A 288,358-nucleotide genomic window follows, 5' to 3' on the forward strand; every position below is an offset into this window, starting at 1 on the left:
GTGCCCATCATGTCGTACATCACAGGGCAAGAAAGAAGGGGACAGCAAGGCTAATACAGTATATAAAATTTATCACAGGGGGACGTCTTGCTCCACTGACCAAGACACACACATACATGTGTTTTGGTGGCTCAAGATCAGTGTTCAAGGCGGTTTCCCCACAGGCCGCAGAAATAAAACTCCCTTCGTTCATCTTCAGCTGAGCAAACTCTAAATAGTACTGTACACTGTGCTGAACATTTGTCTTCTATTGTTAGTGGCTTATTGTGAGGATCTTTACAGTTTTAAAATAAAGGGTCCAAGCCTAGCACATTAGGAGAACCTTTTAAGGTCTTTGGTTCTTTAGAAAACCACAGACCTTACATTTTCTCTGTGGAGGAACCAAAAGACTGATGTGAAGAACTTATAATCTAACTCTTGGACTCAAGTTCAATATGTCAACATTAGATAAGTGTCGGTAATAAAAAAATATTCGTAAGGTTCAGTAAAAGTTATTTTTACTTTCTTCTTTAAGAAATAAATGCTGTTCTTCTGAACTTTATCAAAGAATCCTAAAAAAATGATAAAAAATAATAATAATGGTATGCACAAAATTATGAAGTAGCACAACTGTTTTCAATATAAATAACAAAGAGAAATGTTTCTTGAGTGTCAAATCAGCATATTAGAATGCTTTCTGATGGATCATGTGACACTGAAGACTGGAGTAATGGCTGCAGTTTGCCAACACAAGAATAAATTACATTTATAAAATAATTACACAATAAAATATATTAAAATAGAAAAGAGCTATTTTATAATGTAATACTATTTCAGAAAATCACTGCTTTTACTGTATTTTTGATCAAGTAAATGCAGCTTTTTTGAGCATAAGAGATTTCTTTTAAAATCACTTTAAAACATCATTAAAAAAAACTTAAACCTTTGAACAGTAGTGCATCATTTGACAATTATAATTAATAATTATAATTATAATGAATTCATGTTTGCTTTTGACACATGCAAATTAATGTAAATTTATTCAACTTGAAATATCTTGAAATGTCTTTTTTATTATTATTACTATTGTTCATTGTTAGTTTGTGTTAGGTATTGCATTAAAGGTATACTTCACCCAAAAATGAAAGTTCTGTCACCATTTATTCAAACTCAAGTTGTTCCAAACCTGTATGAGTTTTTATTCTTGTTGAACACAAAAGAAAACATTTTTAAAAATGCTAGTAACTGAACAGTTGACAGTAGCCATTGATTTGCTTTAGAATACTGTGGCTAGTCAACTTTGTTATATGTAACTAACTTAAGGACCCTGCAAAACAATAAATACTTCTTGATAAGAGGCTCTTTGTTGACCCCAAGATTCTATATATATATAATAAATAAAAATATATATATACATAATAAAAAGATTATAAGACAATACTGAAAAAGCTGAATCATTCTGTGTTGATTCACTTTTATCAATGACTGGAGAGCTTCTTTGTAGTGCAAGAAATAAATTTTCTAAACTTGTTTGAGAAAATGGGACATGCTGTACATCATTGTCCCCTGTGGGGAGAGTGAAGACTCAACCCAGCTAGTTTCTTTGCCTATGGGAACCATTTTTCTGCTGCCTCACATTTGCACTGACAAAGTGACTCCACAGGCAACATATACTCCCCACTTTACTTTAACCCTCTAGGTGAAGTCCATTTAAGCCCACGGGCCCTTTACAGTGAAGTATTTTTTTTTCCCATAAATCTCAGTACTACACCTTTTTCGCCACCCATAAATTTCAGTACTCCACCTCCAAGCATTTAACACTGTCTTCAGGGACTTGGCCTTTCCAGACTGTTCCAATTCTTTCATTTAGGTCTGACTCTTAAGAACCTGAATGGAGATAAAGTTGCTTTGATCTAGAAACATTTGTGTTGACACGGCAAGGCCAGTAAGGGGAGCTCCATTCACATAATGTAACTCAAAGCAGTCACGACACAGTTCTATCTGGATATCAGCTTAAAATAATGAGGCAACATTTGCCATTTGTTAAGAGCAAATAGCTTGCAATGTTCCACATCCCTCGAGTAATCTTTCACCTTAATCCTCACCTAATCTCACAACAATTTGTCTCTTTATCCTTATATCAAGACAGAAGAAAAGCCACCATTTTATTCCACATAATTTTAGAGTTGAATTTAAATTTGTGGGCATTTCTTACCATATCTATAAGAGAGTGGAACTAATTAATTACTGCAGAATATTTAAAACTGGAGAGTTTGATTTATTTATTTTTTTCTCCAAGTCAGTCCTTATCAGGTACCCTATTTTATTCCACCTGAAAGTGTAAACTCATTCTTTGTTGTCAATTAAAATACACAGAAAAAAACATAACTATATGTTTTAAGGTCACTGCAAAGCACTCGGGTCTGCTCAGTGTGTGCTCAATTCCCAAGCGCCCAGCTCCCCACCGGTTTGTTTTGTTCTCTACAACCAGGAGAGGGCACTATGCACATTTAATTTAGTTTGTTATGATCTGTTTAGAAGAAAGTGCTGCTCTTTTTATCAGATGTGTCTTCATCAGCACACAGAGCTAGATGTTTCAAGCAATTCTCAAGCTCAGTCGAGCAGTTCATCAACTATGTGCTCAGCTTTCTCCCCCAGTATACTGTTTAAAATGTTTACTTCTGTTTGAACCAGGAAACAACAACATCAACATAGGCTCATTTATTAAAATATTATATCTATAAGGAATCAAAATCAAAAATTTGAAAAATGGTTTTAAAATACATATCTTCTGCTCACCAAGGCTACATTTACTTACTACTACTACTACTGCTACTACTACTACTAATAATAAAGAGAGAGAGAAAAAAAAACTGTAATATTGTGAATTATCATCATCATCATCATTATTATTATTATTGGTGCTTAGTGCTTAGTTATGAATATTATTTGTGTTAAAAAAAGTTTTAGTGATTAATGTTTGCGTGAAAAACATCATTAATTTTTCATCATTCTTTGAGAATGTTCAAAATAACATTTATTGTACAACACTTTAACATTAAAAACAATATATTTACTGTCACTTTTGATCAATTTAATGCATTATTACTGAATAAAAGTATTTCTTTCTTTTTATAAATGATTTCTTCTCACTTGCCCAAAGTTTTGAATGATTTCCACAATAATAAAAAGCAGCAAAAACTTAAACATTGACAATAATAAGTGTGTGTGTGTGTGTGTGTGTGTGTGTTATCTCTAAATCTTAGTTTGCGTTCTTCCGAAGAAAGACACCAGCAAGGTGAGTAAATGATGAGAGAATTATAATTTTTGAGTGGAGTATCCCTTTAAAGTTGAGAGCGATCAAAACTTCATTATTGTATATTTTCAGATAGATAGATAGATAGACTATATTACTTAGACTATACTAACCATATACTGTCTTAAGACAAACCATTTAGACTGAATCCTATTCTCCCCGACAGCTGATAAAACTACACAAAATGACTCTGCAAGGTCATATAATCAAGCTTCAAAAACTGTATTTCAAAATTCAAGGCAGAGGAGAGAGAAACTGGCACACTGGCCTGAATTCAGGAATAAGGAATAAGAGGTCACGGGGATACACGGCTCTGCACTGTGTCATTAATTACAAGATGATGTTGTAAACACAGGCTGCATCAAATAAGAATCACATGCTCTAAAACAGCATGGAGGCCTGCTGGCTCCTGTGAAATCAAAATATAGTGTTATCCAATTAGAGCAAGGAAATTGAGGGAGACAGGTTGGGTGAGGGAATGGAAAGGCATGCTTTGAATTATTTGCGTGTGTATATGCGTTTGTGAGTCTGTCTGCACCAGTGTGTGCTCTCATTAGATCATGCAACACTTTGGGTAACGTTGCCAGAGAGGCTTATCGTTCTTCAGAAAGTAAACAACAGCAGGGCAGAGACTGCAGCAGGTGGGATGAGATATGCACAAGCATTAGGCAATCGCACAACTTTGCCAACTTCAGTGTCTGTCTTTTTATTTATCTAACTATCTGTAACTATGACAGTAACCAGTATTTGCAAATTGCCATGCTTTTATCCAAGCAATTAACACAAGCAGTGATGTGATTTTAGTAAAGCTTCACTCGTTGCCTTACCAGTGGGATGATGAGGGACAATTAGAGAAAACTAGATGAGGGAACAAACCTTTTTTCGAACTGACGGAGAGATGTGTTCACACTTTGGTATGATTAAAACTAACTCTGACACAACTGCGGTTCATTTGAGTAAGTGTGAACGTGGGCCTCTGAACCTTGGTGCCCATCAAACAAGTGGCAGAGGGTCTTAGTCCACTTCCAAGCTCTGGTGCAGTACGGGGCTAAATGTAAATTTTTTTTTGTTTTGGTCCACTCCAGACCAAAAGAACCAAGAGAACCAAACAACACATGTGTAAACATCCTAAGGGTTTCAGAGATGCAAAACTGTCTAATTTGCTTTTATTTAGGCATAAGCCTAATAATAGTGAGGTAAGGCACTGATGTCAGTTTGGTCTTTTCAGTATGGTGTTTTGATGAAGTGACACCATCCTATGGTGGTGTCGTTTGAGCAATACTTCTAAGAATCTGTCAATACAAATATGTCAATACTGAGAGGAACTGTAGAATTACCACAAGCCATACCAATTTCAATGTAGATTCATTTTATCTGGGGCTGACAGCTTTATAAATGAATGACATTTCCGAGATAGCTAGCTAACTAGTTTGTGGATGACGTGGAGAAATGTTAAATGAGTTCATTATTATTATTATAAATTTTTATTTATTTATTTATTTATTGCAGTGCATAACAGAGCCCATCTCCCAGGAGAACTAAAAAAAAAAGAGTAATATGTAGGATGCAAGTTGTCAATGGAGGATATGCCTCAGTATGCTGAATACACTGTGGAAATAGCCCATCACATCATAAATTGACTTCTTGGGTGTTAATTATTAACATGTTTGTATTGCATATTTAGCTTTATTTAGCTATATTTGGCATCAGCTTCAAAAAACCTGCTGTTTTATAACAGAGGTCACAGACAATTTTGCAGCACACAGGCTATATTGTACAGCACACACACACATAAATCAGTTTTAATGGAATAATCATCGATTCACTGAAACTCTGAAACTATGCAATGGAATCAAGGCTATTATATGACAGGTGATTTGAAAAGTTCTCAGGTGGTTTCTTCCTAACTGTTTAAGTGTTCAAAACTCAATGATTTATTGAATTAAAGATATGAAAATATAAAATATAAAATTCCATGCTTCCTAAATTTTAAATTTCATAATTTTAACATCAAATCAAATGATCAAATAATTAAAGCTGAATTTACATTTCAGATACACAATTAGTTTCACTTATCTTTCCATCTATCACTTCTCACGCCATCCAACACCACACTGACTAATAATTTTATTTTATTTTTTGCAAATATTAAACTTACATTCTGAACATATACACACTCATGGAAACTTTTACAACTGAATTTGATCTGGGGAGCACTCTAAATTGTACATACCGCTCCTCTTTGAAGGGGTGTATACAGTATGTTGAGACAGAAAGGGATTTGTTGTTCCCTATCTGTCAGCCTCTATGAGTTATGTCATGACGACTTAGGGGGATTCACTTGGGAGCCCCAATCCTCTCTGACTTTAAGAGAAAATGCCAATAAAATTTGGCTAGTGGATTTTGCATACCTGAACCACTCCCCATGCATACGGGTATAAATAGGCAACAGGTGCATCCACTCTTCAGTGGATGATAGTGCTTGATCTCCTCTAAGCCCTTTATTCATCTGACTGGAAGAAGCTGTTCCTGGTTGGTGTTAATGTGCAAACAGTGGTGTTGTTGTCATCAGCGATTCCCCTGGGCACTTCAACCGAAAGAGCAGTTCCTCTAAAAGAGCAAATCACGTTTGGTTCGCGTCTTTTTAAAGATGCCGTTCCGTCCATGTTCTCTTGGTGGCGGTTGTTACCTGTCCTCTGTTGATGGAAATGATCATTGTCTTCAGTGTCTGGGCATCTAACACGCTGAAGCTGTGTTCGTGGATGACTCATGCGTTCATTTCGAGCATATGAGCATGGCTTCTCTGCTATCTCTCCCCTCTCTCTCCTCACATGGAATGGAACGGCACCCTATGTCTCTACCCATCCCGGATTCCCTGTCACGAGCAGGGGACTGCCGGCTAGAGCTCTGGGGGATCTGAGGGGCACAGTGAGAGCTCCTCTGCCGGGCACATCCTGCAGTGAATGTCCCGTGCGGCTCCCGAGTGATTTTGCTGGCCCGGCTTATGACGGTCCCAGCATTTCATTCGGTGCGCCGCTGGATGTTCGGGTGTCGATCGCGGCATCGGGGATGGGCTATCATTCTCCAAGGATGAAGATTAGGCGGGGCTGCCCCCTTCGGATGTTGTCACCACCACTGAATCGGACCCGGAGCTGACAGCCATGCTTGCCCGAGAAGCCGTTATGGCTGGATGATTGGTTTCTCAGGGTGGGGTGGGGCAAGCCTCCGTCTGCCACCATTCCGTCACAGGCCCTGCCTCAGTCTGTCCATCACCAAGGGTGCCCCACTGTGTCCTCCAAAGTGCTGAAACAGCATCAAGTCCGGCGCGTTGTACTTCTTGCAGGACTGCAGCACCCCCCTAAGTCCTCCAGAAAGAAGTGGCGCTGACATGGGCAACCCAGAGATGTGGGAAGCTTCTCTTTCTCAGGAGATGGCAAGCACAGCGCCACTACTTCCCCTGGAGGAGGGCTTGGCAGAGAATCCTGTGTTTTGTGTTTTTTCTTTTCCACCGCTGGTCCAACAATGGTGTCATACACGCTGTTCCATTCCCCCTCACCCGGGGATGCGAGCACCTTTTCCTCCTCCCTTTTCCTCCTCCTTCCTCTCGGTGAACCTGTGTCTTCCTTTTGACAGACCACTCTGTCAGTCTCTGCTGGCAGCCGTTCCTCCCTTCTCCTAGGTGGGAACTGCCTCAGAGACCCATTCCATATATAGTACTGACCCAGGCCTGGGTCAGTCCATATCAGTGTCTCCACATGATACCTCCCTACGGGCAGGATGTGGTCTCCGTAGCGCCCTTCTTCGGAAAGGCTTGCTTCCCCTTCATTACTGCCAAGCTGTAAACAACAAACAGGAAAGGAGTGAAGCACCTTTCATGAAGGTCAAAATCCCTTTTTTTAAGAAAATATTTTCTGTGGTAGGAACAGCGGCTTGGTTATCTCCAGGAGCGATGTACTCACATTTGGTCCCTGCGGGCACCAAGGTCAGCAAATTTGTGCTGGGGCATTGGAAAGGTTACGACCCTTGCGTAGCACTTGTCTGGCATTCGGCTGCTTGCCAACATTTGCAGCGCTAAAAGGTTGTGACGGGGTTCTGGTTGTGGCGCTTTCCATGGACCCCCTATGTAGTCACGACATAACTCGTAGTCACTGGCAGATAGGGAACATCTCAGTTACGTACGTAACCCTTGTTCCCTGATGGAGACGTTATGTCCCCATGCCACAACCTCGAACCATCGTTGGTTGCCAGGGACAAGTTATCAGCTCCTCAGCATAAACCTGAAGTGTGGATGCACCTGTCGCCTATTTATATCCGTATGCACGGAGAGTGGCTCAGGTATGCAAAATCCACTAGCAAAATTTCATTGGCATTTTCTCTTAAAGTCAGAGAAGATTTGGGCTCCCAAGTGAATCCCCCTGTGTCATCATAACATAAAGTCTTTGCTCCCTCCATCAGGGAACGAGGGTTACGAATATAACCGAGATGTTTCTATTTATGTGGTGATTCAGTAATGTATGCCCACCTTTTTTCTGACATATGGACATAAAGAGCTGAATCATCCATCACTGTATTTTCGAAACTTTTTGCTGCTAATGAACCGAACAGTAGATCTTAATCACATCCATCAACATTAAGAACCCAATCATCCATCACTATGTTATGCACCCACTCAACACCCATAAAATGTATCACACCAAAAAATGAACAATGTTTGCTGCTAATGAACCGAACAGTTGGTCATGAATTAATTGACTTAAGTGTGAATCTCACTTCTATGTTAAAAATGAGACGGCTTGCTTTACTGTTATGAGGTACAGTATAATTTCATAAATAGGGTATTTTTTATCATTTGTATAGTACTGTTTGACTGCTTTTAGACGGAAATTAAGTAAATTCATCTTAATCTAGCATTAGACATCTGACATCATTTCATAAAACATTTGGATAGAAGTGATTGGGAACACTGTCATGTAAGTAAAGTGACAAGGCATGCTGATAAAAATCATGGTGTGACAGTCTTTGACATGGGATACAGTAACAAATCAGATTTTCCTAAAATCATTTTTTTTTTTTTTTTTTCATTTTTAGATTAAACTATCCCAGTTTGCCAAACTCTAATATGCATTGCTGGCAAACTGGAAGACCCATTTAAGTCATTTTAATGAGGGAGCATATATTCTGTTTGTCTTTGACCATTATGAAAGTGCAATCCCCAACCCTACACTTCAGCCTAAAAGGTTAAGACCATGTTTTATGTAAATTTGCCCTTAAGATACCTTGTTAGCTAGTTCTAGTGGTATGCTGACCCATTCACTATAATAATAATAATAAAAGATGTATTTCTGAATACATGTAGTCATTAAAGTGAAAAGGAAGAAAATGTCAGGACAGCAGCCAAGAGAGATCTTAAATCAGTGGATTCTAAAATTGCAAATACAATAAGACTGTTAAGATAATTATTCATTTTAATGATTACATTCGCAATTAAATGTTGTATTCAAAATTACTAATTTCCCCATTTTGGAAAATCTTTGCCTTGAGGAAGCAAAAGGTGTTTTTTTTTTTTTTTTTTTTTTTTTTCTATAAAATGGCATGAAGATCTTTAGTTTTACAGCCATTTTCAGCATATTTTCAGCAAATGGAAACAGCAAATACAAATAATAATAATAATAATAATAATAATAATAACAATAATTAGGTCTGCCAGTTTAATGCTTAACTTAATTAGTTTAATTAATTAGTTTAACTGTTAATCAATTAGCGATTAAAATATTTGAACAGAGTTAATGCACTGACCACGCCCCCAGACCTCTACTTCATCTTACATTTCATACAGCTGACTGGTGACAAATATGATGCAGGGAAGAAAAAAAAAACTCCATAAATGCAGTTATGCCCTAAAATTCAAGATATCGGGGCAAATTTTCTCTCATATTTATATCATATGATAAGCATAACACACCAGCAACGAGAGCAATATCACAGGAGTGCTGTTTTTGTCACGAAGAACACCAGTGCAAACTGTTCAGTAAATAAGAAGTCAATATTGTGCTATATTTTAAACACAATTTTGTGTGTTTTTGTTCAATTTTTCCAACAAAAATATTAGGCCTACCTATAAAGCCACAGCAGAATTGTTGTGCGTCTCTGAGCAACACAGCGATGTTTAGTTTCTAAATGGATCTGCATTTTGAACAAATCGTGTGAACCAATGATTCAAAAGCTCATTCATTAAAGAGAGCCGTTTCTTCATTCGTGACTGAATCAGCTGTTTGAACAAATCGACTCATATAGACATTTACCGCTATCCGCTGGTAGTTTTAGTTTCTCCTTTAGGGTATAATTTCACTTATTTAAAAGAAATAAATACATAAATAAATAAATAAATAAATAAAAACTACAATTTAAAAGGATAGTTCACCAAAAATAAATAAATTATGGTATCATTTACTCACCCTCATGTTGTTTCAAACCTAAATGACTTTCTTGAATGAATTTACTTTCTTTTGCACAACATAAAGGAAGGTATTTTGAATAAAGTTGGTAACTAAGCTTTTTTTGTCACTAGTGTCTTTCATTGCATGAACAAAAAATACTGAGATGCTTCTCAAATTATCTTCTTTTATGTTCCATACTTAATGTTAGGCCATTGTAGCCTAAACATTCAAAACTTTAAATTATCTTTTGGGTGTATTTTCACAGCCATATTTAGTTTGCAATTAATTAGATTAATTAATCAACGGCACACTGTAATTAATTAGATTAAAAATTTTAATCGACTGACAGCCCTAATAATAATAATAATAATAATAATAATAATAATAATAATAATAATAATAAATCATCCCATCTGTATTCACCCTATTAGAAAGAAAGAAAGAAAGAAAGAAAGAAAGTATGCAGACTTGCATTAGTTGTTATACATGTCCTTCATAAGCTGTGGATCAACTTCAGCACAAAGCATCAGGCTAAACAACACACCAGACCCCTCACAACAATCACCTCTTTTTCAAAATCCCCTTTTCTGACAAACAGTTCAGAGCCATCCAGGCCAAACCAGTCGAGGCCTTAAGAGCTTTAACCCCTGCACTGTGACCACCTGCAACAGTCTTTCTTTCCTCCAATGTTAATGTCATGCTGTTCTCATGAAATGTTCCTTTGTCTTAAACTCAAAGTTTCAGAAGGTAATGTTTGTGTGGGTGTGCTGTTTTGACAGCTAGATCTGCTTTCAAACAAAACAGATGACAATGTTGCATCATGCACGCAATGCGACAAGAAGTCAAAAAGTTCAGACCTATAAGACCTAAGCAACCTTATACAACAAAACAACCATTGGTGGTAATGTCGATTTTGACTAAAGTTAACAGTTTATCAGGTGAGATACTGATGCAGAATAAAAGTATAAAATCGTATAAAATCACAAAACTCAACATTTTGAACGCACAAACAGTTGCATGATATATATTTGATTGTGTCACATTTGTCAGAATACAAACACCACAACTGCACTATTTCCTATCATACCAAAGTCCAAGAAAAACATAATTCAGCAAATATGCCTAAGTCCAGCATCCTGCATTTTACAACAAACTTGCAATGTACTACTGGAACTAAGAAAGCAAACAATGCACTTTCACATAAATATCCTTATCACATTAAATCAGCATCAGAACATTCTAGTCTAGTCTATGTACATGTATATCACAAGATAAAGAGCTGTTGTTCTGAATGTCAAAAAAGGCATGCAGCATTGTGATAGTACTGTTTAAAAGGGTTTAATTAACAAGGTGGTAAACTTGCGTTTTAAACACAACATGGCCAGTTTTGTTTATTTTCATTGAGTCAAAGTAAATAGTTCCACACAATTGAAACAGAACCCCCCCACGCAACTCAGAGCAACAAACAGTAGTCTTTGATTCCAGAATGAATCAATTATTTTGAATTCAATGACTCACACATTATACACAACACCACTCACATGTCGCTACCAAATGGCGTAACGATGTAACCTGCAGAAAGAGTCTGTCAAAATCCCTATAATTAATTAATTCGGACCAGCAGCATACCTTATCGACTTTTTGTTGAACAGTAGGCCTAAATTGTGTGGGACATTCATAGCCGCTACATAACAAAGAACAGCAAAATGCAGTAAACGGTAAAACTAAGTATATATATATATATATATATATATATATATAGTATATATATATATATATATATTATATATATATATATATATATATATATAATATGTATGTATATATAAAGATTTTTATCACACAAAAAGCTGTTAAACTCAGATTATTACAAAAAGAATGAACAATGGGAAGACAATAAAATAGACAGTGCGAACAATGAGAAAGAAAGAGAAAGATTAGCCTACATAAAAGAATGAACAATGAGAAGACAAAAAACTGGACAGGGTTAACAGAACGTTCTTTCTGATTATCAACGCAAGGTTTTATCCTCATACACTTTTCAATTAAAGATACGGCCGCCACCTCATCTCCCGAGAATGACACTTCAGCCTTGCACGCTGCCATCTGATTGCAATTTCAGTAATGTCATTTTCATGTAAATGGATTTTTTATACCTCCAAATGAAACCTAAGAGGTGCTTATAGGCTCTGGGCACGTGTTCTGTATCACCTGATATGTTGTGGCTATGTAAGACAGCTTTTTGTAAAATCAAAAGCAAAAAAAAGAAGAATCTCATGCTTGTTTATCAGCTTAAGAGATGTAAACATAAACACAGAAAGGTAATGGAAAAATTCACTACAAGATCAGGACTTCGATACGTCCTATCTACTTTTCTTTCTTTCTTTCTTTCTTTCTTTCTTTCTTTCTTTCTTTCTTTCCTTCTTTCAAACTAAGAGATCAGCTCTGAATACAAAAATTCAACAAAACACACCACATAGAAATAAATGAAGAGATCAACACTGAATAAACACAATCGGCAACACAGGCAACAAGGTTACATTTTGCTTGTACTGACACAGAGCATTCTTTTTATTAGATTATAAAACAACTCCTCTAGGAATCAGATGTTTTCAAGATAGTTTAATTAAATAGTTTTCCTCTTTGAAGATGAAACGTAAAGGCATATCTGATTCAAGGTGTTTGTAACCAAGGAGATAGATGCTATAAATCATAAATTTGCACTATGATAAACTGACACTAGGTTTTGAACCATTTGCTAGAACCTAATATTTCCATGCAAGGCCAGTCGAGCACTACTTTAATTAAACCATTATTATATACAAAGACGTTATCATGGCCTCCAGCCAGGTGTGAATGAAGCCAACAAATACAGTTGAGCTCTTTGTCCTCCCTCTCTCTCTCTCTCTCTCTCTCTCTCTCTTTCTTTCTTTCTCTGGCATGTGCTCCTACCATCACCGTAACTGCATCCTGCCAATTATCCAAATATATGTAACCTTCTTTTATGGCTAATTATTATTACTGTAGAAGCCAACAAATACACCATTATAGAGGATGGAAATATGCTCATTGATTGTAGTCATTCCCAGTCCTTCACTTTATGACACATATATGCTTGTGCTGTAAATGGCCTTTCTGGTATCACATCACAGCTTCATGCTCTTTTATTTCACACAAATGCAACTGCTGCCATCTTACATCTTACTTATTGATTGTAGTGAAAATTATATTTAGAGGACTTTAGTAAAAATACTGCTGTACTGTTGTTGAAGTAATGGTCATTGCTAGGCAGATTGTTTTTCACATTACAATAGGCCAATTGATTTCACTAGTGGATTCTTTAAATTATAATATAATGAAATAAAATAGTTATACATTACTCAAATCAATACCTATTTAATTTTTATTTATTTAGTGATACACTGTATATTGTACATCTATTATGCCTTGTTTGCTTATTAGCCTGCTGTTTTGTGATTCTTGGAATGTGACATTGATATGACAAACAACACTGACCATTTCAAAACATCTCTGTATTATTTATCCCCGCAATCAGATTCTGGAACACTGAAGGGGGTTATGCGAATGTTCCTTCAAGACATTATAGGCAGGCGATAAAACTCAATGAGCACAGCAGAAAGTACAATTATTAACACTGCAGTAGACCAACATTTAGCTGCCTCATTACAGCTATCAACTAGAGTCCTGCTTAGATTTAATACCCCTAAATGATCTCACCTTTTCTTCAGGTAGCACCCTACATCAAACTACCCATTAAATACCACATAAAAAAAGACAAACTCCACACTTCACGTCCCCACGCTTCAGATCAACACCTTGGCAGTGGACAGAATCATACATTTGTGTGGGCTTTAAGCAAAGGTAGATATGTATCAGATGGCTGTTTGCTTGAGGATATCAACCAGGTTTGCTCATTGGCAGCCGAGGCAAGGGCCAAGAAAAAGCTCTTGCAGATGAGTATGAATTCATCACAGCTGCGAAGGACAGATGTCATGTTTGGCTGTCAGCATAAGATGAAATCTGTCCAGACAAACATGGAGGTCTGCCATGTAACGCAGTTAGAGTAGCTAACGTCATATTGTTTGGACATGTCACAATGTGCATGTTCGATAAGAGATTTTTGGAGGGAATTGGTTTAATATGAAATCACGGGGAAAGAGTGCAAACCACTGTCTCTCACCTTTCCTTCTTCTCATCAACATCTGCCTCTTCATATGTCACTCTGTTTTTTATCTCATGCATAGCACGTCAAGCTACTATGCCGCATTCCCAGCTCAGACATGTCAAGTTAGATATAAAGACATTCCCAGCCCCTCTGACCTACAAGGCACAGAACTGTTGAAAAATCAATAAATAAATTAAAACAACAACTTGCAACACAACAAAGATGCCAAAAATAAAGAAAAACTAAAAATCAAAAATTATCAAACGCACATATAATGTCACGTTCATATACTGTATATACAGAAGGGAAAAGAGAATTTTACTATGCATTAGATAAAACTAGGGCAGCACATGCTTCCCATCACTATGATGCTTCGTTTTCTCTGTTGTAGATTGAAGTGCACATAGCAGAGATCTAAATCATTTAAATTATGATAGATCCTAATTAGAGTTCTCAGTAGGAGCTCACATGGCGTTGATTGCTCATTGAGAGAGGCTCAACTCGGCTGATTTCAATGGTTTCCATTCAGAAAGGGATTTGTGTGTAGATGCTTTTCTTTATTTCTCACACAAATGATAGATGAATGAATTTGGCATTGCGGTGAATTGGTTGGAGATAGAGGGATGAGCTAATCAGAAAAGTTTGCTTAATGATTCAAAGACGGAGACAGATGTTACAAAAGCACTAAAAGAGTTGAAAAGAGCTTGATGAGGACACACTCAAAATAAAGTTTATCTCACAAAGTCTAACTCTCTTTTATTCCCTATATAGATCACACACTTTATCAGTCGTGCAAGAACACTTTCTAATATGAAAGTCTCTTAATGTTCTAATGGCTGAATTTTCTTTTAGCTGCAAAAGTAATTTTTTGACTGACTGCCTGATTGATTTTGTTGGAATCCATACAAACAATTGTAGTAAAAAACAAAATACAGTGCATCTCAAGAACAAAATCACACACACACACACACACACACACACACACACACACACACACACACACACACACACACACACACACACACACACACACACACAAACACTTCACTGAGAATAGCTGTACAAATGTATCTCCTTGCATTTCATCTGTGTGAATATTTCATTAGCTGCGACAATTTTAAATGTCTCAAATAAAATGAATCACTTTTATATTACCAATTTTTCCTACAGATTAGAGTACTTGAATCACAGGAGCTGTTTTATAAAACTTCAGAGGCCCTGGAAATGTTAGGCATTAAACTTTGATGTGAGAGATTAGATGAAGGCGAATGGGAAGTGGGAGGTATGCTGAGTGGTTTCTGATGTGAGATGCAGGCTCATTGCACATTTACACTCCCAAATAAAAATCCATATAAAATAAAACTCCAGATACAAGGTAACAGTTTAGAGTAGTTTTAAGCTTGTGTTTAAATAGTTTTGAGTCCCCAGGAAGTGGTTGTCTGGTCCTACTCTGCATATCACACTGTTAAATCCAAAAGGGCTTTTTATACTAAACTGATATTTCTTGGCTATCTTCAAAATGCTTAATGTGTTTTTAAAGTCGAACTGAGCCTCTGTATTTTCAGTTCTTTCCCTAAGCAATCCTTATCCTAAGAAACATTAAGTATTTTTATCTTGCAGCCTCTTTTTTAAACCTGCCACCAGGTTCTTTGAAGCGAACTCATTTGAGTATTACAAGTTCAGGTCTCCGAACTCCACTTGTGTAAAATTAGCCTTCAATTCATCCACTGTAACGTACTTCCAGTCAGCCTTTGGCTGCTGAAAATGGGGCCTTATAATGAGTTCTGGCTGGAAAGAATGAGCTGGACTTCCCTCTGAGTACCCTGCAGCTGGAGGGACAATCGAAAAACTGAGTTCCAAGTAGGGAATATTACCATGAAAGCCTTTTAATTACACCTACTTAGAATGAGGTTTAGAGCGGAGAATTCCCTTTACGAGCAGTGCAGGTGGAATAACAGAATGAGCATCGAGGAAGCTGAGAATGGATTGGCTGTGATATGGAAAGCAAGGGCACAAGAGCACGTTGAATGAAGAGCAGGAATCAGAGAGGAATCACAGCGACCAGAACAAACCTCTGCGCTCGGTCTGCTCTTTTTCATTCTGTCACAGCAGGGCCCCCTCTGCTTCGAGGCCTGAGGTGATGTTGTTGTGCTGATGCAGAGTGATATCAATATTTTTAATAAAAAACATAACAATATAATACACATTTGTTGCATCTGTTTTAAATAAATATATATATATATATACATATTTATTTTTTTTATTTTTTATTTTTTTCGGATTTTCCAGGAGTTTATATTAAAAACATAATTGTATAATCCACATTTACTGCATCCGTTTTGAATAAAGAACAAACGTTAGTCATTCATATAAAACTGTTTGATAATGGACAAGTTATTCAACTGCATATTCTTGAGAAGTGGTGTATAATCTGTTAATAATACAAATAAATAAATAAATAAAATAAAAAACATTGTCCAGGCATGCATGCCTTTCCCAAATGGCTTGTCCTACTGTATGTAGGGCCACATGAAGTCTAGCAGGCCGTAGGAAAGCAAACACCTTGGATGAAAGGCCAGTCCATCGCAGGTATACACTCTTAAAAATAAATGTTCCAAAAGGTGCTTTTTCCCAGCAATGCCATTTTGGACCATTTGATTCCCCAAAGAACCTTGCAGTGAACAGAAGTTATAAGAAACTTTTTTTTTTACTTGTTTTTTTTTCACCATACAGCTTTATTTTAAATGAAAAGAGTCTGTGGATGTTAAAGGTTCTCCATGTAACCATAACATCTTTATCTTTAAGAGTGTACACACATTCACACCTGCACACAATTTACCTTCTACAAATAAGCTTACACCTTTACACACAGAGCCAACCCGGGGCACCCAGAAAAAACCTGAAATATATTTAACTCTGTTACCCACTGAGCAGTCTATAAAAGCATTGTAATATCCAGAATTAATGGTTTTTCTGGTTATAACTTTTTATCCATGGTCAAATTTAATATGCATTTATTTTCAAGATGATTGAAATTCAGGCCATTTCCGAAAACCTGCTGACACTGCCTGTTGAATTACTAATAGTGCCTTGACTATTCAGTTGTTTTAGATACTTGCTTCTTATTTCTGTCATGTGATGTAGTTGGAAATTTGATTTATAAAATTTGCATTTACACAGGGAAAGTAATGAATGCACAAACGAGTAATATAATTCTTGGACATACAGCGAGACTTTGTTTGCAGAGCTTGATTATCATAATATTAGACTAGATGTCTTTTTGACTTTACATTTTATGCCTCATGATTTTTTTCTGGAGTATCATTAAAACCATTTTGATGTCCTTGGGCAGGCTGACAGATGCAATTTTTTTTCATGATGCCATTGGTTCACAGTATGTAAATACCAAACCTCATCATTTATTTTACAATGTGCTGCACTCACAGATGCCACATTCAGTAACTTTTATTTAATATATTATGTGATTTTAATTGGTTCCAAAGAGAGCACGGAGCAGCATGCATGTCGATGGCAGTGAGAGACAGCTAAAGAAAGAGAAAAGGAGAGAGAAACTGTTTGCATAGCATTAGATGCCTACAGGACAACTGGAAGACAAAAGGCATTCATCACCTCTTTACATCTAAGTTTCATTATGTGAGGTATTCTGGATCACTGCTGGTGCCAATTTTATTGTTTTACCTTCTCAATCCATTCACTTTAATTAATATATCACAAATTAAACATATTTTCCAAAAAACCAAAGCTAGTCCACATTCAACAAATCAGTTCAGACATGTACATCTTTAGATGACCCTTACTAAATATCACATATTATATGTATGGTGCCTTGAATCCAAGTGAGTGGACAGTCAACGAGGGAGCTTCTGAAAAATTTGCATAAACTTAGACATTGATGAATGAAATTTTGTGTCCTTGGTGAAAATGTGAAATCTGCCCTAATACTGTCAGAGCATTTTCTCCATTTTATTATTGTAATTATAACCCTTTTAACCTCTAATCTCAAGGACAGTAATTTAACATGAAGCTAGAAGTAAGCTTTGAAATGAACTTGTACTGCTCGCTCAGTCAAGGACGCTGAGGATGAGGATGCTTGAGAGTAAATAAAAGACTAAAATTGCAGCTCATATTGCTTCCCATTTTGTCCTTGAGCATTGCACTTAACTTCAGGTTGCTCCATAGGGGATTGTTTCTGCAATGTATTTTAAGTTGTTTGGATAAAAGGCACCTGCTAAATGAAAAAAAACAACAAAACTCACAAAAAAAAATATAAAAAAATGTATCTTCTATAGGACATCAAGGTGATCTTCGTACAAAATGTTTTGCATAGACACTGAAGATAGTTCAAATGCATGTTCATGTTCATTCCTCACTGCAGAGCGCCACCAAAGACGCTTCTGATATTATTCTGTAATTTTCCATTTAAAATAGGTCTAGTGTTTCCATTAAGTGCATCCATCTCATCTTCATAGCACACCAATCTTGGAACCATCAAGAGTATTTTGGTCAATGATACCTCATTCAGTCTGCAAAAATAATTAATATTGCTTTCACATTAGACCCACTTTCAACGTGTAAAAAATCATAAAAATGTCATTAAAATCTTCATCCTTTCTACAAATCCTGCCCAAAAATGCCAATGACCCCACAAAAACAACATAATTATAATACTATATGATTGTCGCAATGTCTGGCTATTTGTGCTTCTTGTTTTTCTGTGCATAAAGGCTTCTGCTTTCACATTAATACGAAAATAATCTGCAATAACGAAAAACGGCACACCATGTACTTAGAACACCAGAGCATCTCAGATGTTATGATTATATTATCATGCAGTTTCAAGTCTCACAAAAACTCTAGGAGCACCTCAAGACGAACTCATCTGTAAACATCACGCAGGCTGTCATCAGAGATGGATGTGGAGGGAATTATCAGTGAGGTCCAGAGATATCTTAGTGTGCAACATACAAAGTACAAGCACATCATTCAAAATGTCCCAAAATAGCCCATCTCAGTGATAGCGCTGAATGTGTGAATAAGAAACCTCCAGAGGTTATTTTGCATATGCACTGAGATCTGTCTGCTGTTCTTACAGATACCATTTGTCTTATATTTATGGTGTTGGCCTATAACGTTGTAGTTTTTAGATTTTTAGATATGGTGTAAAACCTGTGGCAAATAATGTGCAGATAATTATGCTGTGGCCACTGTGATTCATTCATTAAAAAATGGCATAATAATTCTGTAAATAAATAAATAAATAAAAATGCAAGCATCTGTACTGAACAACCTTTTCTGCTCAATTAATAATTAAAATGAATGATTAATAAATGATTCAGAAAATATCCTTATTTGACAGATGTCACCTAAAATATCTGTCCTGATATGTATTACCATATTATGTAGGACAGGGTTGTAAAGAAGGCCAGAAAAAAAAAGATAAAAAAAAGAAAAGAAAAATCTGGCAGAAATTTCAAAACAGAAAAATAATTGCAAATTAATTATTTAAAGATTTTTTTATTTTATTTTATTTTTTGGATATCATCATGTAAGCTTTGGCCCTTTTGAAAGATCATTGGAATGCAAGCTATATACAGTAGCTGTAGAGGGAGGGATATGAAGAGAGAGAGAGAGAGAGAGAGAGAGAGAGAGAGAGAGAGAGAGAGAGAGAGAGAGAGAGAGAGAGAGATTCTCTGCAAATGTCATCATGTTGATAAATGGCATTCTTTTCCCAACCTGAGACAGTGAGGTCAATTACTGAATTTGCCATATTGATACTCTTGACATTCTCAGGAACTCTCCTTGAAGCTTCATTAATAAACTGCTCCAGAGACAATTTTATGGCCTCAGGGTTGCATTTATGAGTCAACAAAGCTGTTTTCTATTTATCATTTAGTTTGTTAAGCCACTTTACAGCCTTTTCAGATGTCCCACATGTCAAAATGCACAGAATCAGCATGGGGTTGCTGTTCTATCTCTCTAGTCTGTTTTGTGATAAAACCTTTCAAAGAAACCCAAAGTGAGAAAAAGAGTATACACCTTTCATGTAAACTAATTTTTTTACATAATATATCCCTTTTGGCTGTTTCAAAGCTTCCTTAATTGACCTTAAGGCCTTAAATTGGCCACAACAGTGTGAAAGATTCAGCAAAAGTAAATACATACAACAATACCATTGGGTGGGGGTGCATTCAAGTTGTTTTAACCACATTTAATTAACAAAAGAGGATGTAGATTATGATGAGCCACGCTGGCCAAGCTGAAAAAGAAAGCTCTTAAAGAGTTTAATTAGTACCTAGGCTGTTCCAGAAGAAAGACCTCGACCAATGCCAAAACAGCATAAGGAGATTTTCCTTAATGCTTTCCTGTGGAATAATAGAAAGGCTTTTTGGAGCACCAGATGCAGTTTGTCCATTGGTTTTGTACAGAATGCCTTCCACAAGCATTTAGTCAAATGTATTTTCTTTGCAGTGCGGGTAGAGGAACAGATGGCATTGTAATCAACATGGATAAATGCAGAATTGCTCTCTGAAAGTCACTGTATAACTGCATACCTTTAAGACAGACAGTTGGATTGGACTAATCTTTGTGCTCAAGCTGAAACATGATGACATCATGATAGTAGCATAAGCCTGAATGTTCTTGGTGGTCTTTTTGGGGTTGGTCTTACAAACCTTTTGAAAACCACAAAGTTGATGGCAAAGCTGCTAATCAGGCAAAAGCAAGCCACCTCGGCAAATCTTACATTTTGTGAGAATTTTTGAAATTATGTTCGGAGATTAAGCAGTTTTTGGACACCTAGTGGTCAAAAATGATCAGAACATCTTAATGAGTTGACAGGGGTTATGGTACGAGTCCGCTTGCATGTAAGAAAAATATGATTTAAGGGTAACACTTTACATTAAGGTTCCCTTTATAAAGGGTTTATAGAGGTGTTAATAAATTACTAATAACTCACTTACAAATGCATTATAAATCTCTGATAAGCAGTTATAAATGCATGAATAAAAGGGTGATTTTGATGCAATAACTGCCAAATAGTGATCCATTTTAACTCACATGTTATAAATGCTTAACAAATATATTTATTAATACTTATTTCACTCAAAACTAGATTAGACAGCGTCTCTAAACAGCCCTGTTATTACCTCGCTAGTGAGAAATATCATGTGTATTTACTTTTGGAAAATCATCTGTCATGTTGTTGTTTTTGATAGTCCTGTAATTTCCGTTATTACAGTTTTACTATGAGAAGTGATATGGAACTGTAATTCGGTCAAGAGAGCTGCCTGGAACTACGTTTGCTGTGCATTTCCCAGAAAATAATTGCACACCTCAGAACGTTCGTCAGCCAATCAGATTCAAGCATTCAACGGCCCCATAGTATAATAATTAATAAATTATTAGTTTCACTTTCACAGGTTAATGAGGTTAATAACTCATTAATAAATGGTTTGCAGGTGTTCACTTTATATTAAGGTTCACTTTCACAGTTTACTAATGTTTATAGATCATTAATAAATGGTTCACATGTGATCACTTTACATTAAGGTTCACTTTTAGATGTTATTAACATTTATAACTCATTAATAACTGGTTGACAGATGTTCACTTAACATTAAGGTTCACTTTTACAAGTTATTAACATTTATAAATCATTAATAAATGTCTCATTATATTAAGGTTCACAGGTAATATTGGAATTAAAAAAAATCAATATTAATATCTCACCAAGAATTTCATCTTGAAAAACAAGAAATATCGGTTTCTAAACATTGCTGTGGATAGGCATCATGAACTTTTGTAGAGAATCATGAGTTGATTCTGGTAAGAAACATTGTAAGAAAAGTGACACGAGTCGTGAGATATAAAGGAGAAAACCATAAATACAACACCCTTCAGTCTTGCTATAATAATACATTGTTGCTGCATCATGAATAAAATCAGGAATCTGGTTTTGAGTGAAATAAGTATTAATAAATATATTTGTTAAGCATTTATAACGTGAGTTAAAAATGGCTCACTATTTGGCAGGTATTGCATTAAAATCACCTTTTTACTCATGCATTTATAACTGTTATCAATGATTTATAAAGCATTTGTGAGTTATTAGTAATTTATTAACACCTTTATAAACCCTTTATAAAGGCAACCTTAATGTAAAGTGTTACCGATTTAAGCCCTGAATCCTTATGAATGTTCCATAGAAGAAGCATTTTGGGTTCCCCAAAAAACCTTTCAGTGAACAGTTCTTAAAAGAACCATAATGTTAATCAAAAGTATATCCCATACTTACTAACCAAAGCAAACTATCACTTCTAATATCTGCTTGTTGAAATGTTTGTTTTACACACAGGGTGGCTTCTTGCCAGAGTGGCTCGGCACAGTAGAACTAACACTGCATTCCAAACAGATATGGAATATTCATAATGAAAACAACATCACAGCAATATGTTCAAGCACGAAGGTAGAGAGAGGGAGATGGAGTTAGTCATACCAATATGAATGTAACCTCAAATGCAATCTGTACAGGTTCATAAATGCATTCAAATCACTTCTTCCAGCTTCCAAGTATCTTCTCATCCGTGTGCCTTTGTGAACGGTATGCTGAGGATTAAGGGTGTGCTGAATTAAACACTCACTCTCCAGGCATCTAGTGTTCTTTCAAGAGGTAAACAACCAAAGAATACATACCAAACAGAACACATCAACTTTTGTTATTTAAAAAAACACCCAAAAAATACAAATAAAAAAAAAAAATACAAAGTCAACACCCCCAATCGAAGTTTACTTTCATAATCCTCCTAACATATATAGCAGAAAAGTGAGTTTTAACTCTTTCTTCCATTTTGTATTTTTGGGTAAGAATAAGAAGCACTTCATTCAGCACTTAGTGTCTTCCATTTCAGCATAAGAAAGCATTTCTGGAATCTGCATCTGAAATAGCATTTAGATGTATTTACACAGTTTAATGTATCTCAGATGGGACATGGATGCCTTTAACCAGCAGTCAGAGGTGGGTAGAGCACCTACAAACTGTACTCAGGTAAAAGTTAAAGTACTTATAGAAATATTCACTCAAGTAAAAGTAATAGTCTGAAAAGTTACTTGAGTAAGAGTAAAAAAGTATTGGATAAAAAAAAAACTACTCAAGTAGTTAGTTACTAGTTACTTTGGATCATATACTGTATATCTATAGTCTATTTTTATTTAGATATACTGTACAGATACAATTTATGTAATGTATGTGTGTTTATGTGTGTGTGTGTGTGTGTGTGTATGAAAAAAGGCAGATTATTTTTTCATCAGCCTTTATGCCAGTCTTCAGTGTCATATAATCCTTCAGAAATCATTCCAATATGTTGATTTACTATCAATGATGTTCTTTTTAGCTTTCTATTCATCAAAGAATCCTGAACAAACTGTCACAGGTTCCAAAAAATATTAAGCATCAAAACTGTTTCCAGCGCTGGTAATACATCAATATATTAGAATGATCTCTGAAGGATCATATGACTCTGAAAGCTGGAGTAACAGCTGATGAAAATTCTGATTTGCTGAATTTCTGAATTAATTTCTGAATTAAATAATATTTTAAAGTATATTAATTGTGTATTATATATGTATAAATAGCCTAACCTCTGACACGGAGAAGAGTGAAAACTCCTCACATGACTGCTAAGTTACTGAACATCTGAACGCAGGGGCGGATTGGCCATCGGGAGCATCGGGACATTTCCCGGTGGCCTGATGGTCATTCTGGCCTGCCGGCTGCCGCTGTGCAGTCGATCAGGCTGACGTGCAATAGGCTGGTATGCAACTGCGAATTAATTGACGGACTTATGAATCTACGAATCAGGCGATCGCGGAGTGAAAATGACACCACCACATGACCCAACATCAGCGAAGCACTGCCTAATTGGCTATATCCAGAGGCAGGCTTCATCTTAGAAAAAAACGGAGCGTAAAAGCAAAGGAGGAGCAGAGCGGGAACGTATAAAAAGGAGAAAAGCCCTGGCCACAGACGCATTAAGTTGATGCAAAATCCCAGCCATGTTCACCAGTAAGGAAGCAGGTCGGTCAGCATTACATTTACATTATATTTACTAGGGGTGGGACGGTTCACTGAAAAAATCGAACTGTTCGGTTCTCCACACACGGTTCGGCACGCGATGGAAACGCTGTTCAACTTAAATCTGACAAAGCATCTGTAATATGGTTTACTATGAATAACACGTAAAACAAACAGGGTTCAGTTAATATATGTTTCTGTTGATGGATGAATATTCTGGCTTCCCAGACATTAAACAACAGTGATGAAAAAAAATAAAAATAAAAAAAAAAACCCGTGGCCAAACCATTCACTCTTGTTCAATACGAATACGAACACTGGATCAGTGCATTCTTTTAAAGTGACAGTCTTTATATTATTCGAACAGCAACAACAAATAAAATCACTCACTGCTCTTGACTGAAAAGCTTTTGTAACTAATAAAGAATAATCTTTAATTTATACAGTCCAAAATGCAATGCTGTTTTACATTTGATTACTTTATTACATTTCTGTACCTAAAAACTGCTATACCTACCTAAAAAACCCTGAAAGTCAGTTCATTTTATTTGTAGCTTTACTCTATTGTATTTATTTGTGCTGTTGCTTGTAGTTAGAATATTCTTAATAATATGATAAAATATATATTTTTTGAAAGTATCGTTTTTCCATAAACATAGCACATACAACAGTAGCGAAACAGTGACTCTAAAACTGTGAAACAAACTGAACCATGAAAAAGTTGAACTGTTCCACCCCTTATATTTACGTAATCATTTGGCAGACGGATGCTTTCATCCAAAGCGACTTACAATAGATACAAACTATTCTAAAAAGTATATTACAAATATATATAATGATAGAAGTTTTAAAAGAGCATCTTTATGACAAACTAGCACACTGTTTTACATATAATAATAATAATAATACATTTTATTTAAAGGCGCCTTTCATGGCACTCAAGGACACCTTACACAATTCATTAAAAAAAAGACATTTAAGTATAAGTATTGATATGGGGACACAGTATTTTTTTAGTGCCAAATTTGACCAGAAATTTTGATTTTCCATTTCTAGCCTACAATATGTAGTCTAATCTACAATGTTTATTTATTTATTTTGAAGGTGACGAAGGAAGCAACAGTAGCACTAGTGCTCCAAGTGCTCCTGCTGTTAAACAAAAGGGGGTGGACAGTTCAGCTTTTGAGTCAGAGCAGGAACCTCCCGGTAAAATTTAAGCTATAAGCAAAACTAAACATGCTGGCTATACTCTTAGAACAATATGTGCTTTTATGATTTATAAGATCATCAGTAGTAGGACTGTGATCATGGGGACATACAATTGATGGCTGCATAATTAATATAGATTACTGAAAGCGCTTATTTCATATAGCAGAGAAACTAGATGTGCAGAGTGAGAGAGAGAGGGATTCAGGGAAAGATGATATAGATGGTGGAATCCTAGTGAGTTTTTGAGGGTTTGTTTATTTATCCATTCATATTATGTATGGTAGTCTACCTGTTACATCAACTAACAGGGTTAGCCTACAAGTTTAGCAGTCTGGTGGAAACATGAATTGGGTGGTGGTGACTGCAACAACAGAGGTGGCCTGGGGTAGAGTCAAATTCCCGGCCTGATTTACTGTCCCAGTCCGCCACTGCTAACCATATTATCGCAGAAGATATACTGTATATTGCATACCCCAGACTCGACTTGAGTGGGAAATGAAATCATCCACGGTTGTGTGCGCACTTGACTGTTTGCAAATAAGCAAAGGTGTTTTTTAGGAGTCTAACTTGCAGACGCCAGACCACTGATTCGTCAAATCTTCTTTCCTGCAGTCCGTGTTCTTCTGATTTCTGACTATTTTTTTAGTAAGTAATGAATATACTTCAGGGAAGTGTATCGGAGTAAAAGTGTACATTTTAATTAGGAAATGAAGTGGAGTAAAAGTTGGCTGAAATATAAAAACTAAAGTAAAGTAGGCCTACAGATACTCCCAAAAAACACTTAGATACTGTAACAAAGTATTATGACTTTGTTACATTACACCATTGGGAGGAACCCTGGTGAGAAACTCACATCTAAGCTCCTACTACTACTATCTTTCCATCTTGTGTATGCATTATTGATTTTATGCTCTTTTTTCTTTTTGTCAATTCGTAACTTGTCACAAGTTTTTTTCAATTTAAATCATTTGAAAAATACATACAAAATCGCCACTTCATAAAATAGTAGTACTGTGAGGTCAGCTTGGATTATCCTGTACACCTTACATAATTAAAAATGATCCTGTGCACCTTACATATTTAATAAAAAAACTATTATGTGTACAGTCTTCATTTCATGAGTGTACACCAATCAGATGACTCTCCACTCTTCTCAATGTGTAAGATTTTTTAAATGAGAACCAAACTACTGAATGCAGAGATCTCCAAGACCTATGACCTATTGATTGAAGACTTTAATCATCTGTTAGTATGTGATCTTCATGTGCACACAGCTGTGTATCAGTCTTAAGACTGATCGTCTTCACTGAAAGATGCCATGGGCAGAAGCAATCAGCTGTTACATCTAAAAGCAATTCTAATTTGCAATGGGAAAATCAAAATGAAGCAGGAAACCTTTAGTATGGAAGAGATTCCAGCATACTGGCTAATCATTCTCCTTTGCCCTTTTCCTGCTTTTTGATTATGGCACCACCTTATGCCTTCTGCTGGCAAAGAAACGGTTTCCTAGCAATCACTCATCATCAATAATAAACAAAAAAAACAAAAATAAACAAAAAATACATGCTAACAAACATCTTTGTGCTCAGAAATGGGCTGATTGAGAAAGCTGATTTTAGACTGCAGGTCTCAAAATGCCCATACAAATCTCTTCTTGCATGGCTTTCTAGCATGTAAGACAGCTGTATAAAGTCTATTAGAGGCATTGTCAGAAGACTCTATGTGCTTTCTGTTTATCCACATAATCTATTGCACTATCAATACAAGATTTATAATATAATATCAGGCAATTTTCCCTGAAGAAAAAAAACAAACAAAAAAAAAAAAACACTGTGTTTCTACCATTTACCACACTTTTTTTTTTTTTAATTCTGTGGCAGAAACAAGCTAGTTCTTAAAAAAAAGAAATAAAAAAAAAGAATCTATTTCATTTTTTTTTTTTTTATGTATTGTGGCACTGAGGTTACAATTTAATTGCTACACATCACAGTTGGGCATATCTGGCCATTTCCTGAAGATTTCGTCTTCTTCTTCTTCTTTTTTTTACTTCTTCTTCCCTTCACATGAAGTGCCATAAGCAGTATATGATCTGACATCACATTCATAGGCTCTATCTTGTGCGATCCTGAACAAAGAATAGCTTGGGAGAAGGAGGAAAGCAATCAATGCAAGTGAAAAACACAAGCTGCATACCAAATCATGTACTGGAACAAACAACAACAGGAGAGTTCCTTTTTTTTCTCTCTCCCCAAAACATTAGTGAAAGCATAACACGTGAAAAAGCGATAGACATAAATCAAAAGATTTTTCACAGATGTCTTTTTATTTGTCAAACAAAAGAGCTGTCTATATGTTAGCAATGGCTGTCCTCCTTTGTACACTTCCATTGAACTAATAGAGTATAATTGGTATGTTTTACCATATAGCACTTGCTTGACACAGTATGAATAAAAAAGAAACATGACATTTTTTTTTCTTTTTCTTTTTTGAAACAGCTGACAGCATAAATGCAAAACAAAAATAGTATGTGGCCCACTGGGTCTCTCGACTTTAACTCTATACATTTTTTTTAAACGATCACTATTCACAGCACATGTAATGGAAATGCTGGACTATCAGACCCACCAATATACATATTTTGTTATTATTATTATCATTTTCAAAAATGTGCCTGTGGACCTCATATTTCAATTTTTTTTCTTCTTAATACACAGTCACCCTCAAAAGGTCTGTACAAAACTGTTAAATGTGCACACAAGTCATTTGAACAGTGTTAGAGAAGAATTTCACAGACACAGGGAAATGTTAGACAAGAATTACTGATATAATCAAAATATATCTATAAAAACAATAAAAACATAAAAACAATACCACAACATATATCTTATATAAAAAAAATTATATTATATTATATATATATACTGATTTTTTGTTTAATGATATACGCTGAATTCATGTTTTTTTTTTATTATTATTATTATTTTTTCTCACGTTCATGGCTGTACAAATAGTGTTAAACCCCCTCCCCCATCTCATGGGTTCTTGTATATATATTACATGTATTTCATGAGCCCTAAAGAAATTCCAGAAAAGTAGCAAATACAATGATGCAGTGATTCATTTTACAACCCAATGGTGCTCCCCTTTGAAATGAATAATTGATTTTGATGATTACCTAACATCTGTATAAATGAAAGCTGTTATTTATTGGTGTCTTCATTATATGCAAAGGGGGAAAAAAAAATCCCACCATACAATAGATTTTTTGTATGCTAATATTCCTTCACATTTTTTAACAAGCACATACAAATGTGGGATTGCAAAGGGACTTTGCATTATACCAATTTTCTTTTTTTTAATCGTACAATTGGAAGTACTAAAAGATGACATCTATCCTGAGGTTTTTACAATCAAGAAAAAAAAAATTAAATATAATACAGTAGTACAGTAAATCAACAGGTAAACAGCCTGAAAAACTGAGACCTCTGGTAGTTAAACAATATTGTATACATTAAAACAAAAAAACAAACAAAAAAAAAACTTATAAAGAATTAATTTCCAAGGACATTATTTTCTTAAAAAATTATCCTGTCGTTGTTACAGACTGCCTAAATAACAACCTGTAAGTAAATGTACCTTTACCTTCATAACTTTCCAACAGTTGTCTATGTGTGTGAAATTAGTTAAGATTAGTGTGTAATTGGTGCTTCTAGTACAGTAGTGTTGCTTGTATTATGGCATGACATTATGTTATGGGGCATGTAACAGTGTCAAAAGAAAAGTAAAACAAAACATAAAAAAAAAAAATGAAATAAAAAATAAAAATTAAATACAAAATTATACAATTTGAACTTATACATCTTGTTGTCTTATACTTCTATTCATTTTTTGCTTCATGCAGTTATTTTGCGTTTTACATATAATACAATACCATCATATTTATTTTCCACACAACAATGTCAGTGTCAGTTGAAATATAACTTCAGTCAGGCCTGCTGTTAAAATGAAAGTAGAAAGATATTTTACATATTAATGTTAGTCTTTTCTGTTATGTGTTTGATTATGGGCCAAAAAGCATTACATGTCATTTTTTTTTTTACTCTACATTAAATATACACCCACTATACCTAAACCACATCCAAATAAAAACAACATCCAAATAACCCCACCCTCTAATTGGCTAAAAAGGTTTTCAATAAATGGCACAGACCAAAAAAGGACAAAAAAGCAGGGCATGAGTGATGACGAAACTCAAGCTCTTTGGGAATAAAACATAAAACAAATCATAATATTACAAAAATGTAAAATTCAGATGAGATGAAACCAATTTTAATTGTACATGTTTTACAAGCACAGTTTATATTGAATATGGACCAAAGAATAGGGGTCTTCACTCTTCCTCCGTGCATCCCAGTAACTCTGCACGCAAAGTGATTCTTCCGTACCACGACCATGGAAGAATTCGGATGAATCTGGCATAGATGGGAGGATCTATCACATTCTTTCTGTGGGTGTCATTATCAAAATTTCCTTGAAAGACCTGTTGAAAAAAAAATAAAATGAAAAAAAAAAAAAAAAAAGAAAAATTCCCAAATCATACAATGATTCATTTTAATCAAAAATAGCACACCTATTTAACCACATGGAAAACGTAAATTGGAATATTTGTTGACAAAAAGCTACTATATAATACTTATATATATTCTGCATGGACCATATTATACATCCCTAATTCTACCCAATAACTAAACTCAACAACTACCTTACTAACTATTAATTAGCAGCAAATTAGTAGTTTACATGTGCTTTAAAAGTCGTAGTTAATGGTTTGTTAATAGCGAGAATTTGACCTTAAAATAAAGGGTGACCATTATTTTTATAGTAGTCAAACTAAATTGATTGATATATTGTGGTGTCCATAAATATGAGGCTACTAATGGAGAAAATTTAAACTATGTAGTAACTATATAATAATTTCAGAAAATAGAAAAGAAAAGAATGAAAAACCATTTGAAAATAAATAAATAAATAAATAAATAAATAAATAAATAAAAATAGAAATTGTAATTTCTAGCATTTGAGCTGCATGAACTACAACAGTTTGTGTAAAACCTGACGATTTGAGAATGATCCAAAAAACATCTTTAACTTTAATGGAATAAAGAAAGCAAGTCAATTATATATATATATATATATATATATATATATATATATATATATATATATATATATATATATATATATATATATATATATATATATATATATATATATATATATAAGAAAGGAATTGAACATCTTATCAAACATCTTACCAAGCTAAAACTTTTAAATGGTGTGCTTATTTGATTGCTTACATTAGAAAGAGTTCAGAAAAAAAAAAAAAAAAAAGTTTGAACAATCCCAGATTTTCAGTGTCTTTATATTTGTAATGTATAATGACAGTTAATGTTCAATATTTATGTGTTGGTATAGGCATCTCCTCCTTTATGTCCTTGCGGTTATTAATTAATTTCAGAATTCATTTACAAAACTTACAAACAACATAGTCAAAACATGCACCAAAAAGCTCTGGTTTAGCGAGAATTGGACTTTAAAATAAAGTGTGACCTAAGCTTTTTTTTTATTTTCTTCATAACTGTATGTAATGTATATGCTGTATACTGTACATCACATATAGTAGCAGGTGGAGCTACAAATGAACTAGAAGAACTCTTTAACACTACATGTACATCACTGGACAGTATGATTTTTTTTTCCTTTTTTTTTTAAAGAAATAAATACTTTTATTCAGCAAGGGCAGCATGACTGTTTTCAATATTGCTAATGATAACATATGACTCTTGTACAGCAAATCAGCATATTTGAATGATTTTTTAAAGATCATGTGACACTGAAGACAAGAGAAATGGCTACTGAACATTTAGCTCAGCATCACATGAATACATTACATTTTAAAATATATTCAAATAGAAAACAGTTCTTTTAAATTCTAAGAATATTTCACAATATTATTGTTTTTACTCTATATAAAGAAATCTTACAGGCTTCAGTATTGTGTGCTATATATATATATATATATATGTATATATAATCTTTTATATATATATATATATATATATATATATATATATATATATTACTTAGGATGTAATTGTGAACACTCACTGGCAACTAAATTGGAGCTACTGAAAGTTTTAATTTTGGCTCAAAGGCTGCTAATTTAAGTTCAAAAGAAATATAAGCCAATTCACTGTAAGCACTCAGTCAGTTATTTCATTTGCTCTTGATGAAATCAGCTTGACTTTGTATTTCCTGCAGCAGATGTATACAAACACATTGACCTATCAATCAAATAGTGAGCATTTACAATACAGAGTCAGAGAAAGGAAGTACAGTTCATGATTTATGAATAACCCTTGAGTGCGCTGATGCTGGCGGCAAACAGAGCTCAAGTATGTTCGGTGTAAAGAGTTCAGAGATGGGGAAAATTCAACAAGCAACAAAGAGGTTGGCTGGGAACTAAGTCTTCAAGTGGGCTTCAAAGACAAATTTTGCTAAGCTCCCCAAGCTCTGACAGCGCATATTCATCATAAGAGAGTAAACAATAAGAGCACAGAGATCCTGTGTGTCTAATTGGTGGTGTCACAAGCATTACATAAATGTGTGACATATTCTCTCCCTCTCTCTCTCCTTCCACACTGAATCAGCGTTCTCTTCTGCACCATGGAACCAATTTTGGGTTTTGCAACTCGACTCTCTCCAAAGCACATCGAGGCAGAGTGGGGGGAAATGTCATAAAAAATTGATTAGTCAAAAGGGCAGCTCAAAACATGAACTCATTCTCTGAACTTCTCATCTGATGGCCTGTGTGTTTGCAAGGAATCTACGTGCACAGCAAAGTCTTTCAATGCCAAGCATTTCCCACCATGACTTTAATAATGATAAAGTCTGCGTACTTTGGCTGTGATTATCCATAGACAGTACAGTGGGAAATACATAAGAGATTTATTAGGCTGCTCTTACGTTTTTCATTCTATAACCCCGAAGACACATCAGGCACCTGTGTGATTCCAGCATGGCCAATTACAGTACAGTACATGCAAAATCAAACATGAGTGTACTGTATGTGCAGCCAGTGTTGTTTTTTTTGAGAGTGTTAATATGCAAATATAAATCAAATGGTTCACAACGAGTCCATCAGAGCTGTTTCTGTTCACCAATCAGAGGCCTTGTACAGAAGTCACTATGAGAATTCACCCTGTTTTAGATCCTCAATATTTGTCTTTTTCTTTCTTTCTTTCTTTCTTTCTTTCTTTCTTTCTTTCTTTCTTTCTTTCTTTCTTTCTTTCTTTCTTTCTTTCTTTCTTTCTTTCTTTCTTTCTTTCTTCGTATTGCACTTTATGGTGATGTTGGAAATGGAGAAAGGATTGAAATGCTTCCACTTTTGAACGCAAATTATTTTAGCAAAATTGGTATTTAAGTCAGAATTATTGTGATCCCATTTTATTGCACTCCATCTATTAGACATGCATGCATGCACTTCAGCACTCATTCTTTAAATTTAATTTGCTTGCTGTCAGGATGATTCTTAATGCACAATGGGAATACAGACATGACTTCCTTACATTTAAAGATAAGGATTAAACCATAAAATAAGTTACTGTATGCACTGGGGAAAACAGTTTTCAAATGCATTATGTAGCACATGTAACTAGTAAACTGATTGGTAAGAAGTCACAATATAGTGTCCATGATAATGTCTAAATATTACACATTTATAAAAATACAAATAATAACAATGTATAGGTTGTTGCATTTAAAGGCAAATGTAAACTGACTCCAGGACACTGTAATGTTAAGTTGTACCATCTTTTGTGAAGTTGTGATGAAATGGAAGTAGTATATTTTGATCTGTATTATGATGGACATCGAAGTGTAATAGCTTTAGTTAAAATGTAGAATCACATAATGATTATAAATAAAAACATACTCACTATGACAGTTTGAGCTGAAGTTCTCTAAAATTAAAATGAACACCACCGACTAGGTAAAGTTCAATTACTTGTACAACAGATATTGTTGCTATCCGGCTGATAAAAGCTGCTAAATAAAAACAGACTCACAGAGGTGTAATGTAGTGCACATCTCTTTTATGGTACTTATCCATTTCAGTCTTTCACGCAACAGTGAACACTAAAAATCCAGTGAACGCTTTTGCTTTCTGTGACTGTAACCAAATGAGACATCTCACTCTTCTGATGTACCCTCTGAAGAAATGATGGAAACAAGTCACTCTCAATTACCTTCTCTCCCTGCGCATCCAAGAACATTTGGAACGATTATGCATAAAAGCTGAAAAGAAAACAAATCCATCTCTAAGACATCCCATAAATCTGCGCCTGGTGTTTACTGCTTAATCTAATCCCTACACCACTCCGCTCATCACCGCAAAGCCATGGAACAGAAAGTTGTCTTTAGAGCACTGAATGAGTGCTACGGCATGCAGAAACAAATGGAGGATTATCTAAGTAGGTCCATCAGGTATAGCAGATATTCAATTTAGAGGTGAGGGCTTATTGGAGTTCGATCACAAGTGGAGGGCACTTTATCACTTCATAGCCTCTTCAAACTGTAAGACTGCTCAATTCATAAACACGTCCTTTGAAGTGGGCCCTTCATATGGAGCTGAATCAGTGTAAAAATCCCTCGAGTGATGCTCAAAGTGGAAATGCAATCTCAAGTCCTTTTGCAGCATGGCAAAACAAGGTTGTCTGTAGAGAGATCTGCATATTACATCTGAGCATGAACTGATTCCAAATCTGACAGATCAACAGACTGAGATATAAATAGACAGACAGACAGACAGACAGACATAGATAGATAGATAGATAGATAGATAGATAGATAGATAGATAGATAGATAGATAGATAGATAGATAGATAGATAGATAGATCTGGTTTATGCTGATTTAAAGAAAGGAAGTCATAATACTTCTGGAACAGCATGATCTTTTGTATTCAGCCAATATATTACACAGACAGCTAACAGCTAAATCATTAAACATCAAGCATCTTACTACTTTCCTGAAATGAAATCTACTCAAACAGGTCCTTGAGATCTAGCAATCTTGGGCTGCTTTCCATTTCCAGATCCCACATTTCTGCTTCCCTTTAGCACATTTGATGTGTTTAAAATGGAAGAAAATGAAACGCAAAAGTGTAAGAAGTAATACAAAAGAGTAAAAAGTAATACTACTTTTTTCCCCTTCAGAAATGTAATCATTAAAAGTACAAGTAGTCAGTTCAAACAGCACTTGAATAAAGTACAAATCCTCCAAAATAATAATCATAAAAATGACTCTAGTGTTTTACACCCCTGAAAATAATCTGTGAAGTATTCAATTCACTGGTTATTTAATCCCCCCTCCCTCAATATAATTTCTAGGTAAAAAATCTCCATGTTATAATAGTGTGATAAAAAAAAAATATATATATTATAAGATTTTTATATAAGCTAAGGGAAGATTTAGCTGTTTGTGTGTGTGTGTGCGTGTGTGTGTGTGTGTGTGTGTGTGTGTGTGTGTGTGTCTGTGTGTGTCTTTGTGTGTGTGTGTGTGAGCTGGGAATTCCCTTGACTTTCTGTGGTGGGACAGAGCAATGTTTGTGTACAGGGCTCATCATTTCTGAAATGTGATTTGTTTGACATAACACAGAATTTTACAATCACCGTTGTCACTTTTCAAAACCTGCCCCACATAACTGTCATGCCAACCTCATTTTCATCACAGTAATAGCAACTGAGCCTTACAACTGATTTCAACAGAACCTAAAGTAGCGTTAGCATGTCATGATACGACATGTAGTATAAATACAGAGCCCAAACACAAACAAACATTTGGTAAAACAATGAAAAGTTAATGACACTGAACTATTTTCTTTCTTTAGTAAAAGTTTATTTATAATCTACATTTCTCTCATCTCAAGTGCCTGCACAAGGACAGAAACAGAGTTTAAAATCATTGCCAAAAACAAACTGAGCATCTATTAAATACAACAACATCTTTTATGTCTTTCTAAAGGTATAATCTTGCGCCAGCTGGCATTATCCCTCTCATTTGCTCATCTGAGCCAAATTCATAATATGCACTGTTCCGGCCTCATCTGTAGTGCACTAGCTCACTCAATTTAATGTTATTAACTAATGATGGAGATATAGCGTGAGTTCTCGCCCTTTCCTGACACTGTCTGGACTGTCTATAAAAGTAAAGTAAGTGTTTAAGAAGTGGCAGGCCGCATGATTTACCCAGGGGGCTGACATCCCACACCCTGACAGGGACCAAATGAGGACACAATCACTTTTAATACACCATTACTTTTCATTTTTTCCTTCTTAAGTCAGTCTCTTTCCTTTCTTTAACTCATCGATATAGTAACAGAGGAGCTGAACAGGCTGTGCTGTGCAGAGCAAACAAATCTCGAACAATAGATCAAATGTGAGGGCTTCACAGGTACAGTTGTTCTGTTTCCCCTGAGCGCTGATAAAACGGAGAAGCTCTGGTGTGACTCAGCAGGAAAGCAATCCTATAAGGACCTGATCCAAATTTCTGTCATTACTCAGATGCGTGCCAACTTATCAAAGTTACTCATTACCCCTTGTTGAAGCAAACTTCAGGTGGCAGTTTTCAAATTATGGTTGTACAATTTATAGAGCTGTCAATCGATTATAATATTTATTCATGATTAATCTTATCTTTTTTCATACTTATTACATTAACACATTCATTACACCTATTCTTAAGCACACTACTGTTCATAAATTTGGGGTAAGTGTATTTTTATTTCAAATAAATGCTATTCTACTGAACTTTCTATTCATTAAAGAAGCCTGGATTTTTTAAACAAAAATATGAAACAGCACAGCTGTTTTCTACATTAATAATAAACAGAAAATCACCATATTAGAACGATTTCTAAAGGATCATGTGACACCAAAAACTGGATAAATGATGCTGAAAATTCACAGGAATAAATTAAATTTTTAATTAATCAAATAGAAAACATCTAACGATATTTTACAATATTGTTGCTTTGTTGTAATACGTTTTGATCAAATAAATGCAGCCTTGGTGAGCACACCAAGAAAAAATCGTACTGACTCCAAACTTTCAAATGGTACTATGTGAGAGACAATTGCACTGCAAGTTTTTATAGAAATACAGAATAACATATAATAAAAACAAATGTAATAATAAATAGAAAACCATAGAATATAGGACATCAAATCATTTAAAATTCGCCAAATGCCCAACTGAAAGAATGCTTTAACAGTGTTAAAAAAGGTAATAGTGTTAAACACATTTAATTAACCAAACATGTTAATTCTGAAAGCCCTAGTAATTTTATTATGTCAATATACAGTAAAGAGGCTACAAAAGGTGCAAAGGGACATTAATGCAGACCCTATATATTCATATTTGGCCATTAAACCACAGCACACAGTTCACTTAACTTGTTCTATGACAATATAACCCATTACCAAACAGACACCTTTTCTCGCACCCATCAAGAGGCTGTTCAGTGATTCTAAAATGATTCTGTGTAAGACAGGGAAACTCTGCTACTGCTCTAGAGCTCATCTCAACTGAATACAGTAAATAGTAGGCTGCATTGTATTTAATAAAGGCCCGTCATCCTCAGAACCCTATTGCCAACAACCAGATTAATAGCACTTTAAGACTACCATTGGATCAGGTCCAAATCTGAAAGGTTTAAAAAGAGATATGATACAATCTGATATTGCATTTTCTCCCTTGAGTTGAAAGCAACTGGGATATTAGGGGGTGAGATAAGAGAGCTTGAAAGCTGTATTGACAATGGAGTGTTAAGACCAAGTGATAAGTTTAGAAGAGTAACCAAAACATTCCAAAAATCAAGTAAAACTGTTGGCGATCTTGTCAAAAGGGTCTTCACAGATATTAATGCAGGCATTTCAGAGGAGCACCTCTAAAATTCAGAATGTGCTCTCTTTAATAATACCCACTATGCCCTTTGTGGGTCACTAAGCTTCGCTTAAACTTCTTGCTCAGTGGCTGGAAATAGAGTTTTACTTTTCCCCTCCAATCTGTTCTGCTCTGTGCCTCCTATTTAACCCATTGGGCAATGTTTCCACAGTATTGATTTCTGCAATGAGAACATCAAGGGCACCTACTCCCAATAGAAGCAAGTGAACTTGTGATTTTCCTGGTTGTAAGTCATGATTTGACACTGATACAGATTATACAATAGGAGATTCTATAACCATATATTACTTTCTGGTCATAGACATACCCATCATGGGAATCCAATCACATCTCTGTTCATTCTTCATTGAAATGCTGATATGAATCTTCTAAGCTTATGCACTGCTGCTAATCAACTGCCATCTTCAGGTTCAAGAATAAAATATACAACCTAATCAAAACCATGGACCACAGAGCTTCACGTCCCTCTTCACATCCACATCAAGGGAATGTGGCTACATGCTTGGAAGGGGGAAGGGTATCTACTGGCAGCTAATCTTGGGACGTGATCTTATTTACTGCCATCTAATGTGCTATTGACCCCACTCCCTATGAGGGAATAGTTCTATTCACAGGCTAATTAACCCCTTGATGTTGACCCGAGGCTAATCAAATAACAGTTTCCACAATTCCAACAATCACATTGTCTTCACTGCCAACAGCTTAATATGAGTTGATGATTTCTGTCAGGAAAATAATCTGTCAGGTAAAATCTGTTTTTAAGGTGTTGTTTGGATAGGGTAACCAAACATGCCATTTTCCCAGGACATGTCCTGGCCAGGATTTCTATAATGCCTAAAATATCCAGGTTTTGGCTTTGGTTTCCTGTTTTCATACTTAATGAAGGTAATGATCATTTGTCCAATAACATACAGACATTGTACGTAATCAACCAATCGTGGTGCATGAGAAGGTGGGATCTACAGAGAACGGTCAAAGCGATGCAAAAACGTGTACATATTAGTGTTCGACTTGAAGCAGCACTGAGTATACCCATTGGTGTATGACATCAAAGTACCTTGAGAGCGATTCAAAAGCACAAGAAGCCATTTGCTCTCTAGAACTCTCACGATACTTTGTCATACAACAATTGGTCTGCGCAGCGCAAACAAAGCCAAAACTTGGATATTTTAGGCAATATAGAAATCCTGGCCAGGACGTGTCCTGGGAAAATGGCATGTTTGGTCACCCTATGTTTGAAAAATATGGGGTAAGCAAGCATTATGTGAGTGTGTTGGCAAAATTATTGTTTTAAAAGGATTTGGCGAGTCTCTTGAGGCTGAGCACACTCAGGTGAGTTTAGGTTTTGGCCAAAGATTTGAGGAACACACTACAAGCAATCATGAACCACATATAGGTACACAATACAGCTAAATGTGGTTGCCAGTCCTCTTTCGAGTGCTTAATGCCATTCTTTACATACACAGTGTGTTATATTGGAGAGTGACAACCACAGCCAAATCAATTTTCATTAAATCCCCCTAGTGTTTACAGAACCAAGCTGAACAACTAGTTGTTAATGCATTAATGTCACTCTCTTGTGGACAATGACAGCTTGTCAATTTGTGTCTCTTTTCTCGACAGGTGTGGTGCAAGCAAATCACAGGAAAACAGTTACAGCTGGTTTAAGCTGGTCCTCAGCTGGTTATGAGCTGGTCCTGAGTAGGAGATAGTTGCTTAGGACCAGCTTAAACCAGCTCAAAACCAGCTCACGACCAACTAAGGACCAGCTTAAACCAGCTCAAACCAGTTGCCATGCTTCAGAACATACCTAACCAGCATATGCTGTTTGTTTTTTGGTTTTTTTTTCAACAGGGACATGGAATCAGGTCATGTTGTTGGCTATACTCAAACTTGTTTCATCCCCATGAGAAGCATTATTTCATTCCAACCACTGGCTGCAACATTAAGAGTGATTTTAAAATGGGATTCTACTGTGATTTCTAAACTCTACCCATTGATTACAGTATATTGCATCTTATTGGCAAGTAATAAAGGATTTGTGAAATGTAGCCTTAAATGATATAACTGGAGTTAAGAAAAAAAAAAATCACTGAAGAAGTGAGAAACACTGGGGTGCAGGTTTTAATAATCTCATTACAATCGTAGGAGGCCATCTCTGCCTTTTAACATTTTTATCTGAAGTTCCATGCTGTGCTTGGCTTGCCAAAGTTCTGACCCTGTGCCAGCTTATACTCACCAGCTCTCTTCCCTTACCATGGCACATAGTAGTAGCCAAATGCAAAGATTTCTAAGTACTAAAAAGGAACTAAAATTAGAGCTGGGACACGGTGCTGTGTGACAAACATCACAAATATTAAGCTCACAAACAGACATATATCTACTGCTAAAAGCATGGTTCAGCCATCTTTTAGCTTTCATTTAACAACTCTGACAGCTTTTCTTTTTCAAAAACGATATATTCAGCAATGTCTTCAAAATGTACATATACAAATAAACTGTTTCACTGTTAGGTTCGGAATCATGTCAGAAGCCTCAGAAGACAAGCCCAGGCCAATGGACTGGACGTTTGCAACCCACTAGAGGGTTGTGAACAAACATTTCTGGCACACGCTTCACCGAGGCCGGACACATTGGACCGTTATCTGGGTGTAGGCAGGCTATAGAGAGAGAAACAAACAGAGTCCGCCCAGGTGCCTTGGGACAGTGCTGACAGGACAAGATGGAGGAGAATATACAGCCCTGATAGCAGACAGATGCCAGGTTTATGAAATAAATGACTATCTAGAGTAATGTAAATGACTATCTAGAGTAATGTTCAAGTGTTAAAGTTTAGCAAAAAACAATGCAAAGTCAGTTAAACACATTTTTTATGCTTAAAAAAACAAAACAAAAAAAAAACACTATTTAAATCAAGGTGATTCAGATCAACCTTGAGATAAAAGCACCTTTGGTCAAAAGATAAAAGTTCTTTTGGTCTTGCAATAAGTTTTTGACGTGGTAATGTGCAAGAAGTAATCCTACCTTGTCTTTCTTCTGTTTTTCGTCTTGATATATAAGCCATCTCTCGCCATTATTGCTGTAAGCCAGTTTGTAGGAGCCGACAAACTGAACATGCCCAAAGTCTTTAGCCCCCTGGGTAATAACGCCTGTGATTTTTGTTGGCCGAAGCATGTCAACCTGAAAACACAGAGAGAAAGAGTGAGAGAAAAAGAATGAGAGCTCTTCTATCAGAAAGAGATTTTAGTGATTACTTGACTCCTCAAATAGCCTGAATCTTCCACTCTTATCTTCGGCAATAACTTCTTAAGATACTGTAAATTTGTTTGAAGGGTACCATTAATTATTCACAGCAAATAGGGCAATAAACAGTAGCCTTTTATTTCAGCTCAGCAGAACTGTGATTGCTTGCCACAGCAATATATGATAATTCCACCTTCTTAAAATTCAAAGCTGCAGAACACACCTACACCTTCGTTTGTTTTTTTTTTTTTTGTTTTTTTTTTTGCATAGCTGCAAAATAAATAAATAAATAAATAAATTAGTTCTGTCAGGACCACTATCATCAAAGATTATTGACAGTTAGCATGCAGTTTGGATTGGCCATATGGTTCTGTTCTGGGCAGTACAATCCTTGTACTGTTCTGTTCTTGGCCCTGCCTATCCATGCAGCCTAGAATGGATAAGAGCAGGGAAAGCAGCGATACTCCCCTTAGGGTAAACAGAACAGAACCAACGAAAATGTAGCAGATATCATTAATGATCTTAAAGTCAGTTTAATGTAACAACATAATTTAGAAAAAAACAGTCTGACTAAATGAGGAATATCAAATACCAAGTCCTGAATGTTGGCCGAAAGTAGGAGCTGGGGATGGAGGAGGATAATTAGCTCCTGAGCAAAGCGATAAGCTGTTGAATAATACTGAATGGACCTTATAAAATAAGTAGTGACAGGCGTCGTATTCCTATAGTCAGACGTGGATCAGCTGAGAGTCAACTGATGCAAGCTTTATTGACGTGACCTGCCGGAACTGACACTGACGCTTGATTTGTGTTTTATGTAATTTGGTTTAAAAAGTAACCTAAATATGTATGTGTAACTCTTTATTTACAATGCCAGATTAAATTTTTTGGCTGATGGTATATAAATACCTCTTTGTTATAAACAAGGATATATTTATACAGGGCTGCAGCAGTCTAAGTAAAGTTGGATGTTTTAGGTCATTATTATTGAATTGTGGTCACGAATGGTTTGAACTACACCCCAAAACAAAAGGAGAAGGCAGCTCATTTGTACAGGGAAAAATTCAGATAGTGTTGGTTAAGAAACAAAATCATTCATATAGACCCAATGCACTTAAGAGCCTCTTTGCTAGAACAAATACACCAAACTGTCAAAATCTATAAAGTTGTGGTTCACTGTTGTCAATAGTGTAGCAATGTATGAAGCACTGCTAACAAAAAAACAAACAAAAAAAAAAAAACACACTTTTAAACCAAGCAGATTTCTTTTTGTTAACATGATGAATCCTTGTGTGAACTTGAACCATTGCAATATCACCATGGGAAAATCATTAGCCCTCACGTGAAATTAAAGATTGTGTGGATTCTGCCATGAAAACTAGCAAAACAATGATAAATGTGACCGCACAAGGTCACTCATAAGCATTGACTGACTCCATTTATAGCATTTTCAACACATCAACATATATATTGCACTAAAAAAGTCTTTACATGGAATAGTGCCTTACAAACCAGAACAAGCAAGGCAAAGCATTAATAAAATGGAAAAGCTCCATAAGATGGCATGATAGAAAAAGTTAAAACATTAGAAGGAACCTCCCTCCGAGCTTAGGAGTCTGTGTGCTGCTGCAAAGACTGTGGAATAACTTGTTTTCTCAATGGAATAAATGCTCCTTTCAACAGTGCAACAATAAAACACTATGCTGTGTGTTTTATATTTGTTGAATGCATATATTATTTACACTGGCAGTCTACATTGCCCCTCTTTTCATATATCTACTACTCTACAACATTGCCTTATTGTTGTGTTTACTGTTGCATGGCTCATGCTAAGCTTCTCCACCAAGGTCACTAGAGAAACTGTTTCTTTTATTACTTTATAACAGAAACAACAATAAACCTTCACTTGACTTTCCTTTAATTATACTCAGTCAACACACATATCTATGGGGATAAGACCTGCTTTTAAGTATAGACTCATACCTTGTTCCCTAAATACGGGAATGAAATGAGATGATTTCATTTAGACTCATAAAACTGTTACTTACGTTTGCATATACAGTAACAAAATATGTGACATTTCCAAGGTAACTGCAATGATAACAAAAAGGAGAGTGAGTGGCCTGGAATGAATGGAAGTGCTTGACACACCTGCATGAACCCAAAGCTAATCTCACTCAGACCAATGAATCAAGCCAGTCCGTCTGAACAAAGGAAGACCTTGACATTGAGGCAGTAATTGCAGTTACGTATAAACCTGAGGACACAATGTTTTATCTTCAAAGTCATTGAATGAATTCAGGTATGTTAGCTTGTGAACTGTAAAAAAAAAAAAAAAAAAAAAAAAAAAAAAATATATATATATATATATATATATATATATATACCATACATCATAGGATTTCCCAACAACGGATTGCACTCTCTGATTGCACTTTATTTTCACATGCTGTCTGCATTGTTTTAATGCTCAATTCACTAAAGAAATTATGCAAATCAAGTAATGCCATACATTTGAGCAAATCACATGAATCAGCTTTTTAAAATGCCAAAAGTATGCTTGTCTACACCATGCAAGACATATGCCTGACTATAATGCTCTTCTCTATCATTTAGTGAGCCAATTCCACCATTTCTGTGATTGGTAAACAGCCCAATGTTAATTGCACCAGCCAAATAGCACTGACTTTTTTAAGTAAGGCTCAATCTATAAGCCCAATTAACATAGAAAGGTGAGTTTGTGCTGAAAAGAATGACAACAACTAATACAACACAGAGTGTGTGGTTAAACGGCACACGGTTATTGAATAAATTTGTTTTTGTGCTAAAATACTGCTCTCAAAAGTGGTACAGATGTTTTATAAACTTAAAAAAGACAATAAGTAAAATGTACAACAAAAATGTCTGTCTTATATTTTCACTATATTTAACCATTTGCAACAAAAATTTGGCTGTTATTTATTTACAGTATTTTTCCTCAGGCAGATCTAGATTTCAAAAACACCTTCCACATTCCTGATGTATTTTACTGTCCATTCATTCTATTACAACACCCACAAGCAAACATATTCATAATCAGTGCACAGTATTCTGACACATATACTAGCTTTGCATAGCCCAGCCAGTTTACACTGAAATACAGCTTTTTGTGAAATGCTGGCACATTAAAGAAATCAAATTAAACAGACTTCATACGGTCACACCATTGAGATATTAGGGTCTCTGTGGCTGGACTAAATTAGTTCTATACTGAAAAAACCTTTTTATTTACAATTCATTGAATATTCTGACCCACTTTCATGCCAACTGGAAAGGCACACATGGGGGTAAAGACATGAGGTATGTCTGCTTCACAAGAACATATAACATCCAATCAGACAAACAAAATTAACTGTACACCACAAACATAATTTTCAGTGTTGAATGCAGGTAACAAACAATGAAGCTGATATTGTATTTACCTTAACTATTTTAATTAATTTTCCAGCATAAATCAATTTTTAAGTAATTTTCAAAGTTTACTTACTTACTGCATACTGACTTGATCTGATTCTTATGAGCTCAATTTAAAATACCTTTACAAAACTTAGTACAGAAGGACACCAAGACACCAATCTGATGAAGCATGTCATCATTTTCTGCTAGCGGGTGCTATAACTAAAGAAAAAAAAAAAAATCGACACTGTGAAATATTTGCCATTTGCCACCAAAACAAGTGTACTGCAGCACACACAGGATCTGATTTGTCACATTTTTGTACAATTTTCCAAACTGACTGGATCCTGATGATTGCTTCTTGTGGCTTTTTAGCTCTGAAATAGAGGCTTTTAAAGAAGTTGCTGAACAAGGTACATCAGAAGGGTTTTGGGAAACTTGTGGTCGGGCACACTTATGGCTTTGCTTAAAGCATAACTCTGTCATATATCAAAGCCTTCACAGCTAGTTAGCAAATCTGTTTTTTAAGAAAGCAACATCAAGCATTAGCAAGTGAAGCAGATGACTAACTGCCATTGATATGAATAGGAATGCAGATAGCTTACTACAGGTATTACAGACCTCTTTGATTTGGAACTAGTTTCTTTCAGAAATGTAACAATTTCATCACTGTATCTGTGTCATCTATTTTGGATAAAATCACATATAAAATAGATCTGATCTGTTAGTTCAATAAGACAACAACAACAAAGTGAGTGAGAACCCCACAAAACAGACTGGGAGTCCCTTGTGTGAATATTTCATTGCTCCACTCAGTTCCTTCAAGTTCCTGCACAAATTCGCTCTTAAATCGCTTCTTTTCATCCCATTACATTAATTAGTTCCACTGCTTAACAAACTGCATACAAATCAGACCTGGAAAATGGAATACCTCCAGTTGAGAGAAAATGAAAGCGAGAGAGAGAGAAAGAGAGAGGTAAAAGACACAACATTTTCATGAGTAAAAGCATCTCCAATTCATAGCAAGCTTCCAGATTCGAACAGACCTGACAGCTTCTCAATTCAGAGTGCGCTTGTTCTGCATGCATAATTCACACCACCAAACCTCATCTGACTAAGAGATCGACATACAGTACACACACAATAATGATTTTTTTTTTTACCAGAAAAAAAAAACACCTTTGTGATAATAACAAAGATAAAGTGGATTCAATCAATTAAGAGGCCCTTTTGAAAACAAAGCATGTGTTATGGTGAACATCTGCATGCAAATGTGACTGCTCTTGCATTAAGACTTAAGGCTTTAACACTGCTATAAAAAATAAAAAAAAATTCCACCACTGCATTCATCCATTCTAGCATAGCTATAGATCATTTAAAAAAAATAAATAAACATTACTCCCTGGAGGAAATTAATTTCTTTAGCAATCTATGCTTCAAATCCAGTTAAGACATTCTTAAGGTGACAAATGCAGCTCCCAGACAGTAGATGTGTTGGGAATCATTTTTGCTCGTCTGTGAAAGGACAAGATAAAAGCTTAGATATTTATCAGGTCATGTGCTGATTGTTTCTTTGTTGTGTTGTCACAAAGTGTAGGACAGCATTGATTGAAGAATCATGCAGATTTCCGTTTAATTATTTAAAAGATCCACACACACTGTAAGTATGGAGTTTAAAAATGGAAAGGTTAATGTTACAAATATTTTGCAATATTTCTAAAAGTACCACTGAGAGTTAACAGATAATTAGTGGATAATGGATTAGTTTTTAAAATTTTAAGAAAATGCTGTCGACTCTACAAAATATTATTTTCATAACCAAATTCAGGTGAATTCAGAATATTTTGTATTTATATATTTCCTGACTTTACAACAACATCCCAATCCATTTTGAACAGTGTTTGGATTGAATTTGTCTTTGAATAGTTTAAACTTAAAATCTACATAATTTCAGCAGAAATAAAAAGGTATTTCATTAATTTATTATTAGTATTTATGTGTTAACAGTCTAGAGACTCAAGCCTCAAACTATAAAATAATGTTCTGCCATTTCCAGCAGGTGGGAAATACATAGGAATTAGTAAATAAGACCTTCAGCCCATTATACACACAAGTGAAGTGCACAACAACAGAGTGATAATCCTTTTAAAGCAGACAGATGCAATGATTGAAGAATGCTAAGTGATTTGCGGCATTAGATGCATCTCCTCTCTTCCTGAAGTAACACCATTTATCGACTAATCCAATGTATGATGACACTCGGGGAAATCAACTCAATTTGAGTGAAGTGAAAGTTTCATTGGCCTTCATCTAACAGAGGGTCTGTGGTGTGGATTATAAGCACTCGTAAATTAGATAAGTTCATTTTGAGATAATCACAAACACAGAGTTAACATTCACACGACTTTCATTTCTGGTGGAGAGAGGGGAGAATGTCCCCAAAGTATGTAAACAACCACCCACACACTTGACGTTTGTCGAAGCACTCTGAAAGAAAGAAGAAGAAGAAAAAAAAAACATATCACAAATGTTGAAAGCAAGCTTAGCTGAAGCTTCCCGACAGATTTTCTTCAATGCTATTCAAGAGAAACGTGGAAGTGACACTTTTAAACAAAACACTGATCAGCATCACTTCAGTGCTTCCATGGAAATGGAGCAAAGAACAGACACATGACTGATATAATAAAACACCTGAACACAGAAAATTGAGGATAAAGACAAAAGCCACTCAAGATCATGAAGTAAAGAATAATGGGTCTCATTCACTAACAATGCATAGTTTGTGAAATCTACGAATTGTTGAACATTATCACAATATATGCACACACACACACACACACACACACACACACACACACACACACAAACAAATAAAATATATCCTACAATAAAAAAAACAAAATAAAGTAAAGGAAAGGTTGTGTGGAAAGCCCTTATATGGAAATGCTTTGCGTGTGTTTTATGTAAATTACAGGCATGTTGGTTGCTATTTAGAATACTTCAAATTCATTAATATTAGAATAAGGTTATGAATAAATTCATATGTTCATCAATCCATAAATTCATGTGTTTGTTGTGAATGTGGTGGAAGTGTTTTGTGAGAAGTTGTCCTGTGCATATAAATAATCTATGCAGTTATTAGTGAATGAGACTTACTCTTTTATTTCACCCAGGACCCTGTGCTTGCCCCCAGTCCCCCTGCTCTAGCTGTTGAGCACATCAGCACCATCTGCCTACAAAAAGCCCTCGATGCATCTAAAAGTGCTCTTGCCCTTCACCTTCTCACACCTGCGCACATCACACATTACAAAAAAAAGAAAAGACAAGAAAAGAAAAAAAAGCACCTTTTCTTGGCATGTGAACAAAGACATCTGTTGCATTCTCATTCTTTCAACAAACAATTTGACAGGAAAACAGTAATGTGTTAAAGGTGAAAAGAACAAAATTTAATGGTAGAATACTTTTTCCTAGCTCAGTTTAATGTGCAAAGTGTGGCATAAGTAATCCATATGTAGTCTGACTTCTGCAAAGCTTTAAAATATGCATCTGTAGTGTTGGAACCATCTGAAAATACAAACTTCTTGCTGGAGACTACCTGTTTACTGTATCTCATCAATAGCAGAATAAGAACCAATTTAGAATTTTTGCATTTGGAAATGTGGCACAGAAATAATACACTTCACCTTCAACTTGTCTTGTTACTTTGTGATAATGAGCAGGGACAATGGCCAATTATACAGTCTGGAGGTTATTATACACAAATATTTGATCACAGAGTGTTGTGACTGACCAATTAGAAAAAACAATCACAAAGAATACAAAACAAAAAACTAAATTAAATAACTAAAAACAAAATGAAATTATTAGAAGAAAAATGCTTATTATTCCCAAATAAAAAATTATATTCCCAAAGCTCAAATGAGATTCAACTCATTGAGGGAGCTGTTCCGTTTCATTTACGTGCTGGATTGGAACCAAGAATCATGAAAATCCTTTTTTTTTTTGCCTGTTCAATAATTGTATTGGAATCCTGAAGACTTTGTTTCCAACTCACAATTAGTTCAGTGAGACAACATTGCTTCAGGTAGTGTTTCTATTGATTCCTTTACAAGGCTGGATAATAAGACAAATAACATCAAAAAGCTATTCCATTCAGCATGAAGCGATGCATGTCAAACAGCCATACTTATGAATTTAATAGCTTGAGGGAGGGGGAAAAAATGTAAAAAAAGCGGCTACACTACAAGAATGCCACTTACCAACATATTTCAGACATTTTTGTGTGCCAGAATATATCTGTGGACTGTTTTGATCCCATGAATGATAAATCCCAAGGCATACTGTAGATCCTTCTTTCAATGAGCACTGACGGCCGCTTGCTGAGCTTCATTTTTCATGTGTGACATTTAATCAAAACAGCAGTAGCCCCAGCCTTTATTTAGCTAGTCATCATTACTGCTCTAGGAGACAATTAAAATTCCTCTCAACTTCTGTCATGTTGATTCCCTCATTCTTCCAAGGCAGCAGTTTTCTCAGATATGTTGTCTTGCGGTGACACATTCCATTTTTGAAGTGTGTACATAATAAACAACTGCGACAGAGCAGAAATTTAATCAACATGCAAGTAGCCGCTTTGAGCTGTGGACATGACAAGATACACCCGGTGATGTGACTAAGGAAACCCATTTTCATCGCCCGAAGCATCCACCAGGTTACATACCAAAACAGCCCTCCAAACACAGAGCAATTATACCAGACCTTCTGATTAACACAAACACATGTTTCTGTTTGCAGAGAGCCTGACATTAATCAAGGCATTGCCGCTGAGTTTGAATCAATCTTGCATTACTCCTAATTACTGTCCCGAAAGAACAACACTATCCTCATAATATCCTCACATTGAGAGTGTTTAACAGATGTATGAGTATAATTTGATAAAACAGATATAAGCTGGCAATTTTCTTAATAACGCCTTAGCAATACACAACAGCAAATGCATGAACTGCATATGCAATTCATGTAAAGTACAATTACAGTAAAAATTGGGTTAATTTGTCGGGCGAGTTTGAGTAAGCTTTGGGCTGGAATTTTTTCTGGGAACTGGCAACCCTGTATAACTGTAACTTAAATATGTTTTTTTCTTTTTTTTTTCTTTTTCAACAGCTAAAATAATACAAATACTGAAATTGTCAGAGCATCAGGTTGTTGGTGATTTTACATACACATATTGTATTCTTTTTCACAGCGCTTATGATTTGTCTGTCATAAACTACTGCTGTTTTTCTCAACTGATCAAGTCATTGCTGGTTGCTGATGTTGTCGGTGGTTTCCAAACTCTTGATTTCTCCATGACCTTTGTTTTTAATTGCCTTCCTCTTTTCTTTTAGCATCCAAATTGCTTGCTTTTCTCTCAAAGTCAGCTCCCCTGGCTTCTATGGAGATAGAATTGTTGCTTAATTCCAAATAAATAGATTATGATCCACAAATAAATGTAAAGAGATTTAAAAATATTAAACATATTGACAAATAAATCTAATGAGATCCACAAATAAATCTTAAAGTTTCACAAATAAGAATAAATTCACAAATAATTAAAATGAGATTTGCAAATAAAAAACATATTCACAAATATATATTCATGTCACAACCACAACTTTGTCTTACATATATTCACGAATCTCTTAATCACAACCTGTACATATCCGAATTCATAAACAAATCGCGTCCTGTGCACCACCCAACCACCAAACACTTCTTGCGTCAAGACGTGCTGACAATCCACAAATACGTGGACTCCACCCACCTTCTACTCAAGCCAATCAGATAACAGCCACATTTCGCTGACCAATCATAGCACAATCTCGCTATAGCCAATCACATTTTGCTTTACAAGGGCGGTCTCGTCCTGAGATAACCTTCATTCATCTGCATTGGCTCAAATAGGTAATATAAGGGCCATAAAAGGGGTAACGTTACAGTAAAAGATGTTTAAAACTGGATTTCGTTAGACCATTAGACTGTGTATCATGCCAACCAAGCCACAGTATTTTATGTTACGTGACTTTGAAAATGCCAGAGAAACAGAGCTTTAAATCAAGGCTATGGGAACAACGCTATACTGGATTCAAATTATGCAAGCGTCATGTTATTCAATATGGAAATAAAAGCGTAAATAAGGAACTGAATAATAAATAACTGAACTCAACCTCATAATAAACATTTAAATTGTGATCAGAGGAAGCAAGGAAGGCAGTCAAGAGCATCCAAAAGTTGAGAAATCCCCAACTTTATGCAAATGTAAAGTGAAAAACACTAGAAGCAGGTAGTGAGGAGTTTTATTAAAATATATTTTTTTGAAATTACCACGCAAGGTTGAAGATTGGCTTCCACAGGAATTCATTGAAAATGCCCGCTCTGCTGTGCTAAATTCCTCACATTGTAAACACACTGTCAGGAATTTTTTTGTTTCATCCACGCAACTGTAATATTGCCTACAGCGTAACACACAACAAAAAACTTAATGCAAGAGAGTGTTACTGAGAATTATCAAAATTTATGCTGAGGTGAACTAACTGTCACAATTCCAATTTTTGAGATTTTTTATTTATTTATTTTTTTGCTGCCCTACTCATAATGCACTGGGAGATGTATTAAATAGCAAGTCCACTTCTGTTTCACTGCTGCATTGTAATGAGAACCTTATTCAACCAGAGCACTTGTTAATCAGAGAACAGTTCTATAGTAGCTGGCTGAAGATGCTCTTAATTGAATGTAGAGCAACATGCATAATTATCAAGATACCGGAGATAATTAACTGACAATACACATGCCTATCTGATTAAAAAAGGTGTCAGAATCTGCAAATAGCATTATTTATGAGATACTTGGGCTGAGATTACATAGAGTGAGAAACAAATCTTCAGGAGGTGATTTTTTTGCATTGGTGGCTGAACAGTTTGAAGAGTACATTTAATGTGATGTAAAGCAACTCTAACAATACTGCATATTACCTGTTAAACAAAGCAATCATCATAGTTCTTATGCAAACATTATTTACATCTTCCACCAAAATGTGTAATGTATGAACCACTACAAATAATCCAACTGTGAACAATGTTTGAAATGTTATTGGTAAACATCATGTTAGTGCTAGAAAAAGCCAGTAAGACACTGCATTTATTAAATATAACAAATAACTGTTTATGCAAATTTCATGTATTTTAAAACTGCATTAAAAAAATAAATAATAAAAAAATACACTGAAGCATCCACCATATGGTGTGATTAAATAATTATGAGCCATTTTCAGCAAACTGTTAACTTATTATATGCCACACCAGATCAAACAAGGTCCTCTGCCAGATCTGACATAGTTATTTTAGTTCAATTAAATGCCAAACCAAAATGTTGTGAGCATTTAAAATACATATGTGCCAACCACTAACACAACTAGCATTAAATTATATTCCTCATTTGAACATGCTTCACTTAAAATCAATTTGTTCACAATACGTCTTTGACTGGCAGTGCACAATAGTTACAATAAAAATAAGTCATGCTTCTTTCACACTGTTGTTTAAATATCCAATCTGAATTTGATAAACTAATATTAACATTCTAAATATATAAGCCAATAAACAGACCCTTCGCCATCATTTATTAATAAACTGGGTCTTTGGTATGATAATTTGTACATACATATTAGAAATCAGAAATCAGATAATAAATGCAGCAACTGAATACACAATTCATTCAATTAAATTCAATTAACATTCAAAAATGCATTCAATTAACTTTGACACCCCTAATTATTTCTAACATGTCTAATATACAGTACAGTAGAGGTACATCTAATACTTTTAATTTGCAAGAAAATGAATCAATTAACAGGTTGGTGTCTAAAGTCTTTTAAATAATAAAAAGAGTTAATATGGTTCTTGCATGTGGCTTTTTTCTGTGGTTTTTGTAGTAACTGTTACTGCACTAGCAAGGTCAGCATAACATTTAACATATGCTTGCACTGCCGCAATGATTCTGTAATAAGTAAGTTCTAAAAAGAGCCAAGTGCACTCTGGCAGGCTCTCTGTGTTATGCGTTTAGCCTGTTAATGTGTATAATTAACTAATAAGTCTCTCCCAGCTGGAACCAAGCATGTTCACTGTTTGCTTCAGAAGATTTCACCAACTCATCTTCAAGCATCTTCCTAAAGGGAGAGAGATTCTAATCTCAATCCCATCTCTGCCACTGTGAAGCTTATTTCTGCATTCCAGAGCACCGTGTTTGAGAATCCGTCTGATCAGTCTAAAAAGTTAATATCACAGTAATGCAATTAAAATTCAGAACAAATAAAAAAATTGTCCAGCACTCAAACACTTCTAAGATGAAGGAGACTTATCAAAATGACAATGAGGACTAAGTGTCTACACAAGCAATTATAAAATTCAGTCCAACATAATATGCATATGAAAAAAGTTTCTAGTTTCTGAATAAATATTCTAACAAATCCAGGAAAGTCAGTTTTTTGGTTAATATTTATGCCCTGCACTCTCATAACCTCGCAGACAGCAAATATCAAGCAGAGTATAAAACTTGCTCACTTAGAACAAAGTGACTTTGTATCTATTACTAAATCACAGAAACTGGGTAGACCAGCCAGTGCACAGAACAATCCAACAGGTTGGTCAGTTGCCAGGAAGGAAATAGGAAAGCTAAAAGGTTTGTAATTCTAAAACAAGGTGGAGGTACATTAAATTCCCTGATTAAGAGATTTAGGAGGGAATTAACTAAGAATGAATTATGCTCGCTGATTACCCTGTTTATTTGCACATACAGACTGCGCTGTTTTAGCACCCAAATCCCTAAAGGAATTATGTAAATCAGGTATCGTTGCTAACAAAATGTGTGCTGTGCACAATTTGCAATGGTGAATTTTCCCTTCTAACATGATGGTTTAGAGTGCGTGGTTGTAAAGGATGCAGCAGACTAATGCGATTTGTTATACTTTACTCTGACTGAATAGCATCACACCTCCACTGTGATCCAAACATATTGAATCAACTCTTTAAAATGACAGAAGTGCAGCTGACTACAAATGTCAGAAAAAGAGTTAACCACAGACACCGCAGGATAAATGAGCATACAGTATTTCCTCTGCTCGCATTGATATGTATACTACTGTCCTAAAGTTTGTCCTAAAGATGTTTTATGTTTTGGAGAGAAGTCTCTTGTGCTCACAAAGGCTGCATTTATTTGATGAAATCAGAGTAAAACGGTAACATTGTGACATACAGCGGGTAAAATAAATATTGAACGCGTCACCATTGTTTTAGTAAATGTATTTCTAAAGATGCTGTTGACATGAAATTTTCACCAGATGTTGATAACAACCCAAGTAATCCATACATACAAAGAAAACAAAACAAATAAGTTAAGAAATTAAGTAAAATGGAATGACACAGGGAAAAAGTCATTTTTGAACTACTGAAATGTATTTAATACTTTGTACAAAAGCCTTTTTTTTTGGTAATGACAACTTCAAGATGCTACCTGTATGCATTGTATGCATTGCATGAATTGCTCAGGGGGGCTTCCACACAAACTTTCTTCAAATCTCGAAGGTTCTGTGGGCCTCTTCTATGAACTCGGATCTTTAGTTCTTATTTTCTGTTGGATTCAAGTCAGGTGATTGGCTGGGCCATTCTAGCAGCTTTATTTTCTTTCTCTGAAACCAATCGAGAGTTTCCTTGGCTGTGTTGGGGATCATTGTCTTGCTGAAATGTCCACTTGTTTCATCTTCATCATCCTGGTACAGAAGGTGTTGGGACAGGATTGCTTTCTAATTACTAATAGATTTCAGCTGGTGTCTTGGCTTTCCATGCCTTTTTGCACCTACCTTTCTTCATGTGTTCAATACTTTTTCTCTGTGTCATTCCATTTTATTACACACAACTTAAATTCTGAACTTATTTGTTTTGTTTTCTTTGTATGTATGGATTACTTAGGTTGTTACTGACATCTGCACTCTCAGATAAAAAGGTACGGAAGCTTTTACTGGGGTGGTACCTTTTCAAAAGGCACATCTTTATACCTAAAGAGTCCATATTGGTACCTTAAATGTACAAACAGTACATAGAGAGTACATATTAGTACCTGAAAAGTTCAAAAGTGTACCTTTTGAAAAAGTACCACCCCAGTGACAGCTTCTGTCCTTTCTTCCTGAGAGTGTGGTAAAAATTTCATGTCAAGAGCACCTTTATAAATATATTTTATATATTTATTATACGTGTTCAATACTTATTTTAGCTGCTGTATTATTACAACTTAAATTAACTTTCCTATTTAAATATTTTAAAGTCACTTATTCCTGTGATAGCAAAGGTGAATTTTTCAGCAGTCTTTACTCCAGTCTTCAGTGTCACATGATCCTTCAGAAAACATAATACCTGTATGCTGATTTGCTGCTCAATAAATATATCTTATTATTACGAATGTTGAAAACCGCTTCTTAATGTTTTTAGTGACCCCTAACTTTTGAATGTTACCGTATCTAACAATGTCTCCTATATTGTAATCATCTGATGAAATTAGCATGTAACAGTTAATCTAAAGTGACCCCAGGCCAAATGAAATACAAAGTCAGATTCTTGTGAGGCTGCAGTAAAAAGGGAACAATTCAAAATACATACTGTATGTGACCTCTTACAAAACTTACATGATGCTAACATACTTCTACTTGACTTAAAATTAAATCAATTATGTTGCAATATGTCTGTGAAATGATACTTTCAAGCTAACATACTGTATGAAGTCATGCTTCTTTTACATCTATGTTAGTATGAAGTCTTTCTACTGAAAAGAAAGACCCCTCTAGAGGGAAATGATAAATGTGGTCTTAATAATAAGAAGAGCTTGAGACAGAGATAACAGGCTATTAAAGGTTATAAATGCATTTAAATACAGACACCTAAACCAAAACCACAAAAAAACAAAAAACATCAACAATTAACAAATAACTAAACACATGAATAAGCTTCAATCAATAGTTTTACAGTGGGTACGGAAAGTATTCAAACCCCCTTATATTTTTCACTCTTATTTATAAAACAACCAAATTCCAAAATCATTTAACCTCATTTAATCCACAAACAACCCACACACAAAAACACATAATTACAGAAAAAAAAATACTACTTGACATTTTTGCAGATTTATTAAAAAAGAAAAACTAAAATATCACATGGTCCTAAGTATTCAGACCCTTTGCTGTGACACTCATATATTTAACTCAGGTGCTGTCCATTTCTTCTGATCATCCTTGAGATGGTTCTACACCTTCATTTGAGTCCAGCTGTGTTTGATTATACTGATTGGACTTGAAACGGAAAGCCACACACCTGTCTATATAAGACCTTACAGCTCACAGTGCATGTCAGAGCAAATGAGAATCATGAGGTCAAAGGAACTGCCTGAAGAGCTCAGAGACAGAATTGTGGCAAGGCACAGATCTGTCCAAGGTTACAAAAAAAAATTCTGCTGCACTTAAGGTTCCTAAGAGCACCGTGGCCTCCATAATCCTTAAATGGAAGACGTTTGGGATGACCAGAACCCTTCCTAGAGCTGGCCGTCTGGCCAAACTAAGCTATCGGGGGAGAAGAGCCTTGGTGAGAGAGGTAAAGAAGAACCCAAAGATCACTGTGGCTGAGCTACCAATCGGGGCTTTATGGCAGAGTGGCCTGACGGAAGCCTCTCCTCAGTGCAAGACACATAAAAGCACACCTGAAGGACTCCAATATGGTGAGAAATAAGAATCTCTGGTCTGATGAGACCAAGATAGAACTTTCTGGCCTTAATTCTAAGCGGTATGTGTGGAGAAAACCAGGCACTGCTCATCACCTGTCCAATACAGTCCCAGCAGTGAAGCATGGTGGTGGCAGCATCATGCTGTGGGTTTTTTTTTCAGCTGCAGGGACAGGACGACTGGTTGCAATCGAAGGAAAGATGAATGCAGCCAATTACAGGAATATCCTGGATGAAAACTTTCTCCAGAGTGCTCGGGACCTCAGACTGGGCCGAAGGTTCACCTTCCAACAAGACAATGACCCTAAGCACACAGCTAAAATAACGAAGGAGTGGCTTCACAACAACTCCGTGACTGTTCATGAATTGCCCAGCCAGAGCCCTAACTTAAACCCATTTGAGCATCTCTGGAGAGACCTGAAAATGGCTGTCCACCAACGTTTACCATCCAACCTGTCATGGCAGAGGATCCCCAAATCCAGGTGTGAAAAACATGTTGCATCTTTCCCAAAAAGACTTATGGCTGTATTAGATCAAAAGGGTGCTTCTACTAAATACTGAGCAAAGGGTCTGAATACTTAGGACCATGTGATATTTCAGTTTTTCTTTTTTAATAAATGTGCAAACATGTCAACAATTCTGTGTTTTTCTGTCAATATGGGGTGATGTGTGTAGATTAATGAGGAAAAAAATGAACTTAAATGATTTTAGCAAATGGCTGCAATATAACAAAGAGTGAAAAATTTAAGGGGGTCTCAATACTTTCCATACCCACTATATATTGTATCGTCATTGTGGATTTGATTATATTAATGGTCAACCATACGTAGACCAATCTTGTACCATTATCTTTTCCAAATTCTATTCAAATTTGTCTGTGCTTAAAATCAGATGTTGCAATGTGATTCATTTTGGAGCCATGGGTTGATTCAAGTCTTACTGAATTTTTTTTTTGAAATGTCTATATGGAGAAAATTAAAGGGCTCATATGATGCTGCTTAAAAGAACATTATTTTGTGTATTTGGTGTAATGAAATGTGTTTATGGACCTAGAGTGAGCCGCGGACTAGGGGTCATATGATGCTGCTAAAAAGAACATTATTTTGTGTATTTGGTGTAATGAAATGTGTTTATGGGCCTAGAGTGAGCCGCGGCCGGCTTGAGTGAGCAGAGGCGGGCAGCTTGAGAACGGTGTGGCAGGCGGATTCTACAAAGGAGCGTACCTTGGTCTTGCAGCAACCACATGTGACGACCCTGGGATGGACTCTGCTTCATCCACTGTGAAAGCCGATTCAGCGCTCCACAGTGCAAAGTTGATGTATTTCCTCAGCGACCAGCACGGATCAGCTCCAGGCATGACGAAGGGGCGCGGACGAGTGTTAACTTTTATAAAGTATATCTCTTTGAATTTGAGACTTTACTCTTTGCAACTTCACAGATCTTCTTTATTCACCAAGAGCTTGTAACACTCCAAAGAGAAAGGAAAATTTGAAATTGCATCATATGACCCCTTTAAAGGGAAAAATCCTTCTAGAACCCAGGCTGCTGGAAAAGCGAATATCTCGGTTGCACTCTATCATATTGCTTGTCAAGGCTTTGCAGAAAGTTTTTTGTTCTCAATTCAGAAATTTTCCACGGACCCCCTGGCTATTTGAGATGGACCCCAGTTAGAGAAATGCTGACTTAGATGAAAGTTCCAATAAATTCTAGTCCTCATCTTTACTGAGGAAAACCACTGCTAAAATTACTCAAACTGTCCATGTATATAGTCCGTAATGAGCAGACTTAAGATCCATAATGAATGTAAATGGTCTTTCTCATGCCTGCCTGGTGAAGGCTAAAAATTCTCTCTGTGGGACTGAGGTCACATCTCTGTTTGAGTAGTGGCAAAGACACAGGAAACCACAAATGAAGACACTAAATCGATTCATTACACACAAAGAGGAGGGAGAGGAAGAAGTTAAAAAGGCAATTTTTCAAAATTCGATGGGAGAAAAGCCATAGACCCAGATAGGCTAGAAGATGGGCGTCTCCTCGCTGTCTCTTGGTCGACTCTGCATGTTTGGAAGCAATCAACAGAAACTTCAAAAGGCCTTCTTTCTGTGGAGTATGTCCAAACAGAGGAAAAAGAGTTGACTTGCAGTGTGTTTGTAGGGCTGGTGAGTGATTGGTTCATTCAAACAGCTCCAAAACCTGTCAATGGGATTTATATGCATTTTAATGTGAGTGGTTTGTTTGACCTTAGAAGTCCCTGGAAAAGCAGCATAATTTGTTTTTTTGATTGGTTAATGGAGGGAAACTTTGCGATAGATGTAAAAGATAAAGTTGTTTGTGACCCCCGCCTGTATTTTAATTCGCTAAAACAAACTGCCCGGCCATTTAAGACTTTGTTTGCATCAAGTTCCTAAGCCAGCCTAATGAATGTAGGCAAATGAACTTTTCACTTCAAGTCTTAGTCAATATTGACGTGTGCATGTGGCATGTAAAATGTCTGCTTGACTGAACATGTCAGCATACACAGACCAAAACATTTAACAGACTGAAAGTACCAAGATCATTAAAAAGTTCCAAATAAAACGCTGAGAGTAACAGCAGCTTTGTTTTCACCAAAATCAATGGACATACAAATAAATGACTCCCAATCGAAACGTGCACTTAAAAGCAACTGAGACACTGACAACCTGATGATTTTGATGCAGTTTGACTGAGCACATCACTGGCAGATCCTTGAGATGTGCTCCGTTTGGTCAAAACATCTCTGATGTCAATGCAGTTTGTGAGGCAATTCTTACTTCTGCAGCACTGCAATTGTCTTGATTAATTAGAATACTTAATTTGTCATTAAGCTTGATTAATTCCATTAATCTATTAAGACTAAAGTCATTCTTTGATGCCACTGGTATTGATTATTCCATTGGGGCAGCCACTGCAGAAGCTCACAGTTCACCATGGCAACTAACGTTTGAAATGTGTAAAACAATCCAGACAATATCACATACCCCACATCACAATAAACATTGTATTAATCACTTAAAACACCATAAGATATAAAAAAATACACATATGATAACACACTCCCCACCATCAAATAAACTTCATGTTTCCCAAAAAAAAAAAATCCCAAAAAAAAAAAATGGCACAGCCTACCTATTACAGAGCTGTCTATCAAATGTAACAAGAGAAATTATATCAAAGGGGTGGGGGTTCTGCTAGAAAGTTATAATGTTAAGTGTTGTGTTGGAGAACAACTCAACTGTGACCCAGTGGAAATAGAACCTGCTATTCTGAATGAAGAAATTATATGTGCGATGCAGCAATTATCAAACAACAAGGCCCTTGGGTTTGATTGTATCCAAGCGGAATTGCTAAGCCCAATCATAGAAACAGAACTACCTGATTTGCAGGCTGGTTTCTGCCGAGGTCGTGGCACATGTGACCACATAGCAAATTTGCGATAGATCATCGGAAAATGCAATGAATTTCAAAAAGGTATCTATATGTGTTTCATTGACTACAGTAAGGTCTTTGATTGTGTTGAACATTATAAGCTATGAAAGTTACTTTGGGAATATCACCTCATCTGACTCAGTTGATAAGATTGCTATACACAGATCAAGAAGCCGTTGTTCGAACACAGTATGGTGACACAGAATGTTTTAGAATTGAAAGGGGTGCAAGGGGGTGTATTCTCTCCCCCTTTCTTTTTAATCTTTATGCTGACGTGATCATGAGGAATTCATGTCTGGAAGATTGAGAAAAAAAAAACTGATCAAAGGAGGATAGGCACCTTCGAGTTATGGTGCTGGAGAAGGCTCTTGAGGATACCATGGATAACATATTAAAACATTTCATAATAAGCCAAATTAATAGATTATAATAAATTTATATGAAAAGTAATTTTACAGCCAGGCTTAAAGTGAAATATGTTTGAATATGAACTGATAACAGTGGTATTATAATGCTTGGCTGAATGAAGGCAAATAGCTCTTGCCTGATGCCTGAGTAAGGTGATCGGTTACCTTAATGAACAGTGAGTGTGAGAGCAAGTGAGCAAGAGGCTCTAGGGAGAAGGGATAACTGGGATTTCGTTGAAACTTTGATTCCAGGAGCTAAACAGTAGGAATCACGACAAAGCTTTAAACTTTGTTGAGGTTCTGTGTTAGGGATCATCTGAACTGAATGTTGTTTAATGTACACCTCTGTGCTGCAGTGATCATTTCATAACAGCACATTTAAACTTTACATTTAATCATTCACAGCCAGTAACAGTCACAATAATAGTAGATTGACCCTAAGCATATGAGGACATTTATAATAAACCCTACCTGCAACCACTGGGACTGGTCACTGTGTCCAGACGTCCAGGCATTGACCTTGCCTTGTTTATCCAGTCTTGCTTTCCCAGGTTCCCAGGTGAACATGTCCATGTTAAGAGTTCTGAAGATGCTGGAGGCTGTGATTTGGTAGTCCTGAATGTGACCAGACTTCATCCCCATTGGCTCCGAACATCCTGAATAATTCAAAGGCATGTCATTAACCTAATATTACACTAAAACCAATTTACATGCTGTTACACAATAATGTAGGCTGGTTAGTATTATTTATTTTATTTTTTTTGCAAGGAATACAGGCTAACTATGACTTGTGTTTAGTTTCAACTTACACAATGAAGCAAGAATAATAAATAAATGTATTGTTTAGTAACTACTGGCACAATCTGACTAACAGAAAAAAAAAAAAAAATCTTTATTGTATAGCTGTATAAAATAAATCCCCTGAACTGGCTAGGAGAAAAGGAAAATATGGCTTCAACCATGTTGTGCTGTGCTTTATTGACAGTCTGGACAATGTTTCAGAGATATAACACACTTCTAAAGTCCCCTTTGGACTTGCTCTCAGAAAGATGTATTGCTACCTATTGAGGTGACTCACCAGTGAGCTCACAACCCAGGAGCTCCATGCGAAGAGTGCAGTGTCTCCTGCACACCTGCGGGTAGATCCTAACATACTGAGCCTCGATAGGAGGGGTGAAGGAGTTGGCAAATGGAGTGTTGTTATCAATATTCCCACGGAAGATCTGGAGGGAGAACGTGGGGAGATTTCACAAGACAAGAGAGCACAGAGAAGGTCAACACTTCTGCATCACACTCACCCCAATTTATTATACTGGTTTTTAATCAAAAGAGTATTTACTAACACCAAATTGAAGTCATTTATGAAAAACTAAAGATTTAAAAACTCAAAAAAAATATAATAAACTGCAACAAAGCAAAAATTCATAAAAGTAAAAATCATTAATTAAAATAAAGCAAAAAAGAAAAAAAAAAAAAAAAAAAAATGTTTTAAGTTTGTTTTTTGTTAATGTTTTAAATAAGCTTAGGTTCTGAACAAATGAAATCAAATAAAAAAATAGAACCGATGACAAGTATGCAAAACAGATTTAAAAGAAAATACTGATCACAATTTAGTATGTAAATATTTAATTGTCATTATCACTGTTGTTTAGAATAAGAATACATAATACTATTATACTATTTTTAATAAAAATAATTTCCCTAATAACAAAACAGTGTCTGAAATGATCAAAGTAGCAACTACTCAAAGTCATTAGAAGAAATCTGGACACTCTCTAATAGTAAAAAAAGATGGCATCAGAGATGATGGACGCTGTATGTCATTTGAGGCCCCGACAGCTCTCATCAATCCCCTCAGAATACAGCTCGAAAAGGTGGAGGGAGAAGCAAAAGCACATGCTGAGTGACTGATGTGGCTCTTTTTCGCTAATTAAAAAAATGCCTCACTATATCTTCATCCGTGCCCTTGACTTTGTACGTCCTCCAGGTCTTTCCGTCATCACTGTAGGCCACTTTGTACGACTTAACATATTCTGGGCTCCCGATGCGCTTGGCTCCTTGGGTTATCACTCCTGTGACCCGCATCCTCCTCTGTAGGTTAATCTGAGAGAGAACAAAAGAGAGAGGAAGAGATGCAGAAAGAAAGAGAGAGATAGAAATAATCTTATTTAGTGTTATCTTAGTATTATTTATAAATAAATGTTTGTAATTTTTTTTTTTTTTTTTTCAGTTTTAGTGAAATTAGTACTTGCAACATAAGACAAGCCAAGACGTGTAATTACACAATAAAGAAATATAATAGCAACATGCTATGTCCGCTGATAATCACAGACAAGCTAAAACAACACCACAACACATTTTGCATGTGCAATTGTTTTTATATTTAAATTTAATGGACAAATATGTAAATAAAGAAAAATCAAAGAAGTGCCCCAAAAACTATTTTCAAATTGCCGGTGACTTTGTCTGTTTTTGGTCCAAAAAACACGCAGAACCGCCGAACACTGAGCAACACTGAGGATAACACTCATTTGCTTTGTCTCAGAATAAGTCAGTGTTTTTGAACAAATCTTTGAATAAAATGATTTGCTGACTCACCTGTGAAGACACCACTATTGGCGCAACAATGTAACTTGCAGAAAGAGATGCTGAAAACCCCTTATCATTTAACCATTTAGTGACTTAAGGTGCAGTTTTCAGCATTATCTTCCTGGTAAAAAAAAAAAAAAGGCATTGTTCACTGACAACAGTGAAGCACTGTTCACACAGAATTGAACTATTTTTAAATTGTGGTTTGTTCAGGAGTATGTATGCTTTGGAAATATTTGTAGTTATAGCACTTGCATATCATTGCTCTTTTGTTGATTTTGATTGCTTCCATTGTCCTCATTTGTAAGTCGCTTTGGATAAAAGCATCTGTTAAATGACAATGTAAATGAAAGTAAAATGTATTATTCATCCTTATTATATGTAAATATAAAACAATGTTGCATTAATTTATATATAAACCTCTCTGTGAATGTCTCCTGCACAATTTGAAATCATTATAGGTTGCATTCTGAAATTACACACAATGAAATGTAATTATTAAGAAGCTTGAAAAACATTTTGTAACTATAGTTTTGTAGTTTTGTATGCTAACTTTTGTAATCATATTTGGCTGCATACAACAAATGAAAGTAAAATTCATTAAATTCAGATAAAAAGCTTGCACTGATATATATATATATATATATATATATATATATATATATATATATATATATATATATATATATATATATATATATATATATATATATATATATATATATATACTAAAAAAGGAACCTGAAGATGATACCAGTTTTTTTTTTTTCATTTAACTTCCATTAACATAATTGCACTTGCAATTTGCAATAAACAAGATGTTTGTAATGTATCAATGTAATGTATTAATTGATCAATTCCCAACATGTTTTTCCAGAGACTTTCCAACATGACTAGAATGATGTTTAAACAAAACTTTTCTTTCAGTGATGATTATATTACAGTCAAGGCTGATGGTAGTCTGCATTCTAAAGAACAATGTAAACTAAGATCAATTACTGCTCTGGAGTTTTGCACCTGTGAAGTTCTGAAGATAGAAACAGATATGGTGAAGAAAAACAACATCTCAGAGGGCGACAGTGACTTCTGGCTGTCATGGAACAAGTGGGATGAATTTATAGACTGGTGTGATGAGGAGAAGCCAGCTCCAGAGATAAGAGTTGAGAAGCAGAGGAGCTATTGAAGACTGATTCAACAAGAACGGACGAGAACTGTCAGTGCCCAACATTGCCAAAAGGGTATTTTCTCTTCGTGAGCAAATATTCTAAGCCTGATGCCAGTGAAGCTTCTACATTTATTTGGGATGAGAAGGTGGACTGGATGACATACTTGCCGTTGACTCCTTCATTGACAAGAAAAGCAAGAAGGCAGTGAAAACCACAGGCTCATCAGGCATCCAACCTCAAGTGCGAGGTGAACACCGGCAAGACAAACTCAGCTTTGAATGCTAGGAGTGGATTGATAACTCCGACTGAGGTGGAGAGAGGCAGCACCACAGCAGTGAAGCAGTGAATAAAAATGTTTTCTTCTTTTGTCTTAACATTTCACTGAATGAAAGTATGAATTCATGTTTTTTTTATGCCTTCAACCGGGTGACATTCAGGTAAGTAACATTATTCAAATCATGAAGCTTTTTCACTTTTCTCAACTTTCTTGCTCTTGCCTTTGAAGTAATAGACGACCTACAGATAACTCAATATTTTTTGTGATTTTGTTGATAATTAGACAATGCTAATAATAATAATAATAATAATAATAATTATCATTGTTGTTGTTATTATTATTATATGGTGATTTGGTATATAATCACAAAATTTGGGGTCAAATTTTGCAGCCCTACATACCAGCACAGCAAATGTGGGGTGTAAAAAAAAAAAAAAAAAAAAGCATTTTATATCACATTTGCAATTTTTATCAGAAAAATACCAATTAGATTTTTTCCCCAAATCTTGCAGCTCTACTTCAGTAGTCAACCGAAAGCACTTTACAAAATCCTCTAACCATAAACTGTGTTCCCGTGTAGCTGTGTGACATTAATATATTGACCTGTAGCGGCCATGTGAATTTGTAATTATGCAGAACTGAAAATAAAGTGGGCCCAGAGCACTTTACTCACACAAAGCACGTACACCAGCCGAGGAGTTTATTTAGAGCATTCACACACACACCTAAATTATTGCAAACAACCCTAAAACTAATCAGGTGTTGGCCAGACGCTATGACAGAAACCATATGCGAGTAGGATAGGACTGTTTTTGCACTGTTTATGACAATGCAAATGGTGATGGACATATGGAGGCTTTTAGTTCTTGGACATTCAGAAATCTCTGCTCTCACACAACCTCTTCATCAGTGCAGAAACGACAGCAGAGAGCACTTTTACTGCAAGAAGAGAGTCATTTATATAAGGTAAACAATGACTAGCCGACAAGTCAACCGCTCTTGCAGACCAGTAGTCATGGAAGCCCTATAGCCAGAATTTCCATTTAGACAACCTGCCAAAAACTGTTTCTAGACCTTTTCAGTTCTTGATTTCATAGTCAGTCGTTCTGAAATACACCGCTGGCTGTTAAAGTCAAGCCCTGTTTCATTATACATTCCTAGAAAGCCCAAGAAAAGAGAGAAAACTCTAGGAAGAGATCTGGCTGATTAAGTTTTGTCATACATCCACAGAGCATCCTTTGAATTTTGGAACATATTGTGTTTGACAAACTACGCTGTAACATCACATGCATATCCGCATAGCTTTGCAGTTTATCTTTAAAGTAGGGCTCTACCGCAAAAATACAAAGCTGACCTACGTAAAATAGGACATGTCCCTCACTGAAAACAAAATTGCATATACAGATTTTTGTTGTTGTTGTTGTTTTTGTTATTTGTTTTGTAATATGAATGATTCTTTCAGGACTGCACTGATTCTACTTGAGATGCATTTTCAGTATTTTAGCAAGTATTTTGAGCTCTGCACATTGAAGAGCTACAGGCCTCTGGTTTTAAAGTAGGCCACACAACCTGACAGCCTTCTGGGAGTAACTTATTTTTGTAGCTAGCCTGTAGAATATCAAAGATTTATTTTTTATTTTATTCCTGAACTTTTTCTAAAACATAACAGGTAAACTGCAAGCAGAACAGATCACACATGGACTGCTTTCATAACCTGTGTTCACAGAAAAAATAAAATTAAATAAACAAAATTCTTAGGTAGATAAATATAAATGTCATTTTCTTGTAACATACTCCAATAAACTTCAATAATTAGCAATGCTACTAACCGGACTACTTAGGTTTTAAATTATAGAATTATATAATTATTTCTAGGTTTCCTGGGACTGATGTATCTGATGGAAACAGACAGTAATTTTTATTTTGCAGCAATTTGGCTCTGTCCGAAACATTGCCTGTTATATCTTATTTACATTACTGCATTTAGAACGTGTAAATTTTTTGAACATTCTATTTATTGTGGCTTTCTTTATTGTGAAAGGAGATAGACGTAAAGGCAAACAAGAGTATGCATTCATTGGGTTAGGTATCGTTTGAATTGTATCATAGGGTTGGGTATCGTTTGAATTGTATCAATTCCGCATTCCAATATCAAACATATTTATTTTGTATCTCTTTTTGCAAATAATTTAATTGCTGCTGAATACCGTGAATAAAAATAAGCTGGCTACATAAAAACTGGACTTGATTAAGAGCTGTTTGTGTGCAAAATAGAGCTGTATGTTTCTTCAGAAATGGAGGCTTTTTTATAGAGGTTGTAGTTCTCTCACAATTCTGAAGAAAAAAATATTAGACAACTAAAAAAATCTCATGAAATTTATGAATGGAATGATTCAATGACTCACTCAAGATTTACTTGTTTCATTAATGGGTGAATCAGTGTTTTTGAATGAATCTCTTGAATAAATGATTCAAAGGCAAATACATTTGTATCAGCCCCTTTTCACCAGCTAAAAAAAAAAATGCACACAGGAATTGATAGGTGGAACTGAAAAATTATTTTTACAACAAGTATCAGATTCCTGATCTTAAGTATCTGATTCTGGAATTGGAATTGATTTTCCATGCCCAACCTTAATTGCTGAGAAAGTAAAAGTGAAATTTGAACAGTAAACACCAAAGAAACCTACTGTGTCATTCAACTTCCACTCACATGAAATCATCTTGACACGATGTCAATCTGTCATCGTGTTGCCACGATGTCAATCAACCTGCATCATGTATTCAGTCCACTGTGCAAACAAATCAATAATCCACATTCAAGTGTGTGCTACACTGTGACTGTTGTGCAAATATATTTATGTGCCATTTTTGGCACATTGATGCAGCTTCTATGCAGAGTAAAATGGCTCTAGACAGACAAGTTAACATAATTGGCTCATCACTTCACCCCATCTTCACTTCGTGCTACCGTTGTCAGTTCGCTCTTCCACAGCAGGGCACATCCTCAATGCCAAGCCAAACTGTTGTGTGGGTCACGACTCAGTGCAGCACAGCTCTGGTACAACAGACACTATCACTCAAATTTAAGTGCTTAGTGGGAGAACAAGAAAAAAAGTCTAAGATAAGATTGTTAAACAGTGATTCTCTTCTGCTTTTGCCTAAGGACCTAGAATTTTCATTGGACATCAGGTGGTAACCCGACAACACTACAAATGTGTTTTATTGGATTTAATTAAGTACCAAATGCCCTCAAAACATTAAATTGATTAGTAAAAAAAACAAACAAACAAAACAAAAATATATTTATTATTATTATTTTGCTTATAATTATTTTTTCTTACAATTCAATAAAATCAACATTCAAGTGTGTGATCAAGTGTGTGTAAATACATTTACTGTATGTTGACGCTGTGCAGCATTTAACACTATGAGTCAATCGTTTGCCACATTGATGCAGCTTCTATGCAGAATAAAATGGCTCTAGACAAACAATTTTAACCATAACGTCATCCTAACTTCACCTCGTGCTACCATTGTCAGTTTGCTCTTCCACAGCAGGGCACATCCTCAATGTTAGCATTAATCTGAAGTACAACTGAACCTGCTGTGGTGGGAAGGACGTGCCCACAGGGACGTGTAGGTCACAAATCTCTGGTCCAACAAACACTATCACTCAAATTTAAGTGCTTAGTGGGAGAACTAGAGATAGAAAAAGCAAAAATCTAAGATAAGATTATGTAAAACATTGATTCTCATCTGCTTTTGCTCCAGGACCTATAGAATTTTCATTGGACATCAGGCCCCCCCCCACCCCCTTTATTTTTTTGCTATTCTAACCATGCATGATTATATGGTTTGTTACATTTTATATTTGGCAACCAGCATTGTTTCCTTTCCCTGCTGTGACCCTATATCAGAGCAAACCTGCCAGCCATTGTTGGGGTCATGACCCACCATTTGAGAAGCACTGATGTAGCAAATGCATGCAGTAGAATGCAAAAGGCTAAATTAAAATGAAGAAGTTTCAAATCTGCTCCCTCCTACACACTCCACACTTCCAGCATGCAACAGAAAGAGAGAAGCACTAATGTCCTTCTTGCACGGCTTCATGACAGGGGGGAGACCGAGAGCAATATGGAAATGAGCACATACTGATCCTCGACTCACAGCCTGTGTTACTGCCATCTGAACACATACACATGAATTAATGCATACACTTACGCACATATGGCACAACCCCATCCATCACACTCTACATATGTACACATAAACCACTATCGTTGAGCAAAGAGGTGATCTGCACGTAATGAGCCTTTCAAAATAACTCCCACACTATTTCTCTAACTAATGGACAAACGCTTGGAGACCCAAGACTAAGTTAAGGCATTTAGTCAGCCTTCAAACAGCGAGTGAGAGCAGTCAGTCAAGTCTTTGTTTTCCCCAGAGGTAAAAAGCTGTCTGAGAGGTTCCTGAGGGACGGGGCGTGGAGTGAAGCTGAGTGCTCAGTGTGAGAAAGGGAAGAGAAAGACAGCTCAAGCTTGTAGACAGACAGCCATGAAATGGGGGAAAAGTAATAGTCATAATACAGGGTTTAAAATGATTTGTTATCACTGAGTGGGGAGTGTGTGTGTGTGTGTGTGTGTGTGTGTGCAATTGTCTGTGATTTTGAGTGTCCACACAAAACATCAAATTAACTTGCTTCACAGTCAGCTACACTTGATGACAGCTAATTCACCATCCTACTGTGTGTGAGCAATGGGCTAGGATTTTGAGGGGCCACACAAATCACTAGCTGAATTAGTTCTCCTAGCCTTCTCTCTGAAGATGTATCAAAAACTCACTAAACCGCTGACAGCGGCTACAGCACAAGCTGGGAGAACACGTCAAATTTTTGAAAGAACAATCACTTTCTGAATTTCTGAGATAACAAAGTTAACACTTCACATTATGGTTCCCTTTGTAAAGGGCTTATGAAGGTGTTCATAAATGACTAATAACTCATTTACAAATGCTTTATAAACCATTGATAAGCAGTTATAAATGCATGGATAAAAAGGGTGATTTTAATGCAATTCCTATCAAACAGTGAACCATTTTGTTAACTCCTGTTGTATAAATGCTTAATAAATATATTAATACTTATTTAATTCAAAACCAGATTCTTTATTTATTTTATGATGCAGCAAAATCGATTATTATGGTGAGACTGAAGGTTGTTGTATTTATGGTTTTCACATTAAATTCTCATGAGTCATGTTACTTTTCTTACTGCTTAGCAGAAGCTACCCTGTCTCTTACCCTTTATACTCTGCAAAAGTTCATGATGCCTATCCACAGCAATGGTTAAAAATCTAAATCTAGTAATGATTAAAAATCTTTTATCAAGATGAAATTATCAAACTTTATTTTGGGGGAAAAAAAATCAGTATTATTTACCTGTGAACCTTAATGTAGGGTGAACCATTTATTCATGAATAATAGATGCTAGTAACCTATGAAAGTGAACAGCTGTGAACCATTTATTAATGAGTTATAAACATTAATAACCTGTGAAAGTGGACCTTAATGTAATAATATATATGTATGTATATGTATATAAATAAATAAATAAATAAAAACAAAAACAGGTATCACCACATGGTTAATTAATGCAGTATACGTAATTTTAGAAGAAGAAGAAAGAAAAAAAAAAACAATATTTAGTTCCACATAAAGTTACTGTGATATAAAATTACTCCTACTGTGGTATAATATTCTGGTCACATAGCCCACCCATAATGTTAATTATAGACCAATAAATCTCAATCTATTGTTTCATAGACTCGCACAAGACAAAAACAGGGGTGACCAATTAAAGCCGCGTGACTAAAAGGCCATGACTGGGTGATATTTCATGCTCATAATGGCCACAGATGCTGGAATCACTTCATCTAATGGAGATGCACACTGGCGCCATGTGTGGAGGGGCCACTGGAAACATCTGGCACAGCAATATTTGTCAATTTTGAGGAAATTGATTCGGTTGCAGACTGCGGACATAAAATGTCTGTAATACCCAAAGGACATTTATCAGCCTGACACCCAATCACGCAAGAGTCATTTACCAATCATGATCTCAATTCTCCAGCCACTGACAGGGTTTTTAAGTTGTTGTGGTGGGTGGTAGGAGCACAAACAGACACACAGCCAGACACACACACCACTGCAGACTGCACTGATTTCAGTAATAAAACATATCTGCCTTCATGAACACATTAGAGGTCAGTTTAAAAACACCTAAAACATGAGTTTATTTATTTAATTAGTCAATGTGTAGACTAAATAAATGTTATTGGCACCACATTATATCTACACTGTAAATGCAAATTTTGAAATGCAAAAAAATAAAATAAATAAATAAATAATAATATATATATATATATATATATATATATATATATACTGAAAGATCATGTGACATATATATATATTTCTGAAAGATCATGTGATACTGAAGACTAAGGAAATGGCTGCTGAAGATTCAGCTTTGTAATCTGGCAACAAATTAAATTAAGTGATGCAATATGTTCATCATTCAATGTGTAGACTAAATAAATTTTATTGGCACCACATTATATCTACACTGTAAATGCAAATTTTGAAATGCAAAAAAAAAAATATTTCTGAAAGATCATGTGACACTGAAGACTAAAGAAATGGCTGCTGAAGATTCAGCTTTGCCATTACAGGAACAAAAAAGGAAATAATAATATAATAATATTTATTACTGTTTTTGCTGTATTTTTGTTCAAATAAATGCAGCCTGGGTGAGCATAAGAGACTTTCAACAAATTAAGCAAATACAATTAAACAATCTGCTGAGTCACTAAAAACAATAACTTCTTGCAGGAGTGAACTCCACCACTTCAAAAGTGGTTAACCAGCCTATTAAGCCTATACTATGACACAATCTGCTGAGTCACGCACAGCCATAATTATCCCACCTCAAACATTCAGGCTTTCTGCTACAGTGAGCACTTTTTTAAAGATATCACAATGTGCTACCTTTTTTACCAACCGTATTATTCCTCAGGATTTAGTCACTGGTGTCTGCAGGGATAATCTGTAGATAAAAAAAGGACTCTTTCTCTCTCTTTCTCTCTCTCTCTCTCTCTCTCTATATATATATTATTCTTTTTTTTTTTTTTTTTTCTATGAGAGACATGCTGCAAAGCAGAAACTACATTTACTGCTGTGTATTTAAACCTTTTAGTGTCGGATGGAGAACATATTTTAACTTTTTTTTCCCTTTGGTCTAACAAAGGTTTTTAGACCAATGTGCTATTAAAAGTTGACTGCAGGAAGCCGAGTCTGATTGAAACACCAACAAAGGAAGAAGAACTGAGACTAACATGTAGTTAAGGTTGCCATTATTCATGCCTGAATCCATATGACTCCAGTCGTAGTTCATGATAGCTCTTCACTAGTTCATGATTAGTTAACCCCTTTAATAATCATTAGTACATGATGATTTAAGTATTAATTTAGGCATCAGTACATGATTATTCATGTACCCTTATTGTGAAGTGTTACTTATTTGTGTAAAAATGTAAGGAGTAAAGTAAAAAGTCAGAAAAAATATAAAAAATAGTGAAGTAAATTACTGCTACCAGAAAAATCTACGTAAGTACAGTAACAAAGTATTTGTACTTTGTTACTTCCCATCTCTGACTGTGAGAAAGAGGCCAGATAGCTATATGGCATAGGCAAGTGGGTTAACTGACTGGAGTAAGTGAATTTCTATTTTGGGCTCTTTAGCTAGGTTGAGTTTGGGTCAAACTCATAGACCGAAGCATGACAGAGGCCACATAAGGACCAGAGCAGCTCTGGTCCACCCAGACTGACAGCTACAGAACATACTATTAGTTTAGAGAAAATAAAAGAAAAACTGAATTTTTAGCAGTTTTTAGCTGGAATTTATTTATTCCAGTCTTCAATGTCACGTGAACCGTCATAAATCATTCTAATATACTAATTTGGTGTATAAGAAACATTTCTTATTATTGAAATCAATGTTGAAATCAGTCATGCCATTTAATATATTTTTTTTATAGAAACCATGATGCACCAAAAAAAAATATATATGATGAATAGAATGTTTGAAATAACAACATTTATTTGAAATAGAAATCTTATGGAAATATCTTTCTTCTTTATCTTTATGCATTTAGCAGACGCTTTTATCCAAAGCGACTTACAGTGCATTCAGGCTATCAATTTTTACCTATCATGTGTTCCCGGGGAATCGAACCCCCAACCTTGCGCTTGTTAACGCAATGCTCTACCACTTGAGTATAGAAGTATTCTGTAACATTATACAAGTATTTATTGTTACCTTTGATCATTTTAAAGCATGCTAGCAAATATTAGCTTCTTAAAAATACATAAATAAATCTGACGCCAAATGCTTGAACCGTAGTATTGCTTAATTGAAATAGGTTCATTAATTCCAAAAAAAAAAAATAAACATGATAATTGGTTCATTCTGTGTGGTTTTGTATTACCTATGAAATTTTCCTCTTATATTTACCATAAGACTTTTTGAAACAGTGTTGTATAATGTTATACTGTATGTGCTTGGCTAACAATAATCTAGAGAGCATTATGTCTTTGCAGAATAAACACAGAGACATCCCACACACAAACCACAATTACTCAATAACCACATACTGTACATATAAGCACTCATGCAGTTAACGCCACATGATTTAAAGTATCTGCAAACACAACGAATAATACAGTAAACTGTAAAACAGTGAACAATAAAGCATAGTTTGCTGGGAACCCTAGCCCACAGTCTCCAGTACCACCGATATCACCTTCATCTTTTAAAGTTCACTTACAACTCAGCTGCATTGTTATTGTAGAGTTAACTAGGCTGTATAGAATGGTCAAATACAGTCTCATAAATACTAAGGAAAGAGGGGGAAAAAATCATTATACTCAATGAATTTTAAGAATAGGTACAGGGGTCAATTCAGTTTCACCAAGGTGGCCACTTGCAGATTTCTGGCCTTGACACAGTTAAAGGAGTGTGAGGTTGGCAATGAGTGTTATTGGTAATGTGGTTAATAGACTCAGAATAGACCTTGATATACTTGACGTAGTCGTGTAGCTGCAATATTTGAAAAGATAAACTGAGGATAACGACATAAAATTGACTCAGGCAGGTTACACTAAAATGTGCCTGGCAAGGATAAGTGCTGATATTTTCTAATGAAAGCCTTGGATGTTACAGTAGAGAACTTAAATGAATGGTGAGATCCAGGATATTGTGGAGACGTGACAAATCCTGATCCCCCTCAAGAAATGAAATAAATAAAAGAATAAAGCATGCTGCTGAGTATTCCACTTCCTTCACGTCCAAAAGTGCCAAAACCTCACACATTAAACCACAATCTTCTTAAAAAAATTTCCCAAAAGAAACACAAACACAATTTCACAAAACAAATAAACACAAACGAAAAAGCTACAAAGTGCTACTGACAAATCTGCTGCTCCTCACAGAAATCCATGTTTACCTCTGGCTCTTTTCTCTATATTTTACAAACTAATACACCTGTAAGAATTTTAATAAAGAAATTAATACTTTTATTAAGCAAGGATGTACTACATTGATCAAAAGTAATAGTAAAGAACCTTATTTTATTACTTCATCCCTACATCTGCTACTGTCAGTCTTGGGAATTTATAGCTCAGTGGATATGCATGGATCAACAGCTTAATCCTAATGATGAACTGAGGTAGAAATGACTGGAAAGGATGACAGTGAAGAAAAAGGATGTTAATTAAGGATTTAACGAGAGAAAATAGAGCTGAAGAGAGGTCATGTGGCAAGCCTCTAATTTAAATGACTAGAGCTGAAGAGAGGTCATGTGGCAACTACCACAGCATATCGCCTTAAGCCAATCTGATGTTTCTAACACACCTCTCTGTGTTCTAACCCAGCAGCTCCACAGCACCAAAAGCTTCATCCCAAGAGGCATCATTAAAGTCAAACAATAGTACCTAAATTTTACTAGTGATTTTTCCCTTTTTTAATCTCCATCTATAATCCTCACTCTTTACCTGCGAGCAGCTACTGGTGCACAAACAGTGGTTAACTTGTTACACTCACAAGCATGCAAACATAACCTCACCTCTTTACACACACAATACTTCAAAAACACCCCACCTCTTTACAGAGGTCATAGTTTTAAACGGTATCTTTGTTTTCTCTTTGCAAAAGTATTAGTCACTTCAAACGTTATGCACTTGAGGCTACTCATCGTAAAACAATACCAAAAAAAACTGAAACATCCAACCACAGTCACTCTCTCCATTACAAACAAAATTCACTCTGCTGAAGAAACTGCATTGCTTGAGGCTACAAAGCGTTTACGGGTTTGGAACGATATGGGGGAAAGTGATCCATCCACTGTGATTTCATCTGCAGTATTCCTTTAATCAAATGCACTTTGTTGAAGAAACTGCATATGAATGCTAAAACATGTACCTTTTTTGGTCTTCATTCAAAGAAATCCCAGGATTGATACATCAAGATGTAATCCTGCCATCGCCATCAATAGTGTTCTCTGTTTTGAGTTCCTTTGTCTGGTATGGGTCTGTGAATGGACTACCTGCTTTTTCAAACACCCTTGGATGATATTGACAGAGTCTCCAGCACTGGATGGACTTTGTGGTCTCCTCAATTTTGATCCCTAGAGTAGCACCGTAACACTTAGATCCTACTAAAAAACTCATTTTTTCCCTCTAGTTTTAGTTGCTGGTGTGTTCAGGGGCGTGTTTAGATTTTTTGGGGCCCATGTTATGTTTTAGTTGCTGGCCCTAACAGAAGAGGTACTTACACTAATCAAGAGCCACACAATTTAGATCAAGAGGTACTTTTATGTACCCCTCGGTATGAATGGCTCATTAGATCCAGGGGCAAAAATCAATGTGCACATAGTATCACAGTTAGAAATTAAATTAGGGGGGGGGGTATTTGTGAGACACATACCTAAATCAGCTCCCATCATCACTCATAATTTACAGCTCACAAAATAACTATGGAATAAAACTATATTAAAAAACTTCATACATACAACATCTTCATCCCAACATCAGCATATCTTCCCTCGATCTGTGCAAGTAAGTCCTGGTATTTTATCTATAAAGGGATATGTAAAAATCCATCTTTTTTCTGTAATCTATTACCTACGCATAAAATCCATCTTTTTTCTTAAGTACTTTACTTATGGGTAACACGTATTTAATGTGAATTTAATAAAAACATTGTAAGTTACTTATTATAATGCTTTCATTGTAAAGAAAGGAAGGCATTTGCATTTAGATTATCAACCACATTTTAATGATACTTTGATCTATTGCAAGCTTAAGCACTGGCAGGAAAAAATCAGTGAAGTTTGCCTATAATCAATGAGAGACTGTCAGACACTGTGCAAATGTCGCCTCTAATTTAAATGACTGCAGCTTCAGAGAGGTCAGCACACACACTGACCAAACCTCTGTGTGTTTCCAGTAAGGACTATTTCTAACGCTCTCTGTGTTGGACCCAGCAGCTTCATAAGCTCAACAGAATTCATCCCAAGAGTGATTGGTTAATGTCGCACACTCTGCAGAAATACGTAAAAAGAAGATATGATCCAACATAAGCAGATATAAATTCCCTGCCGCAATTTTAGCTCATTCTCCACCTTTAATTTTCGCTCTTGACAGTGTGAGAAACAAACGGTAAACAAATATGGTTAAATACACTGACGCTTTTCATAGTCTGACAAGTGAGCATGCCCTGTCAATTTCTGGCTTCAGCGCCAGAGCAGCTGATGATAATCACACCAGCTGATGATAATCACACCGGTCACACTATGCTATCGCATCAAACTACCAGATATTTCAGGCTCGCTTTCGTCTTTTTCCACTGTGATTGTCTGCATTATCAATCAAATGCACTCTGCTGAAGAAACTGCATATGAATACTAAACTGTGATTGTCTGAATAACAAACAAAATTAACCCTCCTAAAAAAACTCCTAATAAAAACAATCCCCCATAAAAATACACGTGGTGCCTAAACAAACTACTGGGTGTGTTGGTATTTCAACAAGGCTTCTTGACTAGATTAATCACTTCTTTCAGCATCCACTAACCACCATAAAAAAACAAGCAAATTTTGAAATTCTCAACCAGCACTAACCAGCATAAACTAACCAGCAAATTTTGAAATAAATATTAATAGTATTATTAATATTATTACTTCTCTTATGTGTATCAAAAAAAAAAAATAAAAAAACATAAAACACACAAAAATCATCAATAATATTACTATCTCAAAACTAAATTACAAAAAACAAATAAACAAAAAAAAATAACACAGCATAATATTTCTAATATATTATTGGTGTTCGAACTCCTGCAGAACCTTCAAAGCAAATAAAAAAAAACAAAAAAAAAAAACAAAAAAACAAAAATACTCTATCAGTGATCATCATTTTCAGATAAACATCATAACAAAAATACTCTATCAGTGATCATCATTTTCAGATAAACAGGCTGACAGCAAGAAAAGATTTCTGTCAACTACAGGTTCATTCACTGTTGATGGATCTTCATCCCGACTTAATCTGCTCATGTCAATCTGTTACCTGAATCCAGGGCCATCTGTCATTCTCGGCTGCGGTCCAGGCGTTCACAAGACCCTTCTTATTCAGCCGGGCAAAGTAGGGGTACCATTTCTGGAGGCCGAAGAGAGCTCGATGAGTGGAGGAGGCCGTTATCTGCTGGTTGGAGATGATTCCACCCTCCATGCCCAGTGGACCGGAACATTCTGCTCAATACACAAAAAAAATTAAAAACAAATGAAAAGTTAAAACTAAAAGAGTACACACAAACAAATGCAAGCATTGCTCAACTTTACAGAACACAAAGTTTTGACAAGTGACAACAGCTTTCAGTACAAACTTGTTATTTGCATGTCATTATTTTTAGATTTTATGTGAAGGTATCATATACTACTGGTCAAAAGTTTGGAATAACATATAGTCTGCATTTATTTGATCAAACACACAGTAAATCTTCAATATTGTAAAAGAGCGGTTCCCTTTCAGTCGGTCACTCTTGACGTCGTTTCTATTTTGATATATTTTAAAATGCAAATTATTCCTGTGATGGCAAAGCTGGATTTTCAACAGCCATCATTCCATGTGTTCATCAAAACAAATGAAATTAAATTGAAAGCGACAGTAAAGACATTTACAATGTTTCGAAAAATCACTGAGTACTAAATGCTTTATGTATCAAGCATACTCCTCCACTGCCTCTATGCTATCTGTGATGCTTCCTTGGCCCAATCCAGAGTCTGCGTCCTTGTTAGAATCACTCTGGGAATCACTATCCTTGCTTGTATGCTTCTCCGAGATCTCTCCAATGGACAAAAATCTGTTACGGAAATTATTTCCTTTCATTTAGACTCTGAGCTGATTTCCAACATCCCACCTGGGGCCATGATTCCACCCGCAGGAATCCCGTTTTGCATATTGTTTTTATTAAGGGCAGTGCTGGCCTTGGTGTTCTCATTTTCAAAATACTAAAGCTCTTAACAAGCCAAACTGTAAATGAACATGTTTCCATGCACTTATAATCTTCATCATTGAAAGGAGTGATTTGTTTCTTCTCAAGGCTCTCTTCCAAAAAGAGAGTTTTAAGGGCTTGTATCTTATTTTTAAAGTCAGCATGGTGTTTTCACAGGCTGCACACCTGCTTGTGTTTAAATACCTATGTGTGAACATTTAATTGGAGAAGCATGAATTCCACGGAAATGTTAAGCAATTAGATATTCTACAAGTCTCAGAAAGACTCTTGGTTCAAAACATCGATTTTAGCTTTTTTTGGCATCTTGCCTCAAAGGCATCCGTTTCTCATCTGTCACTTATGCACACATGCTAAAATCTAATTGGGTGAACAACTTCCACCTAAATTTTCATAAAAAGAAAAGTGTAAAGGAAAAAAAATCAGAATTCCCATATTTGCCAAAACAATGCTTTAATATTTCAGTTTATACTGTTTAAATTCAGCTTAAAAGCTTATAAAAGACATTATTTAGAAACAAATTATATCAATCAAAAAAATAAAAAAAAAAAAAATAAAAACAATAAAATAATAAAACGTCCCAGCAATTAAAATAATAATAATAATAATAATAATAATAATAATAATAATAATAGTTAATTGGGACATTGAAGCCTAGAGTAATTACACACACACACACACTATATATATATATATATATATATATATATATATATATATATATATATATATATATATATATATATATATATATATATGAATGGGGAGGTTAAAAGAACAACATTTATTTGAAATATAAATTTTTGTAACAATATAAATGTCTTAACTGTTAATTCAGTGCATCCTTGCTCAATTAAATTATTTCTTTATTTCTTTCTTTCTTGCTTTCCTTCCTTTCTTCCTTCCTTCCTTCCTTCCTTCTAGTATACAGAACATGGTAAACCTATTTATGCACTATAAACCAGCATCTCTCTCTTTTGTCCCACTGGAATTACCAAGACACTCAGAGCCTCTTTAGCACTTACATCCTTACAACAAACATCCCTCTTTATGCTGCTTACAACCGAACCTTGTCCATTTCCATTTAAAAAGGTTCCAGCGATTAGTCACCCAACTAACAAATCAATACCGGAATGCTGAATCATCATCCTTAACATGAACTTCCTCCAAGCCTTCTGGAAAAGAGAGGATGTTTGTGTGTTTGTTCACTTAACACTGAAATGTGCAACGGCATTCCACCATTACCTCCTGTGGCAAGAGTTATGAGACTGATTCAATTATTCAAGCACTTAGTTTATTAATACATGCTATAAAAATATTAATGTATAGGCTATTAATAATTATTATTATTATATATATTTTTGTTTAAATAAACTTAATTTGCATGCATTTTAAAATGTAGTTAAAAACAGTTGAAAATCAAAACAGAGAAATAAAATAACTGTGGAGGAAGATAAAGGCAGTTTTATCTTCATAACACTGCCTTTAAGAAACATTCTGAAACATTCTGTAACATATAGCTCAGAAACTTGTATACATTATAAAGTTTGTCTTTAAGTAGTCAGAATACATAGCCGTAGTCGTAGATGGATGAGATTTTGAATGAGAACAAAAGGTCAAGGGATGTAAATCATGAAATGACCATCAAAACCTTTAGACTGGACTTTTGACCATAAGTGAGACAACTGCATAATTATAACAGCAGCTGAAATGTATATCAATATGGAGAAATAAATTCAGATTAACTTTAAAACTTTTGATCAAATCTTTAATTCATTTAAAATGACAATTTACATTAAAATTACACTGTATAGCAATTCAAAACCATATGCAATCATTCCATATATATATATAATTATACAGTAGCAAGAAAAAAGCATGTTGTGAACCCATTTGAATTTACTGGTTTTCTGTATTAATTGGTCATAAAATGTCATCTGATCCTCAGCAAAGTCACATTTACTTAAGCTAAAAATGCACAAACAATTATAATGTTTTTTTGTTTGTTTGTTTTTTTTTTTTGCAATGAGTTTGTGAGCTTGTCCTTTGTTGGTTCTGAGCAGTTAAACTGCCTACTTTGGCTTTCAGATTATTTTGCATTTATGCAGCCTTTACAACAGTCACAGTTATGAGATCTATCTTCTCACACAGTGAAAACTCACTACTGCTGAAGAAGAAAACACAATGCATAATAGTCAGGGGTTGTAAACTTACGCATATTGTGTTTGTTAAGCATATTGTGTTTTACTTGTGACTTTGTGAAGATTAGATAAACTTTTATGACCAATTCATGCAGAAAACCAAGCCATTCCAATGGGTTCACATACTTTTTCTTGCCTGAGTATACTATTCATAGGGTTTTGAGTCATCAGCACATCTCAGTGATTCCCATTCTGTTAGTTTCAGACTTTCCACCATACAAATACATGAAATGTTCATGTCCCCCATCTGATCAAAACTGTAATACCAACACACTCGTGTGTCCACCACCTACTACCTGTTCTGAATGCACAACATCACCATAGAATACCAACACACACATAGCATCAACACACAACACCAACACACGCGCCCTCATTTTCCACTCCATTTCTGTGTAATTTAACAATGTTGCTGGGGTTGCAACCCCACAAATACATCTATTAATATTTTTTCAGGATCTATCTCCTCCCGCATAGCAAATACTTTCCTAACAAACACCCTAAATTCCATAAATTCACATACATTTCCGTGTTGATAAACATCTTCAATTCCATTTGGGCTTTGACATTTCCAGTGCCTTTTCTTTACCCCGGGTGCTCAATACAAATATTTACCCAGGCTTGGCACTCCATAGCTCCCGACTGATTCATCTCAATTGCCTGGTGCTCTTTGAAGGAGTCAGAAGTTTCTCTTTTGCTTCTTACTTTTTTATCCCTCAATCACAAAGACAGTTTTGTGAGGAATCAAAGAACAGGCACATCACAAGAGTAAACTTATGACACCTACAGTCACAACAGATTTCTGTTCGCTGAGAATCTTTGGATTCAGAGTTCAATTATGTCAAAACAAAACAAAAAAAAAAAACTTAAAATGCATCCTGTCTCCTTTTCTATCTCTCCCTCTCTCTCACCATGTCTTTTTTTTATACCATACAGATTTTTTTAACAACACAAACATAAAATAAAAAAGACACACAAAAACAACACCATACAGATCTTTTATCATTGTGGATCTGTTGTTTCTCTGTGGGGTATTAATTTAAGCCCAGTGCAGACTGAAAGCAAAACGTTAAAGGACTGAACTAATATAAAAGTGATTCCTCTGAGAAACAGTACATAAGTTTTATCTTATTTTATCCGCTTAGTGGTTAAAAATCCGGTTACTTAGCTGCAGCTTATTGGTTCAAACCTCGGAAGGGGGTTGGGAATTATGTCAATCTTCAATCACCATTGTGCCTCTGTGCTATAAGCACATAACCTCTTTGCTCCTAAAGGGTTGGGATGACACTGTCCCTGCAATAGAAGGTACCGTAGATCGCTTTCATTTACTCGCAAGCAAACTATGACATTCATCTCTCCGTCCATCCATCCATCTGTCTATCATCTGTCTATCTATCCATCTACTCGTCCTTCTATCTATCAGTTCATTCTTCTATCTATCTGTTAGTCCATCCATCTATCAAGCTATCTGTCTATCCACCCATCTGCCGATCTTTTTGTCTATCCATCCATCCATCTGTCTATTCCTCCATCGGTCTGTCTATCCATCGATTCATCCATCCAGCCAGCCAGCCAGCAATTCTGAATCCTGTGTGCAAATTCAAGAACTGGAAGGCATTTTCAATCTGTGAATCATAGTACAGTATGGGTTATTTTTATGACACATTATGATAAGTTTTTAAAGCTTCACAGTTACAGTCATCTTTTTTTCATCCCTTGTCCATCTCCTCTGTGTTCCATGGATAAAAAATTAAGGTTTAGTCACACACACACAAAAAAAAAAAACAGAACCACTGGATTAGTCCTATTAATACTGGTACACAACATTCAGTGTGACTTACATATTGTGAAGCATAAGGACTATTGGCAGCATAAGGACTACTGGCAGTAGAGATTCTGTCTATCACTGTATGAGCATCAGTGGATCTCTCTCTTTCTGATTTTCTCTCTGGCAGTGTTGTGACTTGCGATGACACAAGGCACGGCGTGTGATCTACCATCTTGAATAAGTTGCCTGCCAGCCGCCCACCACAGCAGCAGCAGCGTGCAGCTCTTCTATACTGACCCTCAGCATACATCAACAGCCCAACAGAAAGCGGCCATCACTAATGCTACAGTGTGACAGCCGAATCCATTTCTCAGCAGGCCTACTTATATAATCCATATATTGAGTTGAAGTCCACCTCAATCTTCCTCGCTTGTGCTAATGAGGAAGAACTGGGAATTTAGCTCCTACTTGTCAAGATTAAAAGCGACATAGCCACAAGCATAAAACCAGAAATCAGTTTTGATTATTCATGTTTTTGTTTAATACATGCAAAACATAAGTTAAATTTTAAGGTACAATTCTAAAAGGCTGGAGCAGAACTACAAACCTTAACCTCTAAAACTGCAGCTTGTGAAACTAAAAATAAAGCTATATAACAACATAAAAGTACATTAAAAAACTCACAAAAATTAACATTTAAAATTATATCACCAAAAGAATCAACTAAAGATACCACAACTACAAATAACTTCCATCTAAACTTTCTGTTAAATGAATAATGTCTCAATTTATTCCAATTTGCCAATTCCAATTTGGGACATCTATATTTCTTCTGTTGAAACTAGCAAGTCCTTTGAACACTGAATTTCCCATTTGTTACTTTTATTGAAAATACTGAGTCCTTTGACAAAAAAATTAGGTCTTCAGAACTTTATTTTAAATCTTTATATCTCTCTGCATGGGTCGAACTAAGCACACACGTTTTTTTTTTTTTTTTTTTTTTTTTAAGATTTTTTCATTTTAATCAGGATTGTCTCCTTGCTGGACATTTGATTTTTTTTTTCTTTTTCCTAACACTCCATCTCAACACACACATACATACGAGGCATACAGGTGTGTCCGTCCCCATGTGCAAGTGTTGAGTATCCAAAGACCTTCCTAAGAGCCTCTGTTAATCAGCCTATTAAAAATAGAATGGCAAACATAAATACATAGATGACCATAAAACAAATTCATCCTCTTTTTCAAGTTCACAATTTGCCCTACAAATTTGTCACTGGTTGTCCTGCGCTCACTATAGTCCTCTATGTTATATTCCACTCATTAAGCCAGTGGAAATAGGCACCCATCCATAAACATTTTGTCTCAGGCCCCATGAATTTTAGCAATGACCCTGTCTCCATGCATTCACTGGCACTCTATACTGACTAATGGTTGACAGAGAATAACTGTTTATGAAGCAGAAGGAGCTCCTTCTGGAATAAATAAGCTGCCAAATATTGATTTCAAAACTCTGATGAAAATGATGAATGTTCTCTCAAGAGATGGATTATCTGACTGTGTTGAAACTTTTATTCATTCCACTGACAATTTTTTTTTTAAATTTTATTTCCATTGACGACTGTTTTCCTATTTCCTATGACACACACACACACACACACACACACACACACACGTTGATATTGGTGGTTTACGTGGACTCTTCATAGGCGTAATGGTTTTTATACTGCAAAAAAAAAAAAAAAAAAAAAATTCAATAAATTAGAATGTTGTGGAAAAGTTCATTTATTTCAGTAATTCAACTCAAATTGTAAAATTGTATTAAATAAATTCAGTGCACACAGACTGAAGTAGTTTAAGTCTTTGGTTCTTTTAATTGTTATGATTTGGCTCACATTTAACAAAAACCCACCAATTCACTATCTCAACAAATTAGAATATGGTGACATGCCAATCAGCTAATCAACTCAAAACACCTGCAAAGGTTTCCTGAGCCTTCAAAAAGGTCTCTGAGTTTGGTACACTAGGCTACACAATCATGGGGAAGACTGCTGATCTGACATTTGTCAAGAAGACAATCATTGACACCCTTCACAAGGAGGGTAAGCCACAAACATTCATTGCCAAAGAAGCTGGCTGTTCACAGAGTGCTGTATCCAAGCAGGTTAACAGAAAGTTGAGTGGAAGGAAAAAGTGTGGAAGAAAAAGATACACAACCAACCGAGAGAACCGCAGCCTTATGTGGATTGTCAAGCAAAATCGATTAAAGAATTTAAGTGAACTTCACAAGGAATGGACTGAGGCTTGGGTCAAGGCATCAAGAGCCACCACACACAGACGTGTCAAGGAATGTGGCTACAGTTTTCATATTCCTCTTGTTAAGCCACTCCTGGGGCTTCTTATCTGGGCTAAGGAGAAGAAGAACTAAACTGTTGCCCAGTGGTCCAAAGTCCTCTTTTCAGATGAGAGCAAGTTTTGTATTTCATTTGGAAACCAAGGTTCTAGAGTCTGGAGGAAGGGTGGAGAAACTCATAGCCCAAGTTGCTTGAAGTACAGTGTTAAGTTTCCACAGTCTGTGATGATTTGGGATGCAATGTCATCTGCTGGTGTTGGTCCATTGTGTTTTTTGAAAACCAAAGTCACTGCACCTGTTTACCAAGAAGTTTTGGAGCACTTCATGCTTCCTTCTGCTGACCTGCTTTTTGAAGATGCTGATTTAATTTTCCAGCAGGATTTGGCACCTGCCCACAATGCCAAAAGCACCAAAAGTTGGTTAAATGACCATGGTGTTGGTGTGGTTGACTGCCCAGCAAACTCACCAGACCTGAACCCCATAGAGAATCTATGAGGTATTGTCAAGAGGAAAATGAGAAACAAGAGACCAAAAAATGCAGATGAGCTGAAGGCCACTGTCAAAGAAACCTGGGCTTCCATACCACCTCAGCAGTACCACAAACTGATCACCTCCATGGCACACCAAATTGAGGCAGTGATTAAAGCAAAAGGAGCCCCTACCAAGTATTGAGTACATGTACAGTAAATGAACATACTGTACTTTCCAGGAGGCCAACAATTTTTTTTATTGGTCTTATGAAGTATTCTAATTTGTAGGGTTAGTCTAGTACAGAACACGCAGCTATGTTTTTTTTTTTTTTTTTTTTCCAAGAAAAGAAAAGAAAAGAAAAGGTAAGTGCTAGTATTAGTTGGTCAAGTGTTGCCGAAAAAGATGTGTCTTTAGGGGTTTTATGAATTTTTTTGAAGATGAGTAAAGACTCAGCTGTTCGAATCGCTGGGCACAGTCTGAGTTTCTGTTTATAAAAATACACATGTGCGTGTGGACATGGCCTTAATTAAATTTATTATTATTATTATTATTATTATTATTTTTTGGTAACTTTGTTGGGAACGAAAATTAAAGACTGAACCTTTTACAAATGTAATTAACTGTCCCTGTTTGAGTCCATTGATTTGTTTATAGAAGGGACAAAACCAAGTTGTTCTGTTTTAGCTTTTAACAAGTCTAATTACTCAACACATTTTAGTAATTTAAAACACTTTAAACACTTTAAAACACTAATTTTAAGTCACTGAGTACAATAGAGATGAAACCATCAATTTACAGAGTGCCTTTGTCAACATATGGGCAACTGCAAACATGCAAATATCCTGATAATATGTTCAATATATGCAGTTTATACATATGATAAGCAAGCACGCAAGTAAATGTCAGAGCAAACTGTGGGAACATTTTTTTTCTCATTTAAAAAACAACAACAACAAAACAACAGCAATAACAAAACAAAAAAGAAAAACTGTTGCTGCAGACTTCAGTTAATGCCTCCAACACTTGAGCCAATAGCTGCTGTCTATGGCATACACAAAAGCATGTAAATACAGTGCTGTATAAAGAATGGCCTTTTGATTTGACTCTGACAGCTCATCAAGATGACTTGTCATACAGTGTGAGATCCTTCTAGCAGTATGAAATAATATAGACATGCTGTGAGCTGCATACTTTGTCATTTTAAACAGTGAGAAATCCTGTCATTAGACAACTACACATTTCATTGATAGTCTACTCATTCCCAGCTTTATGCGCAAGAGACTTTGTAGTGCAAGAATATGCAGTCTGAATATGTGAGCAAAGATGATATACAAGTTCATCCAGAATTCAGTCCATTAAAAATTTCTCAACACACTTGCAGAATTTGATATGTGATTTACTGTATGAGGTCTCCCAATCTAAAATGGCCTCCAAAAGTATTTAGACAGTTACTGTAAGAATAAAAAAATTGGATAATAAAAAAGAAAACAAATGAATGCATGAATGAATTAATGAAGAAAGCAATGCCAATGCGACATATGTAACCACATACTCTCTGAATCCACTATAATTTACTGAACAGATTTATTTGATTTTTAAATTTTATTATTATAGAAGCATTCCTAATCCAAAGAAAGAGAAAGTGCGAGAGAGAGAGAGGAACTCTAAACTTTCAACATGCAAATTATTTGCAGTGTGCCAGCTTGCCACACATAATAAAGCAAAGGAGGTGGCAGTGATTCAACATGACAAAAAGGTGAAATGAATAGAGCGAAACTGTCAGTCAAACGACTGGAGGAATTTAGCGGCAATCGATTTTAGCAGTGTGGGAAGACGTGAGTGAAGGCTTTCTGACAGGGCTTTGGTCAAACTCATTCTAGGAAGGTTGTGACACATCTTCCTGGGCTTGGTATGTGTTTTTGTGTGTGTGTGTGTGTGTGTGTGTGTGTGTGTGTGTGTGTGTGTGCTATTATTAGGGCTGTCAATCAATAAAAAAATAAAAAAACATAATAATTGGATTTATAGCATTATATGCTGATTAATCAAATTAATCACAATTAATGCCACAACTAATCTTCAGAAAAATAAAAACCCCAAATGAAGATAAATCATGCACAAATTATGTGTTAATTTGTGTATTGTTATGCACATAATACAAATAAAAAACAAAAATAATTGAAAATGACATTGCTGTGGTAGATGAAAGCATTCTGTTCCATTCTGTTGTGCGCCATCCGGCTGTTTTTGAACACAATTACAATGGTAGAATTAATTGTGACATTTTATTTTTTATTCTTTATTTTTATTTATAATTAAGCACACCAAATGCATGCATTAAATTGACAGTCCAAGTTATTTGAATTTCTCCCATCTATCTATATATATATATATATATATATATATATATATATATATATATATATAGATAGATAGACAAACAGACACATAGAAACACACACAAAATGTTTTTCAGTGTTTAGGAGCTGCGTTAGATTCGGGTCACAACTTATCATTATTTTGGAAGCTGATATAAAAATAAATTAATAAATAAATATGCTGGTGTTTAAAGTAATAACCGTGAAAAGCGAGGATAATAGAGATGTTTGTCTCTATTTAATAAATGTCTTTAGATATCTCAAATAACCCTAAGAAAACTAATATCCCCTTTGATTCGTGGTGATAAGGCATATCTAGTGTGAACAAATGACATTTTCTGTCTGATTCTCTCTCTCTCTCTCTCTCTCTCTCTCTCTCTCTCTCTCTCTCTCTCTCTCTCTCTCTCTCTCTTTGTGTGTGTGTGTGTGTGTCATTCAGTCACACTCCATCTGCCTGCATCTTTCTTTTCGTGCACTGGCCATTTATTCAACAAAACAGCAGCAGCAATATAAATGATTTAGATAAAACAGCAACAATGGTGATGAAAGGTGATGAAATACTACTTCATCAAAGCGTTTGATCATATCTAAATCAAAGCTTTCATACAGCTTATGTTAAAATATCAGCCTGGTACATCAGAGTTGACTACTGAAGTAAGGAGGAAGGTTAAATGACATGAGGTTCCAGTTTTGAATAGTATGAGATGTGTGACAAATTGAACATCACCACCGTGTCACCATCGCCATTAAAGGAATAGATCACTTAAAAATTTAAATTTGCTAAAAAAAATGTACCCTCAGGCCACCCAAGACGTAGATGAGTTTGTTTCTTCATTCAAACAAATTAGAAGAAATTCAGCAGCACATGAATTGCTCATCAGTAGGTCCTCTGCAGTCAATAGGTGCCGTAATGATTGAGAGCTCACAATAATCCATAAATAATCCAGACAACTCCAGTCCATCAATTAACCTGTTGTGAAATCAAAAGCTATGTGTTTGTAAGGAACAAATCCACCATTAAAATGTTCAAACCATTGTTTCTGGCTAAAATATGAGTCTTTTAACCATAATATTGCATTCTCCAGTGAAATTTCATAATCTAGACTGAATCAGAGAGAAATATGCATATATTAAGCATGTTTACAAATGGTACAGTCCAAAACAGTTCTAAACAAGTATGTTAATGGATTTTGATGTAAGAGGACAACCCAGGAAGGGAGCACTAGAGGAAGTGCTATTATGGGTTATAGATCAGGTTTAAAATTTAAAGAAAAAGTCTTAATGATGGATTTGTTTCTTAAAAATAAAAAAATAAAAAAAAAATCACACACAGCTTTTAATGTTGGACTGGAGTCATGTGGATTATCGGCTGTTTGGACACTCAATCTGATAGCACCCATTAAATGCAGAGGATCCATTGATGAGCAAGTGATCCAAAGTTGTCCAAATCTACATCTTTCTATTTTTAATAGTTTATTTACATTTTATTTGAAATAAATCTCTCTCTGAGGCCAGATGCCACACCCACTGTTCCCGTCTCCGGTCACCCTGACACAATGTGTCTTGTGTGTGGGTTTAACTGTCTGTTCTCAGCAGTCCTTGCATACTTCTCCATGGACCCGGTGAAACAGATGCTCTGAACTGTCACAAAATTCACTTAATACAAAGCCCACTGGATGGACTGAGGGAGAAGAAATGGGACAGGGAAGGAAGCATCCATAAAAACAAGAACATGTACTTACTGTACTGGCAGTTTCTTCCCATATATTCCCCTGGGCATTCACAGGAATAGTTCGCAACCAGATCTGTGCAGATCCCCCCGTTTCTACAGGGGCAAAACAAGCATAAAATAAAACACTCAAAAAATAAAAAATAAAAAGGGGGAAAAATAAATCGTTTATATCAGGCTTAAAGGCAATTACTGGAACGTCTCTCATTCAAATGCACTGGTATGAGGCCCTTTATTAGGTTTGTATAGTTTCTTATTTTATATTTGTTTCTCTTCTCACAGCTTAGAAGAACATTCTACCCATGTAATCAAATTATAGTGACTGAAAATGGTAACTATTGATGATAAAGCAATAACACCCCTCACAAGCAAGTCCAAAACACAGAACTCTGTGTCGCATTTGAAACAGACAAAAGAGAGGCAAAGAAAAAGAAAGAAAAAAAAAAATACGAAAAATTAAACTGAGAAATTGTAGGCATGCACAATCACTTCTAATGTTTTCAAGGCATAAAATTGTTATATATAATTATTTCTCTTTCAGAAAACAGGAGCAGTTTTGACTTTTAAAATGAAAACTTAGATGGATAAAAAAAAAAGCAAAAAAAAAAAAAAAAAAAAAAAAAAAACACAAAAACAAAGAAAAATACACAACACATCTCAAAACTTATATCTCTGTGAGATTTTAAAAAACTTTTTTTGAACAAAGTATTTTATGCTCACCTAAGGCTGAATTTATTTGATCAAAATATAGTAAAAAATAGAAATATTGTGAAATATCAATACAATTTAAAATAACTTTTTTTTTTGTTCAATACATTTTAACATGTAATTCATTGCCGTAATGGCAAAGCTGAATTTTCAGCAGCTATTTATTCAGACTTCAGACACGATCCTTTAGGAATCATTCTAATATGGCAATTTTACCATGAGTGACTGGTAACTCTGCAGGAACAATAAAGACAAGTGGCTGGTGGGATTTCGAAATTATCCAAACCGGATCACCCACACATCTTGTTTTCTGAAATTAAATTAATAAAGTATACGTAAAAAATGAACAGCAGCACTGAAGCAACCTGAGGTTAGGTTGAACAATGGTCAGTTTAATTTCACTAACCATTTGTACGGTTAACCTTCTGTTGAAATGACAGTTTGTAGTTTATAGTTAATGAAAACACTTGCCAAGAAAATCAATAAGAATGTAAATTAGTGTAAAACCCCACGCAACGCCCCTGCCAAACACTGCTTTGTTAGGAGTACATCTTTTCTTTTAATAACACGTTTACACTGACACATGATAAGCTACTAGACCTAAGCATCAGCCCACACCATAAGGCCCTCAGAGGGTTTGAACAGTGAGATTAAACCTGCTACTGACAGAAACTGAAATTTATACAGGAAAAGATAAAAAATGATATGTTTCAAGACATACCAAGCTCACCAATGATGGGGGCATCGCTTTAGTATCTACCGCAGCACAGACCCATTTAAATTCAACCCTATCATCCACAGGATACAACAAAAAATACCAATAAAAAAAAAACACCTATCTATTCTACTCTGGGCAAAAAAAAAAAATGAGAAAGAACAGTCACAATAATCCAGCCGTGTGGTCTAGGGAAGCCCTCAGCTCTCTAAGACCAAATGCCAGAAGACCAAACTCATGTGAGTCTGGCCAAAGAAGAAAGCTAAAGTGTGTAACTTTTTGGATGCTAAAGTTCAGTTCTGTCATCATTTACTCACTCCCATGTCATTCCAAATCTGTATGACTTGTTTGGAATTTTGGTAGTTTGAAAATTTATTTTTGTTCACAAAGAAAGTCAGTGAGGTTCAATGTTGGACCCCAACATTATTTAAAATATGTTGTTGTTTTTTTTCTTTCTCTTTTTACACTTTTTCTTTTCTTTTCAAATCTAGTGACTCTCTAGTTCCTGTGGCCTCATGGGATAGAAAACACTGACATTATTACATTTTAAAATGACTATTAAGCTGCATGCACATACTGCCACAATACAATTGCATTACATTTCCCTTTAGATATATCTATAGATAATATCTGTATTTTTATTGTCAGTTTGTTTTTTGTTTTTTTTTTGGGGGGGGGGTGCTTCTACATATGTTCTATTTGCTTTTTTGACATATTTTTGTAAAACACAGTAAGAAAATACACCTTTTTGTTATTAGTCATTTTCTTTGCATTTCCAGTCTGTGATGCTAGTGGCTCAGAAAGGTATGTGAGGAATGTGGTTAGACCACGTTTGAACCAAACTTCATCACAGTAAATAAATATACTGAAGCAAACCATTCAACAAGCAAATGAGTGATGTGTGTTGATGTGTTTGAGGACATGATCTGTGGAAATAAGCCTTAAAGATGATCCTGAAAGATTTCATAACTTAATAAATTCGAAAATGTCATCAAGGAGCTGAAAGACTTAGCTTTGATGTTTGGAGGATAAGCTTCCATTCAAAAGCAGCCTCGATTTTGCTAAACTTATCTGGCCTTATAAATCAAAGACTTAAATCCTGCTCATATTTTCGGACACTGAATGCATATGTAAAATAAATCCATATATCTTTTGGCTTGAGATTAATATATCTTTTGAACTAAGTCGTTGCCATTACTCATGTACTGTAACTTACATAAATTTCATTTGTGCTCCTATATGAATACAGTATTTTGGTAGAACAAGCAACTGGTTATCTTCAAACTACTATTTTAGTACAACAAAAAAAAAAAAAACAAATCATAAAAAATACCACCAAATTAGAAAACTATGCTCTAAGCACTTCTCTCCAAACAAGTGCTTTATTAGCATGAGTGCACAAACAAGCCCTTGTCAGACATAGTGCCATCGTCATAGCAGGAGATTGTCACAATCACAAGGATTATGTTTTAATTAATTCAAGTGAGAGAGGCTTAACGCTCTCATTAACTATCATTAACTTGACAAACAAAGACCTGAGAGCACACTGCTGAAAACATCAAGGGCAAATTATCATTAAGTTAATAGCTACTTCAAAATCAAAATTGGCCGCTAATGTTTGCTTTTACATTTTAAAAATCTGTTGATTTGTATATATCATTAGGAAATAATAATAATAATAAAAAAAATAATAATAATAAAAATAATCTTTATACAGTACATTAGAGTTCAGCCTACTATGAAAATTTTCTTTCTGATATCAGACACATGTTATTTTATACACGTTTGCCTATTTGAGGCTCAGAAATGTGCCCCAAGTGAAGTGAAAGAAAGAGCACAGGATAGATGGGCTTCTGTTAATCCTTAACTATCAACTTCACCTAACCACACCGATATTTATGACACATGGATGAATTATTCTGGCAATATTTGTATCGAGTTCCTAGGGGACACTGTTACAGACCTTCTAAAAATAGTACACCATCTCTGGATCCAAAAACAAGCAAAAAAGATCTGTGTAACCAAAAGGAGTGGATGGAAGTTGTTTCTACACAAGTAAGCTAAAATTATCACCAAACATTCAACAGCACACAAATCTAAACTGCCTAGTTTTACAGAGAAAAATGCAGATGCCTATGAATGGTTAAATGACTGTGAAAACTTTGGAGGTGTTGATGGACTTGATCTCCGATAATTTGTTTCAACCATTATTCTGAATTTGACTAAAAAAGGCAATTTTCTCAGCTTTTTGTTTGAAATGTTTTTTGGTTGAATCTTACCCATATTAAATTGTTGATAAAAAAAAAAAATATATATATATATATATCCAGGCCTGAGAGAATATGAATCTCTGTGCCTTTAGTTCAATTCAAATCACGACACAAGAACACACTCATTTAACCTTTCAAGCACAGCTACAAAAAACACTCAAATTATGGTACCTTCTTTCTCAGCAGAAAGTATTAAAAGCTTTATCGTTCACTCAAATGAATGTGGGGCGTGGGCTGTGGTGATGGTGCGTCGCACTGCGGTTTGCGCTGCACATTCACTGTAATTTGCTACAATTAGACCTTGCACCTGCAGTGGGCATTTAATAACAGACATGTTTCAGCTCCTTCTTTATTGGAAGAACTCCTGCTCTTTGTTCCATTGTGTTCACAGAAGCATTTGAGACAGATAGATGATCAGGTGGCATTTGGAAATTCAGACAAACACGAACACAAAAACAACATGTCAAATTTATATGGACCATCCACACTGTACATCAAACCCAGATAAAAAAGGCAGCTTAAGGAGTGAGACTTTAGATCAGAGAGGGGCAATTAAATCTGTTGTGTGCGTGTGTGAGTGTGAGATTGTCAGCGAGCATGAGAGTGTGTGTGTGTGTGTGTGTGTGTGTGTGTGTGTGTGTGTGTGTGTGTTTGGTGTGTGTGTTTGGTGTGTGTGTGCTTGTCAGAGCGCGTGCGGGAGAGAGAGAGAGAGAGGATTACCTCAAGGGAAGAGTAGCTAATCCACACAGTCGGGGAGACACAGACACTGAGAGGCTCAAGGTCAGGTAAACAAAACTCTGCCATACCTGACATCAAGATCCCTCAACTAGAAGCCATCGGAGTCAATTAAGATCTGCTCTCTGACCAAACACTCTCATGTGAGCTGCACTACCCTGAGACATGGTGAATACTAAAAAAAAGAAAACATGCTGCTACAGAATTCATATAATCTCTAATCAGAAAGAATAATAATGATGTAATCCCTTAAGGAAAACCTCATAAATTTCACATGTGGATGCTCTAATTACAAGAGCACATCCAACAACCTCCAAAATTCACTTTTAACCCTCAACCACCATTTTCTGCTTGTGATACCCAAGAACCAATGGGCTTGAAAACATACTTAATATTTAAACATTGGGGTGATAACTGATTAATTATAAACAAAATTTCAACTTTGACTCAAAACACACACACACACAAAAAAAAAAAAGTTACAGTGCTTTCCTAATTTTTTTTCTCTAAAATGCATGATCTTTATAAATTAGTCCCTCAAAAAGGAACTATACAAAATAATGTTTTATTCACATTCTTCCCCATCTACAGTTCAGGGCCTTCATATTTACTATTTCATATTTTATATCATCTAATCAAAATTTATTTTTAGATTTAATAAAAACAAAAAACACCTAATAAAAAACACATATTAGATATACATAAAACATCACATCCCAATACAGATTTACACACAACAGCCATAGACAGAGCATCTGTTTTCATCAGAGGATGAAGGTTAATGAGAAAACAACATTACAGAATGTAACCTATATCAGTCTCTTTTTAATTGCATCTCGAAATATTACTAAAATTATAGAAGTTATTCTTATGTTTACTTATATATATATATATAATATATATATATATATATATATATATATTATATATATATATATATATATATATATATATATATATATATATATATAAACGGTAAAGATTACACTAAAAGGCCTTTTATTTGCTAAAAAAAAAATATAATAAAAATAAAAATGTGGGCAATAGATTGTGTGTAACATTTTTTTTTTCCTTTTCCAAAGTTTTGATCATGTGGATATTTTAGAGGTCAAATTCATGCATCAAATGTGATCCAATAAGCTTTATAAGGTTAATAATATCTGTCTGCTGGCAGAACATGTAGTTTGGCATCTCTAAATTCCTAAACAACACAGACATTTAAAGTCAATCTCTGCAGAGCATAAGGGTTACATCACATACGTTCGGATGCAATTAGCCTTTAAAGCATGGCATGTGAAACAAAACTGTACAAAAACATATTTTTTGTTAACATTACGTATGTGAAATCCATTTCAAATCTGCACCGGGTGGTTTTGAAGAGATCAAACAGATACACAAAAATGTTGGAAGGATTTTACAACTCATATCTATTAGTATGCACACGCAGAGGCAGACAGAGAGGAAGGATTGTCCTTTGCTGTGGCATTGTCTGCCGTGTGAGTGATGAAGTGCTCTGCTAGCCGGGAGACAGTGGAGGCTTAACCTGATTTAGTGTTCAGAGCACATAGGGCCATTTCCACAGAGCAAAGTAATTGAATTTGAATGACAATGTTACATTTGTGCACACGTCTTTTAATACACCACCCTTAACCCAACACACACCCACAACCCACACTCACCCACACTGAAAATAGCTGACCAAAAATAACTTCAGAATCTTCCTCAACAACACCAAAACCAAAAGATATTCTCATTAAAAATCTTCCAAGTGTGCCACATTCCCCTATAACTACAGTACCTCCTAACCCTTTATCTAGCCTTTAACAACATCTGCTGTTATAGTTAGTCTCAGGCCAAACTCTGATTGGCCGTGGCCCACGGTCTCGCAACCTTTTTTTTCCTGTTTGGCTCAAAGCAGTTCTCAGTCAGGGGATACTGAGAGAGATGAATAGCATCCCGGCATGAAGGGCTGTAGCGGTAAGTGCTAAATCGGTTGCCATATTTCCAGGAAGAGAGCCGAGGGAAGGGCAAGTGGCCTTTCCAGTAGGCAGCAGTGACCCCTACTGCATGGACACCTGCTCTGGTGCTGCTCTGAGACACTCAGACGAGGATTAACCATGCCGAAGAACAGAGGAGATGGGTGCAGTGGGACACAATGTTAGAGATGGGGGCTGCAGAGGCTGGAGGTGTATAATAAAAAAGTGCAGTTTAGTCTGTTACTATACAAAAGAAAAGTTCGGAAGTTGGCTAACTGCGATTCATGCAAATTCAGGAGGCAACTGCTATTGCTTGATTGACAAAAAGGCAAAAATGAATAATATCAATACTATGCCGTTTCAATACGTGGAGGGAGATTGCATCCGAACGATATTTCAGGTCTTCTATAATGTTTACATTGTGTCCACCACAACAAAGAGCCTCATAAATATTTAACAATCCATCTGAATTACCGTAAAAGAGCACATAGGAATGACCCTTATCAAAATTATTCAGAACTAATAGCTTGTTGGACTTCACATCAGCACTCTTGGAATGTTGCCCATCCAGTCAAACTGAAGAACGGGAACTAACTGATGAATAATACATGTTTTAGTTTATTAACTCTGTGTCATTCTAGATATGAATGTTTGCAAAAAAGTTATAAATGTACACTGCTTTTAAAAAGTTTAGCGTCAGTAAGATTATTATTATTTATTAAAGACATTAATACTTTTATTCAGCAAGGACACATGAAATTGATTAAAAATATTTAAGTAAAGATATTTATAATGTTGAAATAAATCTTGTTCTTTTGACATTTTTTGTTCATCATAAATTTTGAATTTTTTTTAAACATTTAACAAGTTTTAACATTATGTTTGATCAAATGAATGCAGCACTGCTGAGCATACAGATGTCTTTTCAAAAACATTAAACAAATTAACTGACCTCATACATTTGAACAGAAGCATAAATTTACAAAATGACCAGTAATCCGATGAATGCCCATGTGGCTGAAATATGTTTGAGTCATAGTGTTTCTGCCAGCCAATATTTCCAATGACTCTTAAGGTTCAGATTGTTTCAGTACTACTTGTAATAATATTGGCTATATTTTATCTGAATGGGGAAATAAAGTACACAATACAAGTATTTTGGAGATGTTTTGTATAATAAGTAAAATAATAAAAACAACATATGGAACAGAGGATTTATGTACAGGTTTGTGTATTGTGTACTGTATTTACAGCTGTATAAACAAATATGAACATGTATTTACATGCTATACTCAAGTGGTGTTCCATTTGTACTTGCCTGCTTTTCAACTGAATGTACTGTACTAAATGTGCAAGTAGTAGATGTGAAGCTGATGAAGGTCAGTAGAAAATGCAGTCCTTACAAAAAAAAATTGTAATATATGTCATAGCACTTCATATTGTTGGACCTTTAAATGGTTTTCAATTGCCCTTGCAGTATGAGAGCTAGTACTGGTGAACTTCTATTATGATTGAAATAGCTGTTTAACAATAGCAGACCAAATTTCTGAATCTTAATTTTCTTCCCTGGGTATTACACCAGATGAGATCCAGCACTATATAAGAACTATAGTAGAAGGATTAAGCCTCTTAGGACCTTCACCAAGTGATGATTCAGTAACTCAAATGAAAATGTCATGGTCGTAGGCATTGTATTAATTCATGCAATTCATATCTATAAAATAGGCTTATGCAAAAGTGCTCATTTCTCAGAGGTCTCAATAAACAAGCTGTAAAAATACACAGTTCAAAAAAAACACACCCCAATCATCCTGCACTGAGTATAGACAAGTGCAGTTTGTTTGCTGACTGAAACCATACTGAGAGTATATCATTAGTTTATCAGCTTATCTTCTGCTCAGCTCAGTGGGAAAGAAATAGCAGATGCTAAGCTGGTTTAAGACATAAAAATGACACTCTGTTAACTTTCAGCTCAGCCCAATCTGCTATGATTTACTAAGGGGCTATTTAAAATAGTGGAACTTGGTCTGGTTTATTCACTTTTTTATGATATGGTACATCCTATGCTATAACTCAATACTGGGTGTATTTCACCTGAAAACAGTCCATATATTCAGTGGATCCATTAAATATAATCGAATGAACATGAAACATGAGAAGGCTAATTCAGATGTTCTAGTAAGTTCTTTTGAGAAAGGAAATAATTTGGTTAGCTTGACACTTTTAATACAACCTAATATATATTGGTCCATTTAAATGACTGCTTAGGAGTTCTTCCCTCAATACTAAACTTATTACACACCCCATGAAATCAAAATGAGAGTCTTGTGGCTTTTAGTCCATGTCTATTAAGGTTGAGGCCATCTATATCAGCTACTGTATTGCTGTAAGAGCTCTCTGGACGACCGGAGGAACTGAAGGTATTTATCGCAGGACTTTGGTTTATTTCCAACAGGCACATTTTTTTCTCAGCCATCTTTTGTCTAACAGGTGCCTGGAGCAGTTGGGGGTCGGGATCTTTCATGGCACTAGCAGACCCCAGAGTTTAATTACATCCTGTGTGTCACACCAAACATCTGTCATGTATGAAAGTTATCTCGAGGCAGGCCTGCTTCCAGAATCAAATCACTGAGGGTGCTTCTGAAATTAGATGGGATGCTCTAGTAAAGTGAAGATGGAATGCATAGGCAGAATTAGAATGTATTAGTCTAAATTTATATTGCTTAATGCATCTACTGGACATATTGTCCTCATCCATTGCTATGGTTATCACCATGTCAATCATTGCAGTTATGAGTGTGAATCCCACATTTAAATATCTTCTTAGCAACATCAAAAACACATATTATCATATTATTCATAATGGGGCAGCTGTGGCCTAAAGGTTAGAGATTTGGTCTTGTAACCAGAAGGTCGCAGGTTCGAATCTCAGTGCTGGCAGGAGTTGTAGGTGGGAGGGAGTGAATGAACAGCGCTCTCTTCCACCCTCAATACCCATGGCTGAAGTGCCCTTGAGCAAGGCACTGAACCTCCAGTTGCTCCCCGGGCGCTGGATAAAGCTGCCCACTGCTCCGGGTGTGTGTTCACCTCTTACTGCTGTGTGTGTGCACTTGGATGGGTTAAATGCAGAGCACCAATTTCGAGTATGGGTTACCATACTTGACAAATGTCACGACTTTCACTTTCATAATAATAAAATCATAGTTCTGCTGCACATGAACGTCTGTTCAGTCAATGAAGCTGCTCACTGTGAAGATTCACGGGCGTGCAGAACTAAGATGTTTTGAGTGGTACTGAGGGTTCAAGAGATCAACAGACATGTCTGTGATTGACTCAAGTGCTCAACGCTGCAAAACCATGTAAATAGAAACATTTGATGCTGGCGCAAACACAAGCATATGCACTAGAGCATTTGCCAACTCTGTTTCACCAATATTCAATTATTACAGTTTCAACTGAGGGTGCGCTTGCTTTTGTTTAAGGGTGCTTAACTCCCTCCATCACCCCCACAGAACCGGGTTTGTCCTGAGGTGTGATGCTAAAGTACAGTTATCAAGTAAAATTACATCTTTATTTAATTACTAAATTTTCAATTCAATTACCACCATGATCACTACAAAATGTCCTCTGTTAAATACAATACTGTTTATGCTGTACTAGCACAACATTAATTCTACTAGGTAAATATCACTAACTTTTGTGAAAAGTAAGTTGACATGTTTGGGCTGAAAATGAAGACAATGTCTTCATTTAAATGCTCATGCTGCAGTACTACACCAGAGTAAATATTGTGTAGACTGAAGTTGATTAGTGAATGAAATCCTATAGTGTCACAACTGTTTAGAGAATTCACCCCTCAGTATTTTAAAAAGCTGATGGGATAATTCCAGTCTGATGGCCTGGTTGTAACGATGGGCTGAGTCCTAATCCAAGAGCAGTGGATGGTGTTTGAGGAATGGGCAGGTTTCTGTACTAACAGGCTTTGGCAGCCTGCCAATGGAGCTCCAGCAGCAGAGATGAAGGCTCGGCTGCAGCACAAAGAGGCAAAAGTAGCGCATAAACCTTCAGTGAAGGGGGAGAGATGGTGAAAAAAGGAAGGAGAGTAGAGAGGGAAGAAAATGACAGAGACGAGATGAAACGAAAGAAAGCTTGGAAATGGGTGGGGAGAGAAGTATTGGGGATTCAAGAAAAAGGGAAGAAATGAGAAGAGTACTGGGGTCAGATGGAAAGAGAGGAAGAAGAAGAAAAAGAGGAGAGGAAATCAGGGAAAACCGTCAAGAGGTAGTCAATGTGGCAGAACCAGGGGACACAGAGTGGAGCTCTGCCTCAATGGTATTGTAGAACAATAGGAAGAACAATACAGTGTCTCTACACTTTGCTTCTTCAATGAGGCTTTGTCGCTAAAAAAGCATTATATCAATTGATGTTTTGGATAGTGCACTTTCAAAGCAGCAAGAAAACCAACAAACACTTTCTACACACAAAACTAGGTTACCCAGAGAATTGTCAGGTGGTGTGACAATACCGTTCCTGACTATATCTAGGTCATGCCAGAGAGATGAATTTACTGTAGGTGTGAAGAACAATCAGATTAATTATGAATAAATGAATTACAATTCCTCATTGGGTACATCAAGGATCGAGTATATATGTGGTTTTTGCCATGATTCTCTCTGTTGCAAATGATCAGTTGTTATTTTAAGTTCCTAAAACTAAAGTGTGTCATTGTTTTGTTAAAATACTTCAACTAAGCTTGTAAGTTAATAAAGACTGTGTCTCTATGCTGTTTTCAAAACAGTGCTCTGTTTATTAGACCAGCCTGACATAGCAACACTGGCTCAACCATTAGGGTGATTTTTATTTTTTTTTTATTGACCAATGGCAGATTCGATTAGTGTTTTTTTTTTTTTGTCACCTTCAGTCAAACTGATCACTAGAAACGTATTCAGCAGGGATTATCCAGCAGTTGCTTAACTCTGGAAGGTACATATTCCTACCATTCATCCTCAAATCTACATCCATGTATGGCTTATGTTAAAATGTGGATGTCAAGCCAGCTGATATTTTTTGCTCTGCCGCAGTGTCAGTCAATGTAAGTATAATAAAAGTGCCCTCTTCTCCCCTCCTCCTCCCCAGTCCTTCAGATTGTGTTACTCCCAGTTTCCAGACACACCAACATGATTGACAAGTACACTGTAGCATGGCATGAGTGATGTTCATCTGCGTTGTCCAGCCTGCCAAACATTCATGTGGAAAATGAAAAGGTCAGCAGTGATCTATGGAATACGTGTTTGCCGACTAGGCAGAACAAGACTTCTGGACGAGGACTGATGTTGGAAACCAGGATCACCAACCCATGAAACTCTCTGATTGAGGCTTTATCCCTGCTGTTTGTTTTCCCTGATGCCTTTAGACAGCTCAGAGATAACAACAGCTCCAGACACGACAGAATCAGATGGCTGAGAAGAAGTGTGGCCTGCAAGCTTATTTTGAAGTAATAGCAATACATTGAGTACATGTCCAGAGGAAAGAAAAATTATACAGTTAATGAGATATGTAATACTATGTGTTAATTGTTTCTCCTACAAAATGAGATTAAATGGAGAGCAATGGACAACTGATTAAGTCTCCTGCAAACTGTTTGGTATAGTGCTTGTTACTTTGATATTTATACTCTGTCTCCCTGAGATTGTTTAATAGAAATTTATCAGGTTTAAAATATACTGACTTTTCATTTGGTAATATAGAGTGTAATGTATATTACCACTCGCTTACAAGTAAACAAAATTAGAAGGCAAATGCACAAGCAAATTAAAAAATGAAAAATGTCCCTAAGAATGTGCACAACCTGTTTTTCACACTCTTATTTGTTAGGAATATTCTCTCCAGACTGAAGAACAAAACCCCTTTCTTGCTATTCTCTTTCTTCTTGTATTGCCACTTAGTGTAGCTGCAGGTTATTTTAAATAATTCATTGTCTGAGCTTGAGGGTGGAGATACAAAGTATTGCTGATCATTCACAGCAACCCTATTTGCTTCCAGCTACACTTCGTCCAGTCAAATAAACTTTCATTAGCAAGCCTCTCGTTATGCTAGTGAGATTTTTTTTTTCTTTTTACGTTTACCTAGACAGTGATGAAATATCTTTTAAATTACTCATGTTTATTTTTTTCTTTCAGAAAGCATGGAATGAAGTAGGACAAATGTGTTCATAATGTGTGTGCTTAGAAGTGTTAAGTTTTGTTTAAAGGTAGAAAAATCCTAAAAGTATAACGCCACCGAAACATCTGAAAGTGTGAATCCTATGCGAAGCATCACCTTTACTTTAAAGTCATATGTGTGTACAAACATCTGATAAAAGATGCCACAAAACATCTGCTTCTCAATCTAATAATCACAGGGAACATTTTAGTAATGTGATGCAGAAAATCCCTGTCATGCAGGGTAACATGAGAGCAAACATAGTGGAGCTAAATGCTTTTTTTTTTTTAGTAAAAACAAGGACTGGTTAGTATGGCCCTGTTGGAAATGTTGTAATGTTGTAAATACATGGCAGTCAGATGAATGGGAAGCTTTCTCAAAGTATTATCTCCTCGGTATGTACAGTAGCAATTAACAAACAAGAAACATCTGGGTGCAAATGACAGGAGGGATCAAGCAACAGAAAGATGATGAACATAGGATACAGAAACAGTACAAGACTTGAAGATGAAACAAAAGCATTAATTAAAACCTTAAAAAAACACAAGAACCCTTAAAACCATTACAAACACAAAAAAAAAAAAAACACACAAAACCATTACAAAATTAATATTTCACAAACACCTTTCATCTTTAAGATGAAAGAGCCCAAATGGAATAGACATCTTGGTGGCATACCAGTAAAATCAGGGTGTCACCAGAAGAAATGTGCAAAGTAACTGTTTTCTATTTTTAATGTATTTAATTTTTTTTTTTTTTTTTTTTTTCTGTAACACAAAGCTCCATTTTCAGGAGCCTTTACATCAGACTTGTGTCACAAGATCCTTTAGAAGTCATTCTAATATGTTGATTTTGTGCTCAAGAAATATTTAATCTTATTATCAATGTTGAAAACTGTTGTGCTGCTTAATATTTTTATAGAAATGTGATACACTAACACTAAAATAAGTATAAAATAAGTAAGATTGTTTTTTTTTTTTTTTTTTTTGCAAGGATACATTGAATTGATCAAGTGTCAAAGACATTTTTAATGTTATAAAATGTTATTATTATTATTAATTTAAACTTTTTAACATTCTGTTAATAATCTCGGGGGGAAAAATCATGGTTTCTAAATAAATAAATAAAGTTACACTGAAGACTATGGAAGCATGTGAGTAGCAAAAATAATTTTGAAATGTAATAAGCAAAATGGCAATGCAATATGTAAAATTGCTTTATTTAATTTCAAATTTTTCCATACATATGTGCAATGTTTAGTGCAAAATGAAAATTACAATTCAATTATATCATTTACATTTGCCATTCCCTACACTAGTTTTAATATGCAAATTAAAAACATATTTTAATGCTTTATAAGTTGCAAAATTTAAATGAAAATGTATTACCCAAATTAATAATAAAATCTCCTAAAATTTAAATTGATAATTTAAATGCCATTTTTCCTAAATGTATTTTAGACTTACGGGTAGTACACTTGGGATTGCATTTTCATCGTGATAATGCGTGATAATTGTACTCACTACTGTTTACACTCCGATCGATGCACATGAGAAAACAGTGCAATTCTACTTTCCACCTTACACCGTGGCTACACCGGATGTGACAGCTGTTGATTCATGTCGTGTTGCGTCACATCCAGTTTAGACAGCATCGTTAATTATAATGGGTTCAATACTGTCGTTTGTCAAGCCACTCACGTCCGGTGTAGACACAGTGGTGCCTTCCTCTCTTCTAACCTATAATAGAGCGCACGTCCCGTGGCTGTTTACACTCCGGTTGATTCCCGTGACCATACAGAAAACGCTGCTATTCATGCCTGGCCAAGATGACACTTCACCAGTCCGATCTAGACGCAGCTGTCAAAGAACATGCCACAGTCAAAGTGAGATAACTTAATATAAAATATCACGGGCATCAATCGCGGTGTCCGGTGGCTGCTCTTTTGGCAGGCGCATGACGTATAGGTGCCATAGAACACGCGATATTACAGATTAAAAGAGAGGAACAAAATATAATGTAAGGTGGTAAATAAGTGTAACGTTAGAACTGCACTATTTAATTACGTGCATCACTCGGCGTGCAGACAGTGAGATGTGCGACACACCTGCAATGCTTAAGGTGCTCTGGGACATGCGATCCATTAGCTATAGGATAAGAATAAAGTATGGTGGCAAAAAGGTAAAAGTGTAGAATTGCACTGTCTGTTTGCTTATGTGCATCAATCGGAGTGTAAAAAGTAAGGCAGGTGAAAAGCGTTTGGTCAATGGTGAATATTGTGCGTCCTGTTGCCGAGCTCCGCCTCGATATAATGATTGACAGGTTGGGGGCGTGATCAGCTCGGAATGCATTTTCAAATAAACAACATTATTGCGGGGTATTTAATGAAAATGCAATTGAAATGTCTTAAAGGGATAATCCACCCCAAAATGAAAATTTTGTCCTTAATCACTCAGCCCCATGTCGTTCCAAACCCATAAAAGCTTTGTTTTCTTCGGAACACAATTAAAGATATTTTGGAAGAAAACCGGGAGGCCTGTGACTGTCCCATAGAATGCCAAGTAAATAACAGTGTCAAGGTCCATAAAAGGTATGAAAGTCATCATCAGAATACTCCATCAGCCATGAGACATGCAATCTGGGTTATATGAAGTGACGGAAACACTTTTCGTAAGCGAAGAAAACAAAACTAACGACTTTATTCAACAATTCCTTTGTCAACAGTCTCCTATGTGTCTCTCCACATCACCGTATGCTGCATATTCTCTTCTGTATCATCCATGCAACAAGGATGCACTGTTTTCTTTCAAATCAAAGCTAAATACACATAGAAACAGCACATCCTTGTGGCGCGGATGATACAAAAAAGAACACGCAGCATAAGGTGATGTGGAGAGACACAGAGGAGACTGGAATAAATTACATTTTAAATTGTAATATTATTTATTAAAAATGTATATTATTCCAAACTTTTAAATCACACGCTATATATATATATATATTCTTGTTGGTCAGGAACGGCAGATTATTATTAACAGTCCCATTTTGCATTAGGCTTAGTAACATGGCAGAACACATTATTGTGATTTTTTTCTTTTATTTATTTTTTTCTTTTTTTTTTTTAAGAATGAGCATGTGTGAGATATTGAATTTAAGTTGGTTCCCTTTAAATTTAAGTTGGTTCTTTAAGTTGGTTGAATTTAAGTTGGTTCTCATAAGTTTGCAGGGCTAAACTTATATGTTCCAAGAAGCCTATAATCAGAAGCATCTGTGATCAATGGGAACTTCAGTATTCCTCTGTGTTTTCACCATTATGTTTACATTAAACACACTAAATATAAAACTTTTTTGTTACACTTTTAGCACACTGAGACATCTATTCCATATATTTAATGTTATCTATAAGATATCATTCTTAGTATGTGTTAAAAATTTTTATGAAGTTTATAATTTAGAGAGTATGTGAATTCTCCTTTTTTAATGAGGTGTTTGTACTCAAATATGACATGTGAAACAGTACCTGATGCTTTCCAGATAATATGCCCATTCACAGATGTCTCACATGCATTTGTAGGGCATTATCTATTGCACATCTATTGAATATATTGTACAAAACACAGGAAATATGAATAGTACGGTCCATCTCCAGTGAATGTTTTCTGTGCTGTCAAGGGTTTAATTGTCTGTTCTCCTGGTTTTCCACTGTGTTAGTGGGTTGTGATGTGTGTGGGCTGTGGGCTCAGGAATGGGATCGTAATCTGGATCTCCAAATGAGTTGGGCTTCCACATAGTGCTGGATCATTTGGGAAGGCCACCCAGTTTGTGAGAGAGCTGTGATGAAAATAACAGTTGTTGGTGTACTGTTAATGTTTAAATAATAATATTAAAAATAAAACACTGTTTATGTTAATATGACAAGTATGTCAAGACTGAGCTTCCGTATTAAATTCACTGTGGTAATCACTGACGAAGCACTTCTACAGTATTGAGTCCATAGCTTGGGTTTATACAACAGCAACTCTCAGAGTCTAATTTCAGCACAGAAGCACACTTCAACCAAAGGTCTCTGTGTATTACTGTGGAAGAAAATAATGTGAAGGACATGGGCTCTCAATCCATCAGACTCTCAATTATAAGACTGAGGAAAAGGTGTTTCCCTGTGAACAGAAAATTGGCTATCATTTTGTAAACAAAATAGACACCATACCAATTCAAGCTTTGAAAAAGCCTATAAATCCAACTTTTTTTTATAAATTTCCCAATTTACCTCATCCAATAAATACATAAATAAATAAATAACTCTACAAAAACATACCTCAGGCACAATGACTTACACTTGTGCACTGTTTTTAATTAGCAGAGGTTCTACTCCCAACCTCCTTGAAAGGTTGAATAAAGTTCACTGCAAAAAAAATAAAAATAATAATAATAATTCTGATAGGTAACTTAAATGTACTTCATGAAGAAATATAGAAACAAACCCAAACCATGTAGGATGTGAATCACATCACAGCTTAAGAAAAGTCAAAAAGACAAAGGTACAAGAATGAGGAAAAGAACTGCAATCCCATCAAACGGTGTAAAAGATAAGAGAAATATAGAACTATTTATAAAATTTTTATAAAAGGAATTCCACTAAACATGATTATTTATTAAGAAAAAAACATCAATACCAATGCTTAACAACCTTGTGGCTCACAGATGTCGGAAAATATTTTTAAGTTATTGTTAAAAATCAGTTCCCATATGGAGGAACTGAATGTGATTTTTACTTCTGGAGTGTAAATGTTGCATTAATGCATGCATGCTTGCATACATACATATCTTCTATTAGTCAAACAAACAGACAGTCCTGTCCCAAACTCACACCACTGTGCTTTGCCAGTGGTTTGGTGTCAGTTTGATCAAGATGCTCAAACAAACAGAATAATAAAGAAAACAAACAAAAACCTTTAAAACCAGCCTATGATGGCTTGCTTTTTTAGCTGGATTAAGCAGATTTCCTAGCCTGGCCAACCTGGAATTCAGCTGGTTTACTAGAATGGCCAGCTGGTTTCCCAGCTTGACCAGCTGACAAGTGACCAAATGCCTTACAACTCAGAAATCCTGTAAAGGTTCAGGTAAATCAATTTAAAACTTACTTATAGTTTTATAGTTGTTTCTGCTTATTAGGCTGGGAAAGTATTGTAACATTGAAAAAAAAATGAGACACTTCACCTTTAAAGAAAATCTAGTAATAATGGTAACCTTTGAGTTTTCAGAACAGCCAGTGAAAAGTACACACAGTGACACAGACAGACACACACACACACACACACCTTCTCTCTCTCTCTCTCTCTCTGTCCCTCAGAGTGGTGCCTACAGGCATGATCCTATTTATTACCAGAGCACAGGGAGCAGTTTGTGTCTGGCTCTGAGGGGGTGATGAGGTAGAGGCTGAGCTGAGAGCTGTGTGAGTACAAACTCTCACCGACATGCCTGCATATCTCCACTCCGTATGCTTTCAGTCACAATCACAATGGAAATGTGGATCCAGGTAAACATCCCCACACATTCTGGTAGATGTGCCTCTGAAAACCAACAGTAATGTATAAAAAGATTGAAGAAATGAAATGAAGAGAGTAAAGAGATGCTTTGGTTGCAGCCGTACCCTTCTGCTTTACTTAAACTCCAAAGTAAGGAGCTCACAACATGAATTTACAGAACTTTTTGTTTGTATTTGTGTGGGATTAGCCAAGATTGTTTTAATGCTTCTGAGACTGAGAGGCGGCAAGATCTGGTTCCATCCCGAAATCATCTGCAAACTGTATAAAAAAAACATATTCACTAGCTTATACCCTGCAGACACACTGCCATATTTCTTTTAAACCCACCAGGCAGCCAAGAAAACAAGCCACACAAGCTCCTGTCAATACTTAATCAAATACAGATCAAGTCCAAAAACCTTGCACATGTCCCCTCAATCCAAATCAATCATCGTAACAGCTGGAATATTTCGTAAGAAGCCGAAGATTGCTTATTGATCAAAGTACAAATTAAATCACCCAAAGACTTCTTGCTAAGATATAAAAGTGCTGGCACCTTTTGAGTATTAGCCAAAGCGTAGTCCAACCCACTCAAGATGCCCCTGCTTGAAAAGCTTTTAACCTTGCTTTATTATCTCCTCATATATGCATTTCATAATATATATATATATATTTCAACAGCAGTGTTCGCAATGCCATGTGATATATCCCACAGATTTGGCCTCTATTGGATTTAATAAACTTCCTGCAAACACAATCTTCAATTATTATGAAACCAAGCTAAAAATACAGCTTTGCATGCTAAAGTTCTTTAGATTTAATAACCTTGACAGAAACAGAACAAAGCTATCATTAATTGTTTTGTGCATAACAGCGCATAACAGAGAATCTAGCTCTTGGCCATTCATGTTAAAAAATAATAAAATCAAATATACTGTGTCTCAACAGTAGTCCATTTAAATCCAGACTAAATGAAGAGTTCATTTGCAAAAACAGATAACGCCATATTTATTTATTTTTATAAATCATGTTGTTTCTTGTTTTTTATTTTTTTATTTTTTGTGCATTCCAAGTAATATCAATCAAACTGCAGTTGGGTTGTTTTGATTAAGTAATAATAACTCAGGTAAATACAGGTAACTTACAGACAGAATTAAAGTTAACTGATATATATATATACTTTTTTTTTTTTATTATTATTTTTTTCCTGATCTGCTGCCCAGCACTACTTGTTCTTGGCTGCTTAATTTCTATTTAAAAAATGTAGTAAAATAAATAAGAGCTATGAAATCCAAAAACTATGAAATGTGAACAAAGAGAGATTGCTTGTGGATTCTTGTCGCTGGAATCTTGCCTGGCCAACAGTACACAGATGAATGTTTAAATGATATTGATAATGTTTATCATGGCATTGTATTGTTTACTGTTCTAAACAGGAGGACTGTTTAGGCTTGCACAAGTGAGAAAGAGAGCTGGCTGAGTGGAGAAGTAAACACAAACTGAATCCAAGGAGCTTTCAGTGACGACATGAACAATGCAATACGTGGCATATCACATCAAAGGTTTGTAGTCATTGTGTTCCAAGACATGATTTGGGGCTTGTTATCATTATAACGAATACCAGTAGCAATACCAAATGCACTCTGATTCCCCTCTCCTCCTTTTCCTGCCTGACAATAACACATGCTTCTCAGCCTGCCAATAGCTTGTCGTGACATGCCATTATAATAACTGGCCGTTCACTCTCTATCCCCGGTTGGCCTGCCAATCTGCCCATTGACACAGTGGGAGCATGGCAGCCCATCATTCCAGTAATGACAACACTGCAGAGATTCAAGCTGGATTTCACCAATAATAATGATGATGGTAATAGAGTTAACCGCCAGCGGGCCTTATCATCCCAGAAAGTTCACAGAAAAGGACGGTAACTATGTTTCAGAGAATTTACAACTGACAACTAAAATCTGAATGTATGAATGTGTATGAGTTTGGACAAAATGTGAAATACTGTTAAAAGGAATAAATGAAATTAACCTTCATGTCGTTACAAACCTCTATGACTGTTTTATTTTATTCTGAGAAACACACAGTAAGTTATCATGTCGCAATCTATGACGAAGCGGGTGAGAGCCAGTGAGTGTTTGATTTCACAAGTTAAGTGTAAAACTTGTCATAAAGTTTTGAGGCGTCGGTTTTGCATGTGTGACAAGCATGGGGTTTGAACATTTAGTCACTGCTGATGAAAAACACTGAACAAAGGATAAAGTGGTTAAACAATTATAAACATGTTATTGACTGTAAGGTTTTAAAGTATAGTCTTATTTAACATTATGTAATCTTTTAAAAAATTAGTTGGCAGCAGAAGTGAATGAAATGTTATTTCATATTAAAGGGGTCATATGATGCGATTTTCCTTTCTCTTTAAAGTCTTACAAGCTCTTGGTGCATTAAGAAGATCTGTAAAGTTGCAAAGACTAAAGTCTCAAATCCAAAGATATATTCTTTATAAAAGTTAAGACTTGTCCATGCCCTCCTAAAACGGCTAGTTTAAACACACCCCCACATGTCTACGTCACTGTGTGGGAAGATTTGCATAACACCAACGATATCTGCTTCGTTATGTCTAGAGCTGATCCGTGCTGGTCGCTGAGGAAATACATCAACTTCCCGCTGTGGATCGCTAGATCGGCTTTCACCATTTTTTCAACCCAAATATTCAGATGTGTGAAGCGCATTTTATGCACGACTGTTTCTTGAACCTGCAGAGTAGCCTACAATGCGTCTGTGCTCAAAGGCTGTTTCTATATAGTGGGGCAGTTCCAACTTTGCAAGGACAATCTGGCACTTCTGACTCACAGCCTGTAAGTACTTTTTTTTAAATTTAAAGAATTTGCCACTAATGATTCAAATGTGAGTTTTGAGCAGTGTAGAGTAGCGCTTGTTTTTTGTCATTCCTCCAATCACAGATGCAGACATGGTTTTATGTTTACGCAGTGCAATACGCAACACATAAAAGAACAGTATAAGTCATTATAATCCATAATTATGTCCCCGCTGGATGCAACAAATGGCTCGTTTGTAATGGGTTTTTATTGGTTTTGTCTCATTGTGCCGGGAGACGGCATCACAGTATGGTAAGGGGCGTAAAATTTCCCTCACACGCTTGAGGTATTCAGCCAATCACAACGTACTGAATAGCTGGCCAATCACCATGCACCTCGCTTTTAAGAATGATGAGCTTTGTAAAAATCAACGTGTTTCAGAAAGGCAGGGCATAGAGGAGCAACAATAATGTACATTATGTGGAAAATAATGTGTCTTTTGAACCCTAAATACTTTGCATTACACCAAATACATAAAATAATGTTCTTTTTAGCAACGTCATATGACCTTTTAAAGTAAAAAGGTAACCACACTTTAGTTCCAAATAAATATATTAATACTTTTAAAATCAATATTGTATATACTGAGATTCAATTAAAATAACTAAAACTTTTAAAATCAACACATCATGTCTACTTTATTTATTTTATTATTTGGCATGTAGCCGTGTAATGAGCGAGACAGTGTACACTCCGCTGGTCATTATCTCTAAAGTTTATCCGCTTCACACTGAGCCTAGGAACACCCCTTACCCAAGATTAAATCACTATAACACAACCCTGTAGGGCTTACTGTTTTAATAAACCCCTTTAGGATATGTTTTGTGATAATGACCGGCTGACTGTACAGATTATAGGTACCATCCAGTAATTGAATCCAACCTCAAAATTTCAATTCATAATAATGCTTATGAAACAGGCATTATTATCTTCTTTGTCCAGAACTATTGGCTCTGACTGCTCAAAATAGCAAGGTCGCATTAACAGGCCGTGCTAAAGATAATGCAGACAGCTGTGAAATTGTTCTTGATGCTCACAATTCAATTGAGCCATGCATTTAGAAATATGGATCACAAAAAAAAAAACCACAAATAACTAGACCAATAACAATTTATGATACAATTTAAACCATCAACATAATTTCATTAAATTGGATAAAATGATTAAAAATGATAAAATGAAAAAAATTGTGAATATTTCTGTGATGGTTCACTTTAATTGTGATGATTTTGCAAATTTCATTAGACTGAGTAGAATGTTACTAAATTTACACATGCAAATATGAAGGGAATTAAAATACAAATTCATAGACTGGGTTTTCACAAACAGCTTTTCTATTGAAAAGCACAACTTTTACAAAGTCAACCACAAAATAAAACTAAGCAGGATCCGGACCTGTGCTTGATATTTCAGTAATACACACAAAGCCAGCAAATTCTACCTTAAAATATAAAACAATACACACTAGGCTTAACCCAAATTCCTACCTCTAATATCATATTGTAATGATATTGTACGTGTCTAAAAGTAAAAATCAATTCAATTAACTTGAGAACAGAGCAGACTGACCAAAAAACAACACAGCAACAAAACAATATTTAATTTAAAAGAAAAACATCTACACAGGTTTTGTCTTATGGCCAATTAACCTGAGCTAATATAGATTAATTTTCATGTTTTTTGCTTCACTGACAGTGCTTTTCCCAATTCCACACTGATTCCAAAATCATTTCCATTTGTAACAAAGGGCCAACATTCAGCACAAGGTTTATTCTTGCTGATAAAATCCCTCTAACTCAATTTTATCAGTCTATTAAGCCTGTCAGCAATTACAAAGCCTGCACATGGCTGCAACAAAGCCCTTTAAGCTGTCATTCTTGGGGCTCTATTATCACTTTCCTTTTATCATTTAATTGCAGGTATTATCCAGACACTAGATTTGGTTACCTAATGTCTTTAGATACTTTATACTGTATGTGCCAATCCATTTCAACAAGTGGAAAAGAAATTGGATGCCATCAAATACATACATACATATAAAATTAAAAAAAAAAAATAAACTAAACTAAACCAAATCAAACCACACCTTAATTCATTAATCTTTCAAATCTGGCTTTGATAAGACATACCATCTCGTTTTGAAGAAGCATTTGCATCTTTTGAAGAATATTTATGACTGTGCACAAAGGACATCTTGTAAACACACAAAACCTGATAGATTTCAAGCATCTACAACATTATGTAAAATAAATGAGCCACAGGTCTTAACAATCCATCAATTCTACTAAAATGTCAAACAGCCACGTTTGGTCAAGTAAATTGTTATTGTATTTTGACGGATGGATTTGGCACTGGAGAAACAGTTTAAAATGAGTTTGCATGCATCAGTTTACTGTTTCCGATTTCCACTACTATTTTAATCACCCTTAACCAATATCACAAACCTCTTCTCCACTCACACCCTCCACTCACACATCCATACCAACATACACAAGTAACTTCCAAAATCTTTTGTCTAGATCCACCCTTGGCCCCCACCACCATCCCTTCACCATCTCCCAATATTCAATAACAAGAATCACGACCAACATCAAACATCACCCATGAACTCATCCTTCCCTATTGCAATAACAAGGGGATGAGCCTCTCCAGAAAAAGTAAGTGTAAGCTTTTCAAATGTAAGTGTAAGCTTTTCAGGTTTAAGTGATACTTGACTTACATCACTGAAATTCTAATAAAACACACAAAGCCACAGCTGAACTGAAAGTCATTAAAAGTCACATTCCAATTTCACACATTCTAAAGCATAGAACATGTTAATATCAATCAAACTATATTTCAAGTTCAAACACTTCAAAACTAATAAACCACAAAACAAATTAACTATTAACTATGACTTTTGCCTCAATAAACTCCCAATATTCTGCTTACTAATATTCAGTAAGGTAGGTGTCAAGTTTAGGTATTGGGTAGAATTAAGGAATCTAGAATATGGTCATGCAGAATAAGGCATCAATGTGCTTTATAAGTACTAATAAACAGCCATAAACATCCACTATTTTAGTAAGATGCATGCTAATAAACAACTAGTTAATAGTAAGAATAGATTCTTAAAATAAAGTGTTAAAGTTTTACCGCCAGTTCATAAACTGATTCATGAACATATTATATATATATTATATATATATAAATATATATATATATATATATATGAAACCATGTTTCAGTTCATTTAGCAAGAATAACTTTTACAGTATCTCTACAGGTTCTGAAAGACACATTCTTAGCTGTCTTCTAATAACTTCAAACTTAAACAAACAAGACAAAATGTTCCCAAAAACCAATACTGACAAAAATGTTACATGAAAATGGATGCTCTTTATTCAGCTAATTCTGAAAATAAGAGAAGGCACAGTGAACAGATATATAACATCACACTACACAACAAAGCAATGAAATTAAGCACCCACCTCTACTGACACACACACTTTTATATTGACACACACAATATGTGATATTACAAAATAAAATATTAATAAAACTAAATATATATAATTACAAGCAAAATATAAAAGCATCTTTATCACTGACCTGATTTTTTATGAGCAGTTGAACACTGTTGAGCGGACACTAGGCTAAATTCAGTGAAAGATGTGCTCATGCAGTGTCTTATTAAGTTATTTTTTTATTTCAGGAAGATTCCAACAGTGTGACTTATTACGCATGCCAAAAAAATAATAATAAAAAAAAAAAAATACTTTAAACCTAGCATCTACAGTCAAACGTTTTGTTAGTAAGCCTGCTGGAAATGCAACTGCTGGGACATTTTATTTGGGCTACTACCAAATCACAACACTAACATATAACAATTCATGTTTTACCTCTATTTTGTGATACCCATCCACAAGCAACAGTTATGATTTTTATTTAGTTAAAAATCATGCACTAAAACAACTAAAACTAAAATGTTAATAAAAAGAAATGAATGAATGAATGAATGAATACAAAATAATTAATAAATAGCTATATTTGAATCACAGTGATACTACAGCATTTAATGGTTTTCATACATTTCAACTGCAAAATCTCCCATATGCCAATTGATTGGAAAGTACAGAAGACAATAGTAAGGAACCCCCTGGGTTAAACGATTATTACTGAGATAATTTTAAGATTAGAGAGTAAGAGAGACACTATGAGTTACAGTAGTAGAACAGTTAAGGAGCTTATATTCAAATCCCCTTTCATCTCTGGTTTATCCTCCAGCTTGTATCCACACACAATCATACACACACTTAATATGCAAGAATAAATGTTGATTTTTCTGCCTTTTTCTGCTGGAGTGGCAAAAGATCCGACTGCATCTGACCATATGTTTAGCAGAGGAGGAAAATAATAAAAAAGTAAAAATAAATAAATAAATAAACAAGTAAAAATAAATCATGCAATAACATCTGTCTCTGTTTGCTATAATCACAGCAAAAAGCAAAGTGTGTGCACTTGCATTTGAGTGCATATAAATACAAGCTTAAATTACATTAGGCGTGTAAAATATACTCAGAAAGATAAAAAAACAGCTTCATGGAATTGCTATTCTTTTTATATGATACTACCAACAAAATACTGATTAATAATAGTGGCAATAATTAATAATACTGTCTAAGTAGCTATTAAAACAAGTGTGTTTTTCTGAATACTGTGAATTTTCTATAAGGAAGTATGCATATTTGGAAGGAGAAAAAAAAAAAAACAGAATGGATCAAAATAATCATATAAGATCAGTTATCAACATCTAATAGAAAACTACAAAATTAAATACATAAATATTAAATAATAAAAAAGTAAACAACAATAATAATAATAAATTAATAAGTAATAATGACAACAAACAACAAAATTTATATCAAACAAAAAAAAAATTAAAACAAAAAAAAAACAAAATAACAAATAAAAAATAATAAATAACAAAATCACTAAGGCTTAAGAAAATCACTATACATTTATCCTAAGTTAACTGAACAACACTCATTTTCAATACTTTACAACAATACTAGAGCAAAACAATTTACACATAGACAGCAATGAAAGCAGCGAAAAGTTCAGAAATGCCAACAAATAAATAACAAAAAAAAAAAACAACCAAACAAATGATATGAAGCAAATAATCACACTTTTCACATCACAAGAGAAAAAAAAAAAAAAAAAAAAATACATCTAGATAGAGTGTGTGCTCAATTTAGTGCACAAATAGTATTGTTTATATTTTGGATGCTTTGCAGTTACATATACAATAAGTATTTCAGTTAGGACATTTTCATTGTAGCCATATTAACGAACGTTTCTAAAATGGCCCTATATTTTTCTTTTGGGCATTCAAGAAGAAAGCTAGCATCTTTCCAACTGTAATCGTGTATATATATATCGACCATGAGCTGAAAAAACAAACAAACAAACAAACAAAAAAAAACCTTTTAAACACATTCACTGCACACTGTTAGGCTGGTTTCAGATACATTTGAAATTGGACACGTTTACATAAGATGCATTCATGTGTACAAAAAAGCGTAGAACAATGAGTTTCAAATGAATGCAACTACAACACTCATCCAACATCCCATCCCTAATTAAAATCAAGCAGAAACAGTTCTATACAGTAACTGCATCAACTTACTGTGTTGGCAGTGGATTCCGTTGAAGCCTGATGGGCACTTGCAGACATATCCAATGAATGTGTCACCCCTGAACGTTTCACTTATTTCACAGGTGCCTCCATTGTGACAAGGGTTTGGATGGCAGGGTCCTGTAATTTAGACAAAATATAAATAAGCAAGCGAACTGAAGTGTTTTTGATGTATGTAAGTGTTCACAACCCACATGATGGGTTAGATAAACAGATGTGTTAGACATCAGCAGTTTATAACTTGGCCTGCAGTGTAACCACTTGCATCTCTGTCTACAGTGGTTCAAGTAACAACTGCTATGACATACAGAGGGGAAAAAGATAAATGATTGAACACACAGAAGGAAAGAATGAAATGAGACAGAGACAGAGTCACAGTGAGAAAGAGAGAAATGTAAGTATAAGCATCACTTGCTGAGGTCACCATGGGGCAGCTTGAGGGATAAATGATATCATGGGCACCTTATTACATATACAGACACATAGTCAACACACATAAATAAATAGATATAAACTGAAAAAATAAAATCAAAGAAAAAAAAAAAAGATAGTGCTGGCATTTCACTCAATCATTATAAACAGTCACAGAGTTAAATCTGAGCAGAAATTAATAGATGAGTATGAGAAAAGGTCAAGGGAAGATTATGGGAGCAATGCTCTTTGATAGGATGCCAGTTTAATGACATTTTAGTGAAAGATGGATTCAGTAAAGGTATGGCACATATGGCATATATTATGTAACTAGATAATATCTGTCATATGTACAATTATTGTAATGCGATTTGGCAGGAAAATTGTCTCCTCCAGCTGATTCTGGTTCCACTCAGGGTTTTTATCACTCTTTCACACTATAAAATATGAGGTGATCATAGACGTTTTAGAGTCAAATTTCTTGATTTAAGTAAATGTTCTGAGAGGATTTAAAAAGTTAATCTGTCTACTTAGATTGTTTCTATGCAAATTGTACAATTACATGCAAATCTCAATTCAAATCATTTTGTGTTGTTTAACGAACTGTATTTGTGTAATTCTAAAACATTTATATATTAATATGGCAATTTATATTAACGTTCAAAAGTTTGGGATCTGTACGTTTTTTTTATGTACATATATAATTTTATAAAATATCTCTTATGCTCGTTAAGGTCACATTTATTTAATTAAAAACTACATATTCAAAACTGTTTTCTATTTTTATATATTTTAAAATGTAATTATTCCTGTAATGCAAAGTTTAATTTTTATTATTAAACAATATTGTTTAAAAAACACTACATTGTATGTTTTCATATATTGGCTCCTAATGGTTTGAGTCTCTCTACTCCAATTGGACAAATGGAAAACCCACTTTTATTTCATCTGTTGCCTGAAAGAAAAAAAAAACTGTTGTGAAGTCATGAATGACCAATCAAAATGCTGATTTCACTAAAAGCTTTTAAAACAACATTCAGGCACTGGACTAACTGTTCTAGAGTAGCTTCTAATCTCTTAGTCTTCCCAAATCCTGCATTTACAAGCAAGTGAACCTCATAAGAACCCCCAGGGGGGCCATATCTCATGGCCTATCAATACTATACTGATGTTTAAAACATTAGAGTGCCTGCATCGGGTTGCATGCTGTCAAAAGTTTCTTGATGAAATTGCAGGGCAGTCAGTTTAATCTTTCAAAATATCAGCAGCAAGTTCTACAGGAGAGCATGGGTGGAGTAGAGAGATGTATTACAGACACATGATCAATGTGTTCTTAAGTGCAAACACAGACTTAATGTAGATTGTTCAAAAGACACAAATTCCATTTTTGGTCCTAAGCAGAGTAACTCTGGATGAGAGTCTTGAAAATGTTTGATTATGTGGCACAGTAGGATCTTTGAGGGTAACACTACCGTTAAAAAACCTGGAGTAAGTAAGACTGATTGCATGGTTGTTTGATTGATTGACTGACTGATTGATTTCAATACCGTTATTGGTCACAATTTATTTAAGGTCCAATTCTCATTATTAACAAACCATCAACTACAACCTTTATTTGTCCTTAATTGTCCTTTTTAATATATCCTTATTTGTCTAATAATAAACTATCTTTCAAATAAATGCTGTACTTGAACTACATTTGAATTGTATGTATAAAATTAGAAGTTTAGAAGTTGTATATTTAAATAGAAGTTTTGATTGCTCCTATTGTTCTCATTTGTAAGTTGCTTTGGATAAAAGCATCTGCTAAATGTATATTTATTTATTTATTTATTTATTAGATTATGTGACACTGCTGTTATTAAATATTTATCAAATAATCCTAAAAAAAAAAAAAAAAACTTGAAATTTGCCACAGAGGGTAACCCTATCAACATTTGTGAATTCCAGTACAGCATCTCAGCTATAATGAGACTACCATCTAATTAAAGGGACACAACATGTAATAACCTTGCCAGAACTCTATTAAAAGCCCTCTGCATCCCGAAGGAGAGGGTGACAGCTAAGCCTGCATTCTGACATGACAATCTATAACCGCACAAAGCTTTGTGACAGCCCCCTCTCTATCTCCAGAGAGATGGAAGTCAGAAGAGGGATAGCAAGACAGGGAAGAAGGGAGACAGTACGAGAAGGAGAAAAGGGAGCAGGAGAAAGGAAGGAGGGTGGGGGACGTATGCCACATTTGCACACGTTCCTAAGAGACATCGCCAGGCATTGTGGCCAATGAAACAAAGCTTTGTCCTCTGTGCTGTTCCCTTTTGTGGCACAAGTCAGGGGGATCAACAAGAATGTCAGCCGTTGTTGGGCTGCTCGTGACTGTTGCAGGAAAGTAATTGATGTTGGCTGGCACACGCATCCCGATTTTCCAACAAGTCACAATGGAAGCCAATCTATCAGAAGAGCCCGTTTCCAGTGCAGCATAGTAAAACCTTAGCAGTGGTTAAACACAGCAAATGTTTCCTGTGCAATTAATCACTCTCTGATAGACGCTCCCTGCCAAATTCCCCAAAGTTAATTCATTTTAGTCTCTCGCTTATACAAATCAACTCAAACGCCACTGAAGTGCGACAGGTAAGCAACCCAAATGTGTAACACTTGCTAATGTATTAATTTATGCAGATTGTGGGTAATGTCACTTGGATGGTATGGAAATCATAACACATTAATATGTAGATATGGTGATCACTTGGTTGGATTATAATAATTACAGCTTTGGCGTCTGAACCTTTGTGGGTTTTCATTGAACAAACCTTTCAGCCATCGATTGGATCACCTAAATTTGACTTTTGCAAAGTCCATGCAAATAAAGCAGTCTCTAAATAAAGCAATCTGTCCACGATAATTACATACCGCAGCATCTATGGAGCATCATATATAACAAACAACCCACTGGATAATTGTACCATGGCATGCAGAGGAAGTAATGTAGGTGTTTTAATTACTACTCCCTCAAATGATCTCCAGGTGAAGGTGATGGAGGTCAGAGGGGCTCAGACAGCCTCTCGGTGTCTGAGTTATCATGAGTAGATTGGGCTGAGCATTTGGGAGGTAGGGAGGTGAGCAAGAGGCCAGCTGGAGCTCAAATCAGACTTCCTGTAAAGTAAAACCAAGTATAGCACCAGCGCAGAGCAACAGTGAGGTCATGAGCACATGATCTGTATGTATGAGTCTGGGGACTACAGAATGCTTTTTTCTACTATAGTCAGGTATTCACTTAAACAGTGAGGTCCAACAGACTGAGGACACATTGAAAAACTGAGATTTTCCATTTAAGCTTGGTAAAAAAGCTTAAACTTAAAAAAAAAAGTTCCAATATAAAATCAAGTTTATATACAAAAATCTGCACTATTTACATATCACTGATCAAATCTTTTACATTTTTGATATAATTTTTTTGATGACTCTTTGTACAGATGTTCTTGTTTCTATTGAAGCACAAGATGCTCCTTGGTTCATCTGAAATTATGATTTTAGTTTTACACAAATGTGTTTTCTTTCATATAGGGATATAATGATATCAAAACCTCACGACATGATAATATCACAATATGTAGTCCACAATACAATATTTATTGCGATATTTAAAACAAGACAAATTAAGAATTGGAAAAAAACAAAAACATTGTACATTTAAAGTTAAATTGTTCTATCTAATGCGCTTTGAGGGTTCAAAATTAAGAGATTCAACCCATGTTCTAAACTAAGAAAACTTAAGTGATAAAAAAGTCTGACTTGTGCTTGAACTTTGAAGAGGACTCAAACCTCTTATCATTTGTGAGACCAAACAAATTAGAATATAATAATAATAATAATAATAATAATAATAATAATAATAATAATAATAATAATAATAATAATAATAATAACAACAATGACAGTAATAGCCATATATTGTAAAACAATTGCACTGTAAAATACATGAAAATTAATATTTCATAGGTATATTATTTATGCTTTACACTACAGTAGGGAAATGCCAATACTTCTTACCTAATTTCTACACTTATTTATATATATATATATCGAATTTGGACTGCAGTAACTTTACTCATTTAAACTGTTAGCTGTCAGCAACTTATACCTCATTCTTAAGCCTTTATTTTGATGGAAATGGTAGAAGAGCTTTTATTTTGCATGCAAATTTCAACTTCACGGAAAACACGCTTACAAAAATGTGTCTCACTACAAATCTAGTGAAATGCTGTAATCATCTGCCCGCAAAAATAAAGCCTAACTGGTGGCTGTTGCATTCCCAAATGTGCACTAAAATCACAGCATGTGCAATAAATGAGTTCAGTGCATTCACTGTGAACTGAGCTGTTTTGAGGCGCAGAAAATACCAGATCATGAGCTGATCACCTAACCAAAATGCTGGCCTCGCTTTGAAATGTGCAGCGAAAACGTCTCTGTGACGAGTGGGGCGGGGCCGAGAGCCGTGGGAACGGAGCGAGGCTGGTGGAGTGATTTGGAAATGAGAGACACCTGCTCCACTCACCGGTCTCGAGTCCCACAGAGGAGATTGGGAGGATACAAAAGAGGAGCGACAACAGTGAAGGACGAGAGAGGACCAGGCCTGGGCTTTATTTTGGGTTTAGGTTTTGTTTGTGCGCGGCAGTCGCCCGTGAGGGGCTGTCGCGCTGTTTTATCTTTATTTGGTTATTAAAGTTTTATTTGAGTGTATGTCAGTTCCCGCTTCCTTCTTCCCGTGATTATGGAGTTTTTATTATTACAGTCTCGGTTACGTGTGTAATAACACTGATAACACTGGGAGAGCGTACCCAAGTAGAGGAGGTATCATGTGGAAGTTACACATATGGACTGGCCATAGAGCACTGCTACATATGGAAAGTCCTTGCGGTAGACTCAGCCCGCCTGGTGTGAGATCACTACACAGCAAAGATGGCAGAGAAATCTCTGCTAGGGAAAGACACTGGCTTACCGTGAGGGAAGCCGTACCATGGAAGAATACACATTTGGGATCACCCAAAGGGGGAATCACTACACAAGGGCACCTAGCCCAGCACAAGGGCTGAGCTTGTGCATACACACGATTGCTAGACCTGCCGTCTGGCGCTCCGCCACTCATGACCGCCGAGGGTGCGGGAGGAACTTCAATAGGGTTCACCAAAAGGGAAACTGAACTGTATCCGGTCCTTAGAGGGGAATGGCGCAGCAAGCATGATCGACACCTAGCAGGACACGAGAGGACGTGGGCGCTACATGGAGATTATAGAATCTCGACCTTAGTGAAGACACAAGGCTACAGGGATAGCCCGAAGGGGAGGACCTTGTACTGAAATGCCCGTCCCTCGAACGCAAATTGGAGAATCAAGGTCGATCATTGCAAACCAATCATGAGGACTAACACATCGGAAAATATGTTCCTGCATTAACATCTTAAATGGGAGCTTATGGAGAGCCCAGTTCAAGACTCGCATGTCCAGATTGGCCGCAACTCACCGCCTTACTGGGGTAGAAAGAAGTACGGTCTGCAAAACAGTGTCTTAAACATCGGCTGGAGGGGCTGGCTGTATCGCGTCCTTCGCCAGCAGGACTACAATATCTGCCCTCAGGTCAAGAGCTCAAGCCTGGGGGGACACCGGGTGAATTGAATCGCATAACCAAGTCTAATAGTCCGGAATAGGGTCTGAGTGTGTGGTGCAACACTTACCTGGCTCCACGGTTGGGCAGGGGGCGCATGAGAAGACATAGCATCCTCGAACAGGGCCCTGCTGCCCGCTGCAAAAGAAGAGAGGGATGAGAGTGGCAAGGCCTAGTGTCGCACACTGCCATCTATGTCCTCTTGTGACTCAGAGATAGAGGAAACTGCTCCTTACTACATTGGCCATAAAGCCTGTGGTGGAAAAGAAATTTAGCTTAAAAAGTTTTCTACCCAGCCCTCCTCCAGGGGAAGAGCAGCTCCCTCCGTCTCTGGGTCATCCATCTCAGGAGTGGTTTTCCCCACTGTTTGGAGGATTTAACAGTGGCTGAGATGGGAGGCGTCCTCACCCTGCGGGGGGCTCGATATCACCGTGCTGGAGCATTTTTTTTTTGCCGCAGAGGACAGACGCCCTTGGCAATGAGCAGGCTGAGGGGCGGCCCCTAACGGCTGGTAGCACATTGGGGCATGCTCTTGATAGCCTTAGCCTGCTTCTGAACTGCGGAGAACTGCTGGGCACAGTCCTCAACTGTGTCACCGAAAAGGCCACCTTATTAGATGGGAGAATCAAGTAAGCACACTTTGGTGACAACTCATACCTCTGCAAGGTTTGGCCAAGGGGGCTTTTGGACCAACCAAGTGGACAAGTCCTGCGCTGTGACTTTCATCACGGTCAGTCATCATGCACAGTTCCTGCATCCACCCCCGGCTCAGAACTACCCATTTTGAGTGCTTTGGCATGGTAAATTGCTGGGTGTCCATCGCATGCAGGACAGAGACAGCCTGTCCAGTGACACTGCAAGCCTTAGCAACCAGAGCTGCTGTCATCTTACAGGTGCTGGACAGGACCTGTAGACAACACCACAAGGTGGCAGCACCACAACTGCACACTCCACCTGGGGAATACCTACAAACACCTCAATGCCCCTCCATCAAGGGTAGTGAGAGAGGAAAAATTTTAAGCAGATTTTGACATGTTTGGCCTTCCATAATGGCACTAATTTGCCTCCATGCTACCAAAGCTTTTCATGCACCTCCGGAAAGAAAGGTGCGGGGGCGGGGCAAGGCGAAGGCGAAGGTGATTGAAACCAGTCTACCAGCTGTGATCACTCAGAACGAGTCCGAGCGCACAGCAGCCCAGGCAAGCATGGCTACCAACTCTGAATCCGATTCAGCAGAAACAAACACCACATAAGACTCTGCATCATCTTCAAATCCAGAGCATAATAGCCCTCTCTCCAATGCAGTGATCGACATCTGAACCTCATCTAGAGTGGCAAGCGATGCGATAGGTTGGCAGTGGAAGGCTCTCGCTGTGATCCTCGGTCTCCTAAGGTGTCACATAGTCCTGTGGCTTTGCTTTTATACACAGCAGCAGCTGGGCAACAGGAAAGGGGACTCAGCCTTTACAGAAAAGGAGAGTGGCAACCAGCGTGTCGACGTGGCCGTGTTCAACGCGAACATAAACCACCCACGAATGCAGTCTCAGCATGCTTAAACCCAGGCATACGAGACAGCGATCATGGCCATCAGATGAGGCCAGGAATGACCGTATCCAGAATGCGAAGAAAGAGAGGCTACTTCAAAAAGATGCTCACTGTCCACTAGCTCTTTTAAGGAAAAAGCTCTTTTAGTGTTGAAGAACCCAGGGGAACGGTCGCTGTACGGCGTCTCATGCACAATGCAGAGAAAAGCTCTTTCAGTAGCGACCACCGCTGACATGCCGTCACTCCAACACCTGGTTCGTTGTTCACACACTCAAGCAATGAATGCAGAGCAGAATCGTGAGAAACCCCCAGCTCCGAAGTGAAAAGCTGAATGTGCGACTGCATGAGCTCTCCTTATATACCGGCACTGCGGGGCAGGGTGCACGATGCAAAGCTTGCACGTCAACATTCATTGGCTTGTTTTGTTAACACTCAAAGGTGATTGGGCTCTCAGGTGAGATCCCAATTTGTCAGTCACTGACGTAATGTTGAACGTGACTGACTGAAAGGGAACAGACTTGATGAAGGGATTAAGCATTTGCTTTCGGTTTTAGTTCATTTGACAGATACTGTGCCAAAGCATAATGGCCCAAAACACAACTTTAAAGACCTTTTATGTTATTTTAAAAACTACACTTTTCACCCAGAAGACCTATTATTTTGTTTTGCTATCACAATATCACAATATTGATAACATCGTTACATCCCTAATTTCATACTGTATACCTTCATGCTGCATACTGTTTTTGAAAAGAAAAAAAAAATTAATAATAGACACTAATGTCTAATTCATTTTACATAGCTGAAGCGCTGGTGTCATAAAAGCAGGAGGACAAACCAAATACTAAGATCTTCTGAGATTATAAATTCAGCTTCTGATACCATGTCTTATGATGTACAATATTTAAGGAACTATAAAATTAAATTAAAATTAAACAAAATTACAAAACTTCCTCTAGTTTTCTGCTTTTCACCTTTCAACTGCAAAGTATGTTGCAAGGCTACACACCATTCAGAATTTAATTGAGAATTCCATTTAAAATAACTATTTAAACCGTGAATTTACATTTAGAAATTAGGATGCTGATATGCTATTCGGATTTGAAAGCAAGTCTAAATTACATTAATTGAAATTCAAATAAATTCACATGAATGTAACTTTTCTACTAAACAAGCAACAATCATGTGGCTTTGCAAAGCCTTGTTTGAAAGTTTTTGGGGAAAAAAAAAGTTTAATGGCTACAAAAAGAATGATAGATATATAGAATGATAGAACATTAGAAGGACAGAACGACAGAACAAAGAATGGCAGGCAGACAGATGACAGACAGACAAATTCCAATATGCTCCAATAATAAAAAAAGGAACATGTACTGACACTTTGGGTAACAAGACACTAAGCTGCATGTGTTTTTAAACTTCAAATGTTGAGTGAACACATTTCACCTACCCTCAGCGGGAAGCAGTGTCAGTATGCTGTAATTTAGAGCACTGTGTCTTTAGTCGAGAATCATTGTACCACAGAAAAACCACACCTTCGCATTAATGCCTATGCAGGCACATTAAAAGAGATGTTCAGCACGCAGAGTTTGCAGGGTAAGAGCTTACACAGCTCGTACGTGGCCTAATTCTGTCTTCATTCTTTACGGGGAGTGCAGTATCAGCCTCCTACCAGTGCACTGCCTCCCTCCCAGTCCCACTCCCCACTCCCATTAAGAACTGCGGCTGGCAGTGAAAAGCACTGGCTTTTAGAGCCGTCTGCCCTGTCTCTAAATCCCGCCATGCACACTACATGACAAGGCATGCTGACTAAACTGAACAGATGCAACAACTAGTTCATGTAAAAACAGAACAGAGGCTAAATAAATAAACCTGTGGCCATCCAGCTCCCCGCCAAGGAAGCAAAATCTCTTAGGCCAGCCAAAGTAAGTTCAAGCTCACCTTGGAAAGTCTTTCAGATATGGAAGGTGAGGGTGTAAAAGGAAGGCAGGAAATGCCATGGAAATGTCACCATGATAGCAGTCTGGCAGGAGAAGAACAGCCTAGAGATTCTCTCCTGTCAACTCACATCCATCCAAGAATGCTGGGCTGATAAGAACAGACATGGCCAAATGAAAACTCCTGCAACAGTTTACTTTGGATAGACCAACTGATTTGGGTGTTTATTTTGTAATCTAATCCTTTAGAAAGACGTAATTGCATTTCTGAAGGAATATCACAATTTATGAATAAATAAGTCAGATAAGTCAAGTCAAATTTATCTGTATAGCGCTTTTCACAATACACATTTTTCAAAGCAGATTTGCAGAAAATAACAATGATAATGTTTATAATATCTTAATATCTTCATGCCTTCTAGTCTCATTTAGCAGATTAGAGTTTGGCAATAATACAGTTTACATTTTGCAACAATACAAGCAATTGTGCAGTTGAGATTTGCTATTTAGTATATACTGATTTACTAGAATGTATTTATTTATTTATTTATTTGAAGTTAAAATAACAAGACAGATAAGATTCATCTATTACACTGAGAAGTAAAAAAAAATGAGTTTGTATTTTCACAAGCACAAATAAACCTCATTTTAAGATTAAAGGTAAATGTAAAAGTCCTTCCTTCCACATTAGTTACTTGCTGTGTATGCTTTTTATTCAAAATAAAAGAGTTTTCAAGAGCCAGCTAATGTGTTTATTTTTAAGTAGAAATGTGTATGCATGTTTTATAATACAGATTAATGCGTCTGTCAAATGTTCTTTTTTTTTTTTTAGAACATATGGCAAATGCTGTGCTGGTAACCTTGTCTTTATTATGAGCTTACCTGCTGAGCCTTTCCAAAGGCCACGTTTAAAGTAAAGCCATCAAATTATTGCCAGCCGTTTGATGTCAACAATTACCAGGTAAAGCAGGACCTGCATGAAAACAGAAGCCACCTCTTTCCATTTCAAAGTTGAAATGCACTGCAGAGCAAATTGAAATAATGTTTCTCGGATTACAAAAATGTTGCTCGGGCCAAAAGCAGGGCATTTTAAAAAAAGAGGACTTTTAGCATGTCAGTGTCTGATGGAGGGGCCATAATATTGGCCGGTGAACTCAGTCCCACCTTTAGTTATATAATGGCATACTAATGTTTGCTACAGTTACTCACTCCATCACTCAAACTCCCCATGAGGGAGAAGAAAGTGTATTATTCATGCAACACGCTCCTCCATAGCAACTACACTAATAAGGGCATATAAAATGTACATATCAGATCCATGATTACCAATATAATAGTGCTTTTGATCTCATTTAATCTATATAATTATATCAAACTTGTACCATGCTATTAAGCTGACAGTCTGGGGTCTTGACTGAACAGTATACCGCAGGAGCTACTGATTCAAGTGTCACACTGCACGTACTGTATACAAATTAATCCAATGAAGATGCACATGCATACACTCATGAATGAACATTTCATCATGTACCAACACCATGAGATATATAATGTAGGCTTCAATAGGTCATCATTTTAGGTTTAAAATCTCAAATCAATGCTGCAAATGCTCCAGGCCAAAAGAACCCGCTGAGGTCATTGCTCTAACCCTTGTGGATTGTGGAGAATAAAATAATCTAAAATAATGCCAGATTATATGCGAGCTTTAGAGCTGAATCACTTCAAAACTATATCAAACAACAATCTAAAGTTCATCCGCTTTGTGGATTTATTTTCTGATTGTGGTCCACTTGCAGAGACTCATGTCAAATGAAGATGCACGTACACTCTTCGAATCTGTAATAGCATACAGTTTTAAGAAAGTCAAATTGACAACATACAAGTCTTTTTTTCAGTGAAGACATCTTTCTTTGGGTACACATGTTCCTTTTATTTATTTATTTATTTATTTATAACAGTATTTCCCAGTGTGTGTGTGGATGTGTAAGTAGGATGTGTGTGTGTGTGTGTGTGTGTGTGTGTGTGTGTGTGTGTGTGTGTGTGTGTGTGTGTGTGTGTGTGTGTGTGTGTGTGTGTGTCTGTGTGCGTGCGTGCGTGCGTGTATACATATGGTTATATATGGTATATGTGGTTATTAGAGAAAAAGCATTTATGTAACCACAGAGTCTGCAGGAAGGACAATATCAGAGATATGTCGCAGGAAATTGGGTCTGCGCCACGGACCATACACAAGGTGGAGAAGACAGACCACTTGTAAAGGGTGCTCTAGCTTGAGATATTGTGTTTAGAACACTCTCTGGGAGGTCAGCAGGCTCCCATTGAGAGGCCAGAGGTGCAGAGCCCACACCCCGGGCTGGGGGTGCCATATCGTTCTGTTCGCCTGAGAGAGGAGGTCTCATATCAGGGGAATGAGACAGCTCTGCGACCCAGTGTTGGGTCCTCCAGAGTGGGACCACCAAGAGAATCTTGTGTTTCCTCTCCTTGATTACCTTTGAGATCAGGGCGACTGGGAGCAAGGCGTAAAGGAGGAGGTTGGGCCAGTCGTGGGCCAATGCATCCTTATCTTTTGAAAAGTAAATTGGGCAGTGAGAGTTGTCTTCTGAGGCGAAGAGGACAACCTCTGCCTTGCCGAAGATCTCCCAGATTTTCTGAACCATATTCTGAACATTCCTCCGGGATAGCATGTCCGCTCCCTGGCTCAACCTGCCTGGCACATGCACTGCTCTTAGCAAATGCAAGTTTAGCTGAGCCCATTCCAAGAGATGCTCTACCAGAATGAAGAGCTGCTTCGAGGAGAGACCACCCTGGCTATTTATATGTCACCACCATCATGCTGACTGAGCAGACCGGCACGTAGTGTCCCCTTAGGTCTGGCAGAAAGGAGCGAAGTTCCAAACATACTGCCAACATTTCCAGGCAGTTGATGTAAAGCCGACTCTCCTCCTTCAAACAATGGCTGAAAGCCGGTTTGCCATCGCACAGAGCTCCCCAACCAGTGTTGGAAGTGTCTGTCAAGACTACCTTCCTTTGCAGACCATACTCAGGGGCACGCCCTGTTCCATCCACTGAGAGTCTTTCCAAGGGGCCAGGGCTGCTACGGGATGGAACTCTTGGTTTCAGCCAGTACTGAAGGGGCCGCATGCGAAGCAGGCCCAGCTGAAGTACTGAAGATGCAGAGGCCATTAGGCCCAACATCTTCTGAAATGCCTTGAGAGGGCATAGGGCTCCAATTTTGAATGAGGCTGTGAGCTGCCAAATTGCCAGTGCATGATCTGGGACGACTACCGCCCTCATTTAGGCTGAGCTGAGAACTGTTACTAGGAATGATATCCACTGGCTGGGGGACAGCACGCTCTTTGTGAAATTGACCCTGAATCTCAGGCACTCTAAGTCCCTCAGGAAGAAGTATCTGTGGGATAATAGCTTGTTCTCTGACTGGGCCAGGATGAGCCAGTCATCGAGATAATTCAGGATGCGGATTCCCATCTGTCTGAGCAGGGAAAGAACCGCATCCATGCACTTCGTAAAAGTGTGGGGAACTAGGTACAGTCCGAAGTCCATGTTCTGATATGCCACTCCCTCGAAGGCGAATCTCAAGAATCGCCTGTGGTGGAGGGTTATCTGGATGTGAAAGTAGGCATCTTTCAGATCCAGTGAAAAGAACCAATCCCCTGGGCACACTTGCAAGTTGATCTGCTTCAATGTAATCATTATGAATGGCTGTCTCATGAGGGCACGGTTCAGGTGTCTGAAATCGAGAATGCCCCCTTTTTGGGGACGAGGAAATAATGGCTGTAGAAACCTGACTCGCTCTGAGCTGGGGGAACCATTTCTAAGGCTCCTTTTGCCAGCAAATTCATCACCTCGGCGCGTAGGATGTGTGCATCCTCACTCTGAAAGGAGGTGGAGACCACGCCGCAGAATCATGAGGGTCTTTGAGCGAATTGAAGTGAATAACCTCGTTCTATTATCCCCAGATCTTACCTTGACACCCAGAGGATGGCCTGCTAGGCCTCGGCCCGCGTGGTAAGGGGTTGGGTTGGTTCAAGCGACAGGACGCTATGCAGGGACTAGGGCTGTGCGATATGGGGAAAATATTTAATTGCGATTTTTTTGACAGATATTGCGATTTGATTTGCAACTTTAAATTTGCAAAGTCAAGCTTCAGCTCAATATTATCAATAATGTGCAGCACAGTATGAGTATCAAAAAAAATAATAAAAATAAATAATAATAATAATAATAATAATAATAATAATAATAATAATAAACAGGAAAAAAAAATCACAAAAATTCTTACAGTTTCCATTAAGCCATTACAAAATTCCTTTTTTGTTTTTGGCATTATTCCAATAGGAATTACTGTTGTTCTTTTGGCTGCCATCTGCCATATTACATCCCACCAACAGAATCCATCAAATAGACACTTTTCATCAAATTTGGGAGGGGTTCTATATTTTTATTTATTTATATATTTTTTCAGCAGGCAAGATTATGATGGTATAAGTACTTTGACAGAATTAACTTAATTACTGAATTTCACTGGAAAGATTTGTTAATTTTTTTTATAAATAAAGAACTGTATTTCTTTAGTCAATTATTAAAGTATTACATTTGCAACATTGTATTTGGGATTTTTAGAACAAGTGGAAAATGTGCTGAATGTTTCATTTCATCCGAGTGAAATTAGCAAGCAGTTAGACTGAATTTACATTCATTTTAAATGCAGAGCCAGGCGCAAGTTGATGCAGGTTGCGCACGTGCATCAAGCCTCATCCATACCACCAGATGCTCTCGTGGAGATTTGTGTTGGGGATCTGTGCACGAGTATAACCGAGTGTTAAAAAACAGGCTGCATGAGTGCGGCAAGTGTGAACAGCTCGTCCGTGACACGGGATTCACGCCACTTGGGGAAGAGAGGAGCGAGTATGAGAAGCATTCATAGGCATGGCTGTGTGTGCGATCTTCTGAATTGGGAATAGCAAACATGCATTATAAACTTATTTCAAATTAATCTGTTGGGGAGATAAAATGTGCAAGATAAAGTTCATGTACTTACAAAAACATCTAAGAATGTATCTTTTATTCTCCAGTACTGAAACAGAACAGATAAGGGAGCTCTTGATATGCATTGTTACACAGCTCTTGCAAATTACCTTTTTTGTTCATTGTCTGTCGTTTCGAAGATTACATTACATACGTTTTTCTTTAGTTTTAATTTGCCTAACTATCGATCTGACCCTGTAGACACCATAATCACACTCTGTCTCTCTCTCACTCTGTTTTTTTTTTTTTTTTTTTTTTTACTTAAGGCTGGCATTAATCAATATTCTATAGAACAGATGATTGGGGAGAAAGGAGGTGCGCTCACTCTATTGGTTAGTAAGGCTGCCACTCAAGGCTGGCAGTCATGCATATGCTCTGGAACAGAGTACTATCACGTCCACATTGCAGGCTTTTGCAATTAGCAAATCGCAACTTCTCAAATCGTGATTGTGATTCAATTTCGATTAATCACACAGCCCTAGCGGGGACCCAACGCTCATGATAATCGGAAGAGGAATTGGTTGTGTTTTATTTTTCTCGCTATAACAGCGATAAGTTGTGCGGGCGCTAACTCAACAGGCCCAGGGTTTACAACAGTATTCACCACAAACACATTGCCATTGGCACCCAGAAGTGAACAGGGTGCTTGGAGGCACAAATGAAGCTACTTGGGGGGTGGTCCAGTGATGCCGAGACTTTGACCCCTCCTCTTCCTGTCCCGTGGATCAAGTTGACACCGTAGGCACCGAGTCCAGCACTATCTTGGGCCTTGGGGCTAAGGGAATTGGTAGCATCTAGCCAAGCGGAAGCGATGCTGGGATTCAGGCTTAGAGACTGGCGGTGCAGCTGATGAGTCGGGCTTCGCAGGCTGCAGAGTCAGAACCGTCTTGGAGCAACTGGCTGCAGTCGCAGAGCTGGAGCGTTTTGGCAAGAAGTGTCACATTGCCTCGGATGACTTCTGTGCAGCAGTGAAGCGCTCTGCAAACCCTTCAACCGCAGGTCCAAACAGGCTAGAGGGGGAGACCAGAGAGTTGAGGAAAGGGACCTTATCTGCATCCTTGATCTCTGTGAGAGTCAACATTAGGTGATGTTCCAGCACCACAAGGCTGACAATGGATCTACCGATCGCCTGAGCCGTCATCTTTGTGGTGCGTAAAGCCAGGTCGGTCATGCTGCGTAGCTCTTTGAAAGCCGCCGGGTCCAGTCGTAGACTCGTCCATTTTCTGGATAAGTTTGGCCTGAAGGACCCAGGGGACTTCCATGGAGTGAAGCACTGAGGCTGCTTGTCCAGCAGGCGAGTAGGCCTTTCCAGCGAGCGCTGAAGCTGTCCTGCATGGCCTGGATGGGCAGACGGCCTTTGCCTTTCAACTGATGGCTGTGGGTGGGCAGAGATGCGCGGCCACTGACTCATCCAGGGGAGGCAATTTATCATACACCTTTTCTTTGGTGCTGTCGACTGTAGTGAGGGCAGACGAAGAAGAGGCACGCAGGCGGGCCGAGTAGGGTGCGGGCAAAGATCTGGTGATCTCTTCATGGACTACTGGAAAGAATGAAGAAGCTCGTGGTAGAGGGGCTTGACGGCACCCTGGCAAGAACCATTCATCCAGACGGTTGCGGATGGGCTCCTCCGGTAGAGACCAATCCAAACCCAGCTCTTGGACAGCCTTAGATAGGACGCAGAAAAGTTTGGCGTACATGCCTGTGCTGGCAGCGCTGGGCTCTGCAGCCTGCAGGGGGGCAGTGTCGAAAGATGAACCCGACAGCTCCTCCGCATCTGAGGAAGCCAGAGACACACTGCTGTCCATGGCGTCACACTCGCTCCCACCTAACAAAACCAAATCGCTTGCAGCCGCAGAGGGATGCTGGTCCGGTAAGAGAAGAGGACAGAAGAAACCTCTCTATGTGGAGAGAGTGAGGCATGTGGGGGCTCAGCCGGCGTGGGCTCACTCATCACCAGGTGCTGAGATACTCTGCCCCACTGCTTTTTCCTTACAGGGTCCTAGGAAAGAAAACTATCCGCAAGCGCACAGAGGAGAGACTATCCTCACAATGAGGACATTCAGTCTCGGTCTGTACAGCTTCAGCATGGGCAGCTGGAAAATGTGCTCTTTATAGTCGCCGGATAGTGGCAGGGAACCAGAAAACCATGCTGCTACAGATGCCGAAGGCAGCTGAAGTGCAGTGAAGTCAGCCGAGCAGAGAGTGGTCTTGATCTTATGCGAGGCTTGTTCACAGCGAAGGCTTCAAGTCTCGTATTGCAAAGATCAGAGTTCCGCTGCCAAGCCATTAGTTAGTTTTTAATACAATGCATGAACCAATGGCCATGCAGTTACACTGCGTGATTGAAAAAAGCTTTAGTATTCGGAGAGCAGACGCAGTACGAGTCAGTATCAATAGGGAACTAATGTTCCACCCACGAAAAAAAAAATAAAAAATTCATACAGGTTTGGAACAGCATTAATACATTTTCATAATGATTTTCATTTTTGAGAGCAATAACACTTAAACAAAATTTGGTATACCATTGTTGTCAGATGAAAATAAAATTTTAAGTCCCTTTCAAGCCAAACAGCTTTATGTTGGCCAACAAGACAAATCCACGCAACCAATATGAAATTGATGCAAAATCTGCGTTGGAAAATTTTATGTGAAATTTCGAACTGTGTAGATTTCTATTGATGATTATATTTTTGTCTGCAGAATTTGCTTAATAATGGTAAATTTACAAAAAAAAAAAAAAAAAAAAAAAAATAAATTTACAAAAAAAAAAAAAAAAAAAAAAAAATATATATATATATATATATATATATATATATATATATATATATATATATATATCTAAATTTACACAAAAGTCCAACTGAAACGGTTTATGGTGACAGTCAGCAACAGATGTGCATCTTGTTCACAATATGAAAGGAACACCCATGAACGTGAAGACAGAAGGGCTGGAGCGTTTTATTGAAAGCTTAGAACCAGATAAAACAACAAGGCAGGGGAGAAGAGTCTGAGCACTCTTGAAAGCAGCTCCGCTCACAGAGATCAGTGGGCTTGAGAGTGAGTGCTGGCCAGGTGCGATAACAAACATCAATATACATGATACTGAGTGTGTGTGTATGTGTGTGCAACCAAAATAAAAACAAAAACCTTATATTACTGGAATATGTGTGTGTGTGCAAATGTGTATGCACATTGGCAAATGTGCAAAACTATCAAAATTTATAAAAAGCGAGAAAATACTGTACATCAACAGTGGATTAATCAAATTCAATTGCGAGTGAGCGATCAGAATAGTAGAATTTGAAAAGAGACTGGGTGATGTATCATAAGCAGTTGAGATTCTGCAGCAGATTTTGAGATGCTCTATGCATCAAGTCATGGTGAGAAGACAGAATAACACAACAAGAACGATGTGACATCAGAAAAGATCTTGAGGAGGTGTGAAGAAACAGGTAAGGGAAAAGCTCTGAAACAGACCTGTGAATTTCATGCAGGGAAGGTCACACATGCCTAAACTGACAACAGTAGAAGGAAGTGCAACAAAAAGTGATACAGGAGCCAAATGAGGGGAGCACAACAATTACCATATAGATATATCCCACCTGCTGAAGTCGGATCCTCACCATCTGCTGCTGTAGAGGGATATGAAGGAATTGGAGGGGAGGAAGGAGAAAAAAAGAGGGAGACATGGTCAATCCTCTGTCACATATCCTCTCTTGTAACAAAAAAAGCTATTTGCAGTTTAACAGGTGGTGCATTTGAGTCACACAAAAATATTATAATAAAACATAAAAACAACAAAAGACAGCTATGCTCTTCTTTAACCCTCACACTACATTGGCTACACATACACAGTCAGTGTTTGTGACTGACAACCATATATATATAGATATATATATATATATATATATATATATATATATATATATATCATACAGTAGTCTTCAGTGTATGTGACCCTGGACCACAAAACCAATCATTGTATGTGACCCTGGACCACAAAACCAGTCATAAAGGTCAATTTTTTGAAAATGAGATTTACAAAATATGAAAGCTAAATAAATAAGCTTTCCATTGATGTATGGTTTGTATAGGATAGGACAATATTTGGCTGAGATACAACTATTTGACAATCTATAATCAGAAGGTGCAAAAAAAAAAAAAAAAAAAAAAAATTCTAAATATTGGGAAATTCACCTTTAAAGTTGTCTTAGCAATAAATTACTCATCAAAAATTAAGTTTTGATATATTAACGTTAGGAAATTTACAAAATATCTTCATAGAATATGATCTTTACTTAATATCCTAATGATTTTTTGCATTAACAAAAATCCATAATTTTGACCCATACAGTATTGTTGGCTATTGCTTCAAATATACCTGTGCTTCTTATAAATGGTTTTGAGGTCCAGAAGGATATATTTAGAAATGAGATTTCCATTTTTCATAACCCTAGAGAGTCTGATGGGCCTTATACTGTACATCAGTGACTGACAGCAAAAGAATAACCCAGGAAGCCCATACCTATTTCATACGTATATCAATGACATGACACAGTCAGTTGCCATTCTGTTCATACAGCACACATCAATTGAACTCACTCTCAAAATCCATTTGAAACATCTGAAAACGTGCAGAATATAAAAGGAATATAATCCGGCTGTCATTTCCTTTCATACTCATTACTCATTTTAATCCCTCCCAACCGGCTGGGCCAGCTGACTGCTGCTGCTGTATGAATGTAGCCAACGACCGTTCTCGTAATCGCCTGAAGGTCGGGCTCTTTGGAATTAGGACAGTCTCACAGGGCAAGATTTAATACAATATCTAAACTTTGCTGTTGCGTCTGACCCTGCCGCTCACTCAGCCGAAGCCCAACGTTGTATTTATCATTCAGAAGCAGCTCTCAGATTATCCTGCTGAGCATGCATGCATTTGACTGTTAATCGCTGTGCTCTGGGCCTTAAAGGCATGGATGAACCCAACCTGTCTCCAGCCATTATCATTGACCTCCATCAACCTGATCACGTTACAACAGGAAGACTCCCGGCACCCTTTTCTTTTACTTCTCTTTCACTCTATCTTCATCCTATTCATATCCCTGAAAAAGGAGCTCTTCTTGGGTCCTGATGGTATCATAACTGAGGCTAAGTTATCCTCACTGGCTGGTTATGATGAATTGTTTGGGTTTTTGTGTTGTTGGTAGCAACTGGAGGTTAACTCTCTTTAAAGGAACCTTAATAGTCTGTATCATTAGACATCTAACTGGTTTGTTCAAGGGCCAATCTGGAATAAGCATCCAGTAAAAAAAAATAAATAAAAAAAAACTGGCTCAAAACATATACAACATACAAGTGTTTACAAGTACACAGGTTAAAATCTATACATGTATTATATATATATATTATAAGTAATTTAGTATTATATATATATATATCCGAATACATATATATATATATATATATATATATATACAAACCCGATTCCAAAAAACTTGACACTGTACAAATTGTGAGTAAAAAAGGGATGGAATAATTAACAAATCTTATAAACTTATATATTAATCACAATAGAATATAGATAACATATCAAATGTTGAAAGTGAGACATTTTGAAATGTCATGCCAAATAGTGGCTCATTTTGGATTTCATGAGAGCTATACATTCTAGAAAAGTTGGGACAGGTAGCAATAAGAGGCCGGAAAAGTTAAATGTACATATAAGGAACAGCTGGAAGACCAATTTGCAACTTATTAGGTCAACTGGCAACATGATTGGGTATAAAAAGAGCCTCTCAGAGTGGCAGTGTCTCTCAGAAGTCAAGATTGGCAGAGGATCACCAATTCCCCCAATGCTGCGGTGAAAATTAGTGGAGCAACATCAGAAAGGAGTTTCTCAGAGAAAAATTGCAAAGAGTTTGAAGTTATCATCATCTACAGGGCATAATATCATCCAAAGATTCAGAGAATCTGGAGCAATCTCTGTGCGTAAGGGTCAAGGCCGGAAAACCATACTGGATGCCCGTGATCTTCGGGCCCTTAGACGGCACTGCATCACATACAGGAATGCTAATGTAATGGAAATCACAACATGGGCTCAGGAATATTTCCAGAAAACATTGTCGGTGAACACAATCCACAGTGCCATTTGCCGTTGCCAGCTAAAACTCTATAGGTCAAAAAAGAAGCCATATCTAAACATTATCCAGAAGCGCAGGCATTTTCTCCAAGGCTCATTTAAAATGGACTGTGGCAAAGTGGAAAACTGTTCTGTGGTCAGACGAACCAAAATTTGAAGTTCTTTTTGGAAAACTGGGACGCCATGTCATCCGGACTAAAGAGGACAAGGACAACCAAAGTTGTTATCAGTGCTCAGTTCAGAAGCCTGCATCTCTGATGGTATGGGGTTGCATGAGTGCGTGTGGCATGGGCAGCTTACACATCTGGAAAGGCAACATCAATGCTGAAAGGTATATCCAAGTTCTAGAACAACATATGCTCCCATCCAGACGTCATCTCTTTCAGGGAAGACCTTGCACTTTCCAACATGACAATGCCAGACCACGTACTGCATCAATTACAACATCATGGCTGCCTAGAAGAAGGATCCGGGTACTGAAATGGCCAGCCTGCAGTCCAGATCTTTCAACCATAGAAAACATTTGGCACATCATAAAGAGGAAGATGTGACAAAGAAGACCTAAGACAGTTGAGCAACTAGAAGCCTGTATTAGACAAGAATGGGACAACATTCCTATTCCTAAACTTGAGCAACTTGTCTCCTCAGTCCCCAGACATTTGTAGACTGTTATAAAAAGAAGAGGGGATGCCAGTGGTAAACATGGCTTTGTATATATATATATATATATACACACACACACACACACACACACACACACACACACACACACATATATATATATGTATTTTTTTTTTTTTTAAGAAACATATGTTATGTTTATAGATAAAATATATTTATATATAATATGAATATAAAGTAATACATGTATATACATGTAAATACTTTCAAAATATATACTGTATGTGTATATATTTATATATACATAATAATTATACTAAGTACACACACATACATTATGTAAACAAAAACTTTTATTTTGGATGCGATTAATTGTGATTAATTGTTTGACAGCACTAATATATATATATATATATATATATATAGATATATATATATATATATATATATATATAGATATATATATATATATATATATACAATAAATTCATATATACATATAAGAAAATATGAATTTTACCGTACCGTATAAGGATACATGTACTAAACTGTGGCACATACAAAGTTCATTTTCTGCCCTGTGTAATCTCCTGTCATGTCCAATAATATATACAAAATCTATATCAATTTGATATTGAACTTCACTTCCTTTGGTATTTTCATACAGATGTGTTACCATGTAGAATGTCACAGCCCCAATAATCCATGTAAACAAGCTGAAGACAGAGAAAGAGAGAGAGTTGGATGAACTAACCCAGCAACAGCACAGCTACTCGGGTGAGTGCCAATGTCTGCTCCTCTATAACATTCATAAGAGTCATTATCTGAGCCAAGACAGAAGTTTAACTACAAAGACATGCACAGACACAATACACAAACCTTTTCCTGGCAAGTACAAACACACATGCACATCCAGGGCACAAAGTACGCCTTTTACTGTATGTTAATAAAACAATTGAAAGGCACAAGAACACACACTGCTTAAGAATATACACCATTTATAGCCATAAAACAGCTGTGTTTTACAGAGCTGCAAGAACACAAATACAACATCACATATCCAAGCTCTTGACTCCATCCACTGTGAACTGTATCTTGTTGTGGTTTTCTACTGTCTTGCCGCTCTATCTTTCTCTTACAGAGCATAATGACAGCTCACAGACATAAAAGGGCCAGTCCCCATGCTACATCTTCCCAATTTCTTGCTCCCCCTCTTTCTGCTGGGTCTGGTTTCTAGAACCTTCGTTGAGTTTTATATTATCTGCTCTCTGAAACGTACTGCTGCACACTAGGGATTTGGCCTGGAGCCACAAACATGAAAAACAAGGTTGTTGAGTTGCATGTGTGGGGGCGGGTGGGGGTATTTGGTGAAGAAAAAAAAAAGCATCACAGATGTGCTCGGTCTCAAACAGAGGTTGCATTAAGTGAACATTTTCTGTCATTTCTGGAATTTTGTTTTAGCAGTGACAGAAAATTCTGAAGGCCATCTGTCACTTTGAGAGATTACACTAAGGGGTGATCTATTGTAAATTATTACTGTAATTCCCAACCCTATCTATTGGTTGTACTAGTAGTAGTTACTACTAGTAGTAAAGCGAAAAAGATGATCAGTTCACTTGCACTTTGTGCTGCTGCTTCGCTTGATCTGAGGCGCTACAGCGATCTATCACGCCACAGTATTTATTGTTTAAATTTCATAATAAAATGGACATAATTTGAAATCTGAGACTTTGTTTCATATCAAAATTAACAACGCACAAAACTTAGCCTATTGTGATTTATTGGATTGGAGGTGCAATATATGTACTGCTCATTTATCAACTGAAAACAGCATCGACTGGGATTTAAGAATCGACACTGGTTCATAAAAATTAGAATCTATTAAAATAGAGAAACTTTTTTTTTCTTTCACCCAGCCCTAAGCAAATTTTGTTGTTTGTAGTTGCCTCCGCTGTCACTGCGGGATGTGGTGTTGAACACAAGTGAAGCACAGTCTCTGTTCATCAGTTCTCTTCATAAATAAATAAATGCATAAGCCTATATGCTTGTCCTGTAGGTTCATTATTAAAAATGAGAATGTGAACAAAAATAAAAGCAATTAAATGTGTTATTATAATTAAAATATGATGGGTAATAAAAGATTATAATGGAATTTGATAATACCCTTATATTCTTTAAAATTCCCTTGAGTATCCATGCAAATATCATGATTACAATATGGCAACCATTTAACACTAGGGATGGGAAAGATGGTCGACAAGTCACTGCAAAAACATCTAATTGATTAGTAAGATCGACTGGTTTATCTAGAGCTGTCTAGTAACTGTCAAAACACAAACACCTGCTCTATAACCTTCAACGCATCAGTTTTCCAATAAATTCAAAGTCCTGACCAATATTTTTAAAGAAAATTACTCTGATATTTTCAGCAGGCTATAGACATCTGGGTGAGCACTCAGGATTATCTTAATGGCAGATTTTCAAAAGTATATGAACTTCATTGCATGGACTCTAAACATGACATCCTTGATTGAATGATTTATTGCCTGCATGCCGGTCTGTTATTGTAGGGACACTGTTTTTACATTTGCACACCGCTAAACAGGACGCTGAGCGAAACGAACTGTTATCGAAAGCTTTAAATGATAATCAGATGGCCTATTGGGCGGTCCTTGGTCAATGAAAGCTGCTATGGAGTTGAGACATTCTGTCATCATTCTTAAGGAATGGCTACGTGAGACTAGGTAGACCATAATTATACAGGATTTTGTAAATTTGTAGTTGAGCATATTCCTATTCAGGACCAGGGTATTATCATCTGATATCATCTCTGTATCACAGCACTACGCTTTTATCATAGCATTTTGTATCACTGTGAAAATGTTGTGCTTCCACTGGAACACCATAGACACTGATATAAATCAGCAGACGCTGGAGCATCTTTTACATCTGAGTAAAGAATTAGGCAGCATCTTCTCCTTAAGCAGCTCAAACAGCATAAGAGCCAAACTGTGGCACCGAACAGTCTCGAACACAGTCTCGCTAAACTGATTACAGGAAGAAAGACATTGCTGCCAGACATCATATACTCATTCAATTAGTGCTGGAACTGATGTGCAGTATCTGTTCCACCCCATCCTTCTGACACTTTGATTAATTATGTGTAACTATAGTAAGATACATAAAAGCTAATTCTTCCTTTTAATTAAAAAAAAAATAATAATAAAATAAAATTAATTTAGAAAATAAAATCTGATAATCGGCTTTTTATGCAGCCTGCTGTAGATCCCTTGGGTCTAAGAGAGAATTAAAAATCTGAGCTATTATATAATTACTGTGAAATGGTAGTTAGCCAGAATCGTTGTTAGCAGCCATCATTATTTTCATCCCAGGCATGTTACTGTCGAGAGGCACCTTGCTTTACAAATCAACTCTTTCAAGATGTAGCGAGAGAAATTTATGTTTATATCGTTCCCTTAATTAAAAATGTGAGAGAAAAACTTCATTGAAAAGATGAAAGAAGAGGAGGTCATAGAGAGTTACTCCTGAATGGCAGAAACTGAACATGGATGTAGATTTATACAAAACTGCACATAAACAAGACGCAACTCAGTCATCAATTAACCGCCAGTTATTAGACTCCAAACACGTCAGTACAGTGTTTCGTAACATTGGAATTTTGTTTAAGGTAATTAACATCAAAGAGAAACTAACAATATAAAAATTATTGAGGTGTAAAACTCTTACTTGGACAAAGACTAGAAATGTGTTCGAATAACACGTTTTTAGCAGGCAACAAAACAGCCTATCCCTTTCTATAATATTTGTGCTATTGGAGGGATAAACCAATTTTATGGCTCTGAGCATTCCAAGTAATCTGAATAATATTTTTTTTTTCTTTAAATACAGCTGTCTAACAGTACAACAGCATTGAGCAACCAACATTTCAACATAAAAAAATTACAAAAATTTTGTTAATGTATGAAAAAAAAAAAAACAAGCAAAAAAAAAAAAAAAACATCAAAAATAAACCCCCACGATCAGATATGCACTACAGAAAAACTATATATCTTTTAAGCGGTTGCCATAAATACCTTTACTTTTCTGTGTGTATGCAATATGACGCTAGTTTTATTCAAATCAAACAATCAAATGCTCATGAAGTGACTCTCAGAGCAGTTCTGGAGATGTTGTTCATGTATTTACATCCTCATTTAGTGAAACTGCAGATGCTGAAATCACTGCAAGCATCTTGCACGCTTCAGTATGTGCAGTAAATGAAACCACGCGTCTGTGCCGTTCATTAACAGACATGCAAGATTCATATTTAAATGGACTTTTGTAGCTTAATATTTACAGATACTAGTCCATATCGTGATTTGATTTAAGTGTAATGACCTTCTTTTGATTAATTATTCAAAATTTGACAAATTCCCTGACATTTCACGTTATTTCATTTTTATGACTGGATTCCGCAATTCGGTCTGTGTTTTCTGCATCAAGAAAATCATACAGCCCCATATATATATATATTTTTAAGGAATAATCAACATAATTTTCAACAATATATATATATAGGGCTTTATGATTTTCGCAATGCGGTGATTTCAGTGCATGATTTCAGCATCTGCCGTTTCACTAAGTGAGGACGTAAATACATGAACAACATCTCCAGAACTGCTCTGCTTCATAAGCATTTGATCGTTTGATTTGAATAAAGCATCATATCGTATACACACAGAAAAGTAAAGGTATTCATGGCAACCGGTCAAAAGAAAAAGTCCGGTATGATTTGAAGACATTGTGCCTATTACTATCTTTCTGTAAAATGTAGCCTACTTAGACTACTGGTGAGAGTGATTTCATCAAGTACAACATGTTCCTGGATCAACATCCTTGTTGACCTGGAACAACATTCCAATTAACCAATCAGAACTGAGATATAACTTTTCAGGAAACTTTTCAGAACTTTTCAGGCTTACAATCAGGGTTAGGTGTTTCTACACCCTTGTTCATCAGCTATCATTTCCCACTGATTTTAGGAATAAATTATGGGTAGGGTTAGGTTTAGGGGTAGGGATTGGGTTAAGTCTATTTTTTTGGACAAAAATGTTGATCCAGGATCATCAAAGATGTTGATCCAGGAACATGTCTTACTTGGCAAAATCATGGCGACCATAACCTACTACTACTATTACTACTACTACTAAAATGAAACAAACATTATTTTTTAAGGAATAATCAACAATATTTCTTCCATGTTTTAATTTTAATAGTAAATCCCCTTTGTTTGCCAAAAAATAAATTTCAAAAAATAAAAAAAAAATAAAATAAAAATGAATTTATGTTTAATGTTTTATGCCTTCATTTAATAAACAGAAAAATTTAAATACACAACACATAATTTCTGAGAAAAAAATAATTCATAAGGCTACTTTAAGGAAAAAAAATAACTAAATTAAGTTGTTTTATGCATTCAAATAATTAGACACGCTAAAACACAGAATTTGTTAACAATAAATAATACGGTGATAAAAAAATGAAGTTAAACATTTAATAAACTGATGTGAAATTGTATAAGTTTCGTCATTTTAATTAATTAGACATGCTTTTTAATTAATTAATGTAATTTAACTATTAAAAATTAGTCATGAAAAATTAAAACAGGAAAAAAAAAACACACACACACATAATCTTTATCTTACAAAGCCAGACATGCACATTATCTCAGCACACAGACAGCCCTAAGCCATCACGTCCAGCCACTGACTGCTACGTTTATGATGTTTGTTGTTTTGTTAAGCACTCCTTTATCACAATCTGACGCTACAACTATGAAACGCATTCCTAAATGAACATTTCTAAAGAGCTAGTTAGAAAACACAGCCACAGGCAAATTTGATCAATCCCTTTGAGGATTTTATCAGTTCAAAACCGCATTTTCTAAAGTGGATGTGTGTCAATAGTAGACATCCCATACTTTGAGTCTATAATGCACAGACAGTTTATTACAGCTGTTTAAATGAGCGCAATGAGTCATAGTGCTATAATACATGGTCTGCGACAGATCATAACACATAACCAGGGGTTAAATTACAGTTCTTTCACATACTTTAAAAGTATAGATTACACTTTTTTGAATTAGCCTTTTCAGAATAACTACACAGACCATACTGACCTTGTATGGCAGGTCTTTTCACCTGATGGCCCGCATGCCAGGTTAGCCCCGTCAATCATTTTAATACAGCTTTCAGACTGATTCTGATTAAAAGGCTGTGCACCTTGGCATATTTAGAGTTCTCCCTGTGCAAAACTGCAACAAAACCAAATGCAGTCAGCAGACAGCGATCAAGTTAATTTCCGACCGGTGCAAGCACCACTAGCTTCTCCACACATGACCAGGCACAATTTCGACATACATGTTTGACTGTGTCTTATCTAAATGTATTTATGCAAGCAATAAAGCTGCAGACAATTCTCCAGACATAAAAAAAATCTACAGAAGCTGACAAAGTAATACTGTATTTCAACACATGTACAATAAGACTTTCTCATTCAGTGAAAGAGAAACCTCATACCTCTGACAATGTAGCAGCAATCTTTCAAATCGTCTTTATAAATATATCTTTATAAATCGACTGCAAATCTGAAGTTTAAACAACTACATTCTTGCCTAAAAACTCCTAAAACTAAATTTTGTGGGTTTTCTCAGGCCTCTCAGCAATCTTATTTCCATGCAAAACAATATATATATTATTTAGTATTTTTTATTATTTAAGACAAAATATTGCATATATTTAATACTGCATTATTATTCATCAGTTTCTCAAAAGTATCTTATTTTTTGTAAAAAAAAAAATAATAATAAAAATAATAATAATAATAATAATAATAAAAAATCAATTTTACGAAGACCTACTTGTTAGCGGAAGGTGAGAAGCTATGTTTGTTCTCCAGCCAATCTTTTTTGAAGGAATTTATAGCTGAACTGTAAGAACTTCAATGGAATACCAATGACTATTATATTATAAACATAGTATTATGGGTATTTAGTTTGTTTCTCATGGTAACATGCTAATTCCAATGAAAGTACTAAAATCCAATAAATGCTACGAAAAATGTTCTTCACCCTACAAGTTTCCATCTGGATAATCTGGTCCCTGCAACAGCTGTATGGCATTACGGGTGGAAACTTATGTGTGTGTGTGTGTGTGTGTGAGTTAGTTTGGTATTGTTTTCAAGAGTTTATTCTCAACATGTGTTCTGATCTTCTGCATTTTAAGGAATGTCCAATCCTCAAACAGCGTTTCTAAAGCACTGACAGATTTATGGAATGAAAAAGAGCCGATCAGATTACAAACAAACCCTTTCATCTCCCTTTATTCCCATTTCTCACCCATGCCAGCTCATTTTAGAGGGAAATGAATCAAATATTTTCCCAAACAAATGTCAGATGCTTGGCATCATGAACCAACAAAAACACACAATATCAGTGAGTGATCCACCCAAGAACTTTATTAAGAGAATGACAGTGCAAAAGGTCCTAAAAAAAAATAAAAAAAATAAAAAAAAATAATAATAATAATAAACATCTTAGCCAAAATAGTCAAACAGACATCATCATAATCACACAGGCCAATTATTGCCTATTTGACTCTCATCTAAAAATAAATAAATAAATGAATTAAAAAAAAAAAAAAACACAAAACTATTGGTAACACTTTATAATAACTGCATACTATTAATCATTAATTAAGCATTAGTAAACAGATAATTCATAATTTATAAAGCATTAATAGACATTAATAAGCAGTTTATAAATACAGATATAAATGCTTTATTCTTTATTTAAAAGCATATCTATAATGTGTTTAATAATTTTATTGCCATACTTTATTCATGATCAAGTTATCATTTCTCAGTGAAGTATAGCATTATTTACAAACCAGTTATTTAGGAGTTGCCAGTGATTCACAAGATCACAAGAAATTGTAAGTAAATGTAATAAATTCAGGTATTCATAAAGCAATTAGTAGTGGTCAGTTAACTATGTATGTGAGCTCATCTAAAGTGAGGACTAGTTATGCCTTGTAAAGCATTTATAAAGGATATTTAAAGGCTCGGTTATCTTCTAAACAGGAAAATGAAACAAACACAACACAGTGATACAGAACATAGAAATATTAACAGCCTTTAAATCTCATTTGTAAAAGCTTTACAAGGCATAAATAGTCCTCACTTTAGATGAGCTCACAATAATAGTTAACTAACAACTACATATGTTTTATAACTACCTGAATGAACCCTGAATTACAGTAGAAATACATGTTAATAAACCATTTATTAACACTCTAAGTAAACTATAACTATATGTCTGAAAAATAAGATGTATGAATGCACATTTAAATAGTTTATTAATCATTTACTTATAATTTCTAAGTGATCTTATGAACCACTGACAACTCCTTAATAACTGGTGTGTAAATAATGCTATACTTCAATTAGAAATGATAAATTGATCATTAATAAAGTATGAAAAAACAATTATTAAATACATAATATGATATGCTTTTAAAAGTATAAAGCATTTATATCTGTATTTATAAACTGCTTATTAAAGTCTATTAATGCTTTATAAATGATGAATTAACTGTTTCCTAATGCTTAACTAATGATTAATAGCGTGCAGTTATTATAAAGTGTTACCAAACTATTTTCTCATTTCATGTACTTTGAGTCTAAGTTTAGAAAAGGCAAGAAGAAATTAAACATGATGGTGGTTTATTACAGAGCACTCCCTACTCATGTACATAATCCCGGCCAGGGGTGATAAGGCAAAGCCATGGGGCGGATTGACTTAATCATACTGAAATCCTGCAAAAAGTAATATCCAAAAATAATATAACAGGTACAGAAAGCACAAGGCTGATACCACCCTAAAGGTGCATGTTGAAGATAGGGGAGCGTGACAAGCACAGAGGAACTGCAAAGGTTTATGGGAACGCTGATGAATCGTTATTGGTCATGGTCCATTAAAAGTCAAGATATTTTTAAAAAATATATATATTGTATCCATTACAGACTGCTCTGAATGTAAAGTATTAGTTTCAGACAGTTTTAAGAAAGCACTGCGTGACCAGCAAGACACAGGTTTTATTGCTGAAAATCTATTGTATATCAAAAGATCAAGCCTAAGCCAAAAATAAAAGCCTTTACTCGTTGCTGGTACTCACACACTAGAACAAATAAGTTATATAAATTCCAGGTGTGTTCGATAATTCAGGAGGGAAGCTAAAGGGAAGCTTGTGGAGATTTTAGGTTAAGTGAGGATTTGAGAGCTTCTGGATCCTCATGGAATATGAAAGAGAGCCGTTGCCTCATGTCAGATATAAGAAAGTTGAATGGGAGACAGAACTACAGTCAAAAATAGAGGGATGTTGCATATAAAATCAAACTATACAAACAAAAACTGTTTTTAGCAGAAGAGAAAGGATTTGTTAAAAGAAACAATACACTCAAAATGTACTTGACAATCAAAATGCGCAAAAGCATAATAACACTTTTGGCCAATTCTCTCTATTTATCTCTATTGACTCTAGTTGCTTATAAGCATGAAGTGCTAGCATACTGATTGTTTATTATTACATATAAAGTACATATTAATGACTTATTCTGCATGAGCATATTTTAGATCCCTTAACCCATCCCATACTTAAACTTAACAAAAGCAAATTACAGTAGGAGTTTTTGAGGCAAAATTCATAGTTAATAGTTAGTTAATTGTGAGAACTGTTCACCAACTAAACCATGTCCAAAACAAACTAAAATATATATCAGAAGTCTGTGTGAATATTTTTTTTTAAATGAAATTGATACTTTTATGCAGCAACAATACAATGTTGATCAAAGATGACAGTAAAGACATTTATATTGTTACACAATATTTCTATTTCAAACAAATGTTGTACTTTCTAAACTTTCAATTTATTAAAGAATTCTACAAAAAATACATAAAAAATTGCCACAGAAATATTGTTACATTATTACAATATTATTACATTCAAAATATTATTAAAAATAAATCCTTATTGATAATTAACTCAGCATATTAGAATGTTTTCTGAAGCATCATGTGACACTGAAGACTGGAGTAATGGCTGCTAAAAATTCAATTTTACCATCTCTCATGCCATATTTAAATAATATATAAATGCAGCCTTGGTAAGCATTAAATAATATAAAAACATAGAACAAATGGTCACACTTTATTTTAAGGTCCAGTTCTCGCTATAAACAAACAATTAACTACGACTTTTGCCTCAATAAACTCCTAATTTGCTGCTTATTAATAGTAAGGTACTTTTTACATTTAGATATTGGGTAGGATTAGGGACGTACAACATTGTCATGCAGAATATGTGCTTTATAAGAACTAATAAACAGCTAATATGTTAATAATAGGCATACAAATAAGCAACTAGTTAATAGTGAGAATTGTATATATATAGATATATATATATATATAGATATATATATATATATATATATATAAATAAATAAATAAATAAATAAATCTTACCAACCCCAAACCTTTGAACTGTAATAATAATAATAATAGTAATAATAATAATAATAATAATAATAATAATAATAATAATAATAATATACTACTACTACTAATAATAATAATAATAATAATAATTACTAGTCAGTTTCACTAATCATGAGCTATTTGTCATTACTATATGTCTTTGCATGTTAAAGGCTTAATGCACAACTTAGAAGCTTTCAAGGCAGAATTGGATATATCCTCTAATGTACTAGTACCCTTCCAGCAGAGCTTTGTAAGTAATAATTATTCTTTAGCAAATTTATAGAATCACAAGAAGATGACTCTGAAAACTGGACGCAGTTTCCAAGTAGTCTCCTTAGAGCATTCATCACTTGACAAAGTTAATTACTAAACGATCATACTTTAAATGAGCACATGGCGTATGTGTGAAAGCAGCATGCAGTGTTGAGTGCTGTGTAAGTCACAGACGCAGCATCCACATCTCTCTTCCAACAGATTGTGACAAGGTCAGAGCAGATTTGGGTAATGGATCTAATCTGCATTTAGCACAGTGGCATTCCGAATGACAGGCCTGTCACCTCCCGCTAAACACCAGCTTCAGGGGGTGTATTCAGTCTGAGAGTGTCTTTGTCTAACGCAGACACAGACATCGAGCCGTTCCATTTAAGTAACATTTTTTTTCTTTAGCTGGTAGAGCATGATGCTTGCAAGGTCATCTGTTTAGTTCCCAATGAATCATATACTGATAAAACATATACTTTGAAAGTACACTAAGTGGTTCTGGATAAAATTATCTGCTAAATACGAGTCTTTTTTTAGTCTCTCTCTCTCTGTCTCATGGCAGAAACAAGCTTCCGCACTTCTATGTCCTCATAAAAAGAGGTTAATTTTAAAAATACACCTCTGTTCTTACACTTAAGAAAACTGAAGTAGCAGGAGGTCAAACAGATGTAAATACATCCAATATTGAACAGATAAATATAATTAGGCCTAGACATTTATCAGTGTAACATTTAAGACATTGTTTGAGAAGCCTTACAAAAATATGTAGGAATTAAAATGATATACAGTAGGAATAAAGGCGGTTAGAACATATTGCTGGATTAAATGCTACACCTACATAACATTACAGTGGGGATTACATGAGGCCCTTTCACACTGAGATTCTGGATAATACACAGGTAATGTGTCCCGGCAACTGTTCCTGGATCGTTAGATTTTGGTTCATTCACACTGCCAGTGATTTCCTCGAATATGTGCGTGCATTCACACACAACCTGTAAAGGTCCCGTAATGACAAGTAACCTCAGGATGTGACATGTAATGCACAAGTCGAAAACGCAAGGCATGTTAACTTTCACTTAAGCTGGCGAACGATCTCAGCTTCACTGTGGATAGTGAGGAGCTAACTGTTCTTCTTCATTACAGTGTGCTCATATTTTTTTGTCGCAAACGTTGATCTGCCTTCAAAACACATGGTAAAAGAGTCGCACGATAACGTGCGTCATCACTACGACACACCCTTTACGGCATTGATTCTGGCTTTTGTTCACACAGAGCTCATTCTGGGACTGAACCCGCCAATGTACTAGGTTCCCAACCTGGGATCGATCCCGGAATCAATCCCGGGACATGTTTGCGTTCACAACAATCCGGCAATTTTCCAGGACCAACGTGCAGTGTGAAAGTGGCTATAGTCGACTAACTAATGTGAAATTACATTAAACAGCAACACTTCTTCTGAAGAGGGATATGATAATGAGTAGAACCTTTCTGGAAAGCAAAAAATCAGATCCCACAGACGTCTTAAGCTTAAGGCTAGGTCCGACCAACCTTGACAGAAAGATGTCTGAAAATCATTACAGAATGATTTGTACTGTTTCATAAGTGGTACCTTTGTGTCTTGCACAACACATTATTTCAAATAGCTCTTCACTCAAAAGATGAAAATGTCTCTGCAGAACATTAACAGCATACGACTAGTTCAGAGTGCTGACCGCATCTGCTCTCTTCCTCTTACACATCATTATGTCTCTATAAGACAACAGCTGTATACTATTAGCGACAGAATGGTGTGTACATGACTTCATCACTGGATCAAGTTTACAAAAGCTCACTGCATGCACTATTAGGGTTAGCCTGTAAAGCTATATAAGTACAGCATATGGGTCAATGACATATAAGAGTATATAAAAGTATATACACACCACCCAAAATACCAATATACCTTTCTTTCAAGATTTTCATTATTTTATTTTTTCATTATGATATCAGGGCATTATGGTTTCACGCCCCAATATACCCATGTATGAACTGCATTTATATGTTTTTTTTTTTATTATTATTATTATTATTATTATTATTATTAATAGAGAAGACAAAAATAGTGTCACAACACTGACTGATAAAGTACAGACAGACAAGTAATAGCCTTATAACACCACTGTGTCTTGTACTGTATGCCAGTGGCCACCGTTTAACCTTGCAGGCATTGCCTGAAATTCTCAGTATTAACAATAAGATATGCATTCTTCAAACAACAACAATTAAACAATGTACACTAATCACTTTTACATTGCTCCCTCCCTCAGGCACACAAACAGTCATACCCACAATGGAGCTAAACCCATGCATAAATGAAACACAAACATGAATCATTAACTGCTTTTCAATCTAGGTCTTTCATTGCAACAGTACTCCTCTGAGTTCAAGTTAATTCTAATTTTTGTCTGCCTTTTCAGCATAAAACGAATGCATATAGAAGTCACAGACAATAACACACACAAATGTGGTGACTTGGGGGTTTAAAGGGCTTGCAAAAACATGCTCTGAGAACCTCCTATGTCTCATATGGATAACATTTAATACCTTGCAGGGCACACAATATCTCCTCAAAGTATTCTTTACAAAAAAAAAAAAAGTTTAGTTTAATAAAGGTCTTTATTTACTAACATAAAAGTTCCAAAATGAACAGCTTAATGTGAATTCTGTTGGGGATCTTCACTCTAAATAAAAGGCAACAACTCAATGTTAATTGGTTGTTTCAGCCCTCCTCAATGCACAAAGGAAATCTTTATTGCTCAGACAAATGTTCATTTATGCCATGCTTAGGCACATTACCCAAAGCTATCGATGGCTATTGGAACCTTTTTGCTCTGAATCGGTGTGTTTTCCACATCTGTTTTCAAATGTCCTGCCAAATACCTATTGCTTATCAGCGGGACGTTACTCTCTAGATCTGTGCTTTGGCACACACAGCTCCACACACTCTGAGATCCAAATTACACTACCTAAGCATTTAAAAGGGCACTGAGCACATCACAGAGACTTATAATGCTGTGCTATTGTGTTTTATTATACATGACTTAACTTAAAGAGTTGTGTTGCTAACTAAAGCCAGAATTAGTGGCTGTTTGAGGTTTTCATAAAGAACATTCAAAAGAAACTCAAGGAACAGCTGAATCATTTGCCTTCTTGTTAGTTTTGACTAAATAAGCTTTGAATAAATAAAGCAATGGCTTGTAACTAATAATGAAGTTCATCAAATCAGAGTATGTACAGTAAGTTTGTCATTTATCCAAAGCAACTGCAGAACATTTATTACAGGGACAAACAACACAAACGGTCTTGCTCAATAGCATAATCATGGAAGCTCTTGATACACCCTTGTAAGGTTTAAAACTGCAGCATTTCTAATACCAGCCCAGATGCAGGGCTCACAAAATCGCTAGCCCGACATCCCGGGGCTATTGTGTTTTCCAGTCGGGCTACCAAAATGTATCACCGCCCTGCCCGACGGGCTATCTTGAATAGTGATATTTGCCGATTTAAACATTGCGTTGTTCACACTTGTAGGGGTGAAACGGATAGTTGTTGAAACGTAGTTGATCATTTACACTTGTTTCTACATCTTGCCGATTTAAACATTCAAGTGTTTTAAACCATTCGTGCGCATTCGGAGCTTGCGCACACTCATTCAAAGAATGCACAGAGAGCCGCATTTCAGACAATGAGCGTACACAGAATTGATTCCTCTTTGCATATCCTTGCTTCTGAATGAACACATAAACAAAATGTCTGAGAAATAATAAAAGGACACCTTTTCATTTATAATTTGTCTTCAATCTCAATTTGTATATATATATATATATATATATATATATATATATATATATATATATACATACATTTTAATAAAATTGTATGGTGCAATCTGTATTGTAAATTTGTCGCATCTTAAGTTTATTGAATCATTACATCCCAATATGCTACTAGTTTTTGCTGATCATGCTCATTAATTCACAGTAAAGTTCAGCCGATGTCTTTTATTATTCTGGCTAGTTAAATTAACTTCAGCATACCAAAAACCAAACAATACTCTTAACAACAACAAAACATAAATCCATAAAATCCACAACAAAAAATAACATAAAATGCAACAAAAACAAAATCACAAAAAATACACATCATAAAGAGACAGACTTCCTAACTTAAGCTTGAAGTATTGGCATATTTACTGTCAAATGAATCATTACATAATAATCTAGGGCTCTAGATCGCCTGCAACCATTTTTTCATGTCAGTGCAGCTATAGTTTGTTTAAGCCAGCACAAGTGTGACTAAAAAATTGCCCTCTTCTATTATAATCTCTGCCTTTTCCTCTTGCGCATGGAAATACCTCAAGTTAAACACTCCAAAAGCAAAATGAAACAGTGCTACCTACTGAACCACACGCAGTACGGAAAAATTATCTGCACCACTGAATTGACAAATATTATTTTTGTAACTAAATTTGCATCTGCATCTGAGTGTCAAATGTTTCTGTGAGACAAAATAACATAATTTGTACGTTAATTTATAATAATACAATGTCATTTATAATAATGTACACTATATATAAATATATACAATATATAATATATACAAAATACAATAATTTATATAGATAGATAGATAGATAGATAGATAATTTTTATAAAGATAATTTTTTTATATATTATATAAATCATATATATATATATATATATTCACCTTACCTTTTCCACTCCACCACAGAAAATAAGTAAACTAATTATAAATGTATGATATATATATCATATAATTAGAATAAGTAAACCAAAATAAACATAATAACAACAATAAAGACACCACTTTGGCACATTGATCAAAATAACATTATTTAGATCGACAAGTTTGGAACACTGATTATAATATAAATTATAACACGTTGATTTAACAATTTATTAACTGCTGAACACCAGCTCTCTGAGAGTGGAATCTTTATCTAAACCCCTCTTAATAAGGATGAAAACCAAAATTGCACAGCGGGATGCGGCAAAATGGCTAATATGAAAGCTAAATGCGAGAAAACGGCTAAATGAGATGGTGTATCTGAAATGCAATTCAGAAAGAGCAGCAATACCTGAGCAGAGAACCTGCTGGCTTTGGAGAGTATGACTAACAACACAAACAGGGTGAATGGGTTTCAAATGCCAAAGTATCAGTGAATATTTGAAAAAGGATTTGTGTGGTCGACGGCGAGCATGATTTCACCAAGTATAACATGTTCCTGGATCAACATCCTTGTTGTTTCTGGAACAACATTCCAATCAACTAATCAGAATTGAAAAATAATTTTAGAGAAAATATCTGTTTTAGGCTTAAAATCAGGGTTAGGTGCTTCTACACCCTTGTTATTCAGCTATCATTTTCTACTTATTTTAGGAATAAATTATGGGTAGGGTTACGTTTAGGGGTAGGGATTGGGTTAAGTCTATATTTTTAGACAATAATGTTGATCCAGGATCATCAAAATATATTGATCCAGGAGCATGTCTTACTTGGCAAAATCATGGTGACCATGATGGACCAGAGCAACCTCTAGCTAATCAGATATTGATAACCCTAACCCAACAACTAACAATGGTAGAACTTCTACACTGTAAGTATGAGTTTGCTTTAAAGTTTCTGCATCTTTTAGAAAGTTACACAAGTTCACAGAATCAACAAGAAATGGCTGTCAGTATGAGTCAAACAAATGAGCTGTAAATACAGAATCCACAGCTTAGCTATAGCTCGATTTGCAACTCTAGATAAAAAGTTCAGCAACCTGGCAGCAGCATACTGCGGAAATAGGTGATATAGCTCTTATTAACATCACAGCAGTCCTCATTAAAAAAAATTGTGTGGCACGTGACCATCAGGGTTCAATTCAGTTTCTGTGTGTGCCATTATACAGTACATGGGAAACAGTGACTAATTCCATTACCTAACACCAGCAGTTGTGTTTAGACCATCACAGTGTTGGCATATTGTGAACATATGGGCCAGCAAAAGGGAAACTTCACAGCCTTTTATATAGCTTGCTGAGCTGCATGTGTGAGTGTTCATGTGTGTAAATAAAACATGGACCACTGGATGGAACAGACTGGCACACACGCAACAGCTCAGAAAAAGAAGAGAAACGGGTTGTTTGCAGAGGAGGAAAGGTAGAGAGTGAGTCAACGAAGCCAGACTGAAAAAGTCTGCTAATAGACATATGCCAATGATTTTAAAAAGCCACATATTAATTGATATTAATATTCACAAAAAATATGGGCATTAACATTAACAAATGTAAATGTTGAAATGTTAAACAGTAGCTACTGATATCAAAGACTAAATAATACGTAACTTACAAGTCCTATACAGGTACAGGTATAGGATCTAACCAACTTCATGTCACAATCTGGGGTGCATTTCCCAAAAGCAACTATGGTTGCAAGTTTTGTCATTACCAAAAGTGTTCAAGGGTAGGTGACAATGCTTTTAGGAAACGCACCCCTGATTAGTATATCAAGTTACAAATGAAAACTGATAAACAGACTTTTTATATATATATATAAAATAAAACACTAAAGACTAATTATCACAACATCACAAAAATACTGTATGTAAAGTATAAATAAATAAAAAAAAATAAAGATTTGATAAAATAACGTTCAACATGCCATTAAATTATTAGTGTTCTTAAAAAATTAAATGACAGCAAATGTATTCCAATATCACATATCAACTGATATATATAATGGCTGGACTAGAATATTCGATTATTTGAATATTCGTTCGGTGGGTTGGCATTCAATTTTCAATTTAGAGATTCGAACAAGGTTTTTTCTTTCTTTCTTTTTTTTTTTTTTTTTTTTTTTTTTTTTTTGAACACCTGGCATCCCTCGCAAAACGGTCTTCATTTGCACTTGAATATAGCCATTTGTTTACTATCGGGGCAAACAGTTCTAAGGACTGTCAGATATGGTTACAGTTATATTTCCACGTGAGCCTGGTACGGCACGGCACGATTACAAACTGTTCTCGGCCTGGAATTCTCGGCACGTTTAGACACACAGACGTGCTGTAAGACTGCGTGTGCATGACTTCGCCACAATGTTGCCTGGCTACCAGTTTCTCTATAGCTGGCTAAGTGGAAGCGGCTATTTGATCAAACAGCCAAGTAAACAGCTACGCTACGTTCAATATAAAAAAGAAAAAAAATGTCTGAGACAGTTTGGTCTGTGGAGAAAACATTTGCACTTATTGATATTATATCCATCGTGGCCTTCTGTTAATTTTATTTTTTTACGTCTTTTTTTTTCTGTTATCGAGCAAAATAAATATCAGAATAAAAAATTAGAAATATCTGATCATCATCCTTATCGCTGTTTATATTACACAACCAAGGCAACGAATGACGTATTTGTATTGCATTCCAAAGAGATACGATAAAAGCCTTTGGAAAATGAAACCGTATCCGTGCTGACTGGCCCGGATCAGCATGGAATGGAACGGTTAAGCAAACAGAACCGTTTGGCCCGATAATAGAAAATCGGCTTATGAATCGCCCATGAGTGAACGTCATGAATTAGTTCATCTGGAAGAGAAGACAAAAATGCAGAAGACCTCAGCTGTGTGGGAGCACTTAAATTGAGTGAGGACAAGACAAAGGCAGTGTGCCAGATATGCGAATTTGAAACTGGCCTAACACAACAGCACATCAAGTTTGAAAAATCCCCTGAGTTCTGTAAGTAGTATGCCTATAGTATATTGTTAGTGTAAGAAAACTAGCTGCTTTTATACTCCATGTTAATCAGTTATTTTACACACAATAAAAACATGCACTTAATTTGCTTGGAAAAATACTTTGCGAATACGGCAACCAAAAAAAAAAAAAAAAAAAAAAATGTACAGTAGCCCAACCTAATAATAATCTGTCTATATTAAAAGTATTGCTCTTAACAAACCTGTGTGTCTTGTATCACTAGTGCAGTGTCCATTCTCGGAGCATATACTGTAAGCCCTGCCTGCGTGAGACGCGTCGCTTCCCGTTCGCACTGTTCTCAAAAGTTTATCAAAAAATGATTAATTCTGAACGTGTCATGTGTCCATATTGCACCAAAATGCAGCACTGCACTCCCTTGGGTCCGCAGCAACACACCCGCCACGCGTGAAGTCGATTGGATGAACGGTTCTCGACATCCCCTCCCTCCGAAGCTTTGAATATTCGATGTTGATTACTACCGAAGCTTCGAAGCTCAAAAAAATGGTATTCGGACCAGCCCTAATATATATATATATATATATATATATATATATATATATATATATATATATATATATACTCTCTGATAACTGATAAGGTACCTATTTATAGCGCAATGTGCTTGTTGTATGCTAGTTGAGACATTTCCAGTAATATATGACTATCTGACCTGTATATTGTTTTAAACCATTCTTATTCTGATTATTATAGTTCATAAAATCTGAAAGCTCATCATTAAAAGGCAGTGGTTAGTTATGAAAAGAGTTCTAAGCATTATATTGCTTATAGTCTCTGTAAAATGCAAATTATAAGCTTTTATAATTCAAGACTGGTAACTGAGCCAGGGAAGATCCTGTTAACACTCTTTCAGAGATTTTCTCAAGAGTGTTAAGTGAATTTATGAGAATTTTGTACTGAGAGTGTCCGACCTTTACTCACCATATGCTGCATTTGCTCATGCCATTAATAGGACAGCAAAAAGAATCCATGGCTGTGGTTTTTCATGTCAGTTACCATCCACATCTGAGTCTAGGCAAAATCTGGGTAAAACTCACAAATGTAGGCATCAATACTCTGTAAGCCAAGCACATCCATTCTTCACAAGGGTTCTGTTTGAAAAGAGCCTTTAGAGTGGAAACGAGGCTTAGGAAACATTCAACACCTGAAAGTAGCTTATTTGGATGCTAGGGAATCAGTCTGAGTCCTGTCTGATGACTTACCAGTGACTCAAAAGCAGAACAGAACCACCTGCCTCAGAAAACGCACACTTTATTACACTGTAGAGGCATCAATTTAAATGACATGCAAATTGCAAACACCCACATTCTCATCTCGGCACTGAGAAAAGCCGGTGTAAATTCACATGTGCTGAATATAACCTATTTGCTGCCGAAAATTCTCAAAGAGATATAGATTTAGATAAACAAAAACAAGAACAAAAAAAAACCCAAAGACAAACAAAAACTAACCTATGGAAAACATGTAGTCAGTTGCATGTTGCGGGCAGTGGTTTCCATAGGACATCCTTCTTCCACAGACTCACAGCTCTGCACAGCACATAAATCATATAGAGTTTAAGTGGAACTGTGCGGGTTAGCAGTCATTTAATGGGGGATGCTTTGTTCAGCAGAGTGAGTCAGTGCGACCAACTGTATATCCTGCATGTGCATTTAAATATTGAACATTCTCTTGCTGGATTGGAGTTTTGGGATTGGCCTTTTTGCGTTTGCAGTGAAAGTGCAAAGCATGCTGAAGAGCTTTAAATTGAATAGCTTACTGCTGAAGAAATTTGAACACATTTACTGCAGCAGTACTAGTTGTAGTAAAGCATTCTTAAATTAGTTGTAAACAGTTGACCTGGAAATGAAAATTTATTTTGCAAAACAAAACTACACAACACAAGAGGATGAACACATGAGAGTTTGAAGAATCCAAACAACAACACTGGACCCCACTGACTATGACTGAATGGACAAAATTAGCAATGAAGGTATTTTTCAAAAGAGTAAGTCAAATAGATTTGGAACAACATTCAAGTGATAAAATTTTAAATTTTGGGTGAGATGTCCTTTGAATATTTAAAAACTTAAGTATTTTGTAATGAGTAAATAAATGCTGTATTAATACACAGATAAGTCACGTTTAGCGGCCCGTTAAGTAAAACAGTGCGTTACACAGCACTTTGTAATGCTTGATACTAATTGGTCAGTTGGGTCATTTGCGATACTGATAATGCATGCAGAAACTTTCAATGAATGCAATACTTATATAACACACAGCAGTTGATAAAAGGAACGTCAAATGATGATGACTCCAAACAGCAGGTACCAAATATTGGTAAGCACACAAATAATAAATATAAATGTAAAAATGTAATGTAAAGAGTCCTGAGAAATGCCTTTAGTTTTCATGAATGCCATACATAAAAGAAAGACAACAGAATGAGCATCCTAATGCCACTTAAATTCTCATTGGACGAAGAAGAAAAGAAAGCCTATTGCCAATTGGATATAATGGCTGGGGGGAATTTGCTTCTGGTGGCCAAAAAGACAGAGGATAAACACACACACACACAGACTGCAAGACATTTGTGCTACAGGCAACTGCCGTTATAACAAGCCGACATCAGGAGATAAAGAGCTCAGAGAGTGGAGACTAAACAAGAAAACCTGAGAAGATGGAAAAAAAAGAGCAAGATGGAAATTACCAAAGTGAGAGGCATAGCAGGTCGAGCAGAGGAAAAGGCAAGACATTTAGCCCTGAAAGACACTGCCGCTGTCAGTAGAGCTGATCCCAATGAGAGAAGAAAGCACAAGAGTCTTTGAAGACTAAGGGCCCCTGAGGGCCCTTACAAAGGGTCTCCTGTCCGTGAATTTGTATGCGTCAACAAGAACAGCAAGCAACTGAACTCAAAACAAGGAGATGAAACATGATTTGAGTCTGTGATGGCTTGATGAACAAAGAATAAAGAGCACGACATTCAAGACCCGCAAAGATGACATTATCTCCCACATTACGACCTTGACCGGCCTCAGTTTATGTGAGGTGGGTGGTTTCACCCACAACCAGTGAAGTTCAAATACAAACATCCATTCCACTATGAAAATCCACATCTGAAGATATGATTTGGTACATCCCACAGGTCCCTTGAGGGTGCTTTCTCTTGGTTCTCCAAAGGCTCTGTGTGAGTAAGCTTTCCCATAAACCGACCGAGTGAGTGCTTTAATCCACACAAGGGCCAGTCTGTGCAGGGGCCTCTTCTAAAAATGGCAAACAGTTGCAGACTGTCTGGAAAAATATTTTTTAAGACAGATTATGCTACACTGTGTGAGATGCCTTTCCAAAAATGAGCTGTCAAAAACTTGTGTCTGTACTCTGGCTGCATCTTCAAACTTTGCAATATGTAAGTAAGAAGGAAATTTTCATTTTGTAGTGTGCAGCATTCAAGTCCTCAAAATGATGAGAGAGGGACCCACTCTGCTGATGTCTAGATAATGAAAACAGCTTCTAAACAATTGGAAAGTCAACTTCAGAGGAACAGTGGAGAGTACATAAAAAGAGACCACTAGATAGGAAAAGGGAACACTTCTCAAAAGGCAGAAGCAAACATATTTGAAAACTTTATTGAAATGTTTTACATATCCCATGAAACACAAGTTATGTCATTCTGAATACACTCCTACATCTGACAAGACAGACATCTGTAGTCATGTTGAAGATTTGCAATGCCTCAACCAAAAGCCAACATCATTCCACCCACATGCTCAAGGTGAAATACAACTTGGAATGGAATCTTTTAGTCAAGTAGGTCATCCTTGTCATAACTTTCAAAACTGTTAAGACGACTAACTGTCAGTCCTGGTCTCTTTTTTGAAATTTCTATTGAAATATCTGTCAGGCCTTATAATCCAACTCTGTTATACTAAGACAGTGTCCATGTTGCCAACTCCGAGCAAGAGTAGAAACCCGTATGAGAACTTAAACATTTATCGTTTCTTCAAATTTTACTTCTTTACTTCTTTAAAACACTAAACAGTTTTATACTCCATTGACTGGTGAATTCAGCTCATAACATAATCATAAACATACATGAATGATGCATATGAAATGCATATTAATATCATGATAGAGTGATATAGGTCAAGTAAAATTAGAGATTATAATTTGTGTATACACTACTGTACAAAAGTTTGGGGTTTGTAGTCTCTTATGCTCACCAAGGCTGTATTTATTTATAATCTAAATTTGATCAGTGTTAAAAACAGTTGTGCTGCATATTTGTTTGTTTGTTTGTTTTGTGGGAACCATGATATATATTTTTTTAGGATCCTTTGATGAATATAAAGCTCAAAAGAACAACATTTATTTGAAAAAGAAATCTTATGTAACATTATGAATTTCTTTACAGTAATTTTTGATCAAATTAATGCATCCTTGCTGAATAAAAGTATTAATTTATTTTACAAATCTTACTGACCCCAAACTTCATAATGTTAGTGCATAGCTAATTGTATTTATAATATTTATATCATAACATCACTTTTATTTTTTTATTTTTTAGCAATTTTGTGTTGCCTCATATACAGTACTATCATTAAATTGAATTACATAATATATTTTCATTATATTGGCCAACTGGCTATCCTGCTCTCTACATATTAGTTAATACAACATATAAACATTAATTAAGGTTTACTTTCATATTTATGTTTAGCAGACACTGTCAGAGTTGACATATTGCATATGTGGCAGTTATCAGCACAAGTACAAATGCAAGTCAAGTGCTCAGGCAAATGCTACAAAAACTGCAAATACTGTACCAATACTGTCAGAGTGACAAATACATCAGGTCACTAAGAGGGTTTGCTAGAGATGAGTCGATTTATTTTTCACATATACTCCAAGTAAAGCGAGTGGGAATCTTGCAGAGGAATGCCTAAAGGTCTGTTTGAGTGGAACTGGCTGTCATGATCATGATTGAGATGATTAATGATTAGGATTTCACCAAGGAAAGGCAAGACTAGAGAAATTTCTGCACTTATACCAGCAAGAACACTTCATTTGAGATGATAGAGGAAGTAAGTGAGCTGAAGCAGCCAGTTGCAGGGCCTGCACTTTCTGTTTTGTCCCACTTTACTTCAAGACACAATGCAATCACTTTTTTTCTCCTTTATTCAAGTATTTCATAATGAAACTGGAAGTTTTGGAGGGGTAATTCAGAATAAAATAGACTCACCAAGGTATTTCATATTTCTCCCTTTTTTCACTTACTGACAAAGGTAGGGAGATTTTTAGCACTAATGCAAAATAATAAACAGCAAATAAAGGGCAGTAGGTGTGTAACTGTTGCTTTATCTGTGTATTTTACTCTCAACTTTTTAAACCTGAACTCGAAAAGTAGGAGCTAAAAAAGAGTTTACCACAATTTATTACAAGTTTATGGTAACATATGTGCTGTAAAAGAAATGGATACTTTTTTTTCAGCAGGACACATTAAATAGATAAAAAATGGCAGTAGGGGCATTTATGTTACAAAAGATCTCTATTTCAAATAGATGCTGTTCTTTTGAACTTCATAAAAGAAATTAGTTTTAATACTGATAATAATGATAAATTATTCCTGAGCACCAAATCAGCATATTAGAATTATTTCTGGATGGCCATGTGACACCGAAGACTGCAGTAATGGGCACTGACAGTTCAGCCTTGCTATAACATTTTGCACCATTTAAAAATATATTTAAATAGAATACAGTTATTTTAAAGGTGATCTAAGCAATTTTTGCCAAAAAATGTGGATATTTGAAAGCACCAAAACAAACACGCCTTTACCCCAATAGGACCTCGCCCCTATTTTGATATCTCCCCCCCAGACATACATACACAACCATGGCAACGATGATCGCAGAAACAAGTGAAGACGACACACAAGCATATTGGATAAGCTAACACAGATAAGTTGTGTGAAACAAAGCAAAATCCACGTTACTCATCTATCAAGAAGAAAAAACAATGCAACCTCGGAATCTGATTCCAGGCCTTCCCACTCCTTGAGTTCTCTCCACCGCTGGAAAGCTGCTCTGATATTTACGCAGGTCCTACCTCTTGCCTGATCATAACCCTTCTTTTTAATGTTTTGTTTCTCTGATAATATCTGCCATCTCTCTATCTATAATCGATCTGCTAATATCCGCCCTGTGCAATCAAATCGAGCGCTCTTTACTGCTGATTGGCTACAAGTGTATTTTGGGACTCCGTCCGATACCGTAGTCAAAAGCGTTTTTCAAATATTGCTTAGTGCACCTTTAAAAAGTAAACATATTTCACAATATTACTTTTTTTTTACTGCATGTTTGATTAAAGACATGCAGCCTTCGTAAGTATAAAGAGGTCTTTCAAAAACATTTAAAAAATCTTACCAATCCCAAACTTTTGAACTTTTGGTATAATAATTGACATGACTTAAATGCATCACTATCTGCTAGTTGGTTGCAGATAGTCTCATTCTAGACAGCATCTGATTGGACAAAACATAAAATATTCATGTGCTTGTCTTAACTCACACAGCTTTCAGAGCTCTTGTGTGGCTCGTATATTTCTTCTCGAAAAAGTATAACCTGTTCAACTAGGTCACCCATCCATAAGAACTACTTCAGCATCCCCCCACCTCATCCCATAAATCCTTTTTGGCCGAGTCCGTAAGGGCCGCCTGTCACAGATGTAGCTTTTGATGATGACTCTTCCTTCCTATGCTGGACGGTATGCCAAGCTGATCGATGTCACAGATGCGGCGAGAGCTCCCGCCAACTCTCCCCCCCTTCTCAACCACCCACCACGTCCACCACGGGTCGGTACCAGCAGACACATGCTACTGTGAAAAACTGGTTAGCAAATGAGGCCTCGTCCATTTCACAGTTTGTGCAAAGCAGCAGTGTGAATTCTGAGCCGAAACATGTGCAAGCTTTACAAGACGCCCGGCTTTGTTGATGTTAAGGGGAGTGTGCTTGGAAATCACAGGGCAGGGAAACGTGGATCCTAATGGTGGGCTGCCTTGAGCGTGGTGCTCACATGGTTTCAATCAATGAGCGAAGTGGAGATCAAACGGCGCCACTCGCTCAAAACACATGGATCCGCACAAACACAAACACTCATGCTCACACGGAGATTTGTCACAAGCTGAAGACAACAGATTTGTGTTTTATGAGTCACTGTGTTCTTATTAAAGCTGCATCGATACGCGTTGATGTTTCAGTACCTTGAAGGCTGGAAAAACCTCATACTGCAGCCAGGTGGCAACACAGAACATGCTTTTGAATAATTCATGACTTTCTGAGAAAGCACTATTTAATATCTGTGTATGCCTCACTTGGCTGTGGATTTAGTCTGCTGGTCCAAACAAAATGAAATTAAAAGTTGGATCAAATTACAGAGTTTAATAAGTATCAAATGCTCTTAAAAGCTCAATAAATGTATGCAAATACTATAAAATAGTGCACTGAAACCATCTGTTAATGAGCCTAAGGTTGGACAAGTAAATATTATGTTTATGTCAACATAATTTTCCTATGAAGCCTTGCACATGATGTGGGGAAATAATTGGATATCATGATTCTCATGACTCATATTTTAACATTTATTCAAAATTGTGATAATATTCAGCATTTTAAGTATTTTACTGTATATTTGATCAAATAAATGCAGCCTAGGTGAACATAAGAGACGTATTTCAAAAATATCTCAAAATCTTACAAACTTAATTAAGTATAATAATTCTAACATGATTTGAATGCATCATCAAAAAAAAAAAAAAAAAAAAAATGGCCACATAATTTCCGCATTTGAACATAGTTAAAATTATTAAGGGAACAAATTATTGAAGTTGTGGAAACTAACTCTCAATTGTGCAGGGCACAATATATATCAGGCAACAATGCAAATGTGACCATAAAATAATGCAATTTGCAAACTACATTTGCTTACTGCACAAGCAAGTTCACTAAACTGTGTGCTAAAGTGCCTATTTAAATTAGACTATTCCACACAATCCCAACAATCACACTCAAACACAATCAATCAGAATAATCAGTTTAAAGTCTCTTGATGAAAAATGATACATCGATGACAAGCATCAATCCAGACTGCCAAGTGCAGTTTCTTTTCCATACTTCTCAATACTAGCAGATATTTTCCAGAATGAAAATATGAGCTGTCTACTAACTGTAATGAGCAATATAACTTCTTTATACCTGTCAAATGGATTCTGCAGTTGGCTTATAAATTGGTATTTTTCCATCATTCCACATACAAAATTAATCATTCCTAGGGACGCAGAGTGTACAGATGAATTTTAGCCACTGCAGTAGAAAAACACATACACATAGACTGCAAAATAAGATAAATATATTTAAATGTTACCAATAACTCTGTCAGATCACACAGGGTTAACAATTTCCGTCCACATCTTTGTAATACAGAACTCCTGAAGGAATAACAGTGAAAACAATGACTGCTTTAAATTTGCCAGAGCATTACACTGCATTACAAGAGAATACATTCCCTTCTGCAGATGTTGCTAATTTTCAAATGTTACTAAACAAAATGAACAAATGAGAGAATATTGTTCTAGGCACCTGCTTTATAAAACACTGCTATCCCATTAGGGACCATGTTCAGCACACAAGCATTCAGTTCTTTGTCTGTTTTGTGTATGAAGGTTTTTTAGTTTAAATTTCACAAAGCTAGCATTTTCCAGCTCTTCCAGTCTGACCCTGCCATACAAAACCATCACTGGAAAGAAGCTATCAGACTCTCTTATTCATTCGAAACCATCAACCCACTCACCCACCTACACAAACACATAAACTCATATCTGAAGAATGTCTGCTGTGGTTACCGATTAGCTAGCGTCTGAATGTACCGCCATGCATTGTGGGTTCTTTCCCAGAATCATCAGTAACAATTTGGCCACATAAATGATCTTAACAATACACCATCATTACATATTTTAGAAATGTCAGAGCAATCTTATCCTAATCTTATATCAAACCATTCAACAGCAGAGAGAAATTACACAGAAATATATTGTCTCCAGTTGAGACAACCTAATAGCCAATGTTCACAATGCACAGTTGACTGGTACAATCCACCAGATAATTTCTGATGGTTTTGAGAAAAGGTATGGAAATCTTTAAGAACTTGAGTCTAGTTCAGATTCATCATAACAGTTTCTTGACTGTTCCATTAATGATTCTTTTAGTATTTTTAAGGGAGGGAAATAGTGCAACTCCATTCACAGTGAATTGTGCTGTATTATATTCAGTCATGGTGTTGTGACACTTTTAAATAAGTATTGCAAAAGTCTTATTTTAGTATTACTTCTACACTAATATATTACTCATTGATATTTTGAATTAGCTACTTTATTTTATTTTTATTTGAATTAACTTTGAGTTTTCATTTTACTTTCAGTTTAAGGTTTAGTCAATTTATTGTGCTTGTGTTTTTGTTAGTTTTTTTTTTTTTAGTTTTTTATTTAGCTAAATAATTCTATTTCATAGTATAGTATAGTATTTCAGGTTAATTTTAGTAATTTTTGTTAAATTAAAAAGGTCTTAACTTATAGCAGTTTAAACTTATTAAGTTTTATCATTTGTTTTATTTCAGCTATGAAAAATAGTTTAAATAGCTCTATTTTTAGTTAACAATAACAATCTGCAGAAGAATGCATGTTTTAGAGATATTAATGGAACTAAGCATCATTCCAATACTGAATAAGAACCAGTTCTCGTTTTCACCTATTCACCCTATTTCTCATACACGCATGCAAATGCACACAACAACAAATAAACTCACATAAAACCCACAGTATGATTAATAAAATTTGCGGTACAAATGATACTCTTGTTTATATATGCAGTAGCCTATTGAGAAAAATGAAAACAACCGTGAGTTATAAACTGGTTGGAAAGCTGAATGCATATTTATTCATTTAATTAGGCAAATGAAAGAGAGAGGATATGGAAATGTAGTCGAGGTGAAATCGGCCAAAACATTCCAGTCATACTAAAACCTCAGCGGCAATACAGAAGAGAAAGTGGGTGCGGATGGACCAAAATGTTTCATAAATAATGAGTTTAATAACATCATATTGCTTCCAACAAGGCCAATGCACTGAGTTTCTATCACCTGAATTCATAATGAGCTATTATAGCTGAAAGTTTCCAATTACCAAGAATTAATTATCCACAATTCAGTGCCACAAACAGATTCATGATCAATTAAACACTCAATTCAACATTAAAAGCACTGACCTAAAAGCAACCTTTGTAAAGCACTCCAAATAAAGCATTTCTTGGAAGATGAGATTATTTTTCTCTCATCCACATGTGATAGTAATTTCTCTCTGTATTACTATACAAACACCCTTTCTGATTTCAGACAGTTTAGATAAGAATTGTGATATCCTTGATTAATGCTGCATAATCTATTGGCAAAGGTCTTAAGAAATGTTAAGCAATGTAGTTATTTTAGATTTAGACTCATTTAAATGTATTTGCAAGAAAAGATAAAAAAATGCATTTGGTAATGTACTAACACACCACACTGCCTGTTGCAAAACTGAGAAATGTTCCAGTCTCCAGAACGAAACAGGTGTTTTCTAAAAACCTGTTCGTACTGTACTCCAAAAAGAAATGCTGCCAACCCCCTCCAGCAAGCTCCTGCAACTTGTTTGAATTTCAAGCATTTCTCTAATTATCATAAGCTGGTGCACGAGGCTGTAACCTTTCATCCAGTTACACACTGTGTCAAACCCATCTGGACAAGAGCGGAGACAAAAGACTCCAAACTATCCCTGAGTCTGTTTTTAGGAGTGCTTGTGGTTTCACAGAATGTCACAGTCTCGCCTCATGAGAATGGTTGAGCTGTAATGTCTAACAGCTGGACAACTCTTCACAAACTCTCTGCCCTGGTCTCCGGGGGTTGTGTTTGCGCCAGTCTCGACGATTACCCGAATTGAACCTTCTTGAATTTCTAAAACATTTGTTTGGTGTTTTAATGCATCATATGGCAAGTGACAACATAACTTATGGTCCTCATGCCTGAACCAGTGGACTATAATTTAAAATAACTTTTCATAATTTGGTGTTTCTTCAACTATGGACACTTTTGGCCCCATGGACTTAGAAAATTAACTCTCTTGAACGATATATTTCATGCTCACTGGATTATTTCATTAGTCCACTGACAATGCCTAACAATCAAAGACAAATTCTGCCCTTTTTTGTATTATTCTTTTCTGAAAGTAATGAAAACTCCTACTACAATGTCATTTCCTACAAGCCTCAAAATATGTATTGTGTTTGCAGAATTCTAGAAATGTAATTATAAATTGCATTCTGAAAAAAAATAGTCTTGCTAAAGCAAATTCCATAGCTAGCAATTGTTTGTATCCTGAATACAAATCAAATTTTCAAAATGTTCACATAATTTGACATAAAATGACATCTTGATTGTAATTGACATACAATAAAAATGTTCAGTCCACGTGTGATGTTTACCTTGAATTTATTTTGTTTTCTTCATGCACATCATATGTCATATAAAGCAATAACACTTATCTCTTGTAAACAAGTACAGTAACTTTATTTTAAAAAATTCATCCGCAGAATTGTTAGAATTTAATTGTATAGTTGTAATTACATATGACCTTAAATGTTTATGCTTATATGACTTGGATATATACATCTGGAAAGTAACAAAAACTAATTCTGATGGCATTCAGGCATTGTAATACATTTTATATATGCATACATATATGGAGTTAAAGGACTTAAAAGGACTTCAAAGTCAAAATCAAAGTATGTCTGAATATAATTTTTCCCTACTGTGAGGTTTCGTCCCCCAATACAACTGCTAATGTAACATGCACTGCACTTCCAATCAGATTTATGACTGTCAATAAACCATAGCATGTAGGTTCGACATGAGTAGGTGTGCAGGGAGAGTCATGGTGTCGCACAAAGTGCTGTAGAAGATTCTAAAAAAGCCTCACTGGCTTGTGAAGAAGCCCCTTATTTTTGTGATGACATTTCTGGGTTAGCTTTCAAAGTTTTTTGAGTATGGCACACATAGCACCTCATTATGAAAAAACACATCCACACAGTAGACCCACACAAAATGCACTGGAACGCTAATGAACAACACACACGCACAATAAAAGCTAAAACTATGGGCACACACACATGCATTCACACGCTTGAAACACATGATTCTTCCCTGAGCCTTCACTGAGGTGCACAAACATTCAAGGGTCTTCACACGTCAAATTAAATCAGAACTAGCCGGGTGAAAGCAATTGCCGTGAACCGAGCATGAGATGATGTCTCTGAGAACAGAACCAAGTGAGGAGAGACAAATCCTCTCAGATATCGAGTGTGGTTAATGTACTTAATGTGCCTAACAATGGCATGCTGTGAACACTGGGTGTCTGGGAGCAGAGAATACGGCAATGCACATCATTGTACCAACGACGAGATGTAAGCCTCAAGATCAGACAGACAGCAAGTTAAACTAAATGGTTGTGCATGAGGAATAGATCAGCTGATGGTTTGCATCTAAGTATCAAATTAAACCTTAATCTTTTGATAATCAATAAACAACCCATGGCATCAACCTTGTCCTGAGAGTAATTGGGGAGCCTTCATTCAATGCAGTTCACTCAGATCAAGACAAATGACACTGATACCTGCATCTGAATCTTATTACACCTCATGTCAGTAAAGAGGCTGAATAATGTAATTCATGGCTCAGCGGAGGCGAGAAAGATGGTGAATACCCAGAAGTAATTGTGGAATATGCTGTACTATAGAGATCATGACTGCTAAGCACAGCATATCTGTACAGAAGAGCGTGTAGATGCAGTCAGTGCAGAATTTGGACAGATCTTAGAGTCTGTCTAGACTCTTTTGAGGAGTTTGAATGATGGAGCTAATCTAATTAGAAAAAATATGAAAGAACCCAAAAGAACTGCAGCCGGAGTTCAGCCAATAATTTCCAAACAATCCACCCACTCCCAGTATTGCACAAAGACTAGCCAAGCATCTGAGTTTACGTTGGATATATTTGCTAATGAGGCACCTGGCTAGACATGAAATAATTGTATGGTCTCTGATGTTTAGGACCTTCTTAATTCCTCCCCCATACACATTAAGAGCCTGACATAGATGTTTTTTTGCATTGAAGAATTTGACACATTTGTCTCTCTATAGTCGCAATCCATGTTTAAACTATTATGCTTTTTAACTACATCCACCTCAATACTCCATTTTACTGATTGGAAACTGCACTGTGTGAGCGCTTTCTTTCTTAATTCATAATCCTTTGTGTGGCACTAACTTGTGTGGTGTTGGTATTTTGTACTGAATTAAGACTGGCCACACACCACAGGAAGCTGAAATGGAAGGAAAGGAAGAGAAATATGCTGAGCTGCAATTAAAAGAAATATAAAACAGGTATGATTCAAACCGATCTCATGAGAAAACGTGACAATTTTAGTTGCTGGTAAAATCATATGAATTTGTACAGTATATTTTGTTTGAAAATGTATGATTTGTACAAAACTTAAAACCCAACCCTAACCTTTAATGGTGTGTAAGCAGATTGTATGCACATTTAAAAATGAGATCATACAAATTCATATGCATACTGATCACCAAAACGTTAAAGTCCCCATGAAATCAAAATTTACGTTTTTTTTTAGCTTTTAGTATTAATATGTTAGCCTTTAGGTTATGAATAAGTCGCTATAAATAGATGCTGAAGCTGCGGCTGTAATCGGTCACTTGTTTACAGAATTAGTATTTTCTGTACAGTGAATGAGATCAGTTTGAATCAGCATTAAAAGTCTTAAAAATCATAGGAATTTAGTTCTGAAAGGCACACAACCATGAAGTCTAACGCACTTACGCTGTACTTGCATAGGAGCAGTGCACTTTTATAATCTACATGGCATGCATTTCAAATAAATCAAATATAACTATCAATCGCTGATGTCAGATCTGAGAGTAAAAATCTAACGTCAACTTTAATCAACTTTAGTCTTTAAACAAATGTCTATGGAAAAGCTATGGACCTAGGGGAACATGAGGAGAACTTGTTAGACAGGTAATTTTAGCCCAGCTTTAAATAAACTGTTTAAGTATGCAGCAATCCAGATTCAATCCACCCTCTATCCCATCACTCTTATCCACATCAGTATATGTACTGCAGTGGTTCTTGTCAACAGATGCCATGTGAAGTAGATATAGTATGTTCCAAAAGAGGATGATTTGCTTCCCTTAGAGAAAAAGAGGGTTATTTGCTTGGAGTGACATCATCTTTATTCATTCTGACTTCCTGCCATCTGCTATACTAATTCATCACTCATTATGAATGTCCTTTCATTCACAGGCGGTGATAACACACTACACCCACTATAGGTCATAAAGACCAACAAAACATAACAAAAGGAACCAAAAATAAATTTGTTTGATGCGTAATAAATTACCATTTTACTTTCAAGGTCCTTACTCACGCTTACCCAAACAAATGCCACAGGTTACAGTGTAGATTGTTGAAAAGTAAGGACAATTAGAAGAAAACCCACACATTTCCTTAAAATAAGGACAATTGCAAAGTTCTCTTTCAACCAGTTTAATTATCTTTTCTTTTTTTTTTCTTTTTTTTATGGTAGCCGCAGGGTTCAGGTGAGGTTTGCACAGGGGTTCTTATCAACAAAAATTCATTATTGTAGGCTACAGAATGAATCAGTATAACTCATTCTACAATGGTAGATGTATAAGCATTATACAAAGAGCTAAGCTATGCTGTACTCCCTAAGAGTATAAAAAAAAACTCACATTTCATTGCAATTCAGTAAAAAAAAGTTTATCTGCAGCAATCAGTCTTCCTTTTCACTGTATTTTCTCAAGGCAAGACACAGCGACAAAGACTACCCTACTGAATTATCTCCTTCAGATGCAAACTGCCAAGCCCAAAATGCCCCACAGGCAATAAGAACCACAGGTCTGGGCATCTTGCATAGTCACCATTATTGAGAAAATTCTAAAATCTCTCAGTGGCATTTGATGATAGCCCCTCAGGCACACCATAACACTGCATTCCCAAATTCCTCAAATTCTAAAAGGAGGTCTATAAAACACTTAGAGGTTTCATCTGTTAACATTCCCTTTCATCTGAATACCAGCTCTTCAGAAGAATGTAATTAGATTTTTTATTTTTGTTTGCCCTTTCCATCTTTATATTCCATCTTTATATATATATATATAAAACAAGCTGAAACTGACAAAATAACCATCATTCTACTCGGATAATGCATGGCTAGCTGTGCATTAAACAATTTTAATGCACTTTGCAGAGGCCTCATCGTGCATATATATATATATATATATATATATATAAATATATACATATATATATATATATATATATATATATAAGGGATGTGACAATATCAAAATCTCAAGATACGATATTATTGCGATATGAAGTACACAATACGATATTTATTGCGATATTTCCCAATATTTATTGTGTTCCCAAACTCGCAGCACATGCAATAAATGAGTTCACTGCATTCATTCACTGTGAACGGAGCTGCTCTGAGGCGCGGAAAACACCGGATCACGAGCTGATCACGTCAACAATGTGTATGCTTCACTTTTAAACACGCAAAAACAGAACTGATGAAGGGATTAAGCTATATAGTGCTTTCGGTTTTAGTTTGTTTGACCGATACTGTCTGTGCCTAAATATAATGCCCCAAAACAAATATATTTTAAAAACTACACTTTTTTTCCTGAAAGACCTATTGTTTCATATCGTCATGTGACCACGATAATCTCAAGATAATATCAAGATTTTGCTATCGCAATATCACGATACTGAAAATATTGTTTTCAATAAATATATGTGATGGCATGCCTACCTGTCTGCTGTGTGGTTTTGTTAATTTCTGTGTTTCAGTGGGGCGGGGCTGCAGCCCGAATGCAGATGGAGGACACCTGGGCCCGGAGTCTTTCCTCATTACAAAAGCTTCCTACCTTTCCCCTGTGGTGTGTGTGGGGCATTTGTCTCTCCTGTTCACCATCTTTTTTTTGTTGCTTTTGGCCTGCATTTTTGTTCAATTATTGCTTCGTTTGTAAAATAAATGTGTTATATTTTGATTCAACCCCTGCTTCCCTCTTTTTTTTTTTTTTTTGTCATAGCCTTTGACCCGGGTTATGACAAATAGGGGCTTGTCTGGCTGTTTTTGGTTTGTTTTTGTGCTACGTATTAAAAGTTGTGCGTTTTGCGGGATAATATTTGTGAATGAAGTGTTGCTGGAGTGACGTCACTTGCCCGTAGTATTAGATTGTGTGGTGCAGGTGTAGGTTGTAAAGAGAATTTGCGCTGTGATTGGTTTGCCTGAAAACGGTTTTTGACCGGGGTGCGTGAAAATCTAGGTAAGTAATGTAAGTATTCCTTTTGTTTTTTTTTTTTTTTTAAATAAGGTGCTTCTCTGTTAGGTTTAGAGGCATTACTCATTTGGGTTTCACCTGCGTTGTTTGTGTAGTTTTTCGGTGAAAGTGGATAGAGCAGTTGTCTTGGGGGCACTTCCTTGGGTTTAGGAGAGTCACCAGTTTCAGATTGCTTTTCCTTCCCATCAGGTTTTGTGCATAACGGAACCACCATCAGTAGCCGCATGAAGACTAGGGTTGAGTTTCTGTAGTTTTGCGGTTGTAGTAGTTAGTTAGAGAGGCACACCTTATTTTTATTTTTGTGTTATAGATTCAGTGCTAATAATTTTGGCCTGAAATTCCACACACATGGTTAAAATGTCTACAGTAGAGGAATTTATAGCGTCTCCGTCAGAAGAAATATTAGATCTTTGCACAAAAGAGCAGCTTCTTAAAATAGCTATGAAAAAACACTATGGTATTGATGTCAGTAATTTTTCATTAACTTTTGCTTTCCATGTCGATTTCAAGTTTAACGTTTGAACAACAAAGAGTTACTTGCGAAGCAAACTGAGCACGGAAGGTTTAAATCGAAGGCCGAATTGGACGTGGTAATTCTGGTTTTGCTTGCATTGGACACATTTTCAATCAGGATAAGTACCAGTTAAGTTACAACGTGCCAAGTTCTAATGTGTCTGATGTTTTTGTGAGCCAAAGTAAGAGTTTTCAGTCTGAAAATAAGGGTAATGGTTCACGTGACTCCGATAGATTTTGTCAATATTGCCATAAACGTTCATAGAGCGCCTCTAGTGTTACCATTTCTGTTCTCTGTGTATTCTGCCTTTACTGGTTTCTTAAATTGCTTCCTTTGTACACCGGTTGCTGAACCAGAAGTAGGAATGGGAGATGCAGAGGACTTGAATAGTGAGGTTAAGGTTAAGTAGGTTCATTTTAAATGGGGTAATTGGGGTGTTTGCATATTTGTAATGGTTGTAATTTTTTTTGAGTTTAGTTTTGTTTTGTGAGCTGTTTGTTGCTGGGTTTCCGTTTGGGACCCCATTCTAATGCAGATGAAGGACACCTGTGGTGTGCGTGGGGAGTTCATCTCTCCCGCGCACCACCTTTTATGTTGCATTTGGCTGGCGTTTGTTCAATTATTGCTTTGTTTGTTAAATAAATATATTATATTTTGATTCAACCCCTGCTTCCCTCTTTTGTCATAGCCTTTGATCCGGGATATGACAATATATCACCCTATCTGAAATGTAATAAGTAGTGTAACTATTTCAATTACTTTAAAGTTATTTATTACATTTGATTACTTTATGCTTGTTTAAATTTCTAATGTTTTCATCTATTACAAATTTAAATCATTTTCAAACATTTAAAGCAGGCAGGGTTAACCTTACAATAGAGCTCAAAATTCTTTATTCATCACTTGAATTAAGATTATAATTTAATTTTAAAGCACAGCCACAACAAAATCAGACTTTTGCACTTTTTTTTTTTTTTTTTTACTTTTCACCCATTTAAAAGCAAAACAAGAAATAGTTTAATACTGTTTTTGAAATCAAATCTTTGTATAGTTATGAGAGGAAACATTGGCATCTACCAAAAGTAACTGTAATTTAATTACACTTTTTTTCTCAGTAACTGTAACTGATTACAATTATTACATTTATTTTGTAATCAGTTACTGAGAAAAACTGTGTATATGTATTCCATTTTATATGACCACAAGAGTCTCACTTGTACCTACCTAAACTGAAACGTAAAAAAAAAAAGATTATATAGGATATTCTGAATAAGGCTAAGGCTTCATCAAAAGAGAAAGGGCTAAATGGGCCATGCTAAACATGCAAATGTTGACCCCTTAATATTCTTAACACAGTTTAGCATGTGGTGCCCTACCAAGAGATAATACAGGTCAAGTCTTGCTCATCAACAAACGCCAATGTTGCCATTAGTCTGTCAAAACATGTGAAAAATGAATCCATATTTTATTATTAGCAGGATTGCATGAAGACAGTCCAGACAGTGATGACCACAATTACACCCCAGCATACAGGAAAAGAAGGGCAGTGAGTAAAGTTCAATGACACCTCATCAGAACGGAAGGTCATTATGGAAAGACTGAGTTCTGTTTCACCAGAGCAGTCATGTTGCTCCGTTCATGATTAATTGTGATCTGTGAGCCTATCCGAACCAATGATCTAGAAAGGAATGGCCTCTGTACACTCATTAAAGAGAGAGTGAAAGTGATGGTAAATAAAAGAATGACAAAACTATCTACTTCTCCTATAGAGACCTACAAATTGTAATTGCAAATCAGATTGTAATACGGCTGCATATTGCTCTCAAGGGAGAGTCATTTGCTTAACTAAGAAAACAATCCAACTGACACCCCATCATAAAAAAGCACACGTGACCATTTAAAATCACAATTACCTCAGCATTTTTCTCTGCAAGTTCACTCTAGGAAAATGCTGTGGTCACATTTACATTTTTAACAAGGAATCTGATTGCGTTTTGCATCTTAACTGGGCCTTTTTAATAAGCAAATCATTTTTTATTTTTTTTTATTTTTTTTCATACAGCTTATGGTCTCCTCGTCAGACAGAGGGCCCACAGTGGATTGTTTCTCTAAGTTGCTTGCTTTGAATTTTTCCACAATGTAATCGCAAATGTCACACAATAAATAAAGCATGCAGGACTCACGCTGGGAAGGCGTTCTAATGAAGTGGCCAGCTGACGCTGACAGCACAGTTCATGTGTGCAGGATAAAGACCTGAACTGCTGGAGCTTAAGGGCCCACAGGCTCATCCAACCAGAACAAATTTGTCTCACACTCTCAACATGGGTCCCCTGTCAAACACACTCCTGTCCTCAAGCTGGGATAAAATAGTTACACTGTCACGGATAGAGAGCCCAATACAAAGCAGAAAATATAATGCAATAAATATTGATGTATAAAGCTTTTGAGGTTTGAACTATAGTGCAGAGATACACTACTTACAGTACAAAATATATGCAAGAAAAAAAATATAAATAAGTAAAGGATGTCTAGACAGTTTGCTGTCTCTAAAAACATTGGGATGAGGTTACCATAAACATCACCTATACTCTACAATGAGGCGTGGAAGACCATTTCCACCTTAGAGTAAAGAATATATGGATAAATGTGACAATATATTTCAAAACTGTGACTTTATTTCTCACAATTGTGACTTCATTTCTAACAAATGTAACTCAAATTTATGATAACTGTTAATTTACATCTTACAACTGCAACTTTATTTGGCATCATTGAAATTATTATCCTTGATTGTGATTTTATCTCTCAAAAAAGTCATATAGCTCACAAGTGCAATTCCAGGAACTGCAACATTAGGGGCTACTGCAAAATTAATTTATTTTATATCTCACAATTGCAACTTTATTTCACATAATTGGGTTTGTTTCCCAAAACTGTGATTAATTCCTACAACTGTGAATTTCATTCGCAAAATTGTCACTTAATTTCTCACAATGTGATTTTCTTACAAATCTGAATTTCTCATCATTGTGACTTCATATTTAACAACTGCAGCTTTTTTTCATATAATTGTGGTCTTTTTTTCCTTCCTGTAATTGTGATTTTATATTTTAAAATATGACATTATATCTCACAAATGTGACTATTTCTTTAAACTGCAAATTCATTTCTCAGTTGGAAATTGTTTGCAAATTTATTTATCTTATTAGCAAATTTATAGTTCTTATTTTACATCTTATGAGATGCAACTTTATTTCACTTAATTGCATTTGCTTCCCATAACTATGATTAATTCCTAAAAATGTGACTTTATATTTCACAAATGCTAATTTATTTATTGAAATTGCAACTTTAGTTTTTGTACCTGCACATGTATCTTTTCATTATTGTAACTTTACATATTATAATTCTGACTTCATCTCTCACAATGTGACTTCATTTCTTATTTTAAATGCTTTCTCACTATTATACGTTTTAGCCGAAACAGGCTTCCATACAGCAGTTGAGCAACATCTGTCAAAAAATGTATTTCAATCCAATGACCTCAGTATAAAGGTGTCCACATATATAAACCTAAAAAAACAACACACACCACAGAACATGCATACAGCAACATGCCCCCTGTCATCAGCAAGTGTTATTTCACGGTCTGTCTGAGACAGTCGGCATAGCTTAATAAACAAAATGCCTTTTTATCAGCCACACAGCATTCTGATACATTGCAAAATGGCATGAGACGTTGCGCAGTGAGTCTTTCCAGGCGAGAGATGTTTAAAGAGCATCGATTCACTCAAGCCAGCAGCTGTGGCCTCTGACACTGAGAATAGGGTGTTTGCTTGTAATTGCCCCCCGACAGTCACATGCATCAATGAAAGCAGCCTCTGAAATCTCCCACACAGTCTCGCACACAATGGAAGAAATATGATATACTGCAAGACATTTCATACTCTTCCATAAATGTTAGACCACAAATTATATATGTTTCCATAAACACTGGGCCGTAAATGTTACACCACCGGAACATTGTTAACTGTGATAGCAAATATTTTAACATAAAAAAACACTTATTTAAAAGTTCACCCAAAATAAGAAGAAGAAGAAGAAGAAGAAGAAGAAGAAGAAGAAGAAGAAGAAGAAGAAGAAGAAAGAAAATTCTTTCATCATTTACTCATGTCATTCCAAAATAATATATTTTGAAGTATGTTGATTTTTTTTTTCCTCCATTGTATTCAAATGTAATCTTGGTCAATGGGAACCAAAACTGTTTGGTTAGCAATGTTCTTCAAAATATCTTCTAAGTTCCACAGTAGAAAGTCATACAGGTTTGGAATGACATGTAGGTAAGTAAATGTTGAAATTTTAATTCCCTGAGTGGACTATCCCTTTACTTTGCCATACGTCCTTTAACTCTAATAGAAAAGAAACTGTCTGAAGTTCTTAACTACTGTGTAAGAAACAAAGTAAATGTGACTCAATGCGAGGCATGCCACCAAATCACACCTTGAAGCATGTCGAATGTGTGACGTCTGAATGTGCTGTGATTAATTGAAGAACTGCCACTGATGATTTCACTCCCTCACCAAGCCAGGGAACAAGTGCACCCTGAGGTATTGTAGCTAAGAATCCATTATTCAAGGAGGAGGCTGTAGCTCCAAGCTGCAGAAGCACAGTTGACACCAGGAGGCTCTGAGGCCATGCTCAGTTACAATTATAGCTCCTAGCACAGCTAGACTGGAAGCACACTTAAAATCACAGACCTGTGAAGCTGAGAAGACTGGGAAGCTACAAACAAGGGTACAAGCATAAAACCTGTTTTCATATATTATTTCATCATATTATTTTGGCTTGCTTTCATATTCAGGAACATAACTGTCAGCTGAAGAAAATTTGGACTGATGCATCTATGCTTCATTCTTCTGAGAGGCATCCAAACTTAGAAAGCGATAACGTCTGCCTTTGAGGAACACTTAAATGATGCTCCATCATTGCTATATACTTCAGTGCTCTTGCAGCCTCAAGGAGACACTTTCAGAAAACAGGTCCATCCCCTCGGGGAGCAAAAAACACACATAAGAACTGTTTCTTCTAGACTGCAATGAGATTAAATAGCAAATTCAAGATTTTGCTTCTTCAGTTTTTCTCAAGAAGGAAACAACCCCAGTAATCTCAAACAAGTCTCCTCTAGGGTTTTAGAAGAAATCTCAATGTCTCAAACTGTGCTCAGATTTGCCAAGAAACTAAAGTCTGCGATAAAAGTCAGAGTTTTGATATGAACTCATATTCATTTCTCGTCAAATTCTTCAAATTATCTGGTCAGTCTTTCCATAGAATGCACTACATTTCTACATTTATGCCAAATACATAAGACTGGTGTTTTTACTACCTAAGAGTCAGAAGAATGTTGATCTGAATGTTCAAAATCACCTCTGAAGAATCTAAACATAGTGTGTCAATTAAGTTAAATACACATCACAGTGCCTAAGCCAAATTTTAATTCAACACACAATTTTTTTACATGTGCCATGGGCCATGTCAACACTGAACATTAGCTTTAAAGTGGTCATCGAGCTACAAGCACTTTTACAAGTTGTTTGAACTGAAATGTGTGTTGGCAGTGTGTGTACACAACCACCCTATAATGATAAAAGTCCACCCAATGATTTTTTTTAAATCATTTCCCCTTTCTCAAATCAAGCCGATCTGAGATGCCTGTCTGTGTGACCCAGATGTAAACAAGAATGTCTCCTAAGCGACTGAGGCAGGGGCGATTCCAGAATATATATATACAGTATATATATATATATATATATATATATATATATATATATATATATATATATATATATATATATATATATATATATATATTTTCAAATGAAAATGGCAACATCGTTTTATAAAGTATATGCGTTCATATGTGCTTCATTTTCACTGAAGGACACCTGCGGTGTGATCAGGGGTGAACGCAGCAAAACCTTTTTTACAGTTTACAGTAAATGGGGAACCGATTGCTCCCCCATGATATTTTGTAAGCTGTATTTATGACAAAGAACTGCACAGATGCAGATATTATAACAATCTACCGATAAACACACACCTTGTCCTGCACCGCTGCAGTCTGCGGATTGAAAAAGAACGTGCTGAAAGACGGGGAGGAGACGATTGAAGTCTGCCATAATTTTCATATGAAATTTAAAGGGGACTGACGGGATCACAAATTCGTGTACAGTTTATGGAACTAATCGCAAAATTTTAGGGGGCCTGAGTAGTCACGTAGTCGCACTAAAAATGGCCTAGCAAAGCCCATGGATTGAGGTGTTCTGTTGTTGGATGTAATAATGAACATAGCAGTCATCATTTACCCCCGACATCTCAGCCGCTGAAGACGCAGTGGATTACATTTGTTTTTGAAGGGAATGCGCCCCCGTATGGTGTAATGCAATTTGTTTATGCAGTTTAAGGTTAAAAACATCATAGTTTCTCCTCTATGCCCCGCCTTCTGAAACGTGGCGATTTTTACAAAGCTTATTTGGTGTGCTCTGATTGGCCAGCAATTCAGTGCATTGTGATTGGCCGAATGCCTTAAGCGTGTGACGGAAATGTTACGCCCCTTAACATACTACGGTCTGAAAATCAAGGTGTGCTCTGATTGGCCAGCTATTCAATGCATTGTGATTGGCCAAATGCCTCAAGCATGTGATGGAAATGTTAGGCCCCTTTACATACTATGCCGTCTCCAAGGCCAGCAGCACGAGACTGAGTCAAGCTGTTCTGCTCGTGCACATCCCATCATAGCTTTCCTTTTAGCAGTTCAGTCAATGTACTGTTAGGAGTTTATGAATAACTCAGGATATTGGTTTATTTCGCGTCAGAGGGAGTGTAAGGCACGTTTATAAACCGAATAACTTAAGTTATTTGTGGATTAGTGCGTACTGGAGACGCAAACAGTTTCAAATGATTCAGATAGATTTGGTGAACTGGAAGATCCAGTTAAATAGAAAGATTTGTTCACGATCCGGGCATCACTAGACGAGACAAAACAAATAAAACCCATTACAAACTAGGCATTTGTTGCATCCAGTGGGGATATGTTTTTACACATTAATTACCAAAACTGTATTTTTATGCTTTGCGTTGCCTCTCGCGCTGCATAAACATAAAACCATGTCTGCATTTGTGATCTGAGAAACAACAAGCCTACTCTACTGCTCAAAACTCGGGTTTGAATCATCATTGGCAAATTATTTAAATATAAAAAATGTACCTACAGGCTGTGAGTCAGAAGTGCCAGACTGTCCTTGCAAAGTTTGAACTGCCCAACTTCATAGAAACAGCCGTTGTACCACAGACGCATTGCAGGCTACTGGTTCAGGAAACAGTCCTCATCCTCCATAAAATGCGCAGCACACATCGGAATATTTGGGTTGGACTGTTCTGGAACAGTGTTTAAATACAACCTAACCACTGATTTCTAGTCATGTCCTCTTTTGGAAGGCCAAACAAAGTTTCACTTCAACGAAACACACAGCGACTCCACAACATGGCAGCTGCGGCAACAGAGAGAATAAAGGTTACAGCTTCTTTTTTTGTGTGAACATTTGGGCAGCATTATGCAAATCGTCCCACATAGTGACGTAGAGATGTGGGGGCGTGGTAGAATGAGCCAATTTAGGGGGGTGTTGTTGACCCTTAATTTTTATAAACAATATCTCTTTGGGTTTGAGACTTTAGTCTTTTCAACTTTACAGATCTTCTTTATGCACCAAGTGCTTGTAACACTCCAAAGAGAAAGGAAAACTTCAAATTGCATCATATGAACCCTTTAATGAATCTTTGCAAATCGCCTTTCCTAATAATGTGCTAATTAGCAAGTTTCACGATGAATGCAACTAAAGTAAACAGTACCTCAGAGAGCGGCTTGGAAGAGAGGGGGGTGGGTCAGCAGAGATCATTAACATTTTAAGGAAAATGCTACAAAACGGCTTGCTCTAAAAAGAGCTGTTTTTGACAGGGTAAAAAGGGTGTTGTTTTACACTACCATTGAGAAATTTGAACCAAACTATGTTACAGACTTTTCATTAAGACCTCAAAGAATCATATCTACTTGTGGAAAACGGGCATCTTGATGATCCCTTTAAGATGTTATCCAGTGCTTCTGGCTGCTCTGTGAACAATGTAAAAAATGAAACCTGTCCACTTTCACAGTGACAGCGCATTTGAATCCAAACGGATGTGCAGCACTCGCATGTCTACTATGGAAGAAAACATTGGCAGTGATTGAAGATCGATAAGAACGGGAAGAAACATCCGCTGAGCAGCGGTAAATGGATCCCAAGTCCATCCAGCATGAGAACTGATCAGTCTCCTGATGTAATGTGGCAAGCTATTTTAACATTTCTGCCTTAAAACTAACTAGTATGCTTTTTTATTTTATTAGCACATATTTTTATTATTTGTAAGTAGGAATGCACCAATATATTGGCCAAAAATCGGTATTGGCTGATAAAAGCAATTATCTATGCTATCAGCCATCAGGCAATTGTTTAAAACAGCTGATGATCAGGGCCGATTATTTCCTGTCAATCAAAAGGCGGCAGAAAAGTATGTCAGACAGCAGCTTGTATGAAGACGTTTCTTGAGTTGAATTTAAGGCTGTTCAGGTTAAAGCAATAATCACACATTAATGCAGCACTTTTAATGTGGTTTCTATTTGACCCAGTGAACCAGCCATAGTTCAAATCAGGGTTGCTAGGTCTGAGGTTTAAAAAAAAAAAAAAAACACTTTATTTGAAAAGCACCTATAATTTAATTATCACAATGGGCTTTGAGCTTTGTTATTTCTGATAAGAAATAAAGTCTCAGCTTTCAACTGAGTTGTATACAAATGTTTTTGAGTATTTTTTTTTTTATTTGAAAATAAATATAATTTTATTATAATAGTGTTGTTGTTCATTTTAACCTTTAATGTATCAAATGAGAGGGTTCCCTGTGTAGTTTACAGCAATAAATAATAATATCATTCTGATTAATATATCTTAATATCATTCTGATTAATCAGCTATCAGAATTGGTTGTAAAATTTCTTATTGGTTGCTCCTTACTTATACACATACAAGTATGTTTTTTTTTTTTTTTTTTTTTGTTGTTGTTGTTTGTTTGTTTAATTAGAAGTATATATTAATCAGATAATAACACCTACTGTATTACAGTGACTAGCATATATCAGTTTTACATTTACAGTTATATATTTGTCAGACTTTCTTCAAGGCATGCTAACATTTGCATAGGCCTGCTAAAGTCTCATTACATACAAAAAAAAAAAAAAAACTGAAAGACACACAAATAACTATTTGGATAATGACTTGCAGAAAATGAATAACCACTTTGGCAAACTATTGATGCATTTATTTGTGCTCTTTAAATAAAGTGGTTTAATTGATTAATTGGCTGATTGAAATGAAGTACTAATATGTAGATAAGCAGAAAATAATTAAGCAGAATGACTAGTATCTATTAATTTAGCCACTGACGACAGTCTATAAGTACTGGTATCTAAGGAATAGTTAGTGAACATGAAAAAGATGTCTGTACTAGTCAGTAGTGGATAACTAGAAAATAAATCAGAAGATGTAGTACAATAAAAGTGATACCTTAGTTTTTTTATGGTTTAAATCCAGGGGTTAAAAAAATTACTGAAAATCTTTCCTCAGCCAAACCCCATTCCACATCTAAAAAAATTAGGAGCACCTTCTGATCAATAATAAAAAATTCTGCTCAAAAATTAGCCTTCCTAATATGAGTTGACAATTAACTCTAAATTATTTGCGGGGGCATTTTCATTTTACCTTTGTAATGGCATTTTTTCTTTTTTTTTTAAATGCATGCAGTGTTTCCTAGGACTTTTTCCAGCTGTGGTGGCAGGACTATTTCTCATGGACCACGCCCCCTCCCCACCCGAGAATCACATGCACTCAGAATTAAATTTATTTTAACTAAAAAAGACAAGTAAATAGTAAATAAGAACAAATAAATTAATGACAATCAATAGCACAAACAAAACAATAACAAGATACAAATTAAATTAACAGTACTTTTTTTTTTCAACTGTAAAATAACACTGGGTAGTCTTCACTTTATAATGAAAACCAGTAGGAGGTTTATTTAGGCTGCTGTCTCTTTAAGACCTCATGCACAGATCTAATATACTGTTACATATGGCTCTGTGGTTAATTTTCTTTTTAAGAGTGGTTGTCCTCCTAATTAAAAAAAAAAAATAGGAGCACCTTCTGATCAATAATCAAAAATTCTGATCAAAAATGATTCTTCCTAATACAAGGTGACATTTGACTCCTTAAAGTGACTTACAGGGGTATTTTATTTTTACCTTTGTAATGGCATCATTTTCATCTATGTCAAATTCAAAAAAGTACAATCAAAACAATAGAATAAGTTCTATCTAAATTTCTCTATCTCTTGGTGCATAAAGAAGATCAAATCCAGAGATATTCTTTATAAAAGTTAAGAGTCAACCACGTCCTCCTAAAATGGCTCATTCTAACACACCCCCACGTCTACGTCATGATGTGGGAAGATTTGCATAACGGCACCCAAATGTTCACGCAAAGAAAGAAGGCGTAAATTTTATTCTTGCTGTTGCCGCCGCTGCCATGTTGTGGAGACCCTGTGTGTTTCGTTGTGAAAGTGAAACCACTTTGTTTGGCCTTCCAAAAGAGGACACAACTAGAAACACAACTAGAAATCAGTGGGTAAGTTATATTTACAACACTGCTCCAGAACAGTTCAACTCAAATATATAGATGTGTGTAGCGCATTTTATGGAGGATGAGGACTGTTTCTTGAACCAGTAGCCTACAATGCGTCTGTGGCACAAAGGCTGTTTCTATAAAGTGGGGCAGTTCCAACCTTGCAAGAACAGTCTGGCGCTTCTGACTCACAGCCTGTAAGTACGTTTTTTTTTTTATTTAAAGAATTTGCCACTGAATATTCAAACTCGAGTTTTGAGCAGTCTAGAGTTGTGCTTATTGTTTGTTTTTTCTCTGATCACAAATCCAGACATGGTTTTATGTTTACGCAGTGCGATACGCGTGACACGTAAAAAGACAGTATAAGTCATTATAATCAGTAATTATGTCCCCACTGGATGTGACGTGTAATGTACGAGTCGAAAACTAGGCACATTAACTTTCACTTAAGCTGGCGAACAATCTCAGCTTCATCGCGGATGGTGAGGAGCTAACTGATCTCTGCTTCATTACAGTTTGCACATATTTTTTCGTCGCAAACGTTGATCTGCCTTCAAAACACCTGGTAAAAGAGTTGCACAATAACGTGCGTCATCACTACGACACACCCTTTACGCCATTGATTCCAGCTTTTGTTCACACAGAGCTTGTTCTGACCTGAACCTGGCACTGTTACTAGGTCCCCAACCCGGGATCGATCCCGGAATCAAGCATAGAGAAGAAACAATAATGTACATTATATGGAAAATAATGTGTTTTTTTTAACCTTGAGTTCTCGAGACTCAACAGCATGTGCAAATATAAAAATTTTAATACAGAAATATTAAATTATATAAATAACTGAAATTATATGCTAAAAATGAAACTAATTCCGCCAGCAGGTGGCAGCAAATCACTGATTTTATCACTGAATTATTAATTCAATTGTTTTGTTCAAACGGCTGATTCATTCAGGAATGAAGCAATTGACTGTCTTTATGAATGGATAATCATGAATCACTGACTCAGATTCGTTCAAAAATACATTTTCATTGAATGGATCAAACTTGGCTGTGTTTGTTTTAGAGATGTGAAGCGGCTGAGATGTAACTATATTTGGAACTATTTTCGTGGACGAAATAGAGCAAACTCAGGCAGCACTTGTTTACTGAACTGTTGTATTAAATCAATATCACATTTGCAAACTACAATAGCTCTCTGCGATCAGTGGGCGCACAGAAAATGAAAGCACACAGAAAATGTAAGTGTGCCAATGATACATTCTGTCATCTGTCATCGCGTTATAAGTGCGGAACCAGCCAGAATGAGTAGAATAGTTATTAATAGACACAATGCCCAGCCGAAATTCAAGTACTGCTCAGTCTTCTCTGCTAATAACTCTGCTTTTTTTTTTAAATGATGCGAGCAACATCACTATGTTGTCACTAAGAAGCTGCAGCCTTGGAGGGATGATTTTTGGTGTGCCGGCAAAAAAACAACAACAACGAGCTATATGTTTTCCCCTCATTTTTTCCAATTGAGAAAATCTGTCTTAGCGACGGAAAACTTTAATCCCTTTAAATGTTCCAACAGCTTGCCATAGATGTAAAAACCGTGGGAGTACAAGGAAAGCCGTAGCAGCCTGTCAATGGGATAGCGTGTAAATAATGTCTCCCTTACTACCTTCACTTGCCCAATAAAAACAGAATGAGCTATGGCATTTCAAATATCCAAAACTGACTTGTGCTCAAATATAGTTGCTGCCAACTAATCGTGCGTTCTGAGGTTAATTCGAGGACATGTTGAGACGCACAACAAACATTTTGTTGTAAACGAGCCTTTAAGGTCATTACTTGACGTGCTGAATTATAACACCTTTTTATATCGTCTCCCTGTTCTTCTGGAATTGAAAGTTAAACAACATACACAAAAACAGAGATTCTGCGCTCTGCCACTCACCTTTGACGAGATGCGGGACAGCGAGGTGCACGCAGAGGGCGATGGAGACAAGCAACGGTCCCATCCTCACCGAACAGCAGCAACGAGTTCCAAGGTTACAAATGTTGAACGGTACAGAGGGTTAAAACTTCGGAGGTACACGAAAAGGTCTTCGACTAAGTATCTCCCAGGACAGGTGTCAGTTTAGTCCGTGTTTTTCTCCCAGGAAGGGTCAGCGGAGATGAAATAAGTGATCCTCTCAGGAGTTCCTCTTGCCCTTCTGCTGCAGTGGCGCGCGGCGAGATAACGAAGAGACTCCGCGCGGGTCCCGATCAATCGGTGATTGCGCGCGGCAGACGGTCAGTGTAGTGCTCAAGCAGCGGCGCTGTCTTACTGATAAAGACGAGCCTCGCTCCTCCCCAGCAGCCCTGGAGCCTCCAATACACAGAACGAACTGCAAAATCCAAATGGGTGGGGCACTGTCTGTGTATTTCACTTCTCCCAGGGAAAGACGCGCTTTTTGCTCTGATGTAGAACAGGTACAGCGGCTTAACTGTTCTGACCTCCCTTCCGATCACAGATTTATCACACTCTCTCCTCTCTCTGTAGGTGAGATAGTGGGATGGCCCTGTAGGGGAGACCGTGGATGGCTGTAACAAATTGTGCGATATTTATCCAAAACTTTGATGTGATCTTCCCATATTTACAAATTATGCTACAAATTAAAATAAGGTACGAGTACCTGTGTTACAACCCTTCACCACCCGGGTGAGTTGTGTTGCACCAGTTGCAACATTTTAATTTTATGCATTTGTTTAATAGTATTATGGTAACCCTCATCACTACTAAAACCCAAACCCATTTAATTTCAAAGAGTTTAATTTCAAAGTATAAAGGATAAACAAATAATAAATGTCTTAATTTAAACCATAACATATAATTATAAATTTGCTCACCCTCATGGCATCCCAAACCAGTATGACTTACTTTCTTTGTTAAAACATAAAATAGTCTCTTTTTTAGGTCAGTGGTAAATAAAAATGTCAGTGGTCAATACAACTCTTTGGTTCCCAATATATGATTCCCAATGTGTGTGTGTTCCACAGAACAGAAGGACGTTATACAGGTTTGTAAAGACAAGAGGGTAGTATGATTGATAACAGAATTTTTATTTTTGGGAGAACTACCCCTTTAATGAAAAAAAAAAATAAAATAAAAAAATAAATAAAAATGTTATTTCCAGTACATACATAGTACAAATACATTGCTAAAAATTAAAATGTTAGCAGGGCAATTATAAGGAAGAAAAAATAAAAACACTGGTGCAAACGCGTGTGTGTGTTTGTGTCACTCTCAAAAAGACTATACAAAGTCCCATGTTGTGCAATCTTAGTACACTGGAAAGCGTCACAAGCCTCTTGTCCGCTCAACCAACAGAAAAACAGAAAAGATTATGGTGTTACAATTCACTTCAGTCTCCCCTATACAAATCCTTATGCTATTCTAGTAGTAATCTCTATTTTAAGGCATAAGTACTTAATGCACTTAGTAATTCCATTAATTTAATGGACATGCAAATTTGTGCTGTATCTCTTTGAATACTTGAGTCATTGACAGACTGTGGAGTACTTTAATCCCTCACTGAAATATGAAATATTAAAGCAAACCAGAGCTGTCAATTTTACACACCACATTATACCCCTCATTAGTCTAAAAGGAGTTAAATCTTTATGCTGGCTGGTTCAGTTGTGGATAGAGTTTGGTGTGAATACTTATGCAACATGGCCTGCACAATTATCTGCCAGTCCCTGGTGATTTGATATGACATTTAATTAATTACACACAATAAAGTGGAGCATCTCCATACACATCACATCAGACACAGCTGGTTACCGGCATCCAAAAATTGCTAAACCCTTTCCTAATCCTCCAAGGAGTACTTTAGAGGCTTATTGCTCTTCCTGTATGTAACATGTGTGAAGAATAATAGCTCATACCTTCAGGGACACCTCTACTTTCAGGTTATATCTGAATAAGACATGTTAATGCTGAATGCATTCATAGTGCTCTTGCTGTAGCCATATACAAAACAGAATAACTGTCTAGTGCCATGTGGTCACGCAAGAATGCGGGAATATGAATTATTGAGTTGCAGCAAGGTGTAATATTTATCTTACATCAGGATTCATATTGCTTAAAAAAGGTGTCTCTCCTGACAAAATACTTCAATCAATATTCATTGTTCAACTGTTCAACTGTTCATGTTAAACTGATCAGCAGCACTTGTGGCATCATATTGATTGCCATGAAAATTATTTTCCACTTGTCCCTCTTTGAAGAAGAAAAAAAAAACAAAAAACACTAAAATACTCAGTAATATCTGTAAAAGTTAAAATAGTGTTTCAATAGCATAGAAACAAGATATAAAATAGGTAAACAAACAAACAAAATCTAGGTAAAGTGATACAATTAACTTATTTATTGCAATGACACTCTAACTTGTAAAACCCTAAAAGTACTATAAAATGTTAAGAATTTATGCAATTTATATAGTTTCTAATTTAACATTTATTTTAATGATCCTTTTAACAGGATTGTTTTTATTATTATTATTATTATTAAAAACTTACTAAATAAATAATTTTAAACTAAACTAAATTTTACTAATAAATAAATTCATAAATTTTGTTGGAGCTTTACTTGTATCAAACTTGGAATATTCCTTTAAAGCAACACTTCCTGTGGTTCTATAAATAATAGCAAATTGCTGGATTTTTCAGTGTTTATCGCCTATACAGCTTGCTGTCAAATATTAAAAAAATTAAAAAATGTGCAGTACCTTTATGACTGCTATTTTATATTTAATGTATATACCACCTTACACCTGTGGAGCGCTTATTGTTGTCCATTTAATGTATAGTTGAATGCATTAAAGAACCCTCTTAAGCATTACTTGAGAGATTTGTTTTAATCCTTTGAGTCCTTTTCTAGAAGTATGGGATTTGAATAGTCTTTTCAATGTTTTTTTTTCTTGCCTTCCATCCATCCTTCAGCTGCCTGTTTTTGAATTTTGGCAGTAGTCGCTCTTTTTCCATGTTCATTACTCGGTTTGCTCTTTCAAACCCTACAGCACTAAGAGAGGAGAGGCAGGGAAGACAGAATTAGAGACACTGCATTAATTCACCAGAGAATATTACTTTTGTCTTCCTGAACAGCAGCGGGACACAGCAGTGCAAAACACTCCCAAAAGCCCCTGAGCTCCTGCTTCAAAGGGAAAACGCTCAAAACTCTCTGCGAATCATGATATTTAAAATATACATTTGCATCAGTGTTTCCACAGGCTTGGGAAAGCGGATACGGCAAAGACTCCATTATGTTGCAGTAAGGGTCTTTTTTTTCTTTTCGTGAATGTGCTAGACCATAATAACTGTACTCTGCCACTGCGCTGTGTTCTCCATCTGTTCCTCTGATGCATCAAGCAAAGAACACTGTAGAAATTTTGTGAAGCACTTGGCCTAAATTAAGAGGAATCCACACTTTCAATTTTAACTGTGCTTGAAAGTCATATTTGTTTGATTTTGCTGACTGCTGGTCCCGTGATGCATTTATATTAGTTTGCTGGCTGTCATACACTGAACCGTTGAATGAAAAATGTTGTTCTACTTTGTGTCCTCAACAGACGGAGCAGAGGTTATATTATCCCACATTTAAACAAGCCAAGAAACATAGACGACTGGAATCTATGTGGTTTCCTGCTTAATGTGGAGCTACTGGAAACTGGAATTTTCTATTATGTCCTCATTCTTCAAGCATACAGTGGCAAGTGATGGTTTTAAGTCAGTTATTTATATCTTTTGCTGTAGTGTGTCAGTATGAAATAACACTTTACATTTCGAAACATTCCTTTTGCCATTAATTGTTATAATCCAGTGAGATTTTTGCATGCACAAGGAGTATGACAGCAGCAAGTGCTCCACACAGAGATCTTATTTCACCATCACCCAGTCTGTCTGGGAATACATGAAGAAACAGAAAAAACCAAGGCAGACTAAATACAGAAGAACTGTGGCAACACCTCCAAGACACTTCAGGAATCCTTCCTGCAAAGATACCTGAAAAACTATTTGCAAGTGTACCTAGGAAAAAAACGGCTTTAACAAAAAGGGTGGTCACACCAAATTCTGATTTGATTTAGTTAATAGAATTTAACTGATAAATAAAATCTATTTATGGCAATATTTTTGAAAGTATCCTCACTTTTTGTTTACACAAGTGACTAAAACTTTTAACAGTATGGTAGCTTTGCAGGAAGGTTTCATCAAGCAACTTGGAGACATTGCCACATTTTTTTCTGGATTTAGTCTGCCTCAGTTTTTTCTGTTTCTTTGTGTAATCAAAGACAGACTGGATGATGGTGAGATCAGATCTCTGTGAGGAGCACAGGCTGCTGTCAGACTCCTTGTGCATACAAAATTATTACTGGATTATTACAATTAATGGCAAAAGGAATGTTTGGAAATGTAAACTGATATTTCATACTGACACACTGTAGCAAAAGAAAAAAAATAACTGGCTTAAAACCATTTTTTTATTGGTGAAAATACTAATGGCCTAAGACTTTTGCACAGTACTGTATATATATACTGTATATAATTTTATACATTTAAAGACCAATTTGCTTTGCCTATGATTTTTTTTTTATATTCCTTTTTTTTCTTTTTCACTTTGCTTTCTGTAGCAAACATCCGATGCGCATTATTTTGAGTAACATTTGTTAGCTAACAGGCAAGACAGTTATTTAGCTATTTTCCATAACAGAGTAATGCATCGTTTGATGTTTTTGTAGGATTGCCACCCAGTGCATACAGCAGGGGAAAAAAAAAAAATGTTAAATGCCATGGCGAGCGTGATTTCACCAAGTACAACATTTTCCCGGATCAACATCCTTGTCGATCTTGGAACAATATTCCAATCAACCAAACAGAATTGGGTCTGTTTTTTTGGACAATAATGTTGATCCAGGATCATCAAAAGATATTGATTCAGAAAACATGAAACATGTCTTACTTGGCAAAATCACCGCGACCAAATTGCCATACATCCAATCAAACTCGACTTTATTTGGTTAAAATTTATCTGTCATATACACATATTGGAAAAAAATTCCCTCTGCCTAAATTTTTGCAAAATCAAAACTACAAAATGTACCTATATACAATTCACTGCAATATATGTATATACAACCTTTATACCTTCACACGTCACAAAAATTATGATTACGAGGCAGATTCTCAATTAATAAGGTTTTCTTTGTGTTAGTTCATTGCAAGATACTATGTCATAATCTCAAAACACTTTTACCATAGTGCATGATTCATAAAATAACCATTTTGATATTTGCATCACATCACTAGCTCCATATGTATGGCTTTTCTGATGTAATAAACTTGCTCGGTAGCTCACCTGGTGCAACATTGCACTTGAGATGTGGAGAAGCTCAGTGACTTGTTATAAGTGTTGTTATCTTACTTTGCTTTTGTTAATGCTATCTTTTAGGTTTTGGGTAGGGTTTAAAGTTGGTGGCTATGTTCACATGCCATTGAGCATTATCATTTTTGTCCCACTAACTGGACATTTTGTTTCCAAATTGCCATGATACATGACACAACCAAGGTAATAAAACCAGAACAATTTGTTTCACATAAAACTGAAGGGCCTTTTAGCAGCACTCCATGCTGCAGTTCAAATAAAGATGCAATTATGAACCCAACACATTAGAACCTTTACATGCAATGCCTTTAGTAAGTTCAGTATATAAAATTATCTACATATCAACACATGCACAATGCCAATTTTACCCAAATAAAAGATAAAACAAATACATAAGTATAATAAGTATAAGTATAATGTGTCGCCATGATATTGTAATCTCACACATAAGGAGATGTGGTGCACAGAGGTGGCATGTATAATATTCCCCACAGTTCCACAGAAAAAGGAGCTCCCCTGGAGAAACACCAGTCGATGTGTTTCTTTATTGGACTCGCTGGATTCATCCACCCACACACCTTCGCAAGTTCTCCCCAATCTACTCTGTTTACTCTGTGTTGAAGGGAAAAAAAAAATCACATCATTGCTTCTCTGTGCATCATCTTGGCCTGTTTACACTGATCTCCTTCTGATGGCTGCTTCCAATGTAACATCCTTTCTGCCTTCCCCTTTCCTTTCTCTTCCCTTAATTTTTTTCCATTTCTCTGCTAATGTGTAGGACCAATAATGTGTAGTGAAGGCTGGCCAGGGATAAAGGAATTTCAGTATGTTTTGCTAACTCTTCTTTCTTTCGCCAGGTAGCATCAAATGGTGCCCTTTGTCCAAACCTCCATGGACGGCCCTGAGACTCATTTACAATGTCAGTGTGGCTGTATATCAGCAGAAGAGAAACAGAATGGAGGGACTATATTTCTCTTGGGAGATCAATAAGCCACACCTGCACCAGATTTACTGTGCAGTGTCATGACTTATGAGCATATCATCTGACTCCTCCTTGGCATTTTCTCACCCAGGCCAGAGTCACAAACACGACAAAACAAAACAAAGCAGTGACACTTTTATCTGGTATTACAGGAATTTCATTAGAGACATATGCTGTGGTGTTGGAATTCTCACTTCTGAGAATGCTGCCGATAAATGTGAAGCATGACTTCTTTTTTTCATTGAATATTACAATACTTTTTATACCACAGTTTAATATATAGAGACAGCTATACAGTCATGCAAAGTTACAATGCAATAACTAGCTCTGTTCATTTTGTCAAAATTGAGTTGACTGAAATTGTCTCTACTAGACTATAATATGTCCTGTGACAGAGAGGTTTAGTTCAACTAAGCTCAGGTTCAGAGAAAATGGAGTGTGAATTGACATGATTGGCAATTTTCTCACTTTCGGTGTTAGCATTGTTTCTGTTTTGCCTTTTCAGGACAGTACAAGACATTTGTAGGTTGATTCTGTCAAAAAAATCTAAACTATAGCTGTGTGTTACTTGACCAGCTTGAAACAACAACACAAGCTCAACTAATTGTTTGAGTTTTAAATTACTGCTTAGAAATTACATGCTTTACATTTAAAAAGGTAGAAAGTATTGATTTTAACGATGAAGGCATATTAATCAAATAGTGAAATGAAGTATATGAATTAATATACATTACATTTCAAAAGCTTGGGGTATATATATATATATCTATATATATATATATATATATATATATATATATATATATATATATATATATATATATATAAAGAAGAAGAAGAAGTGTCTTGTGTCCACAAAGGCTGCATTTATTTGATCAAAATACAGTAAAACAGTATTGCAAAATATTTTAACAAATTTAAAATAACTTTGCTAATATATTATAAAACATAATTTATTAATGTGATAGCAAAGCTGAATTGTCACATGATCCTTCAGAAATCATTCTAATATGTTGATTTGTCACTCAATAAACTCTTTTTAATTGGATTAACGTTGAACACAGTCGTGCTGCCTAATATTTTTGTGCAATCCGTGATATTTTTATTCAAGATTTTTTGATGAATAGAAAGTTCAAAGGGACAATATTTATCTTAAATACAAATTGTAACATTAAATATCTTTACTGTCACTTTATATATTTTTTAAATCTTTGCTGAATAAAAATGATTTTATATTAAAATCAATCAATCAATCAATCAATCAATCAATCAATCAATCAATCAATCTTACTGACCCCACACATTTGAACAGTGGTGTAATTTTAATAATAGCTTTGTTATTTATTACCACATTATTAGGACTTCTTCATTATTAGGAATGTCTGTCACAGTCTTGCTTATCACAGATAAATACCTGGGCTTCTGAATTTATTTATGCCCCTCAAAATATTTATGCATATTTAATAATTGTTAAAAAAAAATGTCAGGTTAAAAAAATTGCATTAAATTTATTCACTAAATAAAAAAAAAACAGACTTTAAAAAAGTCCCCAATCCATTTGCTGTATAAAATAAATGCCACAGAAATAAATGTCACAATCAATATTATTATTATTATATATATTAACACTACTACAACCATAATTATAACCATCAACACCATTATTATTATTATTATTATTATTATTATTATTATTTTATTTTTTTTTTTTTTGAAGATCACACTTCATTAATAGTTAAGCCTTAGAAGTCCACAATATGTCCTAAAACAAGATTATACTTCACTTTTCGAATATACCCACGCATTGTAATTAATGCACTTCACTGAACAATACGACCTAATTGCATTTATTAATTCTGACAACATATTTCAGATGTTATGCTCTAATTGAGGCCATCTCCTCCAGAATCCAAAATCAAAGACAAGGCACGCTACACAAGCTTCCTGCTTGATTTCATGGGCCAGCAAACAGAACACAAACAAATCATGATGCTTTAAACATAATATTAATCTTCCATACTTCAATAAAAACCAGATGATAACTTCTTTAAAAAGAGATCAACTACTCATTCAAATCAATGTTATATTGAATTAAAGGTCCTTGCAAAGGGGTTATTGGAACACAAAGGTCTGTTTGAACATTGTTCTAGATATGAAATAATCCAGAAGTCAAACTATAATAAGATGTTTGTTTTCAAGGCTTTTATCCCAAGTGCAAACAGTTCATTCTGCACACAACAGGAGAGCTGGGACATTATTAGAGAACTAGGCTGGTTTTATCAGGTCCTCTGCCACATTAATCCTCCCCACAGGACTCTTAATGTAGACAGAGGCCAATGAATTACAGTTAACTACAGCCAGATCAATCCATTTCTCTGCCTCTGGCTAGGTGATAATCGTGTCTTCACTTAAAGGTTACAACACAGGCCAGCAGCTCACATGAACTATAGTAGCCATGCAATTGGAAAGACTCAAGAGACTAGATAGTGTAATATTTATCAGGGTCGGTAGATAGAAGTGATGTACTGACTGTTTCTGTCTTCTCAGTTTTCTTTCTTTATCTCTTTTCCTGTAAATTAGTGTATCAGCTAAGCATCATTCCCCTGCACTTTGATTTTGTGTCTTTCCGTTTAATAAGGATGCTGTGAAACTCAAGCAGCACAACTTCCTGCTCCTTAAATCAGCTCAGACTGTAACAATCATATGACCCTGAGCTATCTAAAGTTTGAAATTCATTACTTCATTTATATAGTGCTTTTCTATTGTCAGTCCTATATCCATCCTTAATGTGTTCTTTCAATAAAAGTGACTGTCATATAATGCTTTGACAGCTATATATCACCAACCGTCTCATATTTCTTCAAGGTGAGAGCAATGTTGCTATTAATGAAATGGAGAAGTTCTGTGGGTGTCACTGCAGTTTATATGGACAAGTAGAAGCTAGTGCAAACCATAAAAATAACTGATGTTATGACATATGGAACATTAGTAATGACATGTCTCAGTTATTATATTTTCTTTGCATTGACATTTATTCTGTATTATACTGTAAAAAAATTTAAATGTACTGTATTAATATGATGGGATTTTCCTTTTTATTTTATTTTTTTACATTTTACCTGTATTTTGAATTTTGGATTGTGTTTTAGGGTTAACAGAAATGTCCTTAAAGGGATATTTTTTTTTTCATCCTTTACTCACCTTTATGTTTTTTTTGTTGTTGTTTGTTTGTTTTTTGGTGTGTGTGTGTGTGTGTGTGTGTTCCGTAGAAGAAAGTCATACAGGTTTGGATCAAAATGAGGGTTAGTAAATGATGACCAACTTTATATTTTGGGTGAACAATCCTTTTCTTATTTTCAAAATGGAAAATGTAACTTTACAAAGAAAAAAAGGTACAATCCACCCTTTCGAAAGGGACATATTTGTACCTTATTTACCACTACAGTGTGCGTATTGGGGCAAGTTCGCACAGCGGCAGAAAACAATTGTCTGTCCTGTATTTGAGTCCTTAATAATGTTGCATTCACACATATTTTATTTATTTAAGGGTGGGTTAACCACAAGCGAACTCACACTCATACATTTTCAGGACTTACAACCGCATTTTTGGTGAAGCCCTGCTGTGTGAACAGAACCATAATGGACAACTAGTTGTCTGTCACATTATATGGTGTGAGAGTCCCACTTTGCATTGCTGTTGTGGGTTTTCATGTGTGGTTTCAGTAACCTACAGAGGCACAGATATGAGTTATGTGTCATCTGACAGTTTAAATCCAGTCTGTGTGTGACTATAATTCAGATATAATGGATGAAATCACCCCTCAATTAAAAGATTTTCATGACTTTGCCGTTTTGGACATTGCCATCAATAATATTTACTTAAGTCAGTGTCGCTATGGTTACAGGTGATATTCACAAATTGAATACAGGCTTTACTTCAGTTGTATATTCATACAGACAATATTCGTGCCTCTATGTTAAGCTGCTTTGTGAACATGACATTTTGACAATCACACTTGTAAGTATATGCAGCTGTCAATTCCAAACACTGACAGTGTGAACATATGAGTACCTAAAATGTACATATTAGTACCTAAACACTAAAAATGTGTCCCAAAAATGAGTTAGAGAGTACTGTCCCAGTTACAGTTTTTGCAATTTATTTTTTATTTATTTATTTTTTTTTTACACAGATTTACTGTTCAATGTAGTTTTCTAAAACAGTAACATAGCGTTTGGTTGTTGTTTCATCTGGTGAATATGAAGAATTCTGAACTCCCCAAACCCCATGTCCCTATTTCAAAGCAAATACATATTTATCTCTGGAATGTACCATATTGTTTCACACCCAGGTGGCTTGTGTTGAGATTTAATTCCCTGTTGTAACATGCTTGCTTGGGCAAAGGCACACAAGAGATCAGAATTTCCTGTCTTGGAAGATAAGGATATTCCCCACACGCACACACAGTATTTCCCTACCCAGATATCCACACACTAAATAGATCAATCATTTGCATTTCCCATCTCACATGCTAACATGGCCCCATTTATCATGTTAGACAACTTCACAGATGGGTTTTTCTTTCACACGGTAATATTAATCAATAGCAAGTGAAATATGAAAAAGGAGGAAATCAAAAGCATGTAAATATGCTAATTTTCTGATCTGAGCAGACTAGTGCAACTTGAGAATAAATATCACATGCAAATACAGTGTGAGGGTAAGCAAAAACAACTACCGCACTCAGGCTCAAAGACACAGTTCTCGTATTCAGCATTTTTGGAGGGTGGTCGCATTTAGTCCCTTCTGATGAAGTAAAGGCAGAGTAGTACACATAGCTTATGAATAGTTTGTGTGAAAAACATTATGATATACAAGTGATAATGTGTTCTGCAGGGCCAACAGCAATAACTTGCATTCTATTATCATGAATTCATACTAGAGCAAAATGCAAAAAAAAATCTCAGAAATATGTTTACATAGGTATATATATATATATATATATATATATATATATATATATATATATATATATATATATATATATATATATATAATTTCTAAGATGTGACTCAGAGGCCTGCTGCAGATGTTGAAAGGCTATCATCATCTTTGTTTCTGTTTGAAGCTTTTAGAGAGTATTTATCAAGGGTGAAATATCGAGTAAAACACACGGCAACCTTTGATCTCTTGGGCAAAGTTTTTGAGCTTGGGAGAATTCAAATATCTATGGTTTCCAAAAGCTGGAAAGATCTAGACATGATGAATTGTGTAATGTGTTTTAATAAATAACATCTTGAATATGCAAATTCCAGGTGCTGTTGACAAAACTGTTTGTCATTAGGGATCATAAACACTCACAGCAAAAAGATTTTGAGTTGCATATTTATTCAGGCCTAATTATTCAAAATCAAATGTGTTATAATTACACTACTAATAAATGTTAACAAATAAAAAGGTGCATTGCATTTATGTTTGTTATATGATTGTCTACATATATTATTATTGAATAATCTTTATTTAAACTAGCTCAAAAAGTTATGTATTTTTATTAATAAGTATTTTTTAATATTAAATTGTGTGTGTGAGTATTCTTTTTTAAAAAAATTTTCACTGATTTTCTGATCAAATAAATTATTTCAAAAAAATTTAAACATGCAAATTATTGAAGCAAACAAAAACAAATCCTGAAAATGCAAGGTTTTACATCACTTTACAAAAACACATAAAAAATATATATTTTGAGAAATCTCTCTCTCTCTCTCTCTCTCTCTCTCTCACACACACACACACACACACACACACACACACACACACACACAGCAGAAATAACCTGTGTCACAGCAGAAGTCAAATGATTCATTCTCTGAAATATATTTATGTTCCACACAAGGAAAAAAAAAAAAAGAAGAAAAAAAGTGGCAGTAATGGAAAGTGTTTTATCATAGTATGAGGTAAATTATTGTTTGTGTAACAGTTACACATAGAGTAGCTATAGTTTCCCTAATGTCAACCAAATGTCTTTTGTCTGTTTAGCCTGACCTTTATTGAATAAAATACAGTATGCACCAAGGATACATTTTCTTTAAAACTAAAATAAATAATACATTATTAATTTACAGCATGACATACAGTAATTGAAATTCATCAAAGAAAGGCTTCTGTAAGGATCTTATATTAATGTAGAATACAACAGACAAGGCAACCGACTGTCTCTAGGTGTGCACTAATCATTTGTCTTGTATGTTTTATTCCGGTCTGAAAAGCTGTCTGATTCTTGACATTGAAATGTGTTCCAGAACTTAAGATAAAGTATAAAACATAACCTCACATCACTTTTGTTGTTCCTCCACAAGGTTGGTGATATTAAGAGGAAGAAGCATGACAAATGTGCCTGTCCGAAGGTTAAGGTGTAATATATAACCACAGCGCACATGTGTTCCGAGATGCTGCTGTTGACTCATACCGGATTCAATGAATCACGGCTCAGTGTGCCACATACTGTCAACATCCTCAATTCGTCATCTCTCCTTTTCCAATTAGGAGTGAGCAATGAAGTTGTGTATCCTTCAAAAATGCAAATGCAATAAGACAATGTGCTTAAATATGCTTGTACACAAACACATGCTGGATTCCCATGTTTTATGAGGACATCCATAGACACAGTGATTTTTATATTGTACAGTACATAGAGAATACTTGAACCTCACTGACAAACACTTATTAATACAAAAATCACAGTAATCTAAGAAAAGGATTTGCAATAAGTTCTATCTTGGCTAGAAGGGAACATTCCTTAATGTACATCCAAATCTACACCAAATATAAGAACAAACATTCTTCCAAAAACATCAACATAAATACTAAACAAAACTCAAATCTGCTCTTTAATAATGTTCACAAACTGTTTTTACAAAAATAGCATTCATGCAACTTTTTTTCTGAAACATTTAGATTGGATGTTCATTTAGCATTTTTTTAAACGTTAGACAAACTAACAACGTTCTCTAAACTTTAGCAGAAAAAAAATATATATATATTTGTTTCTGTGTCACAATTCACTAGGGAAGCAAGGCACAAATAATTTCTTAGTCTTTAATAATCCAAACACAAAGGGACCGTAGGAGACACATGATCACATGGATGGATGTTTAAAAAAGACAAACACTAACTGAATGGACAGGGGTTTTTAAACACAGGATAATCAGGGAAGAATGAGACGTACCTGGAATCAAATTAACACAATCAACGGGAGACAGAAACTGGGTCACGGAGCACATGGGGAGCAAAAACACACAAAACACGGGACAGAGTCTGACAATAAGTAGCACTGGTAAATTTAATAGCCAAAAATACATTGCATGGGTCAAAATTATTGATTTTTCTTTTATGCAAAAAATCGTCTCAGGTTACGAATGTAACCATGGTTCCCTGAGTAGGGAACGAGACACTGCGTCCTCTAGGGGTCGCTATGGGGAACACCTCGTCGTGACCCGTGTCTGAAGCATACAAATGAAAAAACACCAACGAGTTGGCCGGCGACAGCCTCTGACATCACTACCGGTGCGACTATAAAACAGGCACCGGGAAACACACGTCATTCACTTCTTCGTCTGAAGCTTGCGTCCGAAGCATGGCAGGGAGCTAAAGGACGCAGTGTCTCGTTCCCTACTCAGGGAACCATGGTTACATTCGTAACCTGAGACGTTCCCTTTCAAGGGAACTTCGAACTGCTTCCTCTAGGGGTCGCTATGGGGAACAGTATACCCACGCCGCCATGCTGAGGGGAGTGCAGGCCAAAATCATGGCGAACACTAAGTACCAACTCCAACATTTCAATGGGAGTTGCCCCCGGGACGTTTAGACGGCTGTCTGTGACAATACCCCTTACGGCCAAAGGCCTAAGCTACATACCCAACTTAATTGTTAGGGCCTCGGCCCAGTGGTAGAGCTAAAGGCTTGGAATCAGGAAAGATTCCTTTTAAAGGGATACAGCTAGGAACCTAGCATTTTATACTAAGTCTAGCCTGTCACACAGGGGCTACAGCTTGCTTCCGCAAAAGCTTGCTGAAGGAGCTGTCTCAACAGATCTCCAGTAGCAACACCCTGTTTAGATAGGTATCTGAGGATACATGGGTGGAGTGGCGCCCAAGATGAACGGGGCTTTTACCAGCTCAAGAAAGGGCACGAAGCAACCGCGCGAAGCCCTCACCATATAGGATTTTATAAAGAACGCAGAGTACTAGCGTTATCATGGATTTTCAAATACTGTTCTAAGGAAGGGCTCTCGTGGCACTCTGATAGAGCAGCTCATAGATGGAATGGTGCATCTCAAAAAAGTATGTTTGAGAGTCATCAACTCGATCTGTGGAAATAATGCTGGAGAGCTCTGGGAAAAAAAAAACAGTGAACTCAGTCTCATATGAGAGGAGAACTCCTGAATCCAGAGTAGCACGCTCATAGGCGACCCTTCTTGGAAAAGGGGAGCGCTACTAAACTACCACGAGAATCGCCCGAATAGCCCCTCATGTTGAGGGAAGCGATGCTTTAAGTGTATAAACAAATACACACTGGCTGAATGGAGCCCAAGGAACCAAGGTCTAATCATCTCAAGAAAGGGAACGAGGCGGAGCGCGTAACCCTTATCATACAGGATTTCAGAAAGTGCGCAGAGTCTTGCGTGCACACTTACCAATACGTGGATTTTTAGAAAGTGCGCAAAGTGTTCATGTGCACACTGACCACCATGTGGTTTTCAGAAAGTACACAGAGCTTAGCGTGTGTACCTAAAGGTTCCTAAGCATCGCAGAGGCGCTGAACCGCACAGGAGAGGCAAGCTCGAATTTTATAAACCTCTAGCGAGGGGAGCATCACCTGAGGCAGCATATACAAGAAGACTTCTGTAACTGCCACCTTCACTTCCCGCTGGATGCGACAGCACCTAAGCGGCCAGGAGACCCCTCAGGGTGACCTGGTCGGACATCCATGAAATTCCCTGCAGTGCTGTGCCAGGCCTGATGATCAAGGAGGCTCCCGCAGAAACCTGTGATCTCAGCCGCCTAATACCGGAACATGAAGCCGGATGGCTGGTGCTGACGAGTGTTTAGTAAACACTGTAACTGAGCACTGCAAAAGAAACTCACAGAGTTTATTAGTAGACACATAACCACCAGCAATTTACACATAAGTATATACATAAAGGGTTATTTTTATACTAACACCATACTGCGCTGGAGCCCCGCTCAAGGGGCGCCTCCCTTAAGTCCGGACCATCAGTAAGGTGGTTGCTATGAACATAGAACCAGCCAAAAACATTATAGGTCCAGCATAGGAGACTGTTATGCGTTAGAGGTTTCCACCTAACCTCGATCAGGTGGAGAGCTGGTGGTTACAGGGGAATTAGGAAGGGGAGGATAAAATCAGAAGTTAAAAATCCCTAAAGGGGACAAGTAGATACCTCAGTATCACTCTGACTCAGTCTGGATCACATCCCTTAGGTTCTGCTTACCTCCTTGTGACCCACAATTCCTCTTACCCCTGCCCGCAGGTGGGGGAGGAGCGTGAGTAGCGACACTAGCCTTCTGTGCCCGTCTTTGATCCTCAGATCGAGACAGGCCAGGACCCCTATGTTGTTCGGGCTCAGACCTGGACCTTCGTGGAGCGAAGGATCTGAAAGCAGCGGAGTGTGCCTTCGTCTCCCCGAACTTCTCGATCACCATCTCAACGGAAATACCGAAAAGTTCAGAAGGCGAAACCTGAGCATCGAGAAGAAAGCCTTTTCTTTCTTCCCGATGTCTGCCAGGTTCATCCACAGATGTCTCTCCGCCACCACCTATGGCCGCCATAGTCCTGCGCTTTGCAGAAGCGGCCTGCTTGGTAGCCCGGAGAGAGGCCTGTGGTGCGGCGCAGCTCGGCTACCTGATCAGGAAAAAGGCCTTCGCCTCTATCCAGGTCTCTTAGCAGATCAGTCTGATATGCTTGAAGCATTTATTTTGTAATAAAGCCACAGCCTGACCTGCTGCTGCGTATGCCTTGCCATTTAAGCAAGATGCATTGCTTGAAGGGGCTTAGATGGCAAGGAGGGAGATTAAGAGAGGATGTCTCCCCCGCAGAATGAAAGCTGCGGGGGAGGCTTTCATCCTCTCATAGCCGTTTTCGCGCATCGCCTCGATGTCGGCAAAACTCTTATGCTGAAACCGATGGATGCGAGAATAAAACGGCCTCTTTCATTTCCTTTCGATCTCTGTATGGAGATCAGGCAGAAATGGAAGGCTCACCTGAGCTGGAGGGCTATGGTCGGAAAGATAACGCTCATCGAGGCGCGATCCATAAACTCCAACAGCTCTACATACGCAGGGCAGGAGAATTGAGAAGGCTCAGCCTCAGCTTCTTCACCATCCTCAAATATCTCCTGCTTTTTCTGGGTAAAAACCCAGCAGAGCACTAACCTCAGTATCAGAAAGTGTTAAAGATATAACATCATCCTCCCGAGGCTCTCTCTCGTCCGCCTCCATTTTGAGCGAAAAAGGGAAAGTCCCTCTTTAAACCATTCAGACAGATCCACCTGAAATTCTCACGAGCTCATTCTCCTCCGTGCCTAAGCAGCGGCGGGTCCTGAACCGCGGGAAGCAGATGGCTGCCTTTTTTTTTTTTTTCGGAAAGAGAGACGAACGAGAGCGGAGCTTTTTCCTTGAAAAAATGCTCGCAATGCACGCAGATTGCCTCCTCAAAGACATCGCGTGCGTGCTCTTTACCCAAACAAATCATCGTAAAGATTGTGTGTGTCATCAGGTGTCAAATAACGGCGACACGGATGCATACATTGTCTAAACGCTTGCTAGTAGTCGCCATGATAGACAGAGAAAGAGCGCTCTTACCGGTTCTTTCAGATGCACGCTTCAAACAAAACAGTCAGTGAAGACGAAGAAGAGAATGACGTGTTTTCCCGGTGCCTGTTTTATAGTCGCACCGGTAGTGATGTCAGAGGCTGTCGCCGGCCAACTCGGTGGTGTTTTTTCATTTGTATGCTTCAGACACGGGTCACGACGAGATGTTCCCCATAGCGACCCCTAGAGGACGCAGTTCAAATTTACACTAAAACATAACTTTAGGATATTAAGTAAAGATCATGTTCCATGAAGATATTTTGTAAAAACTTAATTTTTGATTATTAATATGTATGGCTAAAGACTTCTTTTAGGCAGCATCAAAGGCGTTTATATATATTTATATATATAGATATATATATATATATATATATATATATATATATATATATATATTTATATATATAGACTTTTTTGCACCCTTAGATTCCAGATATGGAAATAGTTGTATGTCGACCAAATATTGCCCTATTCTAACAAACCATACATCAATAAACATGATATTTAATTTTTTTTTTTTTAATAGGCCTTAGGCCTAATGAAAACTTTTTCAAAACCTTCATAGAGCATATTGTTTGTTAGCTGGACTACATGTCTTTTGGGAACAGTCATCACTCCTATTATATTGTATTTGTGGTGTACTTATGTGTCTGTGGTTCCCTAAGGGCAACAGTTGTTACAACCCAGTGATCAACTGTGAGGCAAAGCAAGAAACAATTCCCTGTCTCAGCATTAAATATGATGCTCTGTCAATTTCTGTGAGCATGGGCTATATTTACCCTTCTCAGTGAGGAAACAAACCAGCAGGAATAAATTGCTGGTGTGGCTGGTCATCAAAGTATGAAGTAATCACTGTTGTATCCCATTTAAGCATTGTTTTAGATACAAGTCAATGTTACATCCTTACTGTACAAGTCAATAGATTCGATCAGCTCTATGCTGCTTTTATTTCAAAGGTTAACATAAAGGTGAGATATCAAGGTTAAAGTCAGGGCAGCCTTTAGAGTAACAGACTATAGGCACATATGGATCTTTGCGTACCTGTTTGGTTCCTAGACTGTTTCTGCTGACAGACAGAAGTGTCCTCATTCTTTTATGTGAAAAAAGCATATTTTCAAATTTGGAAACAGTTACATTTCCATGGCTAATACTAAGAATATTGTGAGGGAATACAGAGAGTGTTTGCTCACAGAGAGTGGTAACTACATATACATATGATAAAAATGCATGCGTGTGGATCTGTGTGTGTTTTCAGTTGTGTTTCTGGGCTTGTGTAAGTGTAACTGTACAGCTGTGTAGCTGTTTACCAAGATCCCACAAAGGCAAATATACACTGCAATCATCATACTATCCATCAAAAAAAGAATTAAAAAACAATCAAAAACAAATTCACAAATACACACAATTTGGTTGTCCTCCATTTTATTTATTTAATTGGGTGGTTATATATAGCCTACATACACACACATGTACATAGTTATTTTTTATATAAAAATAAAGTAAAATACAAACCATAAAAAATACAATAGATACACATTAAATATTAAATAAACTTGTTTTTCTAATACAATAGGTTTAACACGTATACTTTATTTAACATGTTTTGTTGTTTGATTAACATTAAATGCAATTTCAATTTTCCTTTCTCTTTGGAGTGTTACAAGCTCTTGGTGCATAAAGAAGATCTGTAAAGTTGCAAAGACTAAAGTCTCAAATCCAAAAAGATATTCTTTATAAAATTTAAGAGTCAACCACACCCCCTAAAATGACTTGTTCTAACATGCCCAGACATGTCTACGTCACGATGTGGGAAGATTTGCATAACGCTGGCCAAATGTTCATGCAAAGAAAGAAGGCGTAACTTTGATTCTCGCTGTTGCCACTGGTGCCGTGTTGTGGAGACGCTGTTTAGTTGTGAAAGTGAAAATATTTTGTTTGGCCTTGCAAAAGAGGACACAACTAGAAATCAGTGGTTAAATAATATTTACAACACTGTTCCAGAACAGTTCAACCCATATATTTAATGTGCAGCACATTTTGTGGAGAACTGTTTCATGATCCTGAGTGAGAAGACTACAATGCCAGCTGTTCTGACTCACAGACTGTAAGTACATTTACATATTATGTAAAGGATTTGCCACTGATGATTCAAACGCGAGTTTTAAGCAGTGTAGAGCAGAGGTTCTCAATTCCAGTCCTTGCCCCCCCCTGCTCTGCACATTTTGTATGTTTCTCTTATCGCTTGAGATGTTTGTTCTATTCAAATGTAAGTGCCCTGCAAAGTGGACATCACAGGATATTCCACCATGATTACAATTCGAAGCAAACGTATATGTTCCATTCAAAGTGCACTGAAGTGAGCGAGAAGTGAATTTAAATTTTACTATTTTTACTATTTATTTACAGAGGTATATGATGTCACATTTGTCCATGTGTGAAGATGTTGTGCAGTGCAAATCTGTGAATAAATGTCAGAAGTGAAGTAAACTTCAACAGATTTCCCCTGCTCAGGGAGTAGGGAGCAATGCACACTGTGTAGGGACCATGTCAATGGGAACACAGTTCATGAATGGAGCTCATTTCTAACGAGCGAGGAATTCCTCGTGGTGCTGGTCCCACTTCAGCCGAGGCTGAGCGGTGGCTGCCTTCATGGGGTTCGCAATTGGATTTGGTGGAGGGAATGGAGACGGGCGAGCCCCTATCTCCTTCCTCACCTGCAAGATCTGGTGCCCGCTCTCTGGGATCGGGGTTTCTTCCCCCTGGGGAACGGGCTCGACGGTCCGCCTATCTTCCTCTGAGGAGGTTGTTCTGGAGAGTGTAGAGGAGGATTCGCCCCCTCACACAGCACAGTATGAGGAGTTATTGGAGGTGGTTACTTGTGCCGTAGCTAGGTTAAGCATCAATTGGCCGACCGAGAAACAAACTGAACCGCAGAAAAGCAACGAATGCTTTCTGTGGAGTATGCTGCCATCTCTGCGCCGGAGCCTACCTTTCTTCCCCGATCTCCACACTGAAGTGTCGAAATTGTGGGCTAGACCTTATTCATCATGTCTATTTACCCCTGCTTCCTCTCATTATGCAAACGTGGCGGGGGTTAGTGATCACGGTTATAAGGCGATGCCCCGGGTGGAACAGATGCTCACGAGCTATCTGTCCCCCGGTGCGGCATCGTGCCATCGGACGGTCTATGGCAGCTGTAGTGGCAGCGGAGAGACATTTATGGTTGAACCTGTCAGATATTAAAGAAAAGGACAGGGTCTTCCTCATGGACGCCCCACTTGCGCCTTCAGGCCTGTTCAGCGATGCCATCAATTCTGTCGCTGACAGGTACCAGGAGGCCCGTAAACAGGCAGCGGCGTTAAGCGGGTCCTCCCTTGCCGCTCTCTACTTCCAGGGGCTGCTAGGAGGGAGCAGCCCTAGCCAGGTACCACCTTCTTCTCATACCGTGAGCAGCAAAAACAGAACGTCACTTCTTCGTGCCATGCAAATCTTGCACTCTGATATTTTAAGGAATACGATACACTCCTGCATTTAAATGTGGCTGCATTTATTTATTTTTTTACTTAAATTGTATGAAAGCAAATTAAGAAGGCTCCCTTTAAAATCAATGAAGTTGTCAGTTAATGAAACTTTTTTTTACATCGTGTGCATTTTGTTGATTATAATGAGAGAACTTGAGTTTAAACCTGAGGACGTTTTATTAATCAGTCCATTCTTTAGAGTTTCAAGGATTTAGCTAAATCGTGCAGGTATAATTTATCTGTTTCTTGTTTTAATTAGGCCTAAATAATGAGAGAAAAATTATACAGTGCCTCACGTTTTACTAAAATACTAAAATACTCTTTTTTTACTAAAAAAGTAAATAATTTATAAAACATGCAACAATTTCTTAATCAGTGTACAGACAGATATCTTTTTCCCAAGAAGTTATCTGTCAAAATAAAGGACAGGTAACGAATAAAAAAGTAGTGCATGACAAAAATGCATGCTGTTTTATTAAAGGATTTTTAAAATATAAATTCAAAATGTATTTGTGACAAATATAGGCCTAACATGTGAGAATACTGATATTTTGCATATAAATCCATGTAGCCTAGCTCACTAAAATAGGCTACCACTTTTAATGCTCCGATGCAAAGTAAACCACCATTTATTTAGGATAATATAACACATAATTCATATTATATAAATAATACTGCACACCTATTAAATGTGTCTAATCTAAAATAAGGTGTAATACTGTGTAGCTTAGAGAAAATATAAGCACAGGCTCATAAGCTTGACATTTATCCTGCGTGAATTCGTTCTAAGAAACGCACATAACTTCATAAGTACTAAACTTTCATCTGTGAATATTCAATAATTTAACTACAGTGTTTTTCTTTCATTTTCCCCGACTGCAGCTGTCAAATGTAACACATCGGCGAGGCAAAGCTGATGGCTATTTGCGAAAATGTGCTTTGATGCGCTTGTTTGATAACTTGTGGTTAAAGCAATATATATATATATATATATGCGTGTGTGTGTGTGTGTGTGTGTGTGTGTGTGTGTTTTTCATATATAAGACCATTTAAACTTATTTATTTGGAATATGCTACTAGCCTTCAACAGCTACATTTATTCATTAAAATTTTCTGTAAATAACCAGAATTGGTTCTCATTTTGTCAAAACCTGTTACCAAGCCTTTTACCACAGAAGTTTGCTCTGAGAGGGTTTGTTGGAGTGCGGAATGGCAAATTTTAAATTCCTCAGTACTAGCTCCATTCTACTTATAGATAATAAGCCAGAAGACTTTTATTGGCTGTCTTTACAATGCTTCTTGCAAATCTGTTAATTACCCTGCTGCCTTCATCGCTGCCGTTTTCCAAATCAATGAGGTGGAAACAGAAACAGTCTCTGGAAGGCTTTATGCTCTTCAAAGATGTCTCTGGGATTGGATCAGAGAAATGTCAAGTGTGCGGTTTTGTAAAAGGGGGAAATTGGAAAATCCTGCTCTGCACGCTTGCAGACTAGCCATCTCATTGCCAACCACATTTTCAACCTGAGGCATTTTCTGGCACAGTACTTTAATTATTTACATATTTGACTTGGTGGTTTAAAACTGGCTGCTTTGTATGGCCCTTTGAGCAAGACCAGGAATTAACATTGCTGGACCGGTGCTAATATGTGGTTTGGAAGGGTAATGGAGGATGTCCAAGCCATGACACACTAGTGAAAGTGAGATAACTACAGCTTTATCAATAAACTGAAAACATCATCTGTAATTCTAGCTGTGCTTCATTTATTGATCACCCAATGACTTTTGATTAGTAAGCCAATGTCAATACTGAGATTTATCCCTCAGTGTTTGTCCTTGCCTGTGCTGGGCAATGGAAAATAATAAAAAGGTGGCTATAACAACTACAAATTATAGCAATAAGAGGCCACAAATTGGGGATTATGGCAATGTATCGGAAAACACAACATCAACCTGTTTGATAAAAGAGACAGGAGTGCTTATGATCCTAAACATTCCTACATTCCCCTGTGGTACCACAAATATCCAGTCCAATTTAGAAAACAAATGCAGTGAAATTAATGTCTAAACTTTTACAATTGAAGAAAAAATCATCTTTCATTTTAACTTGGTGAGGTCACAGCACATGTCAGTGGTCAGTTTAAATCTGGCTCACGTCACTGTCGTCCCTTTCTCCCCTCTACTCATCATCACTTCCTGTGTTCATTCAATTGTAACTATAAATAAAAGCAGGGAAAATATTTTACAATGGCAAATGTGTACCTTGAATGCAAAGCTAGTCGAATTATTCTTCTTCAGTTAACAAATCCTTTGTAATGATTGTTGAAGACATAACCTAATGCTCCAAGAAATTGCTCACTTTTTAGGTTATTGGTTTATGTACTCTACCATTCTAAACTTTAGGGTAAGATTTTTTTTAAATGTTTTTAAAAGAAGCCTCTTATGCTCACCTGTTTTATTTGGTCAGAAATAGTGTCAAAAACAGAAATATCATGAAATATTATTACAATTTTAAATAACTGGTTTTCTATTCAAATATATTTAAAAATGGAAACAAATATAAACAAATAAATTAATAAATCCACCATTAATAAAACACTAATCTATTTTAAAATCTAGAAGCAATTATTAAAAAAAAAAAAAAAAAAAAAAATCTTACTGCCTCCAATCTTTGAACAGTAGTGTATATTTTGACTTGAAAGAAAGTAGTGATGTCTGAATTTACTGACTTTTTACCTCTTTAGTGAGTGAGAACAGTCATTAAGTAAATGGTCAGTAATCAGTTTAGTGGTTAGTAGAAAGACACTGATTGACTACTTTTAACTCTCATTTCACAGATAAACCCTGCATTCACTTTTATGAAAGAAATCCTTTCCATTTAATTTATTTCCATTCTAGCTTTTATTTGGCGGTTAAAATCAGTCTCACTCCAGCAAGAGCGTATTGCTTTTATACAGCGGTTCTATAAACAAGAAGTTAATATCAAGTAACTACATTTCAGATAAAATTTGTCCAGTTTGTTCGTATATATTTTCTCATCGCCAAAAAAATTGTTCCAAAAGAAGCCAAAGCATCTCATATTCGGTTATGTTACTTTTCTTTTCTTTTCTTTTCTTTTCTTTTCTTTTCTTTTCTTTTCTTTTCTTTTCTTTTCTTTCAATTATTTTCTCATCTATATTTTTGTTTTTTTGTCAATCGGCCCCATTCTGAACTTGAACACATAATACACTACAGTACATTTGCTTTCATTATTACAACACACAACATTAAACCCACAAACAAAACACACCACTCTGAACAAAAAACCAAACCACATAATACACACACTCCTCATATTCGCTGCTCAAAGCCCCGTCACCAGAAATCAGTCCACTCCTGTGTAATTGGTTTTATTCGGCTAGTAAGCCTTGAGGAAAAAAAAAATTAATAATAATAATAATAAAAATAAAAAATAAAAAAAATGTGAGAGAGAGCGAGAGAGAGCGAAAAAGAGAGAGAGAGAGAGAGAGAGAGAGAGAGAGAGAGAGAGAGAGAGAGAGAGAGAGAGAGAGAGAGCGAGAAAGAGAGAGAGAGAGAGAGAGAAACTATCAACCTTAATCGATTATTTTTTTCAGAGAATACTACAGGTTCATATCGCTTTATGTTCTAACATGACTGGATCCCATCTTTTACATGATGTATGAAGCACCAAATTAAAAGAAAGTATTGACATTATGATCTTTCATGTTAAACATCATCAGTCCCATTAAAGACAACATTTACAGTCAGAGGAGCACCAGAGGTTTGGAAATGGACGCAGGGTTCCATGCTGAATACTAAATGGAAAAGAGTTGTCGGTCGTTCAGACATACACTATTCAGAGCAATAAAGGAAGAATGGCACGTACCAAACCTTATCTTGAGAATTGCTGTGTTAGCTTTGACCCCCTCTCCTTCATGCATTTCCACAAAGGTCTTTGTGTGTGTGTGCTATGTGTGATGTTGTCTTGCAATTCACACAAATCCTAGTTTTACACAGCATTTTCACATCGCTAGATGATTAGATTTCCAGCCTGGCTCTTTTTTCATCTAAAATCTCCAGGGGAGAGAATTCAATATCCATTTCAGAATCCATTCCAGGACATCCTACAATAAAGGAGGCTGGGTGTGAGAATAATCTAATGACTGGGAGCCTCTACATGTGTGTCATTTATTGAGATTGTCTCACAGGTTGTATAACAGATCCAATGAATGTAATGACTCACCTGTATAATACTTGAAAACAATGAAAATATATACCAAAAATATATTTTCACACCTGCAGCAGACAAATGCAACCTCTGCAGTATATGCCCACATACACACATGAATAATTTATACTAAAAAGCTGTGCCCCCCCCCCCCCCCATTCTGTTATCTGCCTACAATAATTCAATTGGCAGTTGCTTTCTATACAAAGCAACCCACATTGCATTAAAAGCTATATATTTTACCACTATGCTTGTTCCCTAGGAACTGAACCCATTGCCTATTGTTGCTAACATTATTCCTGCTGAGAAACAGGAGCTCCAAGATATTTGAGCACTACTGACTTTGAGCTGTACTGTCAAAAACCTAAAATGCCACATTTAAAATTAGCCATATATATCCTCACTATTTTTAATATTTCTTTTTTTATATCTGTTTCTATGAACATTGTATTCATTCATTCAAAATAGGTCATGCTGTGATCTTGTAGGTAGACTATACTGTTTTTTCTGGCTTCTTACATATTTATTGGATATATTAATATACACTTTATTCTGTGTGTTGTCTTGTGGCACGTGACAAATGGAAAGGTGGAACATGCACTATTAATGTTAGATTTGTATGGTGATCTATTGCTAGGTGACCTGATATTTCCTGACAAACACATGTGCAGTGCCACATAGATATTAGAAGCAATTGCTTTTTTTTCTGTATGAATGGACTCCCTTTTCTTCCCATATTATGGGTGACTGCATGAGTTCAAGAACATATGTCCTCTCATAGAGTATGTGATGTACTGTAGAAGTTCATCACAAGGCCAGTAGAACTGTATGGTACTTAGAGGCCAGTGAGAGCTTACAATTTTTTATAAATGACACACAGAATTGCAACGCATCAACCATCTAAACCACTTAACATTTATCCAGGTAGAACATGTTCCTGAAACAACAGAGAGAGTGAGAGTTTACAGTTGCGGTCAGGAGGCTGTGGTTAGAGGCTTTCCAGCCAATGCTGTGGTTAGATTTATGGTCATTGATTGTTGTTCCAGGACCAACACAAAGGTTTATTCAGGTACATGTTCTACTTGTCTATACGCCACCATTTATACTTGTTGTAGGTCTAGACACTCAACACATGGCCACCATTCTAATGCTGGTGTATGCAGATTATTCTCATTGAGAGAACTCGTGCCCACCTTTACTAATTAAATCAAGGCTGGCGTTAGTTCTGGCAGGTCACGTTGGTCAAGCTCACATCAGCTGACTCTCAGCTAATCCCCAGCTACCTATGGGAATATGACACCTATCTAAGCATTTATATGTAAGGTCCCTCAGTATTATCAGCAGTTTTCGCATTGCTCAATAGTTATCTACCCTCCTCCATCCCCAGCTCCTCTTCTGTCAGTCAGGATTCAGCCTTCTGATTCTCTTTTGACTCAGACTAATTCTAAAATGTGTACATAACATTATTGGACTTTAATGATATCTACAATACATTTATGTTGTTTCTGTTCTGTTTACCCGGGGGGGAGGGGTTATCGCTGCTCTCCCTGCTCTCATCCATGCTAGGCTGCATGGCCACCATACTGCCAATCCAACCTTATGCTAATTGTCGAACATCTATGACGATAGTGGTCCTGACAGAGCTGTATGTTGTTTCAGGGTTGGAATCATCTGAGGTCCTCTGAGGTGTTGGCATCATCTCTTCTAAGGTGTTCTGGATCCAGACTGAAGCTAAACAGAGAAACAAACAGAGACATTATTAGCATAGCTGCTGTTCCAATAAAGAAAAATTTATTTGTTTAACCCAAGCTAAAGAATAAATAATTACCATAATACACACCCAAACATCTCCATATAATTTCTGCATAATTTCACCTGTCCAGCTTCTAACACAACACCAAGATCTCCAAGTAAAACCATGTTTTGCATTCTCAAAACCAAGTGAAACTCAAACACATTTACAGGCCTAGACTGCACAAAGTCGTGTTTTGGGTCTATCATTGGCCAACACACCTACATCAATTTAATAAGCAAGTACTGAAGAGTTTAGGACTGGATCATTTAATGCAGTGATTAATATGCTTCTAGCATGTTGTATGTTTGGTAGCAATTATTTTAAACAAAAACTGATGCAGTGTGTTCATTTCAGTTCTTTTAATTTCTTAAACAACCATGTCATAAGCCATGAACATATTCCAGGATGACAATGACAAGATTCATTGGACTCAAACTGGAAAAGAGTGATTCGGTGAGCATAAGAAATCATTTCAACATATGAATTGGTCACACAGAATCATTGCCTGAAACCTATTGAAAGTCTTCGGGATGTGATGGAGTAAACTTTAAAGAAGGGTTTGGCTGTCACATTGCCAATACTCAGCCAAAAATGAATGCAACTCTTTATGGAAATAAATGTTGTGGTATTGCTGTTAGGAGGACAGGAGGCTGTAATAACAGGAGAACATGGTTTATTGAGGCACAAGCAGAGGAGCAGGTAGTGCACAGTGAGGTAATGGTGCTGGAGGTAGTGGTGATGATCGGATCTGTTGGTGGAGAACACAAGACGCTGGAGGTAGTGGACACACACACGCACACGATGGAGACTTGGAGATACTGGCGATCACTGGAGAGAGGTAAGCAGAGCGATAGGTTAGGCCTTAGAGTAAGCATGCAGGTTAGACCTTGTTGCAAACGAGACCAGATGCGTATGTGTGGTTTTTATGGGGAGTGATGATTGCCGGTGGATGAGGAGCAGGTGGGAGTGATTAGTACTCAGGTGAGGGAGTGCGCTGTGATTGGTTGGTGATGGAACCTGGCATGTCTGTTACAATTGCATGGTTGTTGGAACAATGTCACAATGAATATAATAAAATAGTTTGAGTCAACAGATTCTCTTTTCTTTAAATCTAAAATAGGTAAATCATGTTTAAATTTTATAATACATAGAAAACAATGCAACTTAACCTATTTTACTACAACTGCATGTGTTAAAGGAGACCTATTATGCCTCTTTTTTACAATATGTAATATATGTCTCAGGTGTCCCCAGAATGTGTCAAATTAGAAACAGGTGTCAAATGGCATTTGTGTACTAAACTAAGTTCTCTTTCATGTCTTATTGTGCTTAAATTGTCAAATACACAGAAGTTTATGTTAAAGACACACATTATAAACTGTCGATTATGTCTGTGAAGGTAAACACCTGGGAAAGAAATCACATGTTATATTAGATCTGTGTGGCAGCAGTATAATATGCAGTAAATAAATCAATAATTAATAGTGTTCTGTGCTTGCCAGTGCAGCCAATGACTAAACAGTTATCACACCTTGCTCAAACTTTTGCCATGGCATCAGAACTGGTTCACCAATGTTACTAGTGAAAACACAAACACGGCTAATTTTTCACAAGCTTGCAGAGAAAGGCTTACCAAAGAAAAAAAAAAGTAACACTTCATAATAACTTTAATTAATAAATCATTAACAAACATTAAATAATGTTTAACTAATCATTACTTAACTATATATATATATATATATATATATATATATATATATATATATATATATATATATATATATATATATATATATATAATATGAAGAGTTTGGGTTCCAAAACACAATAAATTCATTTTGATTAATTTGAGTAAAAATGTGTTTTCTTTACCAAGAAAGTAGCAAGATCAAAACCACTATTTTCTGTTTCAAACTTTTACATAGCATCTTTAGGTTATAATAACATTAAAAACTAAAATCCAGGTTTTGATTTTCAAAAATTTATTATAAAATTTTTCATATAGAAACTGATGAAAATACAGAACATAGTAAGTTGATCCACATATGACAGCCTCTGAACTTGGTCAATACTAATTATATAATAATCAACACTTATACACAGGCACTGGACTAAAAATACATTAATCAGTCATCGCTTCCAAAATGAATTCAACAGGTCATCTTGTTTGCTATAAATTAATTACAGCAATGAAATAAAATTTCATCATGAACAAGAACATGAACAACATCACATTAGAAAACATTTCACCACAGAAATCACAAAATGACATTTCCCTTACATTCAACTTCCAAATGTGCATTCATCTTTGCCATGTTACATTCATTTAGTCGACTAGTCCTATATGCTGTATTAACAAAAACATAAATGGCATTAATAAAAACACTAACACTGACAAGCTACGCAATATCGCATTCATAATTGATTCATCTAATGAACGCGATATAGCACCGCTTGTCATTGATCTATAGCTCTTTGTATTAACTGTCCCGCCATCTAAAAGCGTGTGATGGAGATCTACCAGTACTATTAATCACATAACCGGTTTTACTGACGAGATGCGGATGACAATCACATGCGTTTTATCATGCAGCCCTTGTTTGTTGATCACAAAGTACAAAGTAAAGAAGTAAAACTAAGATGCGGAGTGTATTCAAAGCGCCGCCATTACTTTCTAGAGTGCGTGGAATGGTGCGCTGTGATTGGTTGTTACTGTTTACAGTGCGTGGAATGTGCGCTGTGATTGGTTGTTACTGTTTACAGTGCGTGGAATGTGCGCTGTGATTGGTTGAGCGAATATATCCCATTCAGCAAAAAAAAAAAAAAAAAAAAAAAGGAGACTGGCGCTTGTCACGGTTTGGAAAAAAAAAAAAGGAGAAAACATGAACTAATAACTCTGCGAATATCCCATTTTGCATAAAAAAAAAAATAAACAATAAAAAAAATGACTTTTCAATACCGACCAGAAACAATACTGATTTTGGCGGAAACTTATTATTTTATTTATTTATTTATTTATTTTTAAACTTATTAAACATTATTAACAGATCATTATTTCATGTAATGTCTTTATGAATGGATAATTGAATTGACTCTTGAAATGATTCGCTTAAAAATGCAGATTCATTCATAAACGAAACTACGCTGTGTTTAAATGGAGATGTACAGCGGCTCAGTTGTGAGTTTGTTTGAAACTATTTTAGTTTCATTAGTTTCAACTGTTATAGTCAGACAATGTAAGACAAGTAGTCTAACTTAATATTAACTTTTTGTTTATTGAAATTACTCATTGTTCTGACATGCCAACAATCCCCTGCTGTTACAGTAACGTTAATGATAATGTAGCCTATAGGCCATTTTGATGTACCAGGTAACGCTACGATAGCATCAGTCTCGTTTTCAGTACTGCAAAGGGTAATATCAGCCATATCTGGCTCATTTTCTGTGGTTTCTATAACATTTCTGTCATCTGTCTGCAGTGTCACCCGAAACAGCAGCAGCTTCAGGGCAGGCTTACGAAAACACTGAGTGTAATCATTTCATGATATCTCCTTTAGCAATTCACATTAGTTAATTTCAAATTTGCACCCTCAATGCTGCGCAAGAGTTGCACAATAGTCAAAAGAAACAAAGCGTGATTATCAAAAAGTCAGTGCTTCGCAACACAGACAGGGTGAATTTAGGAATGAGCGTGTGAAAGGTCTGTCACAAAACGTTGTTACTGTACATATCTGCACACTTTTTTTTTAAGTGGGTATACGTAAATCCTTGACCTTTCCTAGTGGGTATACTGCGTATAACTGCGTATCACGTAGACTGCACCACTGAACCTACCCATACAAACAAACCTGAGCCTAAACTTACCTGTATCACACCTCAGTAGTAGCAGAAGTGTTGTGCATTAACAAAAGAAATTAATCATTGTATAACACCTGTTTAAATCATTTAAAGTTTTTCAAGATGTACATGATGTCACGCCTGGTTTTGGGGTTTTGTTTCAAGTTCTTGTTTTCATGTTTTGTTTTGTAGTTTGATCCCTGTTGTTAGTGTCATGCTTCCATTGCCCTCATGTATCTCTGCCTTGTGTAGGCCTATGTGTCATGTTCTCATTGGTTATTGTCTTGTCATGTGATTATCATTTCTTTTTGCTCATTGGTTGTTTTAGTCATGTGCCTTGTTCCCCATTGGTTGATTTGTGTCATGTGACCTTTTTTGTTTGGTACAAATAGCCCTCATGTTCCTATTCTTTGTCTTGTATTGATGTTGTAACTTGCTTTTGGTGAGTCTAGTTTGTTCATGTCAAGTCAAGTCTGTTCAAGTCTGTTCATGTCAATTCTCTTCATGCCAAGTCTGCTCATGCCAAGTCAAGCCTGTTCAAGTCAAGTCAAGTCACTGTTTGGATTATGTTTGTATTTTGAATCACTTTGTAAATAAAACTGCACTTGGATTCATCACAACTTGCCGTTCAGTGGACAAATCATTACAAATGATCATATTAGTGATGGCGAGATGAAGCCTTATGAGGCATTGAAGCTTTTCATCCAAGTGGTTCACAAAAGGGTTAATTTCTCGAGGCTTCATTTGCTCACAGTACCACCTGGTGGTCTATTTATATTAATATAATGTGTATTTCATAATGATTGCATAACATAATATAACATAACTGTGTAATAAATGTATTGGCTTGAATGGGGCTATCAAATGTGTGTAAATCAAGTCTTTGCCCATAATAGGCAGGAGGGCAAATATTATTAGTCTAAAACTGGAAAGTGGCTGGGTTTAACAGGGCAGAGGACTCTGAATTTACAAGATTCGAACCACTTCCTGAACCAGTCTGGCCAAGCGAGGCTTCGGACGTAATCAGTTAAGTCATTGCTCTAAAGCATAAGCCTCGATACGCGCCTCAAGCTGCAGGGATTTCTCAACACATGCTCCGAAGCCTAGGCACAGAACGTAAAATCACTAGATCATATAAATTAGAAGTTTAATGACATTTGTAAGCATTTTAAAAGACATGAAATGGTAATTATTAGGTAATGCTTAATACATTTATTAGTAAAAATTTACAAGCACATTATTTCACATTTCTAGATATGTGAATAAATATTAACTTATGATCCGTTAAGCATTACATAATGTTTGTTAATGATTTATTATTTTTAAAGTTATTATAAAGTGTTACCAAAAAAACTACTGGGTTGTTCTTTTTCTCATTTTCTGTATAGGTAGATTTGTGGACCCGATTATAGCTCTTAAACACTGAAAAAGTTAGATTTTCATGATATGTCACCTTTAACACAGTTAGTGAATGAGAACCTCTCTATCTTACATTTCTGATCTATAAGGACACTGAATAGATGAATAGATTACTATAATGACATTATCTGGTAATTCACACCACTACTGTGACAAAACATTGCAGTCTGAAATGTGACAGACGCAAGAGTCAAATCTATTACCAAATATATTTTCCTTATACTGAAAGAAAACATTACAAGAATTAAAAACCCAATAAAATTCCATTGTATGCAGCAAAGAGGAATCTTATAGGTTATACACAGATAACAGTTCAATTTTATAGCAGCAATAAACTATGAAAGGGGGAGGGATGAGCTGACATTAATGGATGTTTTTACAGGTCAATAATCAGGTTTGATGCATGCTCAATCAATCAATTGCCTTGAATATATTAGACATTCAAATGCAGGTTAGGATTGTGCTGTATTTCATAGTCCTGACAATAAAGCAAGCAGTACATAATGTAAAACAAAGCAGAGAGAAACGCATGTAAAATACCTTTACAATTCAAAACACTGTTCTCATGTCTTGTATTTCGGTGAGCCGTAATCCTCCGAGGACCCAGGCTGGGATGTCTGATTTTGGCATGACTGCAATGTCTAATTCACGTTCCTACACACCTGCATTCTTCATGCTAATCTCCCTTATCCTTTATCACTCTGTTTTCCCTGATAAACACTAAAATCTCATTACCGTGACCGTCTGATCCATTTATTCTCTTTAAACTTCTGCCGCATTATGATTAAGAAATCAACCGATGTGCATGTCTCCTAATGCAATTTTCACAGTGTTTCTCCTTTCACCAAAAAACAGGCAAACCCTACAAAAAAAAACAAAACAAAAAAAAAAAAACACTACTTTATATCGCCTATTTTGTGTGGGTGTGTGGTTATTTGACCCTCGTATTCCAACAGGTTGATGTAGTCCAGCTCTTGAAGCAGGGTTAAATTACACTGAGCTTCTGCTGCTCTTTTCGTCTTGGTTACAGATAAACGGTTCACGCTTGCGTGAATTAGCATGTTTATTGCTTACTGTTGCCTCATTTCTCACATTTCCATATCACACACCCTCTGGCCCAGTCTTAAGTTTGGAAATGGGTGTTCATTTTTTAAAAGAAACCTCCCCCTCTCTATGGAAGCAATCTTCAAACTATACTTGTGCCATGCTTGAGTAACCTTGGCTTAAATTTAGCTATGCTAGGCTGCCCTAATGTTAGTACTTAGCACTTTCCAAAGCCATATCCTCTTAGCTAAAGACACGCTCATCTCATTGCATTAGTCTAATTCATGATATTTGCTGAAATTAGTTTCTTTAGAAGGACAATTGGGAATTATGGCCCCTGTTAACACTCATTTCAGGGTATTGTCTTTCTTCCTGAATCAGATTGAATAAAAATTGAAGACAGCATGGCACAAGTATTTAAAATCAATTCTAAATCAAAGTTAAACTTTTACAATTTTTCGGTGTTGTATGCACTGGCAAAATTATTCCCAACTAATGTAATTCCAGAATTTCTCTGCAATTATAAACATTTCAATGTTTAAATATTTTATGTCTCAATATATAATAATAGTATTTAAGTAGTAAAAAAAATATTCACAATATATATTAAAAAATAAATAAATAAATAAAGGGTGATGGAGTTTAACAATCTACAGTATAGTGTGCTATTTTTTAATTAGAGTATAATTGACATTTTCCCATGTAATGATTTAAAGTATCAAGAGGGACACACATCATTAATCTCAATCAATATATTATTAATGAGACTTCAAGGTGTGGAATATGGGAACATTGGCATGCTGTGCCTGTGTATAATTTTTCATAATGACTGTTAGAATAATTTGTTTTCTTATTGAACAATTGAATTGAACAACAGTTTCTTTTGCAGTAGTCGCACTATAATGTTTGTTTAAACTCCCTCAGTTCAAAAGAGGACAGAAATACAGATGGGTAGCCCCAGGTAACAGAAATTAGGTCAAGCTACAGTATACGATAGTTTATACAGGACATTCATTTAAAGTTTGCAGATAATTGCTGCAAAAGTCATCAAAAATGATATGTATATGGGGGTCATTTTGTGTCAGATCAACCAGAAGTACACACACACACACAAACACACACACACACACACACACACACACACACACACACACACACACACACACACACACACACACACACACACAGTGCCTGAGTACCTTTGCGAAACATTATGCTTTTAAGATATTGTTGTAATCTTCATTTTTAAGGCCCTATTTGGTTCAAATCTCAGCGATGTGGGGATCACACTGTGCCTCCATGTCCTAATTATTGCATTTTTACACATTTTTAATGGTTGAAAACCAAATATGGTCAGTGTTTGGAGGAATGACATGTAATGTTGAAAGCAGAAATGTAGCTTATTGCCCTCTATCAAAACAACTGCATATACCTGTTAGAGCCAGGGAAGTTTCTAAAATTGTGTTAGTTTGTCAGAGAATAACCCATATATATATATATATATATATATATATGTATAATATATATATATATATATATATAATATATATATATTATAATATATATTAACATAAGCTTACCAAGTTTTGAAAGTTTGTATATTTCTAATGCGTATCATGTAATTCTTGCATTTAGCACACTATAGCGAGGGAATTATTTCAGAATATATTTGACTGGACACTTCTTCATTTGCTCACAAATGTTGCTTCTATAATATATATATATATATATATATATATATATTATATATATATATATATATATATATATATATATATATATATATATATATATATATATGAATAAATAAATAAATAAATAAAGTCTCAAAACTTCTTAATCCTTTACTGCAAACATAAATGTCAATCAATGAACTGGTCAGTGCTGTAAGCTAAACCGTATAAATACGGTTAAAGAAAATTTACTAAGAGCACATGCTGAGCTTTAACAGATTATTCCATTAATCTGCTTGTCTTGAATTATTCCATCACTTTGCTTTCTTTAATGCTCTCCTCATTTTGAAAAGCATTAGGAATACATTTTTTCAGTTTACCATAAGCAAACAAGTGAGAAACAAATCTCACACCCCAGCTGAGCAGCTGAATATTTGCACTGCGTTCATCTGACTGGTGTGTAAATATATGCATAGCAAATTAAATGACAGTACTCATCTGCATTTGGGAGGATAATTCTAACAGGAGGAAGAAGGTTGGGGGATTTTAAAAGAAATCACACATATAAACAAAAAAAAAACACTGAATATTTGTATATAAGTGTAGGTATTTTCTTAACTGTAGAGGAAAATTTTATGTACAAGATTTATGGCAACAACATTCTCCTCCAAGATTTATTTAATCCAAATCCACAATAATAAAAATAAACAACAACCTTTTACTGCTTTGAATAGACTGATTCCATAATCAGACATCCAGTCTTAGAATTGTGGAATGTTTTGGAAACAAAGGTCGTGGTAAGCAAGCATCTCGCAATGTCTGAACTGGCCACAAAACTCCAGCAGTGTGTACTTTGGCATGTGTGTCTCAGAACTGATCACTCATCTGGGATTCAGTGCTATGCAGATGATACGTCCTACTAGGAGACATTAATCAAATTCACAATATCTAAGATCAAGCCCTCACCTGCAACCCCAGATGCTGCAAATCTGTGTGGCAAGCTATCTATCTTGAAGGCAGACTGTCCCAAGATTTTTTTTTATTTTTTTTTTAATCTTTATCTATTTAAAACTAGATGTTCATAAACTTCATCAACTTGAAATAATACTGTTGTGCGTAGGCAAGGCCGTAACTTCGTTTTGGGTCAAAAAATAGTTTTTATTTTATTTTAATCAAGACCTTCTTTATCATGTGGATAAGTATTTTGAGTAAATTTTATAGCTTCTTTATTTTTTTTATTTTTTTATTTTTTTGAGAAAATAATGGGTTATCTTAAAAGTAACTTTCAAAAGCCCTGGAGAAACTAAGTCAGAACTGTATAACACCAGTTACCGTTCTTTGACTTTGTATTGGAATGCTCAAATTGAGTTAAGGTACTCTGCATCTGTTTAGCTGTGCTTCAGTACTGAAGTTACTGTGCCAGCCTTGAGTTTTACGGTATTCTGCCTGTCCAATAATGTTTGCCGCGTTTCAATTACAGTGTACCCTGTGTACTGTCATATATCTGTCACTGCAGCACTTCTGACACACAATATCTCAATAAAAGTGTAGGCAAAACAAATATTGTTGAATGGTTGTTTTAACTAATAGCGTTTAAGGATGGCACATTGCTCTTGAGGGAAAATAATAGTTGTGATGGCTTTGAAACACAGGCATCATGGTCAAGATAAGGAATTGTGTAACAAAAGATGCATTCGACAAATTAATGAGAATTTGATTGCTATCTACTAAACTGCACCATATAACAAAGCACTGTAAACAAGCAAAGACTAGATAACTTGCCAGCAATATACAACTGTAAATAATTTGTGTGTGTGTGTGTATATATATATATATATATATATATATAATATATATATATATATATATATATATATATATATATATATTATATATATACAGGTGTTACAGATTTTATACAATAATTTTGTAAATGTGATCAGCTACCAAATATTGATCATGTGGAAGATACTGCTTTTTGCCTTGGCATGGCTTCTCCCTTTTTGCAGACAATACAAAGGCAGAGTATACAGTAACTTCAAAATAGGGGTCAAAAGTCAAGTCTGAGCTCAATATTTTTTATGTAGATACTGTAATATCCATTGCCAGAACATATAATTGCCAGATTTCCAGTGTCCTACCTGTAATTTATTTGGATGGAAAAATAAAAATCTTTAAAGTCATTTTTCTCAGTTCCACACTGTAGTTAAGATCTTTTGCCTTTAGGGCAGAATAGTATACTTCCATTCACTGAACTTACAACAAAGGCTTGACCCAAATAGGATTCAATCTCAGGGGGTCTGCACATTAAAGTGCATTCATTATCTACATCAGCAAAACCAAATGGCAATAATGGATCAATTCAAAATGTTACAGTAGATAACACTATTTGTCAAAATACACAGGTAATATTTCACAGTAAGGTCCCATTAGTTAGTTAATGCATTGACAAATAATGAGCAGTATTTGTTACAGAATTTCTTAATGTTAATTAATAAAAATACAACTTTTTATTGTTCATTCATGTTAGCTGAAGTCTATTAAATAATACATGTATAAAGATAATACAGAAATTAATTTAATAATGTATTAGTAAATGTTGAAATGATCATGAGAAATTCCTTTCAAACGAGGGAAATAAATAAATAAACAAACAAACAAACTAAACTGCTACTAGTTTAATAGATGGGTTGACCTTAACACTTTTAGAGTATGCTAATTGAAAACCAGTATCAAGATCCATCAAGTGTATTCCCTTCAGTTGTATGTATAAATAAATAAATAACAAGATTATGTAAAAATCAAGTTATGATTTTTAGGCCAATGTGGTGTTGTTGAGTTCATTACATAAGAAGCAAAGAAATGTGGGACAGTCTGACATTGAGAATCAATTAATTTTTCCATGGGTGTGGACACTCATAAATGTGCGGTGAGCTTCAAGGTAGTAACATGGAATGGAGAGAGTACAGAGGTATGTGCAAACTTTATAAATGTTTACTCTACAATGATTTCAGGTTCTATAAAATGTACAATAATTGAAGAATAACTTGTATTTATTAGGCAAAAGATTTTGCGGTTATATAAGGAAAACATCTTGTCAGCAATCCAGATCATCTCTCTCCCAATACAAACTTCAAAAGTTCATAGAACATCTGTGATAATATTTTAAAGCCACTGCAGCCTTAAACTCAACAGGAAGAGCAAGCAGAACAGTATGATCTCTTCACCTACAGTACACCTCATCCCCCATTATGCCTCATCCTTCTAATCCAGCTGAGAACTCTATTGTAAAATAAAGCTGCTTTACACATACAATGCAAAGGAAAGATCCACGCTTTGCAGTATTTTCGTATGGATCACATTTTCATGAGCCAAGAAAATCGTTTTGGTTTTTCAGATAATGCTCTAAAAGGATCACTTCACTCAAAAATAAAATATGAATGTTTTTATGCTATATTTCTCCCACAGAACAGAATTTTTTTTTTTTTCGCAGACTTTTTAATATACAGTAACAGTTTACATTGACCAAAAGCTGTCAAGCTCCAACAAGAACAAACAAGCTATAGTCCTAGATCTTTGCAATGTAAAGAAAAAAAAAGTAAGCAAATAAGTAAGGTAGTAAGTAAATAAATGAATAAAGAAAAATAAAATTAACAATATGACAAAGAAAACCAGTATCAAGATCCAAGTGTCTAAGTGTGTTCCTGAAAATTGTTTGAATGGATAGACCATTTACCATTTACCTCAAGTGGGAGTGTTCGATTGATTTATTGTACACATGACCTTTGCCCATATAAAGTTTTCAACTGGTTTCACTGTTTCACTTAATGCAACTCATAATTTGTAGGCATTGTGGCTATTTATTTATTTATTTATTTTTAATAATGGAAGGAAAGAAGATTCTTATATTATATCGTGAGCTAAGCCTCAGAATTACTCAGAATACACACAGAGACTTGTGGAAAATGTCCTTTTATACAGCAAATTATACAGCAATTCATTGTTTTTACTTCTAAATATCATATATTTGACAGAATTTTACAGTAAAATGACATAATGTAACTTATAAGGTCACATAGATTTAGACAATTAAAAGGATGTTCTGTAAAACTACAACAATTATTTACAGTGTGCCCTGTAGATGTCATTTTATCTGTACATTACATTATCTATAATATACATTTTCTGTATATGTTTTCTTTTAATTTTTTGTGGTGAGAAAATTATGACGAATTGTCCTTTTTGAATAAACTATTACAGTACTTATAAAACCTTTAAAGCACCAAAAAGAAGTACATGGATTCATGCTTTTCAAGCCTGGAACACTCCTGCCCTCAAAATTACATTATTTATTTATTTATTTATTTTTTATATAATGCCCTTTTTACCCTCTCACGTTTTTATAATATGAAGAAAAAAGTGAAAATCTTATTTTATATTTGCTTATAGGGCAAGTAATACTCCAGCTCTTATAGTGGTTTTCAGAAAAATCTTGCCACACACTTCATTAAATATTACAGATAGTGTCATTTGCGTCTTTTTAGGACAGAAATATTTGAAACCTTAGAGCCTGAAGCTCTTTGAAAGAAGCAGGGAAATTAGATTGGGGTGTGTGGTTATTGGGCCTGCACAGAGCTGGAGCAACATACTGCTGAATCATCTAAAAACAACACCATCAAGCAGGTTACGTGGTCAATCACTTGCATAAACACACTACAAACAAACAACAGAAAAAAGAAAAAAAACAAACAACAGCTAAAACAAACACAAGATTTCTGAATGCATTTGCGGTAAATACAAGACTACGGCTCTCTTTACTCTTTGAATTCTTTGAGCTTCATGTTCTACACAAGTGAAGCAGATCTCAACAAATTCACGTCTTACATCATCTGAACAAATGATTCAAAGTACTTTTTCATCTCCTACTGTGACTACTCAGCAGTTCCCTGCTATTGTGTATCCCCAGCCCAGCATCAGCAGCGGAGCACATTTTACTTCACATGTCAATGCTATCAAATGGACCCTCTTGGCAATGCATGACAGTGGCTATTGTAATCGAGTGCCACTCGCTCGCTTGCGTGCAGGAAAAGCGGCTTAGATCTAGCGAGGTGGCTCACCAGCGACTGAGCGGAAGCTGGCACAGGCTGCTCAAAGCATATACATTTAAAGCCAGCACAAACTTCAGATAACACAAGAAGCCTATGAAGTGCATTGAAGGATTAGTGAAAATACCTCCGTCAAGGGCTGATGGCGGATATTTACATATGCCTACCAACTGGCAACAAGTGTATTCTTCACCTCTATATAATAAATTTGTCTTTATATGAGATGTAAAAAAAAAACAACAAAAACAAAACAGCAGTGATGTAAAAAAGTATTAAATTTGATTTAAGTGCTCATACTTTGATTAAAGTAAAATTAAAATATTCTAACTAAAACTTTACAGTAAATAAATGATTATAAAATGATTGAATGAATGAATGAATGAATGAATAATTGAACTAACTAACTAATTAATTAATTAATTAATTAATTAATGTGAATTAAATTAATATACTTAAACTTCATGATTCCTGTTCATTACTAATTTTCAGATGCTCCAATTTGCTATGGACACCATTTTTGGACCAATCTGATGAAAGTTTACTGTAAATGAAATGAAATGAAATGAAATGAAATGAAATGAAATTAAATTAAATTAAATTAAAATCTTATTAGAGTACATTTTACAAGAAAACATTATTTCAGCCTTTACTTCAAAATGTCATGTTTAATTCAATGTTACTTGTCACTTTTTTAATTATTTGTTAAATTTACTAGTGTTTTCTGAGGGAAAACTGTTTCTAAACCTTATGTTTATTTATTTATATTAAATGTTATGTGTTGTTTGGAAAACTACGAAATAAAACACTTAAAAAGTATCAACATTTATTTGTAAAAAGTAAAATTTCTTAACTATCAAGATAGTGAAGATACCATTAAAAGTAATTTGAAATAAATACTGAAAAAAGAGGAATACTTTATCATGTTATTGACTGATTTTAATAATGAAGTACAATTACTCAAGTACTTCAGACCCTAGAAGATCAGTGCAATTATAACCAAATGTATTTCTCTAAGTAGCATAAAATATCATAGGTTGTGGCCCACATGATTTTTATCTTCAAGGTTAGTGCATAGAAGAATAAATATATTCTTAAGCTTGCTAGTGCACAGCTTCATATTTTACAGTGTGTATTCATCTTATGGATCTATCCTAACTCTCTGTGGGCAGAAAGAAAACAGTTCAACTGAAATATTAATAACATCTCAATCCACCACCAATGATCTTGATTCATGAGTGTTTCTGCTGCCTTGCATGAAGATAAAACCCAAGAGACAAAGTATGGGACACCCATGATTAAAATAATAATAATAAATCCTACAGATAAATCGGCATCCTATAACAACAGCACAAAATACTTATAAAAACAATGAATATAGCATGAAGTATTTCTAAAAATAATGTATGAGTCTCCTCTAAAGGGCTTGTGGAGATCTGTAATAAATCACTATTGCCAGCAGGAGATGGATAAGCTATGAGAGGCCCTGCTCTTTTGCGATAGTGTTCTGGGAATTGTTTAGACTGGAATATCTGTGCTTCTAACCTTGATGCTAGGTAATGACAAATAGTTCATAGTACTTGCAACTTCCTTTAAAGGAATACTTCACCCAAAATGAGAATTTGCTGAAAATGTACTCATACTCATCCAACCCACCCAAGATGTTGATGAGTTAGTTTCTTCACTGGAACTGATGTGGAAAAATGTAGCATTACATCCCTTGCTCACCAATGGATCCTCTCCAGTTATGAGAAAATGATATACAGGCCTATTACTCTACAGTCCAGTGAGATTTTTAATTAACCAATCCTGGGAAAAAAAAAAAAAAAAAAAATTTGAACATTTGTGACGCTAGGTGGTATTGGTTTTGATTTGATTTGAAAATGGTACTTGGCCTCAAAATCTAGAACCACAAATTTGAGCCATGTGCTAAAATGGTAAGTAAAGCCTGCAGATCACCCCTTGTTTGGTTAAATCTGAGGGGTTTTCTTGGTAAATAGACAACAAAATGCAATGAAAATCCCTTACATGCAGTACTATATTTTGAGTATTACACACCCACCCATAAGGTCTTATTACAGTTCTCTATCTCTTCTAGTGATAAATTGCTTTCAGACTCTAATTAACTTCATTTTATTTTCTTCACATCCTTTGATTCCATGTCAGTGAGCATATTAGTGAGTATAAATAGCTCATCTGACTAGAACATTTTACTGACATAGCACAATGTACTGTATGTGTGTTCTTTGTAATTATTTGTGAAACGTGCTAGCATTTTCTGAGTGAAAATCGTTTCTACACCACATTTATTTTTTAATGTTCTGTTTTGTTGGGAAAACAACTATATGAAATATTTAACTAAACAAGTATCAGCGTTTATTTGTAAAGTAGCATAATGTATGTGCACTTTTTTTCTGTTCGCCAGAATATAGTCTACACCTTATTAAGTTGCCCAAGGACGGAACAGTCCTGAAGGATCCCCAAAAGAGCACATTTTGGTAGTCTTCCTTATCTGAAACACCCAGTTCAGGTCTTGGAGCCTCTTAATGAGCTGCCGATATAAATCAGGTGTGTTAAATATGAGCGCTATCCAAAATGGGCAGTGTTAGGGTACTCCAGGACCAGATTGAGAACTGCTGCCCTAGGAAGACCGCAGGGTAAGATTTAATTACTGTTAGAGGCATAGCCACAGGGAGCACAATCATTTGGACAGCCTCAAAGTCAAATATCTGATGTAATAAACTTCTGGTTTATTTGAACTTTTGGTTTCGTCATAACTTTCCATGAAATTCCAAACCATATAACAACGGTTGCTATTGTTTTCTACTGTCATCGTGGTACAGTGAACCCTAAATGTGACTATGAAAATCCCACAGCCAGGGCAATAAAATCCTTTATTACTGAGTCAAGATTTCAAGTGATTTTGTCTGCAGTAACGCTCACATTGTGTCTGTTTTTCTGCCCTTTTCTTCCCATTTCCTTTATTCCACCATTATTCTGTCCAATCTCTAATATCAAGTCACAAACAGGGCTTTTAACAGCTAGAAATGTCAAGGAATCACCAGCTCACTTGACAGAATGTGTCTAATGATAAATAAGGTCTAATTTGAGATGGTTTGTTTTCTAACAAAAACAACAACAAAAAGATCTCTGAGACTGGACTGTACTGAACAAATAATAAAAAAAATTAAAAAAAACAAAAAGAACAAAGATTCTGATTTAAAGTGTGAAACCAATTTACTTTACAAAAAAAAAAAAAAAAAAAAAAAAAAAGTATTTGTGTAACCAGATGTTTTCCTGGGAAACTTTTTATGCAGTTTGACTGTATACAACAACGTTTTGGGGGCCTGAAAACACAAACTTTTGATAACGCATTTAAAAGTTTTTGAACATGATACCAATATCATCTCCATGTAAACTGCAAAAACATCAATTTGTGAAAATGGTAACGTCATGCACATGCATGCTGCTTATAGTTGATAATTAACAGCTGATGAAAATATGATAATATGATAATATTATTACTTTTATGATTATATTAATATGAAAATGAGTGAATGATGACAATAATAATGCAATAAATTAATTAACTTGACAAAATATTTAGAAGTTATTTCAAAAAGAAGTTCACAGAGGCTGAGACGGCAGGAAAAATAAAATGCAACAATGCAGAGGCGTTAATCTTTGACAGTTTTCACATGTATATTTACAGTAATTATATCTATCATATTTGTTTTCCCTAAATAAATAAATGAAAATATTAAGATTTTTTTTCTTTCTCTCATAATCTTACTTTGAATAAACTGGTTTATCAGTCTCTCTGATTATTCATACTACACTAGACCTATGCGTGAGATCAAGCTCAACTAAAAACACAGAATGTCTGTAACTATTAGCAGATAGTGAACATTTTTAGCTGTGGGTCGCTCTAACTTCAACATACTGTAACTGTAACAGTGTTTTATTGTAGTAGACACTGATAAGACTTCTCAACATGAATATCTGCTGTGACTTCAGGCGTCTCAATACTTCACAATGTGTTAATTAACAATTATGTCCTCTCTAAGAACAAAACCACTGTGACAATAAAGTCACAGTTCATAGCTGATAATTAACAAAACGGCTGATAATAACCAAAAAAAAAAAAAAAAAAAAACTTCTGATACAAAATATTCAGATGCAGATTAATCTGTGACAGTTTTCTTCTATGTATTTAATTCTGTCTGCAATGGCTGTGTTCCCTTTCTAGCAAACATCTCAGTCCTATAGCAACCCAAAATTTCAAGCTCAAAACATGCTGCACATCAACATTTGTTTGGGTAAGAAATCAATATTTAATAAGTAGACTTCTGAAGTATGGACAGGACTCAACACTCAAACACAAAACAAACATTATTATGCCAGTATATTAATAAACAAAAAAAATTTTCTAATACAATGGTTTTTTTTTTTTTTTTTTTTTGATGCAGTGAGGCAACCGAAAGCAATAAGGGCAATATAATCCACGATTAAAATCATCCCTTTAATAGGTTTGAAGAAAGTATGAATGCAAATATTGTACATGATGTAACTTTAACACTGACACAAAGCAGAACCTCCTCTCAAAACATAATTTATCTTCTTCCTTATCAACTTATCATCTAATCTTATATTTGCAGGTGCTGACGTTTGGGGGAATGTGAAAAACCACATATAAATCACATTTAGTGTTTAGTTTAAAGAAAATAAATGTGGATGAAGCCTTGTGTCTACAAAAAAAAAAAAAAAAAAAAAAAAAAAAAAAGATTTTTTTTTTATCTCTCTAGTCGGGACATGGACTATATAATTAACTTGTGTTAAATGTTTTACACGTGCATTTGAAATGTTTTACCAGAAATGTGTTTATAAAATAGTCATATTAGCGTCAGACAGGAAGCACACCTGATGCATGTTGCCCACAAAATGGAAAAGGGTGACATATTCTGTATTATTAGTCTTTATTATATATTAAAATACTTTTAAAAATGTAAGTACAACTAGCATTGTGTTTAATCCTCTATTTCTTTAATATCCACAACATTTCATAAAATATGTGATGTATTAAATACATAACAGAGAGCATTAGTGCTAATTCTGCTGCATGTTCCACAGACTCAGACAAGAAGACAGGACAAAAATAGAGTAAAACCACCACCATGCTTTTTGTGACCTTACCTGAACCAGTTCCACAAAGGAGTTTTACTGCAGAGACTAAAATATAATTAAAGCCCCAGAAAGTGGGATATGATTCAATTATACAGCATAATGAAATAGAACTAAACAAACCAACTAAAACTAAAAGAAAAGAAAAGAGAATTAAAAAAATAAGGCAATTATGACCATTGAAATTATTACCACCAATATTAGATGAAGATCTTGATAATGCAAAGGATTATTAGCTTGATTAGATGAAGATCTTGATTATGCTCTTTTCTACTTGATGCATAATAACAAGGATTGCAGTCATCTCAATTCACCAGATGTCACTTAGCATTAGCTTAGTGATTATGACTTACAGATTAGTCTGAAATTTCGTGAAAATTATGACATTTTGTGTTTAACAGGTGTCACTTAGACAACAGACCTCTTTATATCTTGATATGGCACTTGTACCACAGTTCTCATATTTAAGATGTGCTTGTTAATTTTTTGCCCCATCAGAAATAAATTAGAAATGTCAAACATCTAAATTTCAGCATTTTGTTTTTGTATGTGCACTACCATTCAAAAGTATAGGCAGGGTAGGCTGGATTTATATAATATATATATAAAAAAAAAAAAAAAAAAAAAAAAACAGTAAAATTGTGAAAAAGTATTACTGTTTAAATTAACTTATACTATATACATATATATAACCATTTTGTTTATTAATGTGATGACAGCTGAATTTTCAGCAGCCCTTACTCCAGTTTTTAGTGTCTCAGAAATCATTCTATGCTGATGTGATGCTCAAGACGCTCAGTTCGTTGTTATTATTATCAATGTTGAAAACAGTTGTGCTGCTTAATATTTTTGTGGAAACATGCAGGATTCTTCAATGAATACAAAGTGCAATGCAATTGTTTGAAATAAAAATCTTGGAAACACTTTAGTATAGGGACCAATTCTCACTATTAACTAGTTGCTAATTAGGATGCCTATTATTAACATATTGGCTGTTTATTAGTACTTACAAAGTACATATTCTGCATAATCATATCCTACATCCCTAATCCTACCCAATACCTACATTTAACAACTGCCTTATTTATTAACTATTAATAAACAGCAAATGAGGAGTTTATTGAGGCACACATCAGAGTTAATGGTTTGTTAATAGTGAGAATTGTAACTCAAAATAAAGTGTGTCTGAAATATTTTGTAACAAATATTATTACTGTCATTTTTTATAAATTTAATGCATCTTTGCTGAACAAAAGTATTAATTTCTTTAAAAACTGGTAGTGTAAACAGACTCATACTCACTCAAGCCTTGACATCATATCCGGGAGATAAGTCAGTAATTTGAGTAAAATCACAGGCTTTGCTTATCCCGTACAAATGTGTCACACAAAATTCAGATTGGGGGGGGGGGGGGGGTCTTTATGACAGAATACAACTTTTTTTTGCCAATAAAATAGATATTTAACCTGAAAGATCAGTAGTTCCATGGTTATACATGACTAAACTACTATACAACTACTATATCTCCTTATTATTACAAATTATCGAAAATAAATCTAAACATGTGGCAAACCCCTTGAACACTAATAAAAATTAACCAAATAAAAAAAATCTAAAGTCATCCATTTCCAAAATAAATCTAAAACAAAATCCGAAAACTCGCATAAATATAAACCAATGCGTCTGTCAGTTATAGCCAATAGGAAAAAAAATGGTTGGTATAATTGTACATTTATCAAACCCAAATCACCACTGACAATTTAACAGTGGAAACATTTAATGATGTGCATGTTGTTCCTGACCTCCTTGTAAACCTCACACCATTCATCAAACACTAAATTATGCCATTATTACAAAAGCTGGATTCTGGAAATGTCAGCAGTGCATCCGTTCATGTCTCAGGTGGAAACATGATTCATATTCCATTAAGCCTATACATAAAAGAGTACCTATCCTGCCTGAAATAAATGGTCTTGACCTTCATAAAAATGAGATTTTAAATGCAAATTAGCTGAAGAGGGTGCGAAAGAAGAGCTCATCAATAGCTATGGCATGAATACCAATGATAAATGCGGCTGTTTCATAATCAATAGCTCCCTGCAGATGTAGGATGCAAATTCATATGTAAATATATGTAGAAGTCATCCAGCACGACCCACAGAGCTTGTAAATGTAAAAAGTAAGCTAATGGCAAAGTGTTTGAATGCATTTGACAGAGCTTTTACAGTTTAATCTTAGAAGTGACTTTGTAGGCCACTGAGAGTTGTTCGCTTTAGTCTGACTTGAAACGATTGTACATGTGAGCTTATCATACTCCATGCACATGGCAGCTGCGTGCCAATTGCTCCTCTATTGGTCCTGGATGACAGAGCCAGAAACTCCTCCAGGTTCCAGGATCCATCACTACTTTGAACCAACAATCCCATAAGCTCAGCACGACACCAAAGCGGCTTATTTTCCATGGGATGATAACTAAAGGGGAGACGGTCTGGCTCGTCATTAGATGCAGTCTGCCGCATAATAAAACCAAAAGTGTAGGTCTGTGTCCGGCCACCACCTACTATGCTTTTGACTCCAGGAGCAAAAGCTGAAATCATTCTGAAAAAATCTATTCGTTAACATCCCGATTGTTTGGCTGGTGCATAAACCCCTGGAATTACAGTTTAAATCTGCCATCTTTGCTCATGTAACCGTTGACCTTCTTGAGCCAATCAACTGAGCCATGACTGCATGCCACATAATGTTGATTCCTCGACTGATTCAGTAAACATCACCATTTCACTAAAATATAAATTATACAAATAAGATAAATATTAACCCGAATTTAAAAGTAAATTAAGTAACTAGCTAGATACTTTGTGTGGAACAAAATATATTTTAAAGAATGTTTTAGAACTTGTTTCAGAACTGTTTCACAACAACATTTGACCTTATACTCTTTAAAGTATTTTGGCATTGACAATCCCATGAACCTTTAACATCCATGGAAACTTTCCATTTAACAAAATGGTTCTTTTAAGAAATGTTCACTGAAAGTCTTTTCAGAAAAAAAAAAAAAAAGATTCTTCTATGGAATAGCTGTGAAAAACCCATTTTGAAACCTTTATTTTTAAGAGTGTAACAGACTTCTTGGTGTTCCACAGAATAAAGTTAGTCAGGAAAAAAGCATCCAATTCACCTCACTTGTACTATGCTGTTAAAAAAAAAAAACCTGCAGTTACTTTTTTTATAAGGGCAGTGCAACTTTAAACAATTCATACTTGGTAAAGTCATCCAATGTCAACTTCCAAGAAAAGACAGACAGAGACTATACTTTTAAGAAATGCTTTATGCAATTTGACTGCCTACCGCTGACAATGAATTTTTCAGATCGCTCAAAGTGTGCTGTTGTTTACCCACCATTGTTTTTGCACTTTGACAAATAAATTACAAGGATTCACATTCTTCTTGCAGACTCGGTCCTGGTGACTGAAATACAAATAGGAATCTTAGGTTTGCTGAACGTACTTTACACAAATAAATTTTGTAACACTTTAATGTGAGTAAGAGTGATGCCCAAAATCCCAACAAATTATAAACTGGCAATAAATAAACACATTCAAATATTTGAAACATAAATATTCACATTGTAATATTAACTTTCCTTTTTTTTCTCAGGTAAATGCATTTACTCACATAACTCATTATTTATTTTTTTGGAATACACAATTGGGAACACAGTGATAAGGGAATACGGGAATAAAATAGATAAGGAAATAAAATCATAAGAGCAAGACACAATTTAAGCATAATGGGAAACACAGTGGTAAATATCATTTTACAGGTTACCATTATCACAGGAAATATCTAATAAAGGCCCTTGAAGAAAAGTAATAACTATATTTCTAATTTCTATGAAAATTCAGCAGATTAGCTGTCCTTTTAATGGAACATTTCAGTTCATGTTCAGTCTCCTGTGTAAACTTAGTCACTGAAGTAAGATTAAATAATTGCAAATGTGATATGAAACAGTGGCTTTATTTGAAAGCACAAAATCAGTGTATTTTTTTTATTTTTTTAATTGTCACATTCATCTTCTTTCTTAGATTTATACTTTACTGACTGTGAAACAAATTCCAATTTCAACCTTTTAAAGAGATTATATGCAGTGTTCTGCATTTAAAAACAACCGAAAACACCGCTTAAATTGTAAACACATATAAAATGTATTTATTTATTAATATTTTTAATAAATTATTAAATCTCAACATATTTTAATTTTTAATGCTCTCTCTCTCTCTCTCTCTCTCTCATTTCTGCATTGCTATTATTAGAGTATCGTTCCAAGCAAAGTTCAAGTTTGTAAAGTTCATTGCTGAAAGTTGAACAATCCTGTTAGTGGCATCACACTAAATATAAAGTCAAGCTTATAACTCAAGTATTGCCTCATGCAAGTCGTCTGGCACCATCCTCAGATCGACTCGCTCATGCTGTCAGCCTCACAGTTCAGTCAATCCTTTTACACAAATGCTGAGGAAACACACTTATACTTCACATAATGAATGTTGGCAAACCACAACAGGACACTACAGCTGCTAAAAATATTTCTAGTCTGAAATGTTGTTGCTTGTCAATAAAGAGTCAATACCAGCAAAACATACCTAACAGTATGCTGTTTTGTGTGTGTGTGTGTGTGTGTGTGTGTTTATGTGGTTTATGAGGACACAGAATTGTATAATGACATAGGTTTTACAACAAAAAGGTGATTTATGAGGACATTTTCAGTGTCCCCGTAATTCAAAAAAAGTTTTGAAAATCAAAACTGCAGAAAGTTTCCTGGAGGTGCAATACCACCGCACCCCCAGCCCCCATCCCCCCCCTCCTTATTATTACAATAATAAGAGCCTTCCATTCTCACTCAGTCTGCAATAAATGGAACCCACTGATCACACTATCGTGTCTGCTCGATCAGGGTGCACGGAGGTATGCAAATTTATATGTTGGCAGGCAAGCAGTACAGCATATCATAGCCCTTAGACCGAGGGATATGATTTGATGAACATTTTATGGTCCAACGCCTTCCACAGACGACATAAATATCCTTTTAATACAAAGAGTTCAAGTGATTGTAGTTCAAATGCTTCAAGAAGCTCAATCTAAATATTATCATTAGGGTTTATTTATAACAAACATGAACTTAAATACACACAAAGCCTCCAAATACACAACAACTGAAGCAATAATATCTAAGGAAGAAGAAACTCTTGAAATCAATAGTTATGAAACTGTGAATGAAGAAGATTGCAGAGAACTCTGGAGAGACGAGCTCACTTGCGATAATTATTTGGTTCATGGGGAAAAGGTGAATGGCTTTTAAGAGGTCTCCCGCTTGTCCTGAAATCTCACCCCACTCTAGATTCTGTCCAAGCAATTAAACCAGTCACTCCAACCAACAGAGTAGGCACTGACAACCCATAATTATTTGAGCAGACTATGCTTTGAACAGACTCGTTCGTTTTGCCATCGACCGCCCGTTTCGCCGACTGACAGCACTGAAGATGGACTCACTACTGATTAATGGGTTGGGTAAAGAATGTGAAAGTCGCTGTTGAGTCAGATCGCACTTTGAAGAACAAATTTTCTCATCATCATCTCCATCATGGCTGGATGACCCTTACTCATTGCCTCTAACCATCCGTTTTGAACCTTAGTCCAGCTCATAAAATGGTAAAATGGCTTTCCAGGGTGTCTGTAATGCTTCACTTGGAGCAGATTAAACAGCTCCAGGAGCCTTAATGGAGATGGCAACCTCTCAGTTTCATATTTGAGTACACATGAAGTAGGATTATAAATAAAACTTAGAAGGGATACTTCACCAAACAAATTACAATTCTGTCATCTTTTACTCACCCCAATGTTGTTTAAAACCTGACTGACACACTTTATTCTGTGGAACAAGAAAAGAAGAATGTTAGTGTTTCAGTGTTTCAGTCCATAAAATAAAGTCAATGGGGTCTAATGTTGTTTGGACCCAATTGACTTTCTTCTGTGTTTAAAAAAAAGGTTTGGAATGACATGAAGGTGCAAAGAATGACAGAATTGTCATTTTTGAGTGAACTATCCCTTTAATAATATTTGGGAGTCTCAGACAAGGACTGTATATGTTCAGTCAATATGAGGACTTTTAACACATATGGAGGATAATAAGTCCAATCAAGTCAAAACAAATCACATTTATTTATACAGCACTTGATTCGGTTCAGACTGCTTCAACGCAACATTAAAGTAAAATACAGAAAAATAACAGTTAAGTTTTAAAAATTCATAAACTATGAAACAACTACAATTTTAGCTGTAAAGCAGCTCTAGTAGATAATGGGCTCATTATTCAACACAATTTAAATAATAAATGGACTGACATCCTGCATCATTGACCTATGTACAGGTCAGGCTGGTCATGTTTGACATACTGCCATCTCTAGTGTGTGATCAGATGGTCAATATTTCATGGACGTCTCAGCTGGTTGTACTGATATGTAGGCAGGAATTTGAACCTGCCCTGAGGCTAGAAGCTGGACCAGGCAAAGCACTGTAAACAGGTCGACTACAGAGCAGCTAGAAAGCAAGCACTGAACCATCCAAATCCAGCACTGACAAAGTCTGTTTTATTTACTTATATATGTTTTGAACACACTCAGTTCATTCAAACAAATAAAAACAAACACACCTAACCAAAGGTAAATAACCAACCAACACTAATGCAAAGAAAAATTAAATATCAATAGTTGTTGGAAGAATAGGGAAAAATGTAAAAAGGAAAGAGAAAGGACAAAGGAAAGAAAAACTATATTACATTGTATAGCTCAAGTAAATTCACATTAAAAAAGATGTGTAACATGCAAGCAATTTTATTAAATTCTAATATAATTTCTGTTTAATAGAAATACTGTTGAAGAGCATTACTGCAGTGCTTCTGGAGATACATTATGACACCTGCTAATATATACAGTGTGTGCAGTTGCCCCTGACAAGAAATAATTGATATTGAAAAGAAAAAAAAAAGGACCCAGTGGGCTAATTCAGGTTAACTGTGGCTTGGCTAGCTGCTGTGAGGTTGTGAATATTTTATTTTTTCATTATTATTACTTTTGAACCATTTCTTTCTTTGCCATCAATTCTCTTTCCACTTTAATTATTTACTTTTAATATGTAAAGTATTGATAGATGGTTTCCTCTTGCCAACAGGATCTGTATTATATATGTAGTGTTATATGTAAGAAAGTCTATACAACTGGAGAGAAGATACATTATAAAATTGAAAAAGAGAGATATTTTATACATAATTTGATATTATTAGTCTGAAAGCGTGGGTTTTTATTTATTTTAATTGCTTAAAGGTGAAGTGTAATTTTTTTGAAGTATCTAAATGGTTTTTGTATATACCTCTCTGCCTCATTGCTGCCATCTCTGAAAAGCTACCAATAAACCATGAGTTAAAAATTTTCATGCTTCAGTGATTTAAACACATTAAAATGCTTGATATTTGCACCAGCATTGTAAACAGCGTTAATTATAATACTTACACAGCAAACTGCTTGGGTCAGCTCCACAATTACACATATGAAACAGTTATTTTTAGTCTATGATTAAATTTTTTAAAAAGCAAATGACTCCTATTATGGCTTGTGAAATCACAACAGAGTCATGATACACCGGTCTATTTGGGACTGCAAACAGTAAATAATGTGAACTCAGTTTACCAGGTAAATAACATGAAATAATTATCCAAACCAATCTCTTGAGAAATGGCTAGTATGTATGAATGTGATTCATAAGGACATTTCAATTATTTATTTATTTATTTATTTTTAAATCAATCAATCAAACAGTCAATCAATAAATAAATTACCATTAGTTGGTTGGTACCAAAGCTCACCAAAGCATCTCATGAGGAACAGGTGACAACTCTTTCTCCATCTCCTTACTAGTGTGGAGAACTTAGCCAAACATATTACTGTATGAAAAACAATGAGTTTACAGTGAGTGTCTGGAAGACCTGCTCTCTGCCAGAACTCATAAAACTCAGACCTTGTGCTGATCGATTAGACAACAGTGGTGTAACTCTGACCTGGTCCAAAGCAGTAACATTCTCCGTCTCATTCATCCCACCATTTATCACAAGGGTGAAGTATTCTCTGCTCCGTCCTTTCATGTTCCCCCAGTGTGTGGTAAGAACTAGAGAGAGGAAAATAAAAAATGCCAAGGAAAAGACTACCAATGTTCGATTCTTCACCTTAGCATTGAAGAAGTATCCATCATATGTCATACGGGCACATGTAATAGTGGCACACTAGCTTTGCAACAGGAGACTTCATTGATCTAGAGGAGGCCGAATTCATTTCAGCCCTGCGGAGCTGTAGGACTGTTTGTCGCTGGCTGGGCCCTGATCCTGATGGGTGGGAAGTGCCCTCAGTCTACACTAACGGGACAGAGCAAGCCAGGGGAGAACATTTCACAGCACTCCACAGGCTTAAATGACAATCTGACTTAGACAGTTGGTTTCTATATTATGTTTGCATAAAAACCAATCCCATTTGTTTAGGAACAGCTGCACCTGGATTTTACAGCTATTACGATCAAGTGTTTGGACACAGGATGCTAATAGAGAAAGACCAGAAATTCTCCAACTTATGCAAACTAGGGATGTGCACAAAGCTGAATACCTATTATGACTTCAAAATGAATAAATTCTACCAAAAAATAAAATAAAATAAAATCACTCATAATCCAACAAACACAATAAAAAAAAAAAAAAAAAAGAGAAAAAAGTTTAATGAAAATTAAAAATGAATCGCAATGCAGTGGTGAGTCTGTGAAACCAATATGACTAAAACGTGAACTTTATTATGAAAATGTGCTTTGTGTGATTTCAAGTTCATGCTTTATTACTGTTATTTTAGGTTCAGAAAGAAGATTAAAGATGTATTTGCTATACCATTCAAATATTTGGCATTAAGTAGCACAACTGTATCATTCGGTTAATAATAAAAATAAATATTTCTTTAGCAGCTTAGTCAATATATTTTAAAATGTATTATAATAGAAAGCAGTTCTTTTAAATTGTAATAATATTTCCCATCCCATATTTGGTGAATATAACAAAGAAATATTACTGACCCCAAACTTTTAAACATTATGGAAACTATAAACGTAACCGAGTTCTAAAATTGACTTTTCATTTAGTTTTAATAGACTTCTGGCCCTGTCTATATCAAGTTCTTTCTGAGATAGAGAAACAAATAATTTTATCATTGCAACAGATCCACAAACAAATAATGGTTTCACTTCACAGTACCAATGGATATGTTCATGAAAAGAGGTATAGTGTAATGAGTCCACTGAAGGCGAGTGTAGTGATGATGAACCCAAGTGCAGTTTATTTACAGTGATCCAAACATAATCCAAAAAGAAACAAAGTCTTGACTTGACAAGAACAGACTTGACATAGCATGAACAGACTAGACTCGCCAACGGCAGGCCTCATTACAGAATACACGACCCTACCATAAACGCAGCAGTTTCCCTCCTTGGACAACGCCAGGGGACTCGTCCCATTGAGGATTATGTGGAGGATTTCTGTTCTTTGTGCCACTTAGTGGACTTCAATGATGTGGTCCTCAAAGACATTTTCCGTTTAGGCCTCACAAAAGAAATCTCTTTGTTAATGCCATGACACACACCTCACTGGACTCTTGACTAGATATATTGACTTTGCACTCCGGTTGAGTGGTTCTTCGTTTACTGTGGGGATTGCAGATGAGGAACCCTTCTATCCTCCGGTACCTACCACACTGGAGCATTGTGATGTCCCGACTGTCATGCCTGCTCATGTCATGCCTGCCAAGCCACAGCCTTCTCATCATGTCTGCTACGCCAAGGCCTGCTAACATCATGCCTGCTACTCCAGGACCTGCTCACCACATGCCAGTTAAGTCACAGTTTACTCTTATCATGTCTACCAAGTCAAAGCCTGATTACATCATGTCTGCCAAGCCAGAGTCTGTTAACATCATGTCTCCTACCCCAGGGTTTGCTCACGTCATGCCTGCCAAGCCAGCGTCTGATGGCTGCCACACAAGTGTCTCTTTGTAAAATGTCCACTCTTCTAGAGTCACGTCTGTCCCATCATGGCCAAGTGGTCTGTCTGTGCCTCTGCTCTGCCATGGCTTTCTGCTCTGCGGGCACCGCCTGGCCTCCTTGCTAGCCCTGATCTGCCATGGCTCCCCGCTAGACTTGCTCCGCCATGGCTCCCCACTCTGCCAGCTCCACCATGGCTCCATATTGCTCTGGGTCTGCTCCACGGCCCAGGTCCCCCGCTGCTCCATTAACTGTCACTGCTCCATGGCCCAGGTCCCCCTCTGCTCTATTGTCTGTCATTGCTTCATGGCCCAGGTCCCCCTCTGCTCTATTGTCTGTCACTGCTTCTTGGCCCAGGTCCCCCGCTGCTCCATTATCTGTCACTGCTCCATGGCCCAGGTCCCCCGCTGCTCCATTATCTGTCACTGCTTCATGGCCCAGGTCCCCCTCTGCTCTATTGTCTGTCACTGCTTCATGGCCCAGGTCCCCCTTTGCTCCATTATCTGTCACTGCTCCACGGCCCAAGTCCCCCTCTGCTCTATTGTCTGTCACTGCTTCATGGCCCAGGTCCCCCTCTGCTCCATTATCTGTCACTGCTCCACGGCCCAGTTCCCCCTCTGCTCTATTGTCTGTCACTGCTTCATGGCCCAGGTCCCCCTCTGCTCCATTGTCTGTCAATGCTCCACGGCCCATGGTCTTGCCCTCTGCTCCAAAGTCTAGACCTGCCCCTACTTCATGGGCCTGGCCCTCCATCCCTCCCCCAGTTCCGCCTCCACTCCACCACCCTCCTGGACTTTAGTGGGTTTTGTTTGTTTGGGCATCTGGAGCCGCCCTTGGAGTGGGGGGGGGGGGTAGTAGTTTGTAGTTTGATTCTTGCTGTTAGTGTCATGCTTCCCTTGACCTCATGTCTCTTTGCCTTGTGCATGTGTGTTACATTCTGATTGGTTCTCGTGTTCACTGTGTCATGTTCGGATTACTTGTCTTGTTTCCCACTGGTTTGTTCATGTCATGATTGACTGTTTGTTTGATTGTTGCTGTCGTATGCCTCTAGTTTGAGCTCCGTCACATTATTTCTCTATCGTCTATTTTTTATTGTTGAAATCTATTTTATACACCATCATTTTCATTTCTATAATGTGTGAATATATCCTCTATCGTATTCTACAACAAAAACAATCAGAGCGCCTTGTTATCACTAGTTTAATTTTGATTTCCCGAGTCTGCTAGTAGCTTATAGCCCATTAGCATCACCAACGTGGTTGTCGCTAAACCTGCGTGCATCGCTAATACTCTATTCACACACATTACAATTGCTTTACTCACTGTTACTTGCTTTAATGGCGGATGTTTGTCTACCTTTGAGTGCAGGCGACGACACGTCCGAGCTGCATTCGGTGCAGCTCGAGCTGGAGGCCGTGGAGAAGCAGATTCGGGTCCTGGAGCAGAGGCAGGCCCAGCTGAGAGAGCGGAGAGCCGCGCTGGAAACCTCCCGGGCTGACGCTCACAAGTTCAGGGTAAGTATGCAGTGTGCTACTAACAGTCCCACCACCCCGTGTGTTTCTCTGCACAGGCCCAGTGCACCCAGGACGCGATCTGCCCAGATGTCCTTCACACCGGTGCCGGGACACCACGGACCCTGGGTGCATCCGCAGAGGAGGATGCGAGCCAGGCCCCAGGCGACGACTTCTCCCCCTCCGGTCTTCGAGATCTCCACACGGAACCGCTTCTCTCCCCTCCGCGAGATGGAACGCGACGCTGTGATCGTCGGAGACTCCATCGTCCCACACCATGACACCACGCAGCGGCAGACGGAGACACTGAAGAGGGACTTCAGGAGCCTGATCGAGACGCGCGGCGACGATCATCGTGTCAGGACCACTGCCCACGTATCGACGAGGACACGAAAGGTTCAGTAGACTTTTTGCTCTAAATGAATGGTTATTGTCATGGTGTAAAGAACAGAAACTGCTCTTTGTTAATAATTGGAATCTTTTCTGGGAGCGTCCTAGGCTTTTTCGCGCTGATGACCCGCACCCCATCAGAGTCGGAGCAGAACTCCTGTCGGACAACATCTCCAGGACCCTACACTCCATATGACTAGTAAGCCAATTCTCAAATAACTGCTATGATGGCTTTTGTTCTACCCGCTTAAATGTTAGAAGTACTTGCTCTGTCCGATCTATTAATACTGTGTCTGTTCCCCGAATAATGAGGTCAAAATATAATTTTAATGTAGGATCTAGAAAAAATCTTATCGTGATTAAACCAGAAAAACGTAAAATAAATGAACAAAAACCATTTTTTAAAGTTTGGGCTCATAAACGTTAGATCACTCACACCCAAAGCAGTTATTGTAAATGAAATGATCACAGATAATAGTTTTTATGTACTCTGCTTGACTGAAACCTGGCTAAAACCAAATGATTATATTGGTCTAAATGAGTCTACTCCACCAAACTACTGTTATAAAACATGAGCCCGTCAGACTGGTCGTGGGGGAGGTGTTGCAACAATATATAGTGATATTCTCAATGTTACACAGAAAACAGGATACAGGTTTAAATCATTTGAAATACTTCTACTTAATGTTACACTGTCAAATATGCAAAAGCAATCTATTGTATCTCTTTCTCTGGCTACTGTGTATAGACCACCAGGGCCATATACAGAATTCCTAAAAGAATTTGGAGATTTCCTCTCAGACCTGGTGGTTAATGCTGATAAAGCGCAAATTTTCGGAGATTTTAACATTCATGTAGATAATACAAATGATGCATTAGGACTTGCGTTTACTAACTTATTAAACTGTTTTGGAGTAAAGCAAAATGTCACCGGGCCCACTCATCGTTTTAATCATACGCTAGATTTAATTATATCGCATGGAATCGATCTTACTGACATAGATATCGTACCTCAAAGTGATGATGTTACTGACCATTTCCTTGTATCGTGCATTTTGCGTATTAATGATAATAACTATATAGCTTCACGTTATCGTCCGGGCAGAACTATTGTTCCAACCACTAAAGATAGATTCAGAAATAAGCTGTCTGATTTATCTCAACTGCTCTGTGTACCCATAAATACACATGAACTAGACAAAATGACTGGCAACATGGGCACTATCTTCTCTAATACATTAGAAGCTGTTGCCCCCATCAAATTGAAAAAGGTCAGAGAAAAACAAACTGTGCCATGGTACAACAGTAATACCCACTCTCTCAAGAAAGAAACTCGTAGTCTTGAGCGCAAATGGAGAAAAACTAACTTGGAACTTTTTAGAATTGCATGGAAAAACAGTATGTCTAGCTATAGACAGGCTCTAAAAACTGCCAGGGCCGAGCATATCCACAAACTCATAGAAAACAACCAAAACAATCCAAGGTTTTTATTTAGCACAGTGGCTAGATTAACAAATAACCAGACGCCACCCGATCTAAATATTCCCTCACAGTTAAATATTAATGACTTTATGAATTTCTTTACTGATAAAATAGATAACATCAGAAATACAATAACAAATGTAAATTCTACAGCGTCTAATACTTTAGTTTTATCCATCGCACCCAAAGATAAATGCAGTGCTTAACAACTATAGGACAGGAAGAGCTAAATAAACTTATCACTGCATCCTAAACCAACAACATGTTTATTAGATCCTGTACCCACTAAATCAGTGGTTTCCCAACCTTTTTCCTTGGGGCCCCCCCTATGTACATATTTAACAATCCATGACCCCCCCCCCCCCCCCCCCCCCCCCATATATATATATATATATATATATATATATATATATATATATATATATATATATATATATATATATATATATTAGTGCTGGGAAAAAATTAATCACATCCAAAATAAAAGTTTGTGTTTGCATAATATATATGTGTGTACTGTGTATAATTATTTTGTATATATAAATACACACATATGCATGTATATATTTCATAATTTTATTTATTTATATATAAATGATTTATATTTATATATAATATAAATTATGTATACACAGTATATACATGCAAAAAAAATTAAATTAATACATGCATATGCGTGTATTTATATACAAAATAATTATACACAGTTCACACACATATATTATGCAAACACAAACTTTTATTTTGGATGCATTTAATTTTTTTCTCCCAGCATATTATAGGGTTGTAACGGTTCACAAAATTCATGGTTCGGTTTGATACGATACACTTGTGTCACGGTACAGTTCGGTACGTTTTTGATAGGCCTACAGCAAAAAGAAAGAAATGCCAGAGAAATTTCCTTAATTTCTTTTTTTTATATTAAAACTAACATAATAAAGTGTGATATTTTTTACTTTGAGTAATTCTGGAGCTATAATTGATTCTTATGAGCATATAAAACAAAACAGCTTCTTGGAAAAAATGAAATATTGTAGTAGTTATAAACCAAGGTTTATTTTATTTCAGATTAACATTTGAGGGCAGCAATTGTATTCATAATGTCAAAATAAAACCGACGTAATGTTACTTGAAGGCATTATAGCCTACTATTCCTACCAAACTTTCATGGTTGCAGTCAGTGTTACTACAGTAAATCCATGGTGAATGTTGCAGATCTGGACACTGGATAGTTCATTCGCGGCACAATGTTTCTTCCTGGTTTCCACACGCTGTTTGATCTGTTAATAACGGAAAAATTTGAATGTTTCTCTCTAGATCTCGCAGCGATGTTATTACTTTGTGGCAAATTCAAATGCTTTTCTTTACTGGATCTCTTATTAGCGCTGTGTAGTAAAAGCGTCGCATGATCACGATCGGCTCGCGCTGCACTGGTCCAAACTGATAAACGGTCCGTCAACCACACAATAACGAGCAGTTTCGTTCCGCTTGCATTATGTTTGCCATTTGATGTTGAGCACTGTTGTGGTCGCGCCGGCGTCTCTTACATTATGAGCGTGCTTGCCACGCGCAACGCGCCTACATTTGAAATAACGAAACTGTAATTGAAATCGGCATTGTTATCATATGATTTTTTAAAAACTTTGAAAAAATATTTTTATATAAAATTATTAGTAGAACATTTTATGCATCTTTATTCACCTCAAAGCATCCGCTCCCGCGCCCCCCCCCCCCCCCCCCCCCCCCCCCCGTGAACTCTGGCGCCCCCCTGAGGGGGGCGCGGACCCCAGGTTGGGAACCAATGCACTAAATTACTGAAAGAGTTGTTACCTGTAGCAGAAAAAACCGCTTCTCAATATTATTAACTCGTCGTTATCTTTAGGTCACGTCCCAAAACCATTCAAGCTGGCGGTTATTAAGCCTCTTATTAAGAAACCACAACTAGATCCTAGTGAACTGGCAAATTACAGACCCATTTCAAATCTTCCATTTATGTCTAAAATTTTAGAAAAAGTTGTGTCTGCTCAATTGTGCTCCTACCTGCAAAAAAAAAAAAAAAGATCTCTATGAAAAATTTCAGTCAGTTTCAGGCCCCATCATAGCACAGAAACTGCACTTGTTAAAATTACAAATGACTTGCTTCTTGCATCAGACCAAGGCTGCATCTCATTGCTAGTTTTACTTGATCTTAGTGCTGCGTTTGACACCATAGATCACGACATACTCATAGATAGATTACAAAACTATACTGGTATCCAAAGGCAGGCTTTAAGATGATTTAGATCCTACCTGTCCAATCGCTACCACTTTGTTTATCTAAATGGGGAGTCATCTCATTTATCACCAGTAAAGTATGGAGTGCCACAAGGATCTGTCCTAGGTACTCTGCAATTTTCAATATACATGTTGCACATTTGTAATATTATTAGAAAATACAGAATTAGTTTCCATTGTTATGCTGATGATACTCAACTATATATCTCAACAAGACCAGGTGAAACTTCAAAACTATCTAAGCTAACAGAGTGTGTTAAAAATGTAAAAGATTGGATGACCAATAATTTTCACCTATTAAATTCAGATAAGACAGAGATATTACTTATTGGACCAGAAAACATTACACAGAATCTCGTAGATTACAATTTGCAATTAGACGGATGTACTGTTACTTCCTATACTGTCAAAAATATGGGTGTTATATTAGACAGTAACTTGTCTTTTGAAAATCATATTTCCCATGTTACAAAAACAGCATTCTTCCATCTTAGAAACATTGCCAAGCTACGAAACATGTTACCTGGTTCCTGATGCAGAAAAGCTAGTTCATGCATTCATGACCTCTAGACTGGACTATTGTAATGCACTGCTAGGTGGTTGTCCTGCATCCTCAATAAACAAGCTACAGGTAGTCCAAAATTCAGCAGCTAGAGTCCTTACCAGGTCAAGAAAATATGATCATATTGCCCCAATTTTACAGTCTCTGCACTGGCTACCTATTAAGTTCCAAAAATTTTTTAGTTACAAAATATTATTACTTACTTATAAGGCCCTTAATGGCTTAGCTCCTGTGTACCTAACTAGTCTTCTACCACGCTACAACCCATCACACTCCCTAAGGTCACAAAATGCTGGACTTTTGATAGTACCTAGGATAGCAAAGTCCACTTAAGGAGGTAGAGCTTTTTCACATTTGGCTCCCAAACTCTGGAATAGCCTTCCTGATAATGTTCGGGGTTCAAACACATTTCCTCTGTTTAAATCTAGATTAAAAACACACCTGTTTGGCCAAGCATTCAAATAATGCATCTCATAATTTTGGACTGCAGTTATATCTGATCAAATGCGCATTATTATTCTTTAGCATGGGTTAAACCTAATTAATTTTACTTGGCTGGAACAGCAGCTACGCTAATTATGTCTCTATTTGTTTCTCTGCTTTGCCACGGGATTTACATCCCGTGGTAACTAGGATTTACACAAGCTCCAGTCTGGATCCAGAACAACTGAGAAGAGATGATGCCAACCCCTCAGAGGACCTCAGATGATGCTAACCCAGAGACAACATACAGAACTACCACATTTTGCTATAAGTTTGATTGCATAATTGCTGTTAATAGTGTTAATCATCTGTTTGTTTACATCTTTTATTGATTTTTCTGAATATTTCTGCCATATGCACATGAACTGACAGTCACCACTGATAAGCTACTACTAAATATTGTAGAAACTTAATTTTCTGTAAAGTTGCTTTGCAATGATGTATCGTAAAAAGCGCTATAAAAATAAACTTGACTTGACTTGACTCATGTGACTCTCATTGTCTGTTATAAGTAGTCATGTCATTTTCATTGTGATTTGTCATGTATTAATGTTGTAACCTGCTGTCGGTGAGTCTAGTCTGTTCATGCTATGTTACGTCTGTTCTCATCAAGTCTGTTCTCGTCAAGTCAAGTCTTTGTTTATTTTTGGATTATGTTTGGATCACTGTAAATAAACTGCACTTGGGTTCATCGCTACACTCACCTTCAGTAGAAGGTAGAAGTAGACTTTACATACTGTATAGTTAATTAAATTATAATTACAATAATTATTGTCTGGAAAATAAAGAGTACTATATTTGTATTGTAACATGTTTAGTAACTTCCATCAAAAAATAGGACAAGCATTTGAAGCTGCATAGTTGTGTTGGATGGGCAGAGATTTATGGTTAGATATTATACCTTTTCTGCTGTGAGATAAATCCTCTGTTGTGGGGACTGTTGAGCTATTTTAAACCTGCAAGTGCTTTAGCCTGACAGACAGAACACAGCCAAGGATCCTCATTAAAATTCTACACCTCAAGGTGTCTTAATCTACTGATAACGCAAAGCTCATAATCCATTGAAGGAGATTGTAGGGCTAAAAGTCCCATTTACTGTTGAGGAACCATCTCCTTTACTGTTTCCTGTTTTCTTCTCTCTCTCTTTTTTTCACTTTTAAAGTTTGACTTTCCAAACTTCTTATTGAAGTGGAATTACACCCAGGGTGTCCAAAAAAAAAAATACAGCATATAAATCAATTTATCAAATTTAAATTAAAAAAAAAAAAAAACGATTAAATTAACAATTTTTGTATTATGGGCCTCTGGGTTTTCTGAAAGTCTGGGTGTGGGTTTCTACTTCTACGTCTTTACATTAATTTTTTTTTTTTTTTTTTTTTTTGGCATCTGATAATCCTACAAATCCACAGCTGTAAGCAAGATACAAAACACCTTTTTCCCATAATACTTTTCATGTCTATTGAAAGCAAAACTGTGCTGTGAAATCATAATCGCATCAAATGCTGAACAGGTGTAACCAAGGACCCATATGTCAGCGCTATCCTGACATCTGCAGATAATTATCATAGCCGTTCTTTCTTGTGCACAATATCCATGAGATGTTTTGACAGGTGTCAAATTCCACCTCCACACATCATCAATGGACCATGCAATGAAATTTACCAGATAATTCATCAGAACTCAGCACCAAGTAACTCAAGTGGTTAAGCATTTTAACAATCAGAAACTAAGCCAAATAACTATGAACATCATTGCTATGCCTCCAACTGTTTGTAACAATGGCTTTAAAAGTATAATAGTGTATAATAGTTTAAAAATATGATCATGAATTGCCACTCAAATGACCACATAAGATATCTGAAACAATCAAGTGTGCCTACACAAAATATGTAGTTTATTTCAGCTCTGAAAGGTAAAGTAAAATTTGTGAGGCCCTTAATTTAATAACTTCAGATGTCCAAATGTGACTGTGTGCATTTGTGGGATAATGCTCGATAAAAGTCTAAAACTTTTCTGACTATGATCACTTATCAACAGATAGATGTCAGAAGTCTACATGTAATTGTAAATCTAAAAAAAAAAAAAAACTTAAAAAGTGACAGGCACCCACACTGAAGATCTAAGATTGGGTAAGAGGGAGATATATAGACAGCCTCCAGCTGATCATATATCACATTCTCCCCGAACATTTCTCAGCTAGTTAGCTTGCATACTTACAGTACTACGTCAAAGCACTTCGTTTTACAAAAATTTCATCTGATGAGAGGCTGATGTTAATGCTTTATGGGATGGTACGTCATGACAATAATTTGTGACGCTGTATACTGTAGTTTTGATGAATAGCTCCATGCATTTAGAAATGTATAGCATTCTAAAGCTGCAGACTTCACTTTGGAACATTTGTGGTTTTGATGTAAAAACATCCTTTTCTCTATGTACTGAAACACAAATTTTGGAAAACATTAAGATGTGTAGACTCACAGGAAGAGATGTTATTACTATTTACTATAAAAGTACTATATTACTTCCGACCAATATGAATTCAAAGAGTATACCTTCTGTAACAAAAGGTCCATTTGGCATTCCTAAAGGCACAAAGGTGCTGAGAGTGATCAAGGCCCGTAGGCCAAGATGCGTATACATTGGGGGTTTACTAATAGTCACATCTTTTGCACAGTGGGTGAAGCTGTAATCTGCTAATTGGTCAGTTTGAATGTCTCACATTTGGTTTTTAGTCACATTGTCAAGGAAGGGATCAAGAAGATTGTAGCTGTTGCTCTGTCTTTCCTTTGCTGCCTCATTTCTTTGTTGGCACTTTCTTCTTGGGGCTCTTCAATTGGCTGTCATATATAATCACATCTCATTTACATTTTACTTTTTTTTTTACGTTTTATTTCAGACGTCAATCCTCGCTTTTCCGTGGGAATCAAACCCTTGACCTTGCCATTGTTAGCAGGAGGCCTTACTTTAGTTAGGACTTGGTGTAACTCACACTGAGCCTTGCCCCATGTTAGGGATGGCCTTGATATAAATAAACATGTTTTTTTTTTTCTAATTTTTGAATAGAAGTTGCCAGAACAAGATTCTTCAAGATTCTTCTGGCCCAATTTATCCCCTGCCTCCAACCACAGCACAACACAATGACATCTGTTAATGAAGATTTTACAAGCTGCTTCTTTAAATGTACACATGCTAGCGCTAACATGGTTACAGTCTCAACCCTCTGAGCTCACTGCTTTTTGTTTATGATAATAAGCTGCAATGCTGCATTTCGCACCACAACAGAAGACATACAGTAACTAACACCCATGGTGAAACTTCAAAGAGACTTTATATTACTCTTCAGCTCATACGTCTCAACAGAAACGCTGCTATGTTTAGATATGTGCAACTCATTTTATTTAGTAGAACGGCAGCCACATTAAAGGTGCAAACAGACCATAACTGAATGAGGTCTCTGTTCACAGGGCTATGTGTCACACTTAACTTTATAAAGCATAACCAATTGTTCGCTGACTGAACCTTTTATTTCATTAGAAGTGTATAATGTCAGCCACTATATAATTTGTAGCATACAGTAGTCCTCGGGTAAGTTTGATTTGTTGTTGCTGCAAGGCTTGTTGTTAGTGTTGCCATTAATTCTACAAAGACATTTCTTGCCACCTCTCCACCCCCAAACAATATTCACTTCATATGCACTTCATAACATCTGCAGAGACAGTGACCGTGAGGGCAACTTTATATAAGTGGATTAATCCAAGATAAAATCTTAATTAAACCCGACAACAATAAACTGTGATTCTCACACCAGAGTTCCCCTATGCCCCACAGCACACGATCAGCTATCAACTCCTTAATCATCTTTGTTCTAAACTAATGAGCAATTATAACTGTTTTCTATTAGTAAATTTAGAATAATGCAATTTTTAACAGCATCTAAAACAATTTATCAACAAAATCCCCTAGTGATGTATGCATAGTATGGCTAACCATTCTGAAACACAAATTTTGGCCAAATGTTGGGTTCAATGTGAAAAGCCCCCTTGTCATTATAAAACATGCAAAAGAAACAAGTTTTGACTTGCCTGCGCTATACTGTTGATTATAAAAATTACTGTTCAAAAGGTTGAAATCGGTACGATTTTTTCAATGTTTTTAAAATGAGTCTCTTATGCTCACCAAGCTTTTATTTATTTGATAAAATACGTTAAAAGCCGTAATATTCTGACATATTAATACAATTTAAAATAAATATTTACTATTTGAATACATTTTAGAGTGTGATTTATTACTGTGATGGCAAAACTGAATTTTCACCATCATCACTCCAGTCTACAGTGTCACATGATCATTCAGAAATTCTGATATGCTGATTTGGTGCTGAAAAAAAAAAAACAGTATTATTATGAATGCTGAAATCAGCTATTTTGCTTCAAGCCTTTATTTTATATAGAATTTCTTTCTTTACTGTCATTTTCGATAAAATTAAACATACATGCCTGCTCAATAAAACTATTAATTTCTTAATTTTAGATTGTTTAAACACTGGGAAATTGTATGTTTTTTGTATATTGTATATAGATTTCTCTGATACTGAAGAAACAATCTCTGAACTCATGCTTATTCTGTGTATTTTCTAGCACTTTTTTTGTAAAATCATATTTATTTTATCCATCAAAAGTGTGCTGTCACTTTAATTGAGCATGAGCAGAGCAGCAAAAATAGACTCGCTTCAGAGCTGCATACGTGATGCTCCTGCTCGATGCTCATGCATTCCTCCTGCTCCCAGTGTGAATGCACTCATTTGTTAACATGCACAGCCAAAAAAAAAACATGCGCTGCTCACACACCGCTCAAACTTGCAGTGTGAAACCGGCCTTAGCTTATCACGTTCAAAATGTGCATTAAAACATTCATCCTCTGCTCCAATCAGGAGTTTTCAAATCCGAAACACTGTATGGATTAAATCTGATGAATATGAAATTGAACCACAGAAACAATCCAAAGATTCATAGATTTTTTTCTCATTCTTTGTCTGTTTTATTGGGCTATCTTAAGTTGAATAAATGTAAGCAATGGTTACTCAGAAGTGATATCTTCACTATAAATACAACAGAATGTGACAAAAACACGCAGCGTGACTCAGTCAGTTCATTCTCTCATTAAACAGCAGTGATTCATGCACCGATTCTTTATATTATTATATATTTTTCTTTTTATTATTGTAAACAATGATTTTAAACAATGAGCTCCACATTCTCATGCTAATTTTTATGACATTTCCTACACATTAATGTAGATTTTTTGGTCACGCTTTAGTAATTCTCACTATTTTGATAACCATTAACTACGACTTTTGCCTCCGTAAACCCCTAATTTGTTGCTTTTTAATAGTTTGTAAGGTAGTTGTTAAGTTAAGGTGGTAGGATTAGGGGCGTAGAATATGGTCATGCAGAGTAGGTGCTTTATAAGTACTAATAAACAGCCAATATGTTAATAATAGGCATGCTAATAAGCAACTAGTTAATAGTGAGAATTGGTCCCTATACTAAAGTGTTACTGATTGTTCTAAATAAAACTAACTTCAGGATCTCCTGATTTTCTCATTCTGAGCGCTTATGTCCTAAAAATGCTTGTTTTGCCTTATGGCATGTATGTCAGAGAAATGATAAATTAGCCTTGCAATGCTACTTCTTAACCATTGTGTCCCTTGCTATCTTATCTCTGCACAGGCTATTTGAGACTTGTAGCTTACGAATGTGTTGAAATTAATCATTTTCTTATCAATGCTCATAAAACACTTTGTCCCAGCTGTGGGCTCGTAGCCAGGAGGGCCTGTTTGCAAATAGCTGTGCTGTGATCATCTTTAGCCTTAGTTCAAAGGTTCTGTGAATACAAGGCAGCATTTTTAGTCTGCATGTCTTATTAATGAAGCATGCAAAACGATATCTGGAGTATAACTAAAGATTCCAATGCAGAAGTTTGGGCTGAAAACATCCATCTGAATCTAGGACATATACGGAGGATGTGCTTGAGGGTTATTTCACTGATGCAAATTTCTCGCTTCAATGAATGTCGACCCACCCTGTTATGTGTATTTACACATTTACATTGGGTTTGTACATCCTCTTTTAATTTGGCGAAGGCTTCAGAGGAAGCACGGTGCACATCCATCATCAGGGCAGAGGGAGGATCTCTGAACGGCTCCTGACCTCTCCTTCGGCCTGTGTTTTGAAGCTCTGTAGCTTAGCTTCAGCAGAGGGGCAGAGCTCAGCCTCTGTTTGATGCACAGTTAATCGACTCCCAGGTCTCTAACATTCCCTGGCCTGCACTCATTCCCACACTCTCAGTCCAGTTCATCTGGACAGCTCCTCTTCATCCTCTAAGCAGTACGTAAATCATCCTGTCAGTGCAGACATGTTATGCCAAGCGCGCACTACAAGGCTGAAGCTTACCACCCTTTCATGCTTTATAGGGTTACTTCATGCAAAAATGTACAATTTCCATATGCTATTATTTTTTAAGACAAAAAATATAATTTTTGAAGTATTTTGAACACGTGATAGTGAGTAAATTAAAGGAACAGTTGACCCAAAAATCTAAATTTGTTAAAAAAGTCCAAGATATAGATTAGTTTGGTTTTTCATTGAAACAGATATGGAGAAATTTAGTATTACAACACTAAAGGGTGCCATCAGAATGAGTTTTCAAACACCTGATAACATTAAATCACAAGTAATCCACATAACTCCAGTCCATCAATTAACCTCCTTTGAGGACGAATATATATATATATATATATATATATACATATATATATATATATATATATACATATATACATATATATATATATATATATATATATATATATATATAGAAAATTAAACTACAGTATATATATATATTTTCTTTTTTTTTATATATATATATATATATATATTTTCTTTTTTTTTTTTATTTTTAAATGCATTATGTAATAATGTTTATCCACCATTATGATGTTTTTAACTTGAAACCAATCCAGTATCCATAATATTGCTTTCTCCAGTGAAAAACTCGCTGGAGAGAAATCCAATAAAGTTCTAAGCAAATATGTTGGTGGATTTTGGTCTGAAAGGACAACAGAGGATGGCCCTTTTCACTGGAGAAAACATTATGGATTATGGACTTGGTCCACAAGACATACAATTTTTAACTGGAGTCATATGGATAACTTGTGGATTACTGTGATGTTTTTATCAGCCGTTTAAACCCTCATTCTTACAGCACCCATTGGTAAGCAATGCCTAATGCATTAAATGACCTGTTTACCAATGACCAAATTACTAAATGAAAGGTTACTGTAAAAGGTTACAGAAATAATACAGATAAATTCTTATTTGTAATAATTTCACTTTCAGTGTGGTTTCAAGGCCTTTGGTGGGGATTCATGTGCTGTTGAGTCAGGTGTTTTGAAATAGAAGTGTAATTATTTCAAACTTATTAAGTACATTATGTTAAAGTCAGCATGAAATGCAAATTCATCCTATTTATTTCTATGTTAACATGTTAACCCTAGTAAAAAAAATAAAAAAATACTAAAATGCATTTGAAATACACTTATTTTGTACTAAGTATACTACAAATACATATGCATGTGCTTAATAAAAATACCCTGCAATTGTTCCATTAGTATACTAAATTTGTATACTTAAAGTCTGCTACATTGTAACATCTAATTTTGTGCTTAATGCTCCTAAGTCAGACTACCTGTAGAGATACTGAAGTATATTTGATTATGCTAACGTGGAACTATTGCAAGTATTCTTCAGGTACATTTTAAATAGCTTACATTTAAAGACTGATATTATACACAGACATCATACAATCCTTATTAATAGTGATATTAAAACACATTTTAGGCATAATATTAAGAAATGTGTATTGTGCAATAAAGGAATCATTTACTTTGTGTAAAACCCACCCCTCCACAATATTTTTCTTCTTTTTCAATAACCTGTTACACTTTCAATGCAAACTTTAAATTATTTATTTATTTTATTTTATTATTTTTTCTTTTTTTATATACAAATTAGGTTTGAGATGTTGCAGTGATATTGCGGTTCTGCCAATAAGAAATAGTGTTCATTTTCTTTTTCAAATAAGACTGAAACAGTGCTAATACACGCACACACACACACACACAAATCCATACTTTACACTAATACCTTAGAAACTGTATTTTCAGGATTTCCATGTCAACACTGCAACTTCACAATCCATTCACTAACTGCCTGATACATATTGTACACATCATCAAAAAGTACTTTCTCTATTTGGTTAGTGTCAGGCTAGTCAGATTTTGTGAAATTAAGTCCTTCAGAACTATATTCTATAAAAAAGCCTGACACCTTGCAGCCTTGCAAAACTTTACATTTTCTAAGAATTACATACACCAGCAGCTCAATCCCTTTAAAATCAAAGAATAAAACATGCCATAGCAATTTCACACATTTCAGTGGCAAAAGTATGAACTTATACAGTGTACATTACATATTTACAGCTGTCAATTAATCAGTTATTTGTTATTGAATAAATGTAGCGAGAAAATTTGATTCATTAAAATATATTTGTAGCATTTACAAATCTGCTGCTAGTATAATGGTAGATGCCTACCAGATATATTTTCATCTATTAGGAATTTATAGTAATACTTCATCTGTTAATAGTACAGTTATTTGTAATGAGAAATATACAGTATTTTTAAATAAATAAATAAATAAATAAAGCTTCTGTAACCATCCCCCCTTTTTCACTGCTGTGCACACAACAAAGAAGGATCTGGAACATTGATTAGTAGCCTCTAATTATCCAAAGGCATCACAATCCACATGAGACTTGAGGGAGCGTACCTCATGTCTTCATAGTCTTTTCCCTCCTTTTTTGGTATGGAAATTTTGTTCTTCAATTCCAAAAAAAAAAAAATGGTCCCAGCCTCCCTCAACTACCTCTTTTAATTGGAAGCCAGTCTATGCATATTTTCAATGTAGCATGAAATAGACTACAAAGTGTGTAATTTGTCAGTTCTATCTTTTGTAATTTTTCAGACAGCACTTTAATTAAGGTCATCAACAGATGGAATAATGAACAAACAAGCTGCTGGTTGATTTTGTCTTTTTTTTTTATCTTATTAGCAGAAGAATGTAATACTTACCTTGTTTCTCCAATTAACTGACAATACAAAAAACATGTTTGGCTTATTTAGTCTTTACAGTGTAAATTTTAGCTTTGCTGTATTTTGCACAACCAAGGCTAAAAGAGAGAAAAAGGTTGTGGTAGTTTGTATACTCAAGTGTTTCATCCGTGACATCATGCTGTGCGAAAGGCTGCCTTGTGTGACCTTGATTTATAGGCCACGACCGGAATACATTGTAAAGCCAACAAGACAAAACTTGTAATGGCTTCCCTGCTGAAGATGAACAACTGGAATTGTTCCATCCTGGTTACTGAATGGTCTTTGAGGCAAGCAGCTCGTCAGGCCTGCTGTCAGGATTTAACAGGCCAGATTGTTTACAGCATTCACTTTTCTTGCCTCTCTCTCTCTCTCTCTTTCCTTTTTTCTTTTCTTCTTTTCTTTTTCAAATAAATAGGATTAAGTTACTGTGAAACCGTAAAAGATTCACCTTTACATTTAATGAAATTAATTGAAATAAATAACACATACTGTCTGAAACATTATTTCTCCACTGCAACACTTCCATTTCTGAAATATATAAAATATTATTTTCTATCTATCTATCTATCTATCTATCTATCTATCTATCTATCTATCTATCTATCTATCTATCTATCTATCTATCTATCTATCTATCTATCTATCTATCTATTGTACACTCTGTCAGTATTAAACTCTACAAACTGTATAGAAAAAAATAGATCTCTGAGGCAGCAAAAAGACAGGACAGCAAGAAAGAATAAAGTTAAGAAGCCAATATATGTGAGGTGTCAAAAGAATTGTTCTTGCATGAAATTGTGTAAATATATTTTACTAAAAGATTGAGATTTCAGTAAATACCAAATTATTTTTTCAAATGCAGCAATCATTGCACAGCACCAAAGAATCATCAGAAAAATACTGCCATATTTTGTTCTGTTATGTTTTGTTTTTGTATTTTAAGGCATATAAGATATCCGTCGCAGGTATCATTGCTGTACCGTTTTTACACCATGAATATTAAAACTAATGTTCCTGTGGATTTTGCAAAGTCAAAAGGAAATGTGGGACTGTTTTTGGATAAAAGGGCTGGCTCGTCTCTGTAATCACCGTCTGGTGTGACAGACTTTCTCAACGGGGTAGGCAGGAAGAGCCAGGGACATTCAACCACATCCACACCTACTGAGCCCCTTCCTTATGGATCATTACTTGCACACACTGCAACAATTTAACATGTTTCCCAATTAGTTCCCAATAATGGGACTCCACTGCATATGTCATGCCTACAGTATATTATCTATGTGAAGCTTTTCATCTGGCAGATTGAATACTTATATTGACAGAACGAACCATAATGATACATGAGGAAAAAGTAGCTTTTACTAGAACAGAGCTTTGATATACAAGTGTATGTTAGCCTGTTTGCTGGCATCCCTGCTGCCCACAGGAATCATCTTAATGCTGCGCTGAGGTGATTGATGATGTGGAGTCAACAGCTGTCACCATTATCTCTTGCAGAGATATTTAACCTGCAAAGATGTGTACATTTGATGAAAAGCCTAGAAATTATCTCTAAACATGTTTTCATAACATGTTCTAGTAACAGTATAATATTCCTACATGTACATCTCATAAACCATATCTTATCTATGCATGTAAATTTATATACCATTTTTTGAAGAAATAAATGAATACTGTTATTCAGTAAAATTGCATTTTATAATATATTAAAATATAAACTACTTATTGTAAATTGTAATAATGGGTTTGACTTGAATAAAATCAGTTTATTTAGGTGTTAGAGCATTACAAGGTTTTTTTTTTTTTTGTACTGTGCACTTTACGGAAGGGTTGAGGTTTGACAATGTTCTTCTAAAATAATGTGTTCTTGATTACTTTCACTCCACAAAGGAGTTTGCATCAAATAGTTAAACTGAGCAACTCAGCTAGAAACTGTAACATATTAACATACATTCAGAGCTCCATGTGGAGACTTTTGAAATAAAATAAAAATAAAAAATAGCTTTGCGTCAAGGTGAGCTGTTACTCCTCCTGCAATCTGTAAGGGCATATTTTGAATGCACAGATGAAAAACCGAAGGCACTGACCGTTCTAAGATAAGCATAGTTGAATTTGGACAACTAAACCTGTCTGCTGTAAGCTTCCATTAACTCTGCAGGTGAGCGTATTATTTCTCTTGTAAAATGGCTTGCGCCTGGAGAGACAGAACAAAATCACATTAGGGGACAAAATCTCCCTCTGTGGCATGAAGCATCAACAAACACTGTGGAGAAATACGTGTTCAGTCAGATTCCTCCAATTTGTTGAGATTGTCGTGACAGTCATTCATAGCAAACTAAATTCAGTTTTTGCCAACCGGCAGCACAGATCAGATTTTACATTGCTATTGCAGAGGTAAGTGATGTTATCAGTCACTGTCTGGTTTAGGGCTGTCCATCCTACTCTAAAAGCAAACCACGCTGCATTAAGAATGCCACAGGGAGCAACATCAGCAGTTCCGGTCAATAAAAACCAAATCCAGCACTTTCCCCGTGGCACATCTCTCTGCAACTAAACATTCTGTGTAACAGTAACTGTTTTGCTAAGTACACTGTCTAATTAAACATTTACATGTAATAGCAGGTCTAAAGTCAACAATCAATGAAAGTTATGTTGAAAACAATGTTGCTATGGAAATGGTGCAGACTGCCAGGCTTTGCATAGATACACAGTACATATTGACACAATTAATGTGGAATAATTAATGCCCTCAAATGCCAGGGGTAATTAAATGAATGCTCTGAAAAAATAGTATAAATTTTAAACTTGGCTGTGATAATGAAATTATGACAAATCACATTGTTTAATTTTTTGAACAAAATACTTGTATTAGCCAGAGTTTTGACAAGTTGATCAGCAACATAGTAAATCTAGGGAGTCTTAAATCTGAAATTTTAGCTTGAACATTTTGCACTGATGAAATGAATTAAATTCTTCAAATTGTGAATAAACTACAAAATTTACATCTAGGTCACTGATAATCAGAAGTGCACAGGAAACCTAAAAATTTACACTACCATTCAATCATTTTTAAGTAATTAATAATTTTATTCAACAAAGACAATTTAAATTGATCAAAAATTAATTAGTTATTTTAAACTTTCTATTCAAAGAGTCCTGAAGCAATGTATCATGGTTTCCTCAAAAAGCAGCAAAACTGTTTTCAACATTGATAATAATAAGAAATGTTTCTTCAGCACCAAATCAGCAACATTAGAAAAAGTAAGGGAGAAATCAGGTAGAAACAGGTTCTTATGGTAACCACTTTACTTTGTACTGTGTGGGAGTCCAACCCACAGTCCAAATCACTCAAATGACTGAAATATTTTATATAATCATGGAATATTTAATAAGTTTATTATACCAGTTCTTTAGCCAACCAGTTAAAGTCATATGTATCAAAATGTATGCTGCACTTTGAAATATTTTAAGCAAGCTGCTAATATTAATATTAAAGCCATGCAAATTTGATTTCTTAACTGAATTGATTATCACTGAATTTCACAATAATTCCTAAAAATGTTTTGATTGAAAACTATGTATATTGTTTATTAGGCTGCAATGGTACCAATAAAATATGCAATGTCTTATTATGATGACAAATTTGCCCATTCTGTGGAAATTTGTGAAGTGTTAAATCTCTTCATTCACCTAATTGGAGACACGTTACTGTGAAATACTGTCAGCAGAGAAAACCGATTTCCTTGTGTTTAATGGAATTAGCTGAAGATGATATCCTCTAACAAAGGCCAAGTAAGAAGAGAGACGGAAAAGATTGTGGAGAGGGGGAGAGAATATTTTAGCACTAATAAATGCTGAATACAGACCTTTTTTTCTTTTTCTTTTCTTTTTTCTTTTTTTTTTCTTTTTTTTTTTTTTTCTTTGTGCATTTATTTTAAATCAGCAGTTCACCCAAAAAACATATTTCATCATTTACGCATCCTCATCTTATTTCAAACCTGTATGGTTTTCTTTCTTATGAGAAACATTAAAGAAGATATTCTGAGAATTGCCTCAGTGTTTTTCGTCTATAAAGTGGAGGTCAGTGGTAACCAAGACTGTTTGTTTACCAGTATTCTTCGAAATATATTTTATGTTCCACAGAATGAAATCAGACTTGAAAATGACATCAAGGTAAGTAAATGATGACCATTTTCATTCTTGCATGAACTATCCCTTTAACACACATAAAGTGAGAACTATAACAGCCATGAAAATTCTTCTTAGAGCAACTTATCACATTCCAAACAAGAAAAAAATGTTTATGTAATATTCAAACATGGTGTAATATAAAGAAAACTGTTCCAATAAAACACACTAGACAAACATCTGTTTTCTCAGCTAGTTTCTTGTCTACTGGCTCCTTTTTAGGATCAAATTATTCAAGCATTACATTATGCCTGTTGCAATTGCAAAGTCTTGTAGTGGAAGATTTGAAAAAGAAATACAAACTATAAAGCACAAAATAAGAGCTAAAAGAAAAATAAATATTTAAAAAGTGTACATATGTACAGATGATTCATTTCTGCATTAAGAATACTATGTCTTGCTTTGATGTGACGCTGGACCAGTCAGCTGATTTTGAACTATTTATTCCAGAAAAAACAGTCTGCAGGTTTTTTTGGACAGTTCCACATGCGGAGGATGTTAAGGCTCTTACTGTTTCTTTGAAGAGAGAACAAATAATTACACTTTGTTCTGACCTAAAGGTTAAACTTGCACAAGTTCCAGCTTTTGGGTAACAGCTCATCTGGAGACAGCAGAAAAACACCTACAGAGACATTTATATGTGTAAAGACACACATTCCATACAATGAAAACTAGGAATGTTAAAAGACAATGCACAGTGACCTTCCCCAAAACTAATCTTCCATTAAACAGTCCATGCACTGATGCCATTTAGCCTTTAACAGCCCCTATTATGAGTGGTCTGGACATAACGCATGGCTGAAGATCTTCAGGTGCTATATCAAATAATGAGTAATGTGCTTGGAGAGCATAATGGTTTATGCCCAGTGTTTTTCCTCTTCAGTTTGAAGCAAAAGCCCCAGTCTGATAAATTGTATGACATCTTCCAAGGATAAAAACAGAAAGATATTAATGCAACCTTGCCTTTTAACCATTTTGGATAATATATTATGTTTGGTTTGTATGGATACACTTTTCTTTGTGTTGACACTTTTTTATTGCCACAGTGACATTAAGGGCAATGAGTTACAAGCAAGAATTTTAAAGGAATATTCTGTGTCTACAGAAAGTCAGTCTGAAATGACAGCACTTGTGGCATAATGTTGAATAACACACACAAACATACACACACACAAGAAAAAAAAATATATATATATATAATATATATACTATATACAGTATACTGTATATATATATATATATATATATTTTTTTTTTTTTTTTTATAATCATTCCCATGTAAAGTTCATAGGTTTGAGGTCATTTATTTTCTGGTGTTTTATTTATTTATATAAATTCATACCTTTACTGTGTTGCGTGTAAAAAAAGAAAAATGCCTTTCTTCGTTAGCAACTCACTTTCAAGCTCCAGACAGAAGAACACAAACACAAAAACTTATTGTTGTGACCTTCATGAACTTTTTTTTGCTGAACAGATGCAAGTGAGCGTCACATCAACAGGCACAATGGCGAGTGTCAGTTGGAGTGGTGTAAAGTGTGCCACTATTGATCTCTGAAGCAGTGGAAACACGTTCTTTAGAGTGATGAATCACGCTTCACCATCTGGCAGTCTGATGGATGAATATGGGTTTGGCCAATGCCAGCAGAACCCTACCAGCCTGAATCTACTGAGCCAACTGTAAAGTTTGGTGGTATGTAACGTCAATAAAGATCTAGAGGAAAGTGTGTTATGGCAAATTAATCTCTTAATTCACTAGATTTAAAATAAATTCAACAGACACAAATGTCATGCTATAAAACTTGTTGTACTCTTAGAAATTGTGTACCATATAAATCATCACAAGTGTGAGAACTGACCTGAAATTGAAGACTGGCATCTTATCTCTCTTTACTTGTCATGGATGGTTAAAACATCACTGAGAAATGGGTCTTAACAAGAAAAAAAATAAAATACATTTTCACAGTGGGAGCTCAACACAAAGACCAAAATAGATCGTATCTGAGCTGGCACAAAATTACAGAGGTGAGATTTATTTAAGTGTTTGCAGACAGTATTGAAGCAGTCTGAAAAATGCTGTCTTGTCACACCAGTGAGTGAATATTTTTTAGACACCTCAATACAACAATAAAGAGGAACTTCCAGGTATTTATAAATCTGAGATGGTCAATAACTGCAATTAAATGTGTGTAAAAGTAGGTATTTCAATATATCTGCTATTTTCAAACGAATGATCTACATTTGGCATTGTTAGTGCTTGAAATAGGCTAGATAACCAAACACAAACACCACATCTCCAAAACCAGACTCTTAAGTAACAAGTTGTTGGTGTAAATGTAATGCAGTAGAAATGTACAGGATGGTCAAGCTCAACATTCTCTGCACAAAGGACTTAAGATTTATATTTGTGAGTGATTGGAGCAGTGTCAAGCAACCTATGTAAATACTTCTTCATTATAAAATTACAAACACTCATTTCAAGACCAGCTTCAAGACCATTTCTATTAATATTACATTGAAACTTCAGTTAGCAAGCTTTAATTTTCTCACAACATGAAAGACTGTTAAAAAAGCAGGAAAGTTTCATAAGAAGTAAAGAGGACTGCTTACAGCCCACTGGCAGCAATTATGTACATCCCTAGTGACAGGTGATTTCATGGAGCTGTAGTTAATCTTATTTGCAGTAGGGTGCAATTGAAAAAGCCCAAGTAAATCCTTTAATTGGCTCTGTTTGTTAGACTAGTTTCAGTTAGGCAGAAAGCCTATATGTTTATTATCAATATAAAATCTTATCTCATCCACTGAGGAATGAAGAGCAATTACTGGAGGTGTGATGAGTCTGGCATTCAAGTGCTGGATAGTCTAGATTCCCACAATCACATGTTCAGTAACAACAACTTATGAAAAAAAAAAAAAAAAAAAACTGAAAATTTCATTGTAAAAAAAAATGTTTGTATGTGTGTGTGAGTGTGTGCTGCCTGTGATATAACCACGATACTTTCCCCCCAAAAGAACAGCATTTATTAGAAATAAAAATCTTCAACATATCTTTACTGTCACTTTTGATTGATTTAATTTATCCTTGTTGAATAAAGGTATTCATTTGATTAAAACGAAAAAATAATTATAATAATTAGAATTATACTGACCCCAAACTTTTGTAAGTAATGTAAATTATTTTTAAGGGAGACTCAGACTAACATTTGCAACAGGTAACATATAAATGAACTAGTTTTAGTCACCTGTCAATGCATAAACTAACCTGCCTACACTCATGCCATCAACAAAAGTCAATAAGGTTGAGATCATGTAGAAACGACTGTTTTTAATATCAACCGCTGCCACCATATCCACATTTTTCAGTGCCTCAAGTTTTCTGCACTTGTTGTGAGTTTCAGACCTTCACACTCTATAATAGTTATTATAGTTATAGTTATTTTTTTCAACACAAATTCTAGGTTGAGCCTGATGTGTTATTTTTGTGTTACCCAGCGGCTGGGTCAAATGCACCCCCATCAACCCCCAATGAAACAACCCAGCAATTGAGTTACTAAGCATATTTTTTTCATCCTCTTCGAGAGAGAGGTTCTCAGTGCCAGTAAATTGGTGCATATCTTCATTGAAATACAGGTTTGTGTATTTTTTATTTCATCTATAAAATGGCAACTGGGCTGTAAATCATTTTATTTTATGCAAAGCAACATACAGTACAGGGGCACGATGTTGGACAACTTAAGAGTGTCGCAACAGTCTTTTTATGTGATTGAAACACCTGATGCCACTGCATAAAATAAATTATTTTATTCGTAAAAATATTGCATGTAATTACTTTTGTTGTTAAAATATGTTCTCAGAGCAGTGCCCTGTTTCTTGATGGGCTGGTTACAGAGTCAAAGAATGTTTCGGCTAAGAGATCCAGAACTGTTACAGTGGGAACAGGATAACAGACACCCGTTGATTATTTCATAAATGTTTCATTTTTATTTTTAAAATGCTTGTTAAACAAGTTTAAGTGTACACTCTAAAAAATGAGAAACTGCAAACCTCAGACCGAATGTCCTATATTTACCCAGCAGCTAGGCTAAAAACAATCCATATTGGGTTATTTTTAACCCAGTGTTTTTCAGAGTGCATGTTTTCTGCATTAATTTCCTTTCTATGTGCCTCTTCTAAGATTACTTTATACTATAAAAGACCTTAGCTCTTTAAACAAACTGACATGTTTAGCAATGTCACTCCAGTAAAGGCCTTTAGCACATCAAAACACACACACACACACACACACACACACACACACTCAGACGCAGGTGAATACAAACCCTTTGCCTGTGTTTTGATATTCTTAAGTAATCACCATGCCCACAAATCAGGTGAGCAAAAACGTCAGGCGTGGGCCACCATAGCAAGGCGATAACAGAGATTGATAACATGTTTACCATCGCAGGTCTGGGTCCCTGATCTACAACGCCAAGACCTGTGGGATAAAGACACACGAGCGAGGGCCCGAGCTGGCGGGCAGCCGCAGTAATTGAGAGGAGATGTATTTATAGAGTGGCCTGCTCAGCATCCAGTGCCGTCTGTAAATTTGCAGGGAGCTAAAAGGAAAAATGTCACAACCCAAGGACAGGACCAGGCAGAGGGGTGTCCTGAACAGTGCCAGCAGGTAATAGGAGTGTCAGTTTTCCCCCACACTGCCTTCGCAGAGGAAGAGAACATAAGTAAAGTGAAGCTGGGTGAGAGAAGAAAAAAAAAGATGGAATAAGTGTTTATTCAGCTTCTTGGCAGGTAAACAAAATGTGCTGCATGTGGTAACATTCCAATTAACTGACTTCATTTAAGAATGCAATATGATTGAATAAACGTGACTACATTAGGTTACACCAAGTCCTTAAGGGTCAGAAACATCCTTCTGCACATTTTCACTTTTGACAGTATAATAGATCAAAACTATATCATTATTTAAAAATCTTGATTTTTTTTCTATGACATTGGTAAGAGTATCCATGCTGTACTATTCTGGCATATTTTGTGCCCATGTCGCTATGTATTATATGACATTTTGGATGATTAATTGCTGAAACACTTTCATTCACTTCTCCTACTTTGGGCATAAGGATATAAATCCTGAGAGATTTATTGAGTAAGGCTTTTAGCCTTTAGAGTAAGTTGCTTTTAGCCATTATGAAGTCAAAATATATGGAAACTTTAAAAGTCTTCCCTATAATGATGAACATCCATTGAAATGGAACTTGATCAGGAATTGGTTAGATTTTTGTATTGTTGTCTTCTGCTAACTGATGCGGTTTCACGTGAGTGACAGAGGAGTGATTATTGTCCCGTCCTCACGTCAGTGTACACACTATCAAGACAGAGATGTTGTGAAAGTGAGGGAATGTTTAAGTCTTTTAAGATTTTGTGTACAAATGCATCATTTAAAATATCCTCATTTTAATAATTGCAATATTCCATAAAATTAAGAATTGTGAAATTAGATTACTTAGTGACTTTAACAACTGAAATGAGAACAGCTGCAGGCATTCACATTTATAATAAGCAGACAGAGGCATCTATTTTTAGCTTTTTAGCATATATTTACCTAGCAATTAGTATATTTTTGTCTTTTCATCATTTACTGTATTAAATTTTGTAACTATTTGTTTATTTACTTAAAGGGGTCATATGATGCTGCTAAAAAGAACATTATTTTGTGTATTTGGTATAATGCAATGTGGTTTATGTGGTTTAAGGTTAAAAAATACATTATTTTACATATAATGTAGATTATAGTTTCTCCTCTATGCCCCACCTTCTGAAACGCATCTATTTTTACAAAGCTCATCGGTCTAAAAAGCTAGGTGTGCTCTGATTGGCTCTGAATGCCTCAAGCGTGTGATGGAAATGTTACACCCCTTAACATACTATGCCATCTCCCAGCAGCATGAGACTCAGTCCAGCTGCTCTGCTCGTGCACATCCCATCATCGGTCCTCTTTTAGCAGCTCAGTCAATGTACTGTTAGGAGTAACTGAATAACTCGGGATATTGGTTTATTTCGCGTCAGAGGGAGTGTAAGGCACGTTTATAAACAAAAAAGATCCGGTTAAATAGAAAGATTCGAACGTGATCCGGACATCACTAGAGGAGACAAAACAAATAAAACCCAATACAAACAAGGCATTTGTTGCATCCAGTGGGGACATAATTAACATTACTGATTATAATGACATAAAACCACATAAAACATAAAACCATGTCTGCATTTGTGAACTGAGAAACAACAAGCCTACTCTACTGCTCAAAATCCATGTTTGAATCATCATTGGCAAATTATTTAAATATAAAAAACGTACTTACAGGCTGTGATTCAGAAGCGCCAGACTGTCCTTGCAAAGTTTGAACTGCCCAACTTTATAGAAACAGGCTTTGTGCCACAGACGCATTGCAGGCTAATGGTTCAGGAAACAGTCCTCATCCTCCATAAAATGCACTACACACATCTGAATATTTGGATTTTAACTGTTCTGGAACAGTGTTAAAATACAACTTAACCACTGGTTTCTAGTCATGTCCTCTTTTGGAAGGCCAAACAAAGGTTCACTTTAACGAAACACACAGCGACTCCACAACATGGCAGCTGTGGCAACAGAGAGAGTAAAAGTAACGCCTTCTTTCTTTGCGTGAACATTTGGGCGGCATCATGCAAATCTTCCCACATAGTGACGTAGACATGTGGGAGCATGTTAGAACGAGTCGTTTTAGGGGGTGTGGTTGACCCTTAACTTTTATAAAGAATATCTCTTTGGATTTGAGACTCTAGTCTTTGCAACTTTACAGATCTTCTTCATGCACCAAGAGCTTGTAACACTACAATTAGAAAGGAAAAATTGAAATCGCATCATATGACCCCTTTAACTTTTTCGTTTTGCTTTTTACGTTGTTTTTAAATCAACCTTTTTATTTTTATTTTGTTGACATTTTTGTATCTGTGAAGCACATCGAGTGGCACTGAAAAGCAGACATGTTGAGATGACATGACACTTCTCAGTGACCCCCTGCTCTTCTTTATGGAATAAACTATATGACTACTTTTCCACATTTTTACACATCAGTAACCAAAGACCACATTCATATCAACCAGAGAAACAAACAAAAACGACTGAGTGCACCTTTAATAAAAAAGAAAGAAAAATACAAAATACAAGCTTGAATGCTGCCTTGGTTAGGGAGCAAAACAAAACTTAGTACCTCAGGTAAACCTATAATCTTATTTTCCAGGAGCAACTAAGCACTTAAAAACACAAATGCTAATAATAATAATAATAATAACAAAGCTGGAATAAAGTACTGAAGTGTTTTGTGCCCTGATAATCTGTGTATGAGAATAAATCCTCTCATCACATAAATGTCCTTTTAACTTCCCAACTTGTCTCATAATAGTTTCAAAATCGTGTATTTGAGGGCTGTCATATCTGTTCACGCTCCTGAATCTAGTTCACCTTTATTTTTCTTGTCTGCCCCGCTTACAGAAGCTTCCTTGAGGATATAATTAATTATCTTAGCCTTCACTAAGCAGCTCGTTTCAAAACCCAGTTTTGTTTTCAGCTAACATATGATTAATTAGCATTGTATAGCAGCAAATTCGCCCTTCGGCTGGCTAAGACAGATTGGGAACCGACACATGAGAATTTCATTGTTTGTGATTCAGAAATTTGGGTATTAACCATTACAGAGGAAAAAAGTTGGGTCTGGAGCAGTCTCATAAGAAAAGGGACTGCATGTCTATGTTAGCTATGGGGAAAGCCCTAATGTATTGTCACACTGCACTGTTGAAAGAACACATGTTTTCTATGGGTTACAGTATAACAAATAAGTCTTGAGATCAGTGACCTCTCTGGGCTTACAAGTATTAAAAAAAGCTCTGCACAACAATAACTTTTACTTACAGTCAACATATCGCTCTCTTGTGCTTGTAAAGCTGTCAAACCAATCAGGACAAAACATTCCTTAAAACAACATTTGCAATATGTTCTTGAAAAAAAAAAAAAAAAAAAAAAAACTTTTGCATTTGTGCTGAAGACTTAAATATAAGAAAGGAAGTTTAAAGTAATCATTTTATTAGTAATGGACCCTGCTATAAAATAAAGATTAAAAAAAGGATGCATAGTATAGAGATGCACAAACCAGGGCCTGTGGAACAAAGTTGGCCTGTGATAACCTATGATTAGGCCTCCTATGCCATGTCACAAGATGGGTGAAAAATAAACAAACAAAAATAAATAAACAAACAAACAATGCCACTTAGGGCTATATATACGATATATATACTATATATTTATACGATATATGCTGGATAGATGAAAGAAAAAGTCTATCATTTCATATTATGCTCTATCGTTTATTTTGTGGTGTAGTAAAATACATTGTTTAAGTTAAAAGTTTTTCATCATTTGCATGACTGCAATCTTTACCACGGGGCTAGAAGCGGAGACAGAACCAGGTGGAGAATGACCAGCCAGGACAAAACAAGGAGGTCGTTCCTAAACGAGGGACTACATCTGTAGCATGGACACTATTTTTCTGCACTGCAGTTTTTAAGCACTGCAGTTTTAAAACAACCAATTTTAAGCTGTTGAAACACAAACAACATAAACATAAACACACTTTATATATGTCATTACCACTGTCTTTGCAAGTATCCTCATAAACACATTGATTTAGGTCTTAAGAGAGAGTAAACAGCTAAAAAAGAAAACATATAGGACTATGTAACCGTATACTGAATCCGGACTTCAGTCTTGAAGGGGTCATATGATGCGATTTCTATTTTTCCTATTTTTGCATGTATAAGATCTGCAGAGTTAGTGTCTCAACAAAAGGATTTATTCTATCTAAAAGAGAAGGCTGATCCAGACCGGGCTAAAACGCCTCATTCAAACACGGCCCCACATCTCTACGTATTTGAAATATTTGCGTAATGCCACCGAAATGTTCATGCAAAGAAAGAAGGCCTGGTTTCAGGAACTGCAGTAGTGTTGATGCAGCCATGTCAATGAGACGCTGTGTGTTTCTGTGTGAAAGCAAAATGACTTTATTTGGCCTTCCGAAAGTAGATGCAATGAGGAATCATCATTTATTTACAACAGAACAGCACAACTCAGATCTTTGAATCTGTGCAACGCATTTTATGGGCGACAGTTTTGTGAACCTATGATAGTACAAGGCTGGCTGTGGACAAAGGATATTTATAAAAAAAAAGGCTAATTTCTGACTTAGCTTTGACACTGGTGCTTCTGCATCAGCAACTGCAAGTACGTTTTGTTTAAGTATTTGCTATTGACTGTTCAAATGCAGAGCTGTGGCAGAGTAGAGTAATGCGTCGTGTGTGTGTGTGTGTGTGTGTGTGTGTGTGTGTGTGTGTGTGTGTGTGTGTGTGTGTGTGTGTGTGTGTGAGGGGAACAGGGTCTCATCACAGCAGAGTGTTTGGCCTGTCAGAAATCATAGCACATCTGCTGTCTTAATCGCAGCTTGTGTACTGCAAATACATAGGAGCTTCATCACTGTCACGTGACTCTGTGACTCTGTTCCCCTTTCAGGCTTGAAATGATGGTAAAACTAACAACATTATAAACTGTCTTTATATTTAATGTTACTTTGAAAGCTGAAGCTCGCGAATATGGAAAGGGGCATTACATTTCTGACGCATACTTGTGGTGTTCAGCCAATCACAATGCACTGTGTCAGCTGGCCAATCAGAGCAGACTGTGCTTGTCGGAAAGAGGGGCTTTGTAGAAAATTACGTGTTTGAGAGAGGCGGGGCATAGTGGATCTACAATAATGTACAGTATTTGAAAAATAATGTGTTTTTTGAATATTAAAGCATGTCAACATATTCTGTTACACCAAATACACAAAACAATGATCTTTAAAATAGCATCATATGACCCCTTTAAAGGGGAAGCTGTCCAATATTTGTCCTATCTGCCATTCATAGGGACAGTTCACCCAAAATGTAAAATTCTGTCATCATTTACTCACCCTCATGTCGTTCCAAACCTGTATGAGTTGCTTTCTCATGCTGAACATAAAAGAAGATATTTTGAAGATTGCTGGTAATCAAACAGTTGGTGGTTGCCATTGACTTCCATAGTAGGAAATAAAAATACTGTGGAAGTCAATGGCAACCACCAACCGTTTGATTACCAGCAATCTTCAAAATATCTTCTTCAGAATTTTCATTTTTGGGTGAACTTTCGCTTTAATCAAACAACAGTGCAAGAAAATCTCTCACTGCTGTTGACTAAATCACTTTTGTAACTTTAATAAGAAGAAATGAAAAAGTATTTTATATATATATATATATATATATATATATATATATACACACACACACACACACACACACACAACCAAAAACAAAACACATGCTAATTATATCTATCTAGCTAGGTGAGTTTTTTTTTTTTTTTTAGCAATTCCATTATTTTCCCACAACCCCACCACGTTTAGCTTTTATGTACAGAAATAAAAATTATATGTTTAATGGGGCTATATGTAGAATTATGAACACCCCTTGTTGTTAGTGGACCACCAGTGGATGTTAAGTGAATTGCAGTCAGCAATTTATTTGCTTGTGCTCCTGTGTACATGTACATATAAGATACTTAATGTGATTCAGAGCCCCGATATATATTCACTGTAAAGTTATTTTTCTTAATTATTTGCTTCGAAGTGAAGAAAGCGGACAATCAGATGAATATGTACATGATATCAACATGTATGAGCTGTGCACTTTCCTCTCAAAAACAAAATAAATACTCAAAATTAAATACACAATAATTTTTTTAGGCTTGTATTTGTTTGATATTGACATTGGTGACAAGGATTATGAAAATTCTATGGTATTAAAGATTTTAATATCATTAAAAACTTTTTAAAAGAAAAAATACCTATATTGTGATATATATCGTTATTGTGATAAAAAAAATCACCCCAATGCCACTGCAGAATATCTTGATTCTTATTTTGTTTTTGCATTGAAATACAAATAATTTAAGTCAAATAATTAACTAATTAAATTCTTAGAAAAAGTTTGGGCACTTCTGATATAATCACGCCTATATTGAAGGGTTTTTTCAGCTTCGATGAAGGTAAATTTAAGATTTCAAGATTTTTTAAAGACAAAATCAAGAAAATTTTTAGGAATAAATCTAAAGGAACACAATGCATTAGTATGGTCTCTAAATGTAACTAAAAGTCTAGGACGAATAAAGAATAGAGTTGTACTAGCAACATTTCAAAGTTAAGTTAAAATTAAAATTTAACTTGCAACAAATCTCTTTTTTAATTCAAGATTTAAGATTTCTAAAATCAACATGCATTTACTAGAGAAGCAAAATGACAGAAGAGATTAAGTCTTGTTTTCTGAGAAGATTATCAAGATTAAATGAATAACAAATATCTGCCAATGGGCTCAGAAAAATCAATTTTACTCAAAGGGATAACAAGTTCTAGTTCTGTTCTGATTTAAGACCTTTTTTTTAGACCTTAATTTGTTTAAGTCAGTGAACATATTCCAGCCAGCAGAAATCCTGATATTGGTTACATCTATCAATATTATTATTATTATTATTATTATTATTATTATTATTATTATTATTATTATTATTATTATTATCTATATTACATATTTTTCCATTTTTAAGTTTGTTTGTATAATTTAAAACTATTGTATTAAACTGCTTTAAGTAATTTTGTCTTTCAGCAAAGAGAGGCTGAAGTGAGTAAAAAGCAAAAGAGGTCTGTCAGGAAGAGTCAGGCCAATGAATACTGATGCCCCATATTTGAGCTTCAGGCAACTGTCACAATCTCACTTGAGTCTGAATGGCAGTTCAAAATTTTTGTTTACCAAATCATTCAAGCCCACAGGTCTTTGCTCTGCAGGTATCTGCCTCACTTCCACACACAGAGACACACACACAAATCCCTCCAAACTTCAGAGTAATCCCACAGGACAACTGTATTGTTACGGTTTTTAATTCTTGAATTGAAACATTGATATTGAATATGCATAAAGCTGTGAAGTAGCCTAAATAACCAGAAGCCATGTTAAATATTAAAATATTACAGTCTCTCACAGAGGATAGCCAGTCTAAGGAAGCTCTGTCTTTTTTATTCCTACAGACAGCATAATGAGACCATTGTGATATAGCCAGTCAAGGTCAAACACAAATAGAAATCCAAAAATATTCAGGAGGCAGGTGTCTCCTTGTTCCTCTAATGAGAACTCATGTTCTTCTGAGATAGAATCAGGTTAGACACAGAAACCTTATCCCAAAAACAAAACAAAAAAGATCATACAGCACGGGAGAGTAAAGTGGCATCGTATGAATATTTATCTGCCATAATGAGTGATTCAAAACTTTGTAGAAGGTCAATGAAGTGCTTCAATTTGACTATGAAGCATTGGAAAACACCAATTTGTTAATCAAATGCTTGAAGAAGTACTTGGAAAGAAAATTCTGAAATTAGTGCAATGTCCTTTACATTGTGGTTGTCCAAAATAATCTCATGAGAATTACATGCTGTTTGGCCATACAGCAATTCCATTATTTTCCCACAACCCCACCGCGTTTAGCTTTTATGTATAGAAATAAAAATTATATGTTTAATGGGGCTATTTGTAGAATTATGAACACCCTTGTTATTAGTGGACCACCAGTGGACGTTAAGTGAATTGCAGTCAGCAATTTATTTGCTTGTGCTCCTGTGTACATGTACATATAAGATACTTAATGTTATTCAGAGCCCCGATATATATTCACTGTAAAGTTATTTTTCTTAATTATCTGCTTCGAAGTGAAGAAAGCGGACAATCAGATGAATATGTACATGATATCAACATGTATGAGCTGTGCACTTTCCTCTCAAAAACAAAATAAATACACAATAAAAATAGCAAAAGTGAGAAAACAGCAGTTCAGTAAGCATCTGATCATCATGATGTGGATATGTTCGCACAAGCTCTGCAATTAACTGGTATGATGTCGTCAGATGAGTTAATTTAAGTTACACTTTTATGATAGTTTGATTATGAAGTATATTTGAGAATATAAAGACTACACACACACACACACACACACATATATATATATGTGTGTGTGTATGTATGTATACATGTATGTATATGTATATATGTATATATATATACCTATACATACATATTTTCTTTACATGACACATTGACATTACAAGTAAAGATTTTTGCCATTAACCTGAGCAGCATTCGTTTAATGTGTCATAACTTTAATATAAATGTGTTTGTCTTTTTTAAATTAAAAATAGGCATGTTTTATACCAAATTTTTAAAGTAAGGGGAAAATACAAAGTTCTTTAATGTATTTGTTAAAACATGGGTGTATATGGAGCCCCACACATGATATGGTAGTACACACACACACACACACACACACACATATATATATATATATATATATATATATATATATATATATATATATATATATATATATATATATTGTAGTTCCCACAACCAAATTTGTCCCGTCCTAAAATTGTGGCCTTAAATTAAGAATTTTAATTATATAAAAACATCAAAACTAGGGAATTAATTTGTACATTGTGGCCACATTTTGAAAAAAAACTAGGGAGCAAATTATCACAGGAACAAATTCTTAATCTGTGGCCACAATAAATATATTTTTGTGTGCTTGACATGTAGGGCTTCATACGTCACCTGCATTTTGGTTAATAAAATAAATATCTTATCTTGTAAAATGTGTGGTGTAACCAAGTTTATTAATTGGTTGGAAAATATCCTTACTGTGGCATCCCTTCTATGAATCTGAGTAGGATACTGAAAACATTTTTGAAATCAGTATAATTGAAAACAGCATCAGTGTCAATCCAAACAAATAAAACTATGTGTAGGTTTAGTTTACAAATACAAAGGAAAGAACTCAGAGTTGCCAGATTAGTAATAGCAGAACACAGTAAATGCACTTCGATCGATGTTGTGGTCCTTTATCAAATTATTGCCACATGGTTGCTGCTACAATTGCCAGGTAAATGCAACTTTAATATAGCATGGCAGAAAATGTCAATATATTATTGATTGAACTTAGGCTGATGTGAGTGATGTCCAATGCAAATTATCTATTTAATACTGCCAAGCAGTATGCAATACAGGTTATTCAGCCCTGAAAAACCATGTGTACTTCAGAAATGTTTAAAGTAGTGGTCGCTCATGCAACACAGGGTCAAAATTAAGTAAAGAACATACAGCTCTCAAGAGCACTGCAATATATATGCTGTCCACATATAGCTTTAAGGGTAAGACTAAGAGAGATAAACACTGGTAAACTGCAAACATTTTGTGCTAAATTCTTTTTGGTTTCACAAGTGGAAGGAAAAGTTTGCAGTCACATTGCACATTTCTATCTATTATGTTTTGTACATTCTTTTCATATTCTCTATAAAATGGTGTTGTACCTGTAGACAAATATTGTTCATGTTTCTGTATGGTTCTTGTTTACAATAATTTATAATTATAAAGCACATCTTAGGCCAGTAAAATTACTGAAGACTTGGTGTATAACTTGGCAGGAATTGTGTTTTTAAGAAAATACAGTATTTTCTTATAAGCAATCCAATACCAGTAAAAATGCTCAATTTGTGTATGAGCCTTGAAAATACATAATGCCACTTGAAATAGTCTCACAGACTCACAGTCCTTGAATTTGATATGGCCATGTCTGAATAAACTAGATGAGCTACACTGAAAGTGAAACCTTTTCCGTTCTGAAAAAAATAAACACTTTTGTCCCTGTACTGAAAAAAAGAGAAATCTTATGACAGGCTGTCACATCAACAAATTTGTATTGCACAGAATGCGTAGCTGCATGACCCAAGGGTCTGCGGGTTGTAGAGGAGGACAGGTGTGACAAATGCTTTGGCAGAACAATAGTTACTGTAGCAAGGGGAGCTGGTAGCCTAATGCATTTGGAAGATTGTAACCATTATGTGTTGAGCCCAGATTCTTGTCTAGGGTCCAGGTGCATTACCACTAGAGTACTGCAACCACACAGAATGATCTGCTCTCATTTCAAACAACGTGAAATAGAGGGTTTTGCCACATAACATCTTTGGCCTGATAACTAGTCACAGTTTCATTATTTCACAATTTTTAAATCTCATTTTTGCCTTTATAATTATATTTTAAATGGTTCTGCAGTGGGACAAATTTATTTGATAAAAGTACATATATTAACAAAACTGCATGAATAATATTTACAGAATAATTAGCAAAAAGCTGAAATACTTGTATATGGAGTTTAGCATGTCACATCACAGCATATATACTTTAACAGCTACCCCTGCCCAAAGGGAAGAACTTTGCACAGATATGCCCGTCCTTCGAAGACAAACCGAAGAAACCGCCTGTGCCTTGGTAGGATTGAGACATGAAAGTACACATACTTCAGGTCTATTGCCACAAACCAATCCCAATCTATGACACATTTAACATTCGGAACGGAAGCTTATGAAGGGCCTGGTTCAGAGTCCTCAAATCCAGGATTGGCACAATGAAGTACCGGCTGTAAAACCCCTTCTTCATTAGGGAGACAGGCTCGATTGCAGCCTTCTCGAGAAGGGCTGCAACCTCTGTCCGAAGAACAGCCACATTCTCGCCTCGTACTGAGGTAAACAGAATGTCCCTGAACTTGGGCAGGTGCCTTGGCGAACTGAATCGCATAGCTAAGCAGAATGGTTCTGAGGAGCCATCGGGATGGATTGGAGAGGCTTGACCAAACATCCAGATACCCTGACCAGCGGTCTCAAAGGAACCATGTTCGATGTATCTCGTGCAGGGTTACTGTGGCTGAGCAGAGTGGAAGGTGCTGTGGTAGGAGGTGAAACATCCTGTAAAACACACATGCCTTGTCTGCTGTGCCTGTCACATTTAGCCACCAACGGATGATGGAACATGAGTTCGCCAGCCAGTTTGCATCAACGTGAGGAGACAGTGTGTCTGTGTCAAAACAGATTCTGATGCATGGTTTCAGCGTCTGGGCTGGGCAAATTCTTCCACGGTGTCGCCAAAGAGACCAACCTTTGATATGGGGAGTCAAGAAAGTGTACTTTCTCAGCTTCCCGCATCTCAGCCAGGTTGAGCCTCAGGCGTTCCTGGACCACTAAAGTGGGCATCCCCCTCCGCAGAGCCAACTCCATGACCTTCGTAGCCCGGAGGGCATAGTCAGTTGCTGAACTGTAGCGTGAACCAGACAAATTAAAGATTCGATCGGGAGCCTGGTTGAAACATGAGCCAAATTCCACAGAAAGGCAGGATGTTGTAAATCAACTCCCAGCACCACAGTCTGATAACCGACCAACTCTTTCAGAGAACAGCTTTCAACATTAACACCATTAGAACAATTATTGACAATTTCAATTCGAAGAAGAGATTGTCTAATTTGGGGCAAGTAATCGAAGAGATGGACAGTCTGAACCTCACATGTAAAGCCATGAGATTAAACAAGATCGTTGGATTGACTTCCCCCCACCTAGCAAAACCAGACTGAAATTCCTAAGGAGACCTGTTAACCCCTCTGGTCTTCACAGGACATATCCTTACTCCCCAGAATGGCACAGACAATGCCTTCCAATGCATATATGCACCAAAATGAACTCAAAAAAGACTTCTAAATGGATATCAGTCCATTGCTCAACTCCATATCATACATGTAACCCCCACATTTGATTTTAATGTTTCTAATCACTTATTGTGTATGTCTTTTTAAATAACTCTTGAATAGCTTAAGGGATCATATTCATGTTTAGTATGTGTGTGTTCGAATATTCTTGCTTGAAAACGTTTCTGACCATCAGTTATTTGTCAAATGTATCATATTCTTGTTATAGGAATCATGTCCAAATTATACTCTGCAAGAGCGGGAAAATTCGGACCACGTGCTTGATAAGATAACATATGATTTATGAATGGGTGGGACAAACAATGCAACACACGAGAAAAGACAATATCTAATTGGTCAAGACAACATTTGAGATGTGGCCAAAAGGCCAGTTTAAAATACTCAGGACACCATCAAATTTTGCTTTTAGCTTTGCTTGTAGTTTAGCTTTTAGTCATGCTTTGTCATCACTTTTAGCGTTCTTCGAGCGCCGTTCCAGCGTGCTTCGGCCTGCACGCCTGCTGCTACTTAGCCACGATGAGAAGAAACACCACCTAGTTTCGTCAAACTTTACTTCTTTTCTTTTCCGTTTGAGAGTTTCGTGTTCTGAGTTAAGTTTTGTAACGCCGTGTCTCCGAGTCTGACCTCGCGTGCCCGTCTGAAACTTCAACCAGCCCACAACTCCGCATCTTCAGCCTACGCCCAACCACGGGCTTCCCAAGACGTCACTTCAACGACTACTGAACTTCCAGCCAATCAGCAACCTCGGGAAACCCCCTTTTCAGCGACAACAAAGGGAACCCCGTTAAACAGGCAACGCAAGTAACCTCCAGACTCACATCTGTACTGGTGTTATCTAATATAATTTTAACCTCATTGAAGAACTCAGTGCGAGGGTTAATTAAGTGATTAAATGGTTGTTCATGTCTATGCAATTTCACGTATTGCTGTAAACTTGGGATTTCACATTTTCATTCTCTTAAACTCACTCTTTCCAAACGTTCTATCCTCCTGCAACTTGTGTGAATGTGTGAATGCGTGTGCTTATGTGTTAGATTAGTTTATATGTCTTAGATTTATCTAATAAAGCCTTATTTATATTGAAAAGAGAAGTATCTTGTGTTTTTGTGCTCACAAGTTAATGTCTTAAACTGCCGATCTTGTTACTGTGCTAATTAATAGTGTTTTCACTATACTTTGGATATTAATATCCAGCGCAGATTTGATGTTATACGGCTCGTTCAGTGAATCGCTGGCCGTTTCAGTGATCAGCCGTGAAACAGTGATTCTGTTCAAATTCCCTTTAAAATCTTAAATGATTCCCTTTGAGCTAAATTGACCTGTTTCCCTTACAAACACAGTTCCTGCAGTACCTCTGGGGTTTGGCCACCCTCATGCAGCTCTTTCAATGCTTTGGCCTGGTAGACCTGCAGGATGGCCATAGAGTGCAGGGCGGCCGCAGGTTGTCCAGAAACCACATAAGCCTACACAAGATGTTGTTTACATCAAAACTGAGACCAAGCCATTCACACAGAACACATATTTATCACATTTTCTAGAGGGACATCTATCAGCGTTGCACTTGCGTCTCACACAAGAGAGCGACATGTTTAGAAAGCCATGTAAAATTAATGAAAGTTAAACTTTTAAAAAACATGCCCCAAGACTCTATGGCGGTTTTTCCCTATCCCACTGTATCTCATGTTTTTAATGGAAGAAAGTAGCCTACTTTTTTGTTTTTCGGTCCTTTGTATTAAACTATACATACATGCATGGTGCTGTTTTTTTTTTTTTTCTTCTAATTGTTTAAGCGACTTTATTTAAGTCGCCATGAAACCGAAGTAGCAATTGTCTTTTTTCTCTACTGCGATGTCTATCCAATGAAACGGCATCTGAAATGAAAGGGCGGGACTTGATTTCATCCTTCGGGAATTGATTGAATCGTTGGAAGTTGGGGCGTTGCTAACAAAATGGAGGCAGATCTGAATGGCAGTTTGCAGTTAGTTGTGAGGGGATTTCTCTCCACTGGATTCACCGCCAACACCCTAGCATGAAGAATTTTTTTATTTATTGAGGAAGACGATGACGAGGATGATCAATGGTGCGCGCACGAGAGAGAGAGAGAGAGAGAGAGAGAGAGAGAGACTGCCTGAAAGACTGAGCGTGTCCTCCATCAGGTTAAGTCATATACAAAAAAAAAATAGTTTGCGATGTCCTAAGAGTAATGTTGTGGTGATATCCTAATATCCTTTCAATTTTTAAGGGTAGTGTACTCCCCCATGGATTGCGTCAGCACTGGTCAATGCATTGAGTTCTGTAAAGTGAAGCATCAGCTTCAGGTTTTCCCCTGTTGTTTATCCCAGCGTTTACCCCTCACATTACTAGCTCCGCCCTTGCGCCATAGCTCGTGACCAGAAGAGAAGATGAGTCATTTTGAGGGGGAGGGGAGGTTTACATCTCTGATTAAAGATTACTAGGGCACATGAATTTAAACATATAAATAATGAAGTGCACGGATAAATTATTTATAATAAACACTACAGTATTCCATTAAAAAATATGAATTTTCAGTTTTGATTTCATGGTGACTTTAATAAACTGGTTTATAAACATTATTTTAAACATTATGCATTTTTTTTCAGAAGATAGTTGTGCTATTTTATTACGTTTTGAAGAAACGTGCATAATATTTTGCTCGATATGCCCTCTTGTGGCATCAGGAGAGAAGCCAAAAGCTTTTTTTTTTTTCCCCTAAGTGAAATTATGCCTTTTAAATTTTAATATAATTCGAATTTTGATAATATTTTAGTAGAAAATTTGAATTTAGTTTTTCAGTCATTTTGACAGTCCCAAGAGCGACCCCTAGTGTTGTACACTCAACACAACGTCGGAGTGAAGGACAATAAGGGGACTCCAGGTTCCCTTTCAAGGGAACTTAGAACTGCGTCCTCTAGGGGTCGCTATGGGGGAACACCTCGTCATGACCCGTGTCTGAAGCATACATTGAAAAAACACCAACGAGTTGGCTGGCGACAGACTCTGACGTCACTACCGGCGCGACTATAAACAGGCACCGGGAGAACACGTCATCCTCTTCTTCGTCTTCACTGACTGTTTGGTTTGAAAGTACGCTGAAAGTACGCTAACAAGGTGACGCCATGAGGCTGCCTCGATAAACGTTATTTTTCCAACCATAGCCCTCCAGCTCTGGTGAGCCTTTCATTTCTGCCTGATCTCCATCCAGAGATCGAAAAGAAATGAAAGAGGCCGTTTTCTTCTTGCATCCATCGGTTACGGCATAAGAGTTTTTGCCGACATCGAGACGGTGCGCGAAAACTGCTATGAGAGGATGCCCCCTGTAGAAAGAGCTTTCTTTCTGTGGGGGAGACATCCTCTCTTAATCTCCCTCCTTGCCATCTAAGCCCCTTCAAGAAATACATCTCGCTCAAATGGCAAGGCATACGCAGCAGCAGGTCAGACTGTGGCTTTATTACACACGATGGTGGTGCTTCAAGCATATCAGACTGATCTGCTAAGAGACCTGGATAGAGGCTGCGCTGCACCACAGGCCGCTCTCCAGGCTACCAAGCAGGCCGCCTCTGCCAGGGGCAGGACTATGGCGGCCATGGGGGTAGCGGAGAGACTTCTGTGGATGAACCTGGCAGACATCGGGAAGAAAGAAAAGGCTTTCTTCTCAATGCTCAGGTATCGCCTTCTGAACTCTTCGGTATTTCCGTCGGGACGGTGATCGAGAAGTTCGGGGAGACGAAGGCGCACTCCGCTGCTTTCAGATCCTTTGTTCCACGAAGGTCCAGGTCTGAGCCCGAACAACACAGGGGTCCTGGCCTGTCTCGATCTGAGGATCAAAGACGGGTACAGAAGGCTAGTGTCGCGACTCTCGCTCCTCCCCCACCTGCGGGCAGGGGTAAGAGGAATCGTGGGTCACAAGGAAGTAAGCAGAACCTAAGGGATGTGATCCAGACGAGGCAGCGTTCTCATCTGCAATCAGAGCAATACCGAGGTATCTACTCATTCCCTTTAGGGATTTTTAACTTCTGCTTTTATCCTCCCCTTCCTAATTCCCCTGTAACCACCAGCTCTCTGCCTGATCGAGGTTAGGTGGAAACCTCTCGCATAACAGTCTTCTATGCTGGACCTATAATGTTTTTGGCTGGTTCTATGTTCATAGCAACCACCTTACTGATGGTCCGGACTAAAAGGAGGCACCCCTTGAGAGGGGCTCCAGCGCAGGAGGGTGGGAGTATGATAACCCTTTCTGTATATACTTATGTGTATTAAATTGCTGGTGGTTATGTGTCTACTAATAAACGCTGTGAGTTTCCTTTGCAGTGCTCAGTTACAGTGTTTACTAAACACTCATCAGCACCAGCCATCCTGCTTCATGTTCCAGTATTAGGCGGCTGAGATCACAGGTTTCTGCGGAGCCTTCTTGATCATCAGGCCTGGCACAGCACTGCAGGGAATTTCATGGATGTCCGGCCAGGTAACCCTGAGGGGTCTCCTGGCCGCTTAGTTGTGCTGTCGCATCCAGCGGGAAGTGAAGGTGGCATTTACAGAAGTCTTCTTGTATATGCTGCTTCAGGTGATGCTCCCCTCGCCAGAGGTTTGTAAAAATTTGAGCTTGCCTCTCCCGTGCGGTTCAGCGCCTCTGCGATGCTTAGGAACCTTTAGGTACACACGCTAAGCTCTGTGTACTTTCTGAAAACCACATGGTGGTCAGTGTGCACGTGAACACTTGGCACACTTTCTAAAATCCACGTAAGTGGTAAGTGTGCACGCAAGACTCTGTGCACTTTCTAAAATCCTGTACGGTAAGGGTTACGCGCTCCACCTCGTTCCCTTTCTTGAGATGATTAGACCTTGGTTCCTTGGGCTCCATTCAACCAGTGTGTATTTGTTTATACACTTCAAGCATTGCTTCCCTCAACATGAGGGGCTATTTGGGCAATTCTCCTGGTAGTTTAGCCGCACTCCCCTTTTCCAAGAAGGGTCGCCTATGAGCGCGCTACTCTGAATTCGGAGTTATCCTCTCATATTAGACTGAGTTCGCTGTTTTTCCCCAGAGCAATCCAGCATAATTTCCACAGATCGAGTTGATGACTCTCAAACATACTATATTTGAGATGCACCATTCCATCTATGAGCTGCTCTATCAGAGTGCCACGAGAGCCCCTTCTTAGAACAGTATTTGAAAATCCATGCTATGGTAAGTGTGCATGTGAAGTCTTTGCACACTTTCTGAATTCCATACTGTGGTAAGTTTGCACACTTGTACTCTGTGTTCTTTCTAAAACCCTATATAGTGAGGGCTTCGCGCGGTTGCTTCGTGCCCTTTCTTGAGTTGGTAAAAGCCCCGTTCATCTTGGGTTGCTACTGGAGATCTTTTGAGACAGCTCCTTCAGCAAGCTTATGCGAAAGCAAGCAGTAGCCCCTGTGTGACAGGCAAGACTTAATATAAAATGCTAGGTTCTTAGCCGTATCCCTTTAAAGGAATCTTTCCTGATTCCAAGCCTTCAGTTCTACCCCGGGCCGAGGCCCTAACAATCAAGCTGGGTATGTAGCTTAGGCCTTTGGTCGAAAGGGGTCCTGTCACAGACAGCCGTCTAAGCGTCCCAGGGGCAACTCCCATGAAAATGGTAGAGTTGGTACTTAGTGTTCGCCATGATTCTGGCCTGCACTCCCCTCAGCATGGCGGTGTGGGTATACTGTTCCCCATAGCGACCCCTAGAGGACGCAGTTCGAAGTTCCCTTGAAAGGGAACGTCTCAGGTTACGAATGTAACCATGGTTCCCTGAGTAGGGAACGGGACACTGCGTCCTCTAGCTCCCTGCCATGCTTCGGACGCAAGCTTCAGACAAAGAAGTGAATGACATTTTCTCCCAGTGCCTGTTTATAGTTGCGCCGGTAGTGACGTCAGAGGCTGTCGCCGGCCTACTTGTTGGTGTTTTTTTCAATGTATGCTTCAGACACGTGTCATGACAAGGTGTTCCCCCATTGCGACCCCTAGAGGATGCAGTGTCTCATTCCCTACACAGGGAACCATGGTTACATTCGTAACCTGAGACGTTCTCTTATGAGAACCAGGCTGAAAAACTTATGTGCACCCCTGCTTATAATGTCTGTTGATTTTTATTTATTATTTTTATTTTTTTTTCCAGTGCAACATGAATCCTTAGTAAGGTGTTACAGCAACGCATACCTAAATACTGCAGGCCACAAAAAGTTGCAGTTATTTAAGGAGGTAAGACTTCCCTAATCATCTACTAATTATGTGCGTTTAATTTCAGAACCTAGCTGCTAATTACCTTCTTAATGTCTTTAGAAGCAGTAAGGGACTGCTTAATTTTTCCCACACTGTTTTTTTATTATGTCCTTCTTTTTTGTTGAAAAAATAATGAATACAGTGACATATGTTATGTGTTGTATCTTATTTGAGGCTACATTTCTGTAATTATGAATTACCAGACAATAGTCGATTTGTACACTCACAAACAAAACCACTGAAATGAAACAGAATGAGCTTTGGAGCACTGCTAGCTGAGTGGATATTTGCGAGTAAATCATATTAAAATAACTTTGTGTCGTGCCAGACTGGGTCAGCGATCGAACCCAAGAGATATCCGCAGCCTGCCTGCCCAGAACATCACACATCTGTTAATGAAAGGCATCCTTTAATGAACAAGTGAAATGCTACTCAAAGGCTGGCTGAGAAGCATACTTAAAGCTGTTTGCTGCAAACAGATTCCAGAATTGTTTATTTTGTCTGTAGTCCTAGGATTAAAAATGTTTGGTCATCTTTCACAAAGAGTGGACTGCACAAGTTTTGCCAAGAGACAGTGTTCCTGCCAAATAAGATCTTCACAGAGAAAAATGAAGTACAATAATATGTAGCTGAGATTCTCTTTTCTCTTGCATGTAAACAAGCAGTACTGTCAGTAAAACATGCAGAATAATAAGAGCAGGGGGTCATTTTGACCAAGCAGCATCTTTAATGTAGACCACTCTAGAATAAACTGCTTTAACCAGTCTAATGTGGTTATAGCTGGTTTCAAGCAGATTTTTCCTGGTGTCAGAAGGGTTTTGCCCACCTAAACCAGCATCAACTGCAACGTCAACTAATTCAGTTTACACCAGCTGTTTAAGACGTCAGCTCTCTCCTACTTCATCCTGTAGACTGAATTCTAGCATTTCTACATCAAAATAGCATACATAATTGCCTACATATATGCCTCTTTAATCTTTCATACCCTTTCTGTAAAGGATTTCCAACAGAGAAAGATGTGTGAGTGGGAATTATTATACCTGGCTATAGGAGTTCAGATGAGGAATTAGTTCCTTAACCAGGTTTGAGCCTTAAGCAAACATTTAAAATCCATATTACATCTGAAGCTTGCCACTTGCTGCTTTACAGTCTAAGTCTCTCTACTGCTTGCTCACCCTCATCTTACCCAAAAAAGCATTGCTGCCTCACTAAACTTTCCACTTCATTAGATCTGTTAGCCATTAAAGCTGTATGAGGCATTCCATTCATCTTGTTAGCACAGACATTAGGAAGGTCTCAACTAAACTCACATGCTGTCCCATCCAGTGACATGTGTCTTATCGACTGTGCTTTGGACGAGGCAAGTGCTATACTGTGGCTTTCCTGCCCGTGAATCACTATTTTGCTTGTATTCTTGTACAAGAAATACGTGAAGAATTGTAGAGATGCTTCACAATGAGAACAGGATGTGAACAAGCAGCATAAATTTCAATTACGTAACAATGTGAACAAGCAGCATAATTTTCAAGAGTACATAGTTTCAAGCATATGTAATATTCATCTTTTTCTCCCTTATATGAGAATATGTTCTCTATGTTCCCTCGTGTTCTTCCAAGAATTCTTCTGGGGGGAAAAAAAACATTTGGGGCCAGTTGCATAAACATAGTCATTATGTTAAGACTATCAATAGCAGTTAGCCAAGGAATAATCAGTCTTACTTTTTGTTCTCAACTAGATTAATAATATAAGTTTTTATGCAATAAATAAATAAATACAAATAATAAAAAGCTATGTCCATTCGTAAAGGAAAAATTTTAAATGTAAAACTAGTCTAAGACGTTTATGTAACAGCCCCTTGAACTTTCTGATTCCAGAAGCTCTCATTCCATAAAAGGACAGCTAGACATAATAGCAATAATAATATTTTATTATTATTATTATTATTATTATTATTATTATTATTATTATTATTATTATTATCATTATTATTATTATTATTATTATTATGTAACGCAGGATTTGTTCATCTTGAAATAAAATAAATCACTAGAGAAGCAGCTTGTGAACAGTTGTCTTCACTTACTCTCTTGCGCAGCGCTGAGAAAAACAACACAAGTTGTCATTCAGGCAATCAGAACGCACACAGATGAACTCTGAAGTAAATTAAGCTTTAGAAAAGGAACAAGGCTTCCAATTCAGCCAAACAGAAAACCCAAAGTTCTCTGACGAAAATCTAATTTTAGAAGAAACACAGATTCCCAACTCACTGTTTACAATATTAATAATATATATATATATATATATATATATATATATATATATAGTGTGTGTGTGTATGTGTATGTGTGTGTGTGTGTGTGTGTATATATATATATATACACACACACACACACACACACACATACATACATAATATTAGGCCTTGGCTATATGGCAAAAAAATTTAAATCTCCACTTTTTCTGTAGTTTGATCGAATCTCTCTGTTTTTTTACGATTTTTTTACTAGTCAACTTGAAAATTTTATTTTTATTTATTAATCCTCTAGGTAAAGAAATTTCTATTACAAGTGCACCACACATGAAGTTGTTAACATGATGTAAATGTTAAACAAATCACTTGTTAAATATATTTTGCAGAAAAGATGCATGAACTACAACTACATGTTGTACAACTTGTCTTATAAATATTATATGTTCAGAAATAATACGAGGAAAATGCTTTAAAAAATCTAATTCAAATTCAAAATGACTGAAGTATAACAACAGTAGACTATTATTAACTATAAATGTTCTGTAAAAACAACAGCAGCTTTCAGCCTGTCACCATGATGCAAACATGAAATATCATGCTGTAGTAATTCTTCACAGGTTTTGTTTTCGAACACAAATGCGCATTCTGTGTGAATGGCGCCTAGCCTGTGCAGCGCCTGGCAATATATGGAGCTTACTGAATTATTGACACGTGGCTTTTAGTAAAACTGAATATTATCTTGCATTTAACATAGTTCAATATTTTTTTTTTTTACTTGAATATTAAACATTTGAAATTTAACACAACTGATTTTTTTGTTTATAGCTGAGTTTTATAGACATGTATTTTCAAACAGCAAATTTTTTGTTCTGAATTCTTTGACTGCAAATATCCAGTTTTTAAAAAATACAGCAGCAAGTTTTCAAGATAAAAAGGAAATTCGGAACATCAAATTCAATATTCTAAAATATTGGGGGAATATAAAGGGAAGATAAGATGAACTCCGAAAAGCCAAACGAAACATTTTGGCCAATTAGTCGTTTTCTGGCATTCAGATCTGGTTGATCTACCTGATCATGAATTGTCCAGAGGTATCCTAAGTGATTCTTATACATTTATGGTTTATATTTAGGCCTATATAGGCTATATGTTAGGTTAGCATGTGAAACATTTATCTAAGCAGTCTCTGGTGTTTGTTTTTAAGTAGCCTTTATTTGGTGTGAAAGTGATTAGCATGCCACCGTGTCTACACAGGACACGACAGTAGAGACAGTAAACCCATAGATTATAATCAGTGATATTTCCTACACTGGATGTGACGCAGCGTGAAGCAACACCATGTCTATACAGATGTGACTGCTTGAAGTGCCAAATCAGCAAAGAGCTTGGACCACATCAGAAATAGAACTGGGAATATGTTTTCTGTTGGGAATTTCGCATTCAGTGTAGACGGTACTTATCATAATAAGGTTCTGCTGTTTTTTGTCATGATGCATCTCACTGCTCACGTCCGGTCTAGACATGGTGTAAACGCCATACATAATGTTTCAGAGCTGCTGAAGCTGTTTTTCATCGAGCTGTGTGAAATACAGACTGAACGGCGATTCAAAACACCCGACTGACGCAAACTACAGCTCTCGGCTTTATGTAAAGCAAGCCAGTGTCGTTAACCCTAACCCTAACCATAATTTAGTCCTAAAATCAGTGGGAAATGATAGGTGAATAACAAGGGTGTAGCAGCACCTAACCCTGATTTTAAGCCTAAAACAGATATTTCCTGAAAAGTTATATCTCAATTCTGATTGGTTGATTGGAATGTTGTTCCAGGATCAACAAGGATGTTGTTCCAGGAACATGTTGTACTTGGTGAAATCACACTCACCTCGCTCTTGTAAAGTTTTGATGGATGATGGTTGTGGTCAAATTAAATACTATAATAGTGACATACAGGAGTCATAGGCGTGCATGTGTCCGTTATTAGGCTATTGATGTGCAAACAAACCGTGTAGCTATGTATGTGCGTTTATAGCGCACATATCACTATAACATAATATTCTGCTTGAACACTGTTCTTTATATCCATGAAGTTGTCCAAATTAATGTACAGCAAGTTTTTTATAACGGATGCTCGCTGAAGAAGCGTGTTTTGAAGAAGTATCTGGGGATCAGTGGTGTTTATGCACATATGGACATCAAATGCTTCAAATTTGCTTATTCTGACAGAGGAATTATTCACTGATGACATCACCCACCTTACGATTGCTGAATCTCCACACATTCAGAATGGTTTCATATTTCATTTGTATTTTGGTGTGTTTAGTTATTCTGCATGGATCTGTGTATGCATTCTTTTGGCGTCTCCCTGTGGTCTTGTTTGGTATGGCAGGTTGACTTGTGCTTATTTGTTAAAGTTACAGTATAATTGAGGTTTACGTTGTAAAGAATATCTGCAGTGAAATTTTTGCAAAGTATGTATTGACTTGGAGAAGAGGGGGGATTTGGAGTAAAAAAGGTTGAGAACCACTGGCGTAGACAAATATCACATGCTGAACGCTAAGTAAACATATTGTCAGGAACGCGAAGAGAGAGAACTCAAACGCAGAGGATTCGGGCAACAGTTAACAACGTACAACAAAAAATACCAAAATAATCCAACGTGTGAATGTCACACACACACAAACTGAAGCCTGGTGTAACAACTCCAGAGCCGTCCGTACAGACACCTGCGGACACAGGCTGTGGAGACCACCTCTGGTGCAATGCCCAACGGGACGTGGAAAGCGAGACAGAGGATCTCGGGCACGCGGCCAACGAAAGACTCCTCGTCTAGACGTCCTGAGCACAACAGCGGTAAAGGTGAGGAAACAGACACACAGCACAATAACAATGACAACGCGAAATCTACTGACAACAAGGGACAGACACAGCAGAGAATAAAAGGGAGAATGGGAACTAGCAACAGGTGAGGACAATCAGCTCGTGATCGCCACACACCAGCGCTGAATTATCAGCGCTGATTGCCCAGGTCACGAGCTGCAGCAAATGACAGGACACAGACAACAGGGAAGCCGATGAAGCACCCTGAACCGTGACAGTACCCCCCCCCCTCAGGGACGCCTCCTGGCGTCCCCGGAGGACTCACCATGACGCCGATGGAATTGGTCAATGAGAGCGCGATCCAGAATGTCACGAGCCGGAACCCAGC

The 288,358-nt window shown here is 36.2% G+C and overlaps 1 protein-coding gene across 1 annotated transcript; it reads right to left on the bottom strand.

The window, feature by feature from the left end:
• Positions 1-29,380: 29,380 nt before the first annotated feature.
• Positions 29,381-185,107, bottom strand: edil3a (EGF-like repeats and discoidin I-like domains 3a). The gene is given in 10 exon segments (XM_042724613.1): positions 29,381-29,757; positions 40,265-40,420; positions 60,040-60,224; positions 60,647-60,791; positions 61,516-61,671; positions 76,286-76,467; positions 88,139-88,230; positions 93,117-93,138; positions 114,809-114,937; positions 184,557-185,107. Coding segments are annotated over 10 exon segments (1,281 nt in total). The 5' UTR covers positions 184,621-185,107; the 3' UTR covers positions 29,381-29,607.
• Positions 185,108-288,358: the final 103,251 nt, after the last annotated feature.

Source organism: Cyprinus carpio, chromosome B5 (assembly GCF_018340385.1).
Source record: "Cyprinus carpio isolate SPL01 chromosome B5, ASM1834038v1, whole genome shotgun sequence".
Classification (NCBI taxonomy): Eukaryota; Metazoa; Chordata; class Actinopteri; order Cypriniformes; family Cyprinidae; genus Cyprinus; species Cyprinus carpio.